Source organism: Bos indicus x Bos taurus, chromosome 11, assembly GCF_003369695.1.
Source record: "Bos indicus x Bos taurus breed Angus x Brahman F1 hybrid chromosome 11, Bos_hybrid_MaternalHap_v2.0, whole genome shotgun sequence".
Lineage (NCBI taxonomy): Eukaryota > Metazoa > Chordata > Mammalia > Artiodactyla > Bovidae > Bos > Bos indicus x Bos taurus.
In genome coordinates this window covers 43,942,055-44,224,498 of record NC_040086.1, presented here as the reverse complement: position 1 = coordinate 44,224,498, position 282,444 = coordinate 43,942,055, and the positions used below count along the sequence as shown (strand labels likewise).

The window sequence follows — 282,444 nt, the reverse complement described above, 5'->3', positions numbered from 1 at the left end:
CTCAGTGTAATGATTTGCCTCTCTCAAGGAAGCGCTGTTCTTACAAGTAAATGGCTGGTTCCCTTCAGAGGCGCACCTGCCCACTTTGAGCAGTTTGCAAGAGGCATCAGTGCACTTGGGTTACAGATGATTTAACGATGTACAAACATCACTAGAAAAGCGGGGGAGTGTGTGCCCTCGGGCAGCCCTGTGACACACATGGTTGTCTATTCAAGCCTGTTTGTATTGCAAAGTGCAGGGTAATCTCTTTCCACTCATTCTTAATGGCTCTGTCTACTCCCATCCCGGATTGTTACTGGATAAAGTTTGAAGTTCAGAGCAAGTCAAGTTACTTTGTTCCCCAATTTTAAGCAACAGGGAAATATTCCAGTTCTGAGTTTTCTAGACAATAGGACAAGCCAGCTAGAATTCCAGGGTCTTGGAGACAGTATTGGATGTGCGTTGTTTATGGGCTGGTGAGCCCTTTAGTGCTACGTTTAATTTTTATGAAGTCATTGCAATCAACAGTCTCTCCAGCAGACAGGAAAGGTCTCCCATCAGTGAGAACACAGCCTTCTTTTCCATGTACTCCTCAAGTGGCCGCTGCTTTAGAATTTGGGTTAAGACATGAGGGTCTTGCTGGGAACTAGGAGAGGCCCTGAGTGTGTGAGCTTGACTACCCTGAGCTTGGTCCCTGTTGTGCCCAGTCGTGAGCCTCACAGGATTCTGCGGGTGCAGTGGGTAATGTGTGCTGTGCAGTTGAGGGGGGTGGGCAGGAGGAGACCAGGGCTGGAGCAAGGCCCAGAGTCCAGAGGGGCCCTGGACTCAGAGGGGCCAGTCAGGAGAGGCTGCCCTCTGACCATACACGCCCCTCCTCTGCCATGCACTTCTCTCCCCCAGACCCTCTCACCCCTCCCTGCTTTCCTGTTCCCCTCAACAACCTGGGTTATTCTCTGTGGTCAGACCTGTGTCCTAGAGGGTAGGGAGAGCAGAGCAGTCTGGGCTCAAGGGCTCCCTGGAAAGAATGAAATTTTCACTGACAAGTTATCTCCCAGGCTTCTGGGACAAGGGAATGTATGATGTCACTCTGAGCTCTGCAAAGAGGGCATCCATGTGCCTCCCAGGTCCCTCCCCATATTGCTCATTCCACCCCAGAGACTCAGCATGGCCAGCATGGTCTGTTGAAGGCAGGGAGGGTCTGAGTCAAGACTGGGGACCTTCTGAGCCCTTTCCACTTCCTCTACTGGGTCCAGGCAACCTGATCTGGGCATCCTTACCTCTGGGGCTCCGAAGGGGTGACTGGCTTGGTCAGCTGAGTAGCCCGACTCCTGGACACAAGCTCAGAACTTTTGACCCCAGCCTGGAGCTTTGAGACAGACACTGAGGTTGCCTACCCAAACTTCACTCTTGTCTCCCAGAGGGTCCAGGGCCCTTGAGACATGTATGTGGCTCCTGGGGGCGGGGGTGGTGTGGGGGACTTGTGTGGCAGATAGAACAAATAAGTGGAATCATTTGGTTATCATGACTTCAGCTGTGATGGCTTATTCATTTAGGCCTCAGTTCAGTTCAGTCACTCAGTCATGTCCGAGTCTTTGTGACCTCATGGACTGCCGCACACCAGGATTTCCTGTCCATCACCAACTCCTGGAGCTTACTCAAACTCATGTCCATCGAGTCAATGATGCCATCAAACCATCTCATCCTGTCGTCCCCTTCTCCTCCCGCCTTCAGTCTTTCCCAGCATTAGGGTCTTTTCCAATGAATCAGTTCTTTGCATCAGGTGGCCAAAGTATTGGAGTTTCAGCTTCAGCATCAGTCCTTCCAATGAATATTCAGGACTGAGTTCCTTTAGGATAGAGTGGTTGGATCTCCTTGCAGTCCAAGGGACTCTCAAGAGTTTTCTCCAACACCACAGTTCAAAAGCATCAATTCTTTGGTGCTCATCTCTCTTTATGGTCCAACTCTCACATCCATACATGACTACTGGAAAAACCATAGCTTTGACTAGATGGACCGTTGCTGGCAAAGTAATGTCTCTGCTTTTTAATACGCTGTCTAGGTTGATCATAGCTTTCCTTCCAAGGAGCAAGGGTCTTCTAATTTCATGGATGCAGTCATCATCTGCAGTGATTTTGGAGCCCCCCCAAATAAAGTCGCTCACTGTCTTCATTATTTCTGCACTTATTTTCCATGAAGTGATGAGACGAGATGCCATGATCTTTGTTTTCTGAATGTTGAGTTTTAAGCCAACTTTTTCACTCTCTTCTTTCACGTTCATCAAGAGACTCTTTAGTTCTTTGCTTTCTGCCATAAGGGTGATGTCATCTACATCTGAGGTTATTGATATTTCTCCCTGCAATCTTGATTCCAGCTTGTGCTTCATTCAGCCCGGCATTTCACATGATATAGTCTGCATTTAAGTTAAATAAGCAGGGTGACAATATACAGCTTTGGCATACTCCTTTCCCAATTTGGAACCAGTCTGTTGTTCCATGTCCAGTTCTGACTGTTGCTTCCTGACCTGCAAACAGATTTCTCAGGAGGCAGGTCAGGTGGTCTGGTATTCCCATCTCTTTAAGAATTAGTCACAGTTTGCTGTGATCCGCACAGTCAAAGGTTTTGGCATAATCAATAAGCATATTTGGGGGGGGGGGACTTTCTTGTTTTTTTGATGATCCAACAGATATTGGCAATTTGATCTCTGGTTCCTCTGCCTTTTCTAAACCCAGCTGAACATCTGGAAGTTCACAGTTCATGTACTGTTTAAGCCTGGCTTGGAGAATTTTGAGCATGACTTTACTAGAGTTTGAGATGAGTGCAATTGTGCAGTTGTTTGAACATTCTTTGGCATTGCCCTTCTTTAGGATTGGAATGAAAACTGACCTTTTCTAGTCCTGTGGCCACTGCTGAGTTTTCCAAATTTGCTGGCATATTGAGTGCAACATTTCCACAGCATCATCTTTTAGGATTTGAAATAGCTCAACTGGAATTCCATCACCTCTACGAGCTTTGTTCATAGTGATGCTTCCTAAGGCCCATTTGACTTCGCATTCCAGAATGTCTGGCTCTAGGTGAGTGATCACACCATCGTGCTTATCTGGGTTGTGAAGATCTTTTTTGTACAGTTCTTCTGTGTATTCTTGCCACCTCTTCTTAAGATCTTCTGCTGCTGTTAGGTCCATACCATTTCTGTCCTTTATTGTGCCCATCTGTGCTTGAAATGTTCCCTTGGTATCTCTAATTTTCTTGAAGAGATCTCTAGTCTCCCATTCTATTGTTTTCCTCTATTTCTTTGCATTGATCACTGAGGAAGGCTTTCTTATCTCTCTTGTTATTCTTTGGAACTCTGCATTCAAATGGGTGTATCTTTCCTTTTCTCCTTTGCCTTTCACTTCTCTTCTTTTCACAGCTATTCGTAAGGCCTCCTCAGACAACCATTTTGCTTTTTTGCATTTCTTTTTCTTGGGATGGTCTTGATCACTGCCTCCTGTACAATGTCTCGAACCTCTGTCCATGGTTCTTCAGGCACTCTGCCTATCAGATCTAATCCCTTGAATCTATTTGTCACTTCCACTGTATAATCATAATAGATTTGATTTAGGTCATACCTGAATGGTCTAGTGGTTTTCCCTACTTTTTTCAATTTAAGTTTGAATTTTCAATAAGGAGTTCATAATCTGAGCCACAGTCAGCTCCCAGTCTTGTTTTTGCTGACTGTATAGAGCTTCTCCATCTTTGGCTGCAAAGAATATAATCAGTCTGATTTTGGTATTGACCATCTGGTGATGTCCATGTGTAGAGTCTTCTCTTGTGTTGTTGGAAGAGCGTGTTTGCCATGACCAGTGCATCCTCTCGACAAAACTTTGTTAGCCTTTGCCCTGCTTCATTTTGTACTCCAAGGCCAATTTTGCCTGTTACTCCAGGTATCTCTTGACTTCCTACTTTTGCATTCCAGTCCCCTATAATGAAAAGGACATCTTTTATCAGTGTTAGTTCTAAAAGATCTTGTATGTCTTCATAGAAATGTTCAGTTTCAACTTCAGCATTACTGGTTGGGGCACGGACTTGGATTACTGTGATAGTAAATGGTTTGCCTTGGAAATGAACAGAGATCTTTCTGTCGCTTTTGAGATTGCATCCAACTACTGCATTTCAAACTCATTTAGGCCTTACCTCACTCCACAAGGAAGGTGGAAGGCTCTGTGGTTGTTATTACTGTTGAGAGTCACCTGGACCCCTTTTTACTGAAACGTGGTTGTTGTATGATGTTGTATTAGTGTTATGGGCCCAAGGGCCTGGAGTACCAGCACTGAGTCCCACGAGGTCCTGCTTCCCCCTGCCACAGCCTGGGACACCCACAGGGCTGCAGGCTCGACCTTGTAGTCCAGCTCTGCCCCATCTTGTTCTGTGAAGGTAGGTGAAAGGAGAGACTCTATCAGCTGGAGGGCAATGCGGGGCTGAGCGCGGCCCAGGTCAGAGTGAGGCTGGAGTAGCTTTGCCAAGGCAGCTCCTATCCTTCTGTTGTAGCCACACGTTCCAGGAAACAAACTCACTCAGAAAGACAATGCAGATAGTGAAAAGCAGTTTATTATACCGGCGGGCCCAAGGCAGAGTCTGCTCTTAGCCAAGGACCCCGACCAGCATTTGTGAAAATCTTTTATACCCCATGTGTACGTGTCTGAACCCACCATTCCAAATTCCTTGAGACTTACATAAACAAAGGAAAGGTATCCCAATAATCCCATCATTCATGTGTTATGTGTTCCAACAGTTAAACAATTGGCCAATAATCAATAAGCCCAAGGTTACACTCCAACTGGTACAGAAAAATTTATGGCCAATAAATAAATCACCCAAAGGCAGGGGTGATTAATGTATGTTTTCTCTTAGGTGATGAGTAACCTGCATATGATCCTCAAGGTTCCCCTGTCCAGAGGGGGTCTTATCCTTCTGTTGTCGTTTCCATAGACACTAAACACAGAGTTCAGAGTCCATTGGAGAGGTGGCTGAGTATGATCAGCATGAACAGGCCTAAGATGGAGTCCAGGCCCTATGAATTCCTTCTTCACTGCCAACTGTTGAAGTGGGCTCTCTGGTGCTCGGGGAAAGGGCACATGGTCCTTCCAGTGGACAAGGCTGGCACTGTTCTGTGGGTTTGACTTTTGGCTCCAGAAGCAGAGGAGAGGGACCTGCAGGGACAGGAAGCATACCCCCACCTGAGACCCCCCACGTGCTTTAGACCCCGGAGTGGGCATTCCTAACTATTCCTTTCTCCACATGTCTCTCCTGTCCTCACCGGGGCTATGGCCCAGGAGCCCAAAGAGCGTGTCTGCCACCATCGCCGATAGCCTGTGTCTGGGGGTCAGTGGGTTGAGCTGATGGTTAATTGAGGCTGTGACCACCTAGTGGGAGGTGAGACAAACTGGGGGTGACCCCAGAACTCTCAAGGGTGGCCTGGTGGCTTGCTCCCAGCTGGCTGCCCCTATGAAGGTGACACTAGCCGTCTGGGGTCAAGGACCTGACTCTGTACCCAGTCTATGGTTCATCCCTCACATCTTCAGGGAGTCTCCCTCCATCCAGCATCCACTCAAGACTGGTTTATGTCTCAGACGTACTGCCCGGTGTCCTTCTCCAAGGAGAACAAGCCTCCCTAACTGCCCCTTGCCATCTCAGAGTGTCTTGTCTGTGTAAACCAGGTTTCCAATTGGGCCAGATTCAGGGGCTCCTGGAGGAGACCCCCAGCCTAAACCCCAGCCCCACAGCCAGGAGACCAGGCTCCATTCTCCACTCACCCCGTGTTTTAGAGCTTTCCCTAGAAATCCCATCTCCCTCTCTAACCAGATGGCGGTATGCTAGGTAAAATCCCTTAAAGTTCTCTTGTAAGTGGATTTCACATCAACGAAGCCGGTCTTGTAACGTCCTTGGGAGGGTTAAAGTTAGGAGGTGCAATAACCCGTCACTGTGCTAATGAACATCACAGCTCCCAACAGAGCCCGGTGCAGGCGGGTGAGCAGGAAGTGTTAGCTGAATGGGAAAATGAATGAGTGAGTGAATGAATAAAGAAACAGCCCCACCTGCCAGAAGGGAGGGCCCTGGAGAGGGGTCACCTACACACTGGGCAGGAGCAGGACTGTCCCAAGGTCCCAGGTGCTAAAGTTCTTGGACCGTTTTTGTCGACACACCAAGTTGTTATCCATGTTCTGCCTCAACAGTTTTTGAAACCTTCCCAGACCTGACTCTCCTTGGTGGAGTGGATGACAGCGAGACATACACCTAACTGGCACAGCTCCTAACAGCCCACTGACAGGGCGTGGACAGCTCTGTGATCAGCCACCTCTGTGCTTCCTGTTGCCCTAGTTGCCGTGAGGGCCTGGAGCTCACGGGGTAAGGCCTTTCCAAGATTCTCACCCCTAGACTCTCCTGTGGCCACTCGGCTGCAGAGACCGGTCACCCTTGGCCCCCTAGCTGGCCGGCACGTCGGTCACTCCAGTGAACACGGAGGTGGACCCACAGCCCCAGGATGCCCTGTGCTTCTGGCGTTTTCTGCCAGAGGCTCAGCCCCGCCGGCTGGGCTGAATAGACCCAGAACGAACCGGTACCAAGTGGCTGTTCCAGTGCTGCTGGCCCTGCAATGGCCCTGGATGCCCGGTTTCATGAATGAATGAGAGAGAGCCCCGTCTTGGCCATCAGCCAACAGAACCCTCTTCCCTCTGAGCATTTTCTTCCACAAACAAGCTTTTACTTTTAAAAATTTCTTTCACTTGAAAGCAGTGCCCGCCCCCGTTTCCTTGCCCCCCACATTTGTTCACTCGCTTTGACCTTCTGCCAAAACTCTGTTTCTTGAGGCTCAGCTGCCCACCTGCCTGGATCACAGTGTCAGTTGCGGGGCGTCCTCAGCGTTCAAACCCCCCAAGGTCACAGGGAACAGAGGCTGGACTGTCTCCTTTCTCTTTTTAGGGCTTTGTTGCAGGTTCCTTAGGGCTTCCGCTGGCGTAATTACCGCCGTTTCCTTCCCAGAGCTGCCCACCTCCCTCTGTTTTGCTAAAAACTCCGTCGATCTTCCGAGATTTCTTTCCTGGTTAAAGTTCTGGCCTGTCTGCCTGCACCTCAGTCTCGTGGATTCTGCTTCAGGGTGTTTTACAGAGCAAGCTTGCACAGTGATTGTTCTGCTCTCCACTTTTTTGTGGAGGGGAGGTGACACAGGACAACTGAGCGGAGCTCAGGGCCCCTCCCCAGGCCCGTGGGCTCGGCCGTGCCTGCCACCCGCCTGCGGCTCCTCTTGTGAAACTTACCTGTGGTGACTTTGTACACACGGCATACTTTCCTCTCCTCCCACACACCTTGCACCCCACTAACGAGGCCCCTTCCCAGGCCGTGAGAGACCCAGGCCTTGGGGCTGCCTCACCTGGGCCCCTCCCTCACCGGTGGCCCAGGCAGGTGCTTTATACCAAGTTCAGGTTGTGATCATCGAGCCCTTGATTAAAGCCAATGTTGATTAGGATTCAGATCAGGATGGAAAATCAACCCCCCTCCCCAAGTTGTGGGGGTCATAGCTGAGCTGCAGATTCTGTGGGCATAAAGGGAAGCCTGTCCCCCAATGGCTATGGCCACCAGGCTCTTGGTCCCCTGCATGTGACCAGGAACTCATTTTCCCTGGATGAGGAGGCATGTTTGACCCACATCCAGGGGGTAAGAGATGGATAACCTCTGAGCACCCCGGATGCTGCCCTTGGGAAATACATTTCCTGCTGACCAGCTGTCAGGCCTGCCCTTGATCTAACCTTGAGGACGGTGCTGACTCCCACAGGTGGTCACTCATCGACCATGACCTTCCTTGAGAGGCAGCAGCCCCCCTGGATGGAGTGCTGTGGCCTCAGCTGGCTGTGGACGGACACGTCCATGTCAGTTTTAATCCATCCTCACTCGCTTCTGTGAGCTGGGAGCCTAGACTCTCCCTGCAGAACAGAGCCTTGGCGATGACCTGGACACCATGGCCCCCACCTCCAGTCTGGACCAGCCCTTGAAGGGTGAACCCGTGGCACTTTCTTCCTGTCCCCACTCAGTTTCCCCCCTTCTCTGGAGGGTGTAAACACTGGGGACAAGGAGACAGAAGCTGGAACCTGGGATGCTGGGGGGCCAAACTGAGGGTCTGCAGGGGGAGGGGTGAGGCCAGAGAGCCAGTAGATGGGGGGTACCAGTGGAGCAAAGGTGAGTCCTCCTGCCCCCACATTCCTTCTCTGGCCACTCTCTATATATTGCATGGATCTGGACTCAGGCCAGATGCTCCCAGACATGTCCCCAGTAGCTTGGTCCAAGCTTCAGGGTCTGGGATGAACCAATGGCATGGTAAGCAATTGTGGAGATGTCTGGGCTTGGGTGTGGCCTCTGCTCCACACAGAACTTCTTGTTAACAGTCAGTAAATGGTGATGGCTAATGATGACCTGGAAGCCCATCCAAGAGGAGAGGGCTTGAAAAGGGCACAGGGAAAATTGCAGAAAAGAGAAGGGGCACATTTAAGCAAGGGGAAAATAGGGCTGGAACACAGGTTAGTCCTGCCCTTTGGTGGAGGCTCTGCCATACTGCCAGCAGTGGAGAGCTGTCCTGGGTTTTTGAGGAGTCACTTTGCTGAAAAACTGCCCTAAATCACATTTTCCAGGGGTCAGCTTGGGTCAACACACATCCAAACTGACCAATAAGTTTAATGCAATTCCTGTTAAAATCCAAGCAAGGTGCTTCGTAGGTACACGTTTATCCCAAAATTTGTGTAGAAAGACAGGACCTAGAACAGCTTAAAAAAAAAAATCATGAAGCACAGAATAAAGTAGGAGAAGCCTCTGTGTCTTACTGTCTAGCTCCAGGGACCAAGGGAGGGTGGCCTCAATGTTGCAGGTAGGGGGACCCCTTCCAAGGCCTGAGAGGGGACTCTTGTCTAGTACTCAGAGATACACAAGCTGACAAAGCAAGAGATTTTATTGGGAAACGGCACCTGGGTGGAGAGCAGCAGGATGAGGGAAACCAGGAGAACTGCTCTGCCACGTGGCTCTCAATCTCGGGTTTTATGATGATGGGATCAGTCTCTGGATTGTCTTTGGCCAATCCCTCTGACTCAGAGTCTTTTCTGGTGGCACACACATTGCTCAGCCAAGATGGATGCCAGCAAGGAGGATTCTGGGAAGTGGTCGGACATGTGGTGTCTCCTTTTGACCTTTCCTGAAATCTTCCAGTTGGTGGCTTGTTAATTCCATGTTCCTTACCTGTCGTAAAATAACTCACAAAAATGGTTACTATGGTTCCCAGCCAGGGTGGGTGTCAAGCAGTGTCCCTATCCTGACATCAGCACAGGGACAGAGGCCAACCCCAGAAAAATAGACCGTCACCAGGGTGCCCGGGCAGAAATAAACCTCTACCTAAAACAGCTTACCTCACATTGGAACTTGACTCCATGTGCTGGGTCTTGAACCCAGCCAAAACCTACAGTCTTCCAACTGGGATCACAGACCTGGCTTCAGGACCTAATGAAGCTCAGGTTCTAAATGTCTCATCACAGAGAGAATTCAGTGAGAGACAAAGTGATAGGTAAGAAGTGGATTTATTTAGAGAGAAACACCCTCCACAGTCAGAGTGTGGGCCATCGCAGAGGATGAATACAGCCAATGAATGTGTTATGGTTGGCTTTTATGGACTAGGTAATTTCATAGGCCATAAAACAATAGAATGGTCATAGTAAACACCCTCTTCCAACAACACAAGAGAAAACTCTACACATGGGCATCACCAATTGGTCAACACCGAAATCAGACTGATTATATTCTTTGCAGCCAAAGATGGAGAAGCTCTATACAGTCAGCAAAAACAAGACTGGGAGCTGACTGTGGCTCAGATTATGAACTCCTTCTTATTGAAAATTCAAACTTAAATTGAAGAAAGTAGGGAAAACCTACTAGACCATTCAGGTATGACCTAAATCAAATCCATTATGATTATACAGTGGAAGTGACAAATAGATTCAAGGGATTAGATCTGATAGGCAGAGTGCCTGAAGAACTATGGACAGAAGTTTGTGACATTGTACAGGAGGCAGTGATCAAGACCATCCCAAGAAAAAGAAATGCAAAAAAGCAAAATGGTTATCTGATAAGGCCTTACAAATAGTTGAGAAAAGAAGAGAAGTGAAAGACAAAGGAGAAAAGGAAAGATACACCCATCTGAATGCAGAGTTCCAAAGAATAGCAAGGAGAGATAAGAAAGCCTTCCTCGGCGATCAATGCAAAGAAATAGAGGAAAATTCTATTTTGGGGAGGAGGGGGGAAGATTAGAGATCTCTTCAAGAAAATTAGAGATACCAAGGGAACATTTCAAGCAAAGATGGGCACAATAAAGGACAGAAATGGTATGGACCTAACAGCAGCAGAAGAGATTAGGAAGAGGTGGCAAGAATACACAGAAGAACTATATGAAAAAGATCTTCATGACCCAGATAACCACAATGGTGTGATCACTCACCTAGAGCCAGACATCCTGGAATGCTAAGTCAAGTGGGCCATAGGAAGCATCACTATAAACAAAGCTAGTGGAGGTGATGGAATTCCAGTTGAGCTATTTCAAATCCTGAAAGATGATGCTGTGAAAGTGCTGCACTCAATATGCCAACAAATTTGGAAAACTCAGCAGTGGGCACAGTACTGGAAAAGGTCAGTTTTCATTCCAATCCAAAAGAAGGGCCATGCCAAAGAATGTTCAAACTACTACACAATTGTACTCATCTCAAACTCTAGTAAAGTCATGCTCAAAATTCTCCAAGCCAGGCTTCAACAGTATGTGAACTGTGAACTTGAACTTGAACATCCAGATATTCAGACTGGATTTTAAAAAGGCAGAGCAACCAGAGATCAAATTGCCAACATCGTTGGATCATAGAAAAAGCAAGAGAATTCCAGAAAAACTTCTGCTTTATTGATTATGCCAAAGCCTTTGACTGTGTGAATCACAACAAACTGTGGAAAATTCTTCAAGACATGGGAATACCAGAACACCTGACCTGCCTCCTGAGAAATCTGTATGCAGGTCAAGAAGCAACAGTCAGAACCGGACATGGAACAACAGACTGGTTCCAAATTGGGAAAGGAGTATGCCAAAGCTGTATATTGTCACCCTGCTTATTTAACTTAAATGCAGACTATATCATGTGAAATGCCGGGCTGGATGAAGCACAAGCTGGAATCAAGATTGCCAGGAGAAACATCAATAACCTCAGAGATGCAAATAACACCACCCTTATGGCAGAAAGTGAAGAACTAAAGAGCCTCTTGATGAAAGTGAAAGAGGAGAGTGAAAAAGTTGGCTTAAAACTCAACATTCAGAAAACAACAATCACAACATCTGGTCCCATCACTTCACGGCAAATAGATGGGGAAGCAATGGCAACAGTGACAGACTTTATTTTTAGGGGCTCCAAAATCATTGCAGATGGTGACTACAGCCATGAAATGCTCCTTGGAAGAAAATCTATGACCAACCTAGACAACATATTAAAAAGCAGAGTTGGCAAACAATTGCTTTGCTAACAAAGATCCATCTAGTCAAAGCTGTGGTTTTTCTAGTAGTCATGTATGGATGGTAGAGCTGGACCATAAAGAGAGCTGAGCGCCGAAGAATTGATGCTTTTGAACTGTGGTGTTGCAGAAGACTCTTGAGAGTCCCTTGGACTGCAAGGAGATCCAACCACTCCGTCCTAAAGGAACTCAGTCCTGAATATTTATTGGAGGGACTGATATTGAAGCTGAAACTTCAATAGTTTGGCCACCTGATGTGAAGAAGTGACTTACTGGAAAAGACCCTGATGCTGGGCAATATGAAGGCGGGAGGAGAAGGGGACAACAGAGGATGAGATGGTTGGATGGCATCACTGACTCGATGGACATGAATATGAGCAAGGTCCCAGAGCTGGTTATGGACAGGGAACCGGCACGCTGCAGTCCACGGTGTCACAAAGAGCTGGACACAACTGAGAGACTGAACTGAATTGAATTTCATAGGCTAATGAAGGGGAGGATTATTCCAACTATTTTAGGGAAGGGGTAGAGATTTCCAGAATTGTGCTACCACCCACTTTTGGTCTTTTGACAGTGCCTTGGAACTACAATGGCGCCTCTGGGTGTGTCATTTAGCTTGCTAATTGAGGATCAAGGTCTATTAGAAGTTGATTTGTCTGCCTAGGTGAACCCACTTGATTCTAATCAGTTTGTGTTGTGTCCTCGGGCTATGTCATTCTTTCAAAAGTTGTGCCCTGCCCCTTAACTCAGACACAGAAATAGCTCAAGTGCATCACAGGCTTCGATGTAAAGGACAGATTTATGAATTGGAGCTCATCGCGATAAAAACCTCGAGCTCCATGAAAGACTCTGTGAGGAGGATCAAGAGGCAGGCTCCAGACAGGGGGATGTTTACAAACCACACGTCTGACAAAGGACTAGCATCTGGAATAAAGAACTCTTAAAACTTGAGTCAACAAACAATCCAGCTAGAGAATAAGCAGGAAACAGGAGGGGATATTGAAAGGAAGAGGATAAACAGATGGCAAATAAACACAGGAAAAGAGGTTCAACATCAGCCAACTGTTAGGGAAATGCAAATCAAAACCTCCGTGAGCTAGCACTGCACACCTATCAGAACAGCTAAAAAAAAATAGCAACACCAGGAAATGCTGAAGCCAGATTGCTTACACCTTGCTGGTGGGGTGGAAAATGATAGACACTCTGGAAAACAGTTTAGCACTTTCTTATAAAAGTAGGTATGCAGTTACCACAGGACCCAGCAATGGCACGCTTGGGCATTTATCCTAGAAAAGTGAAAATTTATATTCACATCAAAACCTATATATGAGCTTCACAGCAGCCTTACTTGTAACAGTCAGAAACTGCAAACAACAGATACCCTTCAAAGGGTGAGTGATTCAGGAAAACCTGGAGCATCTGTATCACAGAGTACTATTTTTCAGGACACAAATGAGTGAGCTATTGATACACAAGTGATATCGATAACACAACTCCAGGGAACCATGCCGAGAGCAACAGCCAAGCCCAAATATTGTGTACTGTAAACTCTATATAGCATTTTTCACAGGATGAAATCTCAGATCCTATTTATATTGTTACCTGCTAACTTTTATAGTAATCACGTCCTTGCTTTTTTTCTTTACCATCTAACCAAACATTTCTAAACATTAGAGATTTTTTAAAACTTTATTCTGTTGGAATCATACATAGTGTATTACATCATGTTTGTCTATCACACTCAGCAACAATGTGTTTTATAAGACGTATCTAAGATGTTCCTGGACCTACCGGTCTTTCATTTCATTTACTATGTAATATTCCACTGAATAGTGTACCACAGTTTATGTCTTTCTCTTTCTTCTCTTCATGGACAACTGGCTTGTTTGGCCACTGTAAGAAATGTTTTTGTGGGTGAATATCAAGAGTTATTCTGGCTCTCAGTAACTCTCTTTAATTGGGCTTCCCTGGTGGCTTAGTTGGGGCTTCCCTGGTGGCTTAGAGGGTAAAATGTCTGCCTGTAATGCAGGAGACCCGGGTTCAATCCCTGGATTGGGAAGATCCCCTGGAGAAGGAAATGGCAACCCACTCCAGTACTCTTGCCTAGAAAATCCCATGGATGGAGGAGCCTCGTAGGCTACAGTCCATGGGGTCACAAAGAGTCGGACACAACTGAGCAATGGCACACGTTTGGTAGCTTAGTGATAAAGAATCTGCCTGCAGGAGTCACAGATTCAGTCCCTGATCTGGGAAGATCCCTCTGAACCTGTGCTCTAGAGCCTGGGAGCCGTAACTACTGAAGCCCACACGCTGCAAGTACTAAACCCTGAGCACCTTAGAGCCCATGCTCTGAAATAAGAGAAGCCAGTGCAATGAGAAGCCCGAGCCTGACAACCAGGAGTAGCCCCGCTTGCCGCAACTAGAGAAAAGCCTGAGCAGAAACGAAGACCCAGAGCAGCCAAAAGTAAAAATAATTAATTTTTAGAAAGATCACCTTCAGGTTTCTAAAGCACTGTACTAACTCATATCCAGTAACAGCTTTAAAAGCTCCAATTTGTCCACATTTCAACAGTTGATGTGGTTTGTCTCTTTCATTTTAGCCATTCTGGTACACGTACAGTGGTATCTCATTGCAGTTTTAATTTGCATTTTTCTGCTATTAAGGAGGTGAATGTGATGGTTAATTTTGTGTGTCAAATTAGCTCAGTTGTTTGGTCAACTGAGCCTAGATTTTGCTGTGAAGGTGTTTTTCAAATTTAATTAACATTTAAATCAGTGACTTTGAATAAAGCCGATTGCTCTTCATAATGTGGTGGGCCTCATCCAATGATGAAAAAAGCTGAGGTTTCCAAAGAAGAGGGACTCTTGCCTCCAGACACCTTCAGACTCAAGACTGCAGGTCGAACTGCCCCCTGAGTTTGCCCCCTGCACTCCTGGGGCTGCCAACAACTCATCAGCTCTCACCTGCCTTCTTCATTCTAACCATGGCTCTGGGGCAAAGGCAGCTCAGCAGGCCGTGCTTGCTGACCTGGAATTCAGTATCTGCTGGACGTTAGCCTCACAAGTCTTGCTGGCGCCCTAAGAAGATTTAAAAATAGCTTATTCAGCTTTTAGAGATGTCCCAGGAGGGAAGATTGATCCAAGCTATCTAATCTACATAAATGTAAATCCTCATGACCATTTTCATAGTGACTCAGGTGGTAAAGAATCTGCCTGGAATGCAGGAGATGCAGGTTTGATCCCTGAGGTGGGAAGATCCCCTAAAGGAGGAAATGGCAACCCATTCCAGTATTCTTGCCTGGGAAATCCCATGGGCAGAGGAGCCTGGTGGGCTACAGTCCATGTGGTTGCCAAGAGTTGGACACGACTGAGTGACTAACACTTTCACTTTCAATGACCATTTTCATAGTCAGCAAATTTGTTTTACTTTTAGAGTTCATGACTATGCTACTATTGAATAGTCACATTCTGCTGTGAATTTAATGAACTTTAAAAATGCATTTTATTTCATTGTGTGTAATAATTGCACACATATGTGAAAAATAGTTGTTTACATGTACACAAGTTCTTGAGACACACACAGAATCAGGAACTACTCACAATAGTGGCCCTAAATTCTTTAGTCCACATGTTAATACATATTACTGAGTAAAGGAATTCGAGGAAAATGACTCTATTATATAGGTCAACCAACACTTATTAAGCACCTCTTCTTGGCCAGGCCCAGTGAGGGAACCATGGCCCATGTCCAGCTGTGGCTCATGTTCAACCACGTGGGCTCCTGGGCCACACTCATTAGTGGGGCTTTCTCCACACAGAGGAGGTGTCTTTGTGTAACCTGCATGAGGACTAAAAATGGCCCTAGCTAAGGTGGAGTTTGTCCTCGGAATCTGCAGACCTGAAGACCCACTTCCCACCCAGGGGAGGGTTGGAGCAGGAGCCCTCCTGAGTTAACAAATGACCAGGGATGGCTTACAATTAGTCATTTGTATGTAACTTTGGTTTTCTGAGTTACTCTATGAAATGTATTCACTTAAGAGGCTCTTTCTTTAAATTTTATTTACCTTGTTCATTTGTCTAACCGTTATTTTTTTTTTAGAATAGTTAATTCCAGAGTAAACTTCACTACAGTTTACCTTTGAATTGCAGCAAAGTCTCGTGTTTGCATAAGAGCACACGAGTAGAGATGATGATTTCGTGACATGAATGGATTTCATAAGTGCCCAGGCACAGTTACCCAGATATCGCCTGGCCAGGTGCTGGAAGACAGGCATCAAAGGATGGAATGAGTGAGCCCTTGATCTGGTTGGAAGGTTCTCGGGAGACCTAACACCATGTTGCAGTAGCTGGATCTCTTCCCATTGTTACTGCTTCCCTGGGTTTACACTGCAACTATTCTGGGATAACTGAAAGGATGCAGGCAGTCCCAAGCTGCCCTACCATGGAGTGGAGGCAGGAAAGTGTTCGGGTCTCCACGCAGATTGTTGCCTCACCAGCAGGAGGAATCAGAAGGGGTCCTTCCCCAAGTCCAGCTCCAGTAAGGGCACTTCTGATGGAATTTTATATAATGGAAAAAATAGAATTATTTCACCCCAAAGTAAGTTAGTAAGGGGAGAGAAACCATGGGGTTATCTCTTATTATAGTTTAATTAGAATAGAGTTGAAAAAATAAAATTAATGTCGCCAATTTTAAAGCAGAAAACAGTACTTATGAAGCTGTCTTTCTCTGACTCATTCTGTTAAAATAAAATTTTTACAACATCACAGAACTGTAAGGTGGTAGAACCTAAACAAATTTAGGTTTCTTGTTCAGGTCTTCCTCCTTTGAAGTCCCGCTTTGAAGTGCCTGTGGGGAGACGGGTGGGGGCAGGAGGAAAGAAGGTACTTGACTCCTGTCTGTTCAGCTCAGGTTTGGACATTTTTCGTGCAACTCAGTCACCATGTGTGTCCGGGAAGCAAGCCTGTAATGTTTTGATGAAAAGCACCCCAGAGTATTTCTGTCGCATAAGAGGATGGTTTCTTTTGTACAAGCAAGTGACTCTACCAGAGTCTTCATATGGGAAGGACTCGTGTGTTAGGAAAGAGTGGGCGTGTGGGCAGCTCCATGTGAGTTTTACCTGATATGTCCTGCCCCGTGAGCTGTGAGGACAGGAGAGGGGGGACCCCTGCAGGAATCTGTGATGTACACTGGGTCTAAGGGCAGGGACGGCTGAGGGGCTGGGGGCAAAGGGGCCTACTGACAAACACATGGAAAATCTGAGGGGTTTCCGGGGTCAAGAGGGCAGGGCAGGCCCGGGCGCAGGTGACGTTTGAAGTCTGCGATTAAGACAGAAAAGGCACCAGCTCTACACTTTGTATCCAACAGGAACAACATTTGAAAGCACTGAATCAGTTGATGCTCATTGTTCATCTTCACCATGAGGGCTAAGCCAGGAGCACGGCAACCCCAGGGAGGAAGGGCCTTCATGTCAAAGCTTGGGGCCTGGAAAGAGAGTTTCCCACAAGCAGAGGCAACCAGACTGGGGCTGGGACGTGAGGCCTAGATGTCAAGGTCAAGGTCAAGGTCAGGGTGGGGATGACGTCCCTCTCAGGGGATGGGGCCAAAGCAGAGAGATAGAAAGGCTGTCAAGAGCAGGGAGACTCCCAGAGGGGGAGATGACTCTCCTTCACGCGTGACCCCTCATGAGGTCAGCCTGGATGCCTGAAAGCAGGACCTGCGGGTGTGATTGTCCTTCTGTTCTGTTTCCTTGGCCTGAGGACACAGTTACTTCCAGCTCTGACCACACAGTCACTTCCAGTGAGTCCATTATCTGGAACTAGGAATCTAAGCGTCCTCCTCTCGCCAACCCTCCCACATCAGCAGGCCTGGGGCCCAGGCAGGAGGAGCACAGTTACAGGAAGTGAAGGGCAGGCGTCTTCTGGCCTCAGTCTGCCAGTCTGTGCAGTCATTCGTGCCAGAAACCCATGGAGGTTTTGGTTTTGGTGGTTAGATCATGGATGATTTTTGTTTGTTTTTACTTTTTTTAATTTGTTTTGAATTAGGTGAAAATTTTACAAGCATATACAGCTTTTTACTTTCCAAGACAAAAGAAAGCAAAGAGATAGGTTATTTCCACTTGAACTTACAGGAGAAGACAAACATCACCCCCTCCACCCATGGCCCCAGAGCCTGTCTTGACCACAGGCTGTTCTGAGCTGGGGTCTGGGGGTAGCAGCCAGAGTCCAGAAGGTTGATGGGGGGTAGGGAAAAGGAGGCATGCAGCCCCTCGCACCTTCTTGCCTGCGTTGCACCTGCCAAGACCCCACCTGGACCGAGTCAGGCACTAGAGCAGGCAGGGGCCCGCTGGGTGCCCCCTCCTTGGCTCTCCCTGGTCCCACCCACCCAGAGAAGCCCTGCCCCATGATCCCCACAGCCATGCTGGTGCCTGATGGCCTGAGGAGCCACTCAAGGTCAGGATTCAGGCCCTCCGTGACCTCTGACCCCTCCACAGCTCTCCTTGGGGCGAGAGGGGCCTTTTCCTACTGTTGTTGGGGTTCCTGACAACCCCAGAGGGGAAGGGAATACTTGGCCCACCAGATGCTCTGCTCTGCCCCCAGTCACTGCATGGGTCCTGCCTCAGTCACCCCCAGGACCGCTTGGTGTCCCGATTACAGCAGCCACTGAACCAACAGCTCCTTGGTCCAAATCAGGGCCCCTCCCCAACCCCGCAGTCTCGCTGGCCACACACTGTCCATTCTACCCAGCTGGAACCAGGTCCTGGGTGGTGGGAGGGTTCATTGTCACCGTCCCAGTTAGCTGATTCTACCAGCTGAAGTGAAATAGGATTTCCTAGGTCTCGGAGTGTATCTGCATAACTCAGACAAAAAGTAATTTGATAAAACATGTTCTGGATAACCGACTTTTTCCAAGTATTCAGGCTGTTTATTTTATCTGTAAATATAATCTTTGTGGCGGAATATTTTTTCTCTCTGTTGCTAGATATGATTAATTTATTTACTCTCCAGGGTTTTATCATACCTTTGGCATTAGAATTAGGCACAGACTGTCTCCCAAAAGAGGTGACTTGTGGCATCGTGCAGACATTACATTTAACCATCCTAGGCAATCGTGTGATGCTGTGTGTGATGCTGTCCTGGAGCCTGGGTTCAGAGCAGCTGTGACCGCACAGAGTCAGGTCTTCGTCTGCGTAACTGGTGGTCAAGCTGCAGCTGGGGCCCTTCTGAGCTGCACACTGACCCACTGGCACCAGGACCACACGTGCTGCCCTCAGGGTCAGGGAACCGAGGGCATTTACCGGCAACCCCCGGTGTCTGCCCTTTAGAGATCATTCACATTCCTTTTGCACACTTCTTTTAATTATTGTAGAAAGTGAGCCACGCTTTTGAGGACAAGAATCTGCTGCAGCCCCTGCTCCCTTAGTCTGCGTGTGTCTGTGAAACTCCCCGCAGCTGCCTCCCTTCAGCACCCACAACCTGGTCTTCTCCGGTGGGTTCCCCTCCGGGTGGATGGAGAGCAGATCAGGAGCGAGGTCCACCTCACACACAATGCCTTCCTGTGTCCGGACGGTGAGAACAGTGAAGTGGGCTAACGGACCTGAACAACTCCCCCGTTTTCTTTAGAAGAGATTGAATTACCAGGTCGGTGTCACGGTTCTCCTTTTTGGACCATCCACTGTTTCCTGTCTGTCTCCTTTTTAAAGAATCGTCATGTTTAGCATGTGAAATGTGCCCTTTGTGAATAAGATGGAGAAGAAAGAAAAACGTTTTTCCTGAAGGACCCACAAGGCAAGAATTTCAAACAAAGGTGTTTTTAAGTGAAGGTTTCCTAGGAGACTGTGAGCTCATTACGGGATGGGTGGAACCAGGGAGCTAGAGCAGCTCAGGGAGGCCAAGGGCAGAGTCCAGCCAACCTCGGCATCCTGTCTTTCCCTCGGCACCCCCACCACCATCCTCCAGGTTTGCTGAACATGCCTCTGAGAGGGGCACTTGGGTGTATTTTTAGGGTGTTTTCTCCAGAGCAGGGAGCTTATCTGACATTGTCTGACAGCGAGCTTTTCTCTGCTTGTGCTCTTTGGAGCCGCCCTCCCCGCCCCTTGGAGAAGCCCCCACCTTGGGCTAATGTGCAGAGGGACACACGGGATCTGAGAGCAGAGAGGCGACCAAGGCCCTCTTCCTTTGATTTAAGAAGCTCCATGTGATCCGATTAAACTGGTTTTCATATTTATTTCCATCAGTGTCAGGGGACTCTCATTATGCAGGCTCTCAAGGGGCCCCTCGATTCTGAGAAATTGCCTCTCTTCTCTGTCGAGTGTTTATGGGACACGGAAATTTATGGGGGTTTTAAATAAAATCCACGGATCACACTGGCCAGGAAAACCTCCTCAGAACTTCAGCTTTTTCCTTGTTAGAGCTATTCTTCATTTGCTCAGGACTAACAGCAAAATCAAGTGTGTGTGTGTTTGTGTGTGCGTGCGTGTGCCTGTGCACGTGGGCCTGGGTGTCTGTGCAGCTACACACCCCTGTGGCTCCCTGGCCCTTGAAAATGGCTGGTCGAAGCTGAGATATGCTGTAGCCATTAATCACCCACTGGATTTCAAAGACTAAGCATGAAAAAAATTGTAAAATATCTCAGTGGTTTACAATTGCTTACATGTTGCAATAATATTTTGGATACACTGGGTTAAGTAAAATGTAGTATTAAATCATATAATTAAATCATTAAACATAGTATTAAAATCACTTTCCCCTTTTCTCTCTGCTGCATCTCTGGCTCATGTTCTGTTACCTTTAGACAGCACTGCTGTGGGCAGTGCACCCAAGGCCTGAAACCAGGACTGTGAGGGGCTGTGTATCCTATGCTCCCTCTGCAGGCAGTTAATGCTTGACAGTAATGGTCACTTTGGATCTGGTGAGTCTTGTGGACTCAATGTTGTGTGTTAGCAAGATATTTTTACATGTTTTTTTTTTTTTTAAAGACAACAGAAATGTTTGTTATGAAGAATTGCTGCACGTTTAGGGCAGGTTCCGGGCACAGAGGAGGGATGACCAGGAACGATCCATGGTGCAGCAGGGAAGGGTCCTCTGAGCCCTCCCCACCCTGGATTTCTGCCGTGTGTCTGGTGTCCCATGCCTTCCCGGTTTCCCCTGCAGGAGGCTGGGCCCCGACTGCAAAGAGAGCCTCCAGCTGTGTGGTTCGGTAGGGTGCCTCACACAGAAGTCTCCAGCAGGTTGCCTGTGACCACCTCTGCTCCCCAGCTCGGTCTACCCCCACCCCACTGAATGAGCCTGGGGGCTGTGTGCGGGCGGGGCCCCCTCTGCTCCTGACCCAGAGGATGTGGAGGAAGCCACTCCGCTCCTTGTCTGCATCTCTCATCCGCCCTGAGCTGCTGTTCCACCAGCAGCCTTGCGCCCCATCCTGGCTGTTTCCCCAGAAACCCCAGGCTCTGCTTTCTGCTCTAGGTTTAAACCTCTCCCTCCCCCATCAAGGTCCTGAACAAACCCTACATCAGACTGCGTACCCCACCCCTGTTCTCTCCCCAAGGGGGATTTCTCCACTTCCTCACGCCGGCTCAGACCCACTCTGGTCTCCGCAGCCCACAGGAAAGTATGCGGAATGTTTGCTTTAGAATATTGTCTGAACATTTCTTGGCTCAAATCAATATTTGGTACATCAGCCTTAGAAATAATAACCCAAGCGGGAGAAAGATAAGTTATAGGAAAGAATGTGCTTTTCAAATACAAGGAGAAGGCAGCTGGTTGGGTCACCAGGGTCCCTCTGCTTTCATTACAATTGCTCAAGAAACTTCATGTTTGTGATATTTTACATTCTTTTGGGAGGGGAGGTGGTGCAGGGGCAACTGAAGTTTCTGGATTGCTTCTGGAGGGCACAAGAAGGTGGAGACAAACTCCAGGGGGAACTGGCCGAGGCTGGCTCCTGGTTATCGCCCATCATAGCAGGGTCCATAGGACCCCGATGCTGGTCACCGGGTTGGGTCAGCATCCAGTCTAAACCACTTTCAGAGCCATTAGGCACCCCCTCCATCTTTTTAAAAGGTCTGCAGTGCTTGTCAAACAATAAGTGCTTAACAAATGGTAACTGACTGTGTAAATAATTGAAGGAAGGGATGTGTTTATTCACCTCTGTTGGTTCAGCTTTGAAGTTTAATTGCTAACGGTAATCACAATATTGAATCATAATCACTAACATGGATTTTCTGATGCTCCAGGAATCCTCCCAGTTTCCTGAGAAACGTCAGACAGTCCTTCAACCTTAAGTTTTACCAGCCTCCTCCGTCCATGGGATTTTCCAGGCAAGAGGACTGGAGTGGGTTGCCATTTCCTTCTCCAGGGGATCTTCCCAACCCAGGGACTGAACCCAGGTTTCCCGCATGGCAGGCAGATGCTTTACCGTCTGAGCCACCAGGGAAGCCCTAATAAAAATAAACAGAGATAGCATAATTAATAGAAAGAGGGGGCTGTCTTAGTGCTTTGAGCATGGCTTTGACATATTAAAATATTTATACTTTGGGTAAGTCACCATTTTTATTTCTTGGAGTAAATTTTGAGCATAGTCTGATTTTCTAAAGCAGCAAATTCGTAGTTCTGAGTTTTCTCTGGGGCAAAAATGGCAAAACACAAAATTCCCCAAATGTATTTGAAAGGCATGCCCACACGCTCACCCAGCTTCCTTGTGGTTCGTGCCCTGGGCTGAGCCCCTCCCAGGTGACTTCCGGCTGCACTGACAGGAGGTGGGTCTGGCTGTCACCTGGTCACAGGGCCCGGCTCTCTGGGGAGCCGCCCTGAGCTGTCAGCAGTGGCCCTCCAGCCTCTGGTCTGGCTGGACTGCTCTCCAAGTGAGCAGAGGGCCCCTTGGTGCATATGGCACCTCATTTCATGCTCATCTCAAGCCCCAGAAAACGGAGGGAAACAAGCTCAGCTGGGTTTTCTCAGCCAGAACATGCTGGTGTCTGGGACCCCGCTCCCTCCTCACTGAGGCCCTGATGCCACAGGCACCCACTCCTGGCCCCCATCCCCGAGGGTGCTCTGGCCTGGGTCCCTGGACGTTCTGCCAGAGAAGAACCCCACACAATACAGTCCCCACTCAAGGGCATGTCCACTCAGATGGCTGTGTGGAAACAAAAACAGCCCCTGAGAGCTGCTGTCTGTTTAGAGCCACGTATGAGCTTCCAGAGTGCTGGTGGAAATGTCCGGCAGAGCCCGTCTGTGGGAGGCCAGGTCTGCGAGCCTGCCATGCGAGGAAGCCATGAGGACTCGGCCTGGGCTCTGCTGGGGCCGGCCCCGCACTTCTTGTCCTGGGCACACAGCGTGGTTGTGCTCTCTGACCAGCCAACACACAAAGAGGAGACGGCAGTTCTCCCAGTCTAGGCTCCGGGGAGGGTTGGGCTGCCGGGCAGGCGGGCCTTACAGACCTTCCCGGCCTCAGGCAGCCCTTGGCTCAGAACCTCCATCCTCAGCCCTCCACCTCGCCCGCCACCCTCTGCAAACTCCATGGGCCAGAACCATCCCCACCCTCAAGTAGAAGACCCTCCCAGCCCCCAAAGCCCATTGTTTTCTCCTCTTGCTTTACGTTCTCCACCTGACATTTTAGATGCTTGCTCTCTCCTGTCAAGTGCATGAGGATTTATGTATTCCAGTTACTGCTGGACCCCAGTGTCCAGCTCAGTGCCTGACATACAACATATGCTAAATCCTTTCAGTCATGATTACGTAAGTAAGTATTGCTGGGAGAATCCAGTTGGAAAGCGGGGGCATGTGCTCAGAGCTATTATTGACTCCTGGATTGCACAAACCTGCCATTTTGCTTTGGGGCATCTGAGAGTCCCTGCCCGTGAGGTCAGCCCAGCACCCCACATTTTCTCTGAGTTCTAGGCCCCAACTGGCAGGGGTCTCAGACTCCTTTATTCTCTGGCCCGTTGTCATGCATATGGGCTGTCCCCAGTGGGCCCCTCAGCTACCGCGTCTAGGTTCCTGGCAGGACGACCAGGGCAGGCCCCCCTTCCTTTAGCCCCAGGACTCCCCAAGGTGCTTGCTGAGTCTAGGGTCCTGCTGAGACCACCAGGGCAGGCCCCCTTCCCTAACCCCCAGCCCCCGAGGTCTTTGCTTCCTTTCCTGCCTCTGCTCTTAATTGAGCTGATCTGTTATCAAACTTCAAAAGGCACGAGGCGCCATCCCTTCCTCCTGGGGGGCCTGGGCCTGACTCAGATTTCCCCAGTCTCTGCTTTGCGTCTTTGCTTAATTGAAGTATGATTTGCATAAAGTAAAAACATACAGATCTGAAACTTTGAGCTGGATGAGTTTGGACACATCCCTACACCTGTGTAGCCTCCACTCGGGTCAAGACCCCCCTACCCCCCGCTCCTCCTGTTCATATCAGCAGAGCCCAGTTAGGCTCATTCTAGAATGTCACACCCATGGGGTCTACTGGAGGTGTTCTGAGTTTCAATAGTCCCTTTTATCGCTGAGCAGTGCTCTGTTGTATGTGGGTGCCCCGATTTGTTCATTCACATTGGGGTGATTTCTAGTTTTTGCTGATTATGAATACAGCTGCGATAAACTTTATTATAATTTGAGAGGACAGAGGTCTTCATTTCTGTTGGGTAAATGGGAGAAAAATGGCTGGTTCAGAAATCAAATGACAATGCTGAGCCGTGTTCCCAGGGACTGTGTCATTTCCTGCTTCCCCTGGGAACACGTGACTCCCGGTGTGTCCATCTTCCTGACAGCAGCCACGTCAGTGAGTGTGAAGCCGAATCTCCTGGCGGTTTTAATTTCTGTTTCCATGATGATCCATGGGGCTTCCTAGGTGGCACTAGTGGTAAAGAACCTGCCTGCCAGTGCAGGAAACCTGAAAGATGTGGGTTTGATCACCAGGTCAGGGAGATCCGTTGGAGGAGGGTATGGCAACCCACTCTAGTATTCTTGACTGGGAGACCCCATGGACAGAGGAGCCTGGGGAGCTACAGTCTATGGGATCACAAAGAGTCAGACACAACTGAGCACTCACACACCATGACCAACTGGACTGAGCATCTTCTCATGTGTGTGGTTTCTTTTGTGAAGTATCTGTTCAAGTCTTTTGCCCATTTATAAGCAGTGGATTGCTTATTGTACTATTTTATTTTTCAGAGGGTGAAATTTGTGTTTTGTTGGGGGTACAACTGACGTGTAACATTGTATCAGGTTTGGGCACCCACAGGATGAGTCAGTGTTTGTAAACACTGGAAGGCTCACTAGTATCCAGTCACCGTCCAGATTCTCATCTTCTTATCACTGAGGTGTGGCCAGTTCCCCGGCGGATCCCTGTGTTGCTGACACTTTTCTCTGGTTGTGTCTTTTCCTAAGTGTCCCCTGTCTGCCTCTGTAGCCTTGTCTGCCATACTACACGGCTCCAGGGTTACGTGTGGTGTTCATTTGATCCTTGCTCATTGCCAGGCTGTGGGAGGAGGATCTCTGACCATGCAGCATCCCCACCCTGGCTCTCCAGGAAGCACAGTCATAGCTCTAAGCTCCCAACCTGGGGAACAAAACAGGGTGCTGGGTAAAGGAGCATCTCCTGAGGATCAGGAGATGTGGTAGCCTTCTGTTGTCCCAGCAGCCCAGCCGTCAAGACTGACCCGGGTCCCTCACCTCATCTAATGAGAACCTGATTTTTGAGTACACGCTGTCATAACTGATAAATTCAAAGTAACTTTTAAATCCCAGAATTCATAGTGACTCAGATGACTATGAATGTTCTGCAAAGGAAACAACTCCCATTGTGTCTGGGGGATAGAACTGGAGTTAGTGTTAGTGGTTAATTCACAGTCTCAACTTGTGGGTGTCAAATGCACCCCTCCTGATCCCACAGGTTAAAGTTCGGGGAGTGGTCACCTCCCAGGGACCCTGTTTCCTGAGCCCGCCCCTCCGTCATCAGGGCCCAGGACACCCAGCCCGCTGTCCTCTCACAGAAGGAAGGGCCACGGGGTCTGGCGCTGGGCCTCCTCCTGCCGCCTTGGAGGACAGGGCAGAGTTCCGCACACAGGCCCTTGGGACGAAGTGATGAGGAAAAGATGGGCTTTAGCTCCTCCTCCCTGGCGCTGACTGACCCCCTCCTTGAGGTGTGAAGCCGCCTCCAGGCCCTTTCAACCAGGTGCTGGAGGTGGCGCTCCCCCAGGGTCTCTGGCACCCTCTGCACACGGGTCAGGCACGGTCTTGGCACACCAGTGAACCTGCCCCAGTGTCTGCACCACGTAATCACCACCCAGGGCGACACAAAGGCCCCACAACCCCGCTCAGCTGGAGGCTCTGAACCACTTGGGTTGGGACCACCACGTCTGGAGAAGGCAGACCCCAGCCATGAGCAGCCCTCAGGCCGTTACCCACACCGCCCTGTCTGGGTGACTAGCTCAGGCCATCCCGGCAGCGGAAGCCTCTGATGGGGCCAGGGGGCTGCGGGGGAGGGTGCTGGCAGCCTCTCGAGTTTGTGGGCCTCAGGGCGACCACCTGTGCAGACGGAGCCCCCCCAGCTCACCACCCACGCTGTCCTGCCTCTCCTCCTCTGCAGCCGCTTCCACCTGCTGGGCTGTGCTGCCCCCACCCCTATGCCAACCAGAGAGCCGCCACCTGCCCTGGGGCTGCCACCTCCCCCCTCCGCCCCCAACACTATGCATGTGAGACCTGGAGGTTTTCCAGCTGTACTTGTACATCTCCAGGGGCCAGGGGGGGTGGGAAGCGAGCCACCCACTCCCTGGCTTTTGATCCTGCCTCCAATTACAGGTCGAGCCTCCCAGTGCTTCCTGGCCCCCTCAGCGCCTGCCCTGAACCTGGGTCTTCCTTTCCCTTCCCAGGTGCCCAGGTCTTGTGACACCAGAACGCGGGACCCCCCCACACACACACCCCAGTCACAGTTGCCCCTCAGGAACACCTCCTTGTGTGCAGGGAGCACTCCCGGGTGATCTTGCCCAACAAGGAGGCAGAAAGTTGGCTGGGGAACAAACGCGCAAATGTTCCTGCCGGCACCTGAGTACACACAGGGGCACGTGTGCCCCACACATGCACTGTAAACCCCTGGCTTGCTGTCTTAAAAGAAGAGGATTTTCTTTCTTATGACAAATCACATCTAGGTAGTGACTTGACTTAGGCAGGCTGGCTGAAAGGAGTAACTGCTATAACTGAAAAGCTAGTTTAGTGTCTTTAACAAATAGAATTTTTTTTCCTCACCAAATACTAAGCTGAGGCTTTGTTTCAGGCATTCAGCAGTAACTGTTAATAGCGATTTTGTTGGTCTCATACTCATGCCCATTGCTATATGGCTACAGATTGGCTGCCCCGACTCCAGCTATCACATCCATTCAAGGTGGGTAGGTTTGGTTTCTAACTGTACCCACTGGGCTCCTAAGAAAAGAGAAACATATGTTCTAAGTGATAAGCGTTGTCTCATTTAATCCTATGGTAATTCTATATGTGGGTACTAATGTTATTACCATTTTAAGTCATGAAGGAACTGAAATTTAGAGAGACTATGGGCTGGTAAGTGGCAGAGTTGGAAATGAGTTCCAGCAAACGCAGGGAGATAGTGAAGGACATGGAAGCCTGGCATGCTGCAGTCCTTGGTGTCGCAAAGAGTCGGACACAACTTAGTGACTGAACGGCAGCAACAAACGGCAGAGTGTGGACCAGAACCCACTTATCTCAATACAGCCTTTTCCTTCCACACACGGTCGAGTTACGTTTGCTCCTGTGGAAATACAGAGGAAGTATTTCAGAAGCTCTTTAAAAACTAAAATCTCCTTGTGGCTGGAGGAAGGAGTGGGAAGCAGGTGAATGAGTTTGGGGCATGACCCGAACCCTGGGTGGAGGGATGGGGCCTCTACCCATGTCTTGACTGGATAGCCCTGTGTCTCCAGCTGGAAGGCATCCTGCACCCTACACCTTCCCCCAGTGATCTCTTGTTTCTGGGAAACAGTCTGTCTACTCAGCCTCATCATCCCAATCTATCCAGCCACAGCTGGAGGTGGGAGCTCTTTACAGCAGCAGATGAAGGGACAGCTGGGGCTGGGCGGTCAGTGCTTGGTTAGTTCTCTAAACATTTGTTCAGTCTCTCAGTCATGTCTGACTCTTTGCGACCCCATGGACTACAGCGCCAGGCTTCCCTGTTCTTCACCATCTCCCAGAGCTTGCTCAAACTTAAGTCCATTGATTCGGTGATGCCATCCAACCATCTCATCCTCTGTTGCCCCCTTCTCCTGCTGCCTTCAATCTTTCACAGCATCAGGGTCTTTTCCAGTGAGTCGGCTCTTCACATCAGGTGGCCAAAGTAATGGAGCTTCAGCTTCAGCATTGGTCCCTCCAATGAATATTCAGGACTGATTTCCTTTAATATTGACTGACTTGATCTTGCAGTCCAAGGGACTCTCAAGAGTCTTCTGCAACACCACAGTTAAAAGCATCAATTCTTTGGTGCTCAACTTTCTCTATGGTCCAACTCTCACATCCATACATGACTACTGGGAAAACCATAGTTTTGACTACACGGACCTTTGTCGGCAAAGTAATGTCTCTACTTTTTAATACTGTGTCTAGGTTTGTCATAGCTTTTCTCCCAAAGAGTAAGCGTCTTTTAATTTCATGGCTACAGTCACCATCTGCAGTGATTTTGGAGCCCAAGAAAATAAAGTCTATCACTGTTTCCCCGTCTATTTCCCATTAAGTGATGGGACTGGATGTCATGATCTTAGAGGCAGAAATCATGGAAATCTATGACCTCTGGAGTGAGTCCGTTTCCAGCAAAATTCTGGCGTGGATTTTTAAACAGGTTTAAATTGAGCCAAAATCAACTGGCTTTCTCAGCATAGCCGTCTGGGGTGTAAAACTTCTGTGGGGGTGCATTTGATGGGTGGATGTACCCAGAGAACCAGGGTTGCTCCCATGGAAGCTCTGTATCGATCCAGTTCTGCTGAACACTTTTAAATCATTAATTTCAGGGAAAACATAGACAGGATGCTCAGAAATTACCAAGAACACAAACCTGGGAGGGCTAGCTTATGAGCAGGATACAAAGTAAAATTTCAAAAGACTTGAAAGACAGGCGCCTTGGGGCTTAAATAAATTAAAAAGGAATCTGATAGGATTCATGTACTGTCTATGACTTAGGTTCAAAGACTGAGCAGATATGTGCAGGCCCAGGGCTCCTGGTCCCTCGTGAGGTGGAAGGCAGAGGGCGGGGTCAGCCACAGACCACGGAGCAAAGGCGGTTCCCGAAGTCTGACACAGGCGCAGATAGGAGGCATCCCCAGAGGAGTCTGTCCTCTGTCTGCGAGCTGTGGCTAGTCTCCAGTGTTCCAGCTCCTGGTCTGATGGGGTTCTGCATTTACTCTTGCTAGTCACCCTTTCTGGATTGCATATCCACTGGCTTTCTGTAGACCTTTGACTATTTCCAGAGCCCCAGCTAAGTCAACCCTGAGTTTTTGTTCCTGTTTTCATGCTTCTGGAATGGATGCTGTGAGCCTTCATCCCCAACCCCTGGTCCACCCATACTGGCCATGTCACTGCAGCCCCAGGTGTCAGGACCAGCTGCAAGTGACCGAGCTGGTGAAGGCACCTGTGGTCCTTGGCCTGGAAAGGAGTAGGGGCTGCTGGGGGTCAAGTGGCTATTTTAAAATCATGAGGTTCTGACACTGCATGATTACAAAGAGAAGCACAAGGAGTTGGTGGGAAGTGGTGGAGACCCAGGGCCTCGAGCAGAAGGGAAGTGCTACGTGCCCTCAGTTGGCGGGAGAGGGGGCGGTAAGGAGGGCAAGGTTGGGTTCTGCCCTCGAGGGAGCTGCTGTCTGACACTGCGGTTTTTCCTGCCCCCAGCTGCTCTGGGAAAGGCCTGGGTCCTGGGTGTCCCACCCCTGCTCCACTGACCCCGCTCTCTGCCCCGCCTTCCCCCTCGTGATGCTGTGATGGGAGCCTGGCCTGGGAACTGTGGCCAGGACTCCAAGATGAACGAGGAGGTGACTCTGGGATGAGCCTTAAAGGAAGGAGGGTCAGTGGGTGACAAGGGGAGCCCTGCCCCTCTGTCTGGAACCCAGTGTCACCCTTAGGACCTTGGCCACGTCTGGGGATGCTGGGTCATTGTAACTGGCTGCAGGTGGGGGGCAAGAGTGCCCAGGAGGATCCCCAGGTGTTAGCTGCAGAGGCAGGTGTACACGTGGAGAAAGAGTGTGGTCACTGTTGTGTCTCCAGCGCTCAGAACAGGAGTTGGTACAAGAGATGCTCTGTGAATGTTGAATAAGTAGGTTCTGGTACATACACAGCACTTGGTAAATATTCGCAAGTTATTTCTGATGGATTCATGGAATTTCCAAGCCTAAAGCTTTCTGAATGGCCTCTGTCTGTCTCCTGGGTGGTGTGGCCAAGTGGGCAGGTGCTGGACTGGTCTGGACTTGGCTTAGCTACAGGAGCTGTGTGTCTCTGGGCCAGTCCCTTCGCCTCTCTGGGATTTTATTCCCTCAGCCACTAGGTGGAATCAAATTTGCTTTTCTCTTTAATCTGTCAGATTATGGGATGAGCAGATATGATCCTGTGTCAAAATGCTGTCAGCAACCACTACCTTTAAATTACTGCCTTTACGAGATGCCTTCTGCAAGGCGGAAATCTCACTAATGTCACCACAGTGGACACCCACAGCGGTCAGGGGCCTGTTCCCTATAACTCAGAGGGCCCCCTTTAGACAGGCATTTTGAAAGGAGAAGTAGAAGGCCCTTAAGACACATCGCAGGTGTCTCACTCATCAGTGTTTGCATTTAAAATTCAGGCAATATGCTCAGGATAGTGCTAATGAATTTTCTATCTTGAGTAGTTTTTCTCAGACAGACACAAAATAAATTAATCAAAGAAAAATCCAATGGAACAGATGAAAAACACGCAAGGTGGCGACTGTGAGTCCAGGGCCTGGACCTCTAGCTGGCCCCATGGCTGCCTCAAGCTGAGGCCCCTGGTGTTTCATCTGGACACCTGTCACACGGAGGGATCATGTTTCTTCTGAACAAAACATCAAAGGACACGGCCAAGGTGCCAGCACACAGTGATCTGCAAACACGTGCCCAAGGGAGTAGGGGCCCCCTCCCTCAGGGACTGGACCCGTGGAGTGTGGTGCTTACTGGCCGTGAACCTGGCCAATGACAGCTGTGTGAGACTGTGGTAAGACCTGTGACATCAAAGCAGGGCAGTGTGCTCATGCCAGAGCCAGGGTCTCAGCCCCACCCTCTGCTCAGTGGGGATTAAACCTGAAACAGCCTTGGAAACGTGGTGAATGTAAATATTACCCGCCTGGCAACACCATTCACATCTTCACTTCTGCTTCTGGGAGTCATGTTCTTTCCTCGAGGCACTAGTTCATTCATTCGTCCAACAGTTATTTATTAGATTCTCACTACTGCTGGGCAGAGTCTGACACAACTGAAGCAACTTAGCATGCAAGCTGCTGGACGGTACTCTGAGTCCCCACAATCTTGTGGAAAACCAGACAAGTAATAAGTAAGTGGTGTAACTTCAGAGGGTCATAGTGTTAATATTTTTAAATGTCCATACTGTCTAAAGCAACATACAGATTCAAGGCCGTCTCTATAAAAATTCCAATGATGTATTTCACTGAAATAGAAAAACAATCCTAAAAGATCAGGAAAGAACTCAAATAGCCAAATGAATCTTGAGAAAGAAGAACAAATCTGGAGGCATCACACACCATGATTTCAAACTATACTACAAAGCTATCGTAATAAAAACAGTTAGGTGCTGGCATAAAAACAGACAGACAGATGAATGGAACAGAATGGTGAGCCTGGAAATAAACCCACACATATATGGTCACTTAATCTATGATAAGGAAGGCAAGAATATACAATGGAGAAAGAACAGTCTTGTCAATAAATGGTGTTAGAAATTTGCTACTTGCAAAGAGGTGAAACTGGACATTGTCTGACCTCACAACAAAATTAGCTCAAAATTGATCAAAGTCTTGAACATAAGCCATGAAGCCATAAGACACCTAGAAGGAAACACAGGCAGTAAGGTCCTTGACATCAGTCTTGCTGATGACTTTTTAAATTTAACATCAAAAGAACAGGCAGCAACAAACATAAACAAGTGGGAATACACCCAACTAAAAATCTGCACAGCAAAGGAAACTACCACCAAAATGAAGAGGCAACCTACCTAACTGAAGAAAAAAATACAAATAAACAGGCAGAGTGTCGAGATAGACATTTTTTCAAAGAAGACGTGCAGCCAACAGGCACACGAAAGGAGGTTCAACGTCACAGGGCCTGATCACCAGGGAAATGCAAGTCCAAACCACAGTGAACTATCACCTCCCAGCCGTCAGGACAGCCATCACCAACAAGACAAGAAATAACAAACGCTGTCGAGGATGCAGAGAAAAGGGAGCCCCCTGCACTTGGCAGGGATGCGACTTAGTGCAGCCACTATGAAAAAATGTATGGAGGTCCCTCCAAAAATTAAAAACAGGACTCCCGTATGATCCAGCATTTCTACTTCTAGGCATTTATCTGAAGAAAACAAAAATACTAACTCGAAAAGATACATGCATCCCCCTCCCCCGCAATGTTCACTGTAGCACTATTTATAATAGTGAGGACATGGAGGCAACCTAAGTGCCCATCAAGGGATAATGAATAAAGAAAATATGGTAGCTGTACATAAAATGCAGGGTTATTCAGCTACGAAAAGGAGGAAGTTCTGCTGTTTGTGACAACTTGGATGGCTCTAAGGATGTTATGCTAAGAGAAATGTCAGGGCCCTTGTGCAGTAGACAGTTGAATCTCACAGCAAAGGTACTGCACACTTATGATCTTGAGAAACATTGAGTTTCACCATTTTTGCACTGGTCTTATGCTCTGGACAGCTTTAACCCATTGCATAATGGCCGCAAAGCAGAGCTCTGTAGCCCTTCAAAGGTCAAGTTCCTGGTACAGCTGCCCAGGAAGTCACCTTGCTCCACACGTGAGCTCTGATGGTGGCTTCTTCTGTCACCTCTCAAAGACCGCCCCCCACCTTGTTCTTCTTCGAAGGAAAAATCTACAGTGAAAGGAATACAAAGAGAAAATGAACCAGCCAGGTGCCAGCATGTCCTTACTTCTCAGGAATTCTACCTTCAAGTTCATGTCAACCAAATTCATACATTAAAAAGATCCAAAAACTCTCTATTTTGGTGAGAAGGGGAAATTTGGAGACTACAGAATTAAGATTTTCACGTGAAAAAGGCACCTGCCACTCATGCATTTTCTGAAAGCTGCCATGAATCTCTCAGGAAATCAACAGGCTCATGTTCCCCCTGTGGGTGAGGACGCCATCGGTGTGAATGGCCAGATGGAGCCGAACTCCACATCTCTCACCTTCCTGAAGTTTCTACAAACTGGCCCGAGACCACATTGAGGTTGGCCATGGCCCTGCTGTCCCTGTCGGCTTCTAAGAGGCTGCGGCTTCTCATCTCTGTCTCCCGCAGGGGTGAGGAGTGAGGGCTGAGGAGGGTGACCTAGATGTTGTCAGAATCTTGCCAGGGATGTTTAAGATCAGAATGAGCTGAGGCCTGTGAAACCATGAAGATGAACAAAAGAGGGCTTTCCTAAGACTTGAGGACAGGAGAAGGGCCCACGGCTTGTCCTCAGAGGGGGACCATTTGGCACAGAAGGACCCTTCTTATGGATTTTGTCAGCTTCTCTATATAGAAGCGAGGTCTCTAAGTGACGAAGAAAGAAGGGACTCTGGTATGAGGAAGCCGGGGCCCAGGGCAGCAGAGACGGCAGCTGCGAGCTGGGTACATCTAGGGCTATGGCAATTCCAGCCCAGTATCATGACGCCTGAACCAGAGCTGGCCCTCCTTGTGCCCACCTGGAGGCTCGTTAAACAGCCAGTCAGGTGAAGCCCTCAAAATAAGAAGAGAATCTGCAAAGCAGAGGCAAAGAGAATGCCCTGAATTTTAACCAGAGGAAGAGGTGAGTTTAGGGAATTTCCCCACGTTTCCTGCCAGACAGGAGCTCAGTCTTGCCCTCAGAACCACGATAGTATCTTCCTCACTGAGAGCATCCCTCAGGGGCACCTGGCCACAAGGAATTGACTGCGCATGCGTTGGAGGCGGGGGCAGGGAGGCGGCTGCTCCACCCTGAGCTCTGCCAATGACCGTGGTCGACATCACTTTGATGAAGATGTAAAAGGGCGCACACTGGGCAGTTCATCCGTAGTATTTATGTGGTTGCTAAGCACGACACAATGTTCACAAGATGAAAAGGAAGACATGGAAGCAGATAAGGCGTCCAGCCAAAGCAGGCACCCCAGGAACCACCGCCTCCCCCACCCCCGCGCCGCCCCTCCTCCCAGAGAGGGCCCAGAGAGGCCTGAGGAGAGGCTATGGTGTGGAGCTCCGATTCTGAGGATCAGATTTAATTCAGGACCTTGATGGCTTCATGAAATGGCATTTGTGTCTAACTGCAGGTCACCAAGGTAAGTGCAGGCGAGCAATGGCTCCCAGGCAGGCAGACAGGAAATCCAGGAGTGAATGGGCTTCCTGCAACCTGTTATGGTTTATGTTGCAGATTTAATTAAATTGCTTCCTTCAAATGCAGCCCACTGCTGATTAATAAAAGTATGTTTTCTATTTACACGAATGTGGATTCTTACCTTCCCATTATACTTTACAGGCAAACAAAGACTTCATAAATGTGGGTGCAAATTATATTTCAGTTCAGTTCAGTTCAGTTCAGTCACTCAGTCGCGTCCGACTCTTTGCGACAATTGCAGCGCTCCAGGCTTCCCTGTCCATCACCAAGTCCCGGAGTTCACTCACACTCACGTCCATTGAGTCGGTGATGCCATCCAGCCATCTCATCCTCTGTCGTCCCCTTTTCTTCCTGCCCCTGATCCCTCCGAACATCAGAGTCTTTTCCAATGAGTCAACTCTTCGCAAATTATATTTAACTCATATCAATAGATTAGAGATTCGTTTCGGCTAATCCTGATGCAATTAGGTGAACTTAAAAGGATATTGAATCAATTTTCTTTTCCTGAAGACAGTAGTCTTGGAATGAATTAAAAATTTTTCTGTGGTCCTTCTGTTCTCATCATCATAAAAAGAACTTTTGATCTTTAATTCTGCTGCCACATACTCGGAGAATTGAGCAAAGAGTTCCATAGCCCCCCTTTCCTTGGCTCTGTGCTGCAAGTTCTTTACAAAAGGCTCTGAACGTAGTGCCTCTCTGCTCCTGAGGATCCCAGGATGGTCCTTGCATTGTCACCCTTTTCTGTCTTGTTTGCGACAACCAGCCAGACGGTAGGGTAGGAAGGCAGGACTCTGATGCACAGGGCATTTCTGTACAACAGGCAGAAGGTGGATGATGAATGAAGGCCTATGGATGGTTGTCCTCGTAGAGTGCCTGGAAGCAGGGTTCACCGCTTCCTTCAGGAAGTAGCACCGGCTCTGTGTGGGTGGGCGGTGGACCAGCACGCTGGGAGATACAACAGGGCCTGACTGACCCTGAACGCCTGACACGGGCAGCTGGCATTTGTCGGAGTTCTGGGTGTCCATGTCCCAGTCCTGTGGCCCCTAGAGATGCTTGGGTGCTTGAGGGCTTCTTCCCATGCTGTGTTTAGACCCCAACCCACAGAATAATTCCTGGGACTAAGACTAACTCTGCCAACCTGGCGTCAGCAGTGTGTAGAATGTGTGTTGCTAGAATCACAGGCTTGGTGCTGTGGGCACCTGCAGGATAACTGGCTGATAGTGGCCAGTACAGGGTTCCCTCCACCTGTGATCTGCTGGTCAGCATGGGCTGGCGGTCACTGGAAGGCTGGGCGTGGAATGGTCTTGGGAGGCAGCTATCCACGCCTTCCCACATCAGGTGAGATTAGGAACAGTTCATGCAGGAGGATGGGAGCAGAGGCGTGTGTGTGCTAAGTTGTTGAGTCACGTGTGACTCTGTGCGATCCCATGAGCTGTAGCCTACCAGGCTCCTCTGTCCATGGGATTGTCCCAGCAAGAATACTGGATTGGGTTGCTATGCCCTTCTCTGGGGGAATCTTCCCGATCCAGGGATCAAACCTGTGCCTCTTATGTCTCCTGCATTGGCAGGTTCTTCACCACCAGCGTCACCTGGAAAGCCTGGAGCAGAGGTGATGTGTGTCATTAAGGCCCAGTCCTCCAGCTGCAGGGGGCTCTGAACCCCAAGCAAGCCGGGCAGCACCAGGCAGGGTGTGGGTCCCACACCATCACCCCTACCACCTGGGATGCTGCCCTCCACATGAGTCAGAAGCGGACCTGCACTGTGTCCACCCACAGAAAACGTGGTGTTTGTTTACTGCAGAAACCATCAGTACCCTAATAAAAGTGTACACGGTGACTCTGTTACTGCTTGAATATTTTCATGCTGAGCTGAGAGACTTCCCGCTTTGCGGGCAGTCCACTCTGTTTCTGAGTTAACAGACCACCATTCCTCATCATGATCGAAATCCTGCCTCCCTCTACCTGCCACGTGGTGGCCCATTTTCTACATGTAGATCTGTACTTTCAGAGGTTTATGGTTTTTTTTTTTTAATTTTTAAAAATTATTTTGATTTATCGATTCATTATTTATTCTTGGCTGTGCTGGGTCTTTGTTGCTGTGCAGGCTTTACTCTAGTTGTGGAGAGTGGGGGCTGCTCTCTAGTTGCTGTGCACGGGCTTCTCACTGCAGTGGCTTCTCTTGTGCTGGAGCACGAGCCAGAGCACAGGCTCAGTAGTTGTGGCCCATGGGCTCAGCTGCTCCTTGGCATGTGGGATCTTCCTGGATCAGGGATCAAACCTGAATCTCCTGCATTGGCAGGCAGATTCTTTACCACTGAGCCACCAGGGAAGTCCTCAAAGGTTTATGTTTTATTGATAACTGGAATACAACTTTATTGTGGGAATTTAACAGCTGGAAATGCTATGACACACCCATTCCACCACTGAATATTTGAATATCAGGATGCAACCATAGCAGGCTCTGACTGACCCAGAGGGAAAGCTCACTGGCTCTGTTCACACTTTCTCCAGCAGCTCAGGGCCCGCCTCTGGAAGGAGGCTGCAAACCCACTGAGCTGGGAGATGCTGTTCTCCCAGGAAAATCGACATTTCCATCATAAGCTCTGACACCTCAATCCTGCCCCTTATCTGGAGGGGGCCTGCATGTCTGCAGCTCTTCACACCGAAGAGCTCCTGGGCCCACTGCTGGGTGAACAGGGGCAGAGAGGGGCCTGTGTGACTTCTGAGGGGCTACACTGCCTGTGCCCCACTCACTCCCAGGGACTGGTCACCATGGACCACACTGTAGGCCAGGCACGTGGGCCTCGTGGCTGAGCCAGGGAGAGAAGTTGCCCCATTTAGCCCAAGGGACAGATATGTGAGCAAGATAAATGGTGTCCTGGTTTCAAGCCTCTAAGTTCGGGCTGTTTTCCACATGGCACAGACACTGGACCACACGCTGTGATGCCCCAGGACAGCCTACATAGATGGTGAGAGTCCATCCCAGGCCTACAGGAGGCCTCTTAGCAGAAAACAAATCAAAGTCTGGGTTTCAAGTGTTCCTAGTCCTCGGTCAGCGTCCACACTCATTCCTTGCTGCCTGGGGAAGAGGATGCAGGCACCGCACATGAGAAGCTGGAGGGACTTCACAGTATCATCGAAGAGGGCAGTGTGGACGGAGGCCCGAGGCCTGGCCCCTGGGCTGCAGGAGTGGGTGTGGGGCTGGAGGGGGACATCCTGACGTGGCGTCAGTGAGTCTGTCTGAGTCCCTGCTGCTTCTGGGGAACTTCTTGGGGAAGCCTCGTCCCAAGCACACATAAGGCTGTGACCCCATTTTCTCAGAAGGGTCCCCAGTCCCTCCTCCCTCCATGAGTGAGCGGTGTGTCCTGTCCGCAGAGGCACATACAGGCCTTCAACATGCTTTTTACCCAGAAGGTCCACGTGTTTCACCGCAGCTCAGATTAGAAAGAGTGCTCGGCAGACCCACACAATCCTAATCTTTCCTCGGAAGGAGGAGAGCATTATCTTACTGAGAAAAGGCTCGATTTTTCTTCTTTGTGAGATTGATTCTTCTACATTAGCACTATGTCTTTCATGAGCATTTCACATTTTTCTAGAAAACACATCAGTATCATTTATAATTGACAGCCTCCCCTGGGGTGATCTAAGACGTACTTCTGCCAAGACATGGATTCAGATATTAAATATTAGTCAATGTCAATTATGCTGTGATTATTCAGGAAGATTTTCTTTATATTCAATTTTCATTCATTTCACCTGTGACTGTAATTTAAACATGGGAGTTTCTTTATCAGGTTAAATGTGTCCCTGTGCTTTAGCTGATGGCACACAGCTTCAAGTATCTTCTGAGATCTGGGGCCAGACTGAAATAAAGTGTTATGTCTCCAGATTGCAGGAGAATCTATTATAATTCTTTTGAAGGCTGTGAACAAAACACAGGCAATGGCAGGATTATTTTTAATCCCCGAAAGCACTTGCAATATTTCTGTCCCAGTGCTATGGAAACTGCTGGCAGGGAGAAGCCCCGCCCGCGAGCCGTGGTCCTTCCTGCAGAGCGGAGGCAATTCTGACTTGTTTATTTAACTGAATGGCCTGCTCCGTCAGTTTGAGCAAATCCACATTCAGATAATCACTCAAGGCCCTACTGGATCGAATTGAGGGAAGCCCAGAGTCTGTTTGGCCTTCTCTCTGTGTCACCCACGAATCCCCAACCCGAGGGGCAGGCTCCCTTTCCACGGCAGTCACCTGGCAGGACCCAGCCTGCCTGGGTTCTGGCGTCACCCTCTCTTACACCTGGCACAGTGGGGAAGACCCTGAGATATTCTAAGGCCAGTCCCTGCCCACAGCCACCTTCAGGCAGCGAGGTTCCCGGGGGCACCTCCTGGAATCATCCAGATACTCGGGCCGTGGTCCCCAGATGTTAGGCCGGCCGTGGAGGGGCAGTCTTCTAGCCTCAGCCACGTGCTTACTGGGTCAGCTATCCATGAGCACCAGGACCTGAGCCTCAGACCAATCCTGCCGCTTCTTGCAGGGTGACCTCTCCATCTACCAGCCTTCAGTCTGAAAGTACCCTGATGAGGGGTTGAGAGGACTGGAAACCAACTCAGCCTTTTGTTCGATGTTCCCAGAGATTTGGGGGAAGCGGCTCCTGTCGGGTCAGAGTCGCCCCAGCAGTGACAGCTCCCTCTCACCGGCCTGTAGCTCAGGTGTCTCTTCCCCACAGAGACGCCCCAGCCTCCCTCCATGGCCCTCGGGGTGGCTCCTCTGCTTTAAGCAACTCACATTCTGTCCAGCCAGGTGTCCAGGTGTCCCAGGGTAAGGAAGCAAATGTGGGCTTCTGCAAAGCAAGGATGCATCCTGACCTTGGACTAATGATATTTACATCGAAACTATGTGGAGCCACTGCCTCAGACATAAATGCCAGCACATGTCCTGTGAGCCCAAGACGGATGCTCTGTCATCCCCTCTGCATCATTTGCGAAGCACTCCTCACACCTGTAAGCATTTTGCCACCTGCAGATGCACCATGTCGCAGTGACTGAGAGTCCCCCTTGCCACAGGTTCCCTGGCCTCATCCTCATCCTCTGAGCAGAAGGAAGGAAGGTTCTTCCCTTCCAGATCCAAGGAAGGAACACAGCTTCCTCTTCTCACCCGCAGTCTCATCCATCACCTCCAGGAAAATCTCTCCCAGACCTGCACGCCAGGCTCCGATTTCCCTCCAGAGTTCTGTTCACATCACTGTGCCTCCGGGGCTGCCAGTACTTCAGACTCGTGCCCAAAATAAGACCTGCTGTCTGGCCTCTTATCTCAGCCCCTGTGCTCTGCTGAGGGTCTTGATGGAGCCTACTGCCCCTTCCCTCGTTCCTCCCTGTCCAGCAGAGATGTTTCTTTCCTCTGGTGTGCACAGCACCTGCTTGCTTGTGGGGAGGGTGCGAGCTTCAGGACGTGCAGAAGCATGGATTCAGGAAAGGGAGACAGAGCCTCTGTGCTGCATGGGGGAGAGGATAAGGTCAAGGGAGGAGCAGGTATCCAGGGAAATGGGAGGAAAGGGGCTGAGGGTTACAGGCTGCCCACCCTTCACCTGGCATTCAGCACTTGCTTTGGTTTCAGTTTCCCCAGAAGCAGGTCCTCAGGGCAGGTTTGGGGTCATGTGGCTTATTTGGGAGGGGAGCCCAGGAAGCTATAGCAGAAGGATACAAACAGAGTAGTCAGCCAATAAAGAGTTCCCTGGCCAGTAAAGCTCCATGCCTCTGGGCACTCAGGCACCATACAGTGTCATCTCTCCCAGGACCAAGGGAACTGTCCTGCCATCCAGGATCATGCCTGGCATTTACAGCCTCTGCCTCTGCCCAGCGCAGAGAGCCCGGTTCTGGGCTTGCGCCGGGTGTTGTGGGGAGAGTGACCTCGGGACCTGGCAGCCCCCACCACACCTGCACTGTGTCTCTGGGGGCCCCATCAAGCAGTAAGGCAGGGGGTCTTGCCTCAGTAGCAATGGACAGCCGTGAAGAACCCAGGCAACCTGCATGGAATGTGAGCTGGCTGTGGAGGCGGGGGCACCAGGAACAGTGTGACTGTGTGGCTCCCCAGGCTTCCTGGGGTCAGCCCGGCTCACATCTGCATCCCCTGCCCTGCTCACCAGCAGGGGCCCACCCTCCTCAGGCCCCTCTGCTCTCTCCCTGCCCCTCCATGGCCCTGTCTCAGGGCTCCCAGGCGCTGCTTCTCCCCACTGCCCATGGCACCGGGTGCCCATGGCTCTGCTATCCCTCGCCATCCACTGCATGGGGCTCCTGGCTGCCCACAACCTGATAAACCTCAGTGCTTGCCTTATTCATGAGCTTGAGAAGCTGGCTACATATGAAACTGACTCTGGATTTCCACCCTTTGGATGCAGGTTCTGACTCTTCCACTGAGCAGCTGTGTGACCTTCGGTGACTCACTTGTCCTCTCTGTGCCCAGGTTTCCTCCCCTGCAAAGTAGAGGCCTCCTGTTAACTCACCTTGTGGGGAGTGTGGAGGCTGTTGCTGTATTTCCAACTGCTTCCGGCTCATCCTTCTTGCAGGCCACAGTCCTCCACCCTGGAGCCCCTGTTGAGGCTTTTTTATTTTTACAGTGTGATGAAATATACCAGCTCACCCATTTTAGGTGTTCAATGGCATTAAGTACATGTCTGCTGTCATCATGCTATCTATCCTGAGTCAGATTCCTCCTTGTCCCAAGAGACTACATTCAGGGCTGCCCTCCAAGCCTTCCCAAGACCCATGCATCCTCAGGCTGGCTGGTCACCAAGCCTGACATCCTCCTGCTCCACCATCAGCCTGTGCTGTACTTGCATACCCATTGTACCCTGTTCTCCTGCCAATCAGGTGTCTTCTCTGCTCCTCACATTGTACCTTTGACCTTGCAGATGCCCTGCCCCAGGGTCCTCTCGCCTCCTTCATGAGGCTGAAGGCCTCCTCCTTGAAGCCCTCTAGGCTGCCCTTCATAGCGACATTTCAGTGCTGACAGGAAGTTCTGAGGATGTGCTGTGAACTTTCTCTTGCTGACTCTCTGGGGCCGGGGCTGTGCCCCCCTACATGATGAATGCATGCTCAGGTACATGGACTGAGCGTCCATGTACCTGAGCTCAGTCAGACTGAGCGTATGACTCAGGATTGGCTGCCCAGTTGGTGCTGGTGGTAAAGAACCTACTTCACACTGTAGGATACATAAGAGACGCTGATCCAATCCTTGGGTCTAGAGGATCTCCAGGAGAAGGGAATGGTAACCAGTATTCTTGCCTGGAGAATCCCATGGACAGAGGAGCCTAGTGGGCTACATACAGTCCATGGGGTCACAAAGTGTCAGAGGTGACTGAAGCGACTTGGCATGCATGGATATGCATACGATTCTGGACACCCCAAACTAAGATGCTAAGATGTGCATTCAAATCACCACAAGACAATGACTTGGAGACCATTTTTCCATTAATTTCACAAATGTTTATTGAACAACTACTATGTGCCTGGGGTTTCCCTAGGCACTGGGGATATTCCAGTGTAAAAATACGTGGCTTGTAGGGAGCTTGTATCACAGTGGACTGAGATCTTTTCTATGCATTCGGTTCTGGAGACACGAAGATTTAAAAAATCTAGCTGCAATGATTTCATAAGCATAAGCTTCATTTTCCTTGCATGCAAAAATGAGGTTAAAATAGTTATCTCATAGGGCCGTTTAGAGGATTAAATAAAAAGATGAACATTTTTGGCATTGAGGCCTCAACAGATATTATTTTTTCCCTGAAAAGTCTAAAAAGCCACACATAGCTTCACAAACCTCAAGACAGCCTGACCAGCAGTCAGGCCCTCGCGCCTTTCTTCGGTAGCCCAGTCTTGGGCTGTGCAGGTCCGCGGGCCAGCCCTGGACCAGGCTGTGTCGGCCTCGGCGGGGCCCAGAGCGGCCACGAGGGGGCAGCGCTCGGCAGGGAATCTGCGCCACCGGCCGCGGCCCCGCGGCCCCCGGGCCTCCGTGCGCTCTTGCGTCGCTCTGACGCGCCCGAAGGCGGGCGCCGGGAAGGAGACCGCGACTCCCCTCATCTGCGCCTCCGGAGGAGGGATCGAGCGCGTTCCCAAGGCGGCCCGCGAAAGACTGGGGTCCGGCGGGCAGCGGCGCAGTCTCGGACCCGCGTCGCCGGGAGGACCCCAGCGTCCTCCCCCCTCCGCCTCGCCCGGCGCCCCGCGCGCCCACCCTGCTCTGGGGCTGTCACTTCCGCGCGCCGCCGGGCAGGGGACCGGCCGTCGTCGAGGAGGATGCCCGGGTGCTGGCTGCGTCCCCAGGCTGCTGGCCGGCGCTGCCCAAGGAGGCGGTCGGGATAGCGCCGCCCAAACTTTCCTTCGCTGCAGCGTCAGGCGGAAACATCCCGCTCAGAGGCTCACGGAGAGCGCAGGAGGCTCTGTCGCCAGAGGGGACAGGCCCGGGCCTGCGCTGCGGAGCGCCCTGGAGTTCCTGGGGGCGCTGAAGGCGCCTTAAGAACAGGACTGGTGTCCGGCCTGCGCCCAGGCCGGGCAGGTCCAGGGCGCGGCTGCCCCTTCTCGGCGCCCCGCAGTGACCGTGACCTCCGCGCGCTCCCCGCGCACGTGCTCGCGGCCGAGGACGAGGAGGGGTCTGGCTGCACCCGCTGGGCAGCGCCTCGCGGGGAGGCCCAGGGCGCACCGGGGTGGTGCGGGGGAGCGCGCACGCCGCGCCCCCGCCTCCCCCGGGATCGGACTGGCGGCTGAAAGCTCAGAGCCGCCGGGTGTCTTGCCCGCCCGGCGGCGCCGCTGGAACCCGTGCCGGCCGGACTCGCAGAGAAGAGACAGGTGTAGTCCGCATCTGCGGGCGCTGCGCTCCGAAGCACTGGGTGGGCTCGGCGGTCCGGAGGGGGCTTGCGGGACTCGGAGCTCCGGTCCCGGCCGCGCAGGCCGATTGGCACCCCTTGGCGCTGCCAGCCTCAGGGAAGGAAGTCGCGGTGTAGCCCGGTCCCCAAGCGGTCGTCCAGACGCGACCCTGGCGCCCACTGCCCTCGGCGGCGCCCGCAACGGCCCCGGGACCTAGAGGTGCGCGCGGTCGCCGGCGGCGCCGCCCCCATGCTGCTCGGAGCGCCCAGGCTGTGCGCATCCCGGGCGGCCGCCGCGGCGCAGAGAGAAGACGACGGCGACAGGCTGGGCGGGGACATGGACGAGTCGTCGCTGCTGGACCTGCTGGAGTGCTCCGTGTGCCTGGAACGCCTGGACACGACGGCCAAGGTGCTGCCCTGCCAGCACACCTTCTGCCGCCGTTGTCTGGAGAGCATCGTGAGCTCGCGTCGCGAGCTGCGCTGCCCCGAGTGCCGCATCCTGGTGGGCTGCGGCGTGGACGAGCTGCCGGCCAACATCCTGCTGGTGCGCCTGCTGGACGGCATCCGCCAGCGGCCCCGCGCCGGCGCCAGCCCCGGCAACAGTCCGCCCGCGCGTCCTGGCCCGGGCCCCAGCCCCGCTTCGGGGGCGGCCTCGGCGCTCGCGGGTGGCGGGGGCAGCTCCCCTGGCTCCCCAGTCCTCCTCCCCGCGGCGACCGGCGCCACCTCCAGCCTGCGCGAGCTGGCGACCAGCAGGAGCGCGCCCCCGGCAAAGGTGGGTGTGCGCTTCTCCGAGTTGTGAGTGTGTTGTGGGCAGGGGGCAGTGCGGAGGGGCAGGGGACCAGAGGTGTTCTGCGATGGCCTTCACCTTGTGCTTCTTTCTCGACTGGCTTCCCTCCATCGACTCCGTAGGTGTAACCCTCCGAGTCCCACTTGCCGACTCTGGGGCATCACTGTGCTCCCATCCCGCCCCCTTCCAACTTCTCCTTGTGACTTGACGTCCATCCTCTCCCTCTGGAATCCCTGTGCTCACCTGCACTTGTTATGTGGCCTGTGCGTTTGTGTCAGTGCCCTCACCACCACCACCACTTGGTGTGGCCAGGACTCCCTGCCCCTGTCCCCATCCGGTCCCTTGCTGCACTGGACCTGTTTCTCCACCTGTAACTTTGCTGGGCCTTGGGTCTCTCTGAACATAGTCTTCTCCTCCTGGACCCCAGACTAACCCTCTGTACACCCTTGCCCACCTGGACTGAAGTTAGTGCCTGCTGATTTCCCGGGTCCTGGCTGCTGGGAGGTGGGGGTGGGGGGGTGCTCCTGTCTGGTGTCTGGCAAGAGGGAGTCTGGCAGAGGCCAGTGCACACCTGGGTTACGAGAACACACACTGTAAACCCGTTTAGCAGGAGGGAAGAAGTCAACCTGGAGCCCAGGAATGTCTGCTTCAGCCCTAGGTGGACCGGGCCTGTCTGGCAGCCCTGGTCCTGTCCTGGGATCTCAGGCCTGCCGTGTCCCCACTGGGTTGTTATTTGAGGGTTTTTCTCCTTTTGCCTTTAGTGCAGCTCCGTCGTATAGCGTGGACTGCTTCTGTTTCAAAGACCGTATCTGGAGGGTTCCGGCGGTTTTGTTTCAAGAGCTACTCAGAGTATGTCATTTCACACCTCAGCCACCTTGGGCTCTGTGGCTGGGGGAAGCCAGCGCGTGGGATGCTGGTTTAAGTGAGAGATGAGAAAGTACTTGTGTTTCATGTTTTGTTTAAATGTGGAAAAGCTTAAAAGGATTGTTGATCTGTTGCAAATATTCACTTTAGAAAGCACAGCCATACCCCTCTGCTTTTGACCTTTTAAAGGTCTGGTGGTGCAGAAGCCATTTAATGAATCCTTCTTTTATCTGAAGTACTGCAGTGAGGGAAGGTCTCCACCAAATTGCTCAGCACTGCAGTGTCTCTGAGGTCAGGAACTTAAGCCCTTGGGTAGTTAAGCTTTGGAGTTAAAAGTCAGACTTTGCCAAACTGGGTTTTTCCTATTAATCAGGGGGAATGACCATTCTCAAGTCAAGAATAGTCAAGGAATATTTATAAACGGGATCACTGCTGAAGGGGAATTGATGATATTAATTGCACGCCTGCTCAGTTGTTTCAGTCGTGTCTGACTCTTTGCGACCCCAGGGACTGTAGCCCACCAGGCTCCTCTGTCCATGGGATTCTCCAGGCAAGAATACTGGAGTGGGTTGCCATACCCTCCTCAAGGGGATCTTCCCGACCCAGGGATGGAACCGGCATCTCCTGTGTCTCCTGCATTGCAGGCAGATTCTTTACTGCTGAGCCACCAGGGAAGCCTGATTGTGTTAATTAATTTGGTTTTTAATTGTGATTAAATCCAGTTATAAGTGTTCTTGTTACAGATTTTTAGACTTTTCTTTCTCGCCTTGCTGTTATTGTCTAAGGTATTATAACTGAAGGCCCTTTTTTTACAAAACAAGTGGGTTACCTCCTCTGGCTCAGAGAATGAAATGATTTTTGAATGATGCTTCTAGTGAGGACGTTTTGTGAATGGAGTCTGATCAGGAGGGTGGGAGGCCTTGAGGCAGCTCCTGGAATCCATGGCATTTGCAGCATTTAAAGACATTTGTGAAGGGGCTGAACTTATAATTTTTAGTGATGACACTTAGTTCCAGAGAATTAATTTTTTGTTGCCTGGAGTTGGGGATGATTAACTGACTTTCTGTCTGGATACGTGCAGCAGATTCCGTCCAGGTCTGTCTGAACCCAGCAGACTCTGGAACACATTTCCCTTTTTCATTTTCCTGTTTTACCTAAGTGGGAGCTCAGTCCTTTTTTTCAAGGCCCCCTCACCTAAGACACACTAAGCTTGTGTCTTAGGAAGGGTCCGAATTAAATCTGATATTACATTTGATCATTTTCAGAGAGGAAAGAAAGAATAGCGTCTGTGTGGACTGTAGTATCATCTAGGCTTTTAGCCACTGGTTTTCAATAATCGCTGGATGTCTTGGGCAACCAGATGTCCTGGATAGAGGACTGTTAGCAGCCCCTGTGAGTGTGGCAGGCAAAACCTTAAGCTGAGCATCACTTCCAAGTAGGCTCTGGTACTTGACTGTCCACTGGAATAAATCTGGATCCGGGTGTTGCCGTGTGCTGTTTCATAGATGGGCACTTGTCATCAGTGGGTACTATGTATGCCTTAGTAGTAGGTGACTAAATATAAGACAGTCCCATTTCCCAGCGAGAAGCTCCTCCAACCTTCCTTTGGGTCAGTGGGGAAGTGTGGATGTTTTATTAGGTGGGTGGATTAGCAGGTATCTGCTTAGATGTCTGTTAATTTAGTGACAGGTAGATACTGGAATCGGAGAAGGCAATGGCACCCCACTCCACTACTCTTGCCTGGAAAATCCCATGGATGGAGGACCCTGGTGGGCTGCAGTCCATGGGGTCTCGAAGAGTCGGACACGACTGAGCAACTTCACTTTCACTTTTCACTTTCATGCATTGGAGGAGGAAATGGCAACCCACTCCAGAATTCTTGCCTGGAGAATCCCAGGGGCGGGGGAGCCTGGTGGGCTGCCGTCTATGGGGTAGCACAGAGTCGGACATGACTGAAGCGACTTAGCAGCAGCAGATACTGGAATGGACTTAACTCCATTCAGTTCTGGGAACACTTTCCAAACCCTCACTTGCATCTTTCACTGGAGGTGCTGGGACCCTCCAGCCTGGTGGGCGGGGCTCTGCATTCACCTGTGCTGCCTGGGACCAGGTGTTAGAAATGAGTTAAACCTGCTGCCCTGGAGCTCTTACACCATGGTTTCGGTGCCCACTGCCCAAGGCTGGCAGATGCCACCATCCTGTATGGCTATCAGAGTCACCTTAGCCCGTGGGATGCGCTGCCACTGCAATTGCTGAGTTTCTCAGCCTAAGCTTTTTTTTTTTTTTTTTTCTGTTTTACAGTTTTGCAAGGTGACCCCTCAAACACCCTAACTGCATTGATGGAGGTTTTTAGGGCCACTGGTCTTTCTGAGAGGGTTTTGTGGTTCCCAGTTGAGTAATTCAGAGAGTACTTTTTAATGTGAATGAGTAGGGCATAGATATCAGACAGCTGCAGTCTTTTTCTGAGTGATTTTCTGAGAAGATCCTTGCTTGTATCTGGCATACACCTGCACTGTGCAGGCGCCATCCTGGGTGACCAGGTAGGCGTGTCCCCGATGGAGCTGACATTAGGGCCCGGAGCCATTCTACCCTCAGGAGGTTCCTGGGGGGCACCAGGCAGGTTTTGGCCAGAACTTTGTGGTGGTTAAAGGAAGGACATTATCACAGTTAAAGACCTATGGAGGGTTTGGCTAAGGCTCTTGCTGATGGAAAACATAGTGCTAGAGTCTGACTAGTTTGCCCGAAGGTACTTAAAACCTGTGTATCTCTTGGCCAGCAGTATCTCCGAGAGATGGGGTCCGGGTAATGGGAGCGACCCAGTAATGGGAGCAGCGAAATGAACCATACCAATGATGTCTATTTGCTATTATATCTTACAAACACACACATACAATAATTCACCATATTTTGGATGCAGACTCAGAGTGTTCTCTGGGTTCTAACTTGCCTTTCTAGTTTGAGCCACAGTCACAATTTATGGTTTCCTATTTGTTTCTTTCAAATGGACTGAGGACTAAGAGACTCGAAATAATCTGAGTGGAGCACCTTCCAGATTTTAAATAATTCCCCCTGAATGTGTTCTGTTTTTGTTCCGGCCAAGTGACAGTTTTAAAGCCATCTCTCTTTGATAAGTCTTTCCTAAGTCATCACCTTGGTTTTCCAAGAAGTGACTTTTTATGCACTTAGATTTCTTTGGTTTACGTACTATTTAATTAGAGTTGTATCTATAAGTAAGTATATAAGCACGCTTGCATAAACATGCTTGAGAATCCAGACAGCGGACTCCTGGTGAGCACCAGCCTCCCCAGCAGGAGTGTTTACCTGGACAGTGGCCAGTCAGGTGCAGCTCTCTGTGGGGTGGACACCTTGGCTGTCCTGTGGAGGGTTAGGGCTAGGACATGACTGTGTCCTAAGGGTGGGAGGCTGTGGCTTTTTCTAGGGTGTCACAGGGGCTCCAGAGAAGGGACTTGGAGCTTATGAAAGCCAGGCTGCTCCCAGGATGGCAGGCAGTGGTGACCGCGGTCACTGTGTCTCCAGGGCAGATGCCAGCCTTTGTGATGGAAGAGTCGTGCCAAGTCCTTTGGGACGTGTTTTTAGAAGGGCCTTGGGTGCAGAACCAGCTCTTCTGGGACACGTGGCCATTATTGAGTGCCTGCTGTGTGTGGGTAGGCTGGGCGGTGTAAGTGTGTCTCCTTGCTTTCCAACCGCAGCTCAGCGAGGCTGTTTCTTAGCAGATGGAAACTGACCTTGGAGGTGAACTCTGGATATACCGGCCTACTGGCTTCCTGATTAGCCACCTCTCACTATCATAGACCTAATCAGTTAGAGACTCTGGTCCCAAACCAGGCAGTTGGGTCCTGAGGTCACTCTGCCCACAGCTGCAGGTGTTTTGGGCCCTATAGGCGGGCCTGTGCAGAGTGAGGTGCTGGTGGGGGTCCCGGTGGGAGAGTGTCATGTTGGCTGTGGCTCTGGGGACAGGTTGCTGGCAGCTGTAAGTGTGGAGGCCCGGGCATCTGGGGTCTGTCCAGGGCTCCATTCTGTCCTCAGGGATGTATCTTCGTTCACCCTGTTCTGTCACTGTCCTGGGATGACACCAGGGGTCTCAAAGCAGATGCAGGGGCATCGTGACACTGTGAGAGGCCAGGTGCTCACTGCTCAGGTCAGGGAGCAGACCCAACTCGGCCACCCCCACCACACACCCCCGCACCCCATCCCTGAGGACTGGAGCCCAGCTCCTCGGGGTTTGGGACCCAGGCCCACCTCCCCCTGGGCCGCGCCCCACCGCCCCACCTCAGGTATTGGCAGGTTTCAGGGCTCCTGAGGGCCATGTGAGGAGGGTGGGTGGGGACTTGATAGACAACCAGGACTGGCACTGAGGATGGGTGTGTTCATCCCTGGGCAGATGGCTTGACTCTTCTGGGCCTTCTCATTAGTGGTGGGGAGAGCTTGTCTGCATTAGTGGGTGAAGGAGGTGATGCAGGTGGAGACCAACACAACCCAGGGGCTGTCGGCTGGGTACCATCAGCCACACACATCTTGAAACCTCAAATCACCACCAAGGTGTGCTCCTTGGGTCCACCTGACTGCTAGTGGAGTCAGAATATGGTGTCCTAAGTTGCGTGTGTGTATGTGTGTGTGTGTGTGTGTGTCTCTCATACATGTTGTATCTCTAGGTTCAAAGTCGGTTCAAATCTAGTTCTCATGACTGAATCTCTGAATGTTGAGGAGCGTCTAAGGGCTTGAATCTGTTTCACCTTTAAATTGCCTCCAACTTTTATCTGTTATTGAGGTAGTGTTCTTGATCCTTACAAGCTTCATTGAACTGAAAAAAAGCCCAAAAGATCATCTGTTTTAGGGAAGGCAGCTTAATAACCCTGCTGGGTGCTGAGTTGCTGCTTGGGCCTCTGCTGAGAGGGAAGGGGCACAGCTTCCTCCTCTGCAGGATGGGGGTAGTAGGATGGGGGGAGAGGAGTCGGGGGTCTCGTCTATACCTCCCACCTGTGCAGGAAGTGGTGGTGGGGGCTCATCTACACCTCCTGCCTCTACAGAACAGGCTTACCCCCGTTGTTCCCTCATCCAGCCCGTAAGAGCCCATGGGCTCGCTGGAGCAGGATGAGATTGAGTCTCAACTATAGAGTTGTTTCAAGTGTGCATTTCACTTCAGTCTGTATTTAACCTTTATTTTTGCAGTTAATATACTCTTTTTCGAGGTACATTTTTGGAATAAAACATCAGCAGGATTCAGTTGGGGAAATGCTCTAACTTTATGGTGCTTGAAGAGACCAAGGTCACTTTGTATCTGATTTGCCTTCCTTGGAAGATCTTCCAATCTGATGTACTTGATGCACATGTCATGATGTACTTGATGCATGTGTGACGTCAGTCCTGTTGGAATTCTAATTCACCTTGAAATGCGAGAGTGTCAGAGAGGTGGTGGCTGTGGTGAATGGTTTAAAAACTGTGGTGTGGCTCCCTTCTCCCTCCACACAAAACTGGACTAAAAAGAGCAGGTGAAGCAGCAGCATGATTCAGAGTCTCTTCGTAGGCTGCTGCTCCTTCGAGCCGGACTTCAGCTCCGATGGGAGGACTGGAGTCCAGCAAGCCCAGGGAGCTGCTGCATGGACAGCATGCTGCAGGCAGTCCACTTGCGCCAGCCAGCCCTGGACAAGCTACAGTACTTGGGCAGCAAAGAAATGCTCTTTGTGTATTGTTATTTTTCATTTGCTGCTTGGTCAACACATCTGAGTCACGTTAAGTGAAAATCTTGCTGCACTAAATGGAATTCTAAACATAGCCCCATAAAGGGGCCAGAGAAAGATGCAGTGTCAATTATTCAAGAGGGTCAAACGTACGAGGTCTCATACTGTCACAGTTCCCAGTGCTTTCAAAAGTGATTTACTTCTTAATTGTCCACTGAGTGACCTTTCCAGTTATATCTTTCTGCTTCTAGGTCTTAGGGCACTTGGTTTAGTAACTTGAGTTTCTCTTACAAGTATGACAGGTAAATCATCAGTTGTTTAGGTAAATCGTCTGGAATTAGAGCCTGACCTGTTCATTCTCACTCAGTGACAAATATATTTCAATATATGTAAATGGATTTATGTATATACATACACATAAAAGACGCTTACTCCTTGGAAGAAAAGCTATTACAAACCTAGACAATGTACTAAAAAGCAGAGACATCATTTTGCCAACAAAGTTCTGTATAGTCAAAGCTATGATTTTTCCACTTGTCATGTACGGATGTGAGTGTTGGACCATGAAGAAGCTGTGCATCGAAGAATTAATGCTTTTGAAATGTGGTACTGGAAAAGACTCGAGAGTCCCTTGGACTGCAAGGAGATCCAGCCAGTCCATCCTAAGGACTGATGCTGAAGCTGAAATTCCAATACTTTAGCCACCTGATGTGAAGAGCTGACTCATTAGAAAAGACCCTGATCCTGGGAAAGATTTAAGGCAGGAGAAGAGGGCAACAGAGGATGAGATGGTTGGATGGCATCAGTGACTCAGTGGACATGAGTTTGAGCAAACTCAGAGAGATAGTGAAGGCCAGAGAAGCATGGTGGGCTGCAGTCCATGGGGTTGCAAAGAGTTGGACATGACTTAGTGACTGAACAACAACAAATACACATATACTAATATATAGGAAGTATAAATATATGTGTATCATTTTTATATGTTACACATTTACCATTATTAATTTGGTTGGCATTTCATCCCTTTGAATGAAAGTTTGGGGACTAGCTGACTTCTGGTGACCTTTAGTTTCCTCACAGTGAGTCGTGTGCTAAGAAAGCCCATCCAGATGGACTGAACTGTCCAGTGGTGACAGGAAAGACCTGTCTGTGCCCACGCTGTGTCCAGTTCTGGCAGACCCCTCTGGCTCTGCTACCAGCTGCCACAGGGCTTGGGCAGCGCTGGCCTTCTGGGTGCTGTCCGGGCAGAGCACATGGATGAAGGACCTGGATGTGTGGCTGCCCGAGAGCTGCCAGCTGTCACTGGGATTCATGGGACCAGTAGAAAACTGGCATCGTGCGGTCGTGTCTTCTGGGCCAGTTAGTGAGAGGCTGGGGCTTGAGGTGTGTGCAGGTGTCGGCAGGTGCAGGCGGGCACTTGTGAAGCATGGAGGGAGGCTTGAGTAATTGGCTCTGGGGACTGTGGTTGCTGATGGGGCCGTTTTGATGAGTAATAGACCCCATTAGATCCAGCAAGGTGCTCGATGATGTATAATTAAAGACGGCATTAGTCAGGCAGAAACCACAGCGTTTAAAAGTGTGCAAGGAATGGTGTCTCAGGCTAAAAGCTTGCATCTGGGATGGGGGAGGCAGGATGCGAACCAGTCTGAAGCTGCTGCCTCTGGACAGTTGGGTGGCTGTTCACAGGACAGCTGGTGTCCTCCTGAGTCTCAGATATTTGTAGTGACAGCGGCCATGGTAGTTTAGAAGTTTATTTTAGGTGAATTTACAGCTTGTGGAACAGTTCTGATTGGTTACCACAAAACAGAAGTCCTATTTCTGTTCTCCGTGGAGCAGGCTGAGCCCAGGTGAGCGCTGGTCTGAGACCCGTCTGCACATTCCAGCTTCGGCTCCCAGTCCCTTCCTTATTCATGCAGTGGAGGGTGGGGGTGTGTGGGGTGGGGGCTTGGGTCTCTGCGGGTGGGGGGAGTGGGCCCAGCGGCTGGGCTGAGCGCTGCCCTGACCGTCACCCACCTGACCGTTCAGACCTCTCTGTCCAATGCTGAGAGAACCGTGTGCCCCGCTGGGCCTTGGCTCCTGGACTCCTTTTAATCAGAGTCAAGCGTCTGGCAGACAACCTCAGTTGTTAATTATGCTGCTATTAATATTCATGTTGACAGTCATCTGCTCTTCAGCCCAGGGGTTCCCGCAGCGCTTCACAGGCCAGGAGGCGGGCCCCCTCCTGCAGCGACAGACACAAACGGGAGCCCAGGTCACTGCTCCAAATGTCTGCTCTGTGCCTCCCACCAGTGTCCCCAGGGGAGGAGGGCTGCAAGGCTCCTCCAGGCAGCCATGTGGCTCTGTAGCCTCACAGAGGCCAGGGTCTGGTCTCTGACGCCCTGGAGCTCAGAGTGTGGGTGTTTCAAGAGACCAAGTGGGGTGCCAGCTGAAAAATGTCAGATGCAATGGAGATATTTTGTGATGTGTGTGTTTTATACTCTAGATGGATTAATTTAGGTAAAAAAAAAAAGTTACTGAGTTCTCTTTGCATTCCATAGATGATGTCTTTATTCTGTGGAAGAAAGTGTCCTTGAAAGGATTGCAGCCATGGTCCTTTATGAACCTGGTGCTCCTGGACTTGGGCCACACATTGAAGTCCTGTAAACGCTGCAGCGTGGCCCCAGCCCTGAGGTCTTGATGCATTCGATCTGGGTGCAGCCCAGCGTTGGCTTGTCAAAGTCCCCAGGTGGTGCAGATGCTGGCTGTGGGCAGTGCTGGCCTGAACCACAGAGGCTGGGGAGGTTGGAGGAGTCAGGAGGACATTTCTGGAAGCCCTGCCTCCCAGATGGCTGGCCAGGTGGAGAAGGAGTGTGGGCTTGGAGGCCTGGGACCCCGAGGTGCAGGGAGCAGACTTGGTCCTGGAGGGAGGTGATCGGGGCCAGTGAGGGTCATTGACCAGCTGGACAGGAGGCTCCAGGGGAGCCGGAGACAGAGGGTCATCCTCGGCCCTTTTATTTAGGAGCCTGACGCTGCTCTGCTCATTAATTCACTTAATAAATAATTCTTTGGGAGAAAGTTTCATACAAAAGCAATAAATTCGGCTCATTAATCCACCAGTGCTTGTGACGACTCAGCAATCTGGGCACTGTGGTTGCCCCCCTCTATGCAGACCCAGAGGAGTGTAGGAACTTGGGCTTTTCTGGGGCCATGCTGAGGTGGAGGGCTGAGGCTATGAGCCCCTCTCCACAGGGCTTGAAGGCGAAGTGTGAGCTGGGTTCCAATTCTTTCCCGTCGTTTTCACCTCACCAGGATGCCCAACTGGGGAGATGCCAGGATACTTCCTGCGGTCTTTACCACGTCATGAAAGAGGCAGGTGGGTGGGAGAATTTCCTGGTGGAACCGAAGGGGCAGATGTGGAGGGAGGGAGTCTTCCTTTCCCACCTGAGGGGTAGGTGAGAGTGGCCTGCTGTCACTCAGGGCCGGAGCCAGGGGCAGCCACTCACCTCAGAGGCCAGGGTGACATGATGACCCGCCCTGTGCTGGGAAGGTGGGGCTGTGGGGTCTTCCTGCATTGGAAGGCCTCTGCATTCACACGGTGAAACCAACATTATGGAAATGCAGTTAGTGAACCTGGGTCCCCAGAAGTGTCCTTCTGTTCAGTGTTCTCACATGGCAGCCTCTGCCGTCCATCTGAGGCTGCCTGCCCCCTGGACTGAGTGTTAAAATTGGGCCAGATGTGCCTGCTTGGGGCTCCACACTGGTGGCCATGGAAACGGACTAGATACAGAATCTTCTCCTGGACATCTGTGCCTCCACGGCTCAAACACATGCACAAAAAGCTACCGGATTTACACATGTTCAGATAAAGCCTTCGGATGGCACAAATTCTAGATTGTATCCTCCAGGCAGTGCTGTCTGCAGGTCTAGGATGGAGACCACCTGTGAAACATACAATTTTCTATAGCCACATTACAGAAGTCAAAAAGCAACAGATGAAATTGGCTTAATAATGTATCTTATTTAACCACTCGACCCAAATGTGTACCTGAGCGCTGCTCAGCACAATACATTCTCAGGGTGCTTTGCCTCCCTGGTCCATGCCTGGTGCCAAGCCCGCTGTGTCTGTCACCGGCCAGCACGCCTCAGCGATGGTTCAAGGGCCACACATGGCTGCAGAGCCCCCTGGGGGCACCAGGCTGCTGGCAGAGCTCCAGACACTGTGATAGAGGGCTGTCGTCTCCTGCTTCTACATTTCCAGTGACCTGTGCCCACGTGATTTGGAGGGTCTGTGGGCCATGCCAGGAGCCCCTCTAAAGTGTCAAGGTGACAGGATCTTCCAATGACACAGGCTCTGGGGATTTGGTGTGGTGACAGTGGGGGCAGCAGGAAGGTGCCCCGAGGACCCCTCTGGACCCCAAGTGTGGTGGTTTCCTGCCTGGTCGATCACTTGGGTCCCTTCCTCACCAGCTTCATCATCAGCGGGCTCTTCTCTGGGTCCTGACAGGCATGGTGTTCTATCCCCTGGACAGAGTGAAGTCCAGCTCTTGTAGAAGGAGGGCCAGCGTCCCCCACATAAATGGTTATGAAACTGTCACCTGCCTAGCTGTCGGTTTCCTGAGGTGACAGGTGCACCATGGAGGAGGGGTGTTTCCCTTCTCAGTCACCTGCAGTTTGTTCAGGGTGATGGTGGTGGGGGGCACTCTAGCTCCTTTCAGTGACACCAGGCAGGGCAGGGTTGTTTGGGTCTGACTTGCCCTTGGGGCGGTGTCCAGGGCAAAGCCGGGTTAATGGACTGTTTGAAAGTTCATGACCTGAAACTCAGATTTTTGCCTTTTCTGGTTTGCACTGTGTATTATCAGATTTCTATATCAGGCTGTGAGGACTTAGTTCAATTCAGTTCAGTTGCTCAGTCATGTCCGACTCTTTGCGACCCCATGAATTGCAGCACGCCACGCCTCCCTGTCCATCACCAACTCCCAGAGTTTACCCAAACTCATGTCCATTGAGTTGGTGAGGCCATCCAACCATGTCATCCTCTGCCGTCCCCTTCTCCTCCTGCCCTCAATATTTCTCAGCATCAGGGTCTTTTCCAGTGAGTCAGCTCTTCGTGTCAGGTAGCTAAAGTATTGGAGTTTCAGCTTCAACATCAGTCCTTCCAATGAACATCCAGGACTGATCTCCTTTAGGATGGACTGGTTGGATCTCCTTGCAGTCCAAGGGACTCTCAAGAGTCTTCTCCAACACCACAGTTCAAAAGCATCAATTCTTTGGTGCTCAGCTTTCTTTATAGTCCAACTTTCACATCCATATGTGACTACTGGAAAAACCATAGCCTTGACTAGATGGACCTGTGTTGACAAAGTAATGTCTCTGCTTTTGAATATGCTATCTAGGTTGGTCATAACTTTCCTTCCAAGGAGGAAGCGTCTTTTAATTTCATGGCTGCAGTCACCATCTGCAGTGATTTTGGAGCCCCCAAAAATAAGGTCAGCCACTGTTTCCAGTGTTTCCCCATCTATTTGCCATGAAGTGACGTGCCCAGATGCCATAATCTTAGTTTTCTGAATGTTGAGCTTTAAGCCAACTTTTTCACTCTCCTCTTTCACTTTCATCAAGAGGCTCTTTAGTTCTTCACTTTCTGCCATAAGTGTGGTGTTATCTGCATATCTGAGGTTATTGATATTTCTCCCAGCAATCTTGATTCCAGCTTGTGCTTCTTCCAGCCCAGTGTTTCTCATGATGTACTCTGCATATTAAGTTAAATAAGCAGGGTGACAATATACATCCTTGACGTACTCTTTTTCCATGATTTAATGAAGAGTTAGCATTTCATTGGAAATTCAGTTCCTGGGTTCCGGCTGGAGTGGGCTTGGGCAGGGACTGGGTGTCCTGTGGTGTCCTTCGTAGTTGGTCGGCAGCCCCACACCCTGTTGACTAAGGTGAACGATTGTAGCATTTGAAGTTGTGTCTCTACTTTGATGACACATCTTTTGCTACTTAGGATTTATTTCAAGCAGAGTGTTGGGTCTGTGATTTAATTCTGAGTTATAACATTGAGCTTCAATATAGCTTCCATGTAACAGTGCACATATAATACACACTGTGTAAGAGTACACATGTAATGGCACCCGTGGAAGAGCACACATATAAGTGCATATGTAATGGTGTACATGTAAGAGTACAAATGTAACACACATGTAAGAGTACACGTGTAACACATGTGTAAGGGTGCACATGTAACAGGACGTGTGTGTGGGCGTACATGTAACAGTGCACATGTAATGGTGCACGTGTAAAGACACACATGGAAGAGTGCATGTGTAAGAGTTCATGTGTAATGGCTCACATGTAAGAGCACACATGTAACGGTACACGTGTAAGAGCATACATGTAACAGCACACGTGTAAGAGTACACATGTAATGGTGCATGGGTAAGGGCACAGATATAATGGCACACATGTAACAGTGCATGTGTAAGAGTGGACGTTTAATGGCACATGTGTAAAAATGCACATGTAATGGTGCATGTGTAATGGAGCATGAGCAAGGGTGCCTGTGTAAGAGTGCATGTGTAATGCTGCACATGTGATGACACACGTGTAAGGGTGCACATGTAAGGGTGCACATGTAACAGTGCATAGGCCCAGGTGTGTAACTGATGCAACATAGACACACCCTCACCCCAGACTGCGAGACTATCTTAACTCCCAGTGTCTCTGTTCACTGTGTTCACTGCACCAAGAATGTTGGGTTGATTTAGCTTTTCTTGGTGACTGGGGGTCACTCATGGCAGTTCCTGAGCTGTCCCCTGAGTCAGGGATGCCCTGGGGGCCCCTGGGGGCTCCTGTGCTTCTGTATGAAATGCCCCAGGTTGGCAAAAGCAGGGCCTCCCCTCTTTGCTGTCACTTTAGTGATTGCTGGCTTCGAGCTGTCCTCTCTGCTCCTACAGCTAATTTGCAGTCACCTTTTGCAGATGGAGCCCACTGAGGGTGTTGCTGGGCTTGGTAACACTCTGGAGCTGTGGGTGGAAGGTCCGACAAGTCTCACCATGGCCAAGGGCGAGTATGTATTTCCAACTTGTTGGTGGCTCCCAAGCCAGGTGCTGACACTGCCGTGCTCCATCCAACGTGAGGATCTCATAGGGGAGCAGGTGACCCGAGGTACTTGTTTGGGGACTTTCAGGTGATTCTGGGCAGCGTCCCTGAGTGTGAACACAAAGTTGTAATTTTTACGTTTTTAGAAAAGTGATGTGAGGGGTTGTGTAACTTTCCATGACGATGGGAAGTTACCAACCAGTTGCTCCTGATTTGGTAGTTCCACTGTGAGTTCTTTTCAGTTTAAATACTCTCTTGTTTGAAGATTTCCGAGTAAAGGTAACAAAGGCCAATTTCTCCCTGAAATAGCACAGGGATTATACATTCCATCAGCTTGCTCCCTGTGGAAAGAGTCTGCAGCTCTGACCTGGAGGGCTCCGGCGTGTCTTTGGTGAATGTAGGGTTTCCTGTGATGTGCCTGGCATGTTCTCATCCACTGGGATGAAAGCCCAGGGGCTGTGATAGTGACTGAGGATCTTCACATAAGTCACTCTGACCTACTTCATGCTCTGGGTCCCTATCCTGTGCCACCCACAGACCCCTTTTCCTGGGAGTCCCAGGTCTGGGCTGACTCCCAAGCTGGGCTTGGGCAGCTGGTGACCGTGGGAGTTTGGGTTGTTCAGGCTCTGAGCCCCACTCTTGCCCTGTCATTCAAGGCAGCTTCTCCTCCCGGCAGTTGCTGCTCCCACAGGTGTGTGGGTCCAGAGGCAGTGCCGTGCACCTGATGCGAAGGTGGGCAGGGAGGCTGCCGCTGCAGCCACTGGGGGTGATGAGACTAAGTCTGCTGAGGTTGTGTGGGTAAGTCCAGGCCACCTGGTGGGCTTTGCATGTGAGAGTTGAGGGTGGATCCTTTTGAAAACATGTAGATCCCCCAGTGAGGAGGGGCGTCTATCTCTCTGGCCGTGGACCTGCCAGTCCAGGAGCAAGGGCCTGTCTTGACCCCCAGGGCCGCCTGGTGAGAGGCCATCAGCGTAGTCAGCCTTCCTCTTGGGTGGGAGTCTCTGCCTTCCTAGGGGAAACCATGTGGTGTCAGGACACAGCGCGAATGGTATTTGCACACAAATGACTGTGCCCTGATGGGCTCCCCTCCTCCAGCTTCCTCACCTCCCAGAAGGGTCCACAGGGTCTGGGCGGTTCTTCTTCAGTCACTGAGGGCAGCTTCTCAACGCCTCTGGGCCAGCGAGTCCTGGGAAGGGCTAGCTTTTTGCATGGAGCAGCCCTGCCAGATCTAATGACCTGAGCTTGACTTCACTGGGGTGAGAGCCCACCGTGGGATGATTCTATATCCATCGGAGAGTTAAGCATGGCTGGGATGTATGTGTGTGACCAGGAGGAGGGGAGCCGCTTTTGCTAAGTTCAGAGCGCCTCCCCATGAATTCCAGGATTTCAGGACGGCTCCCCTGCCCTTGCTGTGAAGGTGTAAGTGATAGTGGTGTGATGGCAGTGATGGGGCTAATGGGGGTGATGGAGGTGATGGGGCTGATGGGGGTGATGGAGGTGATGGGGCTGATGGGGGTGATGGAGGTGATGGAGCTGATGGGGGTGATGGAGGTGATGGAGCTGATGGGGGTGATGGAGGTGATGGGGCTGATGATGGTGAGGGAGGTGATGGTGGTGGTGGCAGTGGGGTCCCTGCAGTGGAGGAGCTTTGGAGGCCTGTGATCCCCTGGGTGCCAACTTGTTCAGAGGTCCACTTGCTGTTCTGCTTCTCTGGGCAGAGCAGATCCTGGCATAAATCACCTTGTGCTCGAACATGGTGGGGGCATCACTGTTTCCTGGACTTTTAATTTTCCTGGGGTCCTTAACTTAGGGATGCTAATACATGAATTGAGGTGAAAGAAACATCAGCTCCTGTTTCCCTAATGACACAGAACTTAGCCTTCATCTTCTACTGCCCGAAGCCCTTACAGTTCTGATGGCATTTTGGCCAAAAGACATCATTAAAAGTATAGTTCTTATGCCTTTAAAAGCTTCCTTAGGGTGGAGGAGGTATGGTGTGTGGTCCCGTGTCCATGGGGAAGTAGGGTCCCTGAAGAGCCCTGGGACCCCAGGTGTCTCACATCTGCTGTCCCGCTCTTCCTGCCTTTCCTGTGGCCACAGGGCCATATTTTCTGAGAGTTGGTCCATCCTGCAGCGGGACGTTCATTCAGCAGTTATCTGGGGCAGAGATGGGGAGCCCCAGGGTCTCAGGGTCAGTCCCTAGGCAGATTTCCAAGCTGGAGACATACGATCTTTTCCTCAGTTCAGGGGAAGCGATGGGCTCAGGGTTCAGTGACTCCCAGGTAAACAGGACGACTTGCCAAGTCTAGGAGCCTGGGGAGGGGGGCGTGGCTGGACCTGGGTGGGGCTGCAGCAGAGTGGGTCCTAGCAAGGCGAGGCGGGGCTGGGGGGGTTAGTTTATGGACACCCTGCTTGCTTTTTGACTTTTCTTTTCCTGAATAATTTGCAGAACTTAAGCAGCTCACCAGGTTTTTGTTGGTTGCCAGCGTCTGTCTGGTCGACTGTCCTTTTGTCTCCTCACCATATCTGTGTCTTGTCTGCAGTCTGCTTAGAGTTCAGGGGTTTTGTCGTCTTCAAGCAGAATGGTGAGCTCTGCTGTCAGTTCCTCTCGTGGGCTGAGGCAATGAGCTCTCCCGTGCCCTGAGCCCTGCTCCTTCTCTCTGTCCTTCTCAGAAGGACGCTGGGGGCCTGGGCACACAGCTGTGTCAGGACCCTCCTGCCTGAGGGGGGACAGTAAGTTCATCTGGACATAGAGCAGCTGTGCCGGTCCCTCCTCATCGTCTGTTGTCCGGGAGACGCTTGCTCTGGGAGTTTGGTCCCGTGATGCAGCCTGGAGGCCCCACCCCTCGGTGCCCTCCAAGCCCCTGCTCTGTGTCCCAGACGGTCCTTCGGGGCCTGTGGGGTCCTAACTCACTCCAGACTGGGAGAAGGGCTGCATCTCTTTCACAGACGGAAGACCTGTTCATGTTTCATGTGGATTTGTTTGTGAAAATCTCACTTCGTGTTCCATTAAGTACACAAATGTGCAGAGAACTGAACCATAGCTACCTCCTTTGTGGTAAAACTCAATCATTTTCTGAGTGACTTTGAGCTGACTTGTCCATTTCCCAGTCAAAGCCACTTCCATTGAAATGACCCCAAGGCAGGGGGCTTGGAGAGCATTTCTTCCTCTTGGAACCCTCTGCACAGGATGGTTGATGAGGAGCTGGCCATTTGTACCTCCAGTAGGTCCTCGGGGGGGCGGGTCTTCAGTCACAGATGACTGAATCATGTTTGAGCAAACAAAGTGAGCTCTTAGCCCCCCTTAACAACAGCTCAGAGAGCAGCAAATCCGAAATCTTAGGTCTTTGCTTTGGCGTAAAAGTGAGCTGTGTGCTTCCCTCATGGTCCAGTGGTTAAAAATCCACCTGGCAATGGGGGGGACACGTGTTCAATCCCTGGTTTGGGAAGATCCCACAACTACTGAGTTTGCTTGCCTGGAGCCTATGCTCTGCAACAAGAGAAGCCACCTCAGGGAGAAGCCTGTGAACCACAACGAAGAGTAGCCCCTGCTCACCCCAGCTGGAGAAAAGCCGTAACAAAGACCCAGCTCAGCCAAAATAAATAAAATACATCTTCAAAAAAAAAAAAAAGTAAGCTCTGAGCAGAACCTTTATTTTTAAGGATAAAGAATCAGTAAAAGGAAAAGTTACTTTCCCTAGGGGATTTTTCTAGGTGGGTGAACTTAAAATTAAATGAGTAGTTTTTAACACTGTGACCTTAATAGAAAATAATTCATTTTTCACCAACTTTAAGCTGTCATTCCAACAGATTAGTTTTTAACACGCATTTTAGTTTTGCATTTTAATTATTTATGGGATAAGTGCTGATTTATTTTTCCTGAGAGTCCTTTGAACATTTTATGGTGATACTTCACTTATCAGGATCACTCACATTGAAGCACATCAAAGAGCCAAGCAAGCAGGTGTCCACCTGACCCTCTGTTTATATCCATGAGACTTTCTTGGTGTCCCTCTGGGGCTTGTCTCCTCTTGGTTAACATACTGGGAGAATTCACTGAGTCAACCTGCATTCATGCCTGCTCTTTTCTTGGCACAGTGCTAGGTGCTGAGAATTCAAAGGATAATAACCAACATATAGCCTGCTGCTGCTGCTGCTGCTGCTAAGTTGCTTCAGTCGTGTCCGACTCTGTGCGACCCCATAGACGGCAGCCCACCAGGCTCCCCCATTCCTGGGATTCTCCAGGCAAGAACACTGGAGTGGGTTAATATTTCCTCCTCCAATGCATGAAAGTGAAAAGTGAAAGTGAAGTCGCCCAGTCGTGTCCGACTCTTAGCGACCCCGTGGACTGCAGCCTACCAGGCTCCTCTGTCCATGGGATTTTCCAGGCAAGAGTACTGGAGTGGGGTGCCATCACCTTCTCCGAACATACAGCCTAGTGATGGAAAAACAGTCTGTACCATAATCATTTTGTGAAGTGTTAGTCGCTCAGTTGTGTTGGACTCTGTGACCCCATGGACTTTAGTTCATCAGGCTCTTCTGTCTGTGGGATTCTCCAGGCAAGAATACTGGAGTGGTTAGAGCCATTCCTTTCTCCAGGGAATCTTCTGGACCCAGAGATCAAACCCAGGTCTCCTGTATTGCAGGCAGATTCTTTACCATCTGAGCTACCAGGGAAGCCTGTTATTTTGTAAAGCTTGAGTTAAATGGTAATTGTAGACATTCAAAACATGTAAAAATGCAGAGAAGGAAGTCAGTCAGTTGAAAGATCATGTCAGAGAGGGCTGGATGGAGGGCTTTGAAAGATGATGGATGAATAGCGATGAGAGAGATTGTCCAGTTGGAAGGACGCTGCCTGTCCTGGAGACCAACAGTTGTCATGATTTCTGGGTAGATGTGTAAGGGCCACGGAGGCAGGAAAAAGGGCAGTTATGTGGGTAGAAGCCAGGCTCAGCCCTGAACCTGAGTTCACAAGAGCCGGGGCATCGCTGGATGCTTTCAGCAGAGATGACGCTGTTTAGGGGAGAGGGACTGCTGTGTGTAGAGGTGGGGACATAGTCCTCAGGTGAGGCCGGTCAAAGACCACACATGGAGGAGGCTCTGGATTCTAGATGAGCTGTGACTGCCCCCTGAGGCCATGGAGGGAGGATGAGAAGATGACCGAGGAGCAGACCAAAGGGCTGAGGAGGAGCCCTGCCCCGGGGCTAGGCAGTCAGGCTTCTCCCAGCTTTTCACCCACTAGCCCTGTGACCCGAGGGCGGTTACTTTTCACTGTTCCCAAATCTGAAGCAATGCACTGTGTCACCTGGGCGTGGGGCCCGGCTGGCCAGTGAGACACACCCAACCCCCTTTCTTCTCATCTGTTAGAACAGGAGTGGTGGCCCCTTGGCAGGGCTGTTCGACAGGCAGGTTAAGTGCCACCTGGGGCTGGTGCACAGAAAGGGACGAGTGGCTTTCTTTCACTTCTATAAAGATGTTCGTGGTGGGACCCATGGGTGTCACCAACCAGGCAGGAACAATGGATATGAAGTGGTTTGGGGCAGGGGTTTCTTACCTTGAGACTGTGGCTCCCAAGAGGGTCTGAGGATGGACTTTGGAGCCCTGTGACCCTGGGGACCGTAAGTGCTTTCTCATGGAGATTCTGTTTTCCTGGGGACTGTGGCTGTCAGATTCTCATGGCGGTAGGGGTAGGGGCATGACCCCACCAGGCTGGAGCTGTGATCTGGAGCAAACAGGGGTCCTGAGGTGTGTAAGGTGGACCCGGTGCCAGGCGGCCTGGGTGTCCCAACCACGCTGAGATCCTGATCTTTAAAGGAGCCTGAAAACTCTCAAAGTGACTCAGGCTAGGAATGCTCAGAGGAAAATCACAGGAGTTGTTCCACTTGATCCTCCGGTAGATTTTGATGTAAGGAGTATCAAAGCCTATTAGACAAGGCAGTTCTTCTGATTTATTTTGGCTGACTGCCTGATGGCATGTGGGTCACCATGTAGTAAGCTTGTTTGTTTAATCTGTCCTTCTCCTTTGAGATAAGATTTCTGTCCTAAATTGGAAGTTTCTAGGGAGCAGGAGCCTCATTTGATTGGTCTTTCTATCTCCCAAAGCATCTAAGTTGCTCGGGAAGCCAGCAGACCTAACAACCCAAGTCTTTTCTCCTAGTTGTTCAAGCACGTTTCAATGTTAAGATATAAGCAAAACAAACAAGCACATGTTCTAAAACCAAAACACTTTCCCTTCCTACGTCTAAACCCCATCTGTCCTGTTACACTAACCACAGTTGAAAATATTTGAAAAAGTTACAGAAAGTTTCAAACAGCAAAACTTGAATTTGCCGCCTCAGCAACTATTTGCATAGCATTTATGCTGTCTGAGGTATTCTCAGTCACCTGGAGATGACCTCTAGTCTGCCGAGGATGAGAGTAGGCTGCGTGCACCATTTTGTACAGAGGACTTGAGCTGCTGGAGTTAGATATCCTCAGGGTGCTGGAACCAGTCCCATGGGTACCCAGGTGGTGCAGAGAAGAAGCCAATTCTGACTCGATGTTGAAAACTGTTTCTTTGACTCACTTTTAATTCCTCTTGTTATTATAATCATACCAATGGCTTCCTTAAAAGGACTCTGCCCCTCTGACAGCTGAAGACAAGCATCCTGGGTCCCTGACTTCCCAGAGTCCTGGTCCCTGAGCTGGCATTAAACTAAAGTCCTTTTGTTCAGAACCCTGTCCACCTGTAGATCGCAGGAAGGAAGAAATAAACACATCCCCTGCTGGAGGCTTGCCATTCTAGATGTTTGCAAGATTAATTGGCTTTTTACTTTGCTTCCTTACCTTCCCCACCTCCATCTCTGATTTACAAAAGAACCTGCCATCCAGACCCCATAAGATGGTTATTTAGAAGAGGCGCTAGCCTGCCATCTTCTCAGTCAGCTGGCTTTCCAATAAAGTTGTTTTCCTTGCCTCAACGCCTCGTCTCTGGGATCCATTGGCCTGTCGTGCCGTGAGCAGAGCAAGCTTAGACTTGGTAACACAGGGACAACCGTATCACGTTGACTTTTGGGCCCTAAGTCTTTGACCTCAAATGTGCTGTTTGAAAATCGATCCCTGGTAGTTGAATGAAGCAGACAGTGGCTTGGCCCGCTCTCCCTCCTGGAATTCACTTCGTTAAAAATCTTGTGTCACTCACTTAAATCTAATTAACATATTTAATTGGCATGTTGTGTAGTTCTGGAAGCTGCTTATTAGATTTCATAGGTGTCTCTGGCAGCACAAAATGTTAAATGAGCAAAATAATTGTGTTACAGTGAAATGAATATAAATTAATAAATGAGCTAAATGATGACTTCATGGAAAGTCCTGAGAACTTTGGGTTTAGGGTTATCTTCTCAGCATAAGATATGAAAATTGACTTTTTATGTGTATATGGAGGTTTTGGAGGAAAGAAATGTGCTTTTTATTTTAGATGGTGAAAATCTTGGGTGTATGCATGTGGTTTTAACCAGAGTGAACATCTGTAAGGAGAGTGGGCTGGTGTCCTTTGAGACTGGACGAGCCTGGAGTTGGCTGGGGTAGTGGCAGGAGAGCCGGGCTGTGGGGCGTCTCTGAGCAGGGAGGTGACGTCCCACCGCAGCTCTGGGGAGAGTGAGGGTCTACTGCCCTCTCTGATTCTGGACATGGTGCGGGGGAGCAAGAGGATGATATGAGAAGAGTGGTCCAGAGACTCGGAGCTCCTGGGGCAGCAGGTGAAGACGAGCATCCCGGGTCCCTGACCTCCCCAAGTCCTGGTCCCCGAGCTGGCATCCCAGGGCTCTTAGCCTCCAGCCCAGAGCCCTTCTGGCTGAGCCACCCTGCCTGCCACCCTCGAAGTGTTCCTTGTGGGAAGAAAATCGAGGGGCCAGAAAACCCCAGGGCTGTTAAACAGGGGCTGGCTTGTCCTGGTTCTTTAAAGGCTCTTGTGGTTGCAACAAACAAACCCACTCAGACCCATCAGGTGGTGGGCATTTGTTGAAGGTTCCCCCGCCTGGGGACCCAGCTGAACATGGGGTGCAGGAGGCAGGAGCCCAGCAAGAGGCCGACCCAGGGGGTGGCTGCCCTGCGGTTGTGTGCCCACCTACCAGCTTCTCTCGCTAGACATTCTCCTGCTGACCTCAGCCCAGGTTTGTCTACACCCTCCTCCCCCAACTCAGTCTCTGCTCCTCCCGCTCAGGCCGCCTCTCCTGCCTGAGCAGCTGGTGTCCTGAACCCAGATCCCAAAACAGACCGTCATAATGGCTGGGAAAGCTCTGATTCTGAAAATGCTCCCCCGGCCCCCAACATGTCCCTACCTGGAGGATGTGGTCCTTACAGAAGCTCTGCCAGGTTAGGAATAGTTTTTCCATGTTTTAGACATGGAGGTAAGGCCCAGAAAGGGCAGGTTACTGGTTCAAGGTCACGCAACTCATAGGACACAGGCTGTCAGTGTCTCGTCTCTGAGGCCTCGTCCTGGGGGTTGAGCTCTCAAGTAACCCCGCCCCCTGTCACTGGCTGGGGATGGGCTCCTTAGCACGTCAGCCCCTCCTTTCTCACCTGTAACCAGATACACAGCAGTCGTGGATGGGTTAATGCTTGGTTGTGTTAACCCGTGCGTGCTGGCTGCCTGATCTCTGGTGGATGCGATGTTGTGTCCCACCCAGGGCACTGCTGGCTGAGCATGGTATCTGGGCAGGTTCACGTCCCCCTCCAGGTGGTCACTCGCTTGGGAGTCCTGGGGGACTTATGGTCAAATCATCCTTAGCAGGTTCTCTCTCCCATCTCCTAAAGAGCAGGTCCAGACCCTGTTCATCAGAGTGACCCCTGATTAGGGTGGACACGGGGAGTGTGGCCAGTTCAGGTACAGGGGTGGGGGTGGGGTGCTGGTGTCCTGCTGTCTTGCTGTCCCTGCTGCTGCCCAGGCTCCACTCGGGATCACTCAGCCTTCCTACAAGAGTGTGTCCCCCCAGGCCCCCTGCTCAGGGGTTCCTTCTCCTCCGCCTGAGGCAGCCCTCTCTCCAGTCCTCCATCTGAGGTGGGCGGAGCCACCGGCCAGAGTTTGGGGGGCAGGGGCCGTGCCACCTTTAAGAACATGTTTGCCCATTGGGGCAGCTGAGCTCCAGTGGGACACCCAGCAAAGGTCCTGGGAGACGGGGCCTCATCAGCCATGAAAAGTATCCATGTTTCCCTTTATTCCCGGGCGCCCTGACGGCATCACACCCAGGTCCTGGCTTCAGGGCCCATCTGCTGTCCTCTTAGTGTGGCTCTGAGTCACTTGCAGGGTGATCACAGGTCACCGGGTAGGTCCTGTGCCCTAGTGGACCCTGCGTTGCATCTGGAATGTTCTCCCAAGACTGCTGTGGGTCTGAAGGGCTATTGCTGTTCTGTGTATCGACCAGAATCACGTGGCAGGGATGTGTCGTCAGGTAAATGGTACTTCTGAATCGATGTGGATAAAATCCCCTGTAAGACAAGTTCAATGTGTGTGCATTTATTTAAACAATAAAAAATTGGATTGTTAGAGCTTCAGCAGAGAGTGAAGGCAGCCGCATTTGTTCTTTGGGAACTTGTTTTAAATCCTTGTCTGAAGAGGCAGTTGATCTAACAGAGAGAGGAGGACGTCTGTCTTCCTGGAGAGACAGAGCAGTGCTGAGACCTGCTGATGCCCCAGGCCAGCAGGTCTCTGGGTGTTAGTGGGGGGTCCCCACCATGGACAGGACACCCCGGTTCACCTCGGCTCTAGTTCATTGCTTTAGGGGGAGAAGATGTGCTGGGGACAGGAGGTGGGAGCTTCCTGCGTTTCAGACACGAGGCTTGTCCAGGGGTGACACATGAGCCTAGCTGTTACAGGAGTTCATCTTTGGTTGAGCTTCTGATCTTCTGTGTCTCAGCAGGAGATAGGGTGGTGTCCCTGGCATTACAGGGTCCCAGTGTGGACACAGATGCCCCCTGGTGTGGACGCGGATGGCCGCCCTTGGGTTCCTGAGGACATCAAGGCTGGACGGCAGGTGACACGTGGTGTCCAGGGACTCAGCCGCCCTTGGCTTCCTGAAGAGGGAAGTTCACTCTGGTCCTGGCTGCCTGGGGGGCACTTCCTCACAGGGTGCTTCCTTCTGCTTCAGATTTTCTCCAGCACTGGTGGGGCTGCTGTCTGGTGGCTTCTGAGACTTTCTGAGAGGCCCTGTTGCAAAAGCAAAACATTACAATCTGGTTATTTATTGACGTCCATGAACACAATGAAAAACGGTGCTGGCATTCCAGGCTGCTCCTCCAAGTGCCACTGAGAGGGAGAAAGTGTTTGCTTTTCTGGGGCATTTATAGCAGCTGGCATTTATTCTAGCACTTTTTGTATTTAATAAAAGAATCCAAAAATACATTTGAAGTGCTCGTTTCAGTCTGAAGACTAGAGGCTTCTTCTGAGGGGAGGAGGCAGCCCCCCAGCAGTACATCCAGCTTTCCAGGGCCTTGGGAGGAATGTCGGGGTCACCCCGAGCTCCAGCCCAAGCCCGGGCTCCCAGGAGCCTGTGACTTCACTGAGGGTTGAGTTTCTTCTAGGTGAAAAACAGTCTGTGCCCCACAGTGACAGCGAGGCCTTGGGTGTCCTGAGGGTACCTGGTGTGGGGCCCAGTTCGGGGGGGACTCTGGCTGCACCCCTACATCGACCACCAGGGTCATGTGCCTTGTGGCCTGATGGGTGGGGGTTACCTGCTGGACACCCCCTCCCTCTGACTTTCTGTGTTGCCCTCCTGGGGAGAAATGACCATCACAACCACACTTTCTCTACAGTTTTATTCAGCGAAATAAAAAAGGCTATTATTTACATCAGTGTTCTACATTTTTCATACTCTCCCACCAAATGATTTTCTAGTGAATCACAAATATAGATCCTGGAAATGGATCAATTTGATGTCTTATTATTAACCAAAGTTGACATTAAAAGCCCAGAGAATAGCTTTTATGTTTGCATCACTCCTGGCTACTTGTCCAGAGCATCCAGCAGTTCTGACCATCTCTTACAAGCCCCAGGGTGGCCCCACCCCACAGCACATGTCCAGGTGTGCCGGCTGCTGGTGGAACAGACTGCTGTATCAGGCACACTTGTGGTTGGTGGAAGGCAGGGGTCACGCCTTGCAGGCAGACTCAAGGGGTCAGGAACAGCCAGGGTTGTGGGTCTTTAACTGTCTGTCCACAAGGAGGGGGAGCTCTCAGGACTTTCTGACACTCTCATTGCTTTAAACCCTCCTGTAATTGGGTGATTTTGCCTACATGAGCTTTAACAAAAGCTACGATCTAGCTCTCTCCCTTGATTGCAATCAAATTGGAGTCTTATTTTTATAGGTTGTTGCTGACAGGTTGTAAACTTCCAAAATGTTGATTCTTCTCCTGTGGAATTTCAGGACACTGAGTGAGCAGACGGTTAATGAGACGACAAGTTCCCCGCCTCTCGTTGTACCTAATTATGTGGCCCTTGGGGCACACTTTTCTTATTGTTGCATTTCCACAGCCATGTGCATTTCAAGTCACCTGCAAACTGTTTAAAACCATTGACTGTGCCTGGTGTCCCTTCCTTTTCCAGTCAAACGGCCTGACACTCCTGGGATAGGAACACCAGTAGGTGCAACACACAAGGCTGAGGCTCAAATTAATCATTTTTAGGGGAATAATCAATTCAGGAAATATTTTATGAGACACGTGTGGTATGCAAAACACCGCGCTGTACACAATGAGAAAATGCAAGGTACTGTTTTCCCAGCTAGAAGCAAATATTTTTGCAGAGGAGATAACTCCAATTAATTTAAATAATTGCTTTATTACGGAGTCAGCAAATCTTTTCTGAGAAATATTTCAAGCTTTGCAGACACCAGTAATCTACCTGTGTTGTGGTAGCAGGCTGGTGGCCGAGGACAATATGCAGATGCAATTGGAGAGAGACAGGGAAGATTGCAGGTTGAGAGTCAAGGGGGGCCATGTAAGGCTGGTGGTGGGGGAGGCAGGGACAATGCCCTTGAGGGGGAGGTGGGCTTGGACACATGAGCCGGAGGAGGTTCCTGGCTGACACAGAGGGGAGGTGGTTGGAGACAGAGAGGGCATTTGCTAACCCGTTGAGAGTCCACGAGGACTCAAAGGCCCTGGGGACTCTGCTCAGGGCTGGGTTTTCTTGACTGCTGAGTCCTGTTTCAAGGAAAGTGGGATCATCAGCGAATCTGTGGGTTTGAGAGGGGCCCGCTTGCACCAGTGAGCTGTTTCTGGTCACCCTCAGCAGCCTGGCTTTGGGAGACCCTGTCCCATGGTGCTCTCTGGGTCTCCTCTGGCAGGGGGGCACTCTCCTTGTGTCATATGGCTGGACACGCAGGCCTTGCCCATGTTTTTACAGGCAGAAATGGTAATTGAGGACAATGCAGTCCAGATGGTGGAGGTGGTGTGGCAGGTGTAATGAGCCCCCTCATGGCCAGCTGTGTGGATGTCAGAGTGCTGGGGCCTCCGCTGCAGGGTCACCAGGCAAGGGGTGAACGCAGTAGCCAGGCTGGGGCTACCACAAATCATCTGGGTTATTCAGGCCAGACTTGTGGGCACCTTCGTTTCTTTGTTTTTGGCAGAAGATCCCTCTGCTTAACGGGGACACTTAAATGTGGTGTTTTTCTGGTCCATTGAGTAGGCCCAGCTCTTCTGACCTGGCCACCATTTTGGAGGAAGTGGTGACCTGGTCTGCCTTGCTTTCTTCCCCAAATGGGGAAACAGTGACAGTGGTCAGAACGAGCTGGTTTGCGGTCATGCCCCAGCTCCGTGGGGGCAGTCTGCAGATGGCAGTGACCTACATGGGCACCAGCCTCTTAGCTTCTTCTTGGTTGTGTCTCTTCCCAAAAAGGGGCTTGTCAAGTCACTCAGCCTCGTGGGGATGTTTGGGGAAACCACGGCTTACCAAAACCAGATTTATTTGAGGTGCTTGGGTACGGAAAGCAAGAGAGTTTTTAAAAAATCTCCTTTCTTGAGCAGCCATCATTTTCAAAATGCAGAGTGTTTATGGTATTTATTACTGTGGGAAAAGACTTTGATTATTAGGATTTAATTTTCATTAGCCTGCTGCGCTTTGTGCTGGTTTGGATGAAGGCACTTGAGTGCACATGTGGTCACTTCTGCAGCTGTCAGCATGGTCCTCAAGTCGGGTTTTATCCGAAAGTGGCAGGGGACAGTGGACGGGTCTGGGAGATGGCTCCGGCTTGCATTCCAGCTGCAGGGTGGGATTTCTATCCTGAGCGACAGTTTCAAGGCCTGACTTTTAGCTCTGGAGATGGGTTTGCATTCCTGGGACTCCAGGGCAGCCACCACAGTTGGTGGAGGTCCGAGCAGGGACCCAGGAGCTTCATCCTTGACAGAGGTGCTGGACTCACTCCAGGTCATGTGCGCATGTGTCCTGCTTCTATGAATTGCTAATTTATGACCTTCCTCTGAGAGATGCCACCTCAGCTGCAGCAGCCTTGTTATTTAAATTAAGGGCAGTTCAGACAGAGGGAGCGAGGTGAGCTCCTATGACCTGGTACCCAGCCTCCTGGCAGCAGCAATGCAGGTCTGCTAATGACCCAGGGGTCAACCTGGAGAGAAATCACTTAGCCTGGTTAAGAGGTGAGCGAGCAGAGAAATTGTGGAGAGAGATGTCTTAATAGTTCTAACAGTTGGGTTTGGGATCCCAGAGGGCACGCCAGAGGCATCACTGTAAAAGAAGTGGAATCAGAGTAGACAATTCGAGCTCCCGGAAGAGAAGCTGAGGGGACAAAAAGTACGTCCCCAGTCATTCCTCCTACATTTACTTTTTTTAACAGTTTTCTTGAGATAGAATTAACATTCCCTACAATTCACACAGGGGCTTCTAGTTCACGCAGGCGTGTGAGAGCAGCACATAGTCATCATTGAGAAGTTTCCGTCACCCTGAAACAGTCTTCCACTTCCTTCCCCCCACCTCCGGAGCCCCCACTGTTCTGCTTCCTGTGTCTAGGTTTCCCGTTTCTGGGTTTTCCTGTGCAGGGACCGTACAGTTAGTGACCTTCAGAGACAGACTTCTTTACTCAGATAAGGTTTTCCAGGCTCACCCATGGTAGCAGGAACTAGCATTCCAGTCCTTTTCGAGGCCGAGTATCATTCTGCTGTGTAGATAATACCCCGTTGAGTTTACCATCCCTGCTGATGGACCCTGGGGATGTTGCCACCTCTGCGTTTGCTTGTGATGATCGCACAGAAAGACCAGTCTGCACCGTCCATTCTGGAGTCCAAACCGTCCTTTTTCTCACATGAGAACTTCCTGGTGATTAAAGGGACAGTATTAGGTCAGACTAAGGGTCCGGCCAGTCTCGGGACTCTTCTGAGGTCTCTGGCCAGTAAGCAGGGATGGTCGTGCAGAGTCCAGGTGCCCCTGGAGGAGAGGAGGTCCCTACATGCAGCCTCCTCTGCCCGTGTGCACTCGGCGTGCAGGGTCTCCATGTCGGGACGTTCTGGTAAATGTCCCTGGGCTCTGGGTTTGTGGGCGGGGGCTGTGGCTGGGCTGCGTTGAGCCCCCTGCCCACACCAGCCCTCCCAGGAGTTCCAGTGTCAGGTCAGTTCTGACCTACCCAGGGACCCTCGCTCTCCCACCCACAGGAGGGCTTCCTAGGCTCAGGATGGGGCCACGTGTGCCGTCCACCTGCCCCCACATGCCATCCCCTCCTGCCCCTGTGTGCTGTCCCCTCCTGCCGCCCATGCCCCAGTGGCCCATCCTGCCCCATCCAGGCTCACCTCCCTGCCTCTGGCTGACGACTGGGCAGGTACCTGGTGTCCTCCGAGCCCCGGGTGGGTGATCAGGGAGCAGCGGAGACAGAGGGCTTGCCCACTCTGTCTGCATCCAGGCGACCTGGCCTGCAGACAAGTGTCTGCTGCTTATTCCGAGGCCCAGGCACGTTCCCGCCTGCCCCCTCCCAGCGGGGCATGGCAGGAGCTGTTGTACGTGGGAGCCCACGTTCCCTGGAGGCTGCTTAATTCAGTCCCCGTTTGCACCTCTCCTGGCGCACACGGCGGTTTCTCCCTCATTGGAGCTATTTTTGGGTCCTTTTCTGGAAGACGAGTCTTTCCCCGCAGGCAGCCTCTGACCATGCCAGATGGCTCTGTGGTGTTTTATTTTTCTGAGCACTTTCTATTCCTGGTTTCGTAGGTACTCAGTTAACCCAGAATTCTGATAAGGTGTTTAAAATAGCCTTTGGACTCCTGTGAGCTGTTGGACTTCTAAAGTTACTCTTCTGCTTTTTGTCACCACTCGACTCTGGGGCCGAGGCAGGTAATTGGATGTTTCTCCGTTCCCTCCTCTGGGTGTCCTGTTGCCCATGCCTGCCCTGCAGTGAGCAGGGCGGCAGCGTGACCAGCTCTTATGGAAGATTCCAGGGAAGTGTGTTTGCTGATCCCGAGGCATGTGCTTTTTAAAAGCAGGAATCCCCGTATGTTAGCAGTGGACAGTAGACCTCTTTGGTCGTCTTGTTCTTAACTACTCAGAGGCCAAGCGGGGTTGGGTTGCTCCAGGTCATGAGCTGGTTCTCTGAAATCCTGTCCACCCTCGGGGCATGTCAGGTGGCCTCTGGGGTGGTTACTCCCTGGGCCCATCACAGGCCACCTCTGAGGGAGTGGAGGCTGACCTCGGTCTGTGGGTGCGTCCCCCTGCCCTGTCCTGGCTTACCCTGAGGAAAGGCCTCCTTCCTGCCTTTGCACAAAGACCCTGACTTGTTTCCACAGAGTCCCACAGACAGTGGACCGGCCCAGGCTGGCAGTCTGAGCTGGGACTCGTCTAGTGTGAGCTGCCCTATCAGTGGACCTTCAGGGCATGTGGGGTCAGCTCCCTGCAGGAGTGTGGCCCTGAGAAGGTCCCTTAGAGGCTCCTTCCAGACGTCGGGATGGTTACTTTCAGGAACTTCGGGGACTGTGAGTGACCTGATGGTGTGGATTGCAAATAAAAAATAGAGTAGGACACACCCGCAGTCTCGCCCTGTGAGATCACAGCTACAGTGTCATGTGTGTGGCAGTGAAATGTATGTCCCCAGAGAATAAATCCTTAATAGTACAAGACGGGGGTTACTTGAAGATCCAGCTGACAAGACTCAGAGCTGGGGATGGGGAGGGGCTGCCTCACAGAGTCTGGCAGTGTGTGTCCCCAGACTTTGTCAACGTCTGGAAGCAGCCTGGTGGTCCCAGCCCAGGACTTGTGGCCAGCCTCTGTGTGGGGAGCCGGGGGTGGGGCCAGGTGCTCGGCCAGGGCACAGAGTCCCCGAGGGAGGCAGGGGCCAACATCTGTCTCTGCGGAGATTGTGGTGCTGCCCTGTCAAGGGGCCAGTGGGGTATTACATGTGGCCTCCATGTTTTCTTAGGGCAGCCCTGGGGGTACTACCATTTCCAGTTTCCAGAAGGACAGAATGAAACCCAAACTCCAGATGCGTGTCTGTAGAGGTGCCGCTGAGGGTCCCCTAGGGCCAAGGGGTTAGGGTTTTGCAGGAGGATAGACCCCCACAGACCCCAAAGCCTCCTCCATCCTGTGAACTGTGGCAACAAGCCCCCATCCTGTGGACTGTCCTCATCCTTCTCACCCATCCTGGCTTTTCCCGGGTCTGCTCTGGCCCTGTGTCCTGACTGGTCAGGGGCCCCCAGAGCCCCTGCCCTGGCCTGAGTCTGCAGCCTGGATCCCAGACTTACTGTCACAGTCACCAGGCATGCTTTGCCCTGAGATGCTGGCAGCTCCCTGGGTGACCCTGGTACAGGGGCTTCCCTGGCAAAGGGGGAACGCCTTCCAGCAAAGCTGGGGTTTGGGCTTCTCTGGTCAACACAGCGGGGCCAGCCTGCATCCCTGCCCTCATCTGTCAGGGAGCCTGGGAAGGGAAGGTGAAGAAAGCAGGGGGGTGTCTACATGGCAGACACACTGCCATCAGGAGGAACTGGCTTCCTGCTTGGACATGCAGACCAAGTGGCAGCCCTGGAGCCCAGAGTGACAGGCCCTTGGGAAGCGTCAGCCACGACCTGTGACCTCATCACTGAGGACAGAGTCTGGTTCCTTGGTGCTTCTGTTCAGAAGTGGGGCTCCCATCATGTGGCCAGCATGTTCCTCTCCCACAGGGTGCAGACGTGCCCGGACCCCAGACTTGCCCTCTGTGCCCACGAGGGTGGGTCAGGTGATCTGTCTCTGTTCCCGCCCAGAACCCCTGCAGTTTCTGTCTCATGAGGGTCCCTCTCGTCCCCCTCCCTCCTTGAGTCTGGGTCTTTGATGGACTGCACGGTGGGACAGACCCTGCAGATCCTCCAGTGATGCCTTCGAGACCCTCAAATATGCACACATTGATGCTTGGGAGACGTTCTGAACATGAGAATCAGAATATTCTATGTTCGAGAGAATGTCAGAGAATGGGAATATTCTACCTTGGAGAAAACGTTAGAAGACCGATCACACGTGGTCAGGATCTCCTCCTTGCGCCAACCCAAGTGCACAGGAGAGAAGACAAAAGGAAAGTCTGGGGAAGCTGGGGTCTTCATCACTTTTGTTCAAATTCAGTTAGTTTTACATGATTGCTTTTCCTTCCGGTCTGTGAGTCCAAGATCTTGGATGAACAGTGAAACAAAACCTTGATTTTGTAAGCATGCCAGCTGAGCCAGCATCTTCACTCTTGTTCAGTCGCTCAGTCGTGTCCAAGTCTTTGCGACCCCATGAACTGCAGCATGCCAGGCTTCCCTGTCCTTCACCATCTCCTGGAGCTTGCTCAAACTCCTGTCCGTTGAGTTGGTAATGCCATCCAACCATCTCATCCTCTGCCACCCCTTTTTCCTCCCGGTGCCTTCACTCTGAGAACCGGCAAGAACTTCCTAACATTGTCAATGTCAGGTCAACAGGGAGCACGCGGTCCATGTTTGGGATTTGCCACTTGTCCCTTAAAATTCATTCTGTGGGTTTCATTAAAACACAGTTCATTGGTTACTTTTCCTTGTAATGTGTCTCTGGTTGCTCTGATCCAGACCAGGGCTCCTCAACACCGTGGCTGCTTCTCAGATGAGCAGGTGAACACCTTGCCTCCCCTTCCCTGCAATGTCAGGTGCCAACCTCACTGTCCCAGAGAGGCTGTTGGGGGTGGGGGGAAGGTCTCCCCAGCCCTGCTGTCCAAGGCTGCAAACCTCTGATGACCCCAAGCCCCTTGTTCTGTAAAAACCTCATTCTGTGTCTGCAGGTCGTTTTGTGGGTGTCATTCTCTGAACCAGGCATGGGGGCCACACCGAAGGCTTTCTTACTTCCTAGGCAAATGATTTTGGAAACGTGACTTTTAAATTACAGCAGTGTATGTGACCATCTAAGCTCACAGAGAGAATAGGTTTGAGAAACTTCCTCACGTGTGGGGGGTGGGGAGCATGGATGACAAGTCAGGCCAGCTCTACCCAGGCTCCACAGGGCCACGTCTCCTGTCTGTGCCAGGCTGGGCAGGGGTCTCCCCTTGTCCTCCCAGCACCACCTCACCTGTGGAGGTGACACACAGGTGGGCTCTCTCCATGTCCCTGCAGCACCACCTCATCTGTGGAGGTGACACTCAGGTGGGCTCTCTCCATGTCCCTGGCGCACCACCTCACCTGTGGAGGTGACACTCAGGTGGGCTCTCTCCATGTCCCTGCAGCACCACCTCATCTGTGGAGGTGACACTCAGGTGGGCTCTCTCCATGTCCCTGCAGCACCACCTCATCTGTGGAGGTGACACTCAGGTGGGCTCTCTCCATGTCCCTGCAGCACCACCTCACCTGTGGAGGTGACACTCAGGTGGGCTCTCTCCATGTCCCTGCAGCACCACCTCACCTGTGGAGGTGACACTCAGGTGGGCTCTCTCCATGTCCCTGGTGCACCACCTCACCTGTGGAGGTGACACTCAGGTGGGCTCTCTCCTTGTCCCTGCAGCACCACCTCACCTGTGGAGGTGACACTCAGGTGGGCTCTCTCCATGTCCCTGCAGCACCACGTCACCTGTGGAGGTGACACTCAGGTGGGCTCTCTCCATGTCCCTGCAGCACCACCTCATCTGTGGAGGTGACACTCAGGTGGGCTCTCTCCATGTCCCTGGAGCACCACCTCACCTGTGGAGGTGACACTCAGGTGGGCTCTCTCCATGTCCCTGCAGCACCACCTCACCTGTGGAGGGGACACTCAGGTGGGCTCTCTCCATGTCCCTGGCGCACCACCTCACCTGTGGAGGTGACACTCAGGTGGGCTCTCTCCATGTCCCTGCAGCACCACCTCACCTGTGGAGGTGACACTCAGGTGGGCTCTCTCCATGTCCCTGCAGCACCACGTCACCTGTGGAGGTGACACTCAGGTGGGCTCTCTCCATGTCCCTGCAGCACCACCTCACCTGTGGAGGTGACACTCAGGTGGGCTCTCTCCATGTCCCTGGCGCACCACCTCACCTGTGGAGGTGACACTCAGGTGGGCTCTCTCCATGTCCCTGGCGCACCACCTCACCTGTGGAGGTGACACTCAGGTGGGCTCTCTCCATGTCCCTGCAGCACCACGTCACCTGTGGAGGTGACACTCAGGTGGGCTCTCTCCATGTCCCTGCAGCACCACCTCACCTGTGGAGGTGACACTCAGGTGGGCTCTCTCCATGTCCCTGCAGCACCACCTCATCTGTGGAGGTGACACTCAGGTGGGCTCTCTCCATGTCCCTGGCGCACCACCTCACCTGTGGAGGTGACACTCAGGTGGGCTCTCTCCATGTCCCTGCAGCACCATGTCACCTGTGGAGGTGACACTCAGGTGGGCTCTCTCCATGTCCCTGGCGCACCACCTCACCTGTGGAGGTGACACTCAGGTGGGCTCTCTCCATGTCCCTGCAGCACCACCTCACCTGTGGAGGTGACACACAGGTGGGCTCTCTCCATGTCCCTGCAGCACCATCTCACCTGTGGAGGTGACACTCAGGTGGGCTCTCTCCATGTCCCTGCAGCACCACCTCACCTGTGGAGGTGACACTCAGGTGGGCTCTCTCCATGTCCCTGGCGCACCACCTCACCTGTGGAGGTGACACTCAGGTGGGCTCTCTCCATGTCCCTGCAGCACCACCTCACCTGTGGAGGTGACACTCAGGTGGGCTCTCTCCATGTCCCTGGCGCACCACCTCACCTGTGGAGGTGACACTCAGGTGGGCTCTCTCCATGTCCCTGCAGCACCACGTCACCTGTGGAGGTGACACTCAGGTGGGCTCTCTCCATGTCCCTGCAGCACCACCTCACCTGTGGAGGTGACACTCAGGTGGGCTCTCTCCATGTCCCTGCAGCACCACCTCACCTGTGGAGGTGACACTCAGGTGGGCTCTCTCCATGTCCCTGGCGCACCACCTCACCTGTGGAGGTGACACTCAGGTGGGCTCTCTCCATGTCCCTGCAGCACCACCTCACCTGTGGAGGTGACACCTGTGTGAGCAGCGCTCCTGGACCTCGGCTGACCTTCCTCCTGTCCTCGTGTTTACCGTGGAGGCCAGCTGTAGGTTGTGGGCTGTGTGTTTACTTAAAAGTAAAAGGCCGTGTTTCTCTCAGCTCCCAGCAGCGCTGAGATGACTCTACTCACTTTCTGGAAAGCGTTTAGAGACCTGGTGGCAGTGGGACCCTCTGGGCATCTCCTGGACTCTGAGGTCACTGAGGTCGTGGAGCACTTTGTGACTGAAGGTGTGAGGATGGAGGGCTGGCCCCCGCCCCCCGGATCCTGCTCAGCATCAGATGTTATTCTGCAGGCTCTGAAGGGTGTTGTTAACACAGACCTGACCCAAGGGCTCTGTGGTCACCACTCTGACCCCGCTCTGCCCCCGAGCTTGCCTTGAGTTAGGAAGGTCACCAGTGATTGGCCGAGCTCTGCCTCTGGGAGTGGGAGTTGTGCGTGAGCCCTTGGGGCTGGGGCAGGACCCTCCTGGATCATTCAGAGGGAAGGGTGGGGGCTGAGGTCCAAGCATCCTGTTGTATAATTACACCCTTGTCCAGCAGAGAGGACTGTTTATAGGGGCTTAGTTTTATGAGCTACGGTTATTAGTTCTGCACCATGCTGGTGGATGGTAATCATTAGCGTAAGCCATGTATCTGACTAAATAAAGAATTTGTCTCAAATTTATGCCAATTTAAAGATGTCTCCTGTGTTCTCTTGTCTCTGGGGGAGGGGAGGCCTGTTGCTATGGAGACAGCAAAAGAAAGAGTGACAGCAAAAAGGCTCCGCTTCAATTTTGAAAATATTGGTGACACAGATGATTATGTATGTAACGATGTTGTGTGGCAGAGTTATCTTCCTTGGAAATGTGTGTCTTGGAATTTCACGGTGAAACGGTGTTTCTATGAGGAGCACGACGCTGTTTGTGTGTTGTTAGGATGTTGTCATGTGAACGATGAGGGTGTGATTGTTCCTGGGGGTGGGCAGGATGGAGGGACAGCTGCTGTAGGAGGTGGTGTGTCACCCATAGAAACTGGAAATAAGGCAGATGTCGTAAGACTCACTGAGATTTGTCAGTGGCTAAATGTGAACCTATATCACACATTTGAGAGACCAATTTGACAAACCGACACATGCTGTTTCCTTCTGTCCTCACGTCTCGCTCAGGTTTGGAATCCTGTCTTCTGCCCGTGTGAATGGAGAAGCCTCCAAACCCAGCCCCGAGCTGGGATTCCAATGCGGTTTAAGACACGAGGGCACTTCAGTGTGGACCGGGTCAGCCCCACAGTTCAGTGAACGTTCACTGAACGCCTGTGCTGGACACTCAGGCTGTTTCTGCCGGGCCCATGCTCCAGGTTTAAGGTCCCAGGGACATGAAGTCACTGTCCCGGGGTGGGGGACTGTGCATCAACACAGTCACCAGTTTCAAGCCTGAGTTTTGTTTAACATCTTGGTTATTGATGCTAGAAGCACCTGTTAACGGGGATTTAACAGGATTCACAGATGATGTTACATCGAGAGGAAGTATGGCAGTAGGTGGTGAAGCCACATCTGGGAAAGCGGAGGGCCTGCCAGCCTGCAGGGGGCCAGGGGACGGGCCTTAGGAGATCAGAGGGCTGTCATGTCCCCTTCTGTGCCTCAGCCTGGAACCCTGAACCCTCTGGGCAGCAGGTTGGCTCCAGGGTCCAGGGAGCAGCTGAACCTGGGGGCGCTTTGGAGGATTCCATGTTCAGTGAATGGGCTGGTCCAGTGGCCCGTAGCCGGCTGGTCACAGTCCCAGGCTTCCTGGAAGAGGAACCAGAGGACAAGCCTGATTTCCTGTGTGTCTCATCCTCTGAGGAGCCACCCACCTGCCTCTGCTGAGGGCCTCGCCGGTGACCCTTCCCTGTGGCCAGGAGGTCAGGTCTTGCCTCTGATGCTAGTCCTGTAGGCCCCATGCTGCCTCTCTTGGGCGACAGTGCTTGGCTGCTTCCAGGATGCGAGGGGGAGTTGGAAGTTGCCTGTGGGCACCTTCCTCTGAAGGGGGATGTCAGGTTCCCGGGACACATGTTGTGTGAGGTCCTCTGCACGCTCCGGTGTGGTCACAGGGGAGTGATGCCAACCAGTTAACCTCAGGCTGAGCATGTCAGCCCCTGGAGGGGGCTTGGTGGCTCTGGTCCAAGCCCAGCATTGGCTGGTGGGCCAAGGCTGCAGAGCCAGCAGTTAGGTCGCAGAGCTGGCCGCTGCGCAGAGGGGTGAGGAAGAGTCTGTCTCTCTGGGTTGTGTTGGTCCCAGCAGAGCAAGTGCTGCTGCCTCACCGCCTTCTCCATCCCCGAGCAGCTTCTCACAGAGCTGAGTTAGCCCCGAGTGTAGAGGAAGGGGGCTCTAGGGACCCAGCCGGGCACACTGTCTACTGACCATCAGCTCCATGAACTGCGGTTGGAAGCCATGCTCTGTGTGAAGGTGGACAGGCCCACGTAGCAGAGGAGAAAGCCAGGACCCCAAGAGAGAAGATGCCCTAAGCCCGGCCTCATGTCCAGTCCAGCTGGACCATCGAAATAACAAAGAGCAGAGGTGAACCCTGAGGCCTGGGGGAGGGAAGCCAGGCTCTGATGGGGGTACTACCTCAGCCTTGTCCCCAGACTTGCTGGGTGGGCAAAGTCACTCACCTACTGATCGTCTGATAGAACTCAATGTAAATGGAAATTGTGGGGAAATATAACTAGGCTTTACCATTTTAAAAGTTGTTAAGTGTCTGCTTCAGTGGCATTGAGCACATTCATGTCACTATGCAGCCATCACACCCTCGTGTGCAGAACTTTCTCATCTTCCTAAAGTGAAGCTTGGTCCCCATTAAATGCTGGCTCCCCCAGCCCCTGCCACCTATCTATTTCTTGTCTCTCCTATCTACTTCCTGCCCCCATCTACTTCCTACCCCCATCTACTTCCTACCCCCATCTATTTCCTGTCTCCCATCTATTTCCTGTCCCCATCTACTTCCTGTCCCCCATCTACTTCCTGCCCCCCATCAACTTCCTTTCCCCATCTACTTCCTGTCTCTATGGACGAGACACCTCTGGGGACCTCACAGTACTGGAGTCACACAGCACTTGTCCTCCTGGGTCTGGCTTATATCCCTGAGCATCGTGTCCTCCAGGGTCACCCATGCTGTGGCAGGTGTCAGTCTCCTTCCTCTTCAAGATGAGCAACATTGCACGGCATGGATGGACCACATTCCATTTATCCATCATCTGCTGCTGGGTTGCTTTTGCAGACATTTTTGTAGGCTATTCTGGGAACAGTCACTCAGTATAATTCTGGTTTTCCTTGGAGCTTTGATCATGTTTTATTCTTATTTTTAGTGTATGGCGTGTCCTTGGAGAACTGGGAGGCCCTTTCTATAGACACAGACCTGGGGCTACAGGTACCACACTGAGAGCCAGGTGGCCGCTGGGCTCCCATGAGACTGTTACCTGCTAGTCTGGGGTCACTGCCTGTCCTCCAGGTCTCCCTGGTCTTGACCTTAGTTGCTCTGCTGGTTTGTCCAGATGAAGGTTGATTGAGAGAGAGCTCATTCTCCTTTCACTGAGAGAGGATGTCACCTTGGCCTTCTCCAGACCTCAGGCATCTTTAGAATGTCCACCTCAGGGAAGTTTACTTAGCCTCCCATCATGAGTGTTTGGTGAACAGAATCAGAGCTCAGAACAGGAACACAAAGCCTAAGGGGGACTGAAGTGTACCAGTAGCTGGAGGAATCTCATATTCCAGGCTTTGGGAGTGGGGCTGTGTTTTAACTCCGAGTAACCATGGCAGTCAACACAGATGATCACCCCACTCTGAGCAGTGAATGCTGGTCTGGCCTGCGTGGGGGCAGGCGGGGCCCTTTTACTGGCCCATGCCAGGGCCAAGCCTCACTGTTTGTAAACCTGGGCCCTCAAAGGCTGTCCATGCCTCTGGGCTAGGGCGGGGTTGGACCCAGCAGAGCTGGTGGGCGATGGTCTGGGAAGCAAATGCAGCCATAACTTTGTTTTTAGAAGAGAGCTGGGACCTTGAGCAAACAGGCCCAGACCTCTCAACCTGAGATGCCCCTCTGTGGGGCTGGGACCCCTCCTATCCCCGGATTTCTGATGCCACCAGTCTCATCAGAACGTGCACTTCTCACAGTGGCCAGGGCCTCTTCTGAGTGTGCTGTGGCCAGCATCCCCTTCTCCTGGATGTGGCCAGTGGCCAGCATCCCCTTCTCCTGGATGGCACTGCTGGGCTGGACCCATCCCTCCTTCACAGACAGAGGAGCTGAGCCCAGGGTGGCAGGGACCTTCCCCATTAAACTGGGTGCAGGGCGAACCCCAGAGCTGGACAAGGGCCAGGCTCAGACTCCACGCTGGGGCTCTTCTCCTGACCTGCAGTGAGCAGGTGACAGAGCACCTATCTCGCTGAGCACTGAGCACCAAGGAAGTGACGGGCCATGGGAAGGGCTTGACTCACTGTGGATGTCAGTCCAGATCTGGTCCCCACTGTCCACCCATGACATTGTTGTCCCATCAGAGTTCTCAGAGCTGTCCCGTGTGCCCGATTCACCCTCAGGACACTCCCGTGAGCGGCTGATGGGCTGGGAGGCAGCCCTGCCCTGGACATGACAAGGCAGGGGTCAAGGAGCTAGTGGCCAAGAGCAGGGTGTCCAGTGCTGACCCCTCACTGCCTGGCCTTCACTGGGCTCCTCATCACTGTCTTGCCCTCCCAGCCTTTCTCACTGCCCTGCTGCCTATCCCTTGCCATGTTTCTCAGCGTGTGACACACAGGACAGGGTGGGGACAGCTGTTGGTGGTGCAGTCATCCTTCTGGGTGGGCGAGGCCCCATGCTAGCCTCTTCAGGCCCCATGAGTGTCACCTCGTTTCCTCCACCAGAGCCAGGTGCCTGCTGCCTTCTGTCCAGCGTGTAAGCTCCTGGACACTGTCTCTTCCTTTCCTTTCTGATTTTACACCCTTCATGGGGACTGGCCCTTCCTTCTTGGTCGGGGTGCTCTTTGGGGCTCAAGTCCTCATGTAACTGACCTGGACTTGAATAATTTCCAACTTGCCATCAACTGGCGTCCACCTGATTGGCTGCAGGGAGTCTAGCCCCTCATCCCAAGCCCCACCTGTGGCGGGGTAGGAGGCACCATCGCCTGGAGCATCAGGGTTCTTGGCTGTCTCTAGAGTATCCCACACAGTCACTGCCAGACATTTTGATCAGTATTTGGTTTCGGTTCAGTATATTTTCCAAAGCATTTTAACTACATAGTTTCCACTTCATTGTTCCAAGTACAAAGTTTAAAAATTTCACCATCAATTTAATAACAAACATCTTGATATCACAAGTAGATAGTGTAGCCATTTCTATTTAACAAAGTAAGGGAAGTTCTAGCCAAAGAAATTCAGTTCAGTTCAGTTCAGTCGCTCAGTCGTGTCCGACTCTTTGTGACCCCGTGAATCACAGCACGCCAGGCCTCCCTGTCCATCACCAACTCCCGGAGTTCACCCAAACCCATGTCCATCGAGTCGGTGATGCCATCCAGCCATCTCATCGCCTGTCATCCCCTTCTCCTCCTGTCCCCAATCCCTCCCAGCATCAGAGTCTTTTCCAATGAGTCAACTGTTTGCATGAGGTGGCCAAAGTATTGGAGTTTCAGCTTTAGCGTCAGTCCTTCCAAAGAAGACCCAGGACTGATCTCCTTTAGAGGCATCCAAATTAAAAAGGAAGAAGCAATATTTTTATGTTTGTAGATGACATGAGCTTATGATAGTAAACCAAAGAAGTACTTAGAAGTAATAAATGAATTCAAGAAACTCAAAGAGTATAAAATCAACACTTAGAATTCAGTTGTATTTCTATACATTTGCAATGAGCAACCCAATGTGCTGTGCTTAGTCACTCAGTCGTGTCCGACTCTTTGCAACCCCATAGACTATAGCCTGCCAGACTCCTCTGTCCATGGGGTTCTATAGGCAAGAATACTGGAGTGTGTTGTCATGCTCTTCTCAACCCAAAAACAACCCAGTAAGGAAATTTAAAAAACAATTCTATTCACCACAACATCAAAAAGAGTAAAATAGGAATAGATTTAGCCAAGGCAGTAAAAGACTTGCACACTGAAAGCTATAAAACGTTTCTGAGACAACTAGAAAGTCATTGCTTGTACGTGGACTGAAAAACTTAATACTGCTAAGATGACAATGCTTCCCAAAGTGGTCCACAGATTCAACACCATCGCTATCAAAATCCCAATGGTATTTCTTTACAGAAATAGAACAAACTGTCCAAAAGTTCGTGTGAACTCTCAAGAGGTCCCAAGTAGCAAAAATCAATCTTGCAAAAGAAGAACAAAATTGAAAGACTCACTCACAGATTTCAAAATATACCACAGGACTACAGAAGTGGAATCAGTGTGCTGGCCTGGGTAGAAACCACAGACCGATGGACTAGCATGGCAGTAAGCTTGCACAAATGTGGTTAATTGGTCTCAGCAAGACCATCCAGTGAGGAAATGGCAGTCCTCAACAGATAGTGCTAGGAAAGCTAGATGTCCACACGCAGAAGAGTGGAGTGAGACCCTTACCTGACACCACATACAAAAGTTCTGTCTTGGGAGCTGGGCCTCTGTTATCTGAGGATGCTCGGGGACCAGTTCTATCTTGGGAAACAGGCCTTTGTTATCTGAGAATGCCCGGGGACTAGTTCTTTACTGGGAGACAGGCATCTGGTATCCGAGGATGCTCAGGGACTAGTTCTGTCCTGGGAGACGGGCCTCTGTTATCCAAGGATGTTCAGGGACCAGTTCTGTCTTGGGAGACGAGTGTCTGTTATCTAAGGATGCTTGGGGACCAGTTCTGCCCTGGGAGATGGGCCTCTGTTATCCGAGGATGCTAGTTCTGTATCCACCCTGCCCTTTTAATTTTAGCATGTCTGTGCCTGCAGCAGAGGGTTCCCACACAGGGAAGCACTGGGGTGGATGGGAATGGGGATAGTGGGGGCTATGAGCAAGAGCCTGGCTGTGGTTCCAGGGATGGAGTGGCTGCCCAGGTCGTCTGATCCTGGTCATGAGGGCACAGTGAGGGCTGAGTGTGAGGCCCCATGTGTGGAGCAGGGGATGTTGTGGTGTAGACCTGGGATTGTGGGACTGCATTTGAAAGGCCCTCTCCCAGGCTGTCGTGTACTCACTCCAGACTGGGCAGTGCTGGGTGAGGCCTCCTGCAGGGTCAGCCAGGCCCGGGACGCAGAGCACTGGGTGCAGAATAAGATGGGACCATCAGCAGAGGCCCCTCGCAAATGAGTGATGCAGGACTCATCTCTGCTGGCCTCCAGGCCTACCCTTGCTGCAGCAGGTGTCAGAACCCCTACTTTTTAGAGCCAAGTCATGTTCCATTTTGTGTGCATACTACACAGTTTGTTCATCCATTACCTGTATCTACTTTTAGAGGAGACAGAATATCTCATTTTCATTCCTGAATCTCCTGGGAGTTCACTGGCCCATTGGCTTCCCTTTGGGGCCACTCAAGTGCCTCTCAGGCAGGAAGGCAGGGTCACTTGAGTAGGAGGGAGGCTGACTGTGCGAGGCTGTGCAGGGCAGGAGGGTGAACTCTGGTTACTGTGGGAAAGCCTCCAGAAAGTGTGTGGAGGGCTTGGTGCAGTGGCTACAGCCCTTACTCCTCGGTCACTTCCTTCCTTCTTCCTCCCCTAGTGGGTTGGTGGGCAGAGGCTGGGCAGACCTTATGCTGTTCTGACAGAACGAGAGCTCTGGGAAGAAGTCATCCTCACGCCCCACCATGGCTCATGGACCTTTCTCTTCTCATGCCCACCAGATCTCGCTTATTTCCAACGTGCAGCTCAAATTCTTTTTGCAGAAACACCTACAAGAGTGAATGTCAGTGTTGGTCCGTGGGTGCCTCCAGCCTCTACAATTCTGCACTCAGTGATGCTCTGCTTCGCCACCTCCCAGGGGACCAGCCCCTTCCCTCTGCTCTGAGTCGACATGCTGTGGAGGACACGTTCTGGTTTTAACATTAGCCTGAGCAGGGATGTCATTATCAGTCGGTTTCCAAGTTAGAGCTTCCCTGATAGCTCAGTTGGTAAAGAATCTGCCTGCAATGCAGGAGACCCTGGTACAGTTCCTGGGTTGGGAAGACCCCCTGGAGAAGGGAAAGGCTACCCACTCCATTATTCTGGCCTGGAGCATTCCATGGACTGTGTAGTCCTTGGTGTCACAAATAGTTGAACACAACTGAGCGATTTTCACTTTCACATTTCCAAGTTAAACCTTACCGTGCATCTAGTGGGATGTATGTGCTGTGTTGACAACCTCTGACTCATCTGTAGTGACCAGGGTTGTGGTTCTCAGGCTGTTGGCAAGAATACTATGAAGTGCACATTCTGTGGACAGTTAACGTAGGAAAACTTTAAAAATGTTAAACTCTTCCTTTATTGTGAGACATTAAGCACTAAAACGTGTTGCCCTCCAGGCAGGAGGTGAGTAGATAGTTTTTCTGAATTTATTTGATGACAAATGTCTCATAGAGCCAGTATCCTTTGGAACCGAGTTTGGGAAATGCTGGGCTGCAAAGTACAGATGCTTGTTGGCGCTCCATCCAGTTATCTGCCATGTCTGTGCGGGCCTGCAGGTGTTACATCTCACCCGCCTTCGTTGGCCAGAATGAACCCCCGGACTGCACCTGCCTTCCTGGGGTCTGGTCCAGAATGTGTACCTGGGGGGCAGCCGCTGGTCACCCCCTGAGTCTGGAGGGGCTCTGCCCCTGTCCTGTGTCCCAGCCGCATTGTTCCCACTCGTGCATGGCTCACTGCTGTGGGATGTGGGTCTGGAACCCGCCCTGATCCCTTTGCCCCACTTCCTCCTCCTTGGAGGCATCACTTTAAAGCCAGAACCCAGAGTGAAGAGGTTCAGAGGGGGCACTTGGAGCCCTGCCACCTGGGTCTCCAAGCATTTTGTGGAGGAGGAGCTTTCTTCAAGGCGCAACAGCCTGTAGGGGAAACAGGAGTTCTGGGACGGGAGTGGCGGGGAACCAGGAACATGACTATGCTTCCACGTCCTTCCCCTTCCCTCCCCTCAACCACTCTCTGGGCCTCCAAGGCTCCAGTCTGAGACCCCCATCCTCTCTGACCCTCTTCGGCCACTGAGCCCGGTGAGTCTGTACTTTCACATCAGTCCCTATGGGGTGACAGGTGTAGGGGCATCTGGCCGCCTGGCCACCTGGAGACTCGGGAACAGGTGAGAGGGCCCCCATGCTGGCTGAGGCGGGCCTGAAATTCAGGGGCCAGGCCACAGAAGGACCTTAGAGTCGGTGCCTGGAACAAGTCCCCACCCAGAGAGGGAGGCAGTGCTTTCAAGGCCAACCACGCACAGCTTTACAGACAAGTTGTTGTTGCTGTTGTTTAGTCCCTCAGTCATATCTGACTCTTTTCGACCCCATGGACTGTAGTCCACCAGGCTCCTCTGTCCATGGGATTCTCTAGGCAAGAATACTGAAGTGGGTTGCCATGCCCTCCTCCAGGGCATCTTCCTAACCCAGGGATCAAATCCATGTCTCTTATGTCTCCTGTATTGGCAGACAGGTTCTTTACCACTGAGCCACCTGTGAAACTCTAAAGAGTCTTAACCACTGGACCACCAAGGAAATCCAGACAAGTTAGAAATCTCATTAAGGCAAGATATACACCAGGAGAGATATTTACAGAGCGTATTTCAAAAATGTTCTTAATCTGTGGAGAATTTGTTGAAAGCAGTTGTTTAAAACTTGACTATGTAAAACAGCAAAGACTATAAGTAAATAATTCATAACAGAGAAAATGACAAAAGTGTTGGAAAACATTTGATCTTGTTGGTCTGAAAACGTGGAGAAATGTGTGGTCTGAGTAATTAGAGAGGCATACATTTGCAAAAGCAGTAAAATGCTGTTCCTCAGCTGTCGAGTTGATGAGGAATGTAAGAGAGTGCAGTCTGGAGGACGTAGTGGTGATGGTCATCCCCAGGGACCTGCTCGGTGGGCTGAGAGCCTTGAAGAACTGTGCTGTGGGCTCCGTGGTCACCGTAGGGATCCACCACCAGAATACAAGCCTCAAAACCCACGGAAGCCAAACACCATCTCCACAAAGGCTTCCTTTAGTGTTGTGAAAAGTAGCCAACAGGGGAGACCAGCTTCATGGTATTAATTAATAGCATGGGGATCACTAAAGTCTCCTATACACAGTGAGTCCCATGTTATGCATCCAATTTAGATTGATTTTTATTAAGACTAATTCAAAAGACGAGTGTTGGTTCTTAAAAATAAGCAGGATACCAAATGACATGTACATTGTTATCACTGTATTTTTTTAAATCTTATAAACTTCTGCATGGAGAACAGAAGACAGCTGACAGGTAGATTATTTTTTTTTTTTTTTTTTTTCTTCCAATTTTATTTTATTTTTAAACTTTACATAATTGTATTAGTTTTGCCAAATATCAAAATGAATCCATTATTAAGCCTTAAAGCAGATTTACCATTTCGGTGTGCCATGATTTTGTTATGTATTCTCCTGATCATGATGAGATAAAACTGAGTCTTTAAGCCTGTGACTGACGACGCTGCAGCCAAGTATCCAGACTGTGTGGATTCCCCTGGAGCTTCATGTGGTGATGGCGGAGAAGCTCTCAGTGCCACTGCCGCTTCTGCCTCTCAGGAGAGAGAGGGCCTCCCCAGAGAGAGGGCCTCCCCAGACAGACGGCCTCCCAAACAGACAGCCTCCCAGGTGGACATCTATCTCCCCCAGACAGACGGCCTTCCCAGGTAGACAGCTTCCTCAGGGAGACAGCCTCCCCACGTAGACAGCCTCCCCACGTAGACAGCCTCCCCAGGGAGACAGCCTCCTCAGGGAGACAGCTTCCTCAGGTAGACAGCCTCCCCATATAGACAGCTTCCTCAGGTAGACAGCCTCCCCACGTAGACAGCCTCCCCACGTAGACAGCCTCCCCAGGGAGACAGCCTCCTCAGGGAGACAGCTTCCTCAGGTAGACAGGCTCCCAGGCAGGTAGCTTGCACGTAGTATTTCATGCGAGGACAGTGCTGTCAGGTGGAACTTCCTTCCCCGCCTCCACCCCTGAGCTGCTCACACTCCCCTGGGCCCTCCTCACTATAACCCCCGGGTTTTCTCTTCTCCCTGAGGCAAATCCCCCCTGGACTCTGGAGGCTCTGCATCCATGGGAACCCCTCCCTCTCTGTCTCCTTTCCTCCAGGGAAAGGAGCCCAGCCCTGCTTCTAGCCACAGCTGGGTCCCTCACATCCACTCTTCACTTTCCTTTGACCCAGAGGACTATATTGAGCATCCTAAGAATTACTAAAATATATTGGCACCCCACTCCAGTACTCTTGCCTGGAAAATCCCATGGAGGGAGGAGCCTGGTGGGCTGTAGTCCATGGGGTCGCAAAGAGTCGGACACGACTAAGTGACTTCACTTTCACTTTTCACTTTCATGCATTGGAGAAGGAAATGGCAACCCACTCCAGTGTTCTTGCCTGGAGAATCCCAGGGACGGGGGAGCCTGGGGGGCTGCCGTCTATGGGGTCGCACAGAGTCGGACATGACTGAAGCAACTTAGCAGCAGCAGCAGCAGCAGCATGTTTAAAATCAGGCTTCCCTGGTAGCTCAGCTGGTAAAGAATCCACCTGCAATGCGGGAGACCTGAGTTCAATCCCTGGGTTGGGAAGATCCCCTGGAGAAGGGAAAGGCTACCTGCTCCAGTATTCTGGCCTGGAGAATTCCATGGACTGTATCATCCATGGTGTTGCAAAGAGTTGGACACTACTGAGCGACTTTCACTTTCATGTTTAAAATCAGCGACCTCAGTAATAAACTCTAAGAATGAGAGGCCTCATTGTCTAATAAATTAATCAAAATCAGATAATGGTCAAGGAGGATGAAGAGAAGGAGGCAAGTTTTTGTTTCCACAAGTGGAAAAGCAGCTTGTCCACATCTGCAGAAAATACACAGCAGCTGTGATCTGGCAATTTCAGTCTGAGAATTTAACAGGAAAGAGAGAAAAGGACAGCAATTCATTCATGAAGAAGTTCATCCCAGGGCTCCCCTGGTGGCTCAGTGGTGAGGCATCCACCTGGCAATGCAGGGGACACAGGTTCGATTCCTGATCCAGGAAGATCCCACGTGCTGAGGAGCAGCTAAGCCCGTGGGCCACAACTGCTGAGCCTGTGCTCTAGCTCGTGCTCCACCAAAAGAGAAGCCACTACAGTGAGAAGCCCGTGCACAGCAACACAGACCCAGTGAAGCCAAATATAAATAAATACGAAGATCATCCCAACATCAAGGCCATTATAAAGAGTGGAAGGACAGTAGAACAATTTAAGTGAAAAAAGGATACAAAATTCTTTGTGTGGTTGGACATTCCCCTGTTTTCAATGCCTTACATGTATGTATTGGGGGAGAAGACTGGAAAGAATATTTGCGAAGTGTCTTTTTTTTTATTGAAAATATTTTAAGGATTCCCCCATCTGGTTAATTAACACATCCATCTTATCACACTTTTAACTTTTTTTTTTTTTTTTGTCTGCTGAGAACATTGAAGTTCTGTCCTCTTAGCAAATTTCAGTTATACAGCAGGGAGTTGTCACCTATAGTCACCAGGTTTTGCATCAGAGCTTCAGACCTTGTTGATCTTTTACCAGCCTCTTCCTGTTCCCCACTCCCAGCCCCTGGGAGGGAAGGGGCAGAGATGGGGAAGGGGAAGGGCGAGGGGAGTGGAAGTGGAGATGTTGTTCAGTTGCTCAGCCGTGTCTGACTTTTTGTGATTCCATGAACCGTAGAATACCAGGCTTCCCTGTCCTTCACTATCTCCTGGAATTTACTCAAACTCATAGCCATTAAGTCAATGATGCCATCCAATCATTTGTTGCCCCCTCCTCCTTTTGCCTTCAAACTTTCCCAGCATCAGGGTTTTTTCCAGTGAGTCGGCTCTTCACATCAGGTGGCCAAAGTATTAGAGCTTCAGCTTCAGCACTAGTCTTTCCAATGAATATTCAGGATTGATTTCCTTTAGGGTCGACTGACTGGATCTCCTTGCTGTCCAAGGGACTGTCAAGGCTGGGAGCATGCAGTTCCCTCCTGCTCCCCACTTTTCAGCCCAATTCTTATTCCCAAGGAGCTAACTTAAAGGTCATCTCAGGTTCCAACAATGAATTAATTGTCCTTCTGGATTCCTGCAGCACTTTGCTTATGACTTTTCATGCAACAATTTTATTATTCCTTGTGTTTTATTTGTTTTGCTTCAGGCTTGTGAGATCTTAGTTCTCTGACCAGGAATTGAACCTGGGTCCTCAGCAGGGAGAGCTCCAAGTCCTAACCAGTGGGCTGCCAGGGAATCCTTTATTATTCCTCATGTGGTAGACAGTGCATGGCCATGTCTCCTCCCTGGACTGCAGACCACCTGAGGGCCACGTCTGTGTCTTCTCTATCTCACATCATCCCTCTGAACCCCGGCCAGTCACAGTTCAGTGAGGAATGCTGAATGGGTGAGTGGACAAACGTGTATAAATGAGTGGTGGATGGCTGAGCTGGGGCACGAGGGTACAGGTGGGAACTTCAGGATGGTCCGACAGTCGGAACTGAGCATGGATGCAGTGTATCTGCCACAAGATGCTCCTTGATACCTCTGTCCCACTCCCGCTGCCAGCAGTGATGGTCAGATCTGTGGTGGGTAATTGTAGGGACGTTATTTTCTGTTCTGTTCGTCCTGGGTTCCCTGTAATTCTGATGGAAACTATGGTTTGCTTGAACTGAAAATTAAGCAAATCCTCCTTCGCTATGTTTTTGTTTTCCTTGTACTGTTTTGAAGGGTGTACTGTTTACAGACTGAAAAACAATGGATTCTAATCTGAGCTGGAGATGAGGAGTGTATGGGCAGTGTGAGACGTTTGAGAAGCATGACCACACATGACTACGATGAGAAAGTCACATGAAAGCTTTCTCCAGAAAATGTGCACTTGGCATTTTAGGACCACCTTGGCAGGGTAGCCCTTCAAATCTCTGGCAGTATTAAGAAAATAAACACTATGTTAAGTCTTTAGGCGAATCTATCAGTACTGGTCTTCACCTGTGAATGCAATTCTATCTTCCTGATATGCTGGAAATACCCCCAGACAAATGTCAGTGTGAGACTGGACACTGAATTTATAGGGCCCTGCACTGTGTGGAAGTGTTTTTCAAGAGGAGAGCGGTTTGACCTGATGCTTGTTTCAGGGATAAGGCAGCAGAGTCAGGGAACCCCGGAATGTCGTCTCCAGAATCCCCTTCGGGCAGGGACCTGGAGGGCACCCACGAATGTCCTTGTTGGCAGCCCCTGGGTCTCAACCTCTAGAAACCAGTCAGAGGCACATGGAGCCTCCGTTCTCAGGCCTCGAAGCCAGCTGTGGCCCTGGACAGCCTTATGAGGGCTTCAAGCAGAAGTCACATGCTTTCCACACTGCAGCCCACTGCTGAAGCCCAGCTGGTGTGGGGTGGAGTCAGAGTCAAGGCGAGGTGGTGGATTGGAGGCCTCCTCCCAACAGGCCCTGAGCCTCCAAGGAGGGGAGCATCGTTCTCGCTGAATGCCGGCTGATGGTGACCCTGTAGATGATCTGCAAACATGACCCATGACCTGTCCTGCCTGCTCTCAGCAAGGTGGGGGGCTGGCTCCACCCACCCAGAGCTCCATCGCCAGGCCTGGCTGTGAGCTCCAGGCTCCTTCCTGTAAAAGACCCTGCCGTCCTGAGGTCCGAGCATCTGTGCTCGAAGGTTTTCAGACAAAGAGGCGAGCAGAGCTGCTGTTGTGAGTGAGGCCCCTGCCTTCGGTCACCCACTCTGTCCCCAGCTCACACCAGCGTCAGCTGCCACTGTAGCTGGACCCCCTCTTGGTGTTCAGATGGAGCTTTTATTTCTTTGTGCAATTTTAGTCTGGACACTCAGACCCTCAGAGTCTAGAGAACAGACTTGGATGCCAGTTCCTCCTTTTCAAGGGTCCACTGGCGATGAAGCCTGGTTAATTTCTGTTTTTCTTGGACTAGCTGCCCCTTATAGGGAGACACGTTTAAGGCTATCTATAAAATATCTTCATGGATTTTCATGATTGTTGCTCATCCCTTGAACCGAACCCAGGTTCACTAAGATTTTCCTTTGAAGTTGGCCAGCACGGTGTACTAAGCAATTGAAGAAGTTCATCATAAATCTTCATTTTTGCTGTGATTCCTCAACCTGCAGATTTTCCAGTTAAAGTTGCCTCAGGGGATTCTCAGTTCTTTTTGTAAACTTCCGGAGGCTGAGGACGCTTGGACGTGGAATCTGGGGCTCTGACCCAGGCCTGGCATTATTCCCAGAATCAGGAAATCCTTTGTGGAAGCAAAACCATGTGCAGTTACAAAATGTGCTGATTCACAAAGCAGCTCATTTGCAAAAAAGCAGTGTGTGAGCAAGTTCTGAAATTAGGACACCTGGGCTCAAGCCTCGGTCATGATGAGGTCGTCTGAGACTGTGATGATGTCACCTGGTATGTGATAACATCACCTGGATGTGGTGGTATCATGTGGGACTGTGATGACATCACTGGAGACTAATGATGTCATGGGGACTGTGATGACATCACCAGGAATGTGTTGGCATCATCTGGGAGTGTGATGATGTCACCTGGGATGTGATGACATCACCTGGATGTGGTGGTATCATGTGGGACTGTAATGACATCACTGGATACTAATGATGTCATCAGGGACTGTAATGACATCACCAGGGTTGTGTGACATCACCTGAGACTGATGATACCACCTAGGATGTGATGACATCACCTGGGATGTGATGATGTCACCTGGCACTGGTTCCCGCTGGGTCCCGTGACAAGCACTCAGTCTCTGGGTGTGGATATGGTGGACCCCAGACTTACATAGCCACTGCATCCATTTCCCAATTCCTGACCCCCTGGTAGAAGAGTGGCACTGGGGTCTGAAGATTGTCTTGACCATGGCTGTGGATAAGTGGGTGCATCTCTGTGGATCACTTTTAAGGTTCTCTGGTGTCTTGAGCTGCCCAGGAGTCTCTGAGAACCCCCTTCCCAGGGGCTTCCCCCCAACCTGCAGAGCTTCTCCCCTGACCCTGTATGAGCCCAGAAGGCTGAGCTGTTGGGACCACAAGGTTGGATTTGTCCAGTGTCTGCCTGCACTGGCTCCTCCCAGGGGGACTCTGCTGGGCGCTTGCCCAGCCAGGATGCTGTGCCCACCCCCTGCTGCTGGTCATGGGGCCGCTCCATGCTGACACGGTTCCTGACCTGCCTGCACACCCAGGAGCCCCATCGAGGGCATCCCCACACCCCTTGGCTGGTGGCCCCTTGTGACGTTGCTCCTTTCCTCACCAGCCCATCAGTCTCTGGCCCTGAGCTCTCTGCCCAAAAGATGAGGCTCTGAAAGGGACTCAGGGAGCCAGACATCTTCACATGCAACCTGGGGAAGGCAAGGAACCTGAATTCCGGCCTCGTGAGAAAAGGAAACTAACAGTTGGGGCAGCTGTCTTAACTGCAGTTGCTTTTGCAAACTCCATTTGGTGTCCCAGTGGGGCCTGGAGGCCAGAGGCCACCTGAGTTCTTAGCGTGTTGGGGCCACGAGCACATGGGTGATGGTCCCTCAGCTCAGTTCAGGAAGGAGGGTTTTAACGTAAATACGCCAGCTCCTGAAAACAGGATGAAACCAGACATAAGGGTTCCCTACAAAGAAGCCCCGTGTCGTTGGCACCAGAAGCCTCTTGTCTATGGAGGGTGGGCCTGCATTGCTGACTGCTTGCTGCGAGTTTTGCAAGGAAGGTGCCATGCCCAGAGGAGACATCCTTAAGCTCTTGGTGCCGACTTCCTCCTCGCCGTCCCTGAGCCTTACGGGTGATGGAGGACACAGTGAGGCCGCCAGTGATCGGAGAGCTATTCCGTGCTCCGCAGCTCCCAAGACACTTTCTGGGCGCGTGCGGGACAGCAGATGGCGGGGCCGTCTGCAGAGCCCACACCCATGTGGCCAGATTGACAAGCTTGTCGTGGGCTCGTTGAGGACATAAAGGAATCATCTGGCCACGCATGAAACTGGCGTTGTGTTGTCACTAACATTCGGTCGTCAACTGTTCTTGGAATAGGTGTTAAATTGTAACCGAGGAGCTGGCATTATCAAGATGAAATGGGAGTTTTCCAAGCTGTCAAATGAAAAGAAATCCTACCTACCCTTCTCTCATCCTCTCTCTGTCCCTGGGAACAATGCCCTTCCCTGCTGCCCACGACTTGGCATGTGGCTCCACGCTGCCTGGTGATGACGCACTGTCACCACCCAGGCTTTTTATTTACTCTCAACTAGAGCAGATCTCAGATCTTTTGCTTCTACACAAAAGAACCTTAAAAACCACCGTTTCAGGGAGTTACTGGACTGAGAGCTGGGTGTATCGTTCCATAGAGTGTGATTGTTTGTATACACATTCGCCATCTAGATGGTGTGTCTCAGCTGAACCTTGGCTGTGGTGGAAATGGGTGCAGAGTTCAGTAACCACGATGACTGTGGGGCAGCCCTGGGAGGTGCCCAGCATGCAGGTGTCTTCTGTGTTTGGTTTTGAAACATACCGAAAGCTATGCAGATTTCCATCCCGTGGCCTCATGTGACAACACGCATGATGAGAAGTGGCGGGTTTTTGACTCTGAGAGCATGTGCTGGGGGAGGGGTGGGGGGGAACCTGCAGTCAGGAAATGATGGCTTGGGGTTTTTAGCCCCAAACTGGGTGACAGTGAAATCTCAAAAGGGGGAACCCTGGGAAACCAGTTAGCACTCTCAGACCCTGGTTTGCTCGTCCGGCACATGATGGGTCGAGCTGGGTGACCACTGAGCTGCCCTCCAGACCAGCCAAGGGCTGGATCCTAGGCTTTTCAGTCTGGGTCTGGCTTCCCACCTTGAGGTGCTCACTGTGTGCTGGGGGCTTGTTAAAATACAGAGTCTGACTCTGAGATCCATGGACGCAGATGCCATGGCCGCTGGGTCCTTCTTCATCTATAAATTGTCGGAGCTCTTCTTGTTGTTTTTCCCTCAGCAGCAAAGACACATAAGGATGCAGAGCAAAACCGATGCATCATACCAGCCACTCAATCAACATTTATTAGTTAACTGATGGGAAAAGAACTGTGTATCCAGACTGTATATGCAGGCTGGGTATGCAGGCCTGCAACACTCAGAGTTCCCCCAGGCACACACATGGGCATGTGTACACGTGAGCACACCCCTGCACACACGTGCACACATGCACAGCCCAGGTCCTTGCTGGGAGCCCCAAGGCCTAGGTCTTACCACCTTACCCTCCAACACAGCCTCTGTTTTCTTAGTGTCTCCATTATGAACACCCCCCATAACTCGTCACTTTCCATATCAGTTCAGCCCGGACTCCTCCTTGTAGCTGCCTAGCCCCTAGCTCCTTGTCCCTGATAGCTTCCCTGACCCTGGGAGCCCAGCCACGCCCACTTCCCTGCTCACATACCCTCCCTGGCTTCAGGTCCTGCAAACCCAACGCTCATTCTTGAGCTTCTAATAGCTCACCTGGTCTAGGGCTTAAATATTACCTTCATTCTTTCTGTGTATGTTTTCTGCCTCTTTGGCCAGATGGTGAACTTGCTGAGATAGGGGGCCGTGCATGTGGCTGCTTATCTTGTTGCCATTTCCCATTTCCCCAGGGTGGCTGGCAGAGTACTGGGTGCAGAGTGCTGGGTGCAGAGTACCAGGTACACAGTGCTAGGTGCAGAGTGCTGACTATAGTGTTGGGTGCAGAGTGCTGGGTGCATAGTGTTGGGTGCACAGTAGGTGATGACCTGACATTGTCTCCTGGGCTCATCTAGTGCCCGTGAAGCCCATGGCTCCCTGACCTGGGAGGTGGCCAGGACCATTCCTGATGGTCAGATGGAGCCTGGTTTAAGCCTCTTGTTCTCCTGAATCTGGGATTGGGGGGTGCTCCATTGAACATGAGCCTTTGAAGATGCTGTCAAGATGATGTGGAGAATTGCCAGGAAAGCAGCAACAGAAGGCTGTCAGGAGAGAAAAGAAGCTGAGAAATTTCTGGGTTTGCATTATGCTTGAGGGGTAGGGAGGCTGTTTTGAGTTTCAGTGTTCTATGTGCAGCTGCCTCCGCCGGCTTTGGTTGGATGAGGCCCATGTGCCTGAAGGCAGGTGGGGCGTGTTCAATCGGGACGGGAGGGCTTCTCCGGGAGTTGGGGGTGGGGGCTCAGGTCCGGGAGGCCTGGGGGCCTCTCATCCCGTGATGCTTATGGAGGATGCGCTGCTAAGCCTAGGCGGCCCTGCGTGGTGGGGAGGTGAGCCCCCCACTCCCAGTAGCTGCCTATTCAGGGCATCTGCGGCTCCAGAGCCGGCACCCAGCTCAGCCGTGGCACCCATTTCCAGTGACTCTCATGTCTCAGTCCCGCAGAGGAACCACCAAAAGCTGAGCCGCATTTGATGTCTTTTCAGTCTGAAAGTAATATGTATTTTTAAATGTTTGCATCTAATTAGAAGCATTATTTATGCTCACTACGGAAAATGTAGGATGTGTAAATGTATAAAAGTACTGTTTAAAGAAGGAAATAGAACTTGCCCTTCCCCTAATGTAGAGTGAACCTCATGGAGCTTTTGTTGTTCTGCACACGCGTTTGTTTCCAAACATGATCAGTCACGTTTGTGTGCTGGGCTCTCCGCTTCATCCTTTGTTTAGAATATTTTCACTTTTTTAGAGTGTTTCAAAGGCAGGATATTTAATGACTATGAAACAGATCATTGCCGATATTTCTGTACATTGTGGAACAAGTCTCCTGTTAGACACCTGGGCTTGGTCCCATTCTTCTCTGTGTTAAATAATATTTTATCTCATTGCTTCTAGTTGTGTTTTTCCTCACTTCTATTTTGGACTTTTTTCTCTTCCCTTCTGTCACTTTTCTAGCCGCACGTGCTGTCTGGCAGGACCTGTTTTGGTGAGGGCACGACAAGGCACCCACCTGCCTGGCTGGGCTGGGACCACAGAGTGCTCAGGGTTAGGTCCACTCCACAGTGACCCGGGAGGGCAGGTGGGGAGAAGGCTGGGGGCAGAACTCCCAGAAATGGCGCCAAACCTGCCACGCCCGTGGTTTGTGCGGCCTCTGGGTTGATCTGGTGGGATTGGTGAGGAAAACCCTCCTTTTAGAAACACCCAGCACTGCAGCAGAGACCTGCAGATCCTCACAGCTGACTGGAGTCTGCTCTTTCCTGCCAGCATGCATCACAACCTGTAGGTCTGGACCATGTCCCCCCACGTGGAGTCAGAGGCCACCACAGCTGAGCACATGGGCCCTGGCCCTGCTTCTCCTGGTCTGAGCACTCATAGCATCACCAGCTCAGGCCAAGGACAGAAACCCGAGGGCTTGATTTCCTCACCCACAACCCATCTGCACACATGGTCCCCTGACCAGTAGAGGATGGAAGGCAGGGAGCCCGTGCCAACCCAGGAGCCCTTTCCTCCAATCAGCCCAGTTTCCCAGGCTCCGTCATCCTGGGCTGTGTCCTGTGAGAGCGGGATTGGGTTTCACCAAAGAGGAAGCATCCTGTCTTAGCATCCCTGCTTTGCCACTGCCATCCTGAAATCCCTCTACAGCATCCCTGGGGACAGAGCCTTCCCTGCCCAGGTCTGGGTAGGATGTGGGGGTTTCTTTTCAGTCCAGAGTCCTGTTCCTTGACACAACACAGATTTGCTGCTCTGTGTTGGTGGAGCTGGGTGTCCCATGCCTGCAGTCTGGCCTAGCCCAGTGGCTGGGGGTGTCACAGCCTTCTTGTCTTGCTGTTTGTGGGGCGGGAGTTGTTTGTGGTCTGCGGTTGTTGTGTGCCCCTCCCCACCCAGGAGACAGGTCACTCCAGCCAGAATCTTTTCTCCCGTCGAGTCAAGTGCATCCCTGCAGGTAGATGGGTGCTCTGTAGGAGGAGTTTGGTTAGCACACACCTTTGCATTCCTTTGTCCGATCAGCAAACGTCTGAGCACCTCCCTAGTCCTGTGGAGAGGCCTACCTGGTGGAGGCGCTGGCTGAACTAGGCCTCGGCCAAACCCCAGTATGGAGCCCACGGTGAGGTGCCCAGAAGAGGGGCCTCACAGGCAATGAGGAGGATTTAGTGGTGGGCGAGGGGAGGAGCTGTTGCCTCAAATGTTACAACACTTTGGCTGAAGTGAGGACACATGAGGTCTGGAGCCACCCAGGGTCTGACCACTCGCCACGTCCACATCACCTGCTCCCTGGTGCCCACTGCATGCCAAGCACTGGGCCCCGAGTGAACAGCTGAGAGGGACAAGTCAGTTTCTGCCCTCAAGGAGCTCTGGTCCAGGCAGGAGAGACAGCTGGGACATTAAGCTGCCCAGACACATGTCCACAGTGGGGGCATCGGGGTTGGAGTCTTGGGGGGGGTCACGGTGTGGCTCCGACATGCCAAGTCCCCAGGAGGAGTCACTCCTGATTTCATGTTAGTATTGTTATTTCAAGTGCTGTAAATCATAGGAAAGACTGCCTTCTGCCTGCCTTCTTGGAGACTCCTTTGTAAAACAGTTGAAAGGAAGCCCACAACAGAGGGGAAGGGGGCGAAGAGGTGAAACTCTGCCACCTGGTGACCAGAGCTGACTAGCCCCTGGAGAGGAACCCCAAGCCTGCCCTCACCAGCACCTGGCCTCCTGAGGTGACCCTCAGGCATGCTCCAGTATGGAGAGGCATCGTCCCCTAAGGCATTGTTCCTTAGGGAGGACCGGGGTAGGGGACACCTGGTGCTGGACTGGGAGCTTCCTTTTGTTCGGGGACATGGAAACCCTGACTTTAGGGCACCTGCACTTGGCAAATCTTATACCAGTTCTGCCTGGAATATTCTCACAATCAGAGGGACATGAAGTACAGAAGAACCCCCTGCAAGGCTCTTTGCTGTGTTGTCAGCACCGGATGGAGGATGTGGTCATGGTACGGGCTCATTTATTTATTGATTAAAATGCTTACAAAGCCCAGTGTGTACAGCCAGGCTGAACATTCAATTAAAAGCCTGCAAAGAAGATTCAGAACTGCTGGGTGACGAGCAGGCCGTGCAGAGCAGCTCCAGGAGGGGAGGACTCAGAGCCAGCAGGGTCCCACCCCACCACATAGTTTGGAGTCAGAGCATCGTGGCCCACAGTGCAGCCGCTGAGCAGACAGGGAGGCAGGGAAGCTCACCTGGGGCGGAGGACAGGGACGAGCTTGGCGGTGGGCATGAGGGCAAGTGTCTCCAGCAGGGGGCTGGCCACCCTGAGGCCTCCTTAGGGAAGGACTTGGATGAGGCCCTGGTGCCAGCGTCTGGTCTCCATGTGGACAGCTCAGGGTGGGAGGTCCGTGTGCCTCAGGAGCTCCTTCTCCTCCATCCGGCCCCTCCTTCCCTCCGCCTGCAGGGGGTGGACGCCAGCAGGACCGGCCCCCGGCTCAACCTGGTGCCCACTGCCCCCCACCTTCCTGGGAAATCAGAACAAGAGCTCTGGCTGTGGCCCCATCCCCTCGAGGATGCTGGCAGCCTGCTAGCCCTGTGCATGGGGTGCCCGGCTCCCCGAGTTCTCAGTGACTGACAGCTACTGCCTCCATCCTTGTGAGCTGCCAGCCGGTCTGCTCAAGACCTGAACTTGTCTAAAGGCTGCAGACAGCTAAGTGGTCACGTGTTTTCCTGGCTCTGCAGGCATGAGGGCTTAGAGGGTGGCCTGGCACCCAAGTGGAGGCCAAGGGGGTCCTGAAGGAGAAGGGCTGGGCCTGGACTGAGCTGGAGCGGATGGATGCGGAGTGAGTGCTTTGCATCGAGATCCACAGGAAGTGAGGGGATGAGTGAAGAGGGATCTGGTCCCCAGGCAGAAAACGCCAGCGGAGGAGGGCGGACAAGAGCTCTGGCGGTTACAGTAGAGCCGCGTGGTCCCGCGTGTGCTTCGGACCCCGGGGTCTGCGCTTGGCTCCAGACACTGATCTGGGCACACAGGTCTCTGCGGTGTGCTTGTGACTTGTAAACGGGAGGCTGTGTCTTTCTCAATTCTGTATAACCAGCATGAGGTCTTTATTTCTCTCTTACCATGACTTGAGACAGAAAAGTATCCACGCCTGGTGTCCTGCTCACCAGTGACACTGGTGTTTAGCTTCCATTGCTCAGATATGCCTGTTGGGAAAGCGAATGTACAAAGGAACCTTTTCACAGACTGAACTTTCCTTTGGCAAACTGCCCTCATCCCCAAATCCAGCATCACACATGCCATCTGAGACCTGTTACTGTAGCATCTTCAGGGGCACCCAGTGGGGTCGGGTGTCAGGGGCTGGGGTTAGGGGTCAAGACCAATGCCAATTCTCTGCCCAGAGCCCCTTCTTCTGTGTGGCAGCACTTGAAACTGGGGTGTTTTCCCTTTGGTTTGGCTCTTCCTGGGGTCATGGATGGTTGAGGGGTGACTTGGGACCAGTCAGAGGGGAATCTCTGGAAGCTCCCTCTGACTGGTGGAGCCGAGGGGAGCTTGAGTTTGTCTTTTCTGGCTTCACTTTGGGAGCAGCCCTGACTTCGCATGATGAGCAGGTGACACTGAGACAGATCCTTTGTCTTTCTGTGCACCTGTCCCATTCTGCACCTGTGCCCCAATGTCACTTCCTCATTTTCTGTCCAGTTATTATATTCTAATAATCAGAGGGACAGGAAATACAGAAGAACCCCCTCTCAAGGCTTTCTTTGCTTACGCTCTGCTCTGTTGTCAGCACCGGACGGAGGATGTAGCCATGGTGCGGGCCAACACAGAGCCCCTAGCTGTGGATAGAGTCACACAGACCTCGGAGCTGATGTTTCTGTAAACCTCAGCCATGCTTGTTCACGGTGGTGCATTCAGGCTGGAAGAGCTTGGCACTGTCGTGGAGCTGACCTGGGTACCATGTGGCCAGTCCCGCAGCTTGACCTCAGCCAGGGCAAGACTGCGGTGTGCTCCTTGGTTGAAAGATATGTCAGCTACTCAGAACTGGCACCTTGCTTATTTGAAAACTCAGAATCTTACAAAGAATCACAGATTTTAGTAAACAAAATGTATGAGGCCTGAGGGACAGAGTGCACCGCCGCTCAGGTCTCAATCCTCCCTTCCCTGTGGCTAGAATTCTAACAAGTTCAGTTCTTGGCCCTTTATGATCTTTCACTGTCTTTTACCACATGAATGCCCTGTCGGAACCATTTTCAGGTGTACATCTGTCACCCCTGCCTGGCTCCAGGGCCTTCCATCACCCCGGAGGGAACCTGCACTCCCGAAGCTGTCACTCTCTGTCCCACCCCCGCCCCCAGCACATGCTCTCTGACTCTGAATTTGCTTCTCTGGGGTTAGGGAATGATACAGGACATGTCCTTTAGTGTCTAGCTTCTCTCTCTCAGCATGATGTTTATAACTTTCATCTGTGTTGTAGCCTGTGGCAAGGTTCCCTTCTTCTTCTTTTAAAATAATATTTATTTATTTGCCTGTGCCGGGTCTTGGCTACTGCATGCAAGGCTTCGATCTCCAGAGCGGCGGGTGGGAGCTTTCCTGCTGCAGCATGCCAGCACTTAGTCGTGGCATGTGAACTCGTAGCTGCAGCACGTGGGGTCCAGTTCTCTGACCGGGGATCAAACCCGGGCCCTCTGCTTTGGGTGTGTGGCATCTTAGCCACCGGACCACCACAGAAGTGCCCGGATTTCCTTCTTTTTCAAGGCTCATACGCCGTGTGCTTACACGCATTCTGTGTGTCCATCACCTGTGGACATTTGAGCTGCCTCTGCCTCTGGGCTGTGGTAAGCGGTGCTACATGGAGCTTGCTGCATGGGCATTTGCTTCAACACCTGCTTTCAGTTCTTTGGGGTGTATTCTGGGGCATGAATTGCTGCGTCCTGTGGTAATTTTGTTTTTATCTTGTCGAGGAACCTCCAACAGCTCTCGGGTTTTGTTTCCAAATGCACTAAGGTGGAACCAGGAGAGACTGACAGGTGGCCTGTCTAGAGGGTTGAGAAGGGATGAAAGAGGGGGGCCTGGCTCAAGCCTACTGGGAAGGGGTCGTGTGTCCTGTGTTCATCACCTCCACTGAGGAGCCAGGCGGGACCTGGAAATGGGTGGGACCCTCGTCTGTACCAGCATCCTCGGCCCTGGCCCGATATCAGGACCCATCCTCCTTGGGCAGGGCCAGACCTCACCCTGACATCTCGAGGATGGAGCTCTGTGTTTGTGGTCACTGCAGGAGGTCATGGTGTCACCGGGAGTGCAGCCACAGCTGGGGCATCCCTGGTCCTCACATTTGGGTGCTTGCTGTGTGCCAGCTGCTCTGTGCCCTCTGTGGGTGTGATGCATTGAAGAGACTGAAGCCCAGAGGGGCTGCTTACTTAGCCTGAGGCCACACAACTCGGCCAACGTGGACCTGCCTCTCAAGCTTTGTGAGCACAAGAGGGTGAGAAGGGAATACTCTGGAGCTCAGAGTTCAGGGGGATCTAGTCTCCCGGCTCATGGAAGGGACGTTCTCCCTGGGTAGTGGTGTTTGCTTTAAGCCCATTTCTGGCGGTCAGCCTCAGACACCGAGGGTGGGTAACCCTCCCACTGTGGCAGCAGGAGCCGAGGAGAAGGGTTGGCCTTCCAGGTGCTAGTGGGAAAGAGCAGGTGCTGGGCTTGGGAAGCAAAGAGGCCTGAGGAGGAGCAGTGAGAGGAGGTTTGGAGGGTTTTGGGGGTACGGAGAGGACGGAGCCCCAGGACCTTCCTCCCTGAAACAGGGGAGAGGGAAGAGGCAGCAGAGAAGACCCTCTGAGCACCTGGGCCCATGGGTGGGGCCCTGAGGCAGAAGGTGGCAGGCCTGAGCCGGTACCTGAAGGTGGGCGGAGGCAGCGGCGACCTGGGCGAGTAGCCAGGGGACCATGAGGAGGGGCCGCGTGTGTCATGCAGCCTGTTTAAGAAAGCACGGCTTAGAATACAGTTTAGAAGAATGTGCTTTTCCTGAAATGATTAAATTGATAAATCCTCAGTTATCTTCTAGAGGCTCAGGATTTCAATAACGATGCTTGGGTGTAGCCAGGAGGGCAGGGATGTGGTGCCCAGAGTCAGTGGGCCACCCGGTGGCCTGAATCTCAGCCTTTCCTCGCTGCTGGCATGCAGACTGCCACTGCCTGAACAGAACAGTTAACTTTTTCACTCTCATCACCCCAGCCCTGGGGAAGAGTGTCTGTATCCTAATTTGCACGCGTCTGTCACTCTGCATCATCCTTATGGTTGTGTATACATTTGTCGGTTTCTTTAGATGCTAAGACAAACCTGCTCCTTCATGAATCATTTCATGAATCTTTTTTTTTTTTTCTTTTATTTGGGTGTCCTGGGTCTTAATGGTGGCACATGGGATGGGATCTTCAGTCTTCGTTGCAGCACTCGGAATCTTTAGCTGTGGCATGTGAACTCTTAGTTGCGATATGTGGCATCTAGTTCCCTGACTGGGGATCGAATCCGAGCCCCTTGCATTGGAGGCACAGAGTCTTAGTCTCTGGACCGCCAGGGAAGTCCCTACTGACTCATCTTAAAGGGACTCCTCTCCACCAGATTGTTTCTTACTCTGTAAATTCCTTCACACTCTGGTTTTATTTAATGTGGGCTTTAACTATACTGGCTTCCCTGGTGGCTCAGCTGGTAAAGAATCTGGCTGCAATGCAGGAGACATGGGTTCAGTCCCTGGGTTGGGAAGATCCCCTAGAGAAGGGAATGGCAACCCACTCCAGTATTCTTGCCTAGGAAATCCCATGAATGGAGGAGCCTGGCAGGCTACAGTCCATGGGGTTGCAAAGAATTACTGGCCTCAACTTTTGTCACTGAGTAGGGAGCTGGATGGTAGTAAGTGTACTCGATGGGCCATCACAGACCTGCGTAGGCAGGATGTTCCCAGAGCCGCCCCATGGCTGGAAGGCTCCCAGGAACCCTTGGCCATAGGCTCCCCCATACCCAGTGCTCACCCCTGCTGTGTCCAGCAGGGCAAGGCCAGCCATGCACGGAAAACGGCTGCTGGGCTGGATGGTGGGAACACAGCGTGGCCTCAGCAGAAAGATGACAGGCTGCAGCTTCTGCTGGTCTGTGCTGTTGGCAAGCGGCTGTGTTTTTCAACTTGCTCTCTGGGGCCTCCTGTCGAAGGTGAGCCCCACCATGTGTCAAGCACTGCACTGTCCTCTTGACGAGGTGGCAAGTGTAAAGCCTCCTGGGTCCAGCCCCAACCTTAGCCTCCTGTCCAGTGTCGCCCATCCAGCCCCAGTGCCCTTTGTCCCTGCCTGGCTCTTGTGGGACAGGAATGCCTGTCCACCTATGCCCTCGTCATTGGGAGGAAACGGAGCCTTCGAGATGTGTTGGGTGGTTTTTAGGTCTGAGATTAGGTATCACGCAGGTATATCAGGATTTTTTCATCCAAATTGCAAAATTTCTGGTATTTAGGGATTTGGAGCTTTTGAAGGAAAGAGAGGCAAAGTGGGAGAAGGTGAGTTCTGCCTTGAGGGCCAGCAGGAGATTGACCTGGAGGTTGTGTGGGCTCCTGCCCAGCAGCCGGTCTGCTCTTGGTGCTGCGGGGCCTCTGACATGGGAAGGATGACAGACGGAGGAGGGTGAGGCTTACTCCACCCAGCTGATGGTGGGAAATGGCTGCTTGGTGGCTGGTGGCCCCTCGAGCTGGCTGGGGGCTCAATGTGTTGGGGTCCCTCCTCTAGACACTGGCTCCCTGCCCAGCACAGGTGAGCCAGTGGGCATGTGTGTCCCTGTGCCCATGGCTGCTCAGGTGACCTTTATACAGTCCATGACATGAAGAGAGCTTGTCAAACATGTAGGAGTTCTGTTACTTTAAAAAAAAAAAATAGACTTTACTTTTTGAGCAGTTTTAGGTTCACGACAAAACGGAGAGGAAGGTACAGAGTTCCCATATGCCTGGCCCCCACCTGCACATCCCCCACCACCCCCAACCCCCGATGGTACATCTCTTGCAGGTGACGAGCCTATGTTATCATCACCCAGAGTCCACAGGCCACGTGGGCAATGATGGGCATGCTTGGGGTTGCATCATCTGCAGGTTTTGACAAATGTATAAGGACCTATTGGAGGAGGAAATGGCAACCGACTCCAGTATTCTTGCCTGGGAAATCCCATGGACAGAGGAGCCTGATGGACTACAGTTCATGGGGTCGCAAAGAGTTGGACATGACTTAGCGACTGAATGATGATGACAAGGACCTATGCCTGCTGTTAGCATGTCATACAGAGAAGTTTCACTGCCCGCAAGAGCCCCTGCTTGTCTTTCCAAGTCTAGAAGTTCCCCACTCCGCAAAGCCCTCCTAACCCTCTGTCTTGGTCCTGGCTTCATGAAGACACTGAGGGCAGCCTTGTGTAGCATCTGGTGAGGATGGGAAGGATGTGGCCGGGAGCCCCGGGTGCATCTGGGGTTAGGGTGGCTGATGTCCTAATGGCATTGGTCCTGCTGGGCCTGCCCACGTGGTTGTCTCTGGGAAGCATGGAAGGGGTCAAGAGGCGAGGTGCTTCCCATCCCTGTGTGACCACCTATGGCCCCTCCGCTGGAGAGCAGGGCCCAGGCTCTGGCTCTTTCCTTAGCCCCCCGGGGCAGCTCAGGGCCAGGTGAGCACGAGGAGCCGGGGGCTGTTCCCTGCAAAGAACAGGAAGAACTCAGCTATCTCGGATCCCCCTGGGTTTCCTAATCCAAGGTCAGTTTCCATGGTCAAGAGGAGGCTCCTCTCCTGTGGGATCCACGCTTGTCCTCTGGGGCCACCAAGACTCCCACCAGCCTGAGCTGAACCTCCCAGCCCTTGGCTTTGAGGTCACCAGGGCCCATGTCAAAATTTCACTCTTCATCACACAGGACTCAGAACTGTTGTCTGTGTGAAATCCCCATGAAGTGTCCATGTGAAGGCAGGTGCTTCCGGTGGTAAGCCGCCTCCTATGTGCAGACAGACCACGTCTGGAGAAAATCACAGTGCCCGGGCTTGTGTGCCAAATGGGCATGGACTGTGGCCAGACCAAACTCGGACCCCTACACTGCTCCATCATCTGTGGGACCCTGTACAACTTCCATAAGCTTTCTGAGCCACAAACCTGTGAACCAAGGATAATGTTGCATCTTGCAAGGTTTTAACCAGGACCAGACAGACGTATGTAAGGCATCATCAGAGGTTGTTCACAGGTGCTCAGAACACGGCTGTGGGTACCAACCAGCTTCAGAGAGGAGAGCCGTGTCACTGCTGATGAGCATTAGTCAAAAGTCACAGAAACGAGGGAAGGCCGGGAGCACGTCTGTCAAGGACTGCTGCTCTGTGCCACCTCTGAGATGACGCAGGCAGCAAAGGAGCAAGCCTCACACCCCCCGAGTCACTTTTAATTAGGCTTTTCTCATCAAAACGCTGCTCCTTCACTCTCTTGCCACTTAATTTAGAAAATTGGTGGAGCAAGTGTGGCATGCAGATTGCCTCTTCCTCTGAACATCCTTCACTACCAAAGCCGCCACGGACTGGAAGCATTTGAAGTGGAAATGAGTGGAGTCAGGGCACGGAGTTGTTGATTCCTGATTATCTGCTTGTAGTATTTTAAAAATTAGATTGTGCTTTGTTTCCATTTAACAAAGGAAGGAAAGTGTGTCAGTGGCGTTTTTATTAAAATAGAATTTTGACAAACACTCTTCAGTGGCTTGATGGATTACAAGAGATGAGACACACCCACAGAGGATGAAATTTTGCCAGATTAGGAGTCCTGTCTGAATACAGCTGTCTTGTGGTTGCAGAGACCTGGTAAACATGAATGAACGACAGCAGTGTCAGATTGGTCCCTGCGGGCAGCTTGAGGAAAGGCAGGTTTCCAGAGCGGAGAGGGTGAGGGTCTCCCTCTAACTGCCAGGATGAACACAGGAGATGTGAAAGGAGGAGCTTGTCTACATCTGACGTCAGAGGCCGGCCATGAGAAAACCGAAATCCTCTCCAGATTCCGGTGAGCTCCCACCACCTCCACAGCCCAGCATAGCTGGGACTTGAGGCCACTATGGAGTGGAAGCTGGGGTCACTTCCTGCAAGTCTGAGCTCGGAAAGTCGTCATTCAGAGCCAAGGCAAATACCGCATTTCAAGGAGTGGATGGCTCTTAAAAAGTCACCCTGACAACTGGAAGGCACAGCAAGGCAAGAGGATGGGCGGGAAAAAAGGAAGGGACTGATTAGAGTGGGGGACAGACAGACAGGATGCCCGGCACGGCTTCTAACAGCCTGGAACCCCAAAGCAAGTAAAACCACTGTGCATGAGGGTGGCCAGGCCAAGAGGAGGCCAAGACACGCCTGAGAACTGCCTCCCAGGACAGCCTGGCAGGAAGGCTGGCAGGAGCCCAGGGTACGGAGCGAAGAGTTGAGCTGAAGTCAGCCAGGAACACCGTGAGTCTTGAGGAAGCTTGCATTTCTAAATAAGGCTCTGAGTAATTTCACGGTGGGGCCTGCACAGCAATGTGTGTGCTGGCTCTTGAGAGCTACAGCAAGGCTGGATTTGCTGAATGAGTGAATCTGCAGTGGCCTCCGGTCAGATGTGAAAGGACAGTCCAGTGCAGAAATCACACTTAAAAGGTGCAGCAACCGAGCACAAAGAGTGCCTGGGGACGTGATCTCCAGTTCATTAAGCTATGGACTGTCAGCTCAATCCTCGGTTTTCAGCAGAGAAGAATTCAAATGAGGACCCTCTCCACCTGGGCAGTCAGGCTTGTGCGGTCTGTGTGCTCACCACGTTGAGCTCTGGGCTGACAGCTTTATTGCCATCAGTTAAAAGTTCCACGCTCAGGCCTTGTAATGTTCAGATGAGGCCAAGAGGTGGCGCTTCCCTGGCTCAATGGGGATTTAATGAGTAGACAGACTCATAGGAAAGCCCAGCGTGGGATGTGCTGCCTGGCTGTCAGGGCTGCACAGGGGGCTCTTCTACTGTCTGTGTCTGTCCGACCCCAGGCAGTCTCATCGAAATGTCAGCAAAGATGGGGGCTCCCAGTCACTCTGCTGCTTCTACTCTGCCCACGTGCTGGGCTCCCAGCTGCGCTCCCCAGAGGGGGCTTGGCCCCTGTGGACGAGGCGTGGGACGAAGGGGGCCTGTACTTCTGAGGGGCATCCGGACCCTCTGGCTCATCAGGTCCTGGTCTGGAGGTCGTCAGGTGTTCAGTCCAGGCTGACATGGGGGCAGGTCCCCATCAGGCCAGTCATACCGGAGAGGATGCCCTGAAGAAGAGGCTGGGAGACTCCAACTCCAGGCTCTGTGTGTGCTCCATGAATGGGGATACACGGGCACACACATGGGCTCACGGAGCACACACCATCCCAAGGAGTGTTCCGTGAGATTTAAAGGAACAACCACGGTGGGTATCTGCTAGTCGTCTGTGGTGCCCCCACCCCCAGGAGGAATATAAATGGAGGTGGGAGGGGCACGAAATAAGCCCCCAACAGAGCAGTGCCAGCGTGACCCAACCTGGATGGCAAGGCTGCCTGCATGCGCCCTCCTGCAGTGGCGGGACTGTCCGGACGCTGTTCTAGACTGCCGGCCAGCCTGGCTTGCAGATGTCCATGCTTGTTGTCAATGTAGGTCCCCAAAGGGCTCAGAGGGCTCACCTTTCAGTTTCTAAGTTTCCATTTTTATCTTTTAAAGTGGTTTTTAGTACAAAGTCGTGCGACCAGCACACTGATCCCAGAGCATTTTCGTCACCCCAGAAAGGAACCCCACACCCTGTAGCAGTCCCTCCCTCTCCTCCGGTCCCCGCCTGTCCCCCAGCCCTGGGGCCACTCAGCTGCTTCCCGTCTCTATGGATTAGCCTATTCTCACCACTCCATGTAAATGGGATTAGTATATGGCCTTTTGTGTTTGACTTCTTTCCCTTAGCATCACATTTTCAGAGTTTTGTCATGCCTGTCACAAGTGTCAGCACCCCATTCTTTGTACGGCCGAGTAGTAACACGTCACATGGAGAGGCTAACTGGTTCTCGCTGATGCCTGTCAGCCTGTGGACACTCGGGCTGCCGTCACCTCGTGATAGCTGTGGTGAGTCCTGCCATGAATGTTCTTGTCCGGATTGTGTGTGGACGAGTGTCCTCGTTGATCTAGGAGCAGAATTGCTGGATAGCATGGTAACTGTTGAATCTTTTGAGGAGCTGCCTGACAGTTGCTCAGAGTTACCAAAGCATTTTTCATTCCCGCTTGCAAACTACAAGGGTTCTGTTTCTTGACCTTCGTGCCAACAGCCACTGAGGTCTCTTTATGGTTATAGCCCTCCTTGTGGGTGTAAAGTGGTTTCAGTTTATCTTTTAGATTTTAAAATAATGATGAAGGTTGTGGCCACCACTTACCTTGGAAGGAAAACCATGCTGATGGTCTGTGAAATAATATTTATAAATTATGTTCTTTAACGGCCATGCTTTGAGAAGGCAAAGCTGACCTTTATTCTGAGCTCCCTGCTGGAAGCTGTGGACACCTCCTGGTGGTAAAGGAGATGCTGAGGACAGGACAGATGTGCAGACACCGGAATCCGTTTCTAATCCCACCACATCTTCTTTCCCAAGGCCCAGTGAGCTTGAACTCCACACGTTTTCGAGCACATGTGCTGATGTATCTTCTCCTGGAAGCAGCAGGACAGACGTCACCTCCCCAGGCCCTCTGTGTCCCCAGTTCTAAGTGACATGATGGTTCATACAGGAACATACGATACTCAACTCTGCAAGGAAAGTCCGTCCTGGGACAGGCCTTGGCTTGTGTTAAGAAACTTTTTAAAATTTATGTGTGGTTTTGTTTTTGCTGGAGGTTGACAAAGGGTGTGATGCCTCTCAGTGGTCCCTAGAGGTCAGTGTGGGAGCCACCCAGCAGGCCACACGTCCTTACGTGGCCCGGAAGCAGTGCTCAGTCTGACCTGTACAGAGCAGTGCTGGCACCGCCCAAGTGGGTGGGTCAGTCTCAACAGAGCAAGACAAGAAGTCATAGCATCTCTGGACTGAGGTGGACATCAGGGACCCCTGCCCTGCTTACTTCCTTGGTACCCACTCCCCGTGGCTCAGCCTCTTTAACTGCAGCCCCCAGAGTGGCTGTTTGCCGTCTGCCTGGACCCCAGACAGTGAGGAGCTCACCACCTCCAGGCACCCCGTTCTCTTCTCAGTTTTCTTCTCTTCTCAGCTGGAAGGTTCTTTATTCTGTGACCTCCCAGTCTGCTGCCCAGGAACACCCCCCTGGCAGCCTGGGCTTCAGCCTGTGGCCACTCGTGGCTCAGTCTTCACATGGCGGCACCTTAATGAAAACAATTAACTTAAAAACAGCCATTACCGCCCCCTCCCTGACCCAGTGTCCAGGCAGACCCCCATTCCTCCAGCAACCCCAGGCCTGCAGCCATGTGTGGGGCCCGCAATTATCATGGATGCCTCTCCTGATCCCAACAGGAGCGTCTTAAGCCTTCATTCCAAACCACTCCTGGTGAAAAGCTTGGAGGGTTAAAAGCGTGTGCAGTGCTTAGATTTGGATGAAAGTCTATAAGCTTTGTTTCTAGCAGCTTTTTTGTTGGGAGATGCATTGTACACAAGAGGGGGTTCGTGTGTGCAGTTGACAGTGAGAGCGGGACAGGCGGGGATGTCTCCACACAACCAGACCCACGGGACCTGAGGCCCTGCCATCCTTCCTTCGTTCCCTTTGGGTGAAGCCACACAAGGATGTGGACATGGATGCATGTGTCCACAGGGTCTGGGTGGTCGATCGGACACGTTCTGTGCTCAGAACCACTGAGGTTTCTCCATGACCTTCTCCTGCTCATCAAGGACTTGCCATGTCCTCACGTGAGGCATCCAGCATTCCCACTGGACAGTGTCCATGATGGACAAGTCAGAATATTCCCGCTTAGCCCAGGGGCATTCCCTGCCCATGAGGAAGCGTGTTCTTGCATCCGATCCCTGGGCTGTGCTCTTGGGCCTGCACGCAGGCCTCTCACCGACCATGCAGACAGAAACTAGTTTTTATACCCTTGCAAACACTTGGTATTGTCAGACTTTTCAATGTTTGCCAACCTGGTGGGTTAGAATGGCATCATGTGTGCTTAATTTTCAGGTCTCTGATGACAAGTGACCAGTGTACTCATGGACCATTCATGTCTGTCTTTTATTCAATGCCTGTTGGAATTTCCTGCCTTTTCCTTGAAAACAAGCAGACGGTGTTCATCTCTGGTTACTGCCACCGTTCTCAGTGGTTTGGACACTCTGACAGTTCTAATCCTTCCCAGGGAAGTAGTTCCTAGTAGGGTGATGCCTGCCTCCTAGGTGAGGCAGCCGAGGGCCAGGTGGAGTGTCTTGCCCGATCCTGGAGGTAAGAGCAGGTCAGGGATGGCTGCTGACACTCTAACCACTGATTCATTTATATGTTCTGGGGACTACTATTCAATATCTTCTCCCAGCTTGTGGATTATCTTTTTCTTTTTAGTGTCCTGTGATGAAGAGACATTTTCTTAGTGTTGTTGAATTGAACACATTTTATGGTCAGTGTCTGTCTTGTGTCTGATTTAAAAAATCTTTTCCTACCTTAGATCCTTAGATTAGCTTCTAAAAGTTTCATAGTTTTGCTTTTCATGTCGAAGACTGTAATCTGGCTGGAAATAATTTCATACGGTGTGACGCAAAGGGCTATCTTTTCCCGTGTGAATGCTCCAATTTTGCCAACACCCTTTATTAGACGCCTGGCCTTCCCCTGCTGCCTGAGCACCCATGCTCAAGATCACGTCTCTCTGTGGGGTGCTGTTTCTGGGCTGACTCAGTCCCCTCCGCCTGTCTATCCCTAATTCCATTATGTTTTAATAATTGCTATACTGTCTTTAAAGTCTTGATGTCTAGTAGGAAAAGGAACTTTGCTGATCCACATGAATTTTGAATCAATTTGTCAGAATCCTGCTGGGATTTCCATTGGAAACGCATTTGAACCATGCATCAATTTAAGAGAAAATTATAGCTTTTCTAAATCCTCCTACTCAAAAACATAGTATTTCTTTCCATTAATTTCAATGATCTCTAAGGTCTTTCAATAAACTTTCATAATATTCTCCATAAAAGAAATGCGTATTTTTTGTTAAATATATTCCTAGTACCATTTATAATCCTGGAGAAGGGAATGGCAACCCATTCCACTAGTCTTGCTTGGATAATCCCATGGACAGAGGAGCCTGGTGGGCTACAGGCCATGGGGTGGCAAAGAGTCAGACATGACTGAGCGACTAACACACTGTAGTAGCAACAAAGAAAGTATTTTAAAACTTATATACTCTGCTTGTTGACTGTGTATAGAAAAACAGCTGACCTTTGTGTATTGGTGGTTGGATCCCATAACCCACCTTCAGGTGCTTGTGTGGTGTGTGGAGCTCAGCAAACAGAAAAAGAAAGTCATGTGAAAGCAACCAGTGTCCAGGAGTCTCTCTGGGGAACCTGCAGCTTTGGGTCTAATGGGTTCCTGGACCAGCACTCATGGAACCAGGCACTGAGAAGGGGACACCATAAGGTTCCTGGCCCTGAAGAAGTGTTTCTTTTCGTCCAGAGGAAGCAAAAGTTCAAAGGTTTTCAAGACATGTGCATGATGAGCTGCATGTGCCTGTACCAACTGTCTATCTCCTCTCCAGCTGTGGGAGGTTCCCTGAGGGAAAGTGCAGGAACGCGTCCCGTGCCCGGCTTCGGTCACAGTGAATGTGTATGATCGGCCTGCACTGCCAGGGGCAGGAAGAATGCTGCCTTTCCTCAATTTTGGTTTGATTTCAAATGTTATTGCAAAACTAAAGAGAAGTGGCAAGCTCCTCCTTGCCCCATCTCTTTCCTTACTTTTTTCTTTTTCTCATCTTGGCATATCTCAGAAGCATCAAGACTTTTATACTGTAGATTTTTCAAGTATGTAATTTCCGTGTATTGTTGTATAAATGAACGCTCCATCTTCCAGGAAGCAAGTGGGTGACAGGTGGAACAAGGTAGTACTTCACGTCTGCACTGAGACGCGAAACAGAGACTGCCATCGCCAGCCCCAAGAGGAGGGGGGTGTGTGTATGTGTGTGTGTGTGTGTGTGTGAGAGAGAGAGAGAGAGAGAGAGAGACCGACCCACCATGCACGGGCTCTGTGTGAAGGGCTGGGAACCCTCTGGAAGGGTCCCTGAGCTGCTCACCACTGGTCACTAGAACCCTGGGCATATTTGTGATGGGAGCCCTGAAACATGTGCCGAGCACAGAGGGTGCCAAGGGTTAGCTCATGGTCTGAGCCCAGGAGAAAGGCCAGGGATTTGGAATCTTCAGTATCTGTGGTTGACTTTGGACCAAAATCTAAAAAGGATGCCTCAGCTTTTCTCTTGAGCACAGGAAGGTGAGAGAAGAAAAACTGAAAGGCCATGCTGTGGGCCTGGAGCTCTGCTGCCCTGAGCATTGGAATCAAGACACTGAAACACCAACCACCCCCAGTTCTGCCTCCTCCTCCTCTTTTCTCTCTGCAGCCCACTTGCTTCATAAAAAAACCAATTTGATTATGAAAAGATGAATTCTCAAAGGGAGGACCTTCTCAGACCCCTGCCTGTCATTCCTGCCTGGAGTGTGTCCCCCTAAGCTGCAGGCTTCAGGTCCCTCCTTGGCCTCTCCCACGAGCTTGATTTAAACTGTGAAACCTACAGCCGCTGACTCTTGGACTCTCTTGCCTTGTTCTTTGTCCAGGGCTCTCCCTTCAGCATGCTGCGTGTATGGATGGCTCATTTTGTACATCTCTCCCTGCTTCTACAACGTGTGGCCCCTCAGGGCAGGAGTGTTTTCTGTCCACTTTGTTTCTGATGTATTGTTGTTGTTCAGTTGCTAAGTTGTGTGTGACTCTTTGTGACTCCATGGGCTGCAGCACACCAGGCTTCCCTGTCCTTCAGTATCTCCTAGAGTTTGCCCAAACTCTTGTCCACTGAGTCGATGATACCATCAACCATCTCATCCTCTGTCGTCCCCTTTTCCTCCTGCCTTCAATCTTTCCCAGCATCAGGGTCTTTTCAAATGACTCAGCTCTTCGCATCAGGCGGCCAAAGTATTGGAGTTTCAGCTTCAACATCAGTCCTTCCAATGAACACCCAGGACTGATCTCCTTTAGGATGGACTGGTTGGATCTCCTTGCCAGTCCAAGGGACTCTCAAGAGTCTTTTCCAACACCACAGTTCAAAAGCATCAATTCTTTGGCACTCAACTTTCTTTATAGTCCAACTCTCACATCCATACATGACCACAGGAAAAACCATAGCCTTGACTAGACGGACCTTTGTTGGCAAACTAATGTCTCTGCTTTTGAATGTGCTGTCTAGGTTGGTCATAGCTTTTCTTCCAAGGAACAAGCATCATTTAATTTTATGACTTCAGTCACTGTCTGCAGTGATTTTGGAGCCCAAGAAAATAAAATCTGTCATAAAAGCAGTTCCTAAAATGTGTCTGGCCCATGTTTAGGTGGCCAGTGTACATGCAGCAGAGGACCGAATACTACTAACAGTTCTGAAGAGTCTTCTGTTAAGACTCCAGAAGGGGCTGCGGCTCCCCGGCTTTCCCTATGGCCTTGTGGTGATCTGAGCCTGTACGGGACTGGGGCTGAGCCCGTCCACACTGAGCCTCGGAGGCCTGCGAGCCGGTGGTGGGTCCAAGACGGTGGCCTTCCCTCCAGCCGCAGTGAGAAGACAGTGCAGTGTCTCCGGTCCTCCAGGCGCTTTGGTCTGGCCCTGTAGTGGCTGAGGCTGACTGTAAGGGCAGCAGCGGAGGCTCTTTACCCAGAGGGCTATGGCCTGTAGCCCCTTCAGCCTGCCTGAGTCCTGCCCGCCCTGGCCTTTGTGCCTCTGTGCACTGAGCCTGCTGTATCCTCGGGCTCCATCTTACATGAGCTCACGCCCTAGGGCACCGAGGCCAGCCTTTTGGCAGATGCTGTGAAGGCTGAGCCTCTGGCCAGGGCTGCTTCCCTCTCACCAACAGCTCAGCTCTGACCAAGGGCCGCCCCTCCAAGTTGCTTCACGCTGCTTCTGACCCTGCCTGCTCTCAGGGCTGTGTGGGAATGAGACAGAGCCTTCCCACCCCCGCGTACGGGGCCCCAGGCTCCCCTCTGCTCAGAAGGCTTTGTGCCTTCAGCCATGCCGCGACACCTTTCTTAACTTCCCTGCTGCTCTGAGCAGGCGGGCTGCCCACGGTGGGCAGGACTGGTGGGCAGGACCAGCTTTATCTGTCGGGCAGGAGGTGGGGGCATCAGCGTCTCTGCTGGGCAGGTCTCACAGACTCTGGGGTCCATAGGCAGCCGCTAGTTGCCTGTGTGGGTGGAGAGGCATACCATGCTCTTAAATTTACACAGTATGTTAATCATGTTCTCACAAATGCATTGAAACATTTCTTGCCATGGGTGATAAATGCCCAGGAACCACTGGGTTCCTCTGAGCTGTTCTTATCGGGGAATGAACAGTCAAGCCAGGCCTCGGTGTGGCAGCTGACAGAAGACAAGGGCGGCTTTTGCGCACCCGCCTCTGCTATCGGCGTGGGGCTGGGCTGTGTGGAGGCCTGTGCCGTGGGAGGTGAGTGTGGCCGAGCCTGGCCTGGTGGAGCGGCCACCCCCATCCAGGAATGACCCTGGCCCTGGGAAGACACCTTAGAGTCTGCCTACGTCCACTCTGAAGTCACATGAGAGCGTGAAGGCGAGAAGGGACTTCCCGTGGGCATGACGGCACACAGCCGGCCGGTTCTCCTGCACGTGGAGCACATTTGGAGCAAAGCTGTCCCCAGGAAGTCCCCCTTTCCATCTTGTAGTGACTCTGCCAAATAACATCAAAAGATGAAATTTGTCCATCAGATTATCGCCTAAGGTCTTTGTTTCCACAGAGCTCGCCGGTGAGTGTGTCGCCTGTCGTGTGATGTGGACAAGTTGAGAGGGCATATCATGTCCTGCACAGCCAGGCCCTTAAACGTGCCGATGCCCAGTCACCCCCGATCCCTCCAGGGCCTGGGACCTGCTCTAACAGTGGTCTCCCTCTGGTCTTCGGAGCTGGATTCCTAAGGCAACTGATTATTTTTTAACCTGGATATTTATAAATACCTTATTTTTCCCTTGCTGTTGTTGTTTAGTCACTAAGTTGTGTTCAACTATTTGCAACCTCATGGACTGCAGCACATTAGGCCTCCCTCTCCTTCACCATCTCCCGGAGTTTGCTCAAACTCATGTCCATTGAGTCAGTGATGCCATCCAACCATCTCATCCTCTGTTGTCCCCTTCTCCTCCTGGCTTCAATCTTTCCCAGCATCAGGGTCTTTTCCAATGAGTTGGCTCTTCGCATCAGGTGGCCAAAGTAGTGGAGCTTCAGCTTCAACATCAGTCCTTCTAAAGAATATTCAGGACTGATTTCCTTTAGGATTGACTGGTTTGATCTCCTTGCAGTCCAAGGGACTCTTGGGAGTCTTCTCCAGCACCATCAATTCTTTGGTGTTCAGCCTTGTTTATGATCCAGCTCTTTTTTGGTAGCATTGAAACAATGATGTTTTTTTAAAGTATTTAAAATAAGGTGGTGTTAGTGAGGGCTAAAATAAGGGCCTGAAAGGAGCCATCTGCCTCTCATTCTTGAGAAAGGACAGAGCCAATGAGAAGCCTCTGCTTTTCTTCCTGTCGCTCAGATACCCAGACGCCTTTCATATGTGGCTGGAGATTTCATATGTGGCTGGAGATCTCAGCACAAAGCCCCTCCCTATAAAGCAGGCTCTGGTGAGTGACCTTCCCGCAGGATCCCGGGTGGAATGTGGGGACATATGACTGGCTGAGCATCCCTGGTTTGAGGCCACAACAGACCTGGGGTTGTTGGGGAGTTGCAGGCAGCTAGCCCCTCATCTCCTAGGGGAGCACTGGGGTACACACCACCAAACAGACCCTCTAGGGGCCTGGTCATACGCTCGTCTGGTAACCATTGTCCAGAATATAACTAGGAGCTTCTCAGAGTCGGTCTGCTGTTTGCTTGTTTTCCCTGAGAGTGGAAAAATGAACAATTCTCCAAACTGGATAAATGCAACACAGGTCTGGACCTTCCCAGCCTAATGGTCAACAATCCACCTTCCCTTTTCCTTCTGCACTAAACAGAGAATTGTCAGGGCCCCTCACCTCTCCAGTTTGGGTGGTGGTTAAGAGAAGAGGGCTGGCCCCCTCTTACCAGCCTCACGACATCTAGGAGCTGATTTGCCTCTTAGTTTTTCTCACGTGTCAAGTGGCAGTAATGACTGATTCCTACTTCTCACGGTTCCTGTGAGCAGTAATCAAGTTGCCTGGCATTCATGGCTCAGGGTCTACAGCTAGATAAGTGGTCATGTTATCAGGAGCAGCGTGAGTGGCAGGTATATGCTGGGCTCCAGGGGACAGTCTACCACTCTGCCACCTCTGGGACCCGGACGCGTTACTGAACTTCACTATGCTTTAGCTCCCTGTCTGCAAAGTGGCAATGACATAAGGCCAGCCTCATAGGGTTGATGTGAGTGTCTGGTGGGTGGAAAGGGGTGTAGCCTGGTGCTCAGGAGGAAGGAGCCCGTCCTCACTGTGAAGGGGTGACAGTGAGTGTGAGTCAGGATGGAATGTCCCCTAGAATCAAAGGGGCCCTGAGCCAGTGCCCACAGACACGCAGGAGGGAGAGGGGGTGTCACACAGGGTTCTACTTCTCTGGTATCACTTCTGTTGGATGCAATTTAGAGTTAATGTGTGCAGGTGCCAGGCCGGCTGGTATCCTCACTGTACCCTCTGGCCTGTGTTCCTGCTGGAGAGCTGGGCTCCTTATTGGCCGTTTTCTGTGCTTAAAAGCATTTGCCTTTTCTAGGACTGCATCCAGGCTCCTGAAACACTTGTTTGCCTCAGTCAGCGATCCGTGAGAGTCTTTTTCATAGAGGGTTCTCCATTAAGAGATAAGAAGCTCCTTATCCTCTTCAGGTTCCTGGGGAATGTGGGAGGGTGGATTTGATGACCTGGTGTGTGAGCCAGGCCTGAGTGCAGAGCCTGCTCCCCACGTGCCTGGTGGGGCTGCTCACCAGTGTAACAGGTGCCCTGCTCCCCCAGGGTGAGTAGACTCTCGTCTCTGACCTTGGCTGCACTCACCTTGACCTTCTACCTCACCTTTTCATACTTGTCAGAAGACGTTGGGCTTTCCTTGGGAACTGCACATTACAGAGCACCCCTGCCTCTCCAGGGTGCGTGGGGAAGAAAAGTCCACTCCTGGAGCCCAGTGTTTATGCTGCAAACCTGGGGTTGTGCTCACTCCACCTGTCTGGGGACATATTGTGCACTTGTCTTTAGTTGCAAGCTTTCATGACCTTCAGGGTAAGGGATGTTTCACTCCCCAGAGGCACAGAGCCTGCTTCAGGACCTGGTGTGTCATGGTATCCCGTAAGTTCTTGGAGAAACAAGTGTCCAAACATGAAGAAGGAAACAGCCATAAAAATAAAAGAGAGAAAGAAACAGCCAGGATCCAAAGGAAGCTTTTAATAAGAAAAAGAGAAGAAGGAGCTTAAATTTTAACCTACGATAAAAGTAAAACCCAAGAACCTCCCAGCTGGAGTGTGATATAGTGACAACTTCGTTACAGATGAAATTTGTAGACTAGGAGACAGGGACTTTCTGGTTAAATACATTAGTAACATGTGCCTTTTCAGGTAATTCTAAATCTGAGTGTCCATGTTGGAAGGAAAGTGCGTGTGTAATGACCTCCAGGGCGATGTTAAGCGCTTTGACTTGAAACTGCTTATGAGCAAAGAAATTGTAAGTCCCACCTCAGACCCAGGCAGGATACAGGCTAACCTGCTGACGAGATCTCAAAACACGGCGGCTCAATCAGGATAAAGTTTCCTTTTTTTCATGTGACATCCGGGCCCTGCTCCCCAACGTGAGGACCTGGTCCTTCCCTCCTTTGCTTGGAGTGTCATCTTTGTGGAAAACGCTGCAACCCCCTCCTCTGCCCCCAGGGAGGGAGGTGCTGGTTAAGTGTTGGGAGGTGAGGGACTAGATATGGAATTTCCTCCTAAATGTCATTGCAAAACACAGCTCAGCCCAGAACTGGCTCAAGTCCCTCTCACTTGCCTTCATTGACTGGAATCTTGGCGTGTGGCCAGGGCTCCCCTGGAGCAGGGCTGGGAGGTGAAGTTCTTAACTGGTGAGCTTGCGCCAGTTGAAACTTGAAATATTCTTCCTGACAGGAGGAGCAGGTGGACTTGGGGGACAATTGGCCATCACTGCTGCCTTCTGAGACCCTGAGACATTAGACTAATTTGAGGCTGGGTGCTCTCCCTCTGGGGCCCACCCGCTGTCCAGGGAACTCACCAGGGTGTGTCTCTCCCAGGAGGCAGGCCCTGTGTCTCCAGCTCCTAGCCCTAGCTTGGCCTGGCTCCTCTTTGAGTGACCATGGGGATTTCCGGTCGTCTGGGCCCAGCCAGTGGTAACAAGGTTTAGAGCTGTGTGGACTCTCAACCTCCCATCCTGGGAGAAGTCCTTCCAGCCCAAGGCCCTTAAGCCGACTGTTATCCTAGGATTGGCTTGGCGGCCCATAGGGCAAGCCATTTGGTAGGTGTTTTGAGTAAGTGATCTGAACCAGGCCAGGGTCGGGGATGCAGCCTCGAATGTAGAAGCAGGTGGTGCCTGTTCTGGGGGCCCCCACACTGTAACATGTGCCCCCTGGGGAGTGGCGTGGTGGGAGAACCAGCGAGTCCTTGGAGTCTGAAGACTGAATGAGTTCTTCATCCACACTCTTCACCCTGTCTTTCCGGGGGTCAGATAGTGAGACCTGGTTGAGGGAAGGTCTCTTGGGGGCTTTATGGGCAGATGAGTGCAAGCAGTGTGTCCATAGAGCTCACCTGTATGTCGATCCCAGTGAAGACAGAGCTGGCGCTGCTGTGCTTGCGTGACATCCTACAGCTCCTCCACGTCTGAGTCCTGAGCCGCGAGCCCAACGTCATCTGTCTTCATTATCACGGATGCCCCACGGGGTGGCTGTGTTAATAATCGGTGTAGGCACCCCAGTTGTGTGTCCCTCTCACTCGCCTTTCATCTTGTTTCCCGGGTGTCTTGAGCCTGTTGAGTGGCACTTGGTAGCAGTGTTCAACTCAGCCGTCCCTCGGAGGGGTGCTTAGAGGGACGGGCTGCAGAGACCCCGTGGGCTTCCTGAGGTTGGGCCCGGGGCTGGTCTCAGGGGTCCTCTGGCTACTGCTGTGACATCTGCAGAGTCTTTTCCTGGCCCCACGTCCACCTGGCAGGACCTCCTCATGGACTCATTAGTTCATCTCATCAAGCATGAGAGGGTGAGAGGCTGGGGGTGCGAGACCCACCAGCTCCAAGCATTGCTGGGAGAGGGGAGGGGCTCGGGTTCACACAGCAACTGCCCCCTAGCTCCATCTGACTTCTATTCTTCACCCCCCAGGAGTGCACCTCCCCCTCCCCACCACGAAACTTAAGGTGGCCCCTCCTCTCAGTTCTATAGGAGATGCTGGTCTTGGCAGTCTGAGGGGCGGGAGGGGATTAGTGAGGTGGGTGTCTCTCCGTCTCCCAGTCCTGCTCCCCTAGTCTGCCTCCTCTTGCCACCTCCCGGTCCACCGACAGGACCAAACAGCAGCGTGGCCACCTCAGCAGGTGTGGCTGGAGCTGGTAAGGTTGTGTGCTTGCTCCCCGCCCAGCACTCCGACCTCCGCCTGAGGCTGTGGCAGGAGCCCAAGCCATCTGCTAGGCCCACTCCTGTCTCTGCTCCGGAGGCATCTGGCCTCTATCTTTCCCTCGCTCAGAGGCTGGCACCCATGGGAACTGGTCACTGCAGAGAAGCAGGAGAGAAACTCAGGCGCCCTGGCCTACACAAACCAGACCGGGGGTTAGTTGGCAGTTGCCCCAGGTGCGAGGTGTGGGGCTCAGTGGACCCATGTTACCCAAGAGCAGGGGGCCCGAGACTGGCTCGAGGCCAGACAGCAGATCAGAAGGGTAGTGGACTGGATGACCTTTGACAGGAGGACGGGGGCATCCCACCTAGAAGGACCTGCCTCGGGCTCTTATAGATGAGGCCACCATGACCTCCGGAAGCCAGGGGCCATGGCAGGCGAGATGGGGGTGGCAGGGCAGCCGGGACCCCTCATTAGCGCTCTCAGCCCTAGGGGTGCCTTTCCCCCTGGTGGGCCTGGAGCCCGTGCCCCCAGGCCCTGCAGTGGTGATGTGCGGGGTGAGGGGGTGTGAAACAGCCCAGCAAGTCTGTCCTTTCAGCTTGAAACCCCCAGACACACGTTCTGAGTCACCGTCCTGTGGGATGGTGGTGGCTGGGAATGCAGCAGGGGGGATGGCATCCAGGGGATGACCAGTCAGCACACAGTAGTGGGCAGAGCGTTCTGGAGCCAGAGCCCGGGTAGGGGCCCTATCCCTCTCAGAGTCTGCATGAAGGTCTCCCAGCTCCTCCTCAGCATCCTGCCAGCTCAGTGCATGGCAGCCCTCAGGGAGGCCTGGGGCATGTCTGGGGACCCCCTGCAGACCCCGTCCAGCAGGGCGTGGCCCATATTTTTGGAACGAGTTGAGTTAGGCTGTTGTGCCAAGCACTGTGTGTACCCGGTGGGCTGTGAGTACCCTGTATTCCTCAGAGGTATCCCCCCGTCCTGGGCTCTGAGACTTGGGGGCCCTGCAGGTCAGGCACTGGCCAGGCAGCTGCTGAGTAACGCATGTTCTGTTTCTAGGGCCCTCCCCCACCACCTGCTGGCAAAGCCCTGCTCAACTTTGAAGGGACAGAGCCTGGGGAACTCAGGTGCGGTGAAGGGGATGCTGTCGTCCTGCAGCGCCGGGGCGACGAGCTCTGGTACCACGGCCTCCTGCCTGCCGGCTTCGTCCAGAGCGTGCGGCCACTGCCCCCTGCCCCGCCCCAGGGCAAAGCGCTCTATGATTTCGAGATGAAGGACAGAGACCAGGACAAAGACTGTCTGAGCTTCAGCAAGGTAAGGTGGGTTCGAATGCAGCCGTCCCCAGACCATAGCCCGAGCCGGGAGCCTGGGTGAGCATGTGAATCCTGGCCCTGCCCCAGTGGAGACAGCAGTGGTCTCTTCTTACTGAGGGTCTGCCAGGTGGAAGAAGGGGCACCCAGCCCCACTGATAGGTGCTCTCTGGCAGTGGGGGCAGGACCCTTGTTACCCAAGTCACGGGTGTTCAGGGCTCATGGGCCCTTGAAGGGGGCTTGCTGGGGAGACCATGGCAGAGACCCCTGGTCAGATCCTGGAGTGGGAGCTGGGCCCAGAAACCAGCCCGGGCTGGCCCTTCTTGGAGGGTCTGGGGGCAGATGCGTGTGTTTGGGCCATATGAGGCTCCACTGAGACCTCGGGACCCAGTCAGTGGCAAACTAGTTGTATTTCCTGTGTGCTTGTCCTGGGGACAACCTGGAATATGAAGTCAAGTGGGCCTTAGGAAGCATCACTGCAAACAAAGCTAGTGGAGGTGATGGAATTCCAGTTGAGCTATTTCAAATCCTAAAAGATAATGCTGTGAAAGTGCTGTACTCAACATGCCAGCAAATTTGGAAAACTCAGCAGTGGTCATAGGACTGGAAAAGGTCAGTTTTCATTCCAATCCCAAAGAAAGGCAATGCCAAAGAATGTTCAAACTACTGCACAATTGTACTTATCTCACATGCTAGCAAAGTAATGCTCAAAATTCTCCAAGCCAGGCTTCAACAGTACGTGAACGATGAACTTCCAGATGTTCAAGCTGGATTTAGAAAAGGCAGAGGAACCAGAGATCAAATTGCCAACATCTATAGGATCATCAAAAAGCAAGAGTTCCAGAAAAACATTTATTTCTGCTTTATTGCCTATGCCAAAGCCTTTGACTGTGTGGATCACCACAAACTATGGAAAATTCTTCAAGAGATGGGAATACCAGAGCAGCTGACCTGCCTCCTGAGAAATCTGTATGCAGGTCAAGAAACAACAGTTAGAAGCAGACATGGAACAACAGACTAGTTCCAAATTGGGAAAGGAGTATGTCAAGACTGTATATTGTCACCCTGCTTATTTAATTTCTATGCAGAGTACATCATGTGAAATGGCGAGCTGGATGAAGCACAAGCTGAAATCAAGATTGCCAGGAGAAATATGAAATACATCTCAGATATGCAGATGACACCACCCTTATGGCAGAAAGGGAAGAGGAACTGAAGAGCCTCTTGATGAAAGTGAAAGAGGAGAGTAAAAACGTTGACTTAAAACTCAACACTCAGAAATCTAAGATCATGGCATCTGGTCCCATCATTTCATGGCAAATAGATGCGAAAACAATGGAAACAGTGAGAGACTTTATTTTGGGGGGTCCAAAATAACTGCAGATGGTGACTGTAGCCATGATATTAAAAGACACTCCTTGGAAGGAAAGTTATGACCAACCTAGACAGTGAAGTAAAAAGCAGAGACATTAATTTCTCAACAAAGGTCCATCTAGTCAAAGCTATGGTGTTTCCAGTAGTCATGTGTGGATGTGAGAGCTGGACTATAAAGAAAGCTGAGCACCAAATAATTGATGCTTTTGAACTGTGGTGTTGGAGAAGACTCTTGAGAGTCCCTGGTACTGCGAGGAGATCCAACCACTCCATCCTAAAGGAAATCAGTCCTGAATATTCATTGGAAGGACTGATGCTGAAGCTGAAGCTCTAATACTTTGGCCACCTGATGGGAAGAACTGACTCATTAGAAAAGACCCTAATGCTGGGAAAGATTGAAGGCAGGAGGAGAAGGGGACAACAGAGGATGAGATGGTTGGATGGCATCACTGCCTCAGTGGACATGAGTTTGAGCAAGCTTTGGGAGTTAGTGATGGACAGGGAAGCCTGGTGTGCTGCAGTCCATGGGGTCGCAAAGAGTCGGACATGACTGAGTGACTGAACTGAACTGAACTGTCCTGGGGACCGAGTGAGACACGGAGGGGCCTGGCTTCCAGGCTCCCGGCCTTGGGGGTGCAGTGTCAATGTGCAGAGGTAGCAGAGTCAGGGCTTGTGAACATCCCCGCTTCCTGGCTTCTTCACTTCATCCCAGTCCAGGGCTGGGAGGGCCAGAGCACCCGGACCTCGGAAACATCATCGATTCATTGTTGATCTTCAGAGCTGCCTACCAGGGTCCCCAGAAGCCTGTCTTCCTGATGTTGAAGCTGTTGCAGGAGGGAGGCCTCGTCAGGGCCTGGGCGTGGGCTTTTGTCTAATGCTCAGAAATGAATTGTCCAAGGTGATACATGTGCTGAAAAAGCACAAGACTTAACTGGGAAGGGCACCCAGGCAGAGAACAGCAGGACCCCGAGAGAGCCACTCTCCACGTGGCTCACAGTCTCTGGTTTTAAGGTAATGAATGGGGTTAGTTACCGGCTTGTTTCTGGCCAGTCATCTTGCTTGGCCTGTGTTTGTTCTGACTCAGGATCCTTGCTGGTGGCACGTGCCTCTCTCAGCCAAGGTGGATTCCAGCACCAGGGTTCCTGGGAGGTTGGCAGAGCTTATTATGGGCTGGTATCTTCTCCCAAATTCTTCCAGCTGGTGGTAACTTCTTGGTTCCAAGCTCCCTGTTGGTATCACCTATTGTAAGATAATTAACACAAGTGGTTACTATCATGCCCGGCCAGAGTGGACAGGTTCCGCCTGTGGAGGGGGTTTCTGGTCAGCGGGTGTCTAGCAAAGCCACAGCTCTAAGAGGCTGCACAAACCTGCCCCTCTCCCATGTCCTGTCCTGTGTCTCCTCCTCCAGTCTCTCCCCGCACACAGTTGTAAACACAGAGCTAGGTTCCAGCTCACTGTGAGCCTCTCCTCTGCTCAGACTCGAGCTTAGCTGTGGTGCCGAGCACTGTGCAGGGATGTGAGAACCCCGTGCTCCATTTTGAGCAAAATTGGCCTGTTCTGTGCAGGCCGTTCCATTGTTCAGCCCAAAGGTGAATGATCTCTTTTCATTCACGTTTAACTCTCTCCACTTCCCTTCCATCAGCGTGTTCATTGCGATTGTCACCCGGCCCTGCAGCTTCCCTGAAAGCAGCATTAGGCGTCCCCCTCTGAGGTTGGAGCACGGGCTGCCAAGTGAGGTCAGGCAGCAGACCCCCTGGTGCCCACTCCCCTCATGCCCAGCTCCCCTGTCCAGCCTGCCCTGAGACCCCTGGGCCCTGGTGCTCTGTGCTTTAAGGATCAAGAGAGCCGCCCCTTGGGGGTTGGATTGAGCCCTTGTGAGGACACAGACCCGTCATGGCTGACAGGGTTGGGGTGGGCCCTCCTCACAGCCTTCGTCGAGGAGGCTCACCGAGTGGACAGCCGCCAGCGTCTCCTCCCCGTTAGAGAAGGGAGAGGCCTCCCTGTCCTCCTCCTCCATCACACGCTCCGTGTGCCAGCCTCTGCCTGGTACCCTCACCTCCGGGGGGAAGTCCAGAGCCTACTGGACAAAGGACAGAGGGGCACCTGGCTGCTCACCAGCAAAACGTGCTGAGCCGAGCCTCGCTGGGAGCTGGGCTGTACCAACAAGCCTGACGTCGGCTGGGGAGACGGGGCAGGAATCCAGGGGACAGTTTCTGAGAGTGATGGGCAGTGTGGGTCACCCAGGAGGTGTGCGGGGTGTCTGGTCAAGGCGGTGGGTAATGTGTGTGGTATTTCAAAAGAGGCATTAAAGCTGCCTCATGGAGAAGGTGCGCACTCGGGCCCTGAGACTCGCCTTGAGGTGGTGCTGCTGCCACTGGATCACGGGGGCCTGGCGCCCTGGACTGTGCCGTTGAGGCGAGTGGCCCCCGGTCTTCCCAGGACTTTGAGCCCAGATTAGGGAGCAGAGGTGTGGGAGCCGGTGGGCCACGCATCCCTCGGGCTGCTCTTCCAGGACTTTCTCTTCAATCCACGGACTGACATGGAGAGTTGGAGATGGCAGGGCACGCTTCCTGGTGAAGACCTTGCTATGGCCCGGCCATGTTCCCCACCGTGTTCACACAGGTGTGTCACCAGCACCCACTCCACACCCCTTAAGTTAGGGCACAACCTGCTTGTCCAAGCACCTGCCCGTTCTCCTCTCTCCCCTCCAGCTGCCACTCCCCCCGCCCCCATCCCTGCCACCCTGCGTGACAGCCTGAGCTTCCCTCCACTGGCCTGGAATACTGGTTCTAACAGCCTCCCTCTCACCACCTTGAGTGACCACGTGGCTCTGACCAGCTTGGTTTTGCCTCCAGGGAGTGTTTTGCTGTTTGGATATGTTCCTTTCTGGACTCAGCAAGGAAAGAAGGAGCGTCTAAAATCCATGGATGGTGCTAACTTCCCTTTAAAAAACATCACTGTGGTGAGATGCATGAGGTTTTAAAAGGCATGAGGCATGTGCATCAAAGCAAGATTCTTACCTTCGGTGTCAGCTCTTGAACAGTCTTGTTAAAATTGCATTAATTAAAGTCATTCTAAAACCAAAGTCTTTGTTTCATTGAAGAAGAGTGCATAATTACTTCTCGTAGGTAGAGAAGCTATAAAAAGCACAATTTATAACTTCATAGCAGTCCCACTCCAACGAGCTGGGCATGTGTGGATGAGAAGAGTCAAGGTGACAGCAGAGCAGCATCCCGCTCTGCCAGCCCGTTCCTCCGGACTGGCACCCGTGTGACAGTGCCCTCCATGTGACCGGAGGGGCTGGGCTGGTTGCTCTGAGCCGGCCAAGCCCATTTAAAGCCCCACTCATGTCCTGACTCCGGCAGATGCCCCTCCTGCTGGCAGCTCCACGAAACCCTCCCCACAGTCTTCCACCTCGGAGTGTTTACTGGTCCTTCCTCAATGAGGAGATTCTCTGCTTTGTGAATTGGCCCAGCATTAATCCCAAAGCAAGTTCTGATAGAAATCAAATGTATTCAGAGTTTCAGCTCCTGAGTGAGATGGGATTCAAATTGTGACACCTTCACTTTTATCTCTTACTTTGGGTCATTTAGGGCTTCCCTGGTAGCTCAGATGGTGAAGAATCTGCTTGCAGTGCAGGATACCCAGGTTCAATCCCTGGGTCCAGAAGATCCCTTCGAGAAGGGAATGGCAATCCACTCCAGTATTCTTGCCTGGAGAATTTCATGGGCAGACCATGGAGTCACAAAGAGTTGGACACGACTGAGCAACTAACACTTTTACTTTCACTTGAATCATTTACTTCATCTCTGAGTATCTTTTTTGACTATAAAATGGAATTGATAGGATTCAATGAACAAAGGCATTTTGGGAACCAGCCTCAAAACAGGCACCAATCGGGGGCTCGCCTCCATGCCCGCGGCTTCCTGTCCTTTCTGCCTTTGCCCAGGACACTCCACGAGGCTGGGCCTCCTCCACAGACACACGCATTGGAGCTGAGTCCCCAGATGGGTCCCCTGCACCCATCTCGTCCTGGTAACTGCATCTGGGCAGACTCGCAGGGGTGTGGAAGCCCTCATCCCCCAGGTCAAGGCCACTGTGCCCACTGTGAGCAGCCTGGGCCCCCGTGTGTCCTCTGTCCTGAGGGCAGTCATGACGCTCTCAAGGCGTTTCTGAAGGGCTTCCCCTGATCTCTGCTTCTCGTTGCCTCTTGGAGACCACGTGGCTGCAGGAAAAGAGGGGCCCGAGGAGCTCAGAGGCCCCTGGAAGGGCAGGTTCCCCATGTGTGATCCACCCCACAGCGCATTTAGGAAATGGTCCAGCCCCCAGGGCTAGTCTTCTTGGAGCTGCTGTGGGAACTTTCTGGGTGTGGGCCAGGCCCTCAGTGTGTGAGACGTCCCTTTGACAGAGTGCTGGGGACAGTGTACTCAGCCAGCCACCCTGTGGTGTCCAGGACTTCAGTGCAGGCAGAGACCCCAGTCTCCTGGCAGGTCAGAGAGGAAAAGCCCCAGGCCTGGGCTTCCTAACAGATTCATCTGTCTGCAGCTTGGCTTTTCCCCGGCAGGAGTCATGCACAGACAGGGGTGTGTGTATGTATGCTTCATTGCTCAGTCGTGTCCGAGTCTTTGCCACCCTATGGACTGTAGCCCGCCAGGCTCCTCTGTCCATGGGATTCTCTAGGCAAGAATGCTGGAGTGGATTGCCATTTCCTCCTCCAGAGGATCTTCCAGACCTAGGAACTGAACCTGTGTCTCCTGCATTGCAGAAGGATTCTTTACCACTGAGCCACAGGGAAGGCCTACAAACATGGGAGAGTTGGATGAATTAATTAGAAATGCAGTTAAAGCCCCTTGATGTGGGGCCTGACTCCTTTGCCAGTGTGCTGCCCGCTGAGCCTGAGCAGGAAGGCGGTCCACTCCTCATATGACCAGTGTGTGTTCAAGGCCGCTCAGGACCACTCTGAGCTCTGCCTCTGGGCCCTGGCCCTCGATGTTGATTGAGCTTGGAACAGGGAGGTGGCCTAGGGGATCCACTGACCCTCGAGAGGAGCACTTGCCAGGGAGCCTGGAAGTGAAGCAGAGTTGTGTGTCTGAAGGTGGAAAGATGACACAGAGCAACTTTCATCCAGAAAATCCTTGACACGGCCAGACTGGCCCAGACCTTGTCCCACTCTCCAGCCCTTCACTGGTGTCCTGGCATCAGGAAGAGGACACTTGTTGCTCCACCCTGGGCAGCGCTAGGGAACCGGGCTCCGGCCAACCTGCCCACTGGCGGCGGTTTCCATCTAGTCTTGCTGGCCCTCATCCAGACCCCTTCACCCACTCTCCTCCTGCATCTCTGGCAGCTCACATCCTAAAAGAGCAGAGTTGAGCTCTAGACAGAGAAGGTATGCCCAGCAGATCCTGAGATGCCAACTCCCTGGCCCAGGCTGGAGAGTCTGCAGCTTCAGTGGTGCTGCCCAGAGGTCCCTGCGTAGCTGCTCAGCTTATTTCGCAGAGGCCTCGGTGCCCCCGTGAGCAGCGCACTGTGCCCTGGACTCGGGCCTGCCCTGTCCAACACAGCTGGGGTCCCAGGGGGTGCATTTATTCACATTCTCAAGAGGCTGCAGAGCAGATGCCTACCCCAGCCCTAGGCTGTGAAGTATGACAGCAAATCCGAGGCCTGACGAGGACCCAGGCATCGTTTTCTGGGTCCTGTGTTGGTGGTGGGAGAAGGTGTGACTGTTGGCAGGACCTATGGAACTTGGTGCTGGTGGCTCTGCGGTGCCACTCAGCTCTCAGTGCTCCTCACGGAGGTTGTGTCCCTGGTACGGGTCAGGTTGGAGCAGAGCAGAGCGGTGGGGAACTAGCCTCAGTGATATCAGGAAGTTGGTCACTTGCTGGTGCGCAGCCCAGCCAATAGCTTTACCATAGAGACTGCAGACTCCAGGACTGGGCCGCCTCAGGCCAAACAACTAATAGCGAGGGCTCACAGTCCCACCCATCAGCAGAAAATTGGATTAAAGATTTACTGAGTGTGGCCTTGCCCACCAGAGCAAGACCTGTTCTCCCCACAGCCAGTCCCTCCCATCAAGAAGCTTGCACAGGCCACCACTCTCTCCCCCACAACTCCTGGTAACCACTGATCCTTTTACAATCCTTTTTATGTTGCCGTTGTTCTGGATTTTGGCCATTCTATTAATAATCATGTGCAGTGGCATGTTGTTTTAATTTGCATATCCCTGATGACATATGATGTGGAGTATCATTTCATGTGCCAGCTGTGTATCTTCTTTAGTGACGTGTATGTTATAGTGCTCACCTCATAGAATGAGTTAGGAAGTAATCCCTCTGCTTCTGTTTTCTGAAAGAAATTGTTAGAAAATTTGGCATAATTTCTTCCTTAAATGTTGGTAGAATCCATGAGTGAACCCATCCGGGTCTGGTGCTTTCTGTTTGGGAAGTTTATTAATTATTGATTCAATTTCTTTAACAGATATAGACTTATTCAGATTGTCTCTTAGTATTTTTCTTGTGTGAATTTCAGCAGATTGTGTCTTTAAAGAAATTGGCCCATTTTGTTTATTAAATATGTGGGCATAGATTTGTTCATAATATTTCTTTACTATCTTTTTAATGCCCAAGGTATCTGTGGTCATGTCCCCTCTTTCATTACTAGTATTAGTGATTTGTGTTGTTTCTCCTTTATAGTTATTGCAGCTTTCTTTTGAATAGTGTTAGTGTGGTATATCTTTCCTTATCTCATTATTTTTCACTTATATGTATCTTTATATTTAAAGTGGGTTTCTTGTAGACAACATATGCTTGGGTCTTGTTTATTTTTAATCCACCATGACATTCTCTTTCAATTTGTACATTTAGACTATTGCTATTAAATGTGATTGTTGATATTGTTGGATTAATATTTACCACCTTTGTTTTCTATTTGTTGTCTTTGATTTTTGTTCCTATTTTGTTTTCTACTCTCCTTTGCCTTTTATAGTCTTGATTGAGCAATTTATATGATTGCATTTTCTTTCCTGTCTTAGCATATCAGTTGTACCTTTAAAACAATTTTTTTAGTGGTTGCCCTAGAAATTGCAATACACATTTACAACTAATCCAAGTCCACTTTCAAATGACACTGTACAGTGTGGGTACCTTATAATAATAAAATATTCCTAATTACTTCCTCTTGTCCTTTGTATCATTGCTGATACTCATTTAACGTGGATGTCAATATACATAATATATATACTTACATCTGTGTGTGTGTTAGTCACTCAGTCATGTTCAACTCTTTGCAACCCCATGGACTGTAGCCCACGAGGCTCTTCTGTCCACGGGATTCTCCAGGCAAGAATACTGGAGTGGGTTGCCATGCCCTTCTCCAATATACTTACATACTATGTAATATATACTTATGTATACATAGATATACATATATGTGGTAGGTAGATAGGTATACTTAATCAGATTCATTGTTGCTGTTATTATTGTGAACTATTTTTTCTTTTACCTTCACTTATTCCTTCTCCAATGTTCTTTCTTTATGTAGATTCAAAGGTTTTGACCTATGCAGCTTTTCTTCTAAGGAACTTATTTTAACATTTTTTGCAAGGCAGGTCTCCTGGCAACAAATTTCCTCAATTTTTGTTTGTCTCAGAAAGTCTTTATTTCTCCCTCACTATTGATGAAGGAATTATTTTGCAGGCTATAGAATCCTCAGTTATTGTTGTGTCAAATATTTCTTTTGTTTATTTTTTTCTTTCTTCTCCTTCCTGTATTCCCATTATGTGTATATTACACCTCTTGTAGTTATCCTACTATTTTTGGATATTCCATTCTGTTATGGATTTTTGTTTATTTTTTGTCTTTGTTCTCTTTGCTTTTCAGTTTGAGAGGTTTCTATTGAGACATCCTTAAGCTCAGAGACTCTTTCCTCAGCTGTGTTAAATCTACTAATAAGCCTCTAAAAGTCATTATTTCTGTTGCAGTGCTTTTGATCTCCAGCATTTCTTTGCAGTTCTTTCTAGGACGTACCACCTCCCAGTTTGCAATGCCTACCTGTTTTTGCATGCTGCCTACCTAATGCATTAGAGCCTGTAGCATATTAACCACGGTTGTTTTAAATTCCGTGTTTGATAATTCCAACATTCCTTCCATATCTAAGTCTGGTTCTGATGCTTGCTCTTTGTCTTCAAACTATTTTTTGCCTTTTAGGACACCTAGTGATTTTTTGGAGAAGGCAATGGCAACCCACTCCAGTACTCTCGCCTGGAAAATCCCATGGACGGAGGAGCCTGGTAGGCTGCAGTCCATGGGGTCACTAAGAGTCGGACACGACTGAGCGACTTCACTTTCACTTTTCACTTTCATGCATTGGAGAAGAAAATGGCAACCCACTCCAGTGTTCTTGCCTGGAGAATCCCAGGGACGGGGGAACCTGGTGGGCTGCCGTCTATGGGGTCACACAGAGTCGGACACGACTGAAGCGACTTAGCAGCAGCAGCAGTGATTTTTTTCCTTTTTGGTATTCAGACACAATGTACCGTGTGAAAAGTGCTGCTGTAAATTGGCTTTTTAGTGGGGGAAGAGAGGTTCTTTTTTTTGGGGTCCCATCTTCTGAATTGCTGCACCTCCAGACTGTGAGCATCTCCACCTTCCCATCCTCCTTAGGCAGCACTGGGTGACTGGCGTTATATTGGTGGACATACCATGAGTTATCGAACTAGCCCTCTTTGTACATTTGTCTCTAGTTTTTGTCTAGTTGAGCAAACACTGTAATGAGCATGCTCAGAGCTGAATCTTCTTGCGTGTCTTTGATCTTCTTAAGAAAGAGGCTCTAGAAATGTCCTTTCAGGTCAGTGTGTATGCAGGCTCTCACATTTGATAGGACTTGCCAAACTGCTGCCATAAGTTTATATCCCTGACAGCAGTGGTCAAGTGCCTGTAGACTTCACACTGACCACATTGGCTGGCTTCTGTTCATCCCTGCTTATCTGATAGACACCCAAAGAACAAAGAGGAGAGAAGGAATTTTCCTCTCTAAAGTTGTACTTTTTGAATGTTAGGTATTACATTTTAAAATGTATTTAACAACAGTTTGCTTTTCTTCCTTTTTGTAAATTATGTGATTTTTTGCCCTTGGCCTGTTTTCCTTTTAAGGTATTTATCTCTTTTTCCTGCAGTCCTCATGTAGCAAGAATATTCAGTCTTTCCTTTGAGACTTTTTCTAAGTCCTCATGTAGCAAGAATATTCAGTCTTTCCTTCGAGTTCCCTGCAAGTGTTTTTCTAGAGTATTTGCCTTTTTGTCTTGTTCTTCTGTTTTTAACGTAGAGAACTTCATTTTTCTCTAGCCAAATCTTTGTTATTTACCTCTTATGACCATCCCCAGTTCAAGATTAAACATCTATTCATATTTTCTTCTTGGACTTTCAAGGTTTTTTTTTTCTTTTCCCTAACATTTAAATCATTAATACTTATGGAATTAATTTTGGCATATACAGTGAATTAGAGAATCGACTTTATTTTTTTAATGATCAGCCAATTTTAATCACATTTTCTAACTGATTATTGGTGGTAGATGGGGAAACCAATGATTTTTATGTGTTTATTTTAAAATTAGCAGCCTTTCTCAAGTTCTTACTTATTCTAATTTTTAATTGATACTGTTTTTCTAGGTAGAAAATTGTATGGTCTTTTTCCCAGTATTTATACTTCCTATTTTTTTCTTTTATTTCTTTCGGTCTAGTTTCTTGACCAGTCTCAAATAACAGTGTGGATATTGTGTATTTTATTTATTTTTTTACCAAAATTAATCTGGCATTTTTTTTCTTTTTAATTTTACAAATTTAAATGTCTTTTTTTTGTTTGATTTATTTTGCTTTTGCAAAAGCGCTGACTTATAAGAAGCCTGCGATTCTTTTCCTTTGCACCATCGGCAGGATCTCGGCGCCACCCTTTGGCTGAATCTGAGTGGAGTTCATTGTGGGCACAGGGCTCTCCTGGTCGCCCCTGAATGGTTCCACTGTTCCCCTGGCCTCACCAGCCCGGGCCTGACGCTCGCTGCTGCCAGTCATCCCCTCACTCCTCATCCCGCCCCCACCTTGTCGGCTGTCCCTGCACCTGTGGGTGCACCAGGCAGGTCGTCCCCTTGCTCCTCGTCCTCTGCCACCCTTGACTGTCCTATCAGCTTTGGGCACCTGTGTGGGCATTAGGTGGGGCCACCCTCTCTGGCCACCTGTCTCCCTGCTTCACGACCCTCCTGTCTCTGCCTCTGTCCACCTTCTGCCTCTATCCTTGATAAGGTCTGGCGTGACAAGAATTTAACAGGCTTGTTCAGACTTCCACGACTCTAAGTAAATGAGTTGGATTGGGTCATATTTTGTGCTTTGATGGAGGTAGAAACACAGAAAGGATTAGTTGAATTTATATTTATTGAAAACAATCTTATCCATAAGTAATTATTAGGAACATGAATTTTAAAGTGCTCACTAGATTGTAAATTGCCATACACTTCCTTCAGAGGGTCTTGGCCTCTAATCAATACCAGAGAGGAAAAGCGATCACGGGTGAAGATGTGGGGATGAACGGTTTTCATGTCAGATCTCATAACAAGTCATCACTTAGAGTCTTCCCTTGGCATCAGTGACACTGACTGATCTCTCGGTTCTGTTTCTGTGTCTGTTTTGTGCATGTCCCTGGGCTTGTCTCCATGGGCCACTTCCAGGATGAAGTCTTGACCGTAATCAGAAGAGTGGACGACAACTGGGCAGAGGGAAAGCTGAGAGACAAGATCGGGATATTCCCACTGCTATACGTGGAGGTGAGACCCCCGCACTGCCCCGCCCCCATGATGTACCTGGAGGTGAGGTCCTGCCCCAGCTCTGCCCCCTGCTGTACCTGGAAGTGAGGCCCTGCCCCAGCCCCTCCCGCTGCTGTACCTGGAGGTGAGACAGTGCCCTAACCCCACTGCCTGCAGGTGGAGGTGAGGCCAGACTCCCAACCCTTCTCTTGCCCTTTGTGGTTTGTTTCACTAGACCCCAGGGTGCCCTGGTCTTGGAGCCCCTCTTCTAAAGAGAAGGAAGCTGCCCCACAGTCTTCTGAATTCAGGTGGGGTTGACCTGTGGGTCACTCCCTTGTCTCACCATGTGGCAGGAGGCAGGGCTCCCCTGTGGACTTCTGCTTCTCTCTTTACAACTGAGCCTGAGCCCTGTTTCCTTCTCCAAGACTCTCTGGGTTTCCCCCAGAGGCACCTGCCCCCTTCCCCCGCCCACACCCTGCGCCTGATTCTGCCAGCAACCAAACAGATGTTGAGGCTCCCGGACTCCGGGTTTGGAGTGGCTGGTCAGCGGCCGGTTCCTGGAGTGGAGCACACTTGGGGCTTCCTGCCTTTTCTCTGGGGCTGATGGCTGATGTGCCGTAGGTATCCAGTGAATGTGTCACGGGCAGTGGCCAAGTGGGGAGTGTCCACAACCTTTGACCTTTCAAGTCCTGGTTGCCGTGGGCGGTGCCTGCACCCTGGACCCTTCTGAGGAGTCCTCGTCCCGCCTCTCACACATCCAGAGCATGAACACCAGGACTGCACCCCCTGCCCCCATGTGACCGATGAGCCAACAGAGAGGCTCAGAGCCGACTGCGATCGCAGGTGGACGTCTCTCGACTCGGCTCCCAGCGCCCCCACTCAGAGCCCACGGTCCCCAGTTCAGGGTGCGCTGCACATGATTCCCGGGATGTGGCCAGCTTTGCCTTTGTTGAGACCTGTGGGCCAGTGGGCTCCGGGCCCTGCAGGATGGAGGCTGCTCTCTGGGGCAGGCAGCCAGGGCTCTCTGCACCTTGGCCTCCTCTGCTTTTCCAGCCACATTTCTGGCCCTTTCCCTCCATTTCCTAAATGTCCTGCCCCCTGCAGTTCTCACACTCACTCTGGATCACCTGCCCAGGAAATTCTGAGACCCTCCCCAGCAGTAAGGCCACACCCACGTACATGCTCCTCTCTGGCACCTCGTGAGGGGCACTCAGGGGCACACACTCTGCCCTCTGGCTCCTGGTATGGACCCCTGTCCTCACCTGTGCATTTGCCCCAGTGCCTGGGGTGGTCTCCATCCTACTGCTTCAGACCCAGAAACCACCCAGCGCCGTCCAGATGTGCAGAGTCAGACCCCACCGATGTCTTTAGTCAGTAGAACCTCTTCCTAGGCAGACCCTCAAGGGGCCATTCAGAGACAGCCATGGGACGTTCCTAAGAGCCTATCACGATGCCCCAAACTGGAGCCCAGTGTTTCCTCATTTTGTGCTCTGGGCCCCTGGAGGCCGATTGACTTGGATCCTCACGTCCTTGTGGACGGTCACTGGAATCCACACCCAGAGGGCCGAGGCGGCTGCGCCTCTGTGCAAGGGGCCAGCACGGCTCAGGAGCTTCCCCGGGGACCCCTGCCCTGTAGTGAGAAGAGCTGATCCCAGGAAGACCACTCTGTGGAGGGGGAGAAGTCTGGAAGCAGAGGTGAGCAGGGAGTGGGAGACTCTGAGGAGGTGCGAGGAGCCTAGGGATGACTCTGGAGTCTTAGAGCCAAAACATATTAGGGCTGCTCTGGTGGACCAGGCCAAGGTGGGAGGTCTTTGAGTCCCCAGGGCCCTGAGGACTGGATGGGGCTCACTGTCCCCACAGATGGGGTGGAGGTCAGCCCCACCTGCGGTTGCAGCAGGAGCTCCATCACAGATAGGGTCGCCCACACCCCAGGGGTAGAGGGGCTGACCTGACTGCCCTCAGGGAGGAGGTGGCTGGAGAGGAGGGTCTCGGAAGGAACAAGAGATGAGGAGGGGGCATTGAAGGTCTGCGCCCAGCTGTCCTCATCTCAGCCTCTCCGCAGAAGGTTGTTTGTCAAGAGTGTTCAGGACGCAGTAGGAGGTGATTTGGGGACTTCACCTGAGGTGTTGAGACCCATGAGGGGCAGGGAACCAAGGAAGACGTGGAGGCTGGGCAGGCTCCTAGTCAGCCGAGCAGTGGTGGACATGCCAGAGGACAGATGTGCGGCTGCGGGCACCACAGCCACAGAGCAGGTGCAGTGATCGATGAGGGCGGCTTTCAAGGAGGAGAGGACATAGCCCAGAGGAGAGGGCTGTGCGCTGCAGGCTGCAGCCCAGGGCTGCATGTGGGTGTGAGGGGCTCCACGTGGGCGTGAGGGGCTGGAGGGTGGAGGTGGGGGTGTCCATAGTGGTGCTGCAGGAGTCCTGTCTCCCTCCCACTGACCCTCGATATCCATCAGAGCTGCCCGCGTCCATCCGTCCACACAGCTGGATGGACGCGTCCATAGTGGTGTCTGTTGAGAGCCTGTGTCCTGAACCTGGAGCCATGTGTGTATCTGGTGGGCCTATCCTCTGGCTCCTGCTCCCCCTTCTGCTGCCCCACACACTGGGATCAGGATCCGCCCTGATCTCCCATGGCCGTGGGGTACCTGCAGATGCCTGTATCCTGGATGAGGAGGTGGGGAGGCTGGGTGAGCCCCAGAAAGTGGGGGCAGCCTCATCCCGGGCAGGGGGCTTCCAGAGAGTTCTGACCTTGGGACCGGATCCAAGCCTCCGTCTGCTGGTGCTGCTGCAGGCCTCGGCTGATCCCTGAGGCTGATTGGTGCTATTTACAGATCCGGGAAAAGATGGAAGCAAAAACTCAAGTCTTGATTTAGCCAAATAGATGTAATGCCCAAAATGGTATGGTTGCTAATGGCAACTGCTTCCCATGTGAGAGGCTTGGTCTTCAGCGCGATGATTGCTGTGGAAGTCGCTTGAGCCTCCGCTAATTGCGATGTTGAACTTGGCCTTTCTTGCTCCTGGAGCACTATCGTCTCCTTGTCACTTTGCCTTATGAAGAGAGCATGTTATTCTGAGCGTCCATCTCCAACTGTGGTATCAGAGCTGCCAACATCCCTGGAGACAAACAGCGTTGAAGCTGTCTGTTCTGTTTCAAAGGTGCGGGCTGCCCCGCACACATGGGGTTTGCTGACCCAGTAACTGCTGGCTGTTTCTTCACCTTTGTCTCAGGCCCTGGGGCAGGCAGAGTGTTTCCAGGGAGGAGGCTGGGGAGGGTCCTTGGCTTCTAGTGGAAGGTCCACGCCCAGGCTCAGGAAAAACAGAAAGACACAGGAACTCTGAGCCCCATCCAAACCTCAGTGCCTCCACAGACCCTAGGTGTACTTGGGATCCAGGTGGATAGACCTGCTGGGGTGTCCCTGGTTGGAGGGCACAGCTCCTGGAAAAGAAACCCTGCATGTTGGGCATGCATAGCTCTGGGAGGTGGGGTTCTGACTTCCTGCTCTCATTGGGGGGTTAGGGGTGGGGGTTTCTGACTTCCTGCTCCCACTGGGGAGTAGGGAGGTGAGGGGTTGGGGTTCTGACTTCTTGCTCCCATTGGGGGATGTTGAGGGGTGCTGGAAGGCTGCTCTCCTGGTCCGACTCTGGACCCACAGGCTACCTGAGGGCACTGGAAGGGATGGGAGGCCCTCACAGCATCTGAGGGACCTGGCCAGCCGTTCCCACTCTCTCAGCCACCCAGGGAGTCAGGGCAGTGACTCTGAGCAGAGGGGCTCTCTCAGAAAAGGGCCTCTTCTAGCTACTTTTTCTTTCTTTCCTACCTACAAACGACCAGCATTGCCAGCTTTTATGAAGTGGCCCTGGCCGACATGGGGATGGCTGTGTGACCGTCAGGCTGTTAGAGGGTCAGGGAAGGTGTGCAGCCAGGTGGGTTCTCCAGAGAGAGTCAGTGGGATGGGACCCTTGTTGGGCAGCCACGCAGACCCCCAGGCCCCCCAGGCTAGTGGCCTGATGAATCAGTTCAAAACCAGCAACTTGCAGCCACATCTGGACGATTGACTGTGAAGCTTGAGGTGCGTTCACGTGGCGGCAGCTATTCCTGAGACTCTCCCTTCCCATGGCCTCCCTCATGGCCAGCAGGTGGGTGGGTAGAACCGGCCCCAGAATCTCCCTGAGGCATCTTGTAACAACCACCCCCCTGCCCCATTCTTTCCTAGAGGGTTTTGTTTGACTCTGGGGCTTCAGGCCCCACCTGTGTGGAAGAAGGTAGGAAGCGGCCTTGGTGGGGTGGCACATGGGAAGCATGTGCCCAACAGATAGATGGACGGACAAATGGACAGGGCCTCTGTGCCACGGACGGATGGGCTGGGTATCCAGGGAACTGGTCTTTAGAAGATGGATGGTGTCTTCCTCGTGTCCTTGGGGTGTCTCCTGATGTGCACACTGGCCTCGCTGCTCGGACGTGGGGAGTGTGGTCGGGGTGTCCCCTGGTGCTTCCCCACCACTCTGGGTTCTGGCTGGTTCTGGTTCTAGGTCCGCTGATGACCTCTTGCCCTGTGAATACTGACCCAGTTGGTTTACGGGCTGCATTCCCTGCCACTTTGCCTGCCTAGCACCTCTGAGGGGATGCGGTGTTGTGAATTTGCCTTTTCGGATGTGGGGTGTTCTTGCATGCCTACCAGCATTTGCAGGCCGTCCTGGGATGTACTGAGCTATGCACGGAGAGACTGTGTGATGCTTTTCGTGCCTTGCTCATAGCTTGTTAGGCAGAACGAGGGCGCCTCAGTGTGGGGCTGATTAGACGCCCTTCTAAAGCTGTGTTTTCAACTGCGTGTCCTGCGGTGTATGAGGTTCTTCACTCCTCAACTGGCCAGTGTTCCATGTCTGAAAGCCGTGTTTCTTTCACCTGTGTTTAGCATTTCAGAGGAGAGGGTAAACATGGTCCTTGTTGCTCCTTCTTGTGAACCTGTGATGGTTTGGAATTTTGAAATAAGGGTGGCAAACCATTATTTGTGTACTTTAGTACAGTGTCGAATGTCAATTATATTGCAGTAACCGATATAATTGTAGTTGGGGACAAACAAGGATGATAAAATTAAGATCCCCGAGAGGTATTTTCTGCAGAACAGGAAGTCTGTGGGTCAGCTGTGGCTCTCCCGTGCTGAGGCCCCTCAGCTCAGGTCCTAGAGTAAACAGCTTCCATCAGAGAAGTGAGGACCGGGTGCAAGTCTCTGGGGCCATTGTTCTCCATGGAGACGGGTTACAACCACGTGCAAACACTGTTCTGTGACCAGTACTCCAGGTGGGCCGGGGGTGGGGCTCCTCCATGTCTCCCGAGCCAGGGTAAGCCTGCTTCCTCACCCAGCTCCTGACTCTCACGCCACCCTGACTCTGCCACACCAGAGGTGACCTGACAAAGTCCCAAGGAAGAAACAAGAGAGGAGCTGCTCAGGGGTCCCTGCCACAGATCACTGGGGAGACGTGATGGTGCTTGAAGCTCTGTTTTGTTTTTCCGTTTTCTTCTTCATGTCCTGTTTCTCATGAGCACCATCATGAGCACCATCAGTGGGCAGCTGGGGCGGGGGTTCCCCCTCTGGACCTGGACATGAGCTCTGCCCACATTTCTGTGTCCAGGTTCAGACTGTGCCTTCATGAAGAGCTAATGGGCTTCCCTTACAGGTGACGCCCAGTCACCACAGGGCAGGCTGGGTGAGGGAACGAGGCGGGTGGAGCTGACGGGGCTCCATCAGAGAGAGAAGGACCTCAGTGTCCCTCAGGTCTGCACCCCAAGGCACAATCTGAGCAATGGGATGTGGTCCTGGGTCCTCCACAGAGGCCAGTAGGTACATAGCTACCAGCTCTTCCTGACCGCTCTCCCCTGTAGCACTTTTTGAACTGTTTGTGAAGTTACATCTTACAATGTGATGCATACAAGGTAACATGTAAACAGGTATATTCCCTGTCATCCTGTCTCTACAGCTGCATAGGGAGCCAGTTTGAGGCCAGACCAATGACAATTCCTTTCTCTTCTCGTCCTGGCATAGTACTCGGCACACTAGTAGGCAGTTAGTTCATTTGTGTAGTGTTGTTTGGTTGTGGGCCAGTGTTTCATAGAAGTCAAACTATTATATACGGACTAAGCCACCAGCCATCACCAAGGTCTTAGCTGGGACCCTTTCAGCGTGCCTGCTTATTAGCACACAGGGACCTAGCAAGTCCTGTGAGACCAGTCCCTCTGGGCCTTGAACTGCCAGCCTCTCTGGAGCTGTCCAGCTGCAAGAGGGCCAAGAAGAAAGCAGAGGCGCTGCCATGAGTGAATGTCCATCTTCCGTAGACCAGCGGAATGACAGTGTGGCAACCTGGAGCTGAAATGCAGGGAGGAGCCCGGCCTGGCTGCCGGTGGGGCCCACGCCTCTCCTGGGGCCTTAGCCCGCCTAGCATGGGGATGGCTGCCGGCTGTGCTGCATTGACTGTTTCTGCTCAGGTGCCAGAGTCTTTCCTCCCTTCCCATCGCGTGTTCCCCACGTGGGCAGCAGTGACCCTGCAAACCAGGCACGTGAGGATGGGGCCATTTTTCAGCCAACTGAGCTCCCCCCACTGGATGCCCCCAGGCTTGGGATCTCTGTGTCTTCAGCTGCTGTCTACTCTTGTGCATTCTGCTCAGGGACACAGGCTCCTCAGCAACCCCCCGCCTCAGGCCGCCCTGGGCACCCTCCCGCCTGCCCTCCCCTTGGCCGTGGTTTCAACAGGTGCCTTTGCTCGACTTCCCTCCTCCCACCCTGACTCATCCCATCCAGTCAGTGACTCAGAAACTTCAGTGAGCATTAACGTTGCCCAGAAAGCCCAGGCTCAGCCCCAAGCCTGATAGTGGGTCTGGATGGACCTGTGTCTGAGAAATAAGTTGGAGAAAAGGATCTTTTGCAGATTCCATGTGGCCAGGGGTGGACCAGGGGTGGACCTTGGCAGGGATACCTGCCCCTTGGGTGGGCCTCCTTCAGTTCAGTTCAGTCGCTCAGTCGTGTCCGACTATTTGAGACCACATGAACCATAGCATGCCAGGCCTCCCTGTCCATCACCAGCTCCCGGAGTTCACCCAAACCCATGTTCATCGAGTTGGTGATGCCATCCAACCATGTCATCCTCTGTCGTCCTGTTCTCCTCCTGCCTTCAATCTTTCCCAGCATCAGAGTCTTTTCCAATGAGTCAGCTCTTCCCATCAAGTGGCCAAAGTATTGGAGTTTCAGCTTCAACATCAGTCCTTCCAATGAACACCCAGGACTGATCTCCTTTAGGATGGACTGGTTGGATCTCCCTGCAGTCCAAGGGACTCTCAAGAGTCTTCTCCAACACCACAGTTCAAAAGCATCAATTCTTCGGCGCTCAGCTTTCTTCATAGTCCAACTCTCACATCCATACATGACCACTGGAAAAACCATAGCCTTGACTAGACGGACCTTTGTTGGCAAAGTAATATCTCTGCTTTTCAATATGCTATCTAGGTCGGTCATAACTTTCCTTCCAAGGAGTAAGCGTCTTTTAGTTTCATGGCTACAATCACCATCTGCAGTGATTTTGGAGCCCAGAAAAATAAAGTCACCCACTGTTTCCACTGTTTCCCCATCTATTTGCCATGAAGTGATGGGACCGGATGCCATAATCTTAGTTTTCTGAATGTTGAACTTTAAGCCAACTTTTTCACTCTCCTCTTTCACTTTCATCAAGAGGCTCTTTAGTTCTTTTTCACTTTCTGCCATAAGGGTGGTGTCATCTACATATCTGAGGTTATTGATATCTCTCCCGGAAATCTTGATTACAGTTTGTGCTTCCTCCAGTCCAGCGTTTCTCATGATGTACTCTGCATATAAGTTAAATAAGCAGGGTGACAATATACAGCCTTGATGTACTCCTTTTCCTATTTGGAACCAGTCTGTTGTTCCATGTCCAGTTCTAACTGTTGCTTCCTGACCTGCAACAGGTTTCTCAAGAGGCAGGTCAGATGGTCTGGTATTCCCATCTCTTTCAGAATTTCCCACAGTTTATTGTGATCCACACAGTCAAAGGCTTTGGCGTAGTCAATAAGGTGAAAGCAGACTTGGTATGGAGAGATTTGACTCCAGGTGTTTATAACGTGACAACAGAGCAGGGCTTGGCTGAGGTTCATGCTGTGTTCAGTGCAGAAGGAACGGCTTGGCTGACTGTGCAGCTGGAAAGGGTCACGGGGCCCCAGGCTTCTTGCTTCCAGAGCTGAGAGCATTTGTGGGGAGATGGCCCTGCAGTTCCTGCTGCCTCCACATTCATTCTAAGACTTGACCAGGAATTACTTCTGAGGTTAACTCTCTGGGCCACTTTGAGAAACACCTCCCATCATCATGTTCCTCTTGCTCCCTTTGGCAGCATTTCTGTGTGGAGGAGAGGCTGTGTGTCCCTGATGACCTGACCCGTGCGTGTAGTCTGTCCACTGTCTGCAACCGCTGCAACTCCATCAGTTACTACAGAGAGAAAACACAGCTAATTTGGGCTGCGCCCACTCAGAGAGGCTCAAAGCTCTCCTCTGTGGCTTTTGTTTATTCCAAAGCCTCAAAGTGAGAGCAGTTAGGAGGTGAGTGTGAAGCTGCTGAGGACTCTGAGTCTGCTGGCACATCTGAGCCCTGGACTGAAACAGCAGTTTTCAGCACGTGGCCATCCGAGCTGCCTCTCATTTATTGAGCGACTGCTGTGAGCCAGGCCCTGGGAGAGTCATCTTGAAACCCAGGTTTTCGTGGGAAGAGACACAGATGGAGAGAAGGTGGAGTCTAGAGGCAGTGTGTCCTCCGTGGAGGACATGGAGCTGGAAGTGGGAGGAAGCTAGGGGAGGAGCTGTAACTCTCCTGCTCAGAGAGACCCGCAAAAAAGCCACCTTGGGGACAGGAGGAAGGGTGAGGGGCCAGCCCCCAGTGCCTGTTGGGCCAGGGTGACCCAGCAGGCCCAGTGGGGAGGCGTGGGGAGAGGGCAGGGGCCGTGGGAGGCCAGCCTGCTCACTCTTGGGACTCCAGAGTTTGCTCCACACATCAGAAGTAGGTGACTCCAGACCCCCTGCCTGTTCCAGGAACAGCCCTTGTCCCTCTGTCCACTGACCCCTATGCCCAACCATGTCATTCATTTCTAACTTTGCCTTTACCTGGAGTTGATAGCATAAAGCGAAGGTAAAGAGAAACTTTCAGAGGAAAAGTTTTCAGCTGTGCTGGGTGTCAGCCCTCCCAGAGCAGCCCTGCCATCTGTCACCATCTCCCAGACGACCCTCCACCCCCTGTCACCTCCCCATGGTCCACTGTCACACACGGACCGGACCATCTCTACAAAGGTGACTCAGGCCTCACTCCTGCCTGTGTCCCTGGGGCAGGGGGCATTACTCTCAGAATAAATCCAGGCTTCTCTCTGCAGCCCACAGGCCCATAGGTCTGAGGGATCTGTCACCCTCACCCCTTCCTCACCGCACCCCCGCCCCCGCCCCTACCACTCTGCCATTGTCACAGAACAGAGACTCGGTGAACAGGATGAGGCCGAACCGTTTTTCTGCCTCTGGAGGGTGCTCCTCTGGGGTCCCCTCGCCTGCGGCAGGAGTGGGAGAAAATGCAGAGGCTTCACCACTGGGAAGCAGCATTTGACACTCTCCCTGCGGTTTGTGGAGACCGTGTTCTTCAGTGGACAGTGGCTCGTCCTCCTTTCATCACCTGCGGAGTCACTCAGGCCACCCTGAAGCCCAGCTCTCCTTGTAGGGGCAGGGTGGTGGACGTGTCAGCTCGGGGCAGACATGTGGTAGGCTGCTGATCGTGTGGCTGAGTGGCCGGTGTGACTGTGGGGCCAGGGCGTACCTAGTCCTGCTGTGTGCACATGTGCTCTGGGCATGCACACACCTGCCTTGTCCTTCCCTGGTCCTGAAACTGTGGTTTCTGACACTGACTCCATAGGGTCCCTGGGACGGAGTGCGGGGCTCCAGGGCTGCTGCTCTGGGGCTAAGGGGGAGTTGAGCCCGGTGGCGGCGGCAGTGCCATTATTTCCATACAGAAACCTGCCACGTGGAGGCACAGGGCGGGTAGTTTAGACCAGGTTCTGGTGCCCATGCTTCCTGCTTCTGCTCTTTGGGTGGCCCCGCAGTTGGGTGCAGAACAGGGGGTACAGGAGGCCGGCCTCCAGGGTCAGAGGGCCCCCCCAAAGAAGGGGGAGGGGATTCAGCACTGTAGAGGGAGCAAATGAGTAAAACCTTAAAATAGAGCAAAACAGCTGAGCCTCAGTGAAGGCAGCATTTCAGAGGAAATGATCCTGGATTTAGATCCCAGGTTTTGGGGCCTGGAGTGAATTGTATGACCCCACCCCAACCCCGTGAAGGATGGGTGTTTGCAGTGGAAATGCAGACAGCCCTGTGCCTGAGCAATCCGGAGCGGCCAAACTCCAGTGCCTGCGATCTGTCAGCTTGGCCTGTGGACGCACCAAACCTTCCCCTCGCTGCGCGAATCCAGCCGCAAAGGCTTGCAACCCTTCTCTGCACCGGCCCCTGGTATGGTGCCCCACCGGCCCTGAGCTCAGGCCTGGGCTCTGCTGTGCTCCCCTTGGGCCCCGCTCCCCACCTGGTACAGGCGTGTCCTGTTCCAGGGGGGCCTTTGTTCTACCCACCTCCCCGGACTGTGGGGACAGGGCTCTGCCGCAGCCTGAAGCCGCATGCACAGGGGGTGGACGGGGGGTGTGTCCTGCTGGCCCACGAGGTGTGGAGCACGTGGGGGCACTTCCCTCCACCCCCTGGGTGTTTCCTAGGCAGCACATTTGGGCCACAGTGGGGCAAAGGGAGCAGACCCCTGAAAATACAGCTTTTCAATCAAGTGCCCAGATGCCACCCTGGCCTTTACTATGTTTCCTCAACACTGTTCCTATTGGACATGCTGTTGGAAGGTTCCAGCACCTCAAACACACTGGCAGCTTTGAGGTGTGAGCAGAAGGCTGGACGTGGGGTGCGGCTGCTGATCACTGACCCTTCCCTTCCTCTCTCCTTAGCTCAATGATGCCGCCAAGCAGCTGATGGAGATGGACAAGCTGGGCCTGGCCTCGGCATCCGGCTGCCTTGCCTCCCTGCCCTCTGAGGCCGGCGCAGTGGCCAGTGTGGCCCCGGGTCCCTCTTCTGGCAGCACAGGGGCGGTCAGCGCCTTCCAGCGGCGTGTGGACAGCAAGAAGAACGCCAAGAAGCGGCACTCCTTCACGGCGCTCAGCGTGACGCACAAGTCCACCCAGGCCAGCGGCCACAGGCGCTCCATGGAGATCAGTGCCCCCGTGCTCATCAGCTCCAGCGATCCCCGGGCTGCGGCCAGGATTGGGGACCTGGCGCACCTGTCCCGCAGTGCTCCTGCCCAGGTAATTCCATGGCCTGCAACCTGGGGGCCCTCCTCGGTGCCACTCACTTCCCTCCCCCAGTCCCTGGGCAGGCATGAGAAGGCCAGGCACCTGTGCCTTTTGGGGTCCCAGCCTCAGGGCCCCCAAGCCCCGGTGGAGGTGAGTCTCCATCTCAACCACAGCACTTACACAGCCCTGGTGGACATGAGGGGCTTCTCAGGGGCCTGAGATAGCCTCTGAAGGTTCAGTCCCAGCCCCCTGAGCCCTCTGACACAGGAGAAAGCCTGGATTAGTGCTCCTGTGTCTTCAGCATCTCGTGAGCCTGACCGATGTGCTCCCTGTGTCCACGGGTCTATGGAGCCCGTCTGTGTGGGATGAGGCACCAGCTCCATCTACCAGGGAAGTCAAGGGGATTTGCTTTGCTCGCAGCCAACTAGCAGAGCCAGACTGGTTCTGCTCGCTGCACGAAAGGCCAGTCCATCAAGAGATGAGGTGTTGGGGTCAGCAGCAGCGATGACCAGGTCCTAGGACCCGTGTTCCTACAGTTACACTGGAAGCAAACATTGTGACCAGGCTCAGGCCTCAGTGAGGCTGTCAGGAGGGGTGAGAGGTCAAGGGAAGCAGCTGCGCCCATCTCTGGAGCCTTGTCACTCAGCTGTTGCGAGGAGGAAGGGGTTCGATCGTTGTGAGCTAAGGGCAGGCCGGCAGGGCTGCGGGGCTTCCTTGGTGGCTCAGCAGTGTAGAATCACCTGCCAATGCAGGAGACACAGGAGGCAGGGGTTCTATCCCTGGGTCAGAAGATCCTCTGGAGAAGGAAATGGCAACCCAGTCAAGTATGCTTGCCTGGGAGATCCCATGGTCAGAGGAACCTGGTGGGCTACAGTCCATTGGTTGCAAAGAGTTGGACATGATTGCACACTCACTCACAGGGCTGTGAATGGCATGTGCCAGTGTGCGTGGTGCTCGTGGGCAGTGGTCATGGGTGGTGGATGCTTCTTGGTGGAAAAAGGCCCCACCCATTGGCTCAAAGTCAAACCTTATGACGCCCGACAGGTCAGAAGTAGTCCTGTAACCGCCTTCCTCATCCCAGCTCGTTAGCGCTATGCGATTTTCAGCCCCGGACTGAATGGTTCCCAAGCTTCCCACTTTAGGGGTCCCACCCCTTCAGAGTGATCCGGGGAGGCCTGTCCAGCTCTTGGCCCAGCGCGACAAAGGCAGGGGCTGGAGGTGTGTCCTCTCACCGCAGACAGCACTTACGTGGGTTGGCCAGCTTTTCGGCCTTTTGGAGTCTGCGACCTCGTGGTCTCTATTGCAGCTTCCCTCCACCCTGGGAGCCAGGAGAATCTTGTTAATCAAGGCAGGGGTGGCAATGGCCAAACGTGACCTCGGGTGGGTCTGAGGATCCGAACGGACCTGGAGCCAGAGGCTCAGGGCTATGTTGAGAGTCTGTGGACCTGTCAGGGCCCCTTCAGGTGAAGTGTGAGTGGAGCCACTTGAGGTGAGCTTGGCCTCCCATCGGCCTCTGTCTTGCGTGGCCAGCCAGCTTTCCCGGGGCTGATGGAGAGAACTGTGAATGTTCTGTTGGCACAGTGCGATGGCTCCTTCTCCCAGGACAGACTGTTTCCTTCAGATCCTCGGCCTCTGACCTCTAGCTGCAGGTGCAAGCTTGGCCAGCCCAGGCCAGGTTCTGCCTGGCCAGGCTCACCACCCAGACCCTGCCTCCGGTCACCCTGGCCCTTCAGGTTGTTGGCTGTTCTTCTTGGAACTAAGCAAAGAGTTTGGCTGTAAACGTTTTATTCTGAAGTTTTATTTGGGAAGCATGTTCCTGAGAATCTTTTCCACCTTGCGTTCCAGGGTGGTAGCAAGTGATGAGTGAACTTGCCCATTTCCCAGCTTCTCAGGGTGATGACAGTGTTTTCTGGACACATACTAAAATGAAAGTGAGATGTTTCTTCTTAGGGTCTTGGGCTGCGTCAAGGAAAGTGACTTGGAGCCCCTTTTAGCAGGGGTGCAGTCCACCAACCCACAGACCGTTTTCCCTTTTATTAATTCCAGTGGGAAATTAAAGGCCTGCTTCCCGGCTACTGCTCAGGGGCCCCCGGGAAACGCCGCGGTGCGGCCTCCGGCGTCTAGTAACAACCTGACGGTTTAGAATCACGTCTTCTGGGGCTTGTCCTAGACTCCTGTCAAATGCTCCGGGAACCATTGCTGAACGAGGCTAGACGGGTCACTGGGGTCGGCCGCCCTGTGGTTAGTGGCCCCGAGGACTGTGCCACCCACGTCCTCACCCTGCTGGCGGCTCCCCTGGTCGGGCTGTGCTAGCCTCCGGGGCTAAGTCCCAGCGCGCGGCCATTAGGAGTCTACTGAATAGATTCCGCCTATTCTCAGCGGATACCTTCCCGCAGGCACAGGGCGGGGCCGGGAAGGAGGGGCGGGGCCGGGAAGGAGGGGCGGGGACGGAGGGAGGGGCGGGGACGGGGGGAGGGCGGGGCCTGGACGGAGGGAGGGCGGGGGCCTGGACGGAGGGTGGGCGGGGCCTGGATGGAGGGTGGGCGGGGCCGGAGGACAGAGCCGGGGCTGGGGCGGAGGTGGGGCGGGGGAAGGGGGAAGGGGGAGGGGTGAGAGGGGGGAGGGGCGAACCGTCACCCGGAGGCAGGAAGAGCTTGTCCCAGGGCTGCGTTCCCAATATTTTTTATCTGAAAGCGCTGGAGCTGGCTCCTTCCTTCCTTCATTCTTGCTCAGTTCCCTCACTCCTACCAAGCCCTCGCTAATTCCTTCAGGCCCAGAATCATTTAAAAGTAAGTCATTAAAAACCAAAGCGGAATCAGCCTCCAGCCCTCAGCTAGGAGACAGGCCCCAGACCCTGTGGGAAGCCTGTTCCACGTGGTCACAGCAGAGGACATGGGGCTGCACTGAACGACCTCAGTTTCTGCGCCTCTGGCCAGCGCCGTCCTCCGGGGACGGGCTGCTATGACTTGGAGGCACATGGGATGCCTGGTGCTTCCAAGCCCTTAATCCCGATGCCGTGTCTCCCTTGGGGTGAGCAGAGGCCTGCCTCACAGGCTCCTGGAGGGGCCGCCATGTCTGCGGCCGCGTCCTCCTTCTCTGGACCTGTGTCCTCGGCTGCCAGCGGGGGACAGCCCACCACCCTCTCTCAGGAGGAACAGAGGTGAAGACAGAACTCAGAGCGGGATGGGTGGGATCCTGCCCCACCAGGAAGTCCCAGGGGGGCTCCCACCACTGGGTACAATGTCAAAGGGGCCTTCATCTGGGCTCCACTCTGCAGGGGACTATGGGACCCCGGCTCAGTGGGCTTGGTCTTAGATGCTCTTCATCTCGACCTTGACCTTGGGAAAAGGGGTTATCACAGGTGTGGCCTCTCATGCCTGCATCCCTGCTCTAACGGAGGGTCTGCCCTGAAATCCCAGTTATTTGCTTTGTGGCCTCTGTCATGTCCGATCTCAACTGAGGGCCTGGTGTCCAGGGAGGGCCCAGCACTGCTCCCCTGTGGCTCCTGTAGGGCATCCTCGTGGCCCCAATGCTGGGTGAGCGCCCCGTCCTCCTGCCCCCAGCATCTGTCATCCAGAGTGATGGGCCAGGTCCGTAGGTTCAGCTCTGCGGCTCAGAGCTCAGCCACACCAGCCTATCCCTCCTCTGGCTGGGAGGCAGAGGCAGCCTCATCTGAGCTTGTCTCCTCTGGGTAAATCATGGCCAGAGTGGCTGGAGAGCAGTGAGGTGCAGAGAGACACCGGGGAAGGCTACCTCCAAGCACAGCGGGATTCAGCAGCCATGCCAGGTCATGGGGCTTCACGTGTGGTGCCTGTTGGCTGGTAGCTGTTTCAGGAGGCTTTATTTGCATAGGAACCCTCTGATAAGAGGTGGATTGTGAGTCTAGCTCCATCCAAGCCAGTCATCTTGTGGGTCCTGCCGTCCGGCTGAGGCCCTCCAACGGCACTGTGGCCACAGTGCCCAGATTTGGTCAGCAGAGTGGCTGATCTGCAGGGTCATCCACAGTCCTCTCCTGGCCCCTCCTGGCCCCCCACAAAGGTGGCATGTATGGAATCCAGGAAACACGTGGTCACATCAACCAAAGCTTGATCTTGAAACAGACCTCAGATAATTGAACTCTGTCATTCTGTGTATCTCACTTTGAAAATGTATTGGAACCACTCACTGTTGGTAGTAAAATGATGGAAAACCTGAACAATTTTAAAAAAATTAACTCAAATCCCAACTCCGTAAGACTGGCTTTATCATCTGTATGTAAATTTCCCAATGGAAGCAGTCTGTATTTTATAGAAACAAGCTAAACCTGGGTGTCCAGCTCCCTCACCCAGTCCTGTTCGATGTGCTCCACGCAGCTGTCCACACCCACTTGTGCAGTTCCTTCTCCCTGTCGTGTGGGGGATGCTGGTTAGTAGACAGAGTCTCCGGTCAGCCTCTGTCCTTCCTCCGCTCTTTCTCGAGGCTGAATCTTCACCTCTGACCTCCAGTGGCTGCAGAAAGAATGAGGCCAGCATTTCCTTGCTTGCAGCTGTGAGTTACTGTATCTAATATTCCAACTCACCTGGAAGGTGAGGCCCCTCGATGGCCATTTCCTCATCCCTCCAGGCCCTGTCTTCACTGCTTGATTCTTGGGGACCCCAGGCTTCACAGTCTTGTCTGGTGCCCAGCTGTTCTGAGTGGGATGCACACTGTGCCTGTCCCTGAGCTGTGGTTGGGGCAGAAGTCAGGGCCTGAGGGTGTAACGCGCCTAGGGTCTCAGGCTGAGAGCTCAGGGCTCAGGGACCCTGTGCTGATCCTGAACGCACATGTCCAGGCCGTGCTCCAACTCCCCAGCCCCTGATCGCTTCCTGCTGCGTCATCCTCAGGATCCAAGCACATCAGACTCACTGTGTCCAGTGCCCAGCCCATGGCCTCCCCCAGGCCTCACACTCCCCACTCCCTTCACTCAGCATCTCTGTCCTGCCAGTCACTAAGGACGGAGACTCAATGCTCCTTGTCTTGCATGCCATTCCTCGCCTGAATCCACTTGTCCTGTTGGTAGAGGGGAAATGATGGCCCCAAATATGTCCAGTCCTGATCCCCAGAACCCATGAGTGTGTTGCCTCCCTTGGCAGGAGACCAGAAAATGGAGCTAGGAGACAGTCCTGGACCCTCTGGGCCATTGTAACCACAGGGTCCTTCTGAGAGGAGTCCAGAGGGTCAGAGTCAGCGAGAAGCAAGACCGACCCCCGGGGTCCTCCCCTGTTGAGTTTCCTGGAGCTGCTGTAGCAAACTGGGTGGACTGGCTCCTTCTGCCTCAGCCAGCCCCTCAGCAGCTCACCGTGTGCCTGGCACTCGGCAGGAATCACCTGTGAGGGGTCGTCCCTCCGTCATCTTGCAGAGTGGACCCTTGAGGCTTTGCGCGCCTGGTCAGGCGAGATGCCTGTGTTTCACATCCTATCCGCTCTAGCCGCTGTGTTCACTGTGGAAGGACTGGTTTTCCTTAGCGCTCAGGGATGTGGTTTTAAAGAAGCTTACATCTTGAAGCATGAAAAGTTTTGTCTGGCTTTTCTTGGACAAACACAGGAGTAACTAATTCAAGTCCTAAGAATAAAGGCAGCCCTCTCCCCTACTCCCATCTCCTTGCACGTTGAATGCTGCATCCGCTGTCCAACCAGACGTGGGCAGGAGCAGTTTCCTGAGCTGCTGTGGGAGGGACAGGGTTCACTGGCTGCCAGGCTCCCCCGGGAGCCTGTAGTCCATTCACTGTGTCTTCTTATCTGTTTCCAGGACTCCTCGGCCGGATCCACCCCAGCGACTGAACAGCAGAGCACGACTCCCAGAGTCCAGCTGCCTCTCAACGTGTGAGCTGCCATTTATGTGCTTTCCGTACCTACCCCCACCCTACTAGCGTGTCCGTGTGGGGTTTTCTTGTGTGTCACCCACTTGGTTCTGTGCTCTCAGGACTGCTGATGGGGCAGCCTGGAGAGCAGGTTGGCAGGTTCATCAGCGTCTCTGCTTCTCCAACGTTCGGTGAGAGCTGGAGCGTGGTCCAGACATTTGATGACACCCACTGATCACTCAGGAAAGGGCCCCAGGCCCCTGAGGAGGTGGGCGTGGGCCCCATAGGGCAGAGGATGACCAGAGAAGCGGGTGCCACCAACGGCCCAGACGCAGCCTGCGGTCGTCCCACTCCCCAAAACGAGCTGCTTGTCATCACCAAATCGAGCCAGATGAAGGCTGCTGGGAAGTGCAATGTTTGTCTGTTAAGAGAATCTGCTCTTGTTAACTGACAGCTTCTAAAAGATGTGCCATTTAACATCGCCGTTCAAGAGCGTTCTGAAGAGCACCTTTCTGGCTGCTGTCAAGTAACTGCTGTTCAGCTACTTGAACGAACATTTAAGGTGGAGAATGTGAATCTGGCAAACAACGTGGCAGAGTGGAAAGCTCCCAGGGTCCAGAACGGCCAGAGTGTCAGTCTGTGTCGCTGCGGAACACTGAGGGTCTCGAGCACGCGAGGCTTTCACAGTGCAGCCTGCCTGTCTTAGGTAGGATTCCCAGGAGGCGACTGCATCCGTCCGCTGTGCAGGCTCGGCTGCAGAGTCCAGTCCCGACGCGCGCCCTCTTCTGGCGCCAGATGGGACTCCCCGAACGCCTCCCTTACCTACTCGCCCTGTGAGAACTGGGTTCTTGCCACAACAGACCCAACCAAGGGCCTGGGGACCCGCCCCCTTTACACAGCTTCCTGAGGGGATGCAGGTTAGTAGGTGCTGTCTAGAGTCTTCAGGAAGAAGTTCAGGACAACACTGGACAGGAAGCGCTCCCTTCCAGCCAGGTCTGTGCTTCAGCCTGGAGACGGGGCACCAGGGCAGGCCGGGCAGTCGTCTCACTCTTGAAAACTGGGTGCCAGACCCTTTTCTGAAGAAGCAGCCTGTTCTGTGGGAGACAGTGGGGCTCCTGTCGCTTCCTGAGTGAGAGGCAGGACAGGAGAGCTCTTCAAGGACAATCCCAGGGGTTTCATCTTGGCATCCCCAACAAGGTGCCTGGCATGCAGGCTCTCAGGAACTATTCCTTTGTTCAGAGACAGCCAGTCCTCCCCTGCTGGACGCTAAGGGTCCTGATGGCAGCCCACCTCCTGCTCTTGTGCCCCCGTCAGCCACCCAAGAAGGCGGCTCTGCCTCGGACCCCAGAAGGTTACCAGTTCCAGGAGTATCACCCCAGAGAGCCATCAGAACATTCTGGAGGCCTCAGCCACCTAAGGACCCTCCGTATCACAGAGAGCTTAAGTTTGGGGCAGAGTGTGTAGGGACTTATTTCTCTCCCAGACCCCCCTCCCCTGGCCTTAGGGCTTGAGGGGTCAGTGTGGTCCCCAGCCCCCTGCCCACTCCCTCTGCCTCACCCCAGAGCATGGCTGTTTGGGTGGAGATCTTCGTTTAGCTGACAGAAAGGAGTCCGATCCATCTTTCAAAGGATAATGAGCATTTTGGCAGGAATGTGTCTGCTGGTCATGGTGGTCGTCACCTGGATGGTGGCCAGCATGAGTTTAACTGGCTCCTGCACCCTAATGTGTGTATTCTGTAGCTCTGTCTTTTGAAATATAGCTTTGTTCTTTTCTCAGGGTTTATTTGGGTCTTTGATGTCTTTTGTGATTTCATACAAATTTTAGAATTATTTGTTTTAGCTCTATGAAAAATGCCATTGAAATTTTCATAGGGATTGCATTGAACCTATAGACTGTCTTGGGTGGTATGAACATTTTAACAGTATTTACTGTTCTAATCCTTGAGCACAAAATATCTTTCCATTTATTGTGTCTTCTTCAGTTTCTTTCATCAATGTCTCATAATTTTCATTGTTTTCACCTCCTTGGTTAAATTTATTCCTAGATATTTTATTCTTTTTGATGCAGTTGTGAATTAGATTGTATTCTTCATTTTTCTTTTGGGTAGTTTGTTGCTAGATCTCTAATATATTAATATCATATGCTGCAACTTTATTAAATTCATCCAAGATTTCTAGTAGTTTCTTTGTGACATCTTCTGGATTTTCTATGTATAGTATCATGTCATCTGCAAACAGTGACAATTTTACTTCTTCTTTTCCCGCATGGATTTCTCTTTTTCTTGTCTGATTGCTATGATTAGGACTTCCAGAATTATGTTGAGAAAAAGTGGCAAGAGTGGGCATCCTTGTGTTGTTCCTGATATTAGAGGAAATGCTTTTAGCTTCTCACTATTGAGTATTATGTTTTGTTTTTGGTGTTTTTCAGTCCTAAGTCATTTCTGACTCTTTGCAACCCCATGGACTGCCACACACCAGGCTCCCCTGTCCTCCACTATCTCCTGAAGTTTGCTCAAACTCATGTCCTTTGAATTGGTGATGGTATCTAACCATCTCATCCTCTGCTGTCCCCTTCTCCTTTTGCCTTCAGTCTTTCACAGCATCAGGGTCTTTTCTATTGAGTCCACTCTTCTCATCAGGTGGCCAAAATATTGGAGCTTCAGCATTGGTCCTTCCAATGAATATACAGGGTTGATTTCCTTTAGAATTGACTGGTTTGATTTCCTTGCAGTTCAAGGGACTGTCAAGAGTCTTCTCCAGTACTATAATTCAAAAGCATCAATTCTTTGGCGCTCACCTTCTTTATGGTCCAACTCTCACATTTGTACGTGACTATGCTTTGACTATATGGACCTTTGTCAGCAAAGTGATGTCTCTGCTTTTTAATATGCTGTCTAGGTTTGTCATAGCTTGCCTTCCAAGAAGCAAGCATCTTTCAGTTTCATGACTACAATCATAATCTGCAGTGATTTGGGAGCCCAAGAAAAGAAAATCTGTCACTGCTTCCACTTTTTCCCCTTCTACTTGCCATGGAGTGATGGGACCAGATGCCATGATCTTAGATTTTTTGAATGTTGAGTTTTAAGTGAGCTTTTTCACTTTCATCAAGAGGCTCTTTAGTTCCTCTTTGCTTTCTGCCTTTAGAGTGGTATCATCTGCCTATCTGAGGTGGTTGATATTTCTCCTGGCAGTCTTGATTCCAGCTTGTGCTTCATCCAGCCATGCATTTCACATGATGTAGTCTGCATATAAGTTAAATAAGCAGGGTGACAATATACAGCCTTGAGCTACTCCTTTCCCAATTTTGAACCAGTCAGTTTTTCCATGTCTGGTTCTAGCTGTTGCTTCTTGACCTGCATACAGATTTCTCAGGAGGCAGGTACTCCCAGGTACTCCCATTTCTTTAGGAATTTTCCACAGTTTGTTGTGATCCACACAGTCAAAGGCTTTGTACAGTCAATGAAGCAGGTGTTTTTCTGGAATTCTCTTGCTTTCTCTACGATCCAAGGAAAGTTGGCGATTTGATCCCTAGTTCCTTTGTCTTTTCTAAAACCAAGTTCTGGAAGTTCTTGGTTCATATACTGCTAATGCCTAGCTTGAAGGATTTTGTACAGCTGGAAGTACTTGGTTCACATACTGCTAATGCCTAGCTTGAAGGATTTTGAGCACAAACTTACTAGCATGTGAAATGAGCACACTTGTACGGTAGCTTGAACATTCTTTGGCATTGCTCTTCTTTGGAATTGGAATGAAAACTTACCTTTTCCAGTCCTGTGGCTACTGCTGAGTTTTCTAAATTTGCTGACGTATTGAGTGCAGCACTTTCACAGCATCATCTTTTAGGATTTGAAATAGCTCAGCTGAAATTCCATCACCTCCACTAGCTTTGTTTATAGTATGCTTTCTAAGGCCCACTTGACTTAACACTCCAGGATGTCTGGCTTTAAGTGAGTGACCACACCGACATGGTTATCTGGGTCATTAAGATCTTTTCTGCGTAGTTCTTCTGTGTATTCTTGCCACCTCTTTTTAATCTCTTCTGCTTCCATTAGGTCCTTGCCATTTCTGTCCTTTGTTGTGCCCATCCTTGCATGAAATGTTCCCTTTATACCTCCAGTTTTCTTGACGAGATCTCTAATCTTTCCCATTTGATTGTTTTTCTTCTATTTCTTTGCACTGTTCATTTAATAAGAACTTCTTATCTCTCCATGCTATTCTCTGGAACTCTGCATTCAGTTGGGTCAGTCAGTCAGTCAGTTCAGTCACTCGGTCGTGTCTGACTCTGCGACCCCATGGACTGCAACATGCCAAGCCTCTCTGTCCATCACCAACTCCTGGAGTGTACTCAAACTCATGTTCATTGAGTCAGTGATGCCATCCAACCATCTCATCCTCTGCCATCCCCTTGTTCTCTCACCTTCAATCTTTCCCAGCATCAGGGTCTTTTCTAATGAGTCAGCTTTTCACATCAGGTGGCCAAAGTATTGGAGTTTCAGCTTCAACATCAGTCCTTTCAATGAACATTCAGGACTGATTTCCTTTAGGATGGACTGGTTTGATATCCTTGCAGTCCAAGGGACTCTCAAGAGTCTTTTCCAACACCACAGTTCAAAATCATCAATTATTCGGCACTCAGCTTTCTTTATAGTCCAACTCTCACATCCACACATGACTAATAGAAAAACCATAGCCTTGACTAGACGGACCTTTGTTTGCAAAGTAGTATCTCTGCTTTTTAATACGCTCTCTAGGTTGGTCATAACTTTTTTTTCCAAGGAGTAAGTGTCTTTTTATTTCATGCCTGCGGTCACCATCTGCAGTGATTTGGGAGCCCCAAAAAATAAAGTCTGCCACTGTTTCCCCATCTATTTGCCATGAAGTGATGGGACCAGAAGCCATGATCCTTGTTTTCTGAATGTTGAGCTTTAAGCCAACTTTTTCACTCTCCTCTTTTACTTTCATCAAGAGGTTCTTTAGTTCTTCTTCACTTTCTGCCATAACGGTGGTGTCATCTGCATAACTGAGGTTATTGATATTTCTCCCAGCCATCTTGATTCTAGCTTGTGCTTCATCAAGCCGAGGGTTTCTCATGATGTACTCTGCATATAAGTTAAATAAGCACGGTGACAATACACAGCCTTGATGTACTCCTTTTCCTATTTGGAACCAGTCTGTTGTTCCATGTCCAGTTCTACCTGTTGCTTCCTGACCTGCATACAGATTTCTTAAGAGGCAGGTCAGGTGGTCTGGTATTCCCATCTCTTTCAGAATTTTCCACAGTTTATTGTGATCCACACAGTCAAAGGCTTTGGCATAGTCAATAAAGCAGAAATAGATGTTTTTCTAGAACTCTCTTGCTTTTCTGATGACCCAGCGGATGTTGGCAATTTAATCTCTGGTTCCTCTGCCTTTTCTAAAACCAGCTTGAACATCTGGAAGTTCGTGGTTCGCATACTGTTGAAGCCTGGCTTGGAGAATTTTGAGCATTACTTTACTAGCGTTTGAGATGAGTGTGATTGTGTGGTATTTTGAGCATTCTTTGGCATTGACTTTCATTGGGATTGGGATGAAAACTGAACTTTTCCAGTCTTGTGGCCACTGCTGAGTTTTCCAAATTTGCTGGCATATTGAGTACAACACTTTCATAGCATCAACTTTTAGAATTTGAAATAGCTCAACTGGAATTCCATCACCTCCACTAACTTTCGTTAGTTCGTAATGATACTTCCTAAGGCCCACTTGACTTCACATTCCAGGATGTCTGGCTCTAGATGAGTGATCACACCATCGTGATTATCTTGGTCGTGAAGATCTTTTTTGTACAGTTCTTCTGTGTATTCTTGCCACCTCTTCTTAATAGCTTCTGCTTCTGTTAAGTCCATACCATTTCTGTCCTTTATTGAGCCTATCTTTGCATGAAATGTTCCCTTGGTATCTCTGATTTTCTTGAAGAGATCACTGGTCTTTCCCATTCTATTGTTTCCCTCTATTTCTTTGCATCGATCACTGAGGAAGGCTTTCTTATCTCTCCTTGCTATTCTTTGGAACTTTGCATTCAAATGGGTATATTTTTCCTTTTCTCCTTTGCTTTTCGCTTCTCCTCTTTTCACAGCTATTTGTAAGGCCTCCTCAGACAGCCATTTTGCTTTTTTGCATTTCTTTTTCTTGGGGATGGTCTTGCTCCCTGTCTTCTGTACAATGTCACGAACCTCAATCTGTGGTTCATCAGGCACTCTGTCTATCAGATATCAGTCAGGTATATCTTTCCCTTTATCCTTTGCCTTTTACTTCTCTTCTTTCCTCAGCTATTTGTAAAGCCTCTGTAGATGATTACTTTGCCTTCTTGCATTTCTTTTTCTTTGGAATGGTTTTGATCACTGCCTCCTGTACAATGTACAATGTTATTGTACAGGACAAACATGAAGCTCCATCCATAGTTCTTCAGGCATACTGTCTACCAGATCTAATCCCTTGAATCTGTTCATCACCCCCACTGTGTAATCATAAGAGATTTGATTTAGGTCATGCCTGAATGGCCTAGTAGTTTTCCCCTACTTTCTTCAATTTAAGCCTGACTTTTGCAGTGAGGTGCTAATAATCTGAGTCAACTCTAGGTCTTGTTTTTGCTGACTGTATAGAGTTTGTCCATCTTCAGCCCTAAAGAATATAATCAGTCTGATTGCGGTATTGACCACGTGGTGATGTCCATGTGTAGAGTCATCTCTTGTGTTATTGGAAGAGGGTGTTTGCTCTGATCAGTATGTTCTCTTGATGTTAGTGTGGACTTATCATGTATAGCTCTTATTATGTTGAGATATGTTTGTTCAGTATCCACTTTGTTGAGAGTTTTTATCATAAGTAGATATTGAATTTTGTCAAACATTTTTTCAGTATTCACTGAGATGATCATATGGTTTTTATTCTTCAGTTTGTTAATATGGAGTATCTATCACACTAATTTGCAGATGTTAAGCCATCCTTGCATCCCTGGAATAAGTCCACTTGGTCACAATGTATGAACCTTTTAGTATATTTTTGAATTTGATTTGCTAACATTTTTAGAGATCTTTGCACCTATGTTTGTCACAAACAACCTGCAATTTGATATTAAATCTTTGAATATTTTGTGGAATTCATCAGTGAAGCCCTACCTCAGGAAACATGAAAAATTTCAAAGAAATAATTGAATCTTACACCTAAAGGACTAGAAAAAAGAAGGAAAAACAAAACCGAATGTTAATAGAAGGAAGGAAATAATAAATATCGGAGCAGAAATAAATGAAATAGAGACTAAGAAAACAACAGAAATGATCAGTAAAACTAAGAGTATTTCTTTGAGATTTTTTTTTTCTTGGGAGAATTTTGGTTACTAACTTTGTCTGCTAACTTGTAATCAGTCAGTTCAGATTTTCTCTTTCTTCATGGTTCAGTCTTGGAAGATTATGTTTCTAGAAATCTTTTCATTTCTTCCAGGTTGTTGGCATATGATTGTTCTCAGTAGTCTCTTATAATCCTCTATATTTCTGTGGTGTCAGTTGTAACTTCTTTTTTCCTTTCTGATTTTATTGTTTGGACCAGTTCTGTTTCTTTCTTGATAAGCCTAGCTAGAAGTTGGAGAATTTATCTTTTCAAAGAACCAGCTCTTAATTTCACTGATCATTTCTGTTGTTTTCTGTTGATCTTTGATCTTTTCTGTTTAGGTGTAAGGTTCGATTATTTGAGATTTTTCATTTCCTGAAGTAGGCTCATATCACTATAAACTTTCCTCTTAAAACTGCTTTTGCAGTGATCCGTAGATTTTGGATCATTGTGGTTCCATTTTCATTTGTTTCTAGGTATTTCTAAAATTTCTTCTTTGATATTTCTTTTCAGTGGCCCATTCATGTTCATGATTTTTTTTGTTTGTTTGTTTTCTCCAATTTTTCTTTTGATTGATTTCTGGTTTCCCACAATTGTGGTCAAGAAGATGCTCGATATGATTTCCATCTTTGTAAATTCATGGAGGACTGTTTGTAAACGGATGTGATCTATCCTGGAGAACCTTCTGTGTGTGCTTGAGAAGAATATGCATCCTGCTGCTTTTGGATGGACTGTTCTGTATGTGTCCATTAGGTCCACTAGGTCCATTCTTCTGGGTTTGGTGTGAACATCGTGATGACCATTACTCTTTAATGGATAGATTGCTTATCTCTATTTTGTTTAGTTCTTTCTCTGAGGCTTTATCTTTTCTTTCAGTTGCAACATGCCCTTCTGTCTCCTCATTTTGCCTGATTCTCTATGTTTGTGTCTGTGTATTAGTAAATCATCTGTGTCTCCATGTCTTGTAGGAGTGGCCTTGTTTAGGAGACATCCTGTGGGGCCCAGAGGCACCAGCCTGCCTGGCCACCAGAGCCAGGCACTCGAGGGTCCCCTCTGTGGGTGGTGTGTTCCCCCCTGTTGTGGGGGGCTGTAGTTACTGCTTAGGCACACTCGTGTGTGGGCCCAGCCACAGCAGCTGCTGGACAGTGGTGGGCAGATTTCTCACTCAGCCAGGGTGAGACCTCACCTAGGTGCAGGGGTTGGTGGGCTTCATCTGGGTACACCCACTGACACTGACAGGTTAGATTTTGTTGTTTAGTCACTCAGTTGCATCCAAGTCTTCACAACCTAACAGACTGCAACACACCAGGCTTCCCTGTCCTTCACTGTCTCCCGGAGTTTGCTCAAACTCATGTCCATTGAGTCGATGATTCTATCCAACTATCTCATCCTCTGTCATCCCCTTCTCCTCCTGCCTTCAATGTTTCCCAGCATCAGGGTCTTTTCTAATAAGTCAGCCCTTTGCATTAGGTATTCAAAGTATTGGAGCTTCAGCATCAGTCCTTCCAATGAATATTCAGAGTTGATTTCCTTTAGGATTGACTGGTTTCATCTCCTTGCAGTCCAATGAGATTCAAGTCTTACAGTCCAAGATTCTCAAGAGTCTTCTCCAACACCACAGTTCAAAAGCATCAATTCTTCGGCACCCAGCTTTCTCTGTAGTCCAACTCTCACATCCATACATGACTACTGGAAAAACCATAGCTTTGACTAGATGGACCTTTTTTGGCAAAATAATATCTCTGCTTTTTAATATACTGTCTAGGTTTGTCATAGCTTTTCTTCCAAGAAGCAAGCGTCTTTTAATTTCATGGCTGAAGTCACCATCCACAATGCTTTTGGAGCCCAAGAAAATAAAGTCTGTCACTGTTTCTATTGTTTCCCCATGTATTTGCCATGAAGTGATAGGACCGGATGCCATGATCTTCGTTTTTTGAATGTTGAGTTTTAAGCCAGCTTTTTCCACTCTCCTCTTTCACCTTCAAGAGACTTTTTAGTTCCTGTTCGCTTCCTGCCATAAGGGTGGTGTCATCTGCATATCTGAGGTTATTGATATTTTTGCCAGTATGAAAAGGCAAAAAGATATGACAAGTTAGATGGAACATTCCAAAATTGTACCCACTGGGGTGGCATAACAAGGTAGCCTGCAATTTCTGAAATGGCTCCAGCTAGTGAGTCAGTCCCCAGGGAGCATCCCCCCGGCTCCTGACCCCTGGCAGATGCTGCCACATTACTCAGTGGCCTGTGCGCTATTCAGTCTGGTATTTTTATGCTGGTTTCTGGGTTGAATGAGTCTGCATACAGGCCCACTGAGAGCACGTTTTCCATTCCAGGTGCTTTTGTAGTTTTCCTGGTATTTTCTGTTGGTTTTCAAAGCCAGGTATTTGGGGGGCTGGTTTCTCCTGAGTGGGATCGAGGGGTTGGGTCCCTTCTGACTGGACCGTGGTGGCTGGGGAGGGGTTTCCTGGCGAGTCCGTCTCTCTGTCTCCTGTGCTCTCTATTGTCCTCCTGCCCTTAGTGGTGGAGGCTCTGTCCATCCAGTGTTCAGGTCCCTCTCTGAGGAGGTGGTCCCATAATGTGGTTGTGGGTTTGCTGTCTTCCTGGGAAAAGACAGGTTCAAGAGTGTCCTGTGCCGCTATCTGAAACCCTTTCCCCAGCCAATTCTGCTGATCGAAGGTCAGCAAGCAGGCACGTGTTTTGCTGGCCTGAGTCCATGCGGCACTGGCACCTAGAGGAGCAGGAGCAGGCTCTTTGCAGGAGGATGGGAGAGAATCTCACTTATTTCAGAAGAAATGAGCAAGCCGTCATATGGAGGCAGAAGGGTGTGAAGTTAATGAAGGCGCTAAAATTTTTTAATCACTGCTTGATTAGAGTCTATAGACAATTAGCAGCAAGTGAAGATCTTCCATAGAAAAGAGCAGTTATGCGGTGAGCGGCGGCTGTTCCCAGCAGGCTGCTCATGGGAACACAGCTGCAAGTAGAGGCTGGGCAGCCACAGCTGCCGCGTGTCCAGACTGCATGCTGTCCTGCCGAGGGCACCAGGGAAGGGGCTGACGTGTCCCCAGACTCACTCCCCCAGGGCTGCATCAGCCTGGAGGCGGGGACGCCTCTTCCAATGGGCAGGAGAGCCCCCTGCCGGCCACCCGGCCACAGGGAGAGCCTTGTGAACCAGACCTCCCACTCTTGTCTGAACCAAGTACCTTCAGTACCAGCCTTGTGAGTGAATCCACTGAGACAAATGAATCCCAGGCCAGTTCTGGAGCAGCTGGCTCTGTGTCCTCTATGGAGGCATGTGCAGAGCTGAAGTCCTTTGGAAGGAGTAGAGAGGGAGTGGAGGAGGAGTGGAGGGGAGGCTGAGGGGAGAGGCACGTGGAGTACCGGAAATCCTGCGGGCGCTATCTGGTTCTCCTGGCCCTGGGCTCTGTGGGCATCGGCCTGCAGCTCCAAGGCCCTGCCGAGGGCACCCTCCAGGCTGGTGGGCACGGACGAGAGGGTGGGGACAGAAGAGGTGCAGACGATGCACCCTTCCCTGTGGCCACACTCAGACCGGGCCTGAGTGACCACTGCACTGCAGGGGCCACAGAACTGCAGACATCAGGCTGGGAGCCGCCAGCCCCTCCGGAGCATCCCAGGCCTGCGCACGAGCCTCAGGCAACAAGCAGCCCCACGTGCAGGAAAAACGCTGGCAAGGCAGTCTGGCTTCCCCTGAGGCATCGAAGGGAACAGGTTGGGGGGCAGGGGGTGTGCCAGGTGAAGTCAGATTGGTTTACACTCCACCCCCCAGCAGTGCACACAGAAAGACTGAACTTGAACTGTTGAGACCAGAGAACAGATTGCTCCTCGGAGAATGAATTCACAATAAGATGAAGGCCTCAGGGCCCCCTGCTCCCGGCCTCACCCCAGCTTCCTACGGGGCCTACCAGGCCCTGGGGCCAAGAACAACTGCATGCCTCCAACTCGCTGCATAAACAGAGACACTCCATCTTTTTGAACCTCAGTTTGCTCAGCTGTGAAATGAGTAAGTAGCCCAGCCTCAGAGCTCATGTGGGGCTCCAGCAAGACCATAACAGACTCCAGCTTCCCACCCTGTCTGGACTCCGGACACCTGAGGGGGATGGGCTCTGCACGCTGTCCCACAGGTGATGGCAGCGCCTCCTAAACAGAGTTCTGATTGATGATGGAGGAGGGTGCCCCGTCCCCTGGATTGAAGGGGTCCTTAGAAGCAAGCCTATCTCCCTGCATGGTTAGTGCCTGAGGGCGCCAGGATCACTGGCATCTAGTAAATGAATGAACAGCTGAAACCAGAAGGAAACATCACCTCCCACTGCTATGACTCTAGAGGAGGCAGGACACAGGATAAATCAAGATATGCCTGCAGACCTGCTCACGACTCGGCTCAGCAGAGCGCATGGTCCCAGAGGCAAGAGTCGGGGAGGAGGTGCCCCCACCCAGTGGGGCCCGTAGTTGGTCCAAGTTTGGGGAGTCGGGTGGTAGTGTCAGCCAAGTTCACTTCTGTTGCCTGTTTTCTGCCTTTATTACCTCATTAGGAACCACGGTGTGTTTCTCTAAAGTACAAGTGGGATTTTGAAAGAAGACTGTTTCAATGTAAAGGCTTAATCAGAGTGCCTTAAGGCCCACAGTCTGAAAATAACTCATTCTCACTGTGATGGGAATATCCTGAGAGGTGAACACAAACCTTGTTCCCTGAATGGCTTGGGGATTCCAGGATTTTGAGTGGGACCATCAACTCATCCCCAGAGATCACTCTGTCATCTGAAGACCCCTCCCTGAATCACAGACAGACAGACACACACACATACACACAGCTCGTCGGGCCTTTGCTGCAGTTGCTAACACATGTCTGTCTTTTAGAATCTGGGTTGATGCCACTGTGAAAGTAGGTGCCAATGGGCACTATGCTAGGTGTGGGGGAGGCTTGCTGGGTGTGCGGGGGGACTGTGCCATGTGGAGGGGAGGGCTGCCCTGGCTACTGGAACCTCTGAGCCTCTCGCTCACTGCCCGAGGTCCTACTCTCCCCAGCAGGGACAGCACTTCACCCTCGGATGGCCCTCTGTCCACAGCTTCATGCTCCACTGGGCAGTGGACAGTACAGGTAGCCCCTGAAGTCACCCAGTCCCGGAGGCTGGGAGGGTGGCTAGGAGGCAAAGAAGGAGGCTCCTGGGGCCCAGCAGGGGCAGTGTGCCCACCAGGCCCATCCTGAAAGGAGGCCCAGGAGATGATGCTTCTTTAGAAATGCATCTTGGGATTTCCCTGGCGGTCCAGCAGTTAAGACTCCATGCTGCCATTGCAGGGAGCACATGTTCGATCCCTGGTCAGGGAACTAAGGTCCTACATGCCACATGGTTACAGCCAAAAAAAATTGTTTTAATGCATCTCGTTTCTTTGTTGGAGTGAAGCCCCCACCACTTTTCCTGCCCAGATCTTGCAAGCAGGGTATTTGCCTGAAATCATTCTCTCTGTTAGGTCAAACATTCCCTTCCACAAACCCCCAAAGTAGCAAAGCACTTATCAGAGGTTCTGAGGATGGTGCCAGGGGCTCAGGATATTTCAAAGAGTCCTGGCAAGTGAGGAGTGCAGTGTCTAAGCCCTCAGCTAGGGCTCACACCACCAAGCTGTTAAAAAATCTTGAAAGTAGAATTTCAGTTAGTCACCTATCTAAGGAGTCCCTAATTGGGCTGGTTTTTCTTTAAAAGGGCCTCCAAATCTCCTCCAGTTTTCATGGCTGGGTGAGTGGGCAGGTGGGACTAAACGAGGAAACCCACCCAAAGCTGCGTAGTTCACCCGTTTTCCCTAAAGCCTTCTCTTGCCCAGAGCTGCTGCTGCTGCTAAGTCACTTCAGTCATGTCTGACTCTGTGCGACCTCATAGACGGCAGCCCACCACGCTCCCCCGTCCCTGGGATTCTCCAGGCAAGAACACTGGAGTGGGTTGCTATTTCCTTCTTCAATGCATGAAAATGAAAAGTGAAAGTGAAGTCACTCAGTCGTGTGCGACTCTTGTCGACCCCATGGACTACAGCCCACCAGGCTCCTCCATCCATGGGATTCTCCAGGCAAGAGTACTGGAGTGGGGTGCCATTGCCTTCTCCAGAGCATCAGGTATTAATCAGAGAAAAGAGAACAAAGTGGACCCAGACAGCTGGCCCCTCATCTGGTCCTGGCAGGGCCTCTCTGAGTTCAGCCTGCAGGTTGGCAAAGGGTGTGGAGCCCGTGGCTCCAGAGGTCTTTCCCCGGGGGCTCCTCCTGGCCCCTGACTGCCCACCAAGTGTGCGAGGGCACCCTTCTGTCCGCGGCACCACTCACCACCTGCCTCTTGCCCACAGGTACCTGGCGCTCTATGCCTACAAGCCCCAGAAGAGTGACGAGCTGGAGCTGCGCAAGGGCGACACGTACCGCGTCCTGGAGAAGTGCCGGGATGGCTGGTTCAAGGGCACGGCCCTGCGCACCGGACTCTCAGGCGTGTTCCCTGGCAACTACGTGACACCCGTCTCCAGGTGAGGCCCTCACTACCCGCCTCCTGTGGCCGCAGCCGTGTGGAGACCAGAGACCGCGCCCCGCCTGCTTTCCTTCTGCCCGCTGCCCCGGGGAGAAGGTGGCTGGGAGGAGCTGGAGCACCACACGGGGGCATGTCACAGGGCCGGATCTTGTGGGCACAAGTGCATGCATGTACGTGTGCACACATATGAGTACAGTGGGTGTGTGTGCAAAAGGCACATGCCATTCACACACGTGAAGGAAAGATTTCATGTTCCCAAAAGTTAACCATTATTACTGAGTGGAACATTATGAGTAATTAATTTTTTTCTTTCCTTGTCATTTCCTGTGTTTTACGAATTTATGGTTACATTATTTTTATAAACTGGCAAAAGCAAGTTTAATAGTTAGCTCGAGGTGACCCAGGGTTGTCAGATGTTTTCATGGAGAGGGGCGTCCCCTGCAGGTTTGGTTTAGGGTTGGCCTCGCTCTGGGGAGCCCCGGATGCCTCAGCCCAGTGTTCACAGCCCAGGACCTGCAGAGACCTGCTGCAGAACCCCCACCCCACCCCCTGTTAAGACTCCAAGCAAAGTAAACACCCAGACCTGCACTGACACAGCCTGACTTGTACCTTCACAGCAGCAGGCCCGGGAGCCTCATCCCCCATACCCTCCTGGAAAGGCCCACTTGTGAGCCCTGTGGCCCTGTGGCCCTGTGCAGGGAGGCCCTTCTCCCCACAGCTGCTCTGCAGAGGCTCTGCTTGCTCCTACCATGGGTGGCTCCCCGAGCCTCATAGCTGAGATCCAGAGGAGACAGATGGGGAGTTTTTCCGGCTCTTGGACAAATGGAAGGCGTGTGATCCTGATAATGGATCCTAGGAGTTCCCCACCCCAGCCCCACATGCTTGGTGCTGGTGCATGGTTCAAGCTGGCCTGTGCAGGGGGAGGAGCCACTGGGGCCTGTCTCAGAGTCCTGTGCTCCACGGTGTGTCCTGGACTCTCCACATCACTTTCTCTGGAAAGTCTGGGGTAAAACCGCAAACACAAGGCTTGTCTGCGCCCTTTCCTGGACTCCCAGGAGTCCCTCATCCAGAAGGAGCCGGGCCCCTGCCTCCTGCTGCCTGCCAGATGTGCCAAGCCCATTCCTTCTGCCTCTGGGGACACACAGCTGTTTGTTAGACTAAATCAAGGCAGGAACAAAATATCTGATTAGCATCACTTTCCTGTTTCCTTTGGCTCTTTCACTGGTTGTCACATATGCAGGTGGAGAGACTGTGTGGTTGTCAGGGGCTCTGCTGTTCAGCCGGGCCTCTGGGCACCACATGCCCAGGTCATCTTGGTACTGCTGTAGGACTTGTCCTGGATGGTGTGGCCTCCAGCTCTCAGAGCCAAGCGGCTGAGCGATGCTTCATCAGTCTGTGTGGCGTGAGTGTATCTGTGCCCTCCCCTGACTTCATTCTGTTCATTTCCTCAGGATTCCTGTAGGAGGGGCTGGGCCACCCCGGAATAATGCAGTCGGAGGGTCTCCCCTGGCCAAAGGGATGGCCACAACCATGCACCCAGGCGGTGGGAGTCTGAGCAGCCCGGCCACGGCCCTGAGGCCAGCCCTTCCCCTCACCACAGCCCAGGTCCCAGCTCAGCACCAGGCCGCCTCTCCCCCACTGGGCAGTTGTCTGAGGCACACAGTCCAGCCAGCAGCCAGCCAGGCCCGGAGCGCCGGCCCCACTGGTATGTAGCAGCCTCCTGGGGACCTCACTCTGCTGGAAAATTTGAGGAAGCTGATCTCAGGGACACAAGTTATGAGTGTCCTTTGGCCCAGGTCTTGAGCAGTCCGTGGAGGGGTGCCCTGTAATCATGAATTTATGCTAGTCCTGGGGAACATGTTGACATATCTTCATAGCCTGTCCTGTAGCTGGAATGGATTAGAAAATTCACAGGTGTTTATACACTTCATGCAGCAAGAGGACTGGCTGGACCAGTGAGGTGACCTTGGCACCTCTGGGTGGCCCTGTGAGCCACTGTGGGTCACCTGCATCTACATGCCAGGCACCAAGGGGTCTCCTGATGAGGCAGCAACCCCCCCTTCCCCGCCCCACCCAGGACAGAGCTGGTAATGAGACCAACCCACAGAGGTGCTTCCTGAGATGCTTTGAGGCTGAGGAGTGATGGCCACTGCTCCTCATGCAGCTTCATCAGTAGAAGACCAACCAGAAGTCAGGACAGTCTAGGTGGCTCCCTGTGTAGCATGAGACGAGAGGAAGTGTGGGGAGGGTCCTGAAGGTGTGAACAGGGTAAACGCATCTTGCTTGGAAGCTTGGCAGTCAGCTAAGAAGAACTGCTAAGCTTGACTCACGTGGTCCTCCTGGGAGCCAGGCCAGTAACTTTCCGACACATAAGCCAGTAACATTGTCACTGTGCGGTGAACGGGACCCAGGATGGGAGGACGTGCCTCTGAGTTTCATTTAAATGATTCAGAATTCCTTTCCACTCCCACCCCATTCTCAAAAATAATCTCTTTCTCAGAATGTCTTTTTTTCCAAATTATTTATTTTATTTTGGGCTTCCCTGGTGGCTCAGTGGTAAAGAATCCACCTGCCAGTGCACGAGAGCAGGTTTATTCCCTCAGTCAGGAAGACTCCCTGGAGAAGGAAATGGCAACCCACTCCAGTATTCTTGCCTGGGAAATCTCGCGGACAGAGGAGCCTGGCAGGCTACAGTCCAGGGGGTTGCAAAAGAGTCAGACACGACTTAGCAACTAAACAGCAACAACAATTTATTTATTTTATTTTTGACTGTGGGCTGGGTGTTCATTCCTGTGCACAGGCTTTCTCTAGTTGCAGAGTGGAGGCTATTCTTTATTGTGGTGCCCGGGCTTCTCGTGGTGGTGGCTTCTCTTGCTGTGGAGCTCTAGAGCGCCCGAGCTTCAGTAGTTGTGGCACATAGGCTCGGTAGTTGCAGCTCACGGGCTCTAGAGCACAGGCTCAATAGCACACGGGCTTAGTTACGTGTAGAATCTTCCTGGAGCAGAGATCAAACCTGTGTCCCCTGCATCGGAAGGTGGATTCTTATCCACTGAGCCACCAGGAAAGTCCCCGACAGCAGCCCTACCCTGGTGTCCAGCCTCATGCTGGGTGTTCTCATTCAGCCACAGCAGGCTCTGTACCAAGGAAGCCCTGTGGATGGGCTTGGCCCCGCCTTTGTGTAGGTTTGCTAAGACTCACTTTGTAAATGTGGGAGATGATAAAGGACAGGGAAGCCTGGTGTGCTGCAGTCCATGGGGTCACGAAGAGTCAGACATGACTTGGCAACTGAACAACAAGAGTCCTTCATATATGTTTTTTTTTTTCCCTAAATTAGTGGAAAGTGAGGTCTGTCTTTCACCTGGCCAGTAGGGCCCTGGAGAAGAGCTTGTTGTCTCTGCCCTAGAAGAATCTGCAGCGATATCACCTGTGGCCAACCTCTCGGCCCAGCCGTTACCTTCCATCCAGCCATGGCTCAGGGCAGCTGATGGTGCTCATTGTAGCCTCCAGCTGTGGATGCAGCCCCTGAGGCCTAGAGATAGCGTGCCCAGGAAGTGCCCACCCACTGCTGCACGGCTGGGGAGACATGCACTGAGGTGCTGGTCTCCTGGGCCTGGAGCTCCCAGGTAGGGCCTCCTGCTTGTGACCCCCTCATCCATTCCCCAGCCTGCTCTGTGCTCCATGATGCTGAGAGCCATGGCAGGCCTGCCTCTCACGGAGTGTACATCCATCCCAGCCACCCAGCTCTGCACCAAGTGCCCTACGAGGGCCTGTCCACACTCCACCATGTCAGGAAACCCACCAGTTCAAGGAGGAATATAACCTGCCCATCTCATTTATGGAATGGAATAACAGCAGAATCAAAGAAATCGGCAAGCCAGAGCAGAACAACACTCTCTCGGTCCTCAATCACCATGGTAACCAGCATGGGTAACAGGCATGCTCTTCCATCTGTTTAATTCACGTGTGGGAGAGTGAGGCACAGGATGGTTTAATGGCATGCTGGGTGTGTTCCAGTCCAGGGCTGGTCCCCAACTCATGTGCCGCAGCCAGGATACAGGATGCCCCCATCATAGCGGTAATTAGGTATCTGGAGTCCCCACAGCATTTTCCACTTCCTTCTGTGTCTGGAAAGCAAGAACACACTCCTGACAGTGTGCACAGGCAGGGGATCGCTCACTGCAGTGACTGCCCCATCTCAGCAAACCCCAGCTCCGGCACCTGGGAGATCCTTGTTAGTGTCCTCAGACCAAACCACAGTCATGGACAAAGGCCTGGTTGCCTTGGCCGTGGTGCCCAGAGGGCAAGGGCCCCACATGGCCAATCATTTATCAGCAAAATGCACTGGGAGAGAGCTGGGTGCACGAGGGCTCTGCTGGGGTCTGGACCCATTTCTATCCCCCACCTTAGAGAGGAAGATGAGGAGACCCAGGTTACAGTGGAGTTTGAAAAGCACTGGGTGGAGGCTTGGGGGGTGTGAAGGTATAGGGAGCAGTGGGGGTGGACCCCCCTCGACCCCTCAGACCAAAAGGGAAGGAGGGGGTGACTGCGGAGGGGGCTGTGGACCATCTCCAGGAGGATGTGATGCTGCCTTGGTTCCTAAAGGACAGACAGAAGTACCCGAGTGGACCAAACAGATGGGGAATTCCGGCCACGAAGGCATGGAGATGAGCAGGACCACAGTTTGTGCTTAGAGTGATTCTGACTGTTTTAGTGTGACTGAGACAGAGGTGGGAAGGAGGAGCAGAGTGTTGGTGACAGTTTCTCTGCAGAGGCAAGGTGGACGTTAGGTCTAAAGCTCAGAGCAGAGCGTGCAATGGTGGAGCACGAGGGAGGCTCTGAGCCCCAGAGGGCAGGCGTGTTGGCGGCTGTGAGGCCTGTGACAAAGCTGAGGGGAGCAGATCGGGCTGTTTCTCTTCCACTGGGTCAAGGAACGTCAGTTTTTATTCTGTGGGCAGCAGGGCTCCTAAGAGGATTTAAAATAATAGATATAACCAGATTTTTATATGTAAGGAGAAAGCTAGATTTCTGCTTATGGCCAAGATAAAGCAATGAGGTCAGGATTTACCCTCCCACCGGAAACAACTGAAAAAAACAAGGAATATATAAAACAGTGGTTGTGAGACACTGGATACTAGAAGACCAAGGATGGTGATCCATGAGAGATGAGAACACAGAGGAAGGTCCTAGCTCACCTCCTGGGGAGAAGGCCAGGTGTCAGCACAGGGAGAGCACGGGGCCAGTCCAGAAGGCTCCCTGGGTGGGGGTATGGAGATGAGGGTCTGGATGACCGAGCTCCAGAGTGTGCAGTGTCCCTGGCTCAGGACACTGAGAACTGATGGGCAGGCATGTGAGGGACCATGTGGGCCAAGAGCACAAGGACTCTGCTGGGAAGTGCCTGTTCCCACCAGCCGGCTCCCAGGACACCAGCCACCGTGCAGAGGAGCTCACCTGGCTGGGGCAGCCGCACCCCGCCCACCTGTGTCTGATGGCAATAATGAAGCACCAGGCATGCAGAAGAGCAGGGAGAACACGCCCCACAGAGATGAGATCAACCAACCAGTCATCAAAGCTGACCCAGAACAAAGATGCTAAAAAAGATGTCATAATTGTATTTCATATGCTCAAAAAGGTAAGTAGAAACATGGAAGATACTTTAAAGACTGAAATCAAGCTTCTAAAAATAACTACACAGTGTGAGATCAAGAATACACACTGGATGGCATTAATGGCAGATTAGACATTGCTTAGAAAATAGTAGTGAACTTGAAGATCTAGCAGTAGAAACTATGAAACAAAGAGACAAGAGAATTTTTTAAAATGAACAGAGCATCAGTGAGCAGCAGGACAATTTCAAGTTGCCAAATATATTTTTAATTGAAGTCCCTAAAGTAAAGGAGACAAGGGTGGGACAGAAAAATGCGTTGAATAAATAATGACCAAAATTGTTCTAAATTTGATAAAAGCTGTAAACTCATGGATCAGTGACACTCAGGGACTCCCAAGCACAAGGAACATGAAGAAAACTACAACAAGGCAAAGTATGATCAAATTGTTCAAAATCTGTGATGAAGACAACCTTGAAAGTCGCAATAAAGAAAAGATACATAGTGTAGGAAAAAAATAAGGGCGACAGTAGATTTCTTGTCAGGAACACTACAAGTGAGAAGACAGTGGAAAACCTAACAAGTCCCGAAAGAAATGCATCTGTCAAGTTAGGATTCTACACCCAACAAATGTCTCTCATAAATGAAAGCAAAATAAAGAATTATTCAGACACAGTGAAGTTAAAAAGATGTCATCACACACCATGAAAAATGTCAAACAGTAGTCTTTAGAAAGAAGGAAAAACATACCAGGTGGAAACAGGCATCTACACAAAGGTTACAGAACACAAGGTCAACATACAAAAGTCAATTTTGTTTCTCTATGCCAGGAATGATTTTTGGAAATTGGCATTTTAAAAATGATACCAATTTTGATAGCATTAAAAACATAAATTACTTAGGATTAAATCTGATAAAAGATGAATAAGACTTGAACATTCCAAAATATTGCAAATTAAAGAAAGAAATTAAGGAAGTCTTAAATATTTACAGAGATATACTTTATTTAGGAGTAAGAAAACTTAATGTTGTCAAGGTGTTTATTCTCCAAAAACTGACCTATGGAGTCAGTGGAGTGCCAATCAAGATCTAACCCAATTTTTTGGTAGAACCTGATAATCTGCTACCTAGATTCATATAGGCATGCAGAGGACCTTGGTCAAAAAAACAAGTTGAAAGCTAACACTGATTTTAAGACACATTGTAAAGCCGCATTTCTTCACGCCAGGCTTCAACAGTATGTGCACTATGAACTTCCAGATGTTCAAGCTGGATTTAGAAAAGCCAGAAGAACCAGAGATCAAATTGCCAACATCTGTTGGATCATCGAAGAAGCAAAAGAGTTCCAGAAAAACATCTAACTCTGCTTTATTGACTATGCCAAAGCCTTTGACTATGTGGATCACAACAAACTGTGGAAAATTTTTCAAGAGATGGGAATACCAGACCACCTGACTTGCCTCCTGAGAAATCTGTATGCAGGTCAAGAAGCAAGTTAGAACTGGACGTGGAACAACGGACTGGTTCCAAATAGAAAAAGGAGTACATCAAGGCTGTATATTGTCACCCTGCTCTTTTAACTTATATGCAGAGTACATCATGAGAAATGCTGGACTGGATGAAGCATAAGCTGGAATCAAGATTGCCAGGAGAAATAGCAATAACCTCAAATACGCAGATGACACCACCCTTATGGCAGAAAGCAAAGAGGAGCTAAAGAGCCTCTTGATGAAAGTGAAAGAGGAGAGTGAAAAAGTTTGCTTAAAATTCAACATTCAGTAAAGATCATGGCATACAGTCCCATCACTTCATGGCAAATAGATGGGAGAACAATGGAAACAGCAACAGACTTTATTTGGGGGGGGCTACAAAATCACTGCAGATGGTGACTTCAGCCATGAAATTAAAAGACGCTTGCTCCTTGGAAGAAAAACTATGACCAACATAGACAGCATATTAAAAAGTAAAGACATTGCTTTGCCAACAAAGGTCCATCTAGTCAAAGCTATGGTTTTTCCAGTGGTCATGTGTGGATGTGAGAGTTGGACTATAAAGAAAGGTGAGTGCTGAAGAATTGATGCTTCTGAAATGTGGTGTTGGAGAAGACTCTTGAGAGTCCCTTTCCATCCTAAAGGAAATTAGTCCTGAATATTCATTGGAAGGACTGATGCTGAAACTGAAACTCCAATACTTTGGCCACCTGATATGAAGAGCCGACTCATGGGAAAAGACCCTGATGCTGGGAAAGATTGAAGGCAGGAGGAAAAGCAGATGACAGAGAATGACACTGACTCAATGGACATGAGTTTGAGTAAGCTCCGGGAGTTGGTGATAAACAGGGAAACCTTGTATTTTGCAGTCCATGGGGTCGCAAAGAGTCAGACACGACTGAGTGACTGAACTGAACTGGACTGATAAAGCCGCAGTCATCAGTGTGGTATTGGTGTGAAGACAAATGACTGGATCAATAAGTACTTTTTCTGAAAACATAAAAGTGTCCATTAATTTGATGAGAGAGGAGTCACAGTTGCTCTTGTCCAGATAACATGATGGAAGAATGGGGTGAGAAGCGGTATTTCTGGTATGGAAGTGAGTTGAGACTCCTGGAAGAATGAATCATGTGGGACTCCTGCCCCTTGTTCTGGACACAGAGAGCATGGTTAATTCTGATACTTCAAGAAGCCATTGTGTGGATGTAAACAAAGGGACACAAAAGAGTTGACGTGCTGGCCTCCTGGGCTCCGGGATGAAGCTGATGGTGTTGGCTGACTCTCACCTCCTGCAGAAGACCGACAGGCGGCCCCTTGAGGACGTCTAAGGACGAAGGCCATGCTGAGGGTGGTCAGTACTGAACCCCTTGCTGGGGGTGGTCAGTACTGAGCTCTTCTTGGGCATGCTCTGTACTGAGACCCCTCCTGGAGTAGGGGAGGGAATGGAGCTCCACCTGGACTTGGAGGTGAGTCTAGCTCTGGCCTGAGGGCGGGGTTAGCTACAGGAGGGGGCAGAATGACGGACAGGAGAAACTGAGTGCATGCCCTGGGCCTGGAGGCTGAGGGGTTGTGTCCAGACAGAGATGGCCCTGAAGTTGTGGACTTTCCAGCATCTGCTCCTCCATGTGACAGGACATGATGGCCTGAGAGTGAGGGAAGGACAGAGGTGACAATAAGCAGATCATCTTTCACTCACTTGCTTTCTGTAAAGCACCTACTGAACCCAGTCCTGGGAGGCGGAGTGGACCTGTGAGAGCCGGCAGGATTCAGGGGCCCAGAGTTACTGAGATGATGGGTTAGAGAAGTGGGGGGCAGACTGAGAGCAATGGCATGTCCACAGTCTTTCCTCCAGCAGCCCACATCTACTGTGGTGTCGCAGACCAGCAGGCTTAGGCGGTAACAGGCGCACATTTGGGTCCTGCCAGGCGGGCGACTGAGGGCCCATGGACTCTCACCCTCGTACCAGCTGTGGAGTGAGCCCCACCTCTCTTTGGAAATGTTCTTTTCTTCTCCAGTGCTTTAGTTCTGTGAAATCTGTACAGGTGTTTTAGCCGAGTTCTCTTTTCTCAGACACAAATATTCTGAAACAATTTTATTCAGCACTTACTATGTGCCAGGCATCATTCCAGCTGTTTGGAACATGTTAGTGAATGAAACATGAAGGTCCCACCATGCAGAGCTTACACTGGGGTAGGGAGGTGGATGGTGAGCGTTCATCGGTGATCATGGCTGGTGCTTAGCCAGCTCGACCACTGGGTATGGGAGCCAGGGGCTGGGCCGTAACTTCCAGTTCCAGGTGGAGACCGCCCAGCCACACTGTCCAGAGATCCCCTCACATTCAGTGGTGCCTGGTAACCCAGGGCCTCCCCAGGCTTCTTCCAGGCTCCTCCACAGTGTCCACTAAAAAAAATACGCACAACCTAAAAGCTGAGAGTTAGGTTTTATTCAGTAGGAATGTTAGGACTCGAGCCCAGGAGACAGCATCTCAGGTGACCCCAAGAGTGCTTTGAGGAGGTAGGGGAGGAGGCAGGCTACATACGAGTTTGCAGGGAGAGGCAGGTAATCTAAATATTAAAATATTACGGTTAATTAAGAGAAAACTATATCTCTCACATGAAGAGATTTAGTGATCCTCTATGTATGGGAAAATTCAAGCGTCCAGGCTTGCTGAAATCATTTCTTTCATATGCACATAGCTATCTGGGGCCAATCCTGCTTTCTTTATTGTTCACAAACTAATTCCTTGTTCACCGTCAAAGAAGGCGAAGGTAACGGTGTGGCCGCCTCTCACATCCCCCCAGCTCCTCAGTGCTTACAGGAGAGAAAGCAGCTGATGGCTTCCAAATAGCTGGCTTTGTTTCACCTGGGCTCAGAAATGTGCATTTGGAAAAGGCTGTTTACTGGTAGAGCTTAAAGTAGGAAACATTTCATTTCACTAGGGGCTTCAAGTCTAGAAGGGTTGAACAGGATGTTTGTAAAACCAGAGTATACTGGTTCATCACCGGCAGACAACTGCAGTTCAGACTGTAGGAACCTGGGAAGGGCCAAGGTGAGGAGGTCGGCAGAGGTGTGTGGGCAGGAGGGATTGCCGGCTGCAGAATGACCTTCCCCCGCCCTCTCCACCCCTCTCTCCTAGCTGCCCACCCGGCCCAGGTCCAGGGCCGGCCGACCGCCACGGTGTCGCCCCTGCGCACTCAGAACTCCCCGTCTCGCCTGCCCGCCGGCCTCAGGCCCCCCGCCTTGGGGTCCCCGCAGCACAGCCCCCAGCCAGTGACGCAGTGCCCCCGGCCAGCCATCCCGCTCGCCTCGGCAGCCTCAGCCGTCACCCCTCCCAACGTCAGCGCCGCCAACCTCAACGGGGAGGCCGGAGGGGGCCCCGCCAGTGGCCTGACCGCATCCAGCCCCACCAGCGCGGGAGGCAGACCAGATGAGAGGAAAAACGAGAAGGTAAGTGCCAAGTGGGTGGTCCTACTTCTTTGGCATCAGACACCATTTGGGGAGGGCTAGCCAAGCCCAGCGTGCTCATGTACATCAAAAAAAAAACCAAAAAAAACACCCCCTTCTCAAGACGCTTGAGTTCCTTCTGCGGGAAAGTCACGGTGAACTACTCGCTCTGCTGGGATTAGACACTTACTGCCAGGTGTCAGGACGTCTAATAACACGTCCACAGACCTCTCGTGCATGTGAGCAGTTGCCATCCTCCCCTCAGTGTTCTGTCCATGGGCAGCGCACACTAGGGCGGCGCAGGGCACAGGCCAGGCTCGGGTGCCGGCCTCCTCTTCGGTGGGGCTGGCCCTCAGCTCTTCCCCAGCAGTGAGGAAAGTGGGCTTATTTCAGAAAGAAACTGAGTCTGGGGAGCTGGCTTCAGTCACCATCAGCTAGCGGTCAGCTGAGCCAAGACGGGAGTCCAGATTTCTATGTCAGTGCCGCAGATGGAACTATAATTCAGACCACACGTGTAATTTGCAGTCTTCCTGTAGCCACATTGTGGAAAGTTAAAAATAAGATAAAAAGTGAAATTCATTTTAATGGTGTAATCTACTAGACCCAATATCCAAAAATGTTGTCATTTCAGCATGGGATCTGTATAAAAAAATCGTTGATGAGCCATTTTACCTTTCTTCACTTTTGGTCTTTCAGGGCAAGTGAGACGTGTCCAGTGGTCAGGCCACTGTGCTGCCCAGGCTGTGCTGGACGGTGGGCCCAATCCCCAGCAGGGGTCACTCCCTTTATTGGCCTCGCTGTCCAGGTGGCTTTTTCTCATGCTGTTGGCTCTGCTACAGCCTGGGGTGTTTTTTTTTTCTTTCTCTCTCTGGTGCACGCTTTTTAAAAATACTTATTCACATATTTGCGCTGCCCTTGTGGCTCAGATGGTAAAGAATTCTCCTGCAATGTGGAGAGAGTGGGAGACCTGAGTTCAGTCCCTGGGTTGAAAAGATTCCCCTGGAGAAGAGAATGGCTACTCACTCCAATATTCTGGCCTAGAGAATTCCTTGGACAGAGGAGCCTGGCAGGCTGCAGTCCATGGGGTCCCAAAGACTGGGATACAACCGAATGAGCTTTCACTTTAGGGGCTTCCCTTATGGCTCAGCTGGTAAAGAATCCACCTACAATATGGGAGACCTGGGTTCTCTCCAGGGAAGAGCCCCTGGAGAAGGGAAAGGCTACCCACTCCAGTATTCTGGCCTGGAGGATTCCATGGACTATACAATCCATGAGGTTGCAAAGAGTTGGACATGACTGAGCGATTTGCACTTCATTCACATATTTATGGCTTTGAGGGATCTTAGTTGCGGCACTCAGGATCTTCGATCTCCACTGTGGCATGTGGGAGGGATCTAGTTCCCTGACCAGGGATGGATCCCAGGCCCCCTGCATTGGGAGTGTGGAGTCTTATCCGCTGGACCACCAGGGAGGTCCCTGTGGATGATTTCAGACCCTTCAGTATGAAACCAGCTTTGATTTGAGCATGCCCCTCAAGTAGACAGCATGCTCTCTGGTCCCTTGGGGGCAACACCCGATCCAGATGGTGAGGCTGTCTGCCTAGACCCCAGAGGGTGGTGAGAACGGGGAGCAGAACGCCTGTCAGTCAGAGGAGGCCTCCTGGCAGCCTCAGCTGAGCAAAGGCCAAAGAAAGTAGCCAGCGGAAGCAGCCCAAGAGCCACTGGGAGGCCCCAGGTGGGAGAAGCATGGGGGTCAGATCTGACCAGGGGCGCTCACGTGCCCCGCTCCCCTGCATCCACTCCAAGGTTGACTGCTGGCTCCGGCCAGCACTGTCCGTGGCCCCAGCATGCTGAGGGTCCTTCTGATGACCCATGTTTGAAAGGACCCTCAGGAGTCACGAGACCAGCTTAGTGGATTTGGACCAATGTATTTTTAGATGGAACAGGACACGCAGCGGGTCGGCAGGCCCAGCACACAGGAGGGTCAGCATGTGTGGGGGTTGGTTGCTATTTGTGCTAAGTCCTGATTTAAAACTTACTTCAGAAACCTCAGAGCCCTGACTGACCCTGGAGGTGCCTCATGCATAGCGGGCATCTGGTGATGTTTGTTGATTGAAGAGAGTTGGAAAAACTGCCGGTAAAGTTCCCCCCGCATGACTTGTAGAAAATTCTTTACTTTATGGGCCAGAATAAAGTTAACTTTCCCCTGGTCGATGAGGGGTATTTCCTTGATGTTTCCCCTGGTATTTCCTTTTCACAGAGTAGTAGAGTCTGGGAACTGGAAAGAACTTCCCAAGATCTTCACATTAAACTGTTCATTCTTGATGACCCTCCTAGGTTCAGAGATGCTGAGGCACTTGCCTAGGATCACAGAGCACTGGCTGTGGGGCCAGGCTGAGCACTCTGGTCTCCAGGCTGTCTGGCCCTAGTCCACTGACTTGTGGTAGCCTCCCCTCCCCATGAGACCGTGACTGCTGATGTTTTTGGCTCGTGCAGGACTTGGAGGGCAAGAAGTCTAGGGTAACTGCTGGCAGGAGGTCCTGAGGTCAGCCCAGAAGAGGGGACTGTGAGCCTGGGGCATCTGCCTTCTGGTTGTACATGACTCAAATACAGCCAGAAGGGGTCCCATGAGAGTGAACCATCTGACCAAAACCACGCAGAAGGTGTGGCCTCCGTGGGCTAAGCCTTTGGGGGTGGGTTTGGGCTGATGGAGGCCAGTGGCTTTCCTGGTGGCTCAGACGTTAAAGCTTCTGCCTGCAATGTGGGAGACCAGGGTTCCATCCCTGGGTCAGAAGATCCTCTGGAGAAGGAAATGGCAACCCATTCCAATATTCTTGCCTATATAATCCCATGGACAGAGGAGCCTGGTAGGTTGTAGTCCATGGGGTCACAAAGAGTCGGACACGACTGAACGACTTCACATGGTTCCGTGGTTGGGCCAATGACCAGGGCAGAGCAGGTGGGCCTGCTTACTGTAGGGACCTCATGGTATAGGGACCAGTTTGCAGGTGAACTGTCCTTTATTAACCACAGCCCCGGATTAAAATTGTGTGTATATATGATGTGAGGGGGGCTTCCCTGGTAACTCAGCTGGTAAAGAATCCTCCTGCAATGTAGGAGACCCAGGTTCGATTCCTGGGTCGGGAAGATCCTCTGAGGGATAGGCTAGCCACTCCAATATTCTTCGGCTTCCCTGGTGGCTCAGATGGTAAAGAATCCGCCTGCAAAGCGGGAGACCTGGGTTCGATCCCTGGGTTGGGAGGAGGAGGGCACGGCAACCCACTCTAGTATTCTTGCCTAGAGAATCCCCATGGACAGAGGAGCCTGGCAGGCTACAGTCCATGAGGTCTCAAAGAGTTGAACAAAACTGAGCGACCAAGTACACCACACATGATGGGAGGGATACAATGACATGTTTAATGAAAACTCAGGAATGTACAATCTGAAGAAATCTTGAAGATGAGGCTTTTTTTTTTTTAGGAATTGTCCCTGGACTTTTTTTTTAAAGATTTTTTATTTTTGGCTGTGCTGGGTCTTCGTTGCTGCATGGGCTAGTTGCAGTGAATGGGGGCTTCTCTCTAGTTGTGGTGTGCAGGCTTCTCATTGCAGTGGCTTCTCTTGCGGCAGAGGACAGGCTCCAGGGTATTCAGGCTTCAGTGCTTGTGGCACGTGTGCTCAGTAGTTGCGATTCCCTGGCTCTAGAGCACAGGCTCCATGGTTGTGCACACAGGCTTAGTTGCTCTTGACGTGTAGAGTCTTCCCAGACCAGAGATGGAACATGAGTATCCTGCATTGGCAGGCAGATTCTTTACCACTGAGCCACCAAGGGAAGCCCCAAAGTTGAAGCTCTTAAACAACCAGGCACCTTTTCCTAAAGTGAAGAACCACTGGTTTGTGAATTTATTTCCCCCATTGGGCATCCATGCGCCAAGCAAGCCGCTGCCCGTGCTGTTTCTAAGATGTAGATTAGGAGGAGGGTTTTGTCGGCTCTGTAACCAGTGTATCGGTTGTTGCCAAAGTGTTTTCATTTTCAAGACAGGCCCTGGCTTTCTGTTCCAGTGCCCCTAGCCCTGCCAGCCCCACCAGCAGGACACGGGGAGGCATCCTGCAGACATCATACCCAGTGGGGGAGTGGACTGGGTCTGACCTCACCAGGACTGGCATCCCCTGCAGGCCCCAACATCACACTGACCTCTGCGGGGAGGATAGGCCCACACCTTGCTCTCGATCAGTGCTGCATCCCCAGTGGGGCTCAATTACGCAGGAAACTCACTGAGGACACAGCCCAGGAGGCACATTCTCAAGGGCTTCAGGAACCCTGTCCACCCCACGAATGAGTCGCTGAGGAGTCTGGTGGTCATCTGGCCCCTACGGGCCATGGAGACCTGCGTCCTCCCTGGGACATGCATGCTGGGCAGTCCTGCCTGCTGCGGTGCTGGAGTTGGTGCCCTGGCGGGCGGAGGGCCCTTTGCTGACTGCCCCAGGCCTCTGGAGGCCTCATGACCTCAGCCCTTCACCTTGGCTCCCTACAGCTGGACTGCTGGTGGGAGGAGGCGGGCTGGCGTGAGGCAGGTGAGTGGTCCTCGGGCAGACAGTGAGCCCATCCTGAAAGCACACATCCCCGCTGTCGGAACAGTGAGGCTTTACAGGCAACTTACTATTGGAGAGAACGTGCCATCAGAGCGTTCCTCCCCTGGTGACATGGGTAGGTTGTAGACCCTGAGTAGGACAGTCCAGGCCCCTCTGGTCTGTGGAGAGCTCAGAGGCAGCCTGGGACCTCCAGGGAGAGCCTGGCCAACCTCCAGGCCTCCCTCTGAGGCCCCTGGCCCTTGTCCTGGGCTGAGCCTCAGTCCACCAACTTCTGGGCCTCAGCTCTGTGTGGTGCTGGTGAGCTTTCAGGGCGTGATGCACACCTGTGGGGCCAAGGCCAGGCATCTGGTAACCCCCAGGAGTAAGGCCAGGCCTTGGTGCTCAGCCAGTGCCCATGCCCTCTCCTCGGGCCTGTTGGTCAGCTTCTCCTGCTGGGTGCCCAGGACATCAGGGTGGCGGGCAGGAGCCAAAACTACTTACTACACAGCGAGTGGAGCTTGAATTTGGAGAAGGAGGGCCCAGATGAATGGATGTGTGTGAAAGGGGTGGAGTCTCACATCACTGCCCCCGTAGGGGCTCCAGGGGCTTCCCCTGCTTGATTCCTGCATCAGTGAGGTAGCAGCATGGCATCTGCCACCATGGGGTTTGGAAGGAGGAAGTGCTCATTCGTGCTTTGTTGTTCCGTCACTCAGTCGTATCTGGCTCTTTGCAACCCCATGGACTGCAGCATATCAGGCCTCTCTGTCCTTCACTATCTCCCAGAGTTTGCTCAGATTCATGTCCATTGAGCCAGTGATGCCATCCAACCATCTCATCCTCTGTCGTCCCCTTCTCTTGCTTTTAATCTTTCCCAACATCAGGGTCTTTTCCCATGAGTCGGCTCTTCACATCAGGTAGCCTAAGTACTGGAGTTTCAGCTTCAGCATCGGTCCTTCCAATGAATATTCAGGGTTGATTTCCTTTAGAACTGACTGGCTTGATCTCCTTACATACATGCTTAGCATAGGTATTTGGACGAAAGTATTAGGAACCATTATTAGGTATCTGACAGTTCACTGAAGGCCAGATCCCATAAGAATCGTGGGTTAGATATAGATGCACAGCTTCTATTCCTGAGGCTCCTGAGGAAAGATTAAAAGGGGATTTGATTTTGCAGTTTCAGAAAAAGGACACCTAACGTTGCCAAACCAAGAGATGCTGCCTACTTGAAATGAACCTGGGCCGGTTGGCATTCTGTTTGTGAAACAGTACTTGTTCATCTCCACACTGGAGGCTCCATTTCCTGTGCCACCAAGAAACACGGGTGTAAAGGGGTTTTTAAGGTCTTAGTTTCACACCTGACATTTAGCCTGAAGGATGGATGACACCCAAGAAAACTATTCCAGTCAGAAGTTGGGTTTTTGCTGCAAAACATTAAACCAAAATTCATTTTTTCAGAGTGTTGAAGTTTTTTTTTTTTTTTTGGCTGTGCTGGGCCTTTGTTGCTTCGGGCTTTCTCTAGTTGCTGTGGGTGGGAGCTACTCTCCGTTGTGGTGCTCAGGCTTCTCGTTGTGGTGACTTCTCATTGCAGAGCATGGGCCTCTAGGTGTTCGGGCTTCAGTAGTTGTGGCAAATGGGCTTAATTGCCCCAGGGCATGTGGGATCCTTCCAGGCCAGGGATTGAACCTGTGTCCCTTGGATTGGCAGGCAGATTCTCAACCACTGGACCACAAGAGAAGTCCCCCAAATTCATTTTTAAAATAGCAATAAACTCTACAAATGGAAAAGAATTTGTGACTCCGTCTAGTCAAGTCTATGGTTTTTCCAGTGGTCATGTATGGATGTGAGAGTTGGCCTGTGAAGAAAGCTGAGCGCTAAAGAATTGATGCTTTTGAAGTGTGGTGTTGGAGAAGACTCTTGAGAGTCCCTTGGACTGCAAGGAGATCCAACCAGTCCATTCTGAAGGAGATCAGCCCTGGGATTTCTTTGGAAGGAATGCTGCTAAAGCTGAAACTCCAATACTTTGGCCACCTCATGCGAAGAGCTGACTCATTGGAAAAGACTCTGATGCTGGGAGGGATTGGGGGCAGGAGGAGAAGGGGACTACAGAGGATGAGATGGCTGGATGGCATCACTGACTGGATGGACGTGAGTCTGAGTGAACTCTGGGAGTTGGTGATGGACAGGGAGGCCTAGCGTGCTGCGATTCATGGGTCACAAAGAGTTGGACACAACTGAGCGACTGAACTGAACTGAACTGAAGTTTCCCAGGAGGGCAAATGTTACTGTAACTAATCAGGATGGCAGAGATTTGACACCTGAACATCCAGCGCAGCCAGGACAGCTGGCTGATGGTACAAAAGGTGGACATCCAAGTACATCCGAGTGGCCGTGGGCCATGGGCCCAAGAGATGCAACCTCAGCTAGAATTATCTGGTACAGAATTCCAGCCCAGCACTAGTGCTGTCTTCTGAGACCACTGTGTCCTCATCAGACGTGGGAGACTTTTTTTCCAGTCCTTCATGCCCAGGGAGTCTCAGCTGATGGAATCAGTTCAAGAGAAAAACTTGGGCACAGCCCATAAACCAAAGGTAGTGCCCACAGGAGACCGGGCCAGCAGGTGGCCCTCAGGAACTGCAGTGCCTTCCCGTCTTGTCACACACGCCATCGTGCGGGCAGCTGTGTGGAGGCAGGGGCAGCATCCCCACCTTGGGACAGGACAGGAGCTGTAGACCTGCACTTCCCTCCAGGGCGAGGTCACTGTGGGGGCAGGCTTGACCGTTACGGGCTCGTATTTCCTTCCGGGCCACATCTTAATAAATTACAAGACATGTTCGCCTGTGGCATGGGAATGAAGCACGTTCATCTTTTTAGAGGATTCACTCTCTTTCCAACCATATCTCAAGTAGAACTGATGGGTCAATTTAAAGAAAATGTTATCACTTCATGGTCTCTTTGTAAGACTAGCAGTTGCGGCTGCGTTTCTGGCTGCATCCACTGTCTTCTAATGTCTTTGCTTTTTATCACCTTAGACAAGTCCCGGAAATTTCTGTTTAATGCTAAGATGGGAAAAAGTGAAAAAGCTGGCTTAAAACTCAACATTCAGAAAACTAAGATCATGCCATCCAGTCCAATCACTTCATGGCAAATAGATGGGGAGACAATAGAAACACTGACAGACTTACTTTCTTGGGCTCCAGAATCACTGCGGTTGGTGATTGCCGCCATGAAATTAAAAGACGCTTTGCTCCTTGGAAGAAAAGCTATGACCAACCTAGACAGCGTATTAAAAAGCAGAGACATTTATTTGCTGACAAAGGTCTGTCTAGTTAAAGCTATGGTTTTTCCCGTAGTCATGTATGGGGGTGAGAGTTGGACCATAAAGAAGGGTGAGTGCCGAAGAATTGATGTTTTCGAACTATAGTGCTGGAGAAGACTCTTGAGAGTCCCTTGGACTGCAAGGAGATTAAACCAGTCAATCCTAAAGGAAATCAACTCTGAATATTCACTGGAAGGACTGATGCTGAAGCTGAAGCTCCAATATTTTGGCCACATGAGGCGAAGAGCTGACTAATTGGAAAAGATCCTAATTCTGGGAAAGATAGAAGCCAGGAGGAGAAGGGGGCGACAGAGGATGAGATAGTTGGATAGCATCACTGACTCAATGGACATGAGTTTGAGCAAGCTCCAGAAGATGGTGAAGAAAGCCTGGCGTGCTGCAGTCCATGGGGTCACAAAGAGTCGGACATGCCTGAGTGACCGAACAAAGATGGGAATAAGGTCTTCTGCTGATTACAAAAGCCTTTCTTCATTATTGGTTTGTTCAATCAGAGTTCCACAGAGAAGCAGAGTGAATAGAGAGAGGTACATTTATGCACCTCAGGGCCTGGGTTAATGCTCATCTGAGGGACTGGGTCCTGTGATGATCATGGAGGCTGGAAGCCGAAGACCTTGGTGCCGACAGGCTGAGAGAGGTTGGGGATCAAGATGCTATCTGGAGGCAGAAGGTCTTTCCCAGGAAACCTTGCTTGTTCCCTCGGCACGTGACCGCTGGCACCGGCCACCTGGCCATCAAGGCCCATGCTGCAAGGAGCTTGCTTTCCTGAGGCCCCAGCTTGTGGAGTTGACCACATCTGGACACACCTTCCCCACAGCATCCAGACGAGGGGCTGACCACTGGCCCCACAGCCTGGCCAACCTGCCACACAAAGCACCCATCATGGTGTACCCTGTTAGCTGGGCCCTGAGCCCAACTCTGACCCAGCCTCGTCTCTGAGTAAAGACAGCGAAGGGGCTTGCTTCTGCTGATGTGAGATCACTGTGCTGCGAGCCACTGGGATGAGCTAATCCCCACAGGGGGATGGCGAGTCCTCCATGATGTTCGTGTTTCTCCATGGTGTCTTGTAACTGCAAGCCCGAGGTGTAAAGTCAGCACTGCTGATGTTCTGTGATGAGGAATGGGAGAGTGAACAATCAACAGTATTTTATAGGTACACACACACGGCTGCATTCCTAACAGAACAAGGAAATCTCTGTGCCGACCACAGCCCTCGTGTCTGTAACTGCCTCTCCTACCACCCGCTCCGTTGCCCCTTTGCCTCCAGCGAGCAACTCAGCTGCCGTGGTTCTGATCTGGGGACTCAGGGCTCCATGCTGAAGGGTCTGGGCCATCAGCTGTCCTGCCTGGGTGGGCTGTTGTCATTTCCCAATGACCCTGAGCATAGGGCATGGTGACACTGAGATGCCCCAAGGGGTCTCCTGGATCCAGACTCACTGGATCTTCAAGAGGTCACTGCACCACTCTGTCAGGCTGCCTGCTTGTGGACAGTGAGGGGCAGGGTGAGACCAGTGAATTCCATGAACAGGGGCCCATTGTCATGCTTGATTTTTTTCCAGAAGCATTGCTATGTAGAGTATCGGAGTATCGTGATGCTGGGTAAGGTATTCCCTGAGTCCATAGACAGGAGTTTTGGCAGAAGCATTGTATGTGGGGAAGGAGCCATGAGTCCAGAATAAGTGACTCTTTCAGTGGGAACTAAAAGCTGCCCCATCTGCGGTAGAAGTAGTCCCTTTTAATCAGCCTGCCGCCAGGGGGCACTCATCGCCCAGAGGGCAGGGCGTATTGGGGGCTCAGTGCTGGTCTCTGGCAGACTGGGCAGTCGGCAGTGGCTGCAGCCAGGAAGCGCTGGTGGGAGGACACCTGTGATATTGAGCCCACACGTCACCTCTGTCCCTACCACCATGGTCACTTTGATAGGACTGGCTGGGGAGAGAGCTGACTGGTGGCCACAGGATGGGTCATGAGCCCCTCCTCGCTGAGGTCACCTTGGGAGCATACACACGGGACACAAGTTATGTTCGTGTTTTCTGCCCATTCAGAGAAGGCTGTCACGTGACATGAGAAAGCCACTTGTGTGGAAAACAAGGCTAGGGCTTATCTACAAGACCTGTGCCTGTTTTTATGTAGAAACCTTATTCCTTATTGAGTGTGTGGGGGGGGGGGGCAGGGGGGTGGGGGTGCCCATATTCCATGAAGATGAGAGGCAGAGCTAGTATTTATTTAAAGGGTTAGGCTGAGCAGAGAGCTCCCGGTCGCTGCTGGTGGGAATATTAGTAGAAGACGATACACATGCTCTGAAAGAGAGCCCAGTGGTTCCTAGAGACATGAACCCAGCCACTCAGTCCTGAAGGTCTTCCTAGGAGAGAGGGAATCTCATGCCCCATGGGCTCCAGAATGAGTGTGCAGAGCAGCTTCGTTTGTGACGACTCCTAGTATGACACAGCACAGAGGTCAGGCGGCTGTCGGGGGGACAGGCGTGTCTGGTGCATGGACCAGGGACAGCAGAGCAGTATAGGGAGGAGGTGCCGGGCCACACTGCAACAGAGCGTCATTAGAGCCAGGGCGGGAAAAGGACACAGACTCGTGACACCGTTTCTGTTGGTGGTTGTCACACCAGCCTGTCCGGGCAGTGAGCAAGCCCAGAACCGCTTCTGGTCAGTGGAGCAGAGCCCCCCTGGAGTGGAAAGACCCGTCTCGGCAGGCTGACAGCACCCCCACCAGAGGGTCCAGGGACCTAATCACAGAACGAAAATGAGCTTCCCTGCTCATCAGTGAAGGAGGAGTCTGATGGGGGGTCTGCAGGACCCAGAACCCGCGGCAGTGTGCCTCACACACTCACACCCCTACAGGGCCCCCTCCCCAGAGACTGACTCCCCCGTGACCAGAAATCCTGGCAGCACCTCATCAATCCTTGTTTTTCAGAACTCACCCTTTTCTTCACTGCATACCTGGGCTGCCCTCAGCCACCCGTGTGCTCTTTGATCCACTGACACAAGAATCTTTGTGGGCGCTTACTCGGCGGCGAGCCCTGGCTCGTGCCCGGGCTCAGAGCTGAGCAAGCGGGTGCTCCGTAGGGCGCCCTGGAACCCGGAGGCAGGGCCCATCGAGGGGCAGTAGGGAGACATGCAGGGGAGTTGCAGGCGGCTCCTCAGCCTCCTGTGCAGAGAAGCCTGCCTTCCAGCCAGAGAGACACTCGTAGTTTGTGAAGGACACTGGCACCTCCCTCCTCTGTGCCGATGGCAAGAAAACACTGCTGCTGAGGCGAGACTGGAGAACAACAAGGTCCATCCCAGGGAGAGATGTGGGCTTTGTGGCCCCCCTCTGTGCTGGTCTGAGTCTCTGCCCCAGGGCACACACTGGGAGAGGGTCCAGAGCCTCTGCTTTCGGCACTCCTAGTAGAAACAGCCCCAGGAGTCAAGTCGTGGAAGATAAACTCACCCACAACCCATAGGCAGCCCTCCCTGCCCTTTGGTGTAAGCAGCTCTAGTTAAGCCTTTCCCACATCCTCCTGCCAGGACTGCTCACGAGGTGGACTCTGAGGCCCTCCCTCCGTCTGCGAGGCAGCTGCCTCTTCCCTATTAGATCGGCAGCTCAGAGAGGAGCCACGAGGGGCTCCTGGTGACCTGAGTTCACTGGGGTCCTGACACCTCGAGTTCTTCCAAATTTCTGTCCTTTCCTAATCATTCTAATGTGATGATGACAAGCAGGCATGTGCATGTGGTGGCAGCTCTTTAGAGTTTAGGAGCAGAAGAGCCCAGTCAGGCCCTTCTCAGGGAGGAGCAGCCAGGCCAGGGTCTGGGATTTGCAGGGCTGAGGCCGACCACGCTGAGCTGGTGCCCAGGGGGTGTCACCTGACATTGCCTGCAAACAGCTGTGCTAAGAAGGACATGAGTCCAGGAAGACAACTCCGGTGTCCCTGAGAGCTGGCAGGGCTCGTTGTCAGTGCTAGTGGAAATAACAGCTTAGATCCCTACCTGAGCCTCCAAGATCCTGCATCCCGCTGACAGAGCCCCTCCAGTGTGGACAGCCCCTCCCCTGTGGTGACCGTCCTGCTGCCATTTTTCTGGTTGGATGAGGTAGTTTCTACCCATCTGTTTTGTTTAAAAAATTTTTCAGAAGTACCTGCACTTGGCACACCTGAGTAGATAAGGATGTGTTTGATCTTCCTTGTTCCATTCCAGAACTTCTGGAGGATACCAGGTTTTGCAGAGATTTCATCTGAATGCATTTCATTTAATCTAATATTTTGTGGTGGCCCCACACTTGTTCTACAGAAAACAAGCAGAAGCCTGTTGGAAACGTACTTTCAAGGCAAGCCCTCTGGCTCAGACACAGCCTAGAGCCAGAGGGCTGTTCTGGCTTCACGCCTCTGCCATCTGGCCTCTGGACTGACCTCCTCAGAAGCAATCTTAAAGACATTAATGTTGAGCTATAAATTCTGCCGAGTTAACAGGCCTTCCTGCATCAGGGTGAGAAGAGAAAGGAGCAGGTCAGAACGCTGAGTCCAGGGAAAGCTGTAATGCAGTGAAAGCTCAGCGTTTTAACCCTCCCTCATCTCACTGCGTTCTGCCCAGTGACTTCTTGCCTAGGGACAAGGGTACCGCCCAGAGGCCTGGTCTGGCCCCGATCCAGAGCCGGGCTCCTGTGGGAACTTCCCTGGTGCAGGCACCACTGCCCATGGGCCTGGGTTACAGCACAAATTCAACCAGTGGTCCATGTAGGGGAGGGGGTAAAAAATAGCATACAGAGGCTGAAGACCTGAAGGCATGCAAGTGGACAGAGTGGATGAGAGAGAAACAAGCTCTCCCAGAAAGGAATGCTCACCAAGGGCCAGGGATGGGCTGCGAGTAGAGCTGGAGGGAAGGGATAGAGGGACTGCGCTCCCAGGGAGAGGAGAGGGATGTGCACGCCCAGCCCAGCCCACCACCCCCTCCCCAACAGCCCCGCTGCCCAGAGAGAACCTGAGGGAGCCACTCTGGGAGGCCTTGGGACCCCACCTCTCACTGGGGCTTGCCCGCTGTCTCACCCGCGGACTGCTCTCTCCTGGGGTGTCTCCTGTTGGGGGAAGACGTTTCTCTCCCCTTCTGGGTCCTTCTGGCAGATTTAAGAACTAAATGAGGTGTATCAATAGGAGGATATCGAAGTTTAATAACACGTGTATGTGGGAGAGGCCCAGGAAAAGTGAATCACCAGAATGGGGGAGGCCTCACCTTGAACACCATCTCTGCTCAGGACACAGGAGGATGTTGGTGATGGTGGAGGGGGTGGGGTTCAGAACTCATAGAAGAGGAAAGAGTTTCACATGGAGATGGGAAAGCAGGTGCTTGCTGAATGCGGGACCAGGCAGCACCCTGGACACAGAGTGGCGTCTTAACAGACCGACCACAGGCTCTGCCCTGTATACACACCTAGCCTCACTGCCATCACCCAGGGAAGCCCCTTCTGGGAGCTGCCCTCTACCCACCTGCTCCTCGGCATTAGGGGAGGCTCCTCCTGAGTCTTCTGATTCTTAAAAAGAATCATAAACAGCTTATGGTATTTTATATATATATAAAATCATAAAAGGGCTGCCCTGGTAGCTGCTAAGTCACTTCAGTCGCATCCGACTCTGTGCAACCCCACAGACGGCAGCCCACCAGGCTCCCCCGTCCCTGGGATTCTCCAGGCAAGAACACTGGAGTGGGTTGCCATTTCCTTCTCCGATGCATGAAAGTGAAAAGTGAAAGTGAAGTTGCTCAGTCGTGTCCAACCCTCAGCGATCCCATGGACTGCAGCCTACCAGGCTGCTTCATCCATGGGGTTTTCCAGGCAAGAGTACTGGAGTGGGGTGCCATTGCCTTCTCTGTTCCCTGGTAGCTTAGATAGTAAAGAATCTGCCTGCAATGTGGGAGATCTGAGTTCAGTCCCTGGGTTGGGAAGATCCCCTGGGGAAGGTAACGGCTACCCACTCCAGTATTCTGGCCTGGAGAATTCCACAGACTGTATAGTCCACGGGGTCGCAAAGAGTCGAACATGACTGAACAACTTTCACTTTCACTTCACATGCCAGAGAGATGGGACTTGGGGCAGCACACACAGTCCCCTCACTCCTAACGACCGTCTGTGCAGCCCAATCCCACCAGCGCAGCCGCCCTTCTCCTGGGGGCACTGTGTCCCATCCCCCCAGAGCAGCCCGATTGTTTGGGTCAGTCCACAGAGATGCAGGAGATGCGGTCCTGGGTGGGGCGCCCCTGGATTTCTAGAGGAACCTTCTTTGCCTCTGTTTGGACTCATCACCTTAGATTTGGGGTGTGGCTCCCACTTGGGATGAATAAAGTGAGGCTGGCAGGATGGCAGTTTTCAGAGCCTGCGGGTGTTCAGAGACACAGGTCCAGAGGGGCTTGGCTGCCTAGAATATGTACTAGTCAACCCATGGATGCCAGACTCCCAGCCGCTCCTTGGGGTAGTGGGTGCGGGGCCCCTGGCCATTCAGAGTGGGGACCCAGCCTGGAAATTGCAGGACTTCCCAGAGCCCAGGAAGTACCTCAGTTCCGACCCATGAGGCCCTGCCCTCACTCGTGACTGAAGAACCCTGTGACCTTCCCAGGGCCCACCCAGCTGCCCCATTTCGGCACCAGGGAGGGCAGCACCCCTCCCCAAGTCCCTCTCCATGGCTCTCCAAGGGCTTCTGGGTCATTCTGTCTCCATCTCCTCATCCCCTGGGGAGACCCATGCAATGGAGTCATCAGCCCCCAGCTTCCCAGAGCTGCTCCAAGCTGATCACGTCAGCCCTCAGGTTGCAGAACCGAGGGTGGGGGTGATTGGGATGCAAGAGTAGCCCTGAGTGCAGAAGGCCGTCGCCAGCATCTGCCTCGGGCTGCTTTAGGGGAGGGACAGGCAGACGCCGGGAGCCTGACACCCGAGCAGTCCTGCGCTGTCAGCCAGGGGGCCTCGCCTCGTAGGACGTGGGGCAGCCGGTCAGAGCTTCACAGCCACCGCCTTTCACCTCGTCGTTTCTCAGCTGAATTAAACCATAGCTTCTTATCCCTGGTGAAGGGTGTGACCTGCTTTGAGAAGCTACCTGCGCCCAGCCTGGCAAGTCCAGTGGCTTCAGAGAACCCAGGAAGCACCTCTGTTCAGAGCCGTAAGGCCCTTCACAGCCCAGCAGGTGACACTCCTGTTGGGGAAAGACATTCAGGCCTTCTCCTTCCTGTTCTGGCTCTGCTCACAGCCCCTGCAGCTCAGCACAGGGAAGGGCCCCCCTCCGCCACACATGTCACCACAGCCTGTGGGAAGCACAGCGTCAACACTTGCATCCTGTGAGGACTGCTGTCAAAGAGACGAGGTCCTGGCACTGTTCCTCTGGCTGAGCGTGGCATTTCCATGCCCAGAGAGTGAGATGCAGCCGTGGAGAGACACCCGTGTGTCACTGGGTGGACTGGTGGCCTCAGAAAGAAGTCTCCAGCCTGCTCTGGTAACCATGGTGACGAGAGGGTGGTGGGGAGAGCAGGCAAATGTCTGGCATGTCTTATTTCATCTGGTCCCCAGGCAGCTCTCAGGAGCAGGGACTGTCGTCACCCCCACTTAACAGGTGAGGAAATGAGGCCCAGGGGCACCTGCTGGGAGGAGTGCCAGGTGGCATGGCCCTTGCCCTCACCCTCTCATGTTGGGCCCCAGCCTGGCTTTGCACCCTGGGGCCCTTGGGGCAGGCGCATGTGCACAGGCCTCCTGCCTTCGCGGAGCCCTGGCCACGGTGTCTCCTTCCCTGTGCTGGCCTTTGTGACACCACCTGGTGCAATGACAGCGTCCTGGGCTACACAGCAGAGGTGGGACCACCAGGGTCCAATCCCGAGTTCAGGGCCCTCACAGGGTGCTGACACCCCAGGGGTTCGGGCCACCCAGTCCTGGCCCTGGGAGGCTGTGACGGTGAGGAGTGGGAGACGTCAGCACTTGCTCGTCTGATGGGCCAGGGGGCACAGGGAGGTAACCCAGCCCCCCACCCAGACCTGCTGAGCTAGAGCTCAACATAGCACCCAGGTTTCCTGCTATGGAGGCTGCTAGCTGGTCCATATCACGCCATGGCCCTCACTGAACATGGGGTATCTCTGGGACAGCAAGGTACGCAGGACATTGTTGCAGTGTGTGGTTACCTGCAGTGCTGGGGGCCATGTGTGGGGGAGGCCCAAGGCTGGCAGGAGAAGGTGGGGTTCGGTCCCAGGAGCTCCAGGACCTGAGGCAGGTTTGGGCCGGGTCAGCCGTGGCCGTATGATTGTGCTCAGGACACTGGCTGGAGACCCGGTGGGTCAGCAAACACTGAGTAAGGCCCTGAGGTGCAAGGCAGTAACGCCTGGAGGGTGAAGGGAGAGCAAACTCCCCCACCCTCGCTCATCCTGCTCCAGCAGTTATGGAACAGGCAGTGTTGGGGTCAGAGAGTGGCTGGGATCCTGCATCCAGACTGCCAGCTCCCCTCCAATCCCACTGCCCCTGCCTCCAGCACCGCCCAGTGTCCACCAAGCGACTCCAGCCTCTCAACCAGGCCCCCGAGGAGCCATCCACCGTGTTGCTCTTCTCACAGGCCCCATGCTCCCCCCTCCCCACCTCCTGGCTTCTCACCTGGACCTGCCCAGTTGGCTGGCAACCAGCCCAGCTTTCAGGCCACCCCAACCCCACTCCTCCAAAACCACCTCCCTTCCCATCCACGGAACAACAGAAGTTCTCTCCGGTACATCATGTCTAGAATCCTGCATGCGGAGCAACTTTTACAAGTTTTGCTTTCATTATGTTTCGTCTCAAATTAAGAAGAAACAACATTTGACATAATAAGTCAGAAAATATCAAAATGTGTAATAAAATGAATTATCACCGAGCCCCTCCTGCACCTGCTCTCCTGAGCCAACATCAGCCATCTGGGGGACTAGATCTGCGCTTCCCCGATGGCAGCGATGCCCCCAGGCCACTGAGGGTGGACTCAATCGGAACATGGTCCATGACCCTTGATCCATGACCCTAAACTCCTGTCTCAGCTCGTGGAAATGTCCTTTTGGGCACCTGGCAGAGTGCACGTGTGTGGCTCTGTCTGTGCCCTGTGCTCGGAGGTGGTGGGAAGAGCCTGCCCTACCCACAAGTGCGTTTGGTTCTGCAGGTTGAGGTTTTCCTAGGGGGTCGGGGCTGAGCCTTGCAGACCAAACTATGTACATATCAGTGCTGCCCACCACACCTGCCCAGCATCCAGTGTGTGCCCACCAGCAGCTTTAAATGTCCTGTGAACAGAACACAGGGTAAATCTGTGTGAGAGAAGTGGGGCCATCTAACCCCGTGGATTAATGAGGAAGATGTGGCACTCAGGTCTACTTCGTTTAATTAAATGAATTGACTCCCTAAAAAAATTAATGTCACATTTTATAAATCAAATTCTGTTCTCTTTGACTTCTTTTAATTTCAGAGATAATTTTCCATAATTTTAACTGACTTTTAATTGGCAGCAGTTCTTCATTTAAGCTTTAAATTTCTTTTTCCTTTGGCCAAGTTTTTGCATTAACGTTCTAAGGAACAAACCCTCTAGGGACAAAAGCTATCATTTTATTATTTTTAAGATGTTTTGCGGTTCTCCTGTAATGAATGTATATCTCTTTTATAATACTGGTTTCCGGGTGATTCTTTGCTAGTAGGCTACGGCTTTATCTCAGGTTGTGTGTGTGCGGTGTGTGTGAGTGCATGCGTGTTTGTCTTTCTAATGTTCCCCTGGGCTCTTCTCTGATGTGCTGACCCAGGTGTGGACCTCGACAGCCTGGCTCCACCTGTCCCTTTGCCTGCTGTGCCTGGCATGGCTGCCGTGCCCACTGAGCCCCTATCCTACGGTGTCCCTTGCCACCCAGTTGGCAGGTGCAGGTGGTGGGAGCCCGACACAGGGCTGGCAGCCCTACTGGTAGGCCTGGCGAGCTGCTCTACTGGGAAGGCTATGGCTTTGCCAAGAAACCTCCAAGAGGCCTTGCCCACTTGCCCTGGGCCTGTCCTAACTGTGTCTCCTTCGCCTTGATTTTACATGGAGCAGCAGCCAGAGCTCTGAGCTGGGTGAGACCTAGCAATGGGCACAGTCAGACCTCACCAGGGATCGAGAGACCCTCCCCCTGGTCGCTGGCAGGTCTCATGCAGGCCCCTCCCCACTGGGCATGCAGGTTCTGGCTAACTCACCCAGCAGGACTCTCTGCTCTGATGCCACCAACAACCCAGCTCATGCCTGGAGCCTTTGTCCCTGCCCTGGTGCCCATGTGGTCCAGTGGCCCCACCAGGGTTTGTTGGTGAGTGTCCAGAATTCAGTCCCTGTGCTCTGAGAACCTGGCTGGCCCAGCAGAGCAGCAGGAAGGGCAGTCAGCCCTCAGCTCCATGGGGTGCAGGCTGAGCCAGTGATGTGAACCTCCTCCTGTCATGGATGGCACCATGGGGCCACTGGCAGGCCTGGGGACCCATCACATGGATCTTAATTTTATTCACCTGTGCGTGCACACACATGCACACAGACACACATGCATACATGTGCGCACATACATACATATGCCCATGTACATGCATACACATACTGATACAGTCACACATAAGCACACACATTCACAATAGGCACAGACATTCACGCAGAGGCTCGGACATTCACACAGGCACACACATATACTGTTAGATTACTTTTAGAGTTTTCATCTCCAGATCCCACTTGACCACTTGATAGCCAGTGGGTTTCTGCCAGAGACCCCGCAGCGTTTGGGGGTCTGTTGCCAGCCTGTCTCCCTTTCCAGAGCCCCCAAGTGAGTTCCAAGGACCCTCTGTGCACCTGAGCCGATGCCCTCCCCCTGCTGGTCTCAGTTAGGAGGCTGTCATCCTGGGAGTCCCTTCCTCTGCGTGGTGGCCTCAGGAACGTGGCTACTTGGAGGGTGGCAACACCTCCGAGCCAGCTGCATAGCGCCCCCTGGTGGCTAACTGACCAAAGCTCTCCTGAATGTGTCCCATGCTCATCTCGGTGGATACTAATCAAGGCTGCCCTGTGCCACATTTCCCCCATGCCTGCTCCCCTCCAGGCTGGGGCTTGCCCATGCCAGCCGTGGTGTGCATTCAGGGCATCAGCTCCAATCCTTTCCATCAGTACCAGTGCTTGGAGTAGAGAAAAACCTTCAGATTTGTTCATATTAAAATGTTATTGACTTACTTTGAGGCACACACCCCTGCTAAGTGTGCTTTATGGCAATTTCAGCACCACTGACTCCCCAACAGCTTGGGTGGAAAAAAGAGTCCCCATTGGGCCACTGTGGGGTCCAACCAGCCCCATGACCCAGTCAGACGCTGTGGTGGCCATTGCCGACCAAGGGCTCTGTGTCAGACTTAGAGTGCCACCTGTTTCACACCACACCCCTTGCCAACTAGCTAGTCCTCATGCAACGTCAGAACGGTCAGTTCCAGGAGGGCCGCAAAACTGGACACCAAGGCCAGCACATTTCCATGGAAGCACCTCTGCGTGTACACATCTTCCTCCTCCACACACCCTCACTCATACATGCACACACATATGTGACACACATGGAACCCGGCTCCCCGTGTGGTACAACCACAAACAGTGCTGTCAGGGCCTCCAACTGAAGGTGTGTGGGGTACTCGGTACTAATGTGGAATAACCACCCGCTCCCGCTGCAGGAGACCCATGGTGCCCTCAGCTGGTGATGTTTCCAGGCTGGGATGTGGTCCTGAGATGGGGGTCCTGAGGTCAGGGTTCCTGAGAGGTGGTCCTGAGAGCGGGAGTCTGGGGGGAGGCGGTCCTGAGGAGGGGGTTGTCAGGTTGGCACCTCCAGGTCTAGGTCTGTGGTGGCGTGTCTTCCATGTCTCAGGAAAGGAAGGAAGCGAGATGGGAAAGCTTTCCATCTTCACTGTCCTCCTCTAGGTAGCTTTACTTGACCAGGACCAGAGTCTCCTGACAGGGCCACACCACTTGCTAGAAGCACTTACCCAACTTCATTTTGTGTGTCTCTAGAAAGACAGGAAGAGTGGGCTGCTGAAGCTGCTGGCCGGTGCGTCCACCAGGAGGAAGTCGCGCTCTCCGCCATCCACCTCTCCCACCCATGACCCCCAAGCAGTGGATGCCTCTCTCCAGGGCGCGGTGGGGCCCGAAGTGTCCTTGCTGTCCATCCACGGCAGGGCTGGGTCCTGTCCCATCGAAGGCGAGATGCAGGGCGCCTTGGGGATGGAGCCACTGCACAGGAAGGCAGGCTCCTTGGATCTGAGCTTCCCGTCACCCACCCGACCGGCCGCCTTCTCCACAATCGCTGTCCGCCCTGAGCCCAAGCCACTTCCCAGAGAGAGGTAATGGGCAGCTGTGTGCTTCCGGGCTTGGGTGCCGTGGTCTCTCAGGTGTGGAGCCACTCTGGGGAAAGGGACGATGGGATTCCTGGGGAGTGAACCTGCCTGGTGTCCCTCACTGTCCCAGAGACTCGGATAAAACAGGAGCAGGTCTCACATTCTGAGTCCATCTGCAATCCGAGTTTGGATTTACAAGGAAAATCTGATGGAACTGAGGTGTTCAGAGCCCAAAGAGATGAGCTGCGCCCCCAGCCCCACGGGAACCTGGAGTGATCCCACCCCGGGCAACTCTTCTGGAAGCCTGGCCCCTCACCCCAGATTGGCTCAGGGTTAAACCATATGACATGGCCCGTATTCATCTGTTTTTCACCAAAGCCAGCGATTTCATAGAGTTCAGCCCAGAGTTTCTGGATCTGGGAACTGAGTTCACCAAGGCATCAGGTGGAAGGGCCAGAGGTCAGCATCCTCTTGGTGAGCAGCCTCATTTGAGTTATCGGTCCTTAGAGAGCTTCAGACAGGCCAGGGGCCTGCCGGGAGGAAGTACTTGCCTTTCTGAGCACCTCCTCCTCTGAGAGCTGCCTGAATGGTAAAAGGAGGGGGGTGCCCTGAGAATATAGTCTTGGTGTCTGTCAGAATCCTTCCCCCACTCGGCCACACTGACGAATGCCAGCTCTTCCATGTGGCCTGAGACACACCTCACACACCATGTACGCCATAGACACCATGTACGTCAGACACAATATGTACACCACACAACCATGTACATCAGGCACAATGCAGACACCATACACACACCATGTACACCGGACACAATACAGATACCACACACACACCGTGTACACCGGACACAATACAGACACCACACACACACACCATGTACACCAGACAATACAGACACCACACACACACCATGTACACCAGACACAATACAGATACCACACACACACCATGTACACCAGACACAATTCAGACACCACACACACACACACCATGTACACCAGACACAATACAGACACCACACAGACACACCATGTACACCAGACAATACAGACACCACACACACACCATGTACACCAGACACAATACAGACACCACGCACACCATGTACACCAGACACAATACAGACACCACACACACACCATGTACGTCAGACACAGTACAGACACCACACACACACACCATGTACACCAGACACAGTACAGACACCACACACACACACCATGTACACCAGACAATACAGACACCACACACACACCATGTACACCAGACACAGTACGGACACCATGCACACCATGTACACCAGACACAATACAGACACCACACACACACCATGTACACCAGACACAGTACGGACACCATGCACACCATGTACATCAGACACAATACAGACACCACACACACCATGTACATCAGACACAATACAGATACCACACACACCATGTACACCAGACACAATACAGACGCCACACACACACCATGTACACCAGACACAGTACGGACACCATGCACACCATGTACATCAGACACAATACAGACACCACACACACCATGTACATCAGACACAATACAGATACCACACACACCATGTACACCAGACACAATACAGACGCCACACACACACCATGTACACCAGACACAGTACGGACACCATGCACACCATGTACATCAGACACAATACAGACACCACACACACCATGTACATCAGACACAATACAGATACCACACACACCATGTACACCAGACACAATACAGACGCCACACACACACCATGTACACCAGACACAATACAGACGCCACACACACACCATGTACACCGGACACAATACAGACGCCACCCACACACCATGTACACCAGACACAATACAGACACCACACACACACACCATGTACGTCAGACACAATATATACACCACACACACCATGTACATCAGACACAATACAGACACCACACACACCATGTACATCAGACACAATACAGATACCACACACACCATGTACACCAGACACAATACAGACGCCACCCACACACCATGTACACCAGACACAATACAGACACCACACACACACCATGTACACCAGACACAGTACAGACACCACACACACACCGTGTACACCGGACACAATACAGACGCCACACACACACCATGTACACCAGACACAATACAGATGCCACACACACACCGTGTATACCGGACACAATACAGACGCCACACACACACCATGTACGTCAGACACAATACAGACACCACACACACACACCATGTACACGAGACACAATACAGACACCACACATACACCACGTACATCAGACACAATACAGACACCACACACACACCATGTACGTCAGACACAATACAGACACCACACACACCATGTACACGAGACACAATACAGACACCACACACACACCATGTACATCAGACACAATACAGACACCACACACACACACATGCCATACTCAACCTCACACACCACACACCTGCCTTTCTTCCACTCCCCTCCACCTTGGGGCCGCTCTCCCACATCAGAGCCTTCCTTCTTACATGAGACCAGCCCAGCTGCTATGGTCTCTGCAGGGATTTGGCCCTTCTCCAAGGCCCACGGCTGGGCTCCTGGAGCATCTCCAGTCAGGGTGACAGGCCCTGCAGGTGCTGAAGCTGCCCTCACATCTCCTCCGAGTTGTTTTCTTCTCAGCTCTCTCAACCTCCAGACTCTACGCGGGGCTTAAAAGACCCTGCTGTAAAAAATCTCGGGAGTCTCTGAGTAACTAGAAAATTCAGGGAATTCCTCCCATTTGCCCACAGTCCCAGCTAATCTGCATGTCATCCCTGGGGCCCTGGACACCCTCCTGCCCAGCACCCTGCACAGCTCATTAGTGACCAGCACTGCCTAGCACGGCCCTCGCCCCACACAGCCCTGCGCAGCCCTCAGGACGCCACGTCATGGCCCCCAACAGGCTGGAGCCAAGGACGTGATGACAGCAACGTCACCTTCAGGCTGGGGCAGCTCACCTGGCCTCAGGCCACACTCCCAATGTGTGGACGAGGGGTGCTGCCGCTGGCCTGTCTGTTGCCGCCTGTGTGCAAGCTGTTTCTGACAGTGATCTCAGAGGAAGGACCTTTAGGTTGAGGGTGCTATCGAGGGAGACTGCCCAGGTGTGTGTGGAGGAACCATGGGGAGCACCTCCCAGGCTGGCCAGGCTCTCAGGAGGAGGCCTTAGGAACCAGGGTACTGCCCTTCCAGGAACCTAGCTTTGGGTGGTCTGCAGCACCCCAGCCTCTGGGCAGTGCACAGGGAGTTGCGTTTCTGGACATTGCTTGGGATCAGGAAAGCTCTTGTCCGGCTGTTCTGCTGGGGTCGGCTGAGCTCCTGCCTGCACTCCCTCCCCATCCTGCCCCTGTGCACCACTGTCCGCTGCTTAACAGCCATGTCACCCAAATGAGTGCCTTTGCCGTTTGAGTCCCAGTCCCCACACACAACAAGAGGATGACGGTGCCTGGGGGTTATTATATTTGCAAAGCAGCAGAATTAGTACCCAGGAAAGGACCAACAAATTTGTTGTTCAGTTACTAAGTCATGTCCAACTCTTTGCAACCCCATGGACTGCAGCAAGCCACGCTCCTCTGTCCTTCTCTATCTCCAATGTTTGCTCAAACTCTTGTCCACTGAGTCAGTGATGTCATCCAACTGTCTCATCCTCTGTTGCCCTCTTCTCCTCCCAGTGAACAGCAAGGGCAAGGACAACCATAACAACACAAAAGATGACGTGTGTGACAGTGTCATGTGACATCACGTACATGACAGTGAGTGAGATCATGGTGGGGGTGGTGGTCTCCCCCCTTTGATTGACAGTCCTTCATGTTCACATGCATAGATGGTATGTCCTCACCTCCCGCTGGCCTGTCAGCTGTCGAGCTCTGTTGGGATTTAGAAGTTTCTTGCTTTGATCTCTTGTGCGTCATTATAGTGGAATAATGGCTCCCAAAGACATCTCTGCCCTAATCCCCACACCAAGGATAGGATGGCAGATGGACCGAGCAGCTGACCCTAAAGTGGAGAGGTCATCTAGACCCAGGCGTGCCCGTGTGACCACAGGAGTCCTCGCAGGCAGACAAGGAGTTCAGCTTGCCTTGCTGGCTTTGAGTCGGAGGAAGAACAGGAATGCTCCTCGGGAACGCTGGCAGCTTCTAGAGGCAGGAAAAGGGGAGGGGACACAGTCTCCCCGAGACCCTCAACTGTGTCCACGTGAGGTTGTGACAAACATCAGGCTTTCAGAACTGCCAGATGTGTACATTGTTACGTGCTGTCTGTGGGAATCTGTCAGACGCTGCAGGGACCCCAGGCCCATGTAGACCTTCAAGTGTGGTGTCCAGCATATATTCTTGCATCTCCAAGGTCCGGCAGGACACCGCTGTGATGACCTCAGTCCCTACCTGGGACCCCTTGTCCTCACCAGGGCCCCTGATGTGACACAGAGGATGCCCCCCACCCCACATGCCAGGCAGTGGCGCCTGCAGCAGTCAAGTGGTTCCTGAGCCCAGTCTGCAGGCTTGCTGTGTGTGTCTGACGCACGACACCAGGACTGTGCCGCGAGCTGCTGCCCTGCCCGTTCTCTTGGCCCTTCAGCATCTCGGAAGGATCTGGATGGAATCCCAAATGCTTGTCTCATAGACACTTGGTCCACGTCATCCATCTGGGCTCTTTAAATCACAGGATTGCTCAGAAGCACCAAATTTTTAATTACATTCTTAAAGTTGCTTGTTTCACATCTGGCAGTTGAGGCAAAAGCTAAAACTTGTGAGAAATGAACTCACCATTGTTCTTGCCATGGGGGAGGCAGCGGTCCTGATGGTCACACAGCCTGGGTGCTAGGGGTGGGAGATGCTATTTGCATGGTGTTGGCTGACCTCACAGGTGCTGCTGTGTCCCAGCAGCCACCCGTCCTCCTCCAGGGAGTGGCTGGCAGGCAGCTGCTCACAGATATGCCAGGTTGGGAGGAGCTGTCACCCTTTCCTCACCCTGAAGGGGACCAAAGTGGAAACTGGTCCCAGCCTGCACACTGCAGGCACCTGGGGAGCTAGGCCAGCCTGCTCTCTCAGCACCAGGGCCTGCTCACCAGCCCAGCCAGCCCAGAGACTCATTTTCTCTCTGCCCCTGCTTCCACCCCCTGGAGCAGGCTGGGAACAGGGTTTTTTCTGCCTGAGCGTCTTCCCCAAGCCCCGCACCAACTCCAGCCAGACAGGCCGGCCCCCAGGCTGTGTGCAGCTGGTTGAAGGAGGATGAAGTCGGCCTTAATGTTTTCATTCGGCATCCTGGTCCTTAGACGTCTGCGGGCAGATCCTGAGGAAACTTGTTCCCTGGTCCACTCCCCCCAGAATCTCATCCAGCGGGCCCAGGGTGCCCAGTCTGTGGGCCTCACTTCTAGAAGAGCTGACCTGGGACCTCTTGCTTTATTACATCCTGATTCCTCCAGGTCCAGGAAATACCAAGTCAGAGGCTCTGTGGACAAAACCCCTTGAGGACCCTGGGGACCCCCAGCTGCCAGACTCCTTCAGGGGCCCTTGGTGTGGCTGTGGCTGATGGGGAGGCAGGGCCCAGGGTACGGTCAGGAATCTCTCCCCTTCCCCAGCCAGGAAGGGGGGAGGGGGTGGGCAGCCCTCCTCAGAGAGAGGGGAGGGAGGGCCCAGAGCTCTGAGAGCATGGGGGCAGGGGGTAACTGGAGAGAAAGAGTGTCACAGTCTGCACCTCTGGCCCAGGGAGGACACCTGGTGGTTTGTGGGACTCGCGGGGCTGGGAGAACAGAGAGTGCCCTGGCTGAGAATGGCTCTCCCCAGCCCAGCCTCCTTCTCTGCCACTGCCCACGACAGGGGTGTGGGCCAGACTGAGCCCGGGAGCAGGAGGTCCCTGTCCGGGTCACCTGTGGGCCAGACCAGTGGGCGGAGCTGAGCTGGGAGGTGGAGCCATGGGGCTGAGGTGAGTCTGGAGGGAGTGGGGACAGATGGAAGCACAGGTCCTCTTCCCAGCGTGCTTCTCGTTTGAGCCATGTGGTTCTAGCCCAGGAGGGTGGTGTGGATGGTGGGCTGGGATGGGGGTGGGGTGGGGAGAGATGAGGAGCATGGCGAGGCCCAGCGCTTGGCAGGTCCATCGCGGAGACTTCACTGACCCCACATACCCAGCCCGTGGTGTCTGCAGTTTGCAGCCAGTGAGAACAGGTGCTGTGCTGGCCACCAGATCACCCAGAGTGGGGTGTGCACAGAGTCCTCAGCTCCCTGCCTGGTCATTACCCCCAGAAGGGCAGTGGGCATAGGGCCAGTGTGACACCAGTGGGATGCCTGTGTGGCCCCCAGCTGGAGGGGTGTGGACCAGCAGCTCTGCTGGGCTGGATGGCAGGGAGGCCTGGTCACAGCCATCTGCCCTCATCCTGGGGGTGCTTTAGAAGCCTGGTCCTCAGAGCCGCCTCCTTGAGGCTTTCCAGGCAGGTGTGGAGTATAGACCCACCCTGTGCCCTTGGCACAGATCTGGGGAGCCCTCGGTGGGGAGGGGGGCCACCTGCTGAGGCCTGTGTGTCTGTTCCTGATCAGTGCCCAGGCATTCAGCAGGCAGAAGCTCCCACAGCGGAGACCCAGGTGGATTTTATGGCATGTTAGTCTGAAAACGGGTGGGAGGCCCTGGAACCCTGGAGACAGTGGGCTGCTCGCTCACCCCGGTGTCTGTTTCCCCAGGTACCGCGTGGTGGTCTCATACCCACCCCAGAGCGAGGCAGAGATCGAGCTGAAGGAGGGGGATGTGGTCTTCGTGCACAAGAAACGTGAAGACGGCTGGTACAAGGGGACCCTGCAGAGGAACGGCCGCACCGGCCTCTTCCCCGGCAGCTTCGTGGAAAGCTTCTGAGGCCGTACCTGCCCCCCAGGGACAGAGGTGCAGGGACCCCAGGGGAACAGCCACCAGAGGCCCCAGTCCTTCCAGGCAGGCGGCAGGACCCACACACTGTGGGGTGGTTTGCTCCCAGGACCCTTCTTGCCCTCTACTTATGGGGCTGACAGGGAGCACGGGCCCAGCACATTTGGAGAGCGTTCTCAAGGCGGCTCCGGGCTTCACTTGGGTCTGGATTGCCCCTCACCCCATCTATACCTCAGGCACCACCACCGGGACCCTTAGCATGGTGCCCTGGCCCAGGTCATTATCGGCCAGGTCCCTGAGGCAGCGCTCGGCTCCCGTGGGCGAGGTGTACACAGTGCTTCTCGCCTTGCTACCACGGTCCTGCTCTCGTTCTTCTTTCTTACACCTTTTTACTGCAAAGCTGTTAGACTTTATAAATCTCTAACAGGTCATACACTGCCTATTTTTCATACATCTGGTGCTGCCTTTTTGTAAAACTAGTAGGACTTGGTTGAGAAGATCTCTGGGGAGACAGCAAATGGGCAGAACTTCTGCAGGCACCCTGTGAGCCTGGGGAGCCTGATGTTCACAGCCTCGGTCCTCCTAGGGCTAGAGGGGCCTCAGCGTTGGCGGGAGTTAGGAAAAGCCTGTCTCTTTAGCCCTTCCAGTGGCCCTGCTGCATCTGGAGATGTTCTGACAGGGCTGGCAATGAAGGAACAGGAGGGGGGACCCCAGGCCGAGAGGCCCTCCTGTCACTGTAGAGAGGAGACCACACCTAAGGTTTTCACTGTCGAAACGTGCGGTGGTCACCACAGTTCAGATTTGCCACCTTGTGGAGGTTTCACCAAGTTTCCTTTAAATGGATAACTACTCTGTTCTCAGTGCAAACCTTGGTCTCGAGACCAGAGACATGGGGCTAACCAGGGCCACCAAAGGGCCATAGGAGCAGAGTCAGGGGTGGCAGCCATGGGTTGAATGCGGGCTCTGGCTGGGAAATGCTTGGCACTTTGCACACACACACACACACACACACACGTTGTTTCTGTTAGACACAGATGTGTGTGATTTTGGAGGAACGAACTGATGACAAACCACGATGCCTGTGATTCTGAGTCTTTAAATAAAACTGAACGTGGAGAAGTCTGGTTTCTGGTTGGGGGAGCAGTCAGGTGGGGCCGGGCTGGGTGGGAGCTAAGCTGCTAGAAGACCCCCACATCCCTTCCACTGCCTGTGGGTGCACAGCCCTGCCACCGCCAAGAGCCTCAGAGTGGGGAACCCGTCTGTGTGGTAGGGTGGTATGGCGCTGAGGGTATGGGGGTACCAGACAGTCACACCCGGCACAGGGAGGAGTCCACTGCTGGGCCAGCAGAGCTGAGCCTGGGTGGGCGTGGGCATCTCTAGGTGCCCTGCAGGGTCTTGCCTGCCTGGAAGGGCAGAATGGCTTTCTATAGGTGATGCCCCTCCCTTGCTTGTGGGAAGCCTTCATGCCAGGAGTCATGCAGGTCCTGTGGACTAAGGGCGCCTGGAATCAGCCTCCAGATGAGCACACTTAGGGCCCTGCCTCAGGCGTCTTGGCTAAGGAGACCTGTCCTGGATCACCAGGTGCAGGGTGCCTGACATCCACCAGCAAGAGGGGTGTCAAGAGGCTGCCAGTTTCCAAAAGGGGGCTTGTAACCAGTAGCAGGTGGAGGACTGCCCATGGCCCAGGAGCTGCTCTCTTGGCCTGGACTACTGCCCAGAACCTCTGACTTTCACATCACTGGAGGTGGAACGGAGCTTAGCCCCAAGAGCTATTTCTCTCTTCTATAGGAATGGAGTGAACTTGGGGGTGGGGAGGGGAGGGGAGGGCTTCACTGCCATGATGAAGCCTCCACACACCTCTCCAGGAAACCGGACCAAAGACACTTGGCCAGATGGGCAATGGAGTTCAGTTCAGTTCAGTCGCTCAGTTGTGTCCAACTCTTTGCGACCCCATGGACTACAGCGCACCAGGCTTCCCTGTCCTTCACCAACCCCTGGAGCTTACTCAAACTCATGTCCATCAAGTTGGTGATGCCATCCAACCATCTTATCCTCTGTCGTCCCCTTTTCCTCCTGCCTTCAATCTTTCCCAGCATCAGGGTCTTTTCCAATGTGTCAGTTCTTCCAATAAGGTGGTCAAAGTATTGGAGTTTCAGCTTCAGCATCACTCCTTCCAATGAATATTCAGGATTGATTTCCTTTAGGATGGACTGGTTGGATCTCCTTGCAGTCCAAGGGATTCTCAAGACTCAAGAGTCTTCTCCAACACCACAGTTCAAAAGTTATCAGTCCTTCGGCCCTCAGCTTTCTTTATAGACCAACTCTCACATCCATACATGACTACTGGAAAAACCATAGCTTTGACTAGATGGACCTTTGTTGACAAAGTAATGTCTCTGCTTTGTAATATGCTCTCTAGTTTGGTCATAACTTTTCTTCCAAAGAGCAACCGTCTTTTAATTTCATGGCTGTAGTCACCATCTGCAGTGATTTTGGAGCCCCCAAAATAAAGTCTGTCACTGTTTCCATTGTTTCCCCATCTATTTGCCATGAAGTGATGGAACCAGATGCCATGATCTTAGTTTTCTGAATGTTGAGTTTTAAGCAAACTTTTTCACTCTCCTCTTTCACTTTCATCAAGAGGTTGTTTACTTTCTGCCATAAAGCTGGTATCATCTGCATACCTGAGGTTATTGATATATCTCCTGGCAACCTTGATTCCAGTTTGTGCTTCATCGAGCCCCGCATTTTGCATGATGTACTCTGCATATAAGTTAAATAAGCAGAGTGACAACATACAGCCTTGATGTACTCCTTTCCCAATTTGGAACCAGTTTGTTTCATGTGCAGTTGTAATTGTTGCTTCTTGATCTGCATACAGATTTCTCAGGAGGCAGGTAAGGTGGTCTGGTATTCTCATCTCTTGAAGAATTTTCCACAGTTTGTTGTGATCTACACCATCAAAGGCTTTGGCATAGTCAATAAAGCAGAAGTAGATGTTTTTCTGGAAGTCTCTTGCTTTTTTGATGATCCAGTGGATGTTGGCAATTTGATCTCTGGTTACTCAGCCTTTTCTAAATCCAGCTTGAACATCTATAAGTTCAAGGTTCCTGTACTGTTGAAACCTGGCTTGTGACATTGTACAGGAGACAGTAATCAAGACCATCCCCAAGAAAAAGAAATGCAAAAAGGCAAAATGGTTGTCTGAGGAGGACTTACAGATAGCTGAGAAGAGAAGCTAAAGGCAAAAGAGAAAAAGATATACCCATCTGAATGCAGAGTTCCAAAGAATAGCAAGGAGAGATAAGAAAGCCTTCCTCAGTGATCAATGCAAAGAAATAGAGAAAAACAATAGAATGGGAAAGACTAGAGCTCTCTTCAAGAAAACTAGAGATACCAAGGGAACATTTCATGCAAAGATGGGCACAATAAAGGACAGAAACGATATGGACCTAACAGAAGCAGAAGATATTAAGAGGTGGCAAGAATACACAGAAGAACTGTACAAAAAAGATCTTCATGACCCAGATAATCATGATGCCAGACATCCTGGAATGTGAAGTCAAGTGGGCCTTAGGAAGCATCACTACGAACAAAGCCAGTGGAGGTGATGAAATTCCAGTTGAGCTATTTCAAATCCTAAAAGATGATGCTGTGAAAGTGCTACACTGAATATACCAGCAAATTTGGAAAACTCAGCAGGACTGGAAAGGTCAGTTTTCATTCCAATCTCAAAGAAAGGGCAATAGAGATCAGAAGATAAATGAAGTGCACAGATATCATGGCTCAGTGGACCTCCAAGACCAACTCCCAAGGCTGGGCGATGAGCCAGGACCTCCATGGAAAGAGTGTGTTGGGCATGAGGGTGAAGGGCGGGCAGTGCCTTGGGGATCTGCAGGCCAACTAGTGGGGTCCTGACAGCAGGGAGTAACACATCGACCACCGACCACCACCCCCCACCCCCCACCCCCCCACTCCAAGAGCCACATCCAAGTCCTGGCAGGTTTCCCTTTGCTGGTTTCACCCCTGTGGGGAAGGGCAGAGGTAACAGAAGAAAAGGAAAGCAGAAAGAAAATGCAGAGGTAATGGGCTCTGCCTCCTGCCCCAGTGCTTGCCTGGGCCTCAACCTGAGGGTGGGGACGAGGTTCCTTCCCAGGGACCCCAACCCCTGGGTGAAACAGGAGAAGGGACCATCCCTCTCTAAAGCAGGAGGGGGACTGGGAGGGCAGCAGCGAGGGGCTGCGAGTCAAGTGTGCTGCCGGACGGAGAGCCACGGCCCCCAGTGTCCCAATCCCTCTCAGGTTACAAATGACAGAGAGGGGCTGAGGTTGCTAGCCAGCCGACAGGAGTTGGGAGCCACTCTTGGTCACCGGGTGGGCCCAGAGTGATCACAGGGTCCTTGCCAGGACTTCAGGGAGGCTGGAGAGGCGCTGCGTGGGAAGGACTCCGTGCCCAGGCTCTGAAGCTGGACAAGCCACAGTCTCTTTTGGCCCAGGTCGGGTCCTGAGTGACCCGGGGAAGCCGCTAGGCCTCGGCCTCAGTTTCAGGAGGGCTGGAGTGGGCCTATTTGAACCGGGACGGGAGGAGGGCCAGTCGGGCAAAAGGAGAGGGGCCTCCTATCAGGAAGTGTCCGTAAGGGTCCTGGTAAGAGCTGAAGGAACTGCTGAGGAAGACGCTCCAGGTAATCGGGAGGCCCCCAAGGAGGTGAGCACCAGGGCCGCGCCGCGGAGGGACCACCAAGGGGGCGGTTCAGCTGGGACTGGGCTGGACGCCAGCCCCGCGAGGAGAGAGGTGCACCCGGCAGTGGTGGGGACTGAACACGGATCAAGGAAAGAGCGCAGATCCCTAGGAAGGCGACAAGCGGGGACTGGGGGGTGGGGGCGGTGGAGGGGCGGAACGACAGGCTCTGCCTCCTGCCTCGGGGCTCAACCTGGGGGTGGGGACGAGGATCCTTCCCAGGGACCCCACGCCCTGGGTGAAGCCGCAGCCCAGCTGGGAGACAGTCCTGCCCGCTCTGTAGTTCGCAGAATGACTCTCTCCCGTGCCAGGCCCCTTAGGCCCTCGGCTTTTTGGCACCTAACTGCCCTTTTCTCTAAATATGAAAATTAAGCAGCTCTTGCCCTGACGGTTCCCAAAAAGAAACACAACGGCCCCTTTAAGAGAAGACGTGCAGCTGCCCTCGGAATCAGAAAAACGGGGTCTACGCGATACAGGGATCGCAGGCGGACGTTGCGTGGTCGCAGGGACGCAGGTGTGGCCCGGGAAGGGGACTCGGCGCACCCGTGTCCCAGGAGCACTGGACACACGTCCACAGTGCGTTCACGCACTAGACCCACGCACGGGGCACACGCACGGTACGTCGACGCTCGGGACACACGTCCACAGTACGTTCACGCACGGGACCCACGCACGGCACGTCGACCCTCGGGCTCACGCACGGGTTTCGCACGCGAGGCTTGGGCCACTGTGCCGACCCGGGAGGCAAGTTTGCAGCGGTTCTCGTTAGCTGGCTGAAGAGGCAGACGAGGAGTGGATGGCGCGCGTTCTTGTAAGAAACGGGAGGCGTGGGGAGTGAGTGTGTGTGTGTGTGTGACGGTGACAGGCACACGGCTGTGCTTCGTTCGTGCCGTGTTTCACACGAGAAAGTTACGGACGCGGGGAGCGCGACCGGGCGGTGGGCGGGCCTTGTCTGGAGGTCCCTCAGCGCGTGCTGTTTTCTGTAACCACGTAAGTAACCGGCTTTTTCAAAACTTAATTTTCAGTGTAAAAGTCCAATGACCCGTTTTGAATGAAAGCCAGAAGCTGAGCCGCTGCTGCCTCTCGGGGCTACTGACAGGGATCCTCAGAGTCCGCGCTCACCCGGCGGAGACGCCTGGGCTGAGGCGAGGCGCGGCAGGCAGCCTCTGAACAGGCGAAGGAGGGGGCGGGGAGGAAACGGGGCGGGGCGGGGCAGGCCCTGGAGGAGGGACGGGGAACCTGCGCCTCCGGCGGCCCACGGCCCCTCCGCCTCACCTACCCCGACTCCTCACCCCAAACCGGCCCGACCTTCTCTCCTGGCCGGGCGTGTGGACCCTGGACAGCAGAGCTGGGCCGCCCAGAGGGCCGGGCCTGAGTGTGGGTGCGCTCTGTGTACGGTCGCAGACGCAGTCCTGACGCTGGTTTCAGACGCTGAGGCCTTCAACCCTCCAGGCTGAATCGTGTTTGGCGGCCGCCCTCGGGGCGTCGTAGGGCGGCTCTGTGGCCTGAACGCTGACTGATCACGGGAAGAGGGGGCAGGCCCTGCAACACCACCAAGCTACCCACACTGTGGCACGTCCAATTCGTGCTTCTGAAGTCAGCCCTTTAATACGCATCTTAAATGTGCGTCAGAGCCCTAGTTAAAGTAAATCATACTGGGAATGACCTCGCAGCTGCTCGCCTGCCACATTGCAGATTTATGTTTTTTCAGCGAACTCATCAAAGGACCTACACTTTATTTATTTATTTCTTAAGTAATTTATTTATTTTTGGCTGTGATAGGTCTTCGTTGCTTGCATGGATTTTCTCTAGTCGCCGGGAGCGGGGACTGGCTGCTCTCTAGTTGCGGTGTGGTGGTTTCTCTTGTTCCTGAGCATGGGCTCTGCGCACGCGGGCTTCAGTAGTTGCCGCGTGTGGGCTCAGTAGTTGTGGCACACGGGCTTAGTTGTTCTCGGCTTGTCGGATCTTCATGGAGCAGAGATGGAGCCCGCGTCTCCTGCATTGGCAGGCGGATTCTTTACCACTGAGCCCCCAGAGAAGCTCAGGACCTACAGTTTTAATCAAATGCTTCACAATCTTCTGTGGGGCCCAGTCAAATCACTGTCAGTCCTCAGGGAGGTCTCTAGTGGCATACCACGGGGCTCTGCCCAGTTGAGTATTCTATAATTCAGGTGAAGGCATTAAGGTATTAAATATCACATCTATCAATTGCTCAAAGCTTGGCCACACAGGTAGATATAACAAGACGGCAGAATCACCGACATGCATTCCTCAAGGGAAGAGATTTCATGCACAATTAAAGTGATTGTAGAACCGTATTTCCAGAAATGTGTGGTTTATTGTGTTTGACCAACCAGCATGACTGGGTTCTCCATAAGGAGGACATGACAAAAGTAAATCCCAAACTGCCAAGGTGAGTTCAGAGAGAGGGCCCCCCACCCCGAAAGTCTAGCTGAAGGCAGGTGCAGCGGTGGGGCCTGGGGAAGGGTTAGTGGCCACACAGCTGCCTTCAGGAATCAGGAGTTGGAGAGGACTCCCAGGTTGGCTAGGCAGGACTGGAAAGGCAGGCAGGCTTCCCTCAGTTTCAGACCAGGTGATTTCCAGGTTTTGGAATTAATTATTAATAGAAAAGGTCAGGTTGCATCAACCAAGTAAAATTGTAAAAATTGTTTTAAACTTTATATCCTCAAATCCCCAGAACTCTTTGTTCAAATGAAATCTTCTCTGGAAACCTAGCACACAAACCAAATGAAAGCAGGGCTGTTCTTGAAACAGTAGTGTGACCCACAATCCACTGCCCTCTGTGGGTCTCCCAGACAAACAGGAGCTTCTACTTTGTTTCTGTAACAGCTAACAAGCCATCGGTGGGCTGGGGCCTGCTATTCTAATAAATTCCTTGAGGGTCTTGTCAGAATGTTTAGACCCAGAAGCATATCCAGAATTGAAATCACAAAGCTTGGTCAAACCCTTCAGTGACCACACTCAGTCCTGTCCATCATACTCAGCTGAGGCTATGCTCCCAGAAAGCTTCAACATTTTGTTTTGGGCCCAGTGTCTCCGATCTGCTCATTTCTCCTTTAACTCAGTCTAAGGACCACTGTCACGAGATGTCCCTAAGCGGCCACTTCATGGTCTTGGGGCTCCTGCCTCCTAAGCCACATAGCTGCCATGAAAGTGAAAGTTGTTCAGTTGTGTCCAACTCTGTGACTCCATGGACTATGCAGTCCCTGGAATTCTCTAGGCCGGAATACTGGAATGGGTAGCCTTTCTCTTCTCCAGGGAATCTTCCCAATCCAGGGATCAAACCGAGGTCTTCTGCATTGCAGGCGGATTCTTTACCAGCTGAGCTACAAGGGAAGCCCAGCTACAGCTGCCGTGATCTGCAGGAAAACCAGGTTCTGTGGAGGTTAATTCACTCCTGCGTCTCAGTGAGACGGCTTCTTCTCCTCTATCTCTTGATAGAAAAGCCTCACCTGATAGACACTGGCTTTACCTTCCTCCTCTGAGGGCAGGATGGTGCCTAAATGCATTTTCCAGTCTGCCCTGCAGCCAGGCCTGATCCTGAGTGGGGATGCCTTCCTTCTTCCCATCTTTCTGAGAGCTCGGGTGTGGATGTATTGACTTCAGTCCTGGCCACAAAGACAGGAGCAAACTGTACAGGATGGAGGAAGAGGAGGAGGAGGTGGGGGCTCTGACCAGTCAAAGCCTCAGTGGACAACCTGCCCACGGGAGAGAGAAGGAAACACTGTCTATTTAAGCCATTGTCACAGGGAGGCTCTTATTATAGTAGTCAACCTTTTCCTTGTAAACCTGTGGACTTATTTTTGGGAGGACACCAGTCTTCACCAGATTGCTTTCTAATCTGATGCTCTATGAATGGATCATAGATGGAGCAGATGTTTCTGAGTGACCAAAAGCCAGTTCTGACTTTTGCTTATGGACATAATGGAAAAACAGAATTGGATTTACCCTGCCATCTGACATAGCTAGAAAACCAGACAAAACACAGGACATTGGAACATGGGCATCACAGAATGATTCTTGGGAGAAGGGCCCTTTAGTGAGTGAGGGCTGCCATCACAGAGAACCACAGATGGGGCCTAAAAACCAGAAGTTTAATTTCCTGCAACTCTGGAGGCTGAAGGTCTGATATCAAGGTGTCAGCAGGACTGGTTCCTCCTGAGGCCTCTCTCCTTGGTTGTGTGGACTACCGTCCCCTCCTTGGGTCTTCACATGGCTCCCTCAGGGCGCCTGTGTCTCGATCTCTTCCTGTTGGATTACAGGCTACCCATATGACCTCATTTACCTCACTTACCACTTTATAGAGACATTACCAACAAAGGTCCATCTAGTCAAAGCTGTAGTTTTTCCAGTAGTCATGTATAGATGTGAGAGTTGGACCATAAAGAAAGCTGAGTGCGGAAGAATTGATGCTTTTGAATTGTGGTGTTGGAGAAGACTCTTGAATCTTGAGAATCCCTTAGACTGCAAGGAGATCAAACTAGTCAATCCTCAAGGAAATCAGTCCTGAATATTCATTGGAAGGACTAATGGCTGAAGCTGAAACTCCAATACTTTGGCCACCTGATGCGAAAAACTGACTCACTGATAAAGACCCTGATGCTGGGAAAGATTGAAGGCAGGAGGAGAAGGGGATGACAGGATGAGATGGTTGAATGGCGTCACTGACTTGATGGACATGAGTCTGAGCAAGCTCCGGGAGTTGGTGATGGACAGGGAAGCCTGGTGTACTGCAGTCCATGGAGTTGCAGAGAGTTGGACACATCTCAGTGACTGACTGACCTTTTCACAGACCCTGCATCAAACAGGGTCACATGCTTCAGCTTCATTGCATGATTTTCTGGTGTGTGTGTTGTGTTTATTAAGTTAAAAATATTTTGTAAATTTGCCTCTTTTTGAGCTGTAGGTTTTTTTGAAGTGTATTATCTAATTTCTGAATATTTAGTATTTTCCTGGGTATTCTTTCCATTACTGATAGCTAGTTTAATTCCATTGTGGTCAGAGAACATACTTTACACAGTTTCAGCCCTCTTATGTTTATTCATTGAGGCTGATCTTATGGTAAAAAAATCTTCTGTGTGAATGTGCTGTGTGCCCTTGAAGAGAATGTGTGTCCTCTCCTGGGGGTTGGAGTGACCTCTAAATGTCCATTAGATCAAACTGATTGATAGCGTTGTTTAAGTTTTCTTGAGCTTTGTAGATTTTTGTTGTATCAATTACTGAGAGAACCTTGTTGGCATTTCCTGTCACAGGGTGGGCTTATTCTTTTAACCTCTGTGGTATCTGCAGGTCTCAAGTTCTGTCAGTTTTTTCTTCAGGTACTTTTACTTAGTTATTAGGTGCAAAGACACATGGTCGATAGATTCTCCTGGTAAATCGGCCCCATTATCATTCAGAAATGACCCCTTTATCCCTATCCCTATGCAGGTCCTTGTTCTGAATTGACTTTGTCTTGGTTATGCTCCCACTGGTGGCTCAGAGGATAAAGAATCTGGCTGCAATGCAGGAGACCTGGGTTCCATCTCCAGGATGGGAAGCTCCCTGGAGGAGGAAATGGTAACCTACAGCAGTATTCTTGCCTGGAGAATTCCATGGACAGAGGAGCCTGGCGAGCTACAGTCCAGGGGTTACAAAGAGCTGGACACGACTGAGCGACTAACCCCTTTGGTTATGCTGCCGTTTTAGTTTTTGTCTCATTCATGTTTTCGGGAGATGTATTTTTCCATCCTTTTACTCTGTCTTCATATTTAAAGTAGTGTTTTAGTAGACAGTGTATAACTGTATTTTACTTCTAAAATCCAACCTGACAGTCTCTGCCTGTTAACATTGGAGTGTTCTGACTGGTCGCAGCAATGTAATCAGATTTAAGTCTACAATCTTGCTATTGTTTTTCACCCATTCATTATTTCTTTTTTCTCCCTCTTTCTGCTTTGGACTTGTTATTTTTCTGTTTTCCTAAAATAAAAAGGAATTTTATTTCCTTTTTGACTCCAGGCATACTTTTGTTTTGAAATTTTGTGATTGCTTTGGGTTTACAATATGTATATTTAGTTATCATTGATAAGTCATTCTGGTGTTAAAGATACACATTATGCCTCTTCACTTGTTTTGTGAGCATTTTTATTATTCAGATATGCCAATTCTGCCCTCAGTCTCCAGGCTGCTGTTTTCGTGTTTTCCTTCTGTATGTGTTACAAAAGCCCATAGTCTGTTTTGATTTTGCTTTAAACAATTGATTATCTTAAAGCAGTTTAAAATATTTTTATATTGAAGTATATAGTTGGTTTACAGTATTGTGTGTGTTTTAGGTGTACAGCAAAGTGATTCAGAGATACAATTATATCTGTTTTTTCAGATTCTTTTTCTTTATATTACAAAATATTGAGTATAGTTCCTTGTGCTTTGTGGTAGGTCTTTGTTGGTTATCTATTTTATACATAGTAGTATGATATCAAAGCACTTTTTAAACTAGAAAAAAAGATTTTAAGTTATGTATTTACCATTTCCAGTTACTTTGTGTAAATTTGAATTTCCTTTAGGTGTCATTTTCCCTCTGCCTGAATCACCCCCTTTAACATTTCATGTCATCCAGGTGTGTTAGTGGTGAAATTTTTCAGCTGTTGCTTGTCTTAATATCTCTCTTTTGCCTATATTTTTGAAAGGTATTTCTACTGGCATGGAATTCTAGGTTCTTTTTTTCATTTAGCATTTGAAAAGGTATTGTCTGTTGGTTGGCATTGTTCTTGATGAGATCTTTGTTTATTCTTAACCTAGTTTCTCTAGTAATAGGGAAAAACCTCTTAATAGAATTAACTTGTATTCTATGTTAGTCACTAAAGGGATGTTCACTATAAGCCCTAAATTCTACATAATGGCCCATCTCTGGGAACCCCACCTCCCAGGTAATGAGCAGTAAGCTAAAATACCTTCCAGGAACCCTCCTGACCAGGCCTACCTGTGAGTGACTATAGGAGGATGAAATTCACATGTTCCCTCTGGAGGCTGATGGGAATCTGGAAGTGTCTGACTTTATTCCCTCCCCTTTGGTATAAAAGGGGCCTGCATTCTAACTCAGGCAAGATGGTTCTTTGGGGCACAAGCCCACCGTCTTCTCAGTGTGCTGGCTTTCCAGATAAAGTCACTACTCCTTGTCCCAACAACTCGTCTCTTGATTTATTGACCCGTTGTATTAAGAGCAGGATGAGTGCGAACTCGGTAACACCACCATTCAGACTCCTTGGAGTGTCGAAGATGTTTCCTTCTTCAGGCATCTTTTTTTTTTAAATTAGTTAATTTATTTTAATTGGAGGCTTTTTACTTTACAATATTGTGGTGGGTTTTGCCATACATTGACATGAATCAGCCATGGGTGCACATGTGTCCCCCCATCCCGAACCCCCCTCCCACCTTCCTTCCCATCCCATTCCATCCCTCTGGGTTGTCCCAGAGCACCAGCTTTGGGTGCCCTCCTTCATGCATTGAACTTGCACTGGTCACCTATTTTACATACAGTAATATACATGTTTCAGTGCCATTCTCTCAAATCATCCTCCCTTGCCTTCTCTGACATAGTCTAAAAGTCTATTCTTTACATCTGTGTCTGTTTTGCTGCCTTGCATATAGTGTCATTACCATCTTTCTAAATTCCATATATATGCATTAATATATTGTATTAATGTTTCTATTTGACTTACTTTCGCTGTATGTAATAGGCTCCAGTTTCATCCACCTCATTAGAACTGACTCAAATGCATTCTTTTTTTATAGTGGAGTAATATTTCATTGTGTATATATACCACAGCTTCCTTACCCATTTGTCTGCCGATGGACGTCTAGGTTGCTTTCATGTCCTAGATGTTGTAAATAGTGCTGCAGTGAACATTGGGGTACATGTGTCTCTTTCAATTCTAGTTTCCTTGATGTGTATGCCCAGCAGTGTGATTGCTGGCTCATATGGCAGTTCCATTTCCAGTTTTTTAAGGAATCTCCACACTGTTATCCATAGTGGCTGTACCAGTTTGCATTCTAACCAACAGTGTAAGAAGGTGCCCTTTTCTCCACACCCTCTCCCACATTTATTGTTTATAGACTTTTTGATGGTGGCCATTCTGACCAGCATGAGATGATACCTTGTGGTAGTTTTGATTTGCATTTCTGTAATGAATGATGTTGAGCATCTTTTCATGTGTTTATTAACCATCTGTATTTCTTCTTTGCAAGCATCTTTTTAAAGCTAGTATTTTTCCCGTGTGGAGTAACATCTTAAACACTGTAGTCAACAATTCCGCAGGGAAATAGGGAAAGGGGAGTGAAAACGAAATCTGGGGCAGGCCCTGGCTTTGATTCAGAGGCTGCCTGCCTTCCGCTCCTGTTCTCTGACGTGAGGGACTTGATAAGCTATTTCCTGATGCCCAGGAACGTGACCCTCAGCCCACTGCTTCCTGGAGACGTTCTTTCTGTGCAGCAGCCTGTGTTGATGCATAAGACGTTCAGAGACAAGTATTGTGGACAGAAAGCTTCACTGTTCACTTGGAAAGACTCAGAAGTGCCAGGTTTCCTTTGCCCAGCATGGCCACCATCACAGGAGGAGACAGGTCAGACCAGACTCTGACTCCTGTTCCACCTCCATGAGCGCAGGTCTCTCTTCCCTGGACCTCACCTCACCCTCTTTGCTGATCCGTCTGGTGGGGCAGCAGCACAGACTGCTTGCTTCCCAAAGTTCAAAGAGGAGCCCAAGAGTCTCAAGAGCTACTGGGAGTGGGAGGCCCCAGAAGGAGCAGCTGTAGAAAGCCATGAGGGGCCGTGCAGTGGGCGGTGCCCTTGGGTGGTTTACTTGTTTGGTCAGCTCTTCCCTGGGAGCCCGGGCAGGAGAACTGAAGGTCTGGGACCACGCAGCTCTGTGGTGGGTGACCCCAGCCTGTGGTGACTCTGCCCACACAAGTGACAATTTCCCCACAGGCAGGAATTAAAGCAGACTGCTTGGGATTCCCTCACAGAGGCACAGGCCATGTACAGGCACCCGGGATCAAGTTGGCCTTGTGGAGGACCTTGACTTTGAACCACAGTTGGACAGGCCTGGGGGCAGCAGAACCTGAGCACAAGCCAGTTAATGAAGGGCAGTTGTCGAGGCCATACAGAGTAGGCTGGACAGAGCTGAGGACCCAGCTTCAAGAGCTGAGACTCTGCTTAGTGAGAACAGAGTGTCAGGCACTGAGCCTGCCCAGTGGCCAGCCGCATTCAGTCATCAGGTGGGCATCTGTGCCCACGACCCTGTGGACTCCTGACCCCAGTGCTCAGTGCTCTGACCACTGCTTCAGGTGGACTCGCTGCAGACAGAGCCGTGTCACCTGTGAGAACTGAGATCATCTTAATTTTTTGCCTCCAGAGGTGACTGCTGGCTCCAGTGATGTGTCTAACAGAAGGGATGGTCTTGCCACTCTTCCAGCCTTAAAGTGTGATGCCTACTCTGGGTTGCTGTTTGTGGGTACCCTTTATCAAATTGAGGAAGTTTCCTTCTATTCAGTGTTCTAAGAATCTTATCTTTTTAAAAAATATTGAAGATGCTACATTTTATCAATATTTTCTGATTCTACAGGGATGACCATATGATTTTTAATGTTCATGCTTTGAGTTACACTGGTTAATTTCCTACTGTTAAAACATCATTGCATTCCTGGATATTGGGAACTGTCTTTTTAAATACATTTTTCTGGATTTAGTTTGTTAGTAACCTGTTCAGGATTTTTGCATCTTTGCTCATATACGAGATTAGATTATTCTGTCCTTTCTCAGAATGTTATTAGGCTTCATTGTTAAGGTGTTAGGTTGCATGAGTTTTACAGACTTCTGTAGCCACATCATCCCCACACACTGTAGACCTGAGGCACCTGCACCAGCTGTTGGTTTCTTCCTGCTCCTGAGGCCAGGCTGCCCCCCAGCAAGGCTGTCTTCATCCTACAGAAGTGATGCCTTCTATAGAGAATATAGCTGACTAGCGAGGAGGGCCTGGCAACCCACTGCAGTATTCTTGCCTGGAGGATCCCCGTGGCCAGAGGAGCCCAGCGGGCTACAGTCCATGGGGTCACAGTCAGACACAACTGAGTAATTAAGAACAGCACAGCACAGCTGCACAGCAGCTTTTGGTTGAATGCACATGATGTACCTTTACCTGTCAGGATGGAAAACTTTAATCCTTTCTTGTAAAGTGACATAGCTGATTTTAAAAAACTTTTGCCTAAAAAAAAATTTATTGTGATTACTGGTTTGGGCCTAAATCTACCATATTACTAAATGCTTTTTGACTGTCATATCTGTTTTATTTCCTTGTTTCCTTCTGGGTTATCATTTATCAGGCTAGTTTTCCTTTTGCTGGCTGGAAAGGCACTTTGTCACCACACTTACGTGCTCTTCCTGCCTCTAAGTTACGGTGCACGGGGATCTCTACCTGCTCCCAGTTAACACAAGGCCCTCCTACTCCATTCATCCCACTCTCAACTGGCATGCCACTGAAGTCTTGAACTTTAGTTCCCTCTGTATTTCTAGCTCCAGAGGACATTTTCAGGGTTTTACATAGCCATTATTCATTTAGGTTGATCCATGCCATTTTTTTTTTTTTACTATATATTCCTTTCTGCCTCAGTGTTATTTAAACACTACCTGATTATTCTCCTGTGCATGCTGTGGTAGGAACTACTGGCCTGGGCTTCAGTCTGAGTTTTCTTGCCCATGGCCTGGCTCATCCCTTATCACACCTTTCCCTCTACTCTGGATGAGTATCTGACTACGCAAGTCAGACCTCTCCGTGACTCCTCCTGCTCAATGGGTTAGGTTTATGAACTCCTTGTCTGTTCCCTGCCTCCTTCTAAACCCCCACCCTCACTCACATCCTGCCCCTCATGTTTCCCCGATCCTCTGTTCACATCGAGCTGCTTCCCGGGGTGCCCAGGCTTCCCTGTACCCAGGTCACCTTCTTCCCCTCCTACATCTGAAGCTGCTTCAGTCCTTCAAGGCCAGTCACCTCGGCGCTTTCCTGTGCTCCCTGGGCAGGAGCCTTTCTGAGAGAGGCTGCTCCATAGGGGCCTCATCAGTTTGTGCCCCCATTTCCTGTCCAAATAGGAAAACAGGACTTAAAACAGTTCATCTTCCAGATAGGGGTAGTAATCTTCCACATGATGCTTGGAACCTAGAATCAGAATCTGTGTGAAAGAACTTAAAAATGCAGTCCTTGGTACGAAGGTTAGTGGTTGGCAGTCAAAGACAATTATGTTTCAAATGCTTTATAAAAAAAATAATAAAACAGGTCTAGCAGTCCAAAGGGTCGCTGAGGGTGGGACACGACTGAGCAACTTCACTTTCACTTTTCACTTTCACGCACTGGAGAAGGAAATGGCAACCCACTCCAGTGTTCTTGCCTGGCAAATTCCAGGGACAGGGGGAGCCTGGTGGGCTGCCGTCTATGGGGTCGCACAGAGTCGGACACGACTGAAGTGACTTAGCAGCAGCAGCAGCGGCTTTATTTTATTCCCTGAAATTTATTGCTTCAAGCATCAGTGGATAATACCTCACTCTGTAACCTTGGAGAACTAATATGCTTTGTGAGAAGCTGAGCTTCATCCAGGCAGACCTCGCTGTATTGTGCAGGTGTGTGTTCTTTACACACTGAAGGCATGTGGCAGCCCTTCGTCAAGCAGGTGTGTCCGTGCCATTTTCCCACAGCATTTGTTCACTTTCTGTCTCTGTCACATTTTGATAATTCTCATAGTGTTTCAAACTTATTATATTTGTTATGATGATCTGTAATCAGAGATCTTAATGTTACTACCACAACTTGCTGAGGGCTCGGGATGGTTAGCATTTTTTAGCAACTGAGTATTAACTAAGGTATGTGTATTGGTTTTCTTATATATAAGCTACTGCACACTTCACAAGAATACTGCACAGTGTAAACATGGCTTTTGTATGCACTCCAAAAACAGTTCATGTGACTTACTTTATTTTAATACTCACTATATTGGATAGGTGGTCTGGATCTGAGCCTGCACTGTCTCTGAGGTCTGCCTGTACTGTAGTTGTTTAAACAATATTTTTTCTTTGCCATGCAGCTCTTCTAAAGTAGAATCTTACATGGAGTCGCAGATACATGAAGCAAGTACAGGACTCGCACTGTGGGCATGCACATGTGGTGAGCCTCCTTCACAGCAGCGTCACCCGCAGCACAGGCGCCAGCCCTTCTGTTCAGCCCAGGGTCTAAGGTAGGTGTCCATGATCTTTTCAACTAGGAACTTGAATAACTTTTTGTAAGATGCCAACAACCACTCTGGCACTTAAAAGTAACTTTATTATGGTTCAGGATAGCTGTTTATACACAGTTTGATATAATAGGCTACGAACAACCCCCACTCGCGTCAGGTCACTGAGCTTGCCGCGTCGCTCCTGGGCTAAGGCTCAGCGCTGCAGCACTGGCCGGGCTCGGGAGGCCAGGCTACCTGCCTGCGAGGACTCACCGGCTCTCCTGCTCCCACCTTCCAGAGGCTGGGCATTACTGATCCTGAGAAAAAAGTGCAGAGCTTTTTCTGTGATACTTATAACTTATGTTACTAAAGTTCTAAAGGGCTAAGAGACATTTGTGAACTTTAGATTAAAAAATGGAATTTAAAGTGTTGGTCCAGATAAGCTGTGCTACAAAAGGAAAGGTTTCTTTTGCGACTTAAACAGAAATTCGTGAAAAATACACTGCTCAGAATCTGACATGTGCCATGTAAAACACTCTGTTGTCTGAGAAGTACTGATCATCCACCCCTGTTTTAAAATAACTCAAACATATAATTAACTAGTTCTGATAAAGTGTTTAAGATCAATATGCAAAAAGAAAAGTTAAGGTGATTTAAACACAGTTTAGTAAATATGTAGATACATTTTATTTGTCAAGAGTAAATATCAGTTTCATTTAGAATATTCAGGTACAAAAAGTGAAAACTTAATGAATGTTAAGAAAAAGTTAGAAACCATTAAATTGTTCTGCAAATGCTAAGGCACTGAATTCAAATATGCTTTACAATATGAATTACCTAAATTTTTATCTTTAATATTCAGATGTTCATAGCTTATTTTCTTAAGAAATATTTTTAGTAAGATGATATAACTTTATTTACCCTAGAAGACAGTTTTAAACAATTATGTAATACAGACTAATGCACACAGTGTGAAGACACCCAGTTCTAAAGTTACTTAGCACTAGAAAAGGGCTTATTTACCTGAGTGTTTCTGCTCTTAAACATATCACAACAACACATGGACCACAATGCTGAAGCACATATTATGTAATCTGATACAAAAGCTTAGGATCATGTTTCCAACTGGATAATTATATCAAAACTTTAAAAGTTTTGAGCTGCTGGAGTTTCAGGTACATAATACATTTTAAAACATATTCCCCAAAGTTTACCTTTACATACCTTTGGTATGTACACAAAAGATTCATCTTGGAATATATATGCAATCAGAGCCTAATATATATGAGTCCTGTATTTTCAAAGCCACCAACAGACACTCTTGTCACAGTATAGTGACAGGCAGTGGGCAGCAGGGGAAATTATCTCAATTCATCACAAACTTATCTTAAACTACTAACAGTGAATAAGTAATACCATCCAGTCTGGCTTATATATTGACCTCATACTTAAAAGTATTTTCCCATAAATGGCAGTAACTGTGGCCATTTGCCAGATAAAGAATAAGTAGTACAGCATAAGTGATACATCAAATAAAAACAGCAAGAAAATCAAAGCATAATTCTAACATTTTAATAGCTTTTGCTTGTGATGACCTTCTGTGATCTGGAACCTTTGTTTTACATAAAATTGGAGCTGGAAAGAGAAAAAAAACCTTTTGTTTGGTACAATAGAAAACCATATGGGAAATAAAAATCACTTCTTTTACAAAGTTTTTACAGATACACGTCTAGTATATGATAGGACATCTAGCTGTGGGACTCTGGAAAAGAAAAAACAAACACCAGCATTTCTTGAGGGTAAATTTTTCTGAGCTCGTAAACTGTGGGCTTGGCCCTGATTTTGCGAACAGCAGCCCATACCTTATTTTTCAAGTATGGAATGAAATGGGGGAGTCCAAGTCTAGTAAGACTAGACTAGACTAGTCTAGTAAAACCGGACTAAGTCGAGATGATGAGAAGGTGAACGGCCCCTTAGTTTTATAATTCAAGACACATTGAAAAGAAGTCATAAATTATATGTAAACAGTTGGCCCTCTGGATCTGGGGGTTCCACATCTGAGGATTCAACTGACTGAGGATCGAAAGTATTTGGGAAAAAAATTCCAGAAAGTTCCAAAAAACCAAACCTGAATGTGCCACTTGCTGGCGAGTGTCTACCTAGCACTTATATTCTATTTGCATTGTATTAGGTGTTAGAAAAAACCTGGAAATGATTTAATACGTACAGGATGTGCATAGGTTCTGTGCAAAAACTATGCATTTGATATGAGGGACTTGAGCAGCAGTGGATTTTGGTGTCTTCCTGGAACCAGTCCCCCACAGATAATGGGGTGGTTTATTTTTTTAAATTCAGTGTATTCATTTTTTTTTTCACAAATAACTGCATGCCTTTTTTGTATCAGGCACTGTTCTAGGAACTGAGGGTGGATACATCAGCCAACAAAACAGATCCACTCCCTGGAAGAGCTTATGTTAAAAGATTATACATGAGAATTCCTTCTTCCCACAAACCTAACATCCACAGGCCAATTAAATGGATTTAACTCTCCATAGTTCAAAAATGGAAAGCTATCACAGGCAATGTTATATTTTCCTAACTTTTTGAAGGTGACTTATAAAGAATTCTGACAATACAGTTTGAAATACAATGTGGTGATAAAAGAAACCCGAGGACTGCCTTGTGAGGCCCAGGAGAATCTGAGCTGCCACAAGGCGGGCTGGATGCTCAGCAGAGTGTGCAAATAGGCAAAGTGAGGAGGACATTCAAGGGGGAGAAATACAGTAAAAAAATACAAAGGAGGGAAAACCACCTTATTTTCTAAGACTTTGGTTACACTGATTTTAACACATACCCCAGATCTACAAGCCTTGGCGCCATCCTCCACCTGTTATCAAGGCCGCCCTGGCGCACGGGGTCCCTCTCTACCTTCCTCTGCATCTTTACGTCCACCAATCGTTTCACAAGCTCTGACATCAAAGCACAGGAGTTCCAATCGATAGCCTGGTTCCCTTATTAAAATAAAAATTCTCACAAAATCATTAGCGGAATTTGTTTAAAAGAAGTAAACCTAAGAATTAATTTTTTATCAAGTATTTTCTTATGTCTCTAATTTCCCCAGGAAAGTATATAGCTTCTGTCAGGCATGAAAGTCGACAGAACTGACAGGTCAGTGGTTACTAGACATGTCCTGGAGTGGACAGTGCCCTCAGGTCACAGACCCTCACACGTTTTGGCAAATTTGTGTTGTGTTCACTCACACATTCATGCAAACATTCACTCAGATGTGTACAGAGCACTAGACACGTGGCAGGTGCCCTTCTATCTGCTGGGGAATCCGCACACCAGGAGGGACCAGGGCTCTGCTCTCAAGGAGCTTTTTGTTTCAGTGCAGGAGACAGAGGGGAATAAGGAGACAGGGCAAAGAGCCATGAAGAGGGGGCACTGAGGCTGGAGGGGTCAGACCAGGGGAAGGGCTTACTTCTTGCGGTCCTTGTCCTTCCTCAGGTTGCTGCCTGGGGTCATAAAGGTCTGGTTCTGGTATATCTCAGAAGTAGCTTTCTTCTTGGAGAAAGCCATGATTTCTTCTTCCAGAAGTCTTCTCTTCTCTTCCAGCCTCAGCTTCTCCTCTTGGTGGACTCGTTTAAGGTGTTCAAACTTGGCCTGGAGCTGTGAAGCCAAGTGAGATTCCTGCTGAGGATGCTGTGTGGCAGCACACACCTGCGCCTCTTGGCGCTGCAGCCCTGCTCAGGCTGCCTGCACAGCAACCAGGCAGATGTTCACACATGGAACTGCTTTAACAGTAACTGACATGAGCTCCCATGCAAAAACGCACAAGCAAAACAAAAACAGCCTCACAAACCTCAGTTTTTTAAACATTTGACCTCTTCTTAGAGTTTCTCTTTAGTTGCTCTACACATTTTCACCAAAAAGCCTCTTCAAATAAAGTTTCTAAAACTGTTATTAATAAAAGTGTGGGACATAAATTAGAGAATCGAGTTTTCAGAAATAGGGGAAAAAGTCCATCTTTTCCAAATAAATTTACCATGTACTAGTGAAATAGCTGTTGGTTACACTGGTGAACCTGTGTGGAAAGCAGTGTCAGTTTAAATCAAGAACCTTACAAATCTGTAGTGTTTTTCCACAGTCATTCACCTTCTTGAAAATTAAATCAAACACTGTTGAAGATGTGTGTCACAGTCAGCTCTGTATCTGATTCAGCTGAGTGTGGATGGCGCAGTCTTGTGGACTTAGTAAGTGAAAACACCCACCTATAAATGGGCTTACGCAGCTCACTCCCCAGTGGTTTAAGGGTTAGCTGCCCTCACCGTAGTAGGATCTACACCATAATTGAGGGAAAAAAAAACTTTGTCTCTAAGAGAAATAACACTTTAAAATTCATTTATGCTAAATATACTCGATGCAGTCATTAAAATGAGTTTTGCCAAAGTTTAGAGATTTCAGATTTCCCTGGTTTAATTGTTGTTTATCTGAAAAAAAAATCTAGGGACTTTAGCAGGTTCCTTATGAATCAGCTGTGTGCCAAGAATACAAGCACAGCATCTAGAATCTGCATCAAAAAGTCACTTTTTTGGGGGGATTCCTGGGTCTGGTTTCATTTTCTATTATTATTTTTAGCTCTGGGCAGCAACCTAATGTGTATACAAAAAGTAGGACTTGGTTTATAGAAAAGATGGCATATGATCATTGAGGAAATACTTTGCTAAAAACTAGAGGCTGAGGGCAGAGACAGCAGAGAGCTACGCTGCTTCCTAATAAAATTCGATGTTCTGGATACAGAGCAGCTATCTACTGAGCCAGCAAACCTCACAGAAGAGTTTAGACAGAGACAGAATAGTGTTGAACAGGTGAGGTGAGGCCCAAAGACTCTTGTATTCCTGAGACTGTCACTTTCAGAGAGATCAGCACCTTAGCATCTGCATGTGCCTTTATATATATATATATTACATATAGCTAGGACATGGAAGCAACCTAGGTGTCCATCGGCAGATGAATGGATAATGAAGTTGTGGTACATATACACAATGGAATATTACTCAGCTATAAAAAAGAATGCATTTGAGTCAGTTCTAATGAGGTGGATGAAACTGGAGCCTATTATATAGAGTGAAGTAAGTAAGAAAGAGAAACAGATACTGTATATTAACATATATGGAATTTAGAAGGTAACAATGATCCTATATGCAAGGCAGCAAGAGTCAAAGATGTAAAGAACAGATTTTTGGACTATGTGGGAGAAAGCAAGAGTGGGATGATTTGAGAGAATAGCATTGAAACATGTAAAATATGTAAAATAGACGACCAGTGCAAATTCAGTGCATGAAGCAGGGCATTCAAAGCTGGTGCTCTGGGACAACCCAGAGGGATAGGGTGGGGAAGGAGGGGGGTTCAGGACGGGGGGACACATGGGCACCCATGGCTGATTCATGTCAATGTATGGCAAAAACCACCACAATATTGTAAAGTAATTATCCTTCAATTAAATTAATTTAAAAAGTTATAAAGAGTTGGTGGAGTGGCAGCTCTCTGAGCATGTGTGCACCCTCATGAATTGGGAAGAAGAGCAGAAGGGAGGGTAATGCTTGGAAAGGGAGGCTACAGGGCAGGTTTATTATATATTATGTGAGTAGAATCCAATCTCTGATTCCTTAAATGGAGGGTACATACTTTAAATATTCTGAAAAGCTGTAGAGTACTTCACATGTCATTCATGAGGTTGACGAGAAACTCCAGGAAAACTGTAAAGACAAAAATGGCCTAGAAAAGGGGGTAGGCAGAATCTGACTATTATTTACATTACATGGAGTTCACAGCTTTTGGCAGTGACAGTCCACTCCACATATATGAAGCACTGACTTGTGGTACCACTTTTCACTACAAGGCCTTTAATTCAGACACATTTTCAAATACTTGAAAAGTTAAAAGCAGGAGACCTTCTGTGCTGTTGAAACTACTCAATGATGTTCTGAAGCGTCTGTGGCCACATGGTACACTGCTGTCTCTTGTACAAAGGAGCTTCTGAGGACATCGTACATTCTGCTGTGCAGTGACCTTTTTAAAGTATCTATTTTTAAAAGTGAATACCAGAAACAACATTCCTTTCTTGCCAGACTAGCCAGTGTCTTTGACCTGAGTTCTATACTTTGCTGGGGTCCCAGAAGTGTCTCTGAGAAGCACTCAGGACCGTGGCTCAGCCACACCTTGTATATATACTGCATATACTCACTCTGGACTCTCCAGGTCTGGGTTTTAATGCAGCTGTACTTGTTTACTTCAAAGTATCTACAGTAATTGTGGAAACAGGAGAGGCATAAATATTAAGTGAACAATTAAGAAATAGACATGTGTGTGTGTTAGTTGCTAAGTGAAAAGTGAAATCGCTCAGTCGTGTACGACTCTTTGCGACCCCGTGGACTGTAGGCCACCAGGGTCCTCTGTCCATGGGATTCTCTAGGCAAGAATACTGAAGTGGGTTGTCATTTCCTTCTCCGGGGGATCTTCCTGACCCAGGGATCGAACCTGGGTCACGAACATTGCAAGTGGATTTTTTACCGTCTGAGCCACCAGGGAAGCCCCAATAGATAACTGGGTGTTTACAGTTAGAAGACAGTTTCCAGTGAGGCTCTGTGTGGTGGGGGCATGATGGCTGAGCCAACTGCCCAACCAGGAAAGATTATTCTCTGTGTTTGTGTGTGTTAGTCACTCAGTTGTGTCAAACTCTTTGCAACCCCATGGATTATAGCCTGCCAGGCTCCTCTGTCCATGGCTGGAGTGGGTTGCCATTCCCTTCTCCAGGGGATCTTCCCAACCCAGGAATCAAACCCAGGTCTCCTGTATTGCAGGTGAATTCTTTGCTGTCTGAGCCACCAGGGAAGCCTACTTAACATATAAAATTGGGGAGTACTAGCATTTGAATGGGAGAAGGCAATGGCAACCCACTCCAGTACTCTTCTTGCCTGGAAAACCCCATGGACGGAGGAGCCTGGTAGGCTGCAGTCCATGGGGTTTCGAAGAGTCAGACACAACTGAGTGACTTCACTTTCACTTTTCACTTTCGTGCATTGGAGAAGGAAATGGCAACCCACTCCAGTATTCTTGCCTGGAGAATCCCAGGGACGGGGGAGCTGGGTGGGCTGCCGTCTATGGAGTCATACACAGTCAGATACGACTGAAGCAACTCAGCAGCAGCAGCAGCAGCAGCATTTGAATGATGGTTATATACTTCACTTGGAGGATAAATATATACTGTACTTTTTCTTGTGGTGTAAGAAGGGCTATATGTCTAGAATGATGTGGATAGAGATGTAGAAAAGGTAACATTTAAACAGTGTCTTGACATGACATCTGTCCTGTGTATCCCCTGCTCTACCTATCCAATGTTCACCGCATCTTCAGCTAAGTCTATACTCCACATGAAAATCATCCTAATGTATGCTGCTGCTACTGCTAAGTCGCTTCAGTCGTGTCCGACTCTGTGTGACCCCATAGACAGCAGCGCATCAGGCTCCCCCGTCCCTGGGATTCTCCAGGCAAGAACACTGGAGTGGGTTGCCATGTCCTTCTCCAATGCATGAAAGTGAAAAGTGAAAGTGAAGTCACTCAGTCGTGTCCGACTCTTAGCGACCCCATGGAGCCTACCAGGCTCCTCCATCCATGGGATTTTCCAGGCAAGAGGACTGGAGTGGGGTGCCATTGCCTTCTCCTCCTAATGTATACATAAGGTGAATTAGGGGGTATTTGTTTATAACCATATTGGCAAGGGTATTTTAATAACAGGGTCAGCTAATTCAGACTTAGATAATCCTGTGGGTTACCTGCCAGTGTCTTACTGATGAGCTAGCTTTGAATGTCCCAGTTTACCCCGTAGATACCTGGTTTACATCTGTTGTTCAATGTCATTACTAAAAAGCCACCTTTCTCTGCAAAACTGCACGAACACTGAGGATAAATTATATGGTCCTCCTTCATCTGAACTTCAATTGATGGTCCTTTTTTAAAATTTTTATTTATTTTTGGCTGTGCTGGGTCTTTCTTGCTGCATGAGCTTTTCTCTAGTTGCGAGCGGGGTCTGCTTTCTAGTTACACTGTGAGGACTTCTCACTGCAGTGACTTCTCTTGTTGCAGAGCATGGGCTCTAGAGCAGAGGCTCAAAAGTTGTGGCACAAGGGCTTAGTTGTTCCTCGGCACGTGGAAGCTTCCTGGATCAGGATTGGAACCCATGTTTCCTGCATTGGCAGATAGATTCTTTGTCCCTGAGCCACCAGGGAAGCTCAGCTGATGGTTCTTGAGTGAATCATCACTCACATAACCGCTGATGACCCCAGACGCCCTTCTTCACCAGACCTGACTCTATAAAGTATAGATGATAACCTACGAGCTTTGCAGGATGAAACTGGTCATGAGGGAACTTATTAATATTATTGTAATATGAATAAAACAGGTCCCTAATCTACTATTTGTAAGCTTACATAATTATAAGTTGTCACTCTTGTGACAACTTTAAACTCATAACTTCATCATTAATACAATACAGTGTTTGAATCATTAAAAAAAAATCTACAAAGCACCTAGTGACAAATAATACTTCTTTTTCTTTCAACCATTTGGTCACCCTGAATTTTCAATTTACTTTTAAGTAATACACATTTGAGCAAAATTGTGTTTAGTTGCTCAGTCATGTCCAAATCTTTGCGACCCCATGAACTGTAGCCCGCCAGGCTCCTCTGTCCATGGGGATTCTAGGTAAGAATACTGGAGTGGGTTGCCACGCCCTCCTCCAGGGGATCTTCCCCACCCAGGGATAGAATCAGTGTCTCCTGCATTGGCAGGCAGATTCTTTACCATCTGACCCACCAGGGAAGCCCTTTATTATGTGTAACTCATGGATAATTATTGAATAATTAACAGATGTTTTGAAGAAATTAGTGAAGTGAAAGTCTCTCACCTGTATCTGACTCTGCGACCCCAAGGACTGTAGCCTGGCAGGGTACTCTGTCCATGGGGATTCTCCAGGCATAAATACTGGAGTGGGTTGCCATGCCCTCCTCCAGGGGATCTTCCCAACCCACGGATTGAACCCAAGTCTCCTGTATTGTAGGCAGATTCTTTACCATCTGAGCCACCAGGGAAGCCCAAATATTCTTATGGGGGTTTTTAAAAATTAAAATTCAACTGTAAACCACTTCTACATCTTCTCCTTGGAGAAACTGAGAACCATGATATATGAGAGAGAAACTCTTACAAGAGAAGTGTATGCTAATCAGAAGAAAAGCCAGCACAGTTTCCTACTCATCACAGTCTTCCTCAATGTTTGTATTTCAAAATAACTTCAAGCTAGGCACTGTTCTCGAATAAGAGACGACACAAAACAGAACACTAAATGCAATATTAGACCTAAGATTGAATTCTGGCTCAAAAACAAAAAATCACCAAATAGAAAGGAATAACAAAAGATAATCTTGGGATGACTGGAGAAATTTGATTATGAACTGATGATCAGGTTAGATCGTGGCATTGCTATTACTGTTCTTAGGTGTAATACTGGTACCATGGTTATGGAGGAGAAGGCACCTGAGCTTCAGGAATGCATGACATGCCTTTGATGTTTACACCAGCCTTCAGGCAGCCAGGAAAACATACACTCTAAAGATGGTGATATGTCCATTCTAAATCTAGGTGTGGGGATGGACATGGGTACCCTGTACTTTCACTTTCCCATTGTCTGAACTTTTTGAAAATAAAGATCAAATTATAGACAAGATATATTTGTACATTATTAAATTTATAAAACCACTTACTATTGGGTTTATTTAAATAGCAAGTACTATCAGAGTATTTTAAATAATAGGTTTGTATAGTTAAATTAAGCTTCCGAGGTGGCATTAGCGATAACCTGCCTGCCAGTGCAGGAAAAGCAAGAGATGGTCGGGAAGATCCCCTGGAGAAGGACATGGCAGCCAACTCCAGTATTGCCTGGAGAATCCCACGGACAGAGGAGCCTGTTGGGCAATAGTCCATGGAGTTGCAAAGAGTTGATCATGACTGAAATGACTTAGCATGCATGCATGTTCTGATGGATAATTTGATTACAAATAACTCTGCATTCAGATGGGTATATCTTTCCTTTTCTCCTTTGCCTTTTGCTTTTCTTCTTTACTCAGCTATTTGTAAGACCTCCTTAGACAATCATTTTGCCCATCTGAATGCAGAGTTCCAAAGAATAGCAAGGAGAGATAAGAAAGTCTTCCTAAGTGAACAGTGCAAACAAACAGAGGAAAACAATAGAATGGGAAAAACTAGAGATCTCTTCAAGAAAATTAGAGATACCAAAGGAACATTTCATGCAAAGATGCACACAATAAAGGACAGAAACGGTATGAACCTAATAGAAGCAGAAGATACTAAGAGGTGACAAGAATACACAAAAGAACTATACAAAAAAGATCTTATGACCCAGATAACCACGATGGATGGAGTGATCACTTGCCTAGAGCCAGACATCCTGGAATGTGAAGTCAAGTGGGCCTTAGGAAGCATCACTACGAACAAAGCTAGTGGAAGTGATGGAATTCCAGTTGAGCTATTTCAGATCCTAAAAGATAATGCTGTTAAGTGCTCCATTCAATATGTCAGCAAATTTGGAAAACTCAGCAGTGACCACAGGACTGGAAAAGGTCAGTTTTCATTCCAAGCCCCCAAAAAAGCAATGCCAAAGAATGTTCAAACTACCGCACAATTGTAGTCATCTTTCACACTAGCAAAGGTAATGCTCAAAATTCTCCAAGTCAGGCTTCAACAGTATGTGAACCTTGAACTTTCAGATGTTCAAGCTGGATTTAGAAAAGGCAGAGGAACTAGAGATCAAATTGCCAACATCTGGTGGATTATAGAAAAAGCAAGAGAATTTCAGAAAAACATCTGCTTCATTGACTACACTAAAGCCTTTGACTGTGTGGATCACAACAAACTGGAAAATTCTTAAAGAGATGAGAATAGCAGACTACCTTGCCTGACTCCTGAGAAACCTGTATGCAGGTCAAGAAGCAACAATTAGAACAGGACATGGAACAACAGACTGGTTTCAGACTGGGAAAGGAGTACGTCAAGGCTGTATATTGTCACCCTGCTTATTTAACTTCTGTGCAGAGTACATCATGTGAAATGCTGGGCTGGATGAAGCAAGGCTGGAATCAAGATTGCTGGGAGAAGTATCAATAACCTCAGATATGCAGATGATACCACCGTTATGGCAGGAAGTGAAAAACTAAAGAGCCTCTTGATGAAAGAGGAGAGTGAAAAAGTTCGTTTGAAACTTTTTTAAGTTTTCTTAAAACTTCAGAAAACTAAGATCATGGCATATAGTCCCATCACTTCGTGGCAAATAGATGGGGAAACAATGGAAACAGTGACAGACCTCATTTTCTTTGGCTCCAAAATCATTGCAGATGATGACTGCAGCCGTGAAATGAAAAGACGCTTGTTTCTTGGAAGAAAAGCTATGACCAACCTAGATAGCATATTAAAAAGCAGAGACATTACTTTGCCAACAAAGGTCCGTATGGTCAGAGCTATGGTTTTTCCAGTAGTCATGGATGGATATGAGAGTTGGACCATAAAGAAGGCTGAGGGCCGAAGGATTGATGCTTTTGAACTGTGGTGTTGCAGAAGACTCTAGAGAGTCCCTTGGACTGCAAGGAGATAAAACCAGTCAATACTAAAAGAAATCAATCCTGAGTATTCATTGGAAGGACTGATGCTGAAGCTCCAATACTTTGGCCACCTGATGTGAAGAGTTGACTCACTGGAAAAGACCCTGATGCTGGGAAAGACTGAAGGCAGGAGGAGAAGGGGACGACAGTATGAGATTGTTGGATGGCATCACTGACTCAATGAACAGAAGTTTGAGCAAGCTCTGGAAGATGGTGAAGGACAGGGAAGCCTGCTGTGCTGTAGTCCATAGGCTCTCAAAGAGTTGGACATGACTGAGTGACTGAACAAGAACAACAAATAACTCTTCAGGAACTCTCATATTAGCAAGTTCATTTGTATTAACATTCTTGTCTTCTCTCAGAAATTTTTTTTTGCAGCTCTTCCTTTTTGATCCTCAGCTTAACTTAGAATCCATTTACTTAGATGCAGCCATTGCAGTTAAGTCTACAGAAGATACCTTAACTCAAGTAAAGGTAAAATTTATCCTTGAAGAACCACAAGCAAACAAAACTAAAGAGAACCAAACAAAATTCTTTGCAGATAATTCTGTGCCAAGGCCACCCAAAGGCCACCTGGACCACCCACCTCCCCCAGGAAGCCTGATTTCACACTCAACAGCTCTGAGCCACCCACTTCCAGCAAACAACAGTGTGAGTGACTCTCAAAACTCAAAAGGGCTTATCAAACCTTAGCTAAAGCATCTCTGCCTCCTAGTTAAGATAGTTGAAACCCTTCTTGGTAATGTAGTCCTCTACCAGCACTCAATACACCACTTCTAATCAAAGACACTTTGTTCACAAAGGCAAAATTTTTTGTTTTCAGCCTGTGATTTTTTTTTTTTTGGGTAAAATTCTGCATCCAAAGACTACATGTTAGAATAGCTACTCTTAAAGAACAGCTCGTCTTCAAAACCACCTGTTAATTCTTGAGATAGACCCCCAGGTTAATAGGACACCCCAAATAGAAATCACAGCAAATAGCACACTTGCCTCTCTCTCAGCTTCTTTCAGGATGGCTTCTTTCTCCTTCACGCGCTGCACAAATAGCTGCTTCATCTCTTCTTCCTTCCTCTGGCGCTCACCATAGAACTCATGTCTCTTGGCTTCGTAGGTCTCCTGAAGACTGAAAAGTTATTTGTGTTACTCTCATGTTAGCAACGGAGAAGGCAATGGCACCCCACTCCAGTACTCTTGCCTGGAAAATCCCATGGGTGGAGGAGCCTGGTAGGCTGCAGTCCATGGGGTCGCAAAGAGTCGGACACGACTGAGCGACTTCACTTTCACTTTTCACTTTCATGCATTGGAGAAGGAAATGGCAACCCACTCCAGTGTTCTTGCCTGGAGAATCCCAGGGACGGCAGAGCCTGGTGGGCTGCTGTCTATGGGGTCGCACAGAGTCGGACATGACTGAAGCGACTTAGCAGCAGCAGCAGCATGTTAGCAAGATGACGTAGAAACCTGCAAACATTCAAACTTCCAGGTTAGGCCTCGTGACTGTCACCGCGTGTGTGCCTCCAGGGAGCCACAGGCAGGGAGAGCCCACCTCCTTCAGGGAGCGCGGGTCTGTCTGTGGGTCCCTGCTGTGCCAGCACTCCCAAAAGTGCTCGTTTCACCCCACACGGGTTCCTCCATCCACTTCTCTGGACTCCTCCCCTCTATTCGTCACCACGTCTGATCACCAGGGTCTGGGAGTTCAGCCTGGGACCCCAACATCATCTCAGTCCAGGCTTATTTTGATTTCTACAGACACACTGTTCAGCCCAACTTGGTCTTTGAGCTTTTCTGCCTTCACTGTTTTAATAATCTAATTGAGCTCTAAGATTTGAGTTCATCTTTCTTTCATTTTGTTCTTCCTGCCACTCCTCAGATTTTTCCACCAAAAACACAGATCTCTTTTATCTTTTCCTTCTGCATTAGTTATATTATCTTCAAAACGAGAGCACTTTAGAAACTGCAGAATCCTGCAAACAGACCTCTCCTCCTCAGGTTTCAGGCACACATCTCTTGCTCCAGCCACTGCCTGCTGCCCTGCCCTCACTCTGCCCTACAAGTCCTATCCCTCCAGGAATCCGCTTCTAGTCTCCCTGGGTGGAATCCCCTGTTCCCTCCACACACTTCCATGGCTCTTTGTTTATACTTCTTCCTGGGCATTCCCACCCCAACTGCATCTCTCTTCCACCAGCTCAGCATCTTTGTAATCCAGCTGTCCAGCAGAGCTCTCTGACACTACGGTTTCTTCATAAATGTTCATCTAACGACAGAGACTGCAGGGAAGTAGGGCCAGTGTAGCCCACAGAGCAGGGACTTCCTGGAACTCCATGGCAAGCGCCTCTCTTGCCTGTGAAATTTCAGAGGAACCGCAGACCTCCCCACATGCAGAAGCGCTGAGCCCTTCCACCGCAGCTCACTGAGAGAACGTCCCAATGTTTAACAGGGAATACAATAAACTGACTTTAACAGGTGTGTCATGATTAGAAATTTCTACTGCTTATGAAAATACTTTATAGCTAAGTAGATTTAAAATGTGATAAAATTTAGGAATTTTACTAATCTTGTCTAACCAGAGAAATAAATCTTTTATGGATAGAACTGTATACCTTTAAGGAAAATTGGTCAGTTTTCATTCCAATTCCAAAGAAAGGCAAAGCCAAAGAATGTTCAAACTACTGCACAATTGCAGTCATCTCACACGCTAGCAAAGTAATGCTCAAAATTCTCCAAGCCAGGCTTCAACATTACATGAACTGTGAACTTCCAGATGTTCAAGCTGGATTTAGAAAAGGCAGAGGAACCAGAGATCAAATTGCCAACATCTGCTGGATCATCAAAAAAGCAAGAGAGTTCCAGAAAAACATACTTCTGCTTTATTGATTATGTCGAAGCCTTTGACTGTGTGGATCACAACAAACTGTGGAAAATTCTTCAAGAGATGGGAATACCAGACCACCAGACTTGCCTCCTGAGAAATCTGTATGCAGGTCAAGAAGCAACAGTTAGAATTGGACATGGAACAATGGACTGTTTCCAGATTGGGAAAGGAGTATGTCAAGGCTGTACTGTCACCCTGCTTATTTAACTTATATGCAGAGTACATCATGTAAAATGCGGGGCTAGATGAAGCACAAGCTGAAATCAAGATTTCTGGGAGAAATATCAATAACCTCAGATATGCAGATGACATCACCTTTATGGCAGAAAGTGAAGAAGAACTAAAGAGCCTCTTGATGAAAGTGAAAGAAGAGAGTGAAAAAGTTGGCTTAAAACTCAACATTAAGAAAACTAAGATCATGGCATACAGTCCCATCACTTCATGGCAAACAGATGAGGAAACAATGGAAACAGTGAGAACTTTATTTTGGCGGGCTCCAGAACCACTGCAGGTGGTGACTGCAGCCATGAAATTAAAAGACGCTTGCTCCTTGGAAGAAAAGCTATGGCCAGCATAGATAGCATATTAAAAAGCAGAGACATTACTTTGTCAACAAAGGTCCATCTAGTCAAAGCTATGGTTTTTCCAGTAGTCATGTATGGATGTGAGAGTTGAACCATAAAGAAAGCTGAGTGCCGAAGAATGGATGCTTTTGAACTGTGGTGTTGGAGAAGGCTCTTGAGAGTCCCTTGGACTGCAAGGAGATCAGTCCTGGGTGTTCATTGGAAGGACTGATGCTGAAACGGAAACTCCAGTACTCTGGCCACATGATGAGAAGAACTGACTCATTGGAAAAGACCCTGATGCTGGGAAAGACTGAAGGCAGGAGGAGAAGGGGATGACAGAGGATGATATGGTTGGACAGCATCACTGACTCAATGGACATGAGTTTGAGCAAGGTCTGGGAGTTGGTGATGGACAGGGAAGCCTGGTGTGTTGCAGTCCATGGGGTCACAAAGAGTTAGACACGACTGAGTAACTGAACTGAACTGAAGGAAAATCAGAGTAAGAAATGTTACACATTAGTTCTTACAGCTGAGCATGAGTGTGTGGTACTTACAGCATGTGTTCCAAGGAGCAACAATCCTATACATTGTCTTTAGGAGCAAAGTTTATAAATATACACAGTGTTCTCGATGATCACATTAATGCCTCTGATCTCAAGGAGGCATCTTATTTCTTATGAGGTTTTTTTTTTTGTTTTATTTTTTCTGTGTTTGTTTTGGTCTTGTTTTAAAGAAGGCTCTAAATCAGTCATGCCACCTTCACTCACATTTCAGTGGTCCTACACTGGACTGATAGCTTTTAAAGACATAACTTGGTTTAAATAATGTATCTAAATCATGTCAAATCTAACTTTTAAAATGTTCTCAGAAATTTATTTACACAAGCCCTTGAGTTGTTTAGGAGGAAAGTCAAGCCACTTGACAAAGAGAAAAGACCAGACACTTAATAGCTGTGGCACCCTATTCCAGTACTCTTGCCTGGAAAATCCCATGGACGGAGGAGCCTGCTAGGCAGCAGTCCATGGGGTTGCAAAGAGTTGGACACGACTGAGCGACTTCACTTTCACTTTTCACTTTCATGCATTGGAGAAGGAAATGGCAACCCACTCCAGTGTTCTTGCCTGGAGAATCCCAGGGATGGCGGAGCCTGGTGGGCTGCTGTCTATGGGGTCGCACAGAGTCGGACACGAATGAAGCAACTTAGCAGCAGCAGCAGGGACTGGTCTGGACTCTCACTAATCCCTGTGGCACCTTGAAGAACAGGCACCAACACTGTCCTGCAGGGTTAGTGTGCTGACGCTCAGAGTGAGGTCATCTGCCCAGAGGGACAGAGTTAGCAAGGACAGAACTGGAGCTGGAACCTGGTCAGACGTGCTCCAAAGCCCACATTCATAACCCCGATAAATCCTGCCTAAAATGATGCCTCAGCAGAAGGTAAAGGGAAGCACTGCTCTGATGTGCTCTCCATCTGTCACACGTGCCCACCGTTACATGGAAGCTTACAGAGCCAACTGTAAGGACCCTCTCTTGGGACCTCATCCGTGAGCTTAGGGTCCAGCTCTCCCAGGACTGCTGAGCGCCCCCACTTCTGCTGTAGGCCAAACACAGAAAGGGAACTACTTCTTGAGAGTTCCAAAGAAACAAAGTGTATGACACAGAAATTTTTCCAGACACTTAAGGAACTCTAAAATACCACAGAAATCGACCTTCCAAACTCTAGAGCAATGATGATCAACAAGACTGTTATGTTCATCTAAAGTAGCTTAGGGATTTGAGGTTTATAAAAGCATGTTTTATGTAGTTTAAATAATTAAAGATCAGTTAATTAAGACCTTAAGGGTACACACAATGCCATTACCTGAACCTCATGAAAAGCACGAGATTGGCGTGGGTAGACTGGGACATGAATCACAACTCCGCACAACCAGTCAGTGAAAGGAAATGAAGATGCTGCAGGGAGGAAGCGGGGTCTTAAAGAGAAGAGGTCATCCAGACAGGCTTATTTTTCTAGTTGATACAATATCGAGGGACAGATTTTACATGCCAAGCAAATTATAGTGACTGCTGTTGCACACACACGAAGTAAATGGGAAGATTCCCCAAAAGACGGAATATAAGTTCTTGAAACCACACTCCTGAAACCTTCCTAAGACCCCAGACTAGAAAGAATGACAGAAGTTTTATCAAACAGTGTATCCACAAATGAGAAAGCATGAAGAGGAGAGATACTGTGCATGCCTGGCCCAGGGAATCTTGTCTCGTTAGGACTTGCAGGCCAGGGCAGGGTAGAGGCCCACCAGCTCCTGGGCAGCAGGCAGGCACCCCCATCCCCGAGTGGAGTCCTTATCCTTCCTGCTTCTGCCATCCATCCTCTTTCAGCAGCCTGTAGCCACTGCTCCTACCCTCTCACCTACCATCCATTGAAGAGCCTCCTTTCCCATTCTCCACCTGTCCAGTGGACAATGCTTCCCAAACTGAAGAAATACTAAAAGAATGGCTGTTCACCTTGCCTGCCCACCACCTGTCTCCAGTTGTATTGCTATTCTACTTCTCCCCACAGGAGGCGTCTTGGTGGGACAGCCAGTCAGGCTCACGCCCCCCCTGCCAAGACATGGGCACACGTCCTAAGTTGGGCCCATAAGACATCTCACTGTCCTGGAAGAAAGACTGGAAATGGTCTGTTCATCCTTCCACTCCAACAGTAGAATGAAACTGCTGGTTTTCTCCCTTCGAACCTGCAAGCCCTGGCCAGCACCGTAATCATGACTGACATGGCCTGCTCTTCTGAGAATGGCAAAGGAAGCGAATGGACTATATTGCACTGCTGTACAGCGACAGCACAACCCAGTCCCCCTCAACATGGCCCACCTCTCCCTTCCTGAGTCCCATTAAGTTCACCTTCCAGTTCCCCTGGAAGGGTAAACACGCATCTGACCATCCCCCTGCCACCACCACTACCAAGCCCCTGTGTTTGTGCTTGGATGCCCATAGCAGCCTCCCGCCTGGGTCTCCTCATGCCCAGCTTCTGCTCATCATAACAGGGCAGGAGCGTCCCCCACTCTGGGGCCCTCCACAGGCAGGGTCTCTCTATCCCATGGTGCACATCTACCCACTGACCAGCAGGACATACCTGACAAAGGGCTGGATGCGGATTTTAACTTAAATGTGATTCTTAGATTCCATATCCAGAAATTCCGAGCCTGTATTTCTACATCACCCACAGGTGACTGATAACTGATCTATCCCTCTTCTCACTCATGCACACAGAGACCCCTGTGTAACCTCAGACTTGGAAGAATGAGAAATGAAGCCTCCTCTGGGAAACACTAGGGATGCCAGTGCTGGACAATTTCTCTTCAGCAGAGAAAATCACTTTACTAGAACCAGTCTGTTATAGCACGCCCAAAATTGGTGAGGAGGGTGAGCTATATAGAATTCTTAGTTTATTACGCTGCCAGAGCTAAAACACTCATTAATCTGTAGAATGGAAAAGTGTTTAGCCTCACCTGATATTAAACCTTCCCAAAGGTCACGTGCAGTGGCAGCTGGCTCTAGGGCTCCCCCCTCTCATGGTGTTTGCTCTGGTGCAGACAGGACACCACGGAGGGGCTGCAGAGTCAGAATGAGATGCCGAGGAACCCTTGGTCCCATAGCAGATTTAAAACAGTGCTGGTCCTGAGCAGAATTGTTTAGGAATGTGACATAAAAATAAACCTGATTTAGCACGTTTGCATAGTTTAATTTTAAAAAAAGACCTCAGGAGTGTATCAGCATATAAAATAATAAAAGAAGTTCCAACAACACTTCATGCTCTAACCACTGAGCAAGTTATAGTTCCTGTAACTTATGGTAATACCTTTAGTCTAATCTCTGACTCCCCACAAAAATGTTCATGCTTCCTTTATAAGAAATTTTCCTACATTTAGTCATTCCAGAACTTCCATCAGGATGAGAGACAACAGCTTCATAGTTTTATTTAATGATTTCATCTTCCAACTTTTTAAATAATAATATACTTTCATTTTTTTCATATAAATACAAAATTAAAATCAAATAATGAGAGTTTTTTCCTTTGGTTTCTATTTCAGCAGGTACTGGAATCCTGAGATTCTACCTTGTGTTCTTCCTTCTACGTAACTCCCTGAGTCGGATGAGGACTTGGAGACCTCCAAGAGCAAGAAGCCTTCCAGTGATTCAAGCAGCATAGAAACCGTGATAATAAATCATTATTAAGTGGTCTTTCATGGTGTGGGAGATTCTCCCGTCATCCTGGACAGATAAAGAGGTACCATCCTCCCTGCCACCCACTCCTCTGTTGGCTGGCTGCTCACCTGAGTGGCTGGTTCTCTGGGCCCACATCCGTGAAGCCCATCTCCTCCAGCTTGCGGCGCCGGTACAGCTCATAATGCCTCGTGTGGGTCTGGTCTCGAAGATCCTCCATATTTGTACAAATGAGCATCTCCCGGAGCTTGACAAAGTCGCAGTGGTTTTCATTCTCCACTAGCCAGAGAGAGAGAAAATACCAATAGTGACTTTCAGTCCTGACACACAATTGGTATTTGTTGAATGGATGAGTAAATGAAAACATATTTGAAATAAGCAACAGCGAAATGATCAGTCTGACGAACAGCTATGGCTGTTTCACCCAAGTAGCCAAGGAAGCACTTCTTGTATCACACACACCAAATTACAGGCAGTGCTCATTAACAGACCAGAGCGCTGGCTTAAATTTGGTAGCCAAGGGAAACAGGAAAGAAATATATTCTCTCTGGTACTGTATGCTCCACTAATTTCACTAATATTTTGTTACCAGTTTATAAACCATCCTTAGGACATTTCACGTACCACCTGAGAAGAGTATATAACATTTTTTCACTAAAACTTCAAGGTGGTAAATTCTGCACACTCAACAACACCATCTGTGCCTGCTGTGATTATCAAATCCTTGTACAACCACTATGCCACATTTGTGGTCCTGAGTCAGGTACCTAATTGTGACCAATAGTTGTAAATACAATTATCTTTATATTTTCTAAACATTAAAAATGTTAAGTTTTGTAAATATTTTCCACTAATTAAAAAATTTGTCAATTAAAAAAACAGCACTGAGAAACCATTATCAGCAGGGGTAGTCTATTTCCCCATTAGTTCGTACCATGAGTGAATGAACCAGACAGTTAATTTCATACTCATTGCAATGTTAGATACATGCTAAAAATCTTCATTTGGCTGACTGTTTGGGAAATAGTTGGCAATACTTTTATAAGTAAAAATATATAAATTTATAAGGTTTATTGTGTTCCAGAATTAACTAGTAATTAATTTATGTACTATGTTTAAACAATACTATTTACACTCAAATTCTGTTCAAAGTACCCAACTAGTGGTTCCTACCTTCTGAGTGTCTTAGCACACCTTGACAGGTAACTAACTGGTCTAACACAAGAAGTGGGGAGGCTCTATTTGGCTCTGCAGACGTGGCTAAAACAGAACACAGCCAGCCCTTCTGACAGCTAGTCAGAACCCAAAATAAGCATTGCCTCCGAGGATGCACTAAATGCAGCTTTTAGACTTGTCAGGCAAGCACACATGTCCTCGTAGATCTCCTTTACCTTGTACGACGCCCCAGGGATACTGGCGAGCTTTGACCATCTTGTTTCCAACTTTCACTTCATCCATACTTCCCACCACAGCAAATGGCAGGTGTCCCTGCAAAGGAGCCAGCATATCAATCACATCTCATACCAATGGCAACAGAGAAAAGGACATTTACTAAATGACAAGTGTGTTAAAGTCAAATGGTCTGCTATGCCTTAGCTTTTAAAACCTGCCCTGTGAATATATGCCAGCTGTTCTATGGTCATCCTCAGGCCCTACAGAGAAAAGTAGTTACTGAGAATGCCCCACATGCATTCCAACTTTGCTATAAGAATACAAAAAAAAAAGAATTCTAGCACAGGTATCATTTACCTCATGGTCTTGGATATAAAAGACTGTTGAAGAAATCACATACACATCATATAACTAAAGTATATAACTATATTTAGGGTATACATACATACATAACACCAATATCAAGTAGTATTTAAGTCCCAAACTATGCTAACTACAAATGTTACAGAAATGTAGAGGAGGGAGAGATCTCTGTGGCAGGAAGACACAACCAAGCTGGAGACAGAGCAAGCAGAATAGAAGAAATAGCACAGCAAGAGGAAGCAAGAGGAAGATTGTGAAAAAAGACACAGTGGCTATATTTAATGGCAGTGAGGAGACTGTCCTGTCAGACACTGAGGATTAATTTAGGGGAAAATCTAATGTAAACAGTATTATGTTTAATATTTAATGATTGACTGTGTAATCTCTTAATTGTTACCCTCTGAAAATGTATTCCAGGTGGGCACACACACACAAAATCAGATATAAAGAGTTTAACACACAGGAATTATCACTTCCTTTACGTAAGTCAGCTTTTTATATATTTAGTTTAAGTATCTTAATATGGACAAAGTGTGAAAAAATCAGAAAAGGAATAGAGGAGAAATGGAATGAACAGGTACTGAATGTCACTGCCAACCAGTGAACAAAGCTGTCTCCTTTGTTTTAAAAACATTTACCTGTTTTATAGGTAAGTTAACAGTCTCAGGAAAATGGGGAGCCCCATTTTATAGATAAGTTAACAGTCTCAGGGAGGTTAGGAAGTTCCACAAGAACTCCAAAACCTTTGATCTGTCAAAATCCAACCAAGTATTTAAGAAATTTGGTAGCCTGAAGTAACACAAAGGACTTAGTCATTTTTAATCATACTGTTATGTATAATTAAAATATATACTAAATATATTCTATATTAAAACACAAAAGTTATGTGAATGTTTCACATGTACTTGTGATACTGTAAGGGAGGAGCTTAAATACCAGATTAGAAAGCTCCCTGTAAAGTCTCTCAAGAGGGAGGCTGTGCCGTCTTCTCCTGTCCTTAAGACAGGACAGAAAGGACTCTTACTAAGGAAATAAAAAATGGTTCCACAGAAGGAGAATCCCAGTCTCACAAATGTATCACTTCATTTAGGTGAAAGTAGGGAGGGAAGAAAAATGCTCACAAATGTAGTAGCAATGTCACTTTTTTTGTATATAAAACAGAATTATTCAATTAAGAGCTTACATTCATTGAAGCATTGATCTTAGCAATAGTTTCATCATCTGTTGGGAATTGGTATATCTGAACACCATTGCTGACCAGTTCACTCATGAGCTTGATCTTAAACTTCTGTAATTCAGTTTTAGAAATGGCATCTGCTTTGGCAATCACTGGTATAATGTTCACCTATTAAGAATAAAGAAAAACAAAATCTTATGATTTGAGGGTTTATTTTTTAATAACAAAGTTTCTGAATTCAAAACCACTCAAGCTCTGACAGATTTCCTTAGGACAGGCAAACTATGGTCCACTCATTGCCTGTTTACATAGGTAAAGAGTTCCTGAAACACGGCCAAGCCCACTCATTACACATCATGTATTTCCTGTGATCACTTTCATTCTGTAACAGCAGAAGTGAGCAGTTGCACCAGAGGCCCATGACCTGTGAAGCCTGAAGTATGTACTACCTGGCCCTTCAAGGGAAAAGCTTGAAGGCTCCTGATGTAGAAATCACTGCTTCATTCTTACCAGACAGCCCTACACAGCCATTCCTGCAAATGCTGGCCTGGTAATAACTGCTTTTCAGAAGCAGAGCTCTTACAAAGTTCATCCTGCATCTGAAGTCAGGTTCAGAAATCTCACATTTCCCCCTCTGTCTCTTACAATTCTATCATACACAAAATAAGTAGAATGTAAGAGAGGAGCTGAAATCACCTGCATAATTCACTAAGAATTTTTATCTGTTAATAATCTCAGCACTAAGTAATTTGGTGACTGATTTCAGCAGACCTATGGGTCAGGCCACAGGCCTCCTCTGCCTTCACTGAAGCAAGCCCCTCTTCCCAGTGAATGCATCTGATCTGACCCCACTGTCAGAATCTTACCCACATGTCGACAGAGGGAAATTTTATGGATACCAACTAAAAACATTGACGACTCAAAGGAATTAGTTTTTCAGCATTATTTAAAAGTCCTGTCACTGGCCAGAGTGGAAGAGATGCAGGGACATGAAGACTAGTTCTGTGAGATGTTTAAAAAATATTTATTTATTTGGCTGTGCTGGGTCCGAGTTGTGGAGTGTGGGATCTTCAGTCTTCATTGTGGCATGCACGATCTAGTTCCCTGACCAGGGATTGAACCTGGGCCTCCTGCATTGGTAGCCACTGGACCACCAGGGAAGTCCCAGTTCTGTAAGATTAATGTATCAACAAAGGAGTGATATCACCACAGATTAAAGGGTTTGTAGGCTTTTCGTTATTTATTAGCTTGTTTTTAGTGAAAAACTTCAGGCTGAGTAGTCACATGTGTCAAAAGAGTGAACTGTCGGTATAATTTTCAGAGTAGAAATGAAAACTAAAATAATTCTTTTTCTATTCTTAAACATCCTTTTCTTCTCCAGCTTCACGTTGATTTACTGTGTGTACATTTGGATTTATTAGTCTTAAATATGTTCCAAAGGGGATAAAGATTTTTCCAACTAACCATGAAATAAACTTTCCAGCAATTTTGGGTAAACACCTTTCAAGATAAGTTAGTCAAAGTATATAAAAATTTGATGCCAAGTTCTTGATTTCAGTATCATATATACTTAGATATTCAGTAAACTATGCCAAGTTATACTTCTAATTGATTCCAGGATCAATAGCAGAAGCACCCCAGTGTATGTAGCTGACATTAAGCTTTCTCATTGTAGTATGAAAACCTGACTGATATTTGACTGCTGAGGCATCTGTTTCAGATATCCATTAGAATAAACAGCCAGCACCTGAGGACACAGCTACTGGCTGCCATCAGGTAAGGAACAGGTCACCCTCCTGGAGGACTCCTTTCAGAAAGTCTAGGTGACCCACCTCTCCCTTCAGGACCCAGGTCCCACGGGGGTGCTTTAAAGTCACCCACAAAGAGGGAACTGGAGAAGCCCGAGATGCCCCACCCTCAGACCCTGATAGAGGCTGATCCCTCTCTCCCTTTTCCCTCCCATCCTCTTCCCCCTGCACCTGCTGCGCTGTGTACCCTCAGATCCTGTAGGAACAACCCTTGATCCTCAGAGTCCCCCAGTGCTTGTTGTTGAGGTGCCGCCTGGGATTCTAAGAACCACGAGGGCCGGCCCAGTGTCCCTGGAGGTGGGAGAGTGTGTGAGGGCCCACTATGAGTAAATGCAGGTGTGGAGCACTTCACATTCCCAGCCAAGCTCATCACCATCAGCTGAAGGACATGACACAGGCTGAAAGCAGATGTCCCCGCGGATGGGGTCATATCACCAGCTGCACAGGTAATTCCCCATGTAGAGCAGTGGAGTCATCTTTTAAGAACAAGATGCACTATCGATTTAATCACCCTCAGACTTCTTTCAGAGATAGATAGTTTTGATTTTAAAAGTGAAGAAACTGAAGCTCAGAGTGGTGGAAACTTGCCAAGAACACAGGGCGATCAAGTAGCAGAGGAGCCCTGAAAGTCTCCCCCACAACTCCACACAGACCTCAGCCTGGAGCTCTGTCTGCCTGAGATGAAGCTGCCCACTCCTGCATTCATGTCCCTTTAGTAAGGGTGGATTTCCACACATCAGACTCAATTGTGAAGATAACTGGCTGAATGGTTACAATATCCCATCAGGTGAACAGACTCTCACTCCAGCTCCTCCAGGTTTGTCTCAGCCAGGGGACCACAGTGCTGGTCTCTGTGCTGAAATGCCCACCACCTGCCTCCCACACTGACTCCTGTACAGAAGGCAGCCCTGGTAGACCCCATGCTCTCCCAGTGCCAGCTCACAGGCTGCTCAGCCAGGTCAGAGGTCACAGGGGAACCCTGGAGACCTTTTTAGTGTGAGCGTGTAGTCTTTATCCTTTAAACAAAAAAACCTGAAGTGAGTTAATTTCTGGATACTACTACTTACAGCTCCCTGAATTTATATATAGCTCATTGGCTCAGAAATTAAAAATAGGTTTTCTGGATACAGTTCAAATTAAAATTAATTTACTGCATTAGACTTTAGACCTTAATCTTCATCAGTGAGCTTCTTATCATTTAATAGCGTCATAAAGTAAAATTAGTGTCAAATAAATTCTATAGTTAAATGAAAATGAATACACATATTCTGACATGCAATTTAATCACTAAAAAAGGACTGAAATTTTATGTTAACACTTTTTCTTTGTATCTCATCTTCCAAACTGAATTTCTCTGTAAAATATCCTAAAATTGAAACTTGCTAAATGTTTTAAAAATATACAGAATGAGATAGTTAAGATATATGCACATATCATAAATATATTTATATATTTAACAGTTCACTCTAAATCCTGAAACGCAACCACTGGTTCTTCTCCAGACGCACCTTGCTATCCAGGCTCTTCATGGTCAAGAGATCCAGTGTCTTCAGGGAGTGGCCTGTCGGGGAGATGAAGTAGAGGCACACGTGGACACGGGAGTCATGGTAGTTAAAGAGAGAGCGCTTGATCTTCAGCTCTTCTTGGAGGTAAGCTTCAAACTGAGCATCTATGTAGTCAACTATTGGTTGGTAGCTGAAAAAATATTTAAATATTTAATATGATATATTCATGGTATCTTGATAAAGTATTTGCATAAATTTAAAGTTTGAAATCTGTTTTTTCACCTGTGAACAAACAGTTGACTTCTATGCTAAATAGATAACTTCAGTAATAAAATAAATGTGCAAATGTGCAGGTACAAAGGCAGTACTTTGAAACTATCAGAACAACCTGTGCCTTAAATGATTTTACAGAAATGACACTGAATGTGCCTCTCACACTCATTCACACCTGGAGCCCTCTGGCATGGCTCCCCAAACCTGCCAGGCTGCTGAAGGAGGATAAGCATCTAATTGCAACCATGCTGGACATGGCGTATTACCCTACATGAGTATCAGCAACATAAAAGTTACTTAAGTCAAATTCCATGACTTCTTGTTTCTGAAATTAAATTTGTGTGGCATGGAAAGCATTAACATAGTAAGGAAAGGGCACACCCACATGGAAGTATCATAACTGGTGACAGAGGCACAACTTTATTCTCATTTACTTACAAGCAGAGGAAGGCCCATCACAGCCGACAGGCTTAGTCCTTGCATGGATCCATCCTCCTGCCTGAAATGCCTAACCCCAAGAGAAAGCAGTGCCCAGGGGCTGCTCTGCTTTGGGAAGAACTGACGTGTGGGCATGTGAGGAGAGGACCCAAGACTACAGACATTTCCTATAACCATCTTGGTGGTAGAAAACTACGCATTTGTCAAAATTAAGTTGTACACTTAAACCAATGCATCTTATTTATTGTCTGTAAATTTTACATCAATAGAACTTATTTATAAACAAATTAGAAAGGAAGAACAATGCCATTATTTTCAGACTATACTATTGCATACATAGAAAACCTAAACAAATTTATTAGAGATGCATTAACTAGAATTAACCAGAGAATACACAGAAGTTTCTGTGTACAAGATCAATTATATTTCCACACATTAAATGGAAAATGAAATATTTGTAAAAGATATCATTTATGAGCTCATCAAAAATACCAAATATCTAAGGATAAATTTAAGTAAAGCTTTACATAATTCCTATATAGAAAACTAAAAAAAAAGCCATGTATCATGGGCCTTTGCCTCCTCCACTAATCTACTTCTTCCAGAAAGCCCACAAAAATTGTTTCTTGAAATCTATAGCAGAACACACAAATGTGCTGAACAGGTTAAAACATGAGAGTCAGTTTTGCAACATATTTTCACTCTAAAGCAAACTTTTGGGACCTAGAAAACTACCTGTAATAATGAAAATATATGAATTTCAAAAAGGAAAAAGAATGAACAGTCATTGCCTCAGTCTGTTTTCTCCTTTTATGGCTTAAATTTCATATTTAAGTCAAAATCATCTTTGTAATAAGATAGGAGAAATAATGACAAAAAAAGTAACCTAATACAAAATATAAATTAAAATTGAATCATCACACCTTTCCTGCAATGCTTAATGTGGCTAATTTAGTTAGAACTTCACAAAAAAATTCATGTACCATGGATTTGGTAATTATGTATTTGCCATGTATGCCTTTTTTTTTTTTCCTCAACAAAACGGGTCTTGCCTGAAAATTACTTAATATACACTGAACTGTCATATCAGGAAAAAATTAAAACTATTTTTGCTGCCATGCACACTTTAAAAATGTGATTCAAATTATTCTAAAGAAAATAGACAACTGGATATAAAAATGTCAATTTGTTAACAAAAACAAAATATTGCTTTATTATTTAAAGAATTGAAGTCTGGGAAGAATGTCATGGGTTTCTACAGATTAAAGTCAAATCAGCACACATAGCAAGAAGGCAAATGTTCTGTAATAAGAAAAAACCTGTTTTATTACTAGAGGAAAGCATGTACCTCTCTTCTTTGTTTATTTGGTCACCAAATCCCACTGTATTCACGATGGTTAGTTTCAATCGAACGTTACTTTCCTGGAGTTCATACGTCTGTGCTTTAAGTCTAACATGTGGGTAAAAATGTGAGGATTCATGGTCTTCAAAATTAGTATTAAACAATGTGTCAATCAGCGTTGATTTTCCAATTCCAGTCTCTCCTGAAAGAAATGCAGATACATATTCATATTCACAGGTGCACAGGATAGATGAAGAATAGAACAGTAAACTCGTACAGTGATTTGGTTTCATGAATCCCAAATATTTCAAATATTGCAAAGGCTGGATTGTCCCTGAAAGAAGTACACGCTAAGGTGGTTCATTCTAAGCTGAGCATAAAAATGAGCCCTGTATGCCGAGTTACTCAGAACTCTGAAGAAGGCACTGAACTGTTTAAAGAGCAAAGAGAAAGCTTAAAGCAGCACGGCTAAGAAAAAACTGATAGAACTTAAATAACTGAGAAAATCTGTACTCGTGCTCTCAGGTTGCTCAAATGGGCACCATACTGCCCATCACAAGGAGGTGAGCACAGGAACAGGACGAAAAAGTCTGGACAGGCTGGGCACTCACCCACACAGAGAATATTAAAGCAGAAGCCTTGCTGGATGGACCTGTTGACCAGCTGATCAGGCAGACTCTCAAAACCAACATGGCCAGACATGGTTAAAGAGCGAGGGCTGTCTTTTTGCTGCAAGAAAACAAAAACAATGGCAACAGTTTTTTTAAAGTTTTACTGAGACAGAGTATAGGCACATTGGAAAGCACAGACATAATTTATCAAAAAAACTAAAGACTTTTTTGATCATTATACCTTCCCCAGGATACAACTGGTTTGTGAGAAACCTGTGTCCAGACCCTCAAAACATGTATTTCTTATTATCTTCCTACTATGACAGCCTGACACCATTTAAACATTAAAATATTTGATTTCCCCACACAGAAAAATACTCAAACTATGGCATAATCACTCACAAAATGGAGTGTGGTGTGTAAAAGTCATGAAAGATGTTTATGATGAATTTTAGATATAAATTGTCACATTACAATGTCAAGTGAAAGAGGTACAGCACAAAGTTACAGATGGAGTTCCAGCTCACAGTTGTGACAGCATAACTTATGTCATACTCAGCCTCCTTGCTGGTTAGTTACAGTCAGTTCCCTCAAGTCACTGCAGCCAAAGGCAGAGAGACTGTGGAGTGAGGGACACACCCTTGTAGCTTCTCCCCTGAAGGCAGACCCAGCCGCTGCTGTACAAGCAGACAGAGCTCAGGAGGGAACTAGGCTGACTGGGTTCAGAAGCCAGTGGAGACAAGGGCAGGCAGGTCAGCTGAAAGGGGAAATTCCAGAAAGGAGGGAGTCCACAGTTGGCTCACACACGCCCCTCAAGTCTTTGGCTGAGTGCTGACCTACACACGAACAGAGAAATGGGAATTGGAATGGCCAGCCTGGGGAGCTTAGACTTTAAGTCTATAAGTTAAAGGACTCAGTAAACACATGAAAACCTACATGGGTCTCATTTTAGGAGTAAGGATCAGGTCCCAGCACTCAGAAATCCTCCCTCGTGCTGAAGGCACAACTGAAGTAGACCTGCTGTAAACAGAGATGAGTGTGACCAGCCAGTGACTCAGCTAGTACCTGCTGGACCAGAGGCCAACACTCCTCAGAAGAAGACAGTCCAGCACCTCTCCAGTGTGTCATCCACAGCACCTAACTGTACAACCAAAGTACTACACAGAAAGAAGCAAAAAACACAGTTGACAGTCAAGGAAGAAGAAAACGGGCAGCAGAGCAAGATCCACATATAAGCCACATGTTGAACTAGCTGGTAAGAACTTTAACTCTGACAAATATGTTAAAAAGAAAAATGTTCTCTTTCTCTACAGAAGAGATATATATGACAGGTGACGTGACAGGTAATTATAAGAGAAACAAGAAAGCTCTCGACAACAACAAAAGGTGACAAATGAAATTCCTGGAGTGGAAAAATGCAACATCCAAAATAAAATAGTATTAACAGCAGATCAAACAATGGGAGAAAGACTTGTTCAATATCATATCCATACTAAATATCTTTGTCCATCTCTCATAGAAAATATAAAACTATAACAGAGCCTTAAAAAACTGGCACAATATTAAATGGTCTAACACACTTAGTGGGAATGCTAAATGGAGAAGAAATGGGAGCAGGGGATGGAGGACAGAAATTTGTAAGTAATAGTGACTGATAATATTCTAATTGTTTCAGCATGAACTCAGAGATCCAAAAATTTCAACAAACTGCAAACAAACAAAAGCAAAGGAATCCACAGCCAGGCACATCAGAAAAAACCATTTAAAAGTAAGAATGGAGAAAGATCTACAAGTAGCCAAAGATGGCAAGACATATTACAGACAAGTAAAACATAAAATGATCACGGTATTGGCACAAGAAATGATGTAAACCAAAAGACAACAGAACGTCATCAGTAAAATGCCAAAAGTAAGAAAATGACAACTCAGGATTCTTTATTTTTCCGAAATGTGTTTATATCTTTATGGCTACACTAGGTCTTTGTTGCTGGGTTTTCTCTAGTTGTGGCGCAGGGCTACTCTAGTCATGGTGCGAGGGCTTCTCACTGCAGTGGTTTCTCATTGCAGTAGTGTGGCGTACAGGCTTAGTTCTCGGCCCAAAGGATCAAAGCCCTGTCCCCTGCACTGGCAGGCAAATTCTTAACCACTGGTCCACCAGGAAAGTCCCTTACAACCCAGAATTCTGTATCCAATGAAAATATCCCTCACAGTGAGGGCAAAATGAAAACATCTTCACACAAAATCTAAGAATTTTACTGCAAGCGGGCCTTACCTGATAAGAAATATTAAAAATTCTCAAGAGAAAGGAAAATGACAACAGATGGAAATTCAGATCTACAAAAAGGATAAAGATTTGTCAGAAAGGTAAAAATATGGGTAAATACAAGAGAATTTTTTGCATGTTTTAATTTCTTGAAAATGTAGATTGACTGTTTAAAGCACTAACAACAGTGTGATGCAGGACTTACGATACATGGAGAAGCGGGATTCATGACCATGACAGAACAGAAGATGGGAGGGGAGGAATCACCCTGCTGTAAGACTCCTGCGCTGTCCATGAGTTGCCATCACCCTGCTCAAAGGCAGTGAGGGGTAAGTTAAAGCCCACATCAACTACTGTTTTAAAAAAAAGAAGTTTAGCTAGTAAGCCAAGAATGGAGATAAAATGCAACCATAAAAACACTCCATTAATTCAAAAAGAGGCAGGAAAATAAAAAAATGAAAGAATAAAAGGGACAAATAGGACATAAATGGCCAGGCGGCAGACTGAAACCAGCCACGTCTGTAGTTACAAGGAAGTGGTCCCAGCCAGCTGTCCAGTAGACCCTTCCGGGACAATGCCAAGCTGCCAAAGGAACCACTAGCCACATGCAGACATGGCACACCTGGTTGTGACACTTGCAACTGAGGAAGGAACTTTCAAATTTTATTTAATTTTAATTAATTTAAATATCCAGGTGTGGCTAGTGGCCACCATACTGGACAGTGAAGGTCTAAGCTTTTCAAATAAAAGGAAATTGTCAGACTGGATGAAAGAGCAAGACCCAACTCTGTGCTGTCAATACAGTAACTGACAAGCTCCTTGTAAAATTTACATGGGAAGCCAGAGGACTTAGCATCGCCAGAATCACTGTGCAGAAGAACAAGCTGAAGGATACACACTAGCTGGTCTAAGGCTGCAGTCACCAAGTAGCGTGTGTTGTGACTGTCTACTACTTACCTACAATTTAACAAAGAGGAGGGGCTGGGGAACATGAGGACTCAACAGTGGGCACTCAGTGCACCAGTCACCGAGCAATTACAGTAGATTCAGCAAAGCAGCGTGTCAGAAGGCAGGTTAAGAGTAATTCAGAAAGTCTGTGAGGTGGTAAAATAAAGATGGATAAGCTACTGTTACCAGTAAGAGAGCAAGAATGAACAAATCACCATTTATCAAAACTATGGGGACTTCAGCATGTGTGGAGGAAGAGAAGAGACTACAGAGCACAAAACTACAGGAAACCAATCATGATCACCTATGCTCATGTTTGCAGTTTTCTTTAAAAAAAAAAAAAAAAAAACTCACCTTGTTCACCAGATTAAATTTACTCCTCTCTTTTAAAATAACTTTTTAATAAAAAACTACCAAAACCTGTCCTCCAGCGCAAGTACATTCAGAACCCCCTTGGAACCATGAAAGTCTGACGCTGTGCTCAGGAAGGCTCCTACAGGGCCATCCCATGGCACCACACCTTGTCATCACTGAAGTCTATGAGGACACCTGCCAGAGCAGGGCCAGCTCCCCGACCGCTGTGGCAGAGCTGGAACCTGAATCTGCTTGACATCAGGCAGGGTAGAGACACTGTGGCCACTCAACAGTGATTCAGTCGATTACTGATTTTGAACTTGGATCAACGTTAACAGTTAATTCACATTCAAGGTGAGTACCAACAACAAGTCTGTCTAACCACATCCTGAAACCACAGAGGCATCCACAGTACGAGGTGGGTCTGGTCTACTTAAGAGACATACTCACTTTCTGTTCATGGTCAGATACTTGTGAGGACGTATGAGCTGTTTTTGTTGTAATGTGAGACTGAAAGAGCTGAAAAAGAAAACACAGATGTTACTTAAAAGAAAAAAAAACCTATATCTAAGTAATATATTAATAGTTACATTAAAAAGGAATTCTAGTATTGTCATTATCACTAGGCTTTGACTTGTGATCTACACAAGGTTTTCTTGCTGGAAGGATGTCTGCAGAGGTCAGTACCATGTGATAGTCAACACATGATACACATTATTGCACTAACACCTTCACTCACAAAAATGTAAGTTATCATCACAGAACCCCTGCTATAGCCATCCCCAGGCTGATGGGGCCCAAGCAGCTGTGGGGTTCTCAGAGTAATGCTGCCTCAAGAGCACTCCATCCTGGCATGCAGCACAGGACATGGAGAAAACGTGTCCTTTTTAAAAAGGAACAGTAACATGGATGTAGTATGAAAAAGTGCAAGCAGTGGCGAATGAGAACAGAGAGCAGACTAAGTTCCCTCCTCCCCTGACCCCTGCAAGCTGGCAGTTCTCTCCCTTGGGGGTAGAGGCAGCCTGGAGTGTGAATGCACAGTGTCTGTGGCTCATGACTGGCGATCTGCAGTGGTTGTCCTTGCCACCTAATCTATGGTGGGGACCGCGTCAGCAGAGCATGAGCTACCTCCCTCCCTTCCTCCCTCCCTCCCTCCCAGGATAGTGCCCCTTCTGTAAACTGCACAACATGCAGATGCACCGTCTTTAACTACAACAGCTGCACTGCAGTGAACAGCAGCTTGTCTACACATGGGACTAAGGGGAACCTGATGCTGTGGCAAGGGAGGGCACCTTGAACCCCAACACATGGGGTGGCCAGGACTGCATTCTACAGAACGCTAATGACCCCTTCCCGTGGTACTTTCTGGGTAACGTGAGCTCTTGAAGGTGGGCCCTGGGACCTCACCAGGCACCTTGAGCAGCCAGCTGAGCGCACTGTGCCGGGAGTGGCTCTGGCCAGTGGGAATGCGCTGTGTATTAAGAGACAGCCAGGTCTCGGGGTGAACACAGGAACTGTTGTATGTATAAGAGAAAAGCACCTTGATACAAAGCCCACCAGAACTGGACTAGTGTGGCTTTAACTATACACACACTGCCCTGACTTTCCCTACCCCTGCCACCATGTGTCACGTGAGCTGGAGAGCACACCCCGAGTCTGAGCCAGCACAGAGGAGCCAGGGCACTGGGAAGACAGCCATGGTCACAGCCACACACAGAAGAGGGAAGACGACAAAGCGCTGGCCCAGGAGACACCAGCCTCAGGCAAGACGGCACTTAAGATAGAAAACATCTGTATAGAACAGTCTTTTGGACTCGGTGGGAGAGGGATGATTTGGGAGAATGGCATTAAAACATGTATATCATATAAGAAATGAATCACCAGTCCAGGTTCGATGCAGGATATAGGAACCTTGGGGCTGGTGCACTGGGATGACCCAGAGGGATGGTACGGGGAGGGAGGTGGGAGAGGGGTTCAGGATGGGGAACACGTGTACACCCGTGGCAGATGCATGTTGATGTATGGCAAAACCAATACAATATTGTAAAGTAAAAAAATAAAAATAGAAAAAAATACATAATTTTTAGATGTTTAAAAAAAAAAAAAAAAAAAACATCTCTGAGCCCTGAAAGTGAGGTGGAGTATCCTATCTGGATAAAGTGAACCATCAGTAGAAGAGTTTGCTGGAAACAAAGGGCTTATCATCTCTTGTTGTGATGTTATGAAGAGGCCAGAAGTGGAGCAGGGAGCTGCAGGATGAGGCCCGGAGTGTCCACCTGGGGTGGAACCTGCTGTCAGGACACCAGGCACCATGGAGGGAGACTGAGCACAGCAGAGCCTCTGTGTCTGCCAGCATTAGATGGGAGTGGGTGCTGCATGTCTAACTTAATTTTATCAACTACAGGACTCTAATGAAGATTAGTCTTTAAAAAACTGCAGTAAGTAGTCTTGGGTTTTTAGTATAATGGATAGCATACTGAAATTTTTGTGAAATGCTGCTTAGGAAGCAGTATCATTGATACATAAAATTTGCTTAGAAAAAATAAGGTTTTGTACTTCTTTATTATTAAACTTTAAACTTTGACTAATAAAACCAAGGTTACATTTCTGTCATTTATATGAGTTCATATCAAGTATTCACTTTTGTTCGTTCATTTCCTGTGTTTCTGAACACCTGCCAGAAAGCCTACTTAAAATCTCTGTGGATAAATGGTTTGATGAGGAAGTACAAATGAGTCACATAAAACTATTATAAATAGTTGTTCTTAATATTTCCACTGGTATACCTGGCTAGTCAGATTTCCAAAACAGATTTTAGAATGAAAACAGTTTTTAATAAATTAACAAAGACATTATTGAAGATAAAATAACAAGGGGACAAGAATTGACCCAGTGCACCTCTAGTGGTAAATCCTAAATTAAAAACTTGGAAGTGGGATTCCAATCTGCTCTACCACTGACTTACCTTCTTACCGTCTACTTTCTTACAAGCCCTGTGCTGGGAACGGGGTATCAGGAGGAAGACATGGCCCTTGATCTTAAGAGCTAATCTCGCAGAAACACAGGCAAATGATTGACAGTCCGCTCTCATTTCAAGGCAAAAGGGAGACCAACAGTCCCTATCTACACCTGATGACGGTAGTTTTTGTGTTAAATACATGCATCATAGATACACAAACACATGTATTTAAATCTATACATCCACATCCTAGAAAGGAAGAATGTATACAGTACTTTTAACTCTCAGCAAAGTCTAACACATTTTTTAAAAGTTTTAGTATATAACGAATCACACACACAAAAAAATGCCAGAACATTTGGGGTTAGATCAGGTTCTCCACCTTCTTCAAAGTATCAGCTTGGGGAGTGTGGGCAACACAACAGATGTGGCATGCAATCTGTTCTGGGGTCCTCTGAACATAGGTGGTAGGGATCTTCTTCCTATGGGTCAGTTACAGGAAGGCATTTGGTGATTCAGGACAGGACCCAAGCTCTTCTGACCCTCCAGCAAACAGTCCTGTGACTGCCTGATAGCCTCTCTTTAGGCATAACAATGAGCTTTGGGTGAACAGAATTATGACTTGGGTTACAATTGCTTCATTTTACCTTCGTGTTCCCACTGTTTATCTTTGTAAAGCCAATCCAAGGAACAGAACCAAAATTTTCTAACTGTCCTCTGGTATTTCTTAAGAGTTTAGTTCAAAAAAAAAAAAAAGCAGAGAGGCCAAAATAGTTAAACTGGGTCTATTTTATGGGTTTCAATAGGTCAGGGTTCTTTGGCTTAAGATAGTACTTTGAAAGTTTCCACAGATACATTATTTAAAATAATTTTATTAAATCTTCAGCTTAAATAAATGTTAATATGCTGATCTAAAATTTTCCTAAAAACAAATAGTAAAATTACCTTATTCAGATTATGTGGAAGATGATTCTTGAAGTACATAGTAATTACAACCAGGGAAAAAAGAGAGAATCCAACTGAATCAGTAAGACTTGACACAGGAGAAGCAGTGTGTTGGCCTCCTGTCCCCCAGAGGACAGACTTGGTCAAGGACAGCTTGGGGTAGGCCAGGTTCCATCAAAATATCACTTCAATTTTACCATCATCTCCAATACACATAAAAGAAGGTAACTACAAAGTCTGATATGCAGCCTCAAAATATCATCAAGACAGAAAAATTCTTGATAGTAATTCATAATGAAGAGATTTTAAACTCAAAAAAAACCTTTACAGTAATGTGTATTTAAGGGTTAAAATATAAATGAAATTTTATTTTGAAATTACTTTCCTCCCTTAAGTAGAAAAGGAATAGTTTGTGTATTATAGAAAAAAATACCCTTTGTAATAATTGTGTTACTGTAGTAACAGTACAGTGAACATCCTTCTGTGGCAGCCAGAAGGTATGCCCCTCAGATTGTCCCTCCAGTAAGCACCTGCAGGACCGGACCCCAGACCACTCCTTCCTAGGCAATCCTAGCCCAGGCCTGAGCAGAGTAGTGGGGCAGTGGGTCAGGACCTGGGCCATTCTGCCCTGTGAAGACTGACCTGGCAGGTACTGGGCTGGCCCAGACTCTGCCAGGTCTGCATGGCTTGTGAGCCTCTGTGGATTCTGTTTCTTCCCCTTTCTCCTCCAGGGCCTGACATCCCTTCCACACACAGCCCTCTGTCCCCCACAGAGGTTCCTCCTTGATGTCAGGTGGCAAAGTGTGGTAAATGCCAGACAGGGACACGACCCAGAGCAGTCAGGGCAGCAGTGGGGGCAGAGTTTCAGCAAGGTGCAGATCAGCTCAGCAGAGAGAGGACAGGCTTGTGCCAAGAGAACTGGACTCCTGCAGGCAAAAAACAAAAAACAACAACAAAAAAAAGCGTGCCACATCCAATTACCTCAAAACAGATCATAGGCCTAAAAACACTAGAAGAAAAAGTATAAAGTTTTTGTGGCCTTAGGCTTAGGCAAAGATTTCTTAGATACAAGAAGCGTGATCCACAAGACAAAAAATGATAAACTGAACCTAATAAACCAAAAAAACCTCTGCTCTTCAAAGTACAGTTAAGAGAATGAAAAAACAAGACACATACTTGGCTAAAAGATTTGTAAGTCATTTATCTCATAAAGGACTTACGTAAGAAATATCTATATATTTTCAAAAACTTGGACAACTAGAAACAGAATAACTCAGTTTTTTAAAAATAGGGAAACACTGGAACAGACGCTTCACCAAGGATATAGGGATGGCAGATAAGCACACGGCAAGAGAATCAACATCATTAGTCATTGAACAAATGCAAATGAAAACACAAGGTGTCACTGCATGCCTACCAGAATGACCTAAAAAATTATCTGGCAAGGATGCAGAGCAGTTGTTAGCAGGAATGCAAACCCTGGCACAAACATTTTGGAAAACAGTTCGGCAGTTTCTGAAGTTAAAACACACAACATACTCAGCAATCCCACTCCTAGATCATCAGCCCAAGGAAAATGAAAAGTAATACTCGAATAAAAACCTGTATGTGAATGTACGTATACAGTAACTTTATTAAAAACTGTTAAAAACTGGAAACAGCCTAAATGGTCTTCCAGTGGCAAATGGATGAACAGATTACACTGTGGCCCACGTGCACAATGGGCCACCACTCAGCAGTAAGGGAACGTGAGCAACGTGGTGGATGGGTCTGCTCTGCACTGAAGAAACCAGCTCAGAGGCCGCAGGAATCCACATGTATGGTGCAGGCGAAGCCACAGGGGCAGAAGGGGATGAGGAGGCAGACAACAGAGTAGCACCAGGGGATGTGGGCTGGAGGATGAGGCAGAAATTCTGTAGTTTTCATTGTGTTTGTAGTTATACAACGGTATACATTCATCAGAACTCGTGAAACTTTATACTAACTGGAGCCTATTATACAGAGTGAAGTAAGCCAGAAGGAAAAACACCAATACAGTATACTAACGCATATATATGGAATGTAGAAAGATGGTAACAATAACCCTGTGTACGAGACAGCAAAAGAGACACTGATGTATAGAACAGTCTTATGGACTCTGAGGGAGAGGGAGAGGGTGGGAAGATTTGGGAGAATAGCATTGAAACATGTAAAATATCATGTATGAAACGAGATGCCAGTCCAGGTTCGATGCACAATACTGGATGCTTGGGGCTAGTGCACTGGGACGACCCAGAGGGATGGTATGGGGAGGGAGGAGGGAGGAGGGTTCAGGATGGGGAACACATGTATACCTGTGCTGGATTCATTTTGATATTTGGCAAAACTAATACAATTATGTACAGTTTAAAAATAAAATAAAATTTAAAAAAAAATACCTTTGAAAGACATCATTAAAGTAAGGGATTTCACACACACAAAAAAAGTAAATGTTACTGTGCATAATTATAGCTCAATATAAAGTTAATTCTTAAAGATATAACAGAATTTTCTAACAGTAATTAATACATGGAAAAGCAGCAGCTAACAAAAATAGATTATCTGAAGACAATGATTTAAGATGATACATGTATGATTATTTGTGAGAACCAATAAAGAAAATATACAGCAAAATATGCAAATACAAAATGAGATTAAAATATTTTCTCCAACTTCAAATTACAATTCATTATTGGTTTCTTTTGGCTCTCAGAGTCATGTGGAAACTGTAAGTTATAATTCTTTTCCACACAACAGAATCTGTTACTATATGACAAGCAGCCTATCTTTTCCTAAAACAGAGAGCCCCTAGAAATTGTCTCAATGACCTGTGTCACAGGAGAGAACGGTTAACATGACGACAGTATAAATGTATGGTGTAAGAAGGCTGCTGGAGTTAACTGCGCATGGCAGCAAGAAACAGAGGTCTGGAGTGCTGAGTAACTGCCAGAGCCATGCACCAGGGCCTGGGCAAAAATGTACCAGCACAGCAGAAGCAAAACAAGACACTGTTCCACAAATTTTGAGACCGTTTACCCTCACCCCCAAGAATGGAGATAACAGTCCTCAGCTCAAGGGGCCGGTAGGAGAAATGTGATAATGCAAGGCCAAAACCCACCCCAGTGGATGCAGTCAGCACCAGGAGACTTCCGTTATCCCAGTGGTGTCCCAAAAAAATATATCTCCGATACATAACGTTTGCAAAGTCTTTAGATATTCCTAGATCCCTAAGAAAGTAAAGATACATCTAAAGAAGTTGAAAATAATGGTTAGTTTCCTTTAGTTTTCAAAAAATATACATTAAATTTTACAGCTATTTTTTTCATGATTGGCAAATACAATTGAAAGGCATCTTGTGATATTCTAAGATTGAGAATACAGGCTGAGTATGAGATGATGATTCTTTTTCATGCTTAAAATATTACCTCTGTGCTCATCCATGGCTGTCTCTTCCTTTAATACTCACCTCAATGCTGTGCTTTGCCAAAAAGGCTTCATTCTTTATATTTAAAGCTAGTACAAATCACCATGTCACATATAGGTTGTTTTCTCCAAAAGTTCATTTTAATAAGCTGCTTGGATTTACAGAAACAACATTACATTTAAAGTCCTGGTAGGTTGACAAATACCTTATTTAACCCATAACATACTATTTATAATCTTAGACTAATTTTTTTCAAATCCAGCAGCAGACAAAGCACATTTATTGCCCTATTCCTAAAAAGACTACTCCAGATCATGCATTCTTAATGGGGGGTATCCCCACCATAAATGTGGTAGAAATTGGTTCTGGGGGGTACCAAAAAATTCAGTGGTTTGTGGCCTTCCAAATCTCAGTCAACCTTACCTGAAAACAACTTTTCTAGTTTCTTCTTTAGTACCAACTCCCCTCTCCTTTCTTCTCTGGTACCAACTCCCTCTCATTTCTCCTAGAGGAATTCTAGTACTGAATTCCTCTCATGAGGGAGAACTTGATTAACTGGATCAATTCATAAGACTAGGTAAATGTTATTAATTAACTGAATTTAATTTAAATTTCATCTTTGTCCTGAAAGGTCAGTAATGAAAAGTGGTAGAGAACTACTACTCAGATAAACCCTGAAACAGGCCACGTCTGCATGCGGCATTTTCCATCTTCCTCTGCAGCCCTCTCCACACTGTCCCGCACTCCAGTTTCTTCACCCAGTTCAGTCCTAAATCAATTGCCCACCTGTCTTCACTCAACCAAATTCTGTGGTCCATGTGATCATTTTGGTTAGCTTTCTGTGGTTGTGGTTTTCATTCTGTCTGTCCTCTGATAGATGAGGATAAGAGGCTTGTGCAAGCTTTCTGATGGGAGGGACTGGCTGTGGGGGAAAACTGGGTCTTTTTATGGTGGGCAGGGCCATGCTCAGTGAATCTTTAGTCCAATTTTCTGCTGATGGATTTATTAAAATGCAGAGACTTTATCAACCAAGGTCCATATAGTCAAAGCTATGGTTTTTCCAGTAATCTTGAATGGATGTTAGAGTTGGACCATAAAGAAGGCTGAGCGCCAAAGAATTGAGGCTTTCAAATTTTGGTGCTGGAGAAGACTCTTGAGAGTCCCATGGACTGCAAGGAGATCAAACCAGTCAATACTAAAAGAAATCAATCCTGAATATTCATTGGAAGGACTGATGCTGAAGCTGAAACTCCAATACTTTGGCCACCTGATGAGAAGAACTGACTCATTTGAAAAGACTCTGATGCTGGGAAAGATTGAAAGCAGGAGGAGAAGGGGACAACAGAGGATGAGATGGCTGGATGGCATCACTGACTCAATGAACATGAGTTTGAGCAAGCTCCGGGAGATGGTGAAGGACAGGGAAGCCTGGCATGCTGCAGTCCGTGGATGGGGTCACAAAGAGTCACACATAACTGAGCGACTGAATAACAACTAGGCAGTCCTGGTTTATTAATAACTCAAAGTAATATTCCAGTTAAAAAGTATACACTTGACTAAGTGAAAATATCACTGTGTTCTACTTATTTTTGTCCATGAAAAAACTGGAGAACAGACCACTCACAGAACATTTATGGTATCTATCAACATGTTCTTGACCTAGCATTCCATTATTTATGAACTCTTTCTACACACATCACACTGGCTAATTAGAACAAAAGGCCTCCTTCACTGCCTCCAAAGAGAGGCAAGATGACCTTGGTCTGGCTTTTCAGAGCAGCGTGAGAGGAGACCAGAGAAGTTGTTCCACAGCTCTCCCACCTCATATCTGGTGAGCCCTGTAGTTGTGAAACAACAGAACTGCCTAAAACTAACTTGAGGGGCTGGGGAACCCATCCCACCTGGCAGGAAACCTGCAGGGCCAGCCCATCTTCCTGGCTCTCTGCCTCACCTACATCACAAACAGCAGTTGCCTCTTCTACTTTCCCCCAGCCTTAACCCCGATTCCTCATGAGGCATATTTTATTTTTTCAACATATGGCATAATTTTAATTCCCCCTTAAGTTGTATTACTCAGGTCTGACATCCCAGAAAAAAACCTATTCCTTCTATATGATTTCTACTTCTGGTTTGTGAATTAAATGATTACCATGTAACCTCTACTAAACTGCCATATGCTTACGTTTCCATCTGTCAGCTGTCTCAGGCCTCAGAGTATTGAGGATTGTTCAAACAGAAGAAGATTCAGGATGGCCCTAAAATGGAACACGGCCAAGAGGGTGTATCTTTTTCCCTCTCCCCTAACAGAGGTTCCAGGGCCTCAACCCTCCATGTCCATGTGGCACTGCTGCCACTTTGTCCAGGCATCTTCCCTTGTGACACAAAACTGGGGTGAAATTTTGACACCTGGGTTCATCTTCCTTTGCTTCATTTCTCCCAAAGGCTGCATTTCAAAAATCCCTCATATGCTCTGTTTGAGTCTGCCTTCCTTTTTTAGTCTCACTACCTGGTTCATCTTAAAAAATTTCCCCAACAATTTATTCCATAATCTAAATTTTTCTAGTGTCATAAAAAGCAGACTGAAAGAAATCTGAAAATTCTAGAATTCCTAATATAGCCTCACTCATGGCTCTTGAGAGAATATGGTCACAATGTTTCTCAAAATAGATGTTCCAAACACATGGTCTGAAAGTATTCTGTACCTGGGAAGATACCTGGCACTGATCAAGAGAGCCCAGGACTTCTCAGAGCTTCTCTAAGCTGGTAAAACCCTATAGCCACACGTCTTCATTTGTCTCTGACAGGAAAGGTCTGCAGAAAGCCAAGGGGGAGCCTGCTGCTGCTGTGCTGCTAAGTCGCTTCAGTCGTGTCCGACTCTGTGTGACCCCATAGACGGCAGCCCACCAGGCTCCCCTGTCTCTGGGATTCTCCAGGCAAGAACACTGGAGTGGGTTGCCATTTCCCTCTCCAATGCATAAAAGTGAAAAGTGAAGTGAAGTCGCTCAGCCGTGTCCGACTCCTAGCGACCCCATGGACTGCAGCCCACCAGGCTCCTCCGTCCATGGGATTTGCCAGCCAAGAGTACTGGAGCCTAGGTGACACCATTTAACCAAAACAATAAACAAGGAAAAAGAGGCCACTTAAAGCAATTTTGGACAACTTTAACATGTAGGCACATGTTCACTTTTACAATGACAAGTTCTAGAAGGAATCACATAATGTAATGAACGTTGGGTTCTATTGTATCTAAACTGCTTCAGCTAAATCCTCAGTGAAGAAATCGCCAGCCTTGTTTAGACAAAGTAGTTAATTTCAAATAAATGGAATTGCCAAATAAAAAAATTCAAAAACAGGAAAAATGCTCAAGCAAAATATGCTTATTTACTAAAAGTAATAAAAAATTGTAAGGATGCTAAATCATAATTGGTCTTAAAGGTATTTAAAATCATAGCTTTCAATCTCGTGGTTATGTTTGAGCCTATGAGCTTCTTATTTTCTGTGATCTTCAAAACATAAAGGGTGTTAAAATTTTAAAGCATCATCTAAATAAAACTTCCTCCCAGATATGATCAAAAGAAAGTGTAAAAATTAAAGTTCTCAGTGAAAAGCTTTGAGAATCAGGTATTTTATATTAAGAATACTTAAAATCTTCAGCAGAGAAAATTGAATTTAGTATGGTTAAAAATAAAAGGCCAGTAAGTATTCTTGAGAAGAAGAAATATATTCTGCAGTAAAATATGAAAATTTAAAACACCTTCTTCCTCCTTTCCCACACACCAAAATAAATAGGTAAATAAAACAGTTAACAGTTTGGAACAATGTCAGGAGCAAAGTCAGCCTGAGAAAAGCTCAAAGGCTTGGAAGAAGGAGGAGCCTTGTTAAAACATAAATGTAGACTAACAGCTCTGCCTGTAAGAATTTATAACTAATATGTATAACAATCAACAAGAATAAAATGACTCAAAAATGATCATGGTTATGGAGGATACAAAGAATATTACAAGCTGTGTTTCCTAAGTAAGTAAAGTCGCTCAGTCGTGTCAGACTCTTTGCGACCCAGTGAACTGTAGCCCACCAGGCCCCTCCATCCCTGGGATTCTCCAGGCAAGAACACTGGAGTGGGTTGCCATTTCCTTCTGCAGGGGATCTTCCCAACCCAGGGATCGAACCCAGGTCTCCTGCATTGCAAGCAAACGCTTTAACCTCTGAGCCACCAGGGAAAGATCATTTAACTGAAGGGGTAAGGGGCAATGCAACTCACTAAAATTTAATGGAAAAAGTAACAATACAGAACATAAGTTAGGTATTGCAAGGAAGACATGACTAGTGGCAAACAAGCACAATGACAGAATGCCATGGGTTAAAAGCTTCAGAGGAGATGGGACGGAAACTTGGTCTCATTATGACTATAGGACCTGGGCCAGTGAAGGGATGTCACTCCAGATCAGAAACACAAGGTACTGAGGTAGTAATTAACTCCAGGACATAAAAGAGAATTAAAAGTCACAACTTCAAGAGAGAAAGTAAAACAAATGCGGGAAACTTCTGAGATATAAAAAATGTCATCACTGAATGATAACTGAAAAAAAGAATTCAGAAGTATTGCATCTGAAACAGGAAATGAAACAGGCAAGAAATGGAAAGATCTGGATATCATTTAAAAGGGCAGTCTGAAGATGCAGAAAATTATGAGTGTGTTTCTCTGGAAACAGGAAAAGATAGTGTCATTACAAGATCCACTATCACAATCAGCAGTACATAACTATACAGTCAAGCTCTCCTGAATCATAAAACGTAAGCAATTACTAATACTGCAAAATTCAGACTTCAATTGAAGAAAGTAGGGAAAACCACTAGACCATTCAGGCAAGACCTAAATCAAAACCCTTAGGATTATACAGTGGAAGTGACAAATACATTCAAGGGATTAGATCTGATAGAGTGCCTGGAGAACTATGGACGGAGCTTCATGACATTGTACAGGAGACAGGGATCAAGACCATCCCCAAGAAAAAGAAATGCAAAAAGGCAAAATGGTTGTCTGAGAAGGCCTTATAAATAGCTGAGAAAAGGAGACGCTAAAGGCAAAGGAGAAAAGGAGAATGCAGAGTTCCAAAGAATAGCAAGGAGAGATAAGAAAGCCTTCTTCAGTGATCAATGCAATGAAATAGAGAAAAACAACAGAATGGGAGAGATTAGAGATCTCTTCAAGAAAATCAGAGATACCAAGGAAACATTTCATGCAAAGATGGGCACAATAAAGGACAGAAATGGTGTAGACCTAACAGAAGCAGAAGATATTAAGAAGAGGTGGCAAGAATACACAGAAGACCTATATAAAAAAGATCTTCATGACCAAGATAACCACGATGGTGTGATCACTCACCGAGAGCCAGACATCCTGAAATGTGAAGTCTGGGAAGTCAAGTGGGCCTTAAAAAGCATCACTGCAAACAAAGCTAGTGGAGGTGATGGAATTCCAGTTGAGCTATTTCAAATCCTAAAAGATGATGCTGTGAAAGTGCTGCACTCAAAATACCAGCACATTTGGAAAACTCAGCAGTGGCCACAGGACAGGAAAAGGTCAGTTTTCATTCCAGTCCCTAAGAAAGGCAATGCCAAAGAATGTTCAAACTACCACAGAGTTGCACTCATCTTACATGTTAGTAAAGTAATGCTCAAAATTCTCCAAGCCAGGCTTCAACAATACGTGAACCTTGAACTTCCAGATGTTCAAGCTGGATTTAGAAAAGGCAGAGGAACCAGAGATCAAGTTCCCAACATCCGTTAGATCATCAAAAAAGCAAGAGATTTCCAGAGAAACATCTACTTCTGCTTTACTGACTATGATGCCAAAGGCTTTGACTGTGTGGATCACAACAAACTGTGGAAAATTCAAGAGATGGGAATACCAGACCACCTGACCTGCCTCCTGAGAAATCTGTATGCAGGTCAAGAAGCAACAGAACAGCACATGGAACAATGGACTGTTTCCAGATTGGGAAAGGAATATGTCAAGGCTGTATATTGTCACCCTGCTTATTTAACTTGCATGCAGAGTACATCATGCGAAATGCAGGGCTGGATGAAGCACAAGCTGGAATCAAGATTTCCGGGAGAAATGTCAATAACCTCAGATATGCAGATGACACCACCCTTACGGCAGAAAGCAAAGAACTAAAGAGGCTCTTGATGAAAGTGAAAGAGAAGAGTGAAAAAGCTGGCTTAAAACTCAACATTCAAAAAACTAAGATCATGGCATCTGGTCCCATCACTTCATGGGAAATAGATGGGGAAACAATGGAAACAGTGAGAGATTTTATTTTGGGGGGCTCCAAAATCACTGCAGATGGTGACTGCAGCCATGAAATTTAAAGACACTTGCTCCTTGGAAGAAAAGCTATGACCAACCTAGACAGCATATTAAAAAGCAGAGATATTACTTTGCCGACAAAGGTCTGTCCAGTCAAAGCTATGGTTTTTCCAGTAGTCCTGTATGGATGTAAGCGTTGAACTATAAAGAAAGCCGAGCACCGAAGCATAGATGCTTTTGAACTGTGGTATTGGAAAAGACTCTTGAGAGTCCCTTGGACTGCAAGGAGAACCAACCAGTCCATCCTAAAGGAAATCAATCCTGAATGTTCATTGGAAGGACTGATGCTGAAGCTGAGACTCCAGTACTTTGGTTACCTGATGAGAAGAACTGACTCGTTGGAAAAGACCCTGATGCTGGGAAAGACTGAAGTTGGGAGGAAAAGGGGACAACAGAGGATAAGATAGCTGGATGGCATCATTGACTTTATGGACATGAGTTTGAGCAAGGTCTGGGAGTTGGTGATGGACAGGAAAGCCTGCTGTGCTGCAGTCCATGGGGTCACAAAGAGTCGAACAGGACTGTGCGACTGAACTGACTAATAGAGGACATGCTGGAGATCATGCCAGACACAATCTGGCCAAAGCATATCTCATCATCATTAGCTGTGACCCCTTGAGTATCCACTAAACCTCCCTGAATCTTAATGCAGTTTTAAAAAGTTACTTTCCATTTACAGTTATTACAAAATATTGGCTATATTCCCTGTGTTGTACAATATATCTTTGAGTCTTAACATTCTCATCTATGAAAAAAAAAAAAAGTCTGAAAACCTGAAGAGTTTCAAGTGAGTTTTAAAACAGAACTCTTTTAAAAAATAAAGGTGGAATGAAAATGAAAATAAAACATACCAAAATCTGTGGGACACAGCTAAAGCCCTGCTGAAAGGGAAATTCATTAATACCTTATGTGTATATTAGAAAGGAGGAAAAGTCTCAAGTCAGTGATCTAAGGTCTCTCAAGAACTTAGAAAAAGAAGAGCAAACTAAACCAAAAGCAAGCAAAGGAAATAAAAAGATCAGTTTTTTGCAAATAGAAAAATAACAGAAAAAAAACGGTGAAACAGAAATAGTTCTTTGAAAAGGTCAGTGAAGTTAACAGACTTCTAGCAAGACTAAAAAAGATAGGCAGAAGATGAAAATTTTACCAGTATCAGGAATGAAACAGGGATTATCACTATAGACCCTAAAGAAAGCAAAAGGAGATTAAGAGAATATTATGAACATGTCTATACACATAAATTTGACAATCTGGAAGGAATGGATTGCAAAACCACATACCATCACAACTCACCCAGTGTGAAATAACATGAACACACAGGTAACTATTAAGGAATTTAAATCTGTAAGTTTAAAACTCTCCAAAAAGTCATCTCCAGGCCCAGATGGTTTCACAGAAGAATCCTACCAAACATTTAAAAAAGAATACCAATTTTACATAATCTCTTCCAGAAAACAGAAGAGATGGGGACACTTCCCAGTTTCTTTTCTGAAACTAATATTACTCTGACATAAAACCAAAGACAGTACAAAAAAACCTGCAGACAAATATCCCTCTTGGATAAAGAGTATCTACAAAAGAACAGCAGCAGCCTGCTGCTCTGATGATGGACTAAATTCTTTCCCGCCAACATCACAGTAAGGCAAGAATGTCTGCTGTCACCACGCTTATTCAAATATGGCAGAAGAGAAAAGGTATACAGATTGGAAAGAAAGAAAGAAAACTGTCTCTGTGTTGAGATGACATAATTTTTATGCACACAAGAATTTACTCCAAGGAATTTACTCCTAGAATAAATTAATTCAGCAAGGTCAAAGGACTCAAGAGAAACATACACATCTCAATTGTATTTCTGTGTTAAAATGATATGAGGACAATGAAAATAAAAATATGGTATCATTTGTAACTGATAAAAAATGAAAGAAATGTAAATCTAACAAAACAAATGCAGGACTTGTGTACTGAAAACTATATAAATCTGATAAAGGAAATCTGAGAAAATATAAAGAAATGAACAGAAACATCATGTTCATTAGCTGGAAGACTCAACATAGGTAGAAATAACAATTTTCTTTAAATTGAGACTTAATGTAATATCTATCAAAATCCCAGAAAAATTCTTTGTACATAGACAAGACTATTCTAAAATTTATAATGAAAGATATGGAAACTAGAATAGCCAAAAATTTTTGAAATTTAAGAATAAAGTGAGAGTAATTAGTCTACTTTATTTCAAGATTTATTTATATAGTTATAGGAATCAAGACTGCATGTTAACAGAGACCCCAGAAAAAGATCCGCACAACATGCTCAACTAGTTACTGACAAAAGTGCAAAAGCAATTCCATAGAATATGATAGAATTTTCAACGAATGTTGGAGCATCCATTAGTCAAAAATGACCCTTGACCTAAGTCTTATACAAAAACTAACAAAATGGGTCATGGGTTTAAATGTAAAATGAACTACAAGACTCTTAGGAAAAAAAATAAGAGAAAACCTTTGGTATTCTGAGTTAGGCAAAGGATTCTTAGACTTGACAAAAAAGTACAGTCCATAAGAGGAAAAGGTGATAAAATGGATTTTATCAAAACTAAATATGTTTGCTTTGCAAAATATTAAGAGAATGAAAAAGAGAAAAAACATTTGCAAACCACATATCAAGGATTGGTATCTAGAATACATATTTTAAAAACGTCTAAAATCAGCAGTAAAAAAAGAAAATCCAGTTAGAAAATGGGCATTAAAAAATGAAATTCAATGAAGAAAATATACAGATGGCAAACAAGCACATGAAAAGATGTTTAACATCACTAGCCATTAGAAAAATGCAAGTTAAAACCACAATATATAATTACATACCTATCAGAACGTCTTAAAAAAAAACACCAGGAACTCCAAATGCTGGTGAGATGTGGAGAAACTAATCTCACATACACTGGTGGTGGGAATGGAAAATGCAGAAACTGGGAAACAGTTTGGCAGTTTCTTAATGAAACTAGTAACTGCCATGTGAATTCCAGAGAACTGAAGACAACATTTTCCTTATGTTACGTGTTAACATACAGTTAACATAACTGTATGTATAAACATACAGTTTATAGCAGCTTTATTTATAATAGCTCAACAATGGAAACAAGGCAGGTGTGTCCTTCAAAGTGTGTTACATCCATACCATGTAATATTACTCAATTAAAAAGGAGCAAACAAATACTTGGAACAACCTGAATGAACCTTCAGAGAATGCTACTGAAGGAAAAACATCCAATCCCAAAAGGTTATATTCTAGGTGATTTCATTATGTAACAGACTTGAAAAATTACAGAAATAACAAATTATAGTAGTTAGGGGTTAAAGAGGAGGTGGAGTGGAAATGAAGTGGGTGTGGCTACAAAAGGGCCCGGGAAGGGTCCTGTGGTGGGGGCAAGTTCTGTCTCCACAGAATCAGTGTCCATGTGCTGGTAGTGGCCTTTCCTATGATTTTGTAACATTTTCCTATTAAAGAAGAGTGCGGACTCATTGGAAAAGACCCTGATGCTGGGAAAGACTAGAGGCAAAAGAAGTGGGCAGCAGAGGATGAGATGGTAAGATAGCATCAAATTCAATGGACATGAATTTGAGCAAACTCCAGAAGATGGTGAAGGACAGGGAAGCCTGGCGCGCTGCCGTCCATGGAGTCACAAAGAATTGGACACGACTTAGCGACTGAACAACAACTATTAATGAAAATTGGGCAAAGTTACTGGGGAATTCTGTTTCTTTATCACAATTGCACACGAATTTAGTTAACTCAAAATAAAAAGTTTAATTAAAGGTAACATTACTGCAAAATAAGCACAGCAACAGACAAGAAATCCCATGTTTAATTCTGAAGATTAAACTTCACTCTGAAACAAAGACGTGTACACAAACACAACAAATGTAACAAGGCAGGTCAGAGAGGAAAGCCGAGATTTCTCTAAAAATGAGACAGAGAAGAAAGAGACCTGGCTGAATCAGGAGAAAGACCCTCCTCCAGGCTCTGTCAGAGAAACTGGCTGTGTGATTGTGGACCCATCTACCCTCCCAGGTTCCTACCAGCTTAATTTCTAGAGACTGCTACCAGCACGTCTCACTTTTTGGTCTCAGGTCCCAGAAGAGCTTTTGTTTACGTGGATTACGATCGCTGGTATGAATAGTATCAGAAGTTAAATTTTTCAAAAAGACAAGTGGTCCTTCCACACGGCGCAGCGTCGGGAAAACAACAGGGACACAAGAGAATGAGTGAAAAGGGCAAGCAACAGATTGGTGTGGCCGAGAACACCTCTGTGGCCCTCCCATGGCTTACTCTGAAATGAGACCAGTGTAGAGGAGGGACAGAGAACACATCAGTCGCATCCGTTCTTTTAACGGACAAGGGCTCCAAGGCAGGGAAAAAAGGCTACAATCCCAAAGATGTCAACGCTGGGTAAGGTGGGAGGCTTGTTGAAGGCCTGGGAGGCCGAGTCCAGTGGGGCGCCCGCCACCAGTCCCGCGCCCGCGCGTTTGGGACCGTTACACAAACCGCCCGCTTCACACTCCACTCTGGGGAGACGGGAAGCCGAGAGGCGCCGCCCGAGGGAGCGGGCGGGAATCGCGGGCCCAGCCGGGAGGGCGGGGGTCCCTGGCCGAGGGCGTAGGGCTGGCGGACTCACCAGGTGCCGCGCCACCTCGGAGGCCATGGTCCGGGCGACTGGGCGGGCGAGGGGCCAGCAAGGCGGCGGCTGCGGCCGATCGAGCCGCGCGTCCAGCAGCGGAGGGCGGGATGGAGCGGGGCGGGGCGGGGGCCTAGGAGGGAGGAACGGAGGGGAGGGGTCCCCCGGCCTCAGTGACGTGGGGGGCTGAGCGGGATGGCGCGGGGGGCTGAGCGGGATGGCGCGAGGGGCGGGGCGGGTCTGGTAGGGTGGGGAGGAGAACTGAGGGGAGGAGTCCTGTGGCCTCAGTGACGTGGGGCTGAGCGGGATGGCACGGGGAGCGGGAGTCCAGAAGGGAGGGGAAGGGAGATGAGAGGAGGGGTCCAGCAGCCTCCGTTGAGCTGGGGGCCCCTGGGCGGGCTGCGAGTCAGGGCTCCCAGACACCTCCTCGAATTGGGTCTGTCACAGGAGTGCCTAGATGTTTTAGAGCAGCAGTCTCGAAACTTTTTGGCACCAGGGACCCTTTCATGGAAGATATTTTCACAGATGGGGGGAGGGGGAAGATGGTTTCGGAATGATCTATACACAATTATACACACAAATATACACACATGTTTATTGTACGCTTTCTATTATTATTATAATATCAGCTCCACTTAAGATCATCAGGCACTAGATCCCAGAAGTTGGGGATCCCTATTTTAGAGAATGACCAGTCAGTGCCTGGGAGAGGATGGAGCACAATTGCTAAGTTAGAAAAAGAGGCGGGGAAGAGCAGCCAGGGCTCTTCAGACCTTTGGGCGGGGCTGAAGCACTGATTGCGGCTCTATGGGGCCGGAAGTGGGCGTGTCAGGGCGTGTCCTCTGGAGGGAGCAGCCATTGCTGCCAGAGTAGGGGCCGGAAGTGGGCGGAGCCAGACGTGTCCAAGGGAAGGCGCTGAATGCAGCTGGTTCTTGGACCCAAAAGAGGTGGGGTGGAGTGGGGCGGGGCCCGCGGGAACAGTAAGGCCGCCTCCGGGGAGGCCGGAAGTGGGTGGGGCCCCCGACGGGGGCGTGTCCGCGGGCGAGGCAGGGGGGCGGTGGCTGTTAGTCCCGCGGCTGCGGCGCGCTAGGAACTTGTGGAGCGGCCGCCGCGTAGGTCCGGAGCCAACCAGGTACACTATCGAGATGGAGGGACCCGCCGAGTACAGGGCTCGGGATCGGCAGGCCGAGATGGAGCAGCCGGTTGGGGGCGCCCTGGGCGGATCGCCCGAACAGCGCGCCAGCGTCCGCCCCCGCCCCAAGGAGCCAGAGGACGCGGCGGGAGACCGCGCGGACCCCTTCGACCCGGTGGAAGGCACCCCGAGCGCACCGCTCGGAAGGCGACCCCGCGGTGGCCTAGTGGGGGAAGGTGCGCGGCCCGAACCGCTAGGCGATGCGCCCCCCACGCCGCGGCCGGGCCGCACTGCGCCCCGGGACCCGGCTGCAGGCGGCTCCCCTCAGCTGCGGCGCGGCCCCGGGGGCGCGGACGGCGCGGCGGCCGAGGAGGAGGGCGCGGGCTCTCTGACGCTGGATCCGCTGGAGCACGCGTGGATGCTGTCGGCCGCCGACGGCCGCTGGGACAGCCTGGAGGGGCTGCTGGCCTGTGAGCCTGGACTGCTGGCCAAGCGCGACTTCATCACCGGCTTTACCTGCCTGCATTGGGCAGCCAAGCACGGCCAGCAGGAGCTGCTGGCCCTGCTGGTACGCTTCGCGGGCCAGCACCGGCTGCCGGTGAACATCAACGCGCGCACGAGCGGCGGCTACACTGCGCTGCATCTGGCGGCCATGCATGGGCACGTGGAGGTGGTGAAGCTGCTGGTGGGGGCCTACGACGCGGATGTGGACGTTCGCGATTACAGCGGCAGGAAGGCCTCGCAGTACCTGAGCCCGAGCACCGCCGAGGAGATCCGGACGCTGGTGGGCGCCCTGGACGAGGACGAAGGCGAGAGCGCGGCGGGCAGCGGGGGAGGGCGCTGGAGGCTCTCGAGGGTGCTACCCTCGCACCTCATCTCCGGCAGGCTCTCCCACGCTCTGGAGGACGGCGGGGACCATCACCACCACCTGGCCGAGGGATTGACTGCGGGCAAAGCAAAGGAGCCGAATCGCAAAGCCTCGGGCAGCTCTAGTGGGCGGATGAAACCCAGACTCAACAAAATCCGCTTCCGAACCCAGATCATCCACACCACACCCTCTTTCAGAGACCCAGAGCAGCCTCTGGAGGAGGGGGAGGACGAGGAAGAGGACCGATCCCTTAAAGGCCACTCGTCCTCTTTCAAATTGAGACCCAAGTCCAATGTATTTGGGTAAAAATCATTTCTTTTAGAAAGTTCTGAGACTTGTTTGCCGTCAGGAATAGGATACTAGATGTAGACAAGAAAGTGAGACCAGAAAAGACGCTGAAGGCTGCATTCTTAATCCGAGGGGTCTCCCCAGCAATGTGGCTGCCGTGGCTTTCCAAGTGATTCCTCCAACCTTGACCTCGGTCCCCTGCCCCCTGCAGCCTCTCTGCCCTGGAGTTGCTGTTTTGGAGAACTAGTAATGTATCTAAATCCGGTGCAGAGTTGATGATTGCAGGTTCCTTTAATTTAAACATTGCCGGATGCCATGCAAAGTAAGGAATATTGCACTTTGCAGTATCTTTTTAAAAGTGGTTACTCTTCCAAGAGCTTCCCTTTGTGGCTCAGCTGGTCAAGATCCAACTGCAATTCAGGAGACCAGGGTTCGATCCTTGGGTTGGGCAGATCCCCCTGGAGAAGGGAAAGGCTACCCACTCCAGTATTATGGCCTGGAGAATTCTGTGGACCGTATAGTCCATGGGGTCCCGAAGAGTCGGACACGTATGAGCGACTCTCACTTTCACTTTGCACTCTTTCAAGAGCAACAAGACATGCAAGTAGTAATGAACTGGTAGTATTTGTAAGTGTAAACAAAACTACACACCGCCGTCTGTTTTTACTAATTGTATTTGCTTTAAGATACTACTGATGGCCAGGTCAGAGTTTACATGCACAAATACTAATTAGGGAATAATATGAATACAATTGGGAGTTCTCTTGGTACCCTACTTGTAAATTGTGTTCAACTCTTCAAAAGCTGTTTCAGCTTTAACTACTGAACTGAAGATATGGGCAACATTCACTTGTGAGTTAATCTGTTGGGTGGTTTCCTCTTAACTATCTCTAATACCCCTGCACTCAGTATTAAGGTACATTATTAATAACTACAGGGCTTCCCTGATAGCTCAGTTGGTAAAGAATCCACCTGCAATGAAGAGACCCCAGTTCGCTTCCTGGGTGGGGAAGATCCACTGGAGAAGGGATAGGTTACCCCCTCCAGTATTCTTGGGCTTCCCTTGTGGCACAACTATTTAAGAATCCACCTGCAATGCCAGAGACCTGGGTTTGATCCCTGGGTTGGAAAGATCCCCTGGAGAAGGGAAAGGCTACCCCACTCCAGTATTCTGGCCTGGAGAATTCCATGGACTATATAATCCATGGGGTCTCAAAGAGTCGGACTCGATTGAGCGACTTTCACTTTAATGACTACACAAGTTTTTATTTAAGAAAACACTTGTAACAACCTATGGTACTTCTAGGAAAATAATTGCCTCTGGTTCTTATTCTCACAAACTTGTTTTGCTCTTGTAAAAGTCTGAATTTTAGGAGTTTTTGTTCCAGGGCTTATACAACTGTTGGTTCTACTTGATGTGATCCTCTTTGTGCTTAGAGTTGAATTGCCTTCGGAAGCTGTTCCTGGTTTAGGTGATGAGCAAAAATTGATGTAAATGTTAGCTGATGCTTCTATGAAGTAATTATTAAATCAACTTAATGATTCTCACATAAGGTACACTTTTTATTTTCTAATGAAATACATTCATAATCTCAATACTTTGTAGCAGTGTTTTGCAAATGTTTAAAATACTAAATCCTTTTAGTTTTCATGTTTCTTTGAATCTATTAGAGACATAGAGTGAAGGTATTGGGAAGCTGGCTAGTAAATCTACCCAGTTAAAAATAGCACTTTATAAAAAAGGAAAAGATAATAGATGGGACATTTTCTATATTTAAATGCTGCTGGCTATTGAATCCTTTTGTATATAAGTGAAAAATATCAGTCATTGCAATTAAAGACTCAAGTGTACTTAATTACGTTTCATTCAAATATACTAGGGTGAATGTCTTTACAGTTATTGTTAAATTTAATTCAGAAACATATTAATTCACTTGTAACAGGATTCAAAGCAATTTGAGAGAGATCTAATTCCAAAAACTTCTTCTCCCTTGGTCTTTTCCTTGTAAGAAGAAAAAGACAGTTCCTGAAACATGCATTTTGCAGCCTACGGAGATGACAGAGTGAGTTCACAGCTTGCAGAGTGAATGAACCAATACACGAATTGCACACAACTGCAGTGTTTAGAGAGTTCTTAAATCTTTAATTTCCCAAATTATAGAAATTTGTAACAAATTGGTCACACCTCCCTAGATAGTAGTTGAATTTGTTTAAAGGCTAATGAAAAGTATTCATATAAAACAAAGTATTGTCCATTCCTGTGCTTTTAGTTTTGTTTTAGGATTACAGAAGTGGGCTATGTACATTTGAGAAGCACTTTTATCCATACATTTAGGTGAAAAACAACCTAATTTTGTATAAATTAAAAATAGGTTCCTATCTAGTACAGGATAAGTTGTAATTTGTCACCAAGTCTTAGGCTTACAGACGTGTGAAGCTGAAGTGAGACATAAAAACACTGCAGAACCACCTCTACGTTCTCCTGAACAGTGTTAATCTCTTAAATGTGTATGGTTGGTTTAGTCACTCAGGCATGTCTGACTCTTACAACCCCATGGACTGTTGCCTGCCAGGCTCCTCTGTCCATGCAATTTTCCATGGTTGTTGTTAGTACTTAATTGCATAAAATCTATAATTTGCTAGATCTTTAGAAACTGAATCAATTCCTAATTTGCTTTTCTGATAAAATGTACTTTAAAGTTTCAAAAATCATTCCTAGGGGAACAATTTCTAGCATTCCTTGTCATGAGGTACTTGCGTGCAGTAAGTACAGCATTTTCAGCTACTTAACTCTGTTCCTCTTTTTTTTTTTTAATTTCCAATTTTTTTTTTTGGAATTTTCCAGCTTATGAAAAGCAAGTGATTTATGTAGTTTGGTATCTGTGGAGTTATGCCTGCCATTAATGGAAATATGTGTGTCAGTTACTCAGAGGTTGTCGATATAAAACTGGTTAGAAAATCCAGGCATGTCCATGTGTTTCTTCCAGGTGCAGTGGAGACTGGTGAGTCTGTCACAGCTCCCTTCACTGTTATGGTATATGAAGTGCAGCTAGCTTATACAACCTGAACATATGGTGCTATTTTATTCATGTCTGAAATCTTGGCATCCAGAAGGCCTTGTCTCTTATTTTTCAAATAAGTGAAACTTTGGGAGTTCAGAAAGTAAAATCTATGAAGTTTGTTTTGTCAGAATAAAAGATTCACATTAGATTTTCCCTCTGAATTGTCTAAATCGCTGTAGTCTTTTACCTTTTATAATTTTATGGGGTTTTACATTTCATACAGTGCTTGTTTAAGTTTCCATCTGTCCTTTTTCTATCCCTTAAGTCACTGGCCATATATCCCTAATTACAGGTGGGGGGATGAAAGTTGGTGCTGTTCAGCACAAAGCAGTGGCAAGAGGACCTCAAGACTCAGCGCTCTTCCACAGCATTATCTTTTCTGCACTTTGAATTGCTAAGTTTTGGCCAAAGTGCTCTGGTTGGGCATGAGTGGTGGAGGATTCAGCTAGAGGAGAGGGTCATACCTTTACCTTAAAAAATGCGAACAAAGGGACCAACAGGGATTAGTTTCTAAAACATACATATGGCTCATGCCAGCTCAATATATATATAACACATATATATAAAACAATAAAAAATGGGTGGAAGATCTAAAGAGGCATTTCTCCAAAGAAGACATACAGATGGCCAAAAAGTATATGAAAAGATGCTCACTGTCATTAATTATGAGAGAAATGTAAATCAAACCCACAATGAGGTATCACCTCATACCAGTAGAATGGCCATCATCAAAAAATCCACAAGCAAATACTGGAAAGCGTGTGGAGAAAAGGAAGCCCTCCTACACTGCTGGTGGCAATGTAACTTGATACAGCCAGGATGGAGGTTCCATAAAAAATTTAAAAATAGAGCTACCATATGATCCTACAATCCCACCACTGGGCACATATCCAGAGAAGAACATGGTTTGAAAGGATAATGCACTCCAATGTTCATAGCAGCACTGTTTACAATAGCCAGGACATGGGAGCAACATAAATGTCCATTGACAGAGGAATGGATGAAGAAGATATGGTACATATATGCAATGGGATATTACTCAGCCATTGAAAGAGTGAAATAATACCATTTACAGCAACATGGTCGGACCTGGAGATTATCATACTGAATGAAGTAATTCAGAGAAAGATAAATATATGCTATCACTTGTATGTGGAATCTTTAAAGTGGTACAGATGGGCCTATTTACAAAACAGAGACAGATGTAGAAAACAAATTTATGGTTACCAAAGGGGAAAAGGGGAAGAATAAATTGGGAGATTGGGATTGACATAAACACGCTACTATATATAAAACAGATAATAAGAACCTACTCTATAGCACAGGGAACTCTACTCAGTGCTCTGCAATGGCCCATATGGGGAAAAAATCTAAAAAACGGGATACATGTGTATGTATAACTGAATCACTTTGGGGTACACCTGAAACTAACACAACATTGTAAATCAATTATACTCAAAAATTAATTAAAAAAAAAAACTATGACTCTTGCACAAACCAGCTACCATAAACCCTTCATGCCCAGTCAGAAGCTTAAGAAAGAAGGGAATGCCTTTTTCCATTCTCTTCAATATCCATTGATATTGTCCAAACATTGGACATTAATTAATTAATTTCCTCATCAAGGTTGCCCTTGATCTTTGTTTTGATGAAGTTCAGCAGATACAAAGTGTCATGTGAATCCTTGCTGTCAACTTCCTCATCCCTCCCTGTAGGAAGATCCTGCTACTGTTGCTGCTGGGACTTAGTGTTGTTGCTGATGTTTTGTGACAACGCATAAAACAAGGTTTCTGTTTCTAGAATAACTTCTTTCCTTAGAAGTGTGTATCTTAAAAGGGCTCATTGATGAGTTCATGTGAACATATCTGTAATTTTTCCTAGTGAAAGATATTTTTTATTTTGCTAAATACATGGTATTATTAATATTTAGTTTCTTTTAAGTTAATCCTGAAAGTACTCTGGGAATTTGCTGGAATCCATTGTTCCTTAAGTGATGAGTCACATAGTTACAATTTAAGGGCTAGAAAATGACCCTTTGTGAACCAAGGGTTCTTGAAAAACCATATCTGTTTTTCAAGATATGGCAGCAGTTGTTTGCATCATTATTGATTTTTTTTCCAGTGAAGAATATTGTTTTCATGTTACCAAACTTTTTTCTCCTTAATCTTCTCTTTAAATGTCAGTTTTGTCCCAGGAAGGGGCTTCTCCATTCAGTTAATAAAGTGTCCACTTTTCCATATTTATGCTTCCCGTGATGGCTCAGAGGATGAAAAATCTGCCTGCAATGCAGGAGACCTGGGTTTGATCTCTGGGTTGGGAAGATCCCCTGGAGGAGGAAATGGCAACTCATTCCAGTATTCTTGCCTGGAGAATTCCATGGACAGAGGAACCTGGTGAACTACGTCCATGGGATCGCAAAGAGTAGGACACAACTGAGCAACTAACCCCTTTTTCATATTTATTGGGGAATGTGTGACAAGTGCCCCCCCTGGCACGAGGCCTGGCATGTTGAAACGCTAAGGAAATTTTTCATAATGTTGCATTACATGGATAATTTCAATAATATGCTTTCATTCCAATTGAATAAAGGTAAGAATTTTTCCTACAGTGTGACTGCACTGCCAGCCAACCACTCCATCTGTAGCCCAGCCCAAAGAACAACCTATTTCCATCTTGGAGGTGGAATCGGCTTTATTAGGATTTTACTTTGTAAGCAATTTAAGAGATTTTCAACAGTAAATTTGATTATAAGAAGTTTTACTTACAAGTTTATTCAAGTACCTAATCCCTAGGAGAATCTGCTTTAAATGGCTTTAAATAGTCTAAGTATTATCATGCATACAAATGACTACTTGTCCTGTGAAGCCACAAAAGCAAGAGAACAGGGAGATGAAGTTTAGTTCAGCTTAGAGAGCTTTCTAATAATCATTTTAAGCAAAGAGTTGGACACAACTGAATGACTGAACTGAACTGAATCTGTCCCATGAGGTAGAACACTCAGCCTTTGCAAATAACTGGTCAGGGGCTACATGAGGACCAGAAAAGGTGAAACATCATTTTAAAGCACCCCTGTGATTGATGCTGTGTTGAGAAACATTGCTCTAGACCACTCACTGACCAAAGCTTCAGCCCAAATTTGGCTGGGTTAGAATGAAGTTACATATATGTTTTGTGTTTTTTAAAACAAATGTTATATGCTGTTCTATCAAAGAACCTGGAAGTGCCTGTTAGAATATTCTGGGTCGCTAAGAAATGTTGAGCTAAATATTCTAGAAATATAATTGAGAATCCTTGAGATTTGTCCAGAAGTGTCTAGTGGTTGTTTTTTTTTTTTTTAACATTTACTCATTTTTGGCTGCACTGGGTCTTAGTTTGCAATGCTCAGGGTCTCTAGTTGTGATGCTTTGGCTTAGTTGCCCCAAAGCATGTGTAATCTTAGTTTCCTGACCAGGGATCAAATCTGCGTCCTCCACCTTGGAAAGTGGATTCCCAACCACTGGACCACCGGGGAAGTCCCTCCAACATTGATGAATGGGATCATGTTTGTCTTAGTCTGTTTGGGCTGATGAAAGAGCATCCCATAGATTAGGTGGCTTTTAAACAACAGAAGCTCGTTTCTCACGGTCATGGAGGCTGGCAGTGCAAGATCAAGACCTTGGCATCTTGGTGTCCAGTGAGGGCCTGCTTCCTGGTTACTGGCAGCTGTGTGCTCCGCGTGTCCCTCTGGTGCCTTGGCACAGGGTCTCTGGCAAGGGCACTAATCCCATCATGAGATGAAGCCTTCCAAAAGATCCCACCTCCTCACAGTGTCACCTTGGAGTTTGGCTTTCAGCATGAATTCTGGGGGACACAAACATTCAGTCTGTGATGAGCTTATGTTCACAAGGCTCACTTGGTTGCAGTTAGCAGCTCAACTTGCACAGAGGGGAGTGACTCCTGGCTGCTGCTAAGCCACTTCAGTTTTGTCCGACTCTGTGCGACCCCATAGACGGCAGCCCACCAGGTTCCCCCGTCCCTGGGACTCTCCAGGCAAGAGCACTGGAGTAGGTTGCCATTTCCTTCTCCAATGCATGAAAGTGAAAAGTGAAAGTGAAGTCACTCAGTCGTGTCCAACTCTTAGCGACCCCATGGACTGCAGCCCACCAGGCTCCTCCATCCATGGGATTTTCCAGGCAAGAGTACTGGAGTGGGGTGCCACTGCCTTCTCCAGACTCCTGGCTGAGGGTGTTCTTTGCATAAAAGCCATTCATTCTGCTAGGAGGATGACTGTGTAAACCAGGCAAGGTTTTAAGCACATTATAAAAAGTAAGCTGTTTAATTCTCCCACCTCCCTCATGCACTCAACTGTGGCATCTCTGATTTGTTGATGAGCAGTCAGTGGCAGGAACTGGCTACTCGCCCAAGTTCACGAAGCGAGTTGGCAGCAGAACCTGGCCTTGAACTCCAGCAGCTGGGCCCCCAGGCCACGCAGCAACCACTAGCTGTGCCACTTCTCTGGGAGCACAGAGGCAGGACTACACCCAGTGGTGCAGAGTGTGTACAGTCCCTGTGGAGGAAGAGACCCAACAGATCACCAATAAGTACTAGTGGGTGAGACAGACTTGACTTGTACACCTAATACCATTCCTGCACAGGAATAAGAATAGAACTGGACTTTTAGATGCTTGGTTTTCTTCATCTCACCTAGGATAGGATTCATCTGGGCTGGAAAAAGGCATCTCCTTAGCTCAGATGCTGGGGTTGCTCCACTGTGTAGGGTGTGGTCATATTTCTCCTCCGGCCACAACCTCCACCCAGTTGTCTGAGCACTTGAGCTTTACTTGAAGGTTCCCGTCCTTTGTAGTCCTGGGATTCCAGGTGGACCTGGAGGAAAACCAGCAGCTCGGCATTCACTTTCCTTACAGTAAAATTATAACTCACGACTGATGCTAAAGCTCAAACTCCAATACTTTGGCCACCTCATGCGAAGAGTTGACTCATTGGAAAAGACCCTGATGCTGGGAGGGATTGGGGACAGGAGGAGAAGGGGACGACAGAGGATGAGATGGCTGGATGGCATCACTGACTCGATGGACATGAGTTTGAGTGAACTCCAGGAGTTGGTGATGGACAGGGAGGCCTGGCGTGCTGGTATTCATGGGGTCGCAGAGTCGGAAACGACTGAGTGACTGAACTGAATTATGAATTTTGGAATCTCATTTCAGAATATGCAGAAGCTTACCTGTGCTCCACTACAAAGGGTGATGGGTGAGTTAAGAACAGAATTTCAAAAGATATTTGCTCCACTGTTTGCAATTTCTCTTAAAAAACCAACAAGTCACTTGCTACAATTTTGATACCCAATTAATTATGCATGACCTTCAAATGAACAAAAATGCCTAGTTTTATTTACTATTTTTGTATTTTAAAAAAATGTATGCTCATGGGTAGCTTGAAGCAGATAGGGTGAAAAGTAAAAACTACTAATTTCTCCTCCATTTGCATCCCCATCAGAATTCCAGCTAACGCTTCCTTCTATACTTTTGGGTATTTGACTTTTCCTTAATTCAGGCTGGCCTCTCTCCTTGACTTAAAACGCTTTATCCACATTTTACTGGATTATACCTAATGCAGATACTGAAGAAGCAAAGGAAAGCTGGTGTTGGGCTTCCAGCCTGCGAGCCCCTGTGCGTGCCAGCCTCCAGGGTTTCCACAGCCTCCTGACCACGGCCCACTGCTCTCCGCCCTCACCTTGGGCCACTAGTCGCCAGCGCTAGGCTCCTTCCAAGCCTGGCACTCTTCTCTGAGCTATGCAGGCAGTGGTGTCACTTTCCGGTCGCTGCCTCGTCCCTGCCTCTGTCCCCAACCCTGACAAGTCTGAGTTTTCTGCTGCTTGCCTGGGCCTTGTGTGCCCCTAGCTCTTGGAGCTGCGGGTTTCTGGCCATCTATCTGTTCTCAAGCGCACGCCTTCATCTTGCCCATTCATCCTGAACGTGAAGACTGAGGAACAAAGGGCTCTTCTGGACACCTGGTCCCCCACCATCTTTACTTTGCACACAAATTTTGGATCCCTAAGAAGAGGATACAACTTGAGCTCTTCTTTTCTCAGACCTATGCTGAGCAGTGCTGCAGGAGAGCTGCTAGGTGATGAGCCTCGTGTGTGCCTGCAGTGATGTAGTTCCAA

The 282,444-nt window shown here is 49.6% G+C and overlaps 3 protein-coding genes and 2 long non-coding RNA genes across 11 annotated transcripts; 3 read left to right on the top strand and 2 right to left on the bottom strand.

Annotated features, from left to right (window-relative positions):
* Nucleotides 1-43,167: 43,167 nt before the first annotated feature.
* Nucleotides 43,168-204,812, top strand: SH3RF3 (SH3 domain containing ring finger 3). Of its 3 annotated transcripts, XR_003513371.1 has the most exons (11): nucleotides 43,168-43,713; nucleotides 122,566-122,820; nucleotides 134,902-134,997; nucleotides 146,001-146,354; nucleotides 152,109-152,182; nucleotides 165,861-166,031; nucleotides 167,485-167,738; nucleotides 176,263-176,573; nucleotides 196,468-196,796; nucleotides 200,516-200,596; nucleotides 203,516-203,603. XR_003513371.1 is itself a non-coding variant. In XM_027555403.1 (10 exons), exons 1-10 carry the CDS (start codon nucleotides 43,192-43,194, stop codon nucleotides 203,682-203,684), a joined length of 2,535 nt encoding a protein of 844 aa, XP_027411204.1. In that variant the 5' UTR covers nucleotides 43,168-43,191; the 3' UTR covers nucleotides 203,685-204,812. The 3 variants fall into 3 exon arrangements, 2 of the variants coding, with proteins under 2 accessions (XP_027411204.1, XP_027411206.1); XM_027555403.1 differs by lacking the exon at nucleotides 200,516-200,596 and having other exon boundaries at nucleotides 203,516-204,812; XM_027555405.1 differs by lacking the exons at nucleotides 134,902-134,997; nucleotides 200,516-200,596 and having other exon boundaries at nucleotides 203,516-204,812.
* LOC113901245 lies at nucleotides 68,143-72,445 on the bottom strand. The gene is made up of 2 exons (XR_003513372.1): nucleotides 72,132-72,445; nucleotides 68,143-71,661 (listed from the first exon to the last, which is right to left on the bottom strand). It is a non-coding gene; the product is annotated as an uncharacterized LOC113901245 (long non-coding RNA).
* Nucleotides 204,813-208,706: 3,894 nt separating the features above from the next.
* LOC113901243 lies at nucleotides 208,707-246,302 on the top strand. Its single transcript, XR_003513370.1, has 4 exons — nucleotides 208,707-209,241; nucleotides 220,553-220,702; nucleotides 239,934-240,130; nucleotides 244,674-246,302. It is a non-coding gene; the product is annotated as an uncharacterized LOC113901243 (long non-coding RNA).
* Nucleotides 220,767-271,165, bottom strand: SEPT10 (septin 10). 5 transcript variants are annotated; one of them, XM_027555402.1, is made up of 13 exons: nucleotides 257,087-257,352; nucleotides 252,991-253,059; nucleotides 252,196-252,332; nucleotides 248,976-249,093; nucleotides 248,371-248,566; nucleotides 246,315-246,501; nucleotides 243,005-243,166; nucleotides 241,458-241,554; nucleotides 240,177-240,345; nucleotides 233,401-233,533; nucleotides 224,163-224,350; nucleotides 223,536-223,692; nucleotides 220,769-222,316 (listed from the first exon to the last, which is right to left on the bottom strand). In XM_027555402.1, exons 4-12 carry the CDS (start codon nucleotides 249,064-249,066, stop codon nucleotides 223,575-223,577), a joined length of 1,341 nt encoding a protein of 446 aa, XP_027411203.1. In that variant the 5' UTR covers nucleotides 249,067-249,093; nucleotides 252,196-252,332; nucleotides 252,991-253,059; nucleotides 257,087-257,352; the 3' UTR covers nucleotides 220,769-222,316; nucleotides 223,536-223,574. The 5 variants fall into 5 exon arrangements, with proteins under 5 accessions (XP_027411199.1, XP_027411203.1, XP_027411201.1 ...); XM_027555400.1 differs by lacking the exons at nucleotides 252,196-252,332; nucleotides 257,087-257,352 and adding an exon at nucleotides 270,932-271,088; XM_027555399.1 differs by lacking the exon at nucleotides 252,196-252,332 and having other exon boundaries at nucleotides 257,087-257,351.
* An 805-nt stretch (nucleotides 271,166-271,970) lies between these two features.
* On the top strand, nucleotides 271,971-274,226 carry SOWAHC (sosondowah ankyrin repeat domain family member C). Its single transcript, XM_027555397.1, has one exon. The coding sequence runs from the start codon at nucleotides 272,077-272,079 to the stop codon at nucleotides 273,235-273,237; it is 1,161 nt and encodes a 386-aa protein (XP_027411198.1). The 5' UTR covers nucleotides 271,971-272,076; the 3' UTR covers nucleotides 273,238-274,226.
* The last annotated feature ends 8,218 nt before the right edge of the window (nucleotides 274,227-282,444 follow it).

Coding starts and splice junctions, on each gene's coding strand:
- SEPT10 (XM_027555399.1), bottom strand. CDS start 257,185: ATGTCAGGCCCTGGAGGAGAAAGGGGAAGAAACAGAATCCACAGAGGC. Junction 249,094..252,990: donor TATCTGACCATGAACAGAAA/GTGAGTATGTCT, acceptor GTTTTCTTGCAG/CAAAAAGACAGCCCTCGCTC. Junction 243,167..246,314: donor TGAAGAGCCTGGATAGCAAG/GTGCGTCTGGAG, acceptor TATTCTTAATAG/GTGAACATTATACCAGTGAT.
- SH3RF3 (XM_027555403.1), top strand. CDS start 43,192: ATGCTGCTCGGAGCGCCCAGGCTGTGCGCATCCCGGGCGGCCGCCGCG. Junction 43,714..122,565: donor GGAGCGCGCCCCCGGCAAAG/GTGGGTGTGCGC, acceptor TTCTGTTTCTAG/GGCCCTCCCCCACCACCTGC. Junction 166,032..167,484: donor TACGTGACACCCGTCTCCAG/GTGAGGCCCTCA, acceptor TCATTTCCTCAG/GATTCCTGTAGGAGGGGCTG.
- SOWAHC (XM_027555397.1), top strand. CDS start 272,077: ATGGAGGGACCCGCCGAGTACAGGGCTCGGGATCGGCAGGCCGAGATG.